This window comes from Sander vitreus, chromosome 18 (genome assembly GCF_031162955.1).
Source record: "Sander vitreus isolate 19-12246 chromosome 18, sanVit1, whole genome shotgun sequence".
Lineage (NCBI taxonomy): Eukaryota > Metazoa > Chordata > Actinopteri > Perciformes > Percidae > Sander > Sander vitreus.
The window spans coordinates 10,984,566-11,272,923 of record NC_135872.1 but is presented as its reverse complement, the minus strand read 5'-3'; the positions used below and the strand labels follow the sequence as shown (position 1 = coordinate 11,272,923).

The 288,358-nt window shown below is 40.1% G+C and overlaps 14 protein-coding genes, 1 long non-coding RNA gene and 1 pseudogene across 22 annotated transcripts; 10 read left to right on the top strand and 6 right to left on the bottom strand.

Annotated features, from left to right (window-relative positions):
• Positions 1-5,443, bottom strand: part of LOC144533841 (cell migration-inducing and hyaluronan-binding protein-like) — an 11,867-nt pseudogene extending 6,424 nt beyond the window's left edge.
• Positions 5,444-35,534: 30,091 nt separating this feature from the next.
• LOC144533530 (single-minded homolog 1-like) lies at positions 35,535-44,287 on the top strand. The gene is made up of 11 exons (XM_078274942.1): positions 35,535-35,709; positions 37,368-37,450; positions 37,574-37,663; positions 37,834-37,942; positions 38,362-38,447; positions 38,823-39,022; positions 39,270-39,376; positions 39,579-39,726; positions 42,432-42,588; positions 42,682-43,066; positions 43,545-44,287. The coding sequence occupies exons 1-11, from the start codon at positions 35,535-35,537 to the stop codon at positions 44,285-44,287; spliced, it is 2,283 nt and encodes a 760-aa protein (XP_078131068.1).
• Positions 44,288-69,627: 25,340 nt separating this feature from the next.
• On the bottom strand, positions 69,628-70,181 carry ripply2 (ripply transcriptional repressor 2). The gene is made up of 3 exons (XM_078275481.1): positions 70,059-70,181; positions 69,883-69,953; positions 69,628-69,790 (listed from the first exon to the last, which is right to left on the bottom strand). Exons 1-3 carry the CDS (start codon positions 70,179-70,181, stop codon positions 69,628-69,630), a joined length of 357 nt encoding a protein of 118 aa, XP_078131607.1.
• A 10,351-nt stretch (positions 70,182-80,532) lies between these two features.
• LOC144533501 (melanocortin-2 receptor accessory protein 2A-like) lies at positions 80,533-83,310 on the top strand. Its single transcript, XM_078274882.1, has 3 exons — positions 80,533-80,670; positions 80,983-81,082; positions 81,628-83,310. The coding sequence occupies exons 1-3, from the start codon at positions 80,553-80,555 to the stop codon at positions 82,103-82,105; spliced, it is 696 nt and encodes a 231-aa protein (XP_078131008.1). The 5' UTR covers positions 80,533-80,552; the 3' UTR covers positions 82,106-83,310.
• A 4,158-nt stretch (positions 83,311-87,468) lies between these two features.
• LOC144533132 (uncharacterized) lies at positions 87,469-117,955 on the top strand. Of its 2 annotated transcripts, XM_078274302.1 has the most exons (23): positions 90,211-90,409; positions 90,575-90,646; positions 90,933-92,365; positions 92,898-96,429; positions 96,731-96,910; positions 98,018-98,056; positions 98,437-98,555; positions 99,679-99,835; positions 100,089-100,228; positions 101,706-101,832; positions 102,500-102,535; positions 103,214-103,371; positions 103,548-103,671; positions 104,755-104,900; positions 106,077-106,203; positions 106,921-106,950; positions 107,080-107,192; positions 107,727-107,859; positions 110,234-110,373; positions 115,127-115,250; positions 115,837-115,995; positions 116,401-116,563; positions 117,370-117,955. In XM_078274302.1, exons 2-23 carry the CDS (start codon positions 90,599-90,601, stop codon positions 117,456-117,458), a joined length of 7,317 nt encoding a protein of 2,438 aa, XP_078130428.1. In that variant the 5' UTR covers positions 90,211-90,409; positions 90,575-90,598; the 3' UTR covers positions 117,459-117,955. The 2 variants fall into 2 exon arrangements, with proteins under 2 accessions (XP_078130429.1, XP_078130428.1); XM_078274303.1 differs by lacking the exons at positions 90,211-90,409; positions 90,575-90,646 and adding an exon at positions 87,469-87,741.
• Positions 116,597-126,122, bottom strand: LOC144533133 (NAD(P)H oxidoreductase RTN4IP1, mitochondrial-like). The gene is made up of 9 exons (XM_078274304.1): positions 125,516-126,122; positions 125,234-125,391; positions 123,705-123,773; positions 123,308-123,432; positions 122,905-122,953; positions 122,651-122,787; positions 121,875-122,058; positions 119,901-119,996; positions 116,597-118,826 (listed from the first exon to the last, which is right to left on the bottom strand). The coding sequence occupies exons 1-9, from the start codon at positions 125,784-125,786 to the stop codon at positions 118,623-118,625; spliced, it is 1,293 nt and encodes a 430-aa protein (XP_078130430.1). The 5' UTR covers positions 125,787-126,122; the 3' UTR covers positions 116,597-118,622.
• Positions 126,123-144,704: 18,582 nt separating this feature from the next.
• Positions 144,705-146,730, bottom strand: LOC144533239 (uncharacterized). The gene is made up of 2 exons (XR_013503411.1): positions 146,596-146,730; positions 144,705-145,753 (listed from the first exon to the last, which is right to left on the bottom strand). It is a non-coding gene; the product is annotated as an uncharacterized LOC144533239 (long non-coding RNA).
• Positions 146,731-150,560: 3,830 nt separating this feature from the next.
• On the top strand, positions 150,561-161,355 carry LOC144533192 (sine oculis-binding protein homolog). 4 transcript variants are annotated; one of them, XM_078274401.1, is made up of 7 exons: positions 150,561-150,865; positions 153,541-153,670; positions 153,978-154,169; positions 154,841-154,992; positions 156,299-156,394; positions 156,609-158,504; positions 160,786-161,355. In XM_078274401.1, exons 1-6 carry the CDS (start codon positions 150,773-150,775, stop codon positions 158,493-158,495), a joined length of 2,550 nt encoding a protein of 849 aa, XP_078130527.1. In that variant the 5' UTR covers positions 150,561-150,772; the 3' UTR covers positions 158,496-158,504; positions 160,786-161,355. The 4 variants fall into 4 exon arrangements, with proteins under 4 accessions (XP_078130527.1, XP_078130525.1, XP_078130526.1 ...); XM_078274399.1 differs by having other exon boundaries at positions 156,588-158,504; XM_078274400.1 differs by having other exon boundaries at positions 150,561-150,871.
• Positions 161,356-164,182: 2,827 nt separating this feature from the next.
• LOC144533021 (rho-associated protein kinase 2-like) lies at positions 164,183-195,668 on the top strand. Of its 4 annotated transcripts, XM_078274054.1 has the most exons (34): positions 164,183-164,630; positions 166,802-166,954; positions 169,183-169,264; positions 170,058-170,158; positions 170,844-170,981; positions 171,736-171,996; positions 172,686-172,830; positions 172,943-173,081; positions 175,354-175,445; positions 178,131-178,290; positions 179,607-179,703; positions 179,841-179,920; positions 180,989-181,037; positions 181,134-181,269; positions 181,636-181,727; positions 181,977-182,223; positions 183,525-183,631; positions 183,868-184,024; positions 184,366-184,526; positions 185,023-185,207; positions 185,400-185,469; positions 185,692-185,795; positions 186,479-186,665; positions 187,848-187,941; positions 188,217-188,311; positions 188,616-188,804; positions 189,455-189,623; positions 190,221-190,436; positions 191,073-191,140; positions 191,246-191,334; positions 191,629-191,707; positions 191,876-192,143; positions 192,722-193,001; positions 194,981-195,668. In XM_078274054.1, exons 1-34 carry the CDS (start codon positions 164,535-164,537, stop codon positions 194,982-194,984), a joined length of 4,590 nt encoding a protein of 1,529 aa, XP_078130180.1. In that variant the 5' UTR covers positions 164,183-164,534; the 3' UTR covers positions 194,985-195,668. The 4 variants fall into 4 exon arrangements, with proteins under 4 accessions (XP_078130180.1, XP_078130181.1, XP_078130182.1 ...); XM_078274055.1 differs by lacking the exon at positions 166,802-166,954 and having other exon boundaries at positions 164,184-164,630; XM_078274056.1 differs by lacking the exon at positions 190,221-190,436 and having other exon boundaries at positions 164,184-164,630.
• Positions 195,669-197,781: 2,113 nt separating this feature from the next.
• On the top strand, positions 197,782-200,159 carry LOC144533366 (uncharacterized). Its single transcript, XM_078274680.1, has 2 exons — positions 197,782-198,369; positions 198,539-200,159. Exons 1-2 carry the CDS (start codon positions 198,279-198,281, stop codon positions 199,537-199,539), a joined length of 1,092 nt encoding a protein of 363 aa, XP_078130806.1. The 5' UTR covers positions 197,782-198,278; the 3' UTR covers positions 199,540-200,159.
• LOC144533840 (uncharacterized) lies at positions 200,151-201,497 on the top strand. The gene is made up of 2 exons (XM_078275406.1): positions 200,151-200,164; positions 200,486-201,497. Exons 1-2 carry the CDS (start codon positions 200,151-200,153, stop codon positions 201,495-201,497), a joined length of 1,026 nt encoding a protein of 341 aa, XP_078131532.1.
• Positions 201,498-213,658: 12,161 nt separating this feature from the next.
• LOC144533872 (voltage-gated potassium channel regulatory subunit KCNF1-like) lies at positions 213,659-215,158 on the bottom strand. The gene has a single exon (XM_078275446.1). It carries the CDS (start codon positions 215,156-215,158, stop codon positions 213,659-213,661), a length of 1,500 nt encoding a protein of 499 aa, XP_078131572.1.
• Positions 215,159-218,348: 3,190 nt separating this feature from the next.
• pdia6 (protein disulfide isomerase family A, member 6) lies at positions 218,349-227,115 on the top strand. Its single transcript, XM_078274396.1, is given in 14 exon segments — positions 218,349-218,459; positions 218,794-218,935; positions 219,758-219,815; positions 221,236-221,362; positions 222,190-222,296; positions 222,393-222,529; positions 223,002-223,116; positions 224,255-224,395; positions 224,801-224,885; positions 225,064-225,113; positions 225,115-225,137; positions 225,224-225,382; positions 225,467-225,563; positions 226,408-227,115. Coding segments are annotated over 14 exon segments (1,332 nt in total). The 5' UTR covers positions 218,349-218,440; the 3' UTR covers positions 226,480-227,115.
• hpcal1 (hippocalcin-like 1) lies at positions 227,017-238,119 on the bottom strand. The gene is made up of 4 exons (XM_078274397.1): positions 237,761-238,119; positions 230,733-231,232; positions 229,736-229,841; positions 227,017-227,789 (listed from the first exon to the last, which is right to left on the bottom strand). The coding sequence occupies exons 2-4, from the start codon at positions 231,108-231,110 to the stop codon at positions 227,692-227,694; spliced, it is 582 nt and encodes a 193-aa protein (XP_078130523.1). The 5' UTR covers positions 231,111-231,232; positions 237,761-238,119; the 3' UTR covers positions 227,017-227,691.
• An 11,108-nt stretch (positions 238,120-249,227) lies between these two features.
• apobb.1 (apolipoprotein Bb, tandem duplicate 1) lies at positions 249,228-264,731 on the top strand. Its single transcript, XM_078275236.1, has 29 exons — positions 249,228-249,305; positions 249,623-249,655; positions 249,795-249,907; positions 250,011-250,156; positions 250,270-250,405; positions 250,532-250,705; positions 251,064-251,188; positions 251,292-251,377; positions 251,488-251,932; positions 252,056-252,170; positions 252,254-252,400; positions 252,489-252,700; positions 252,831-253,026; positions 253,121-253,300; positions 253,383-253,586; positions 253,700-253,867; positions 253,963-254,168; positions 254,462-254,644; positions 254,738-254,868; positions 254,973-255,183; positions 255,273-255,445; positions 255,676-255,836; positions 255,923-256,032; positions 256,124-256,497; positions 256,735-262,764; positions 262,856-262,967; positions 263,058-263,081; positions 263,221-263,407; positions 263,506-264,731. The coding sequence occupies exons 1-29, from the start codon at positions 249,251-249,253 to the stop codon at positions 264,499-264,501; spliced, it is 11,433 nt and encodes a 3,810-aa protein (XP_078131362.1). The 5' UTR covers positions 249,228-249,250; the 3' UTR covers positions 264,502-264,731.
• Positions 264,732-269,363: 4,632 nt separating this feature from the next.
• LOC144533839 (apolipoprotein B-100-like) lies at positions 269,364-283,995 on the top strand. Its single transcript, XM_078275405.1, is given in 28 exon segments — positions 269,364-269,495; positions 269,619-269,764; positions 269,881-270,028; positions 270,140-270,292; positions 270,548-270,672; positions 270,787-270,872; positions 270,978-271,422; positions 271,503-271,617; positions 271,699-271,845; positions 271,934-272,145; positions 272,274-272,469; positions 272,559-272,738; positions 272,858-273,061; positions 273,182-273,349; positions 273,453-273,658; positions 273,958-274,140; positions 274,238-274,368; positions 274,469-274,679; positions 274,769-274,941; positions 275,178-275,263; positions 275,266-275,292; positions 275,295-275,336; positions 275,446-275,555; positions 275,646-276,019; positions 276,313-282,312; positions 282,415-282,526; positions 282,737-282,923; positions 283,015-283,995. Coding segments are annotated over 28 exon segments (11,280 nt in total).
• The last annotated feature ends 4,363 nt before the right edge of the window (positions 283,996-288,358 follow it).

The window sequence follows — 288,358 nt, the reverse complement described above, 5'->3', positions numbered from 1 at the left end:
CTCCCAGTCACTAACTGATGGTATAAATGGTATATATGAGATAGGAGGAATATGTGTTGATTTGGACTGCTTTGTTTTCCCGATTTGCTTGTAATTGTTGGTGACAGTGTTCCTGGGTGTTAGCCAGAATCATCATGACCTAATAACAAAAAGAGGGAGAAAAAAAAGAGAACTGCATGTTGTATTCACATTATGTTGGCTTGAGAGTTTAAACGTTATAATCAACTAATTTGAAGCTAAAGGTCAAAGTGCCATGATTAATGTCCATATGTTCCTATACGGTAATTTGGTCAGATGTGCCAGTAATGAAGACAGCTATAAAACTGAAGTCTATTTTCTCTCTGAACACATATCCTTTAAAAAGTACTTTTGTCTTCAGTATCCAGCTGTTCAGATTCTATGAAGTAGAAAGTGGCCTAAGGATAATTATGTAAAGTAGAGGTAAGAAGATGGAAAATGTGGAAAGGCTTTAATTATCTCCGGAAATGAACTTCACATTGCAGAAAAGCAAGAGACAGACACAGCGCTTAAGAGGCACAGATTTTGATAATGTGCCTTCTAAATGTAGCTCCCTGCATCTGGCACATGTTCGGGTCGCATACAATTTTCATCTACCAATATCTTGTTGCTTATGTATTGGTATTGCTTATTAGTGTGTGCAAGCAATTAGTTGGCAAGAAGCAGGAGAATGATTCAGACTGTTAACAGAAATGATCAAATGAGCAATCCTTATTCGATTTGGAGAATGGTATTCTGTGAACCTTTGTACATTATTGTCGTATCTGCTGCACATGCAAATAGGGACTGCAGTAGATATCTAATGCATGTACATACAGTGGTAGGTTATTTTATTGATGCATACATTAATTCCAAGTGAATTCATTCCATAAAATATGCATATATGTATTTCAGGATAAGGAGTTAGATAGAGTGAGGACTCATTGATATTTTTCTCAGATCGGCAGAAATGCTTCTAGACCCCCCGGTGACCCGCTCTTTAATACATGATGTAGGCTACACACACACACACACACACACACACACACACACACACTATTGCTTTTAACTGTGCCTCAGTGTAAAGTGTGGCTGTCAGTAGGGCTTTTATAGGCTACGTCATCATTCGTCTTGCATCCTGACAACCATTCAATCAAACACTGGCCTGGATTGAGCCAGAACCCTTCTCCACAGGGACGGCTGTTACCGTGGTAACCAAGGAGGTGTGCGACCCACCAACAAACCGAAGAATGCGGTGTATTTTTTCTTTTTTTTTTCCCTGAGACATACATCAACTTTGTATTAGTTTATCTGTCTCTCCCTGTTTCTTTCTTTCTGGTTTCTCCCCTGCGTGGAGGAATATATACCACACTCACTTACGATTCTTTGGCTTGTGGGTAATCGTGATGTGCCACACAGGTGTGTCAGAGTACTAGGTTTCAGTTGTCAGCCCATCAGTTGTCAGCCTGGAAAATCTCCACACTAGTTTTCTAAAACAGACTGGTGCCCCATCACATCCACATGGATCTCTGCAACATGGTGGTGACATTTGATTACCAAAAATGCATAGCCTACTGTAGTATGCTATAATCATAATTGATTAAAAATGCTCAAGACAAAGTGCATGAGCTTTTCACAAATATGATGAAGAAGGTAGGCTAGATTAAGTTTGAAGCCATGGTTTATGTTAGTTTCTTATCTAACAAGACAAAATAGTCTAAACAGCCATGCTAGCGGCTCTGTGAGACTGGACTTAGGGACAGCGGTGCTTTAAGCTAAACGCTAACGTTGGTGTGCTAACATCCTCACACTGAGAATGTTAACATGTTGATGTTAGGTAGGCCTATAATGTTAACCATGTTTACTATCTTAATTTAGCGTGTTAGCATGCTACAAGCATTAGCACTAAACACAAAGTAGAGTTGAAGCTGATGGGAAAGTCATTAGTATTGGACAAATTAAGATTTTGCCCAGATGATGGCGCTAAATGAAAAGTCAGTACAATGTATCCGGAGGGGGACATGCATGTGTGTACCAAATGTCATACAGTAGCAATGGCAGTTGAGACGCTTCACACAAACTACAAACTCATGGTGGCGCTACAAGAAAAGTTAGGGAATCACCAAAAGTCATTAGGATTTATCATATGAGGGAACCATGAACAAGATTTCATCCATCCAATAGTTGAGAGATTTCAGTCTGGATAAAAGCAGTGGACCACCGAGTCATGCCGCTAGCATAGCTAAAAATCGAAATATATGAAAATAATAACAATAATGCTGTCATTTTGAATACATTGCTTGATCATTAAACCCATTTTCATGGTATTACCATAATTATGCATGTCTAAAGAGTCCTTCCTAGTCTGAATCTCTGGTGCCCTACAGCTGAAATCATCCAGCATGTCTTACATGGAGCCTACTTACTATTTTCACTTGACATCCTCTTTCTCTGTGAGTAATTATAGTGAGGGTTTGGGCATAAGCAGTGACAGGAGGTCCGCTGAGATAGCCAGTGGTCTAATTAGAACCACATATCTCCATTCTCATCTATAAAAACACTCGTCACCCATGCTTTTACACCAGCTGCAATTTAAGTATCCTGCTGTAGAACGGGTGTTAAATGACACCCTTTTTGTTGCAGGAATTTCAAGGCTGCTGAACAGCAAACAAAACAACACTCAGGAGAAATTAGGTGTTTTTTTTCACTTCAGTGTTTTGTCTGAATTTATGATTAATCACCTTGGAAGAAGAGACTTGTAGAAAACAAGCTGCCTCTCACAGACAGTGAGCAAGATGTGGAACAACATATGGTGACCGTTCAGATGGATGCAGCTGGTTCATCACGTTTGGTGTTTCGTGTGGATGCAGGGCGGGTATAACTGATAAAATATTAACCAGGGAGAATATTTATGCATGCGTTTTCATTCAAACCCGACAGGCTTCTGTTGTCAAGGAAGTGCTATGAACTGATTCATTATGCCAGAGGATCATGTTTACTCAGCTCGGCTTGTATTATTTCTCAATCACAGCCGCTACGGTGCCTAGGCCCGTTGACATTGAACAACGTTACAGCCAACTGCCAATCTGTACTCTGTTGTGCGGGGCTTGCCTGCTGACAAATGGCCCGGAGGAGAGGTCCAAGGAGAGTCCTGTCAGAGCCAGTCAGCGCTGTGCTGCTGCAGCAAGCTGAGGATATAATGGGAGGAAGGAGAATGAGAGAGAGAGAGAGAGAAAGAGAGAGAGAAGGAGATGTTCACACAATATACCCCTAAAAAAGTGAACCAAAAAGCTTAGGTTAATTCCCTGCAACAGACAATTTTTGGCCAAAAATCCTTTAACAAGACGCTGACGCTCCAGATGTGTCTGAAAAGGATACATTCCTTGGAATGGATGCAGCAGGCAACATATAGGACTACAATAAGAGCAAAAATGCAGAATGCTCAGTGATGAAAACAACTCGCTGGCCTCGGAGTAAGCCATCTGTATAGCAAATGGATCTGGGTTAACCAGTGCGAAATTGAAAAGCCATCAACACCAGCTTGAATTACGGTTTTATTGACTGATTAGGTCAAAACTGCTGAGTCTGGTTATGATCCAGGGAGAGAGAGAAAGCAAAAGTTAAAATGGAGACTTGATGTTTGGCACAATAGGAATAAAGGCTCTAATAAACCTTTAATGTGAATGTAAGCTGTATTCCTCAATGGTTGATTTTAATTGGGGGAGTATTACCAGAAGAGTAAAATGGTAAAAGGCTGGGCTTACATACAATAGATACAGCTAAGAAGCAGCACAGCTTTCACAGCAATTTCTTTACCCACCGTCAATGTTTAATGTATTGACTTGATGTTAGACCTAAGTACAAATTTAAATGCATGAATTTTACTTAATTGAGTAATTGAGTATTTTCACACAATCTTTACTTGAATAAAGGATCTGAATATTTCTGTCTATACTACCATGGCTGCAACTAAACATGTACATTTGTAAACATGTACAAGTGTAATGCATGTTTGGATTGTTTGTAACAGCAAAACAATCCATCTAGTTCAAGTTCCTGCTGCCTCGAACAAGACATAGAATCCCTGCGAGGCAGAGGCAAGAGTTGACAAGTCACGCAGAAGTGAATCTGTCCTCTGGGAATCAAGCAAGTCTCAGAAAAACTTACTAAATAATTTTGAGGAAATTTCTGCTTCATCACATAGAGCTCAGTAAAGAGACAGGACGTCCTAAAGCAAGGACTCACATTTAAATTCATGATGTGCTGAGTACAGTGCTTTCACCTTAATATTGCTGCTCCACCCTGATATTGCGCATTATGAATCACGTCATTGTAAACATCCCGCAGTGGTGCTCCAAATTTCAGATTTGGTACAACAGCCTGAAGTGGTATGTTTGTTGAACGCTCTGCCTTTGTGCAGCATATTAGCCTACTGAAACTATTCTGGTAGGGAAAAAGAACATACACTGGCAGCAATATCACAGTCAATGTTTTATAATAGGCACAAGGCAAGAGAACTAATACATCCATAAACCCTCCCTCTCTCCTTCAAACAAATGTGTAAGTACACAGGGACATATGCACATGAACATACGCACACACTTGAGTATCCCTCTCGGCTTGCGTTTCAGCTCTACGATAGAAAGATGTCTCACTCCAGGGGTTCAGTATTGCATTGTCAGAGGTGTGTGACAGATATTAATGTCATGGAAGAACATGATGGATGGAATTCCTTTATGATGTTGCTTTTTTATCTCCGGCTCTGTCTCCCAGAGCCTGGCATGCAGCAGACAGCCCTTTAATGAGCTCTGGAAGCATCCATATCCGCTGACAGCCCTTCCTTAGCGGCCTCTTTGCCTAAAAGCGGTCTGAAGGGCACTGACTGCGGGGGAGATGGGTGGAAGCCTAGAACAAAACTCAGATGGCTACACATGAATGTGGAGTAAATGACATTGTGACATTTTTCCATTAATTATGAATGAGAATGTGATTATGGAAGTTTAACACGTGCTATGTTGTATTTAAAAGAAAAGTAGTAACCAGAATTAGAAAGCACATCACCCATGTGTCATTTTTTATTATAATATCTTGGCCTTGCTGACATGAACATATGACAGAGCTCTGATGAAAAATGATGACACCGTCTGTTCATTTATTAGACACAGATAAGTATCATCATGTGTATCCGGTCTCTCTCCGTCTTACTCATATCACACCCCGTAATATTGATTCTGTGATATTCTTACACGAGCATTTTTATCCATAATTAATGTTAATTATGCTGTGAGAAGGTGAAACTGCTGGTTGATAGTTTATAATCAGTTGTTGATAAGTTTTGTCGGCACTGATTACCTGTCCATTAAATAAATATGGTCACTGATTAGAAGAAACAATTGTTCAGCGACGGATTCTTACCTGCATTGCTACTGAATATAGGCGACTGCATGTCGTAATTACAAACATGTTGATCGATGTAATTCGGTCGATCCTTCAGAAAAAAAAAACTTTAAAAAAGTAACGGTAAAAAAAATATTACTGTACAAGACTTTTGTCTGTATTGTTTTCAATCTGGCTCATTATTATATGGAGGAATCAAACATGTTTCTTTACAAAACTTAAAGTTAAAGAGGTAAAATAGTCATATGTTATTGTACATAATTACCAAACAATTCATGCAAGTGCATCATTACACTGGATGTAAAGCAGAGTATTCATTCTGTGTGAGCTCTAAAACAGTCATTTCATGACTGCTGCCTGTGCATCTGCAGTTATACAGTGAAACTGAGCTGACACCTAGTGGTGGAAATAGTTACCAGCTGCTGTATTTGCTCTTTTACCTCAAGGTACTTTGATGATCCCAGTAGGGAAGTGTCACCTTGTTTGCTGCCCTCCAGGGTGATCAGAGGTCAGGATTAATTACAGAACAGCTTCCCTGGTCTTGTCTAAGGACAAATCAGCAGGGCAAAGAACCCTGGTTTTGTGGACAAATCCCGTTGGAAAAAACGCCCCCATGGTGCCTCAGGAATCCAGCTCTGGTTACTGCATGTTAATTAACAGTTCTGTTACCAATGCTAGTACTTAAAGCATTTCTGCTTCATTATATTTGGAACATCTAATATATATTATATATATTATGGCATAAAGCACCCAGTTTTATAAAACACAAATTGTCTATGTTCATGATTAGAGATAAACTTTTCCACGATTTGATCATGAGACTAAACGGCTGTGCTATGAAAGTTTTTCTTTTTGATACAAAGACAGAGAAGAAATGTGGTGAGAGAGCATAACGGGATGATATGCAACAGAAGTGAACCAGAGTTGTCGTCACAAGATAAGCACCTCAAAACACTAGGCCATAGGGGCACACATAGGAGCTAATACATTTAAAATACAACATATCAGGCTATGTCACAGGTAGCTTGATAACACCTGGACTTATTTCCATCTTTGTCCCTGGTCCACCAACCTTTATCAAGACTGAGAGAGGGATATTCAGTGTCTGACATTAAGGTATACAGTATTATAGAATAATATAAAGACTTTTCAGATTGCAGACAAGGTAAAAAAGTATCAAAGACAACAGAAGAATATCATAAAAGATGATAGGGGTAAAGCAAGTTCAAGATGCAAAGATCAATGAAATATAGAAGATGGACAGAAAGACAGATATACTGTTTATCAGGGACACTAACATTATTCCACTATCAGCCCTTAGAAACACAAATCATAAAGAGAGTCATAAAAAAAAAGATGAAGCGCAAATAAAAACTCAAATTTCTCTCGAAAAGTATGGATTTCTTGAATCTGTATCTCTGTCTTCCGTATGCTCAGGCTGCCTAAAATACATTGTGAAGGTGCTGGAAGCAAAAATGAACCACACAAGATGGCGCCCTAGTTCTACAGCTGATCTTGCTATTTTCTGAGCCTCAAGTGCTTCATGTTGTTAACCATAAACAAAGGAGTGTTTTAATGGCTTTTCTGTTTTATTCTATGTACAGTCTTTAAATGTGTACAACATAAAGCATTATTTTCTAAAGTTCTCCTAAAAATGTGTTAACACTGCTCCAGCATTTTGTCTAGCCTTACTATGTTACTGGTCTGAGGAGAACCAGGCATTAAGAATTCTGTGTCCAAGCTGAGGACAGCCCACTGCTCAGTGGAGGTCAGTAAAGCGTACAACTATTTCCTTTCTGCAGGATATGAACACCTGCATATCTGTCCATCACAGGCTTCACACCTCAACAAGTGAAATCATCCACTTCCTGTGAGCGCCCTCTCACTCACCTCTACGCTTTATTGTTCATCTCTGATGTGTGACGGCGTGCATCCGAGAATGTCTCTGTGCTGACGCATGATTGGTAGAGCCCCCCTGCTGCGACCATCTACTCCAGGAAGTAGGCATTTCTGCCCAGTTCCTGTCTTTCTTGATGACCCCACAGTCAAACATGTGCATATTTACAGGCAGGGGAGCGACGGGAGAAACACTTTAAATTCAGATAGAGGCTGAGCTTAATGGCTGCATTGGAGGGACAGTGATATCTGTTGATTTTTGTTTGATCGTACCAAGAAGACATGGAAAGAGTAAAGATTATAAGTAGGAGAGTAAGAGCATGGCAGGACTGGCAAGGTAGTCAGAGGAATCACTGGGTGAAAGGGGTTAGAGACTGTAAAAACAAAGTAATACAGCCCTGTTGTTCTGTCTTTCAGATTCAAGGGATCATATGTGTAACACAGATTGGCTGTGTGATTGCACAATCATTCCGTGTTGAGTTCAGCATTAACTGAATCAACTGATAATCTAGAAAAGCAATCACAGCCCATAAATTGAAAGTCAAGCCTCTCTGTATCTGTGGACCGCATCTCTTCCTCTCTACAGAACCAAAAGTGGGTCCATTCTCTTGTTCCTCGTCCAAAGAAGAGAGGAAAGGTCCCAGGCGCTGGAGGCAGTAGGGTAAATATTTGTTTTGTGGTCCCTCCGCTGAGCTCCAGACCTCTGTGTGCCTCTTAAGAAAACTTTCTCCCGCACAGGAGCAACCAAAGCAAACAATCCGAAATCACGCCGTCTGGCTCGCCGCGGACCCTCGTGTGTTTGTTTGTTCAGACAGCCGCCATGACAGACGGAGGAACAAGAAATCTGAAGAATGAGAGAGAGGGAAGAATTGGAGAGTAGGAGGAGGTGGAGGAGGTCGGGCTGTTTCATGAGATAGAGAACTGATGGAGGACTACATCACAGATGGTGTGCTTATCCTATTCCCAAAAGCTTTGCTTTCTGCAGACATGGGTCGACCAGTATTTAAAAATAATTCTTAGCATGTGTTGTAACTTTCTTGGTGTCTAAAAAGACGGAATGCACCAAACAGGACAACAGGAGTGAGAGGACATTTAGACAACAGGAATGTGTTTAAAGGACAAATCCGGCGCAAAATGAACCCAGGGGTTAATAACACATGTGTACCGAGTTTGACCGATTTGTTTTCATGCTAATCGAATGTGACCAGTTTCATCGCAAACTGCTAATTACCTTATAATGCTAGTCGTCGGGGCATGAGTAAAGTAAAAAGAAATCGCTATTTCTATACCACTAACAAGGCTCAAAATAGCACCACACTTCCACGGTAGCATAATGAGGGTCCCTACATGTAAACCAAAGCATTGAGAACTTTGTAAGTGTACACACAGTTTATTAAAAAGATAGTTTAGAAAGACAGTACCTATCACGTATACAGGCGGGCGCCATCTTGGGAAAACCAAGTCGAACAATGAATGCCTTGTAGTCAGTCACCCATATATTTTAATAAACAGATATAATTCATGCATTTCCATGTAATTGCATTTCACAAACGTAATTCCTATCGACCCATTTGGAAACCACGGACCATGGGAGATTTCAAGTGACAGTTCAGCTCACGTTGCACGGCGCTCGTCGTTTGACTGGTCATGACTGTTTTCCCAAGATGAAGCCCGCCTATATAAAGAGTATTGTCTTTCTAAACTATCTTTTTAATAAACTGTGTGTACACTTACAAAGTTCTCAATGCTTCGGTTTACATGTAGGGACCCTCATTATGCTACTGTGGAAGTGTGGTGCTATTTTGAGCCTTGTTAGTGGTATAGAAATAGCAATTTCTTTTTACTTTACCCGTGCCCCGACGACTAGCGTTATAAGGTAATTAGCGGTGTGCAATAAAACTGGTCACATTCGATTAACATGAAAATAAATCCCAGAGAACGGTCAAATTCGGTACACAAATGATTAACCCCTAGGTTAATTTTGCGCTGGATTTGTCCTTTAAAATACAGTTAGGGATGCTTCACTGTCACTGACAACTATATAACGATATTTTAAGGGTCTTCACCCTCGTGATGTTTGAATGAAAATAGTCAACAGTAACATCTACTAATTGTATGCACCAAATGTAAGAGATTTACAGTCTTAATTTGGTTTAAATTTTCATTCTGAAGCTTTTCATGTGAATCATTGGATGAAAACTAGTATATTAACTATCCATCTGTTTGTGTGTGTGTGTGTGTGTGTGTGTGTGTGTGTGTGTGTGTGTGTGTGTGTGTGTGTGTGTGTGTGTTTGTGTGTCCCTCCTCCCCTCAGCTCAGGCCCATTTTGTTATGTGTGTGTGTGTGTGTGTGTGTGTGTGTGTGTGTGTGTGTGTGTGTGTGTGTGTGTGTGTGTGTGTGTGTGTGTGTGTGGGGAGCAGAGGGGTTTGAAGGAGCAGATCAGAGGATGCTGTAGAGGCTCACTGAGCACTGGGGTGAGATTAGCTCCCTCACAGAGGAATCAAACTGACCTGGGAGGCATGCCATCAGAAGGACAGATGGATAAGAACTATTGACCTGCTGACCTGCATCAGATTCTCACTAACTCATGCTAATTCACATGCAAATTAGTACAAATGCCCACTCTGACTTTTTCTCTCTTTCTCTCTGTCGGTGTTGCTCTATTTCCTCTTTTATTTTTTACTACTTGCGCACATATTCCACAACACGTACTGTGCATGCATGCAGAGACATACAATACATACACACAGAGACATATAAACACACACATACACACCAACATGCAAACACATCCCTTGTGGCGTGCCCTCATGGTGGTCGGTTGCACTTCTAAAGGCTTAATCTGTTGGTCCCACCTCCCTAGTTAAGAGAACAAAGGCCCCTCTCCCCTGACACAAAGGGAGCTCACACACCCCTACACACACGTCCGATTTCAGCCCCAGACGGACCACCCATCCTTGAAGACCATTGCCTCACACAGAGAGGGGAGACAGGCAACAGCGGCTGTGTGTCAATGAAAAGAGTGTCGAGCAACTCTACTTACATTGTTCCATACATTAAAGTCTCTTTCCCATTTTTCCCAGAGTGGGCAGTTCACACACTCTTTGGGGGCATTTTGTTTTTGTGATAGAAAAGGCGATCAAGGGACACCATGTTGAGGAGTCCCTGGTAGGCTTTGATCCAAAGGTTTGCTGGGATGTGTGGCCCCAGTGGTGAAGAGATTAGATTGTCTCACCAACAGAATTATCACCATTCTTGAAAAGTAAAAGAATCAGATAGACAATTATTATTTAAAGAGCGGCTATATACGACAACCACTTTAAAAGTCAGTAGATGCTGTATTGGAAGATGTCAGTCATGCTTAAAATGATGAAGATTGCATTATGTAGTCAATCACAGACTGTTGCTTTCGGTGTAGATTTAATTTTTTTTTTTTTATGGAATGGCATACTTTTTTGAACTGACTGAGGTCATAGGGAATTTACCATCCCCGCTCCAGTCTGTGCTAACCAATCAGTTATGATCTGTTCATAATAAACAATGCCAAACAACACTGGCTGTGTCCAAAGTTAACAAAACCCTCCCACCAGCACCTCTAAAGCTCACTAATTAACAGGTTATGTCTTTTTTGTTCAATCCATTCAAAAACGGATGTCCAATAACAATACATTGTGGCTTTAATAAGAGTTATGTGCTGGACTATTTCTTGGCCTGGAGTCTCTGCTGATTGCCAGGAAGTAACTGTGCCCGGCACAGAAGCACATAAACCCTTGTAAAACCACAACTTTTTTCTCTTTAGTATGTGTACAGATTAAACAAATTAGATATAACATGTGAATCAGGGAGCTTTAGAAGTGCACCATCCCCAGTTGGTGGAATCTGTTACCTTTGGACAGCTATCTGTTTCCAGTCTTTGTGCTAAGCTAGAACTACAGGTACAGGTATTAGCTGTAGCTTAATATTTTCTGTATAGACAAGGTGTCCTCACTCCCAGCTCATCAAAAATGGCAGCTTGGTGCACTTCTTTTGTTTTGTACGTGCAGGACTGTTCAATAGAAGACCGCCCTCCCCCAAAAACGTCCAGGTAGATCGTCTGTGCAAGCAGCGACCTCTAGTGGTAGTAGTAATTATGATGGGAGCAGGAGGAAGTCAGGTGAAGTAGTATAAAGAGCGACAAAGTCCACGTTGGGAGGAGGTCGGGTGGATGGATGTGTCAAACAAGCACACGACTTTCACCCAGGAGACCTTGTGTCCCATGTGACACCGAAAGTCAGCGTCAACTTATTTTAACTACATTTACGTAACATACTTAATTAGGTCATGTACGTAACTTACGTGTGTAACTTAAGTTACCTGACAAACGTCCTAATTTAAACCCAAACCATGATCTTTTCCTAATCCTAAAGTAGTTTTGTTGGTAATTCACAACATTAACCACGTGTTTAAAACTGCAAACATTTCACAGCTAGAGCACCATCATTTGAAGCGTAAGGCCACTGACCAAGCTGCCTTATTTGACGAATTGAAAGTGAAAACATGTTGGTATGTACATGAGAGTGGTATCGAGATTCTCTTTTAACTCTCGACAAGAAAGCAAATGAAGCAAAGTATTTCCAAAATGTTTAATTATTCCTTTTAATTCAATTCATTCTTGAATATCTAAATACACATTTGAATGCCAACTATCAGTTTATTTTCTTCACCTTGGACATTAAAGCTATAGTGCATAGTTTTTGTCGCCCCCATGAGGAATTCTAAGCAATGACAACAACACTGTCTGCGCATCCACATGACCCAAGCCTTCCGTGATCGAGCACGGGCCCCCACCCCTCCTCCACGCAGTTGCTAGTAGCCAAGGAAGACACGGAGGATTAAAAAAACATGATGGACTCTTCAGAAGAGGTAATTATCATTCATTTCTGCGCATTCGCCGGACAACACAATCTTCTGAACATAGCCATACTGAGAAAAACAGAGATAGTTTTGTGGAGCTGATAGTCTTAATTAGCTTTGTAGCAACTCATGTGGCAATGGCTGGAATGTAACGGACGTTTATTAATATCAAAAAGTTACACACTAAAGATTTAAGATATAAAATCTGATCAAATGTCAGATACTTAACTCCTGTGTGTGCTAAACTTCATTGCTAAGTACATACTATAGCACTTGAGGTAATGTATACATATTGTTTACTAGTTTCTCCTAAATAAAAGTACCTAGAAATCTTCACACATCCACTAGTTCTTTCCACACAACTCTAACAGCAATTTTTTCTTTGATTAGTCCTGTCAGTATCTAAGGAAAAATTGCCTGACATGGATTATGTTTTTCCACATGTTTTAAATTTGTTTTTAGGGTCCACTCAGAATCCAGTTATTTTTAGATGTTCATGTGTGTCTTAATGATTGAACCAGCAGAGAGCCTCCTGGGCCCACATGCTGGATATTCCCCCATGGATCACGGCAGTGTGTGCCATAAGCCTTATACTGCTCCATTGGCTGAGTAACTGCATTTGTTTGAGCTGAGCTTTCTTCTCGTTTACTCACAGCCTTTGCCGAGTTTCCAGCCAGATCTCCATAATCCGCAAACAATTATCATATTTGCCTCAGCGGACGACTCAGGTTTTTGTTTACTGATTCAAAATTAACAATTTACACAGCTGGGTTTGTAGCGAACACCTTTCTTGGCTGGCAGCGTTCCATCTGGAACCAGAACAGCAGGGTTGGTAAAAAATGAATGCAAATGAGTCTTTGACAAATTGAAAAAATGTTGTGATTTTTCATTTGAGTAAACTTAAAAATGTTGTGGATATGAAAATAAACTGACTTAAGGACAGAGAAGAAAAAAAACTAGATTCAATAATTTAATTTTCACTTTAATGGCCAGTGGGATAGCAAATTATGACAGCAACATTAAAATATACGAGCATTTAGAAAGTGGATGGTGTTAAGTCTCCATAAAAATGGAGTGTACATGTTTTTAAAAGAATAATCAAATTGCTCACGCTCGTTTCAAAACGTTAAAATGACTCATGAACAGAAAAGCCTCCCAGAAAACAGCAGAAGATATGTTTATAATGGTTGGAAAAGTTTAGCAAGCAGGTTGAATGTATTTATATTCATGAGCGGGCCTTTTCTGTGTCAGCTAGTGAGCAATAATCACTTCCTGTGTAAACGATGTTAAATGAGGCATAGTTGTAAAGGCCATAAAACGGCCAAAGCACACAGAGAAAGTACTTCTTAAGCTTTAGCTGAAAAGAACCTATTCTTTATTTGCAATGTAAACACAGTTACAGAAAGTCCAAAGAAAATGTAGATTTAAGTTTTCTATCGTATTTTATATTCAGATTCAATTTAAACGTTTACAGAGTTGTCTACTTTGGCATGCTGCTATTCTTGCCATCACCATACCAAAGCATGGCGGTGCGATATCAAAAACTTCACTCACTTTAAGTCAAAAATCTGAAAAAAGTCATTATTAATTTTTTTGTTTTGCAGTCTGCATACAGATAGTCTAGGCTAAGAAAACAAGGAAGCTTACTTGCAAATGTAGGATTTACCATAAAATCAAAGCCAATCAACTCCAAAGACCTATCCGTGTTTTATTTGTGCTGATAAACTATAGAATTTCACTCTGCAGAGTATACTCTACCCTGCTTTTGTTGGCTGTATAGTATCACACTGTGATGGTTTTGATACCCGTGTGGAGGTTTGATGTGGTCATTAAAGTCCTGGTAAAGCAAAAATAAATGTCATCACAGGAAAATGTATTATTGACCACCGAGCCAAATCTGAATGATTAAAAAAATCATTAAGTATATATAATTGCATTCAAAATCATGGAAAAATAAGCAGTATTCTCTGCTCTGAGATGCTGGGGGCATGTCCGCTGAAGGCCCTGAGCCGAAGAACGAGCCGCTGCCATGGGCCTCCGCGCATTGGCAGACTCTCGTTGCAGCTGTGTTAGTTCGCTATATACTAAACAAGTAGCACACACAGTCTATGGTAGCATAGCACACACACCCTGAGCCACAGAACAGTGCTGCTTCACGGTGACAGATGGCACAAAGCACACACCATGCTACGGTATGCACTCTAACTTTAGTAGTAACATTCTTTTCATACAGTTGGGGAGGGGTTATGTTAAGGTTTACTCCAGTGCATCGTGGAACAACATCAACAAGTATTTTCTAACATGTATGATGTGTTAAGAAAGAAAATGGTGATTTTGCCTTACCCGAAACACGAAAAAGCAAGTAGGCTTACATGCTTGCAGCAATGAATGTTTCTTTGCAACAAGAGTCACAGTCAGTCTCCTCTTTAAAGCATATGCAAGCTCCCTAGAACATTCACACACTGCCTAAGCCTATTGATTTAATGGGTTTTGAAGGCACAGACAAATTATGTTGTGCTTGAAATGATGCGACTGGGGCGTCATATCGGAAAGCGCTTCTACGTGTCATTCATTAAGGACATGGACAAATTCTTCTGCTTCTTCTTGCCCACTCCAGCATTTCTCTGCTCAAATTTAATACATTTGTAGTGCATTATCTGGTCTGCCTTGTAAACATAGGTCCAATAATAGCAATAATAACATTTAAAGAACTTCACAGTCTTATTCAGAGCGACTTGCAGAGTCCAGAGTGCAAAGTCAAGCATTCTTTGCCTGGTGATGTACACAATGTGACAATAGAACCTGTGACTGTCTGTATCTCAGAGGTCTCTTAGCCACCACACACTGATTATTAGATTTTACTGGAGTGGAATACCAAATGGATGTAAATTACCATACCAGAACAACACATCTCTCAGTCATACTTTTACTACTTCCATACAGTTTATTTAAATTCACTGGGGCTCACTGTACTGTCAACTATCTGTCACCTACAGGCCAAAACCAACTGTAAAAGGGAATGATAGGATTTGGTCACTGGATGTATTAGGTAACAGGTTTGCCAGCTCTGCTGCTGGTGCCAAGTCATAAATCTTGGTGAAACTGTTTGGCATGCAGCTCCCCGTATCAACCGGCTTTAGCTTTGAGATTCTGAAAAAATCTGCCCTCACTCTGGTCTGCTGAGCTGCCACATTTGCAGTTTTGTGGATGCCACTAGCTGAGGTTAGGAGGAAAAAGGCATGAAGAGAGAGGGGCAAAGATAGACAGAAAAAATGTGACAACAGAGACATAAAATTAAGCTCAAGACAACATGAAAAGTGAAGCGTGAAGACCACCAACCGATAAGCAATTATTAGTGACAACATCAACCTGTTACACATTCTCACCCATCTACCGCCGCTATGCAGACGGAAAACACTCACTCTTTACACATGAACACTCATGTTTTCTTCATGTCGCCCATTAATGCACCAGCAAAGCCAAGCTCTGGTGAGTCACACTAAGATCTGCTTGGTAATTGCACCAGAGAACTCATTCACCCTAAAGTGTTCATGACTGGTCATTTTAAATGACCACTCGCGTATACTTCTCATACGTTTCCTCCATCCTTTAATCCTACTGTTCTCCCCCAAGTCTTTGCTTGGTGATTACTTCGTTATTGTGTTGTTCTCCATGCTCAACGTCAGCCTCCTTCATAAGATGTGTATTTCAGAGTGAAATGTGGTCTATCCTGGAAAATATTGAAAACTGCATTCTAGTTAACTGGTGTCGGACAGCGGTGTGTGAACCCCTGTTATTCTTCATTGGCGGTGATATTTATAGAGGTGTTTACATTTGCCTTTCAGAGAAATTCAGAAGAACAATGAGGCAGGTTGCTTTTTTCCTCCCAGTTATATCTCTCTATTTGCTTTCGGATTATTTCAAGATGTCAGTAAATCTGTGGGCACATCTTCAGATTTCACACAGACAAATTACAAAGGTTTAATGAAATGACAGAACATGGCATTACCCTTGTTCAACAGGTTTGAAAGAAGAAGAAAACTATAGGGATGGACAAGAGGCTTTATACGTTGTATACAGTATATGTGTCTCTTTTTTCTGTGTGGAAGTGGTTTTGTTCATTAAAGGAATGCCTGGACCGATTTTAATCACTGTTAAATACTAAGATTAAAACCAAAATCAAGCAGCTGATGAACATTCATATCATCGTCACTACTTCATGTTTTATGACTACGATTTTTAATTATTTGGGATTCTGATATTGTTGTAATGTGAGAAGCTACCCCACTTGCTAAATTAGATAACACTCTCATATCTGTCCATTAAATATGAAGCCACACAGCCAGCAGCTGGTTAGCTTTAGCATAAAGTTTGTGTGCCCGGCAAAAAAATAGTCCCAAACATAATCCCACGTAAAACCACACATTTGTTTGTGTACAGATTTAACAAATAAGACAATAATTTGTTAATTCATGAGCTTTAGATGTGCTGTCTGGTGGATTGTGTAATCTTTGGACAAGAGTCAGTTTAGCTGTAGCTTCATATTTAAAGAACAGATAAAGTGATGTTGATCCTCTCATATAACTCCCTGAAAGATAATAAGCATATTTCATAAAATGTCAAAGATGACAAGTTTAATAATGTCACTACAAGCTTATATTTGATTGCAATATTGGATATGTTATCAGTGAACATTTTACTGATATGTTCAGTATCAACATATTTGCAGCTTTCAAGATATGTTAATTAACAACATTTCATTTTGATAGAAAATGCTGTTGCAAATTTGTATATAAACATAATTTCTATGAGGTAGGTTTGCTTCCAACAACTCCAAACCTGACTTTTATAAGTACATGTATCTTGTGTATTTGATGTATATAAATGGCAGTGGTTTTAGAATCAATTAGCTTTCACATTGGAGCTATTTCCTGACCAACAACAGCTGGTCCAACAACAGTGACGGCTAAAGTCTTCCTCAATTCCACAATTTTGCACACTTAACATTAAACTCTCTTTGATGTATTGAAACAAGATAAAACATGCAAATAATACTTTTTTGTATGTTTTTTGGCTTCCAGAAAGGCTTACACATCTCAAACCACCATGTGTTTTATCTATGTGGATACTTGGATGAAATGGAAATCTTGTCTCATGTCTGTGGGTAAGATGGCAAACATAAATCCCTAAATGCCAGCATGTGCATAACTTTAATCTTTAGTATGACACTGCAGGAAAAGATTTGCAGTTCTGTGGATAAATAAAGGTTTTAAATAGACTGCTGGCAAAGATTCATGCTGTTTACCATGACTTCCATCCCACACACTGATTCTTGGCTGAGTCTGCACCCTGAGAGATTGGAAGATTGATTATGGGGGCCTGTGTGGGTGTCTCATGTAAATACATGCCATTCCTCAATCCAAACCAATGAGCCACTCTAGCCAGGAGCACAGTCTATTATTTTCTGGCCCAATTGCAGGGTTTTCATGCTTTTCCCTGTTGCATTCCAGGATAAAACGAGGTGACACTGACATCTCTGTGCCCTCTAAGCCTGCCTATGAAATAGAGTATGTGAACGTTCCCTTCATCATTTTTGTACACAAAGCATTCATTAGGTGGGATTTTGAGATAAATTCATAGTTAATTATTATTAAAAAAAATATTATTATTATTATAGTTAACCATGATGCTGTCTGTAATACAGACTCTAAACCAGCAAAACCCTCAAAAAATGCATGTATAATATATGAAATGTTTTAATAGCTTTAATTAATCAACTCACTTTAATTTTTTTAAGAAATTTAACTGATGTTTAAGCTATTAATGTTTTGATTTAAACAGGTTTATTGGGTAAAAGCACACTTTTACAGTCTTTTTAACAATAGTCTTTAGAGAATGCTGTTAGTGTGCACACTTATCACACGTATGTGTTTAGCATAAGTATAGCAGTGGCAAGAACGGAGAAAGAAAGTTCCAAAACACTGCAAAGATGCAACCAGAGCTTAATAGAAAAACATGGTCATTGTGTCTGTGGCTTCAGTAACAGAACCCTTAAGAAATGCTTTGAAGCCTGGGTTTGGATTTATTGCCCACTGCCATGATGAGTGGCATAATGTTGGGTTTAAAAGCTTTAAACACATTTACAATAAAACGGCCCACAACATTCAGCTATGCTTTAAATTATCTCTAATTTTCTTATAAACATTTGGTAGTTACACCCATTGTAGTAGTGTTAGTGTCAGCTCTACATTGACCCTGAAGGACATTTTTAAACTCAACAGTTTATTCTTTACGAGCTGGAACAAAGCTGTTTCACAGGTCAATCATTTGGATGTAAAATGCTCTGCCAAAAGACATAAATATTAGGTGGCTATTTGTTTTACTATTACACAGAGATGGTTTAATAGTTTATGATACAACATTAAATGCTTGAAATGTTGAAAGGAATTTCATCCTGATATCTCAGGTAATCTATCTCTGCGATACTACAGTCACAGTACTTTTAGTGCTGTGGATATAAAAAATAATAATTTTCAAAACCAAACTCTTGTTTTAGAAATCTGAAATATAATGAAATAGCTTTGGGTAGACTAGAAGACTAATTAGACTTTTTAATTGCCACAGGTGTGGCAAAAAAAAAGTATTAATTGGAGTGCTGTCCAAAGTACCTTTTTTTTAAGTCTTATAAGAAGCCTTTACTTAAAATGCTCAAAATGACGCAGACATGAGTCGATAGTTCAATCCAGAGTTAAAGGCAGTGTACAAGCTTGTCTTTGCATGTTTTGTTCTGCTAAATCTTGAAAGTTATTTATAGAAAAATGCATTGAAATGGGTCAGGGTTGGGATTCAAGGGTCCCACACTGGACTTTTCCTTTACGACCCCAAATTATACCCCAAATCCACCCATGTTGAGCAACATGGCAGGGCCAAACATGAATAAGCAGTTTCAGTACAAATGTGTTGAATATTCCTTTGTTTCTATGCACCCATTGACAATCTACTCCTACTATCTGCTAATAGTTAGGCTTTATGTATTATATGATATTTGCTTCTGGGTAAAACTTTCCGTTTGCACACCTTCGTGCAAAATCAATTAAATAAATGGTGCTACTTAAGCTGTCAGTATAATGTCAGTTCTACAGCCGCACAAAGTAAGGCGTGACTAGAGGGCAGTCTTGGCTTTGTCAGGTGAATTGTGAGCTGGACTGTGTGTGTTCCAGTGATTTATTCAGCTCCCCTGCTGAATGCCATGTAGTGGCTGGACACCCTGCTGGCCGCAATGACAGGCTTCATAGCAGTCTGCCAGACACACAGCAGGACAAGACAAGCTCCCAGCTTCTGTTCTGTGTCTGGAACTACATATCCATCCTATTGCCTCTCTCTCTCTCTCTCTCTCTCTCTCTCTCTCTCTCTCTCTCTCTCTCTCTCTCTCTCTCTCTCTCTCTCTCTCTCTCTCTCTCTCTCTCTCTCTCTCTCTCTCTCTCTCTCTCTCAAGCATTTGCATATTTTTAAGCTTCTGGTTACACAGTTGCAATGTTGGACTTTTTGAACAGACATAGCACCTCAGCGGCATGTTGGACTTTGCACCATGCCAGTGAATAATAAGTCATGTTTCTGCTGGTTAATGGTCTAACCGTAGCATTTCCATCCGTCATCATTATCAATAAATCTAAGTATAATCAATGTAAACACACCACCTCTCTGTATTTGACCTTCTCACTGACAAACTGTTGTTTATGACACGTAATTAAATTAAATGATATACTTGTACATTAAAGGTTCATACACATGTACTACTGAAAGGCATGTTATGCTATGCTATTATTTCTTTTGCCCCTGAAAAGCACTATCCAAAGGGTAAAAACAAAAAAACAAAAACAAAAATGATGTAAAGCATTTCATGGAAGTAGAATACAAATTGGCATTAAGTACAGCATCCATAAAGGTCTCTCTTTCTCCAATACATATGACATAAACACACACACACACACACACACACACACACACACACACACACACACACACACACACACACTTATGACTGTATGCCATGGAAAAAATTATGCCGGCACTTTGCCACTGCTCTGCGCATATCCCTTCCTCATTCTCTCCACTCGGCCAGCCATCACTCCCGAACGACAGATCAATCACTGTGACCATATGTGGTGATGTCATGTTCCTTGAGAGTGAAAGGTCTAGGCTTGTCGTGTCCATCTGCTCCAGTTCGTGGAACATTCCAGTGCTTTAACATTTGCATGGCTGTCAGACAGACAATAAAACCTAATCTCCCTTCACTGGAGAGAAAATAAATGAAGCTGGTGTGAAATAACAGGTCTAGAAAAGGTATATCTCTATCCTCCTAAATGTAGGAAACAGAGGATATGTGGTGATCTTTTGCATATATGTGGTCATTAATAAACCTGAATATGTAGACGTAGTTCCTTATCTATGATCAATAACATTAAAGGTTCATTATGGAAAATTATGATAATTTCATTACAAACAGTCTTGAGTGCGTATAGTCTTTCACTGTTGAAAACATCTACTGATTTGCAAGGATTTCTTTTCACCATCACTAAATGAAAATGAAATGAAAATATTACTTATCACAGAGACAACTGTAAAATTGTGATAAAATTAACCAACATCATTAGTGAAGAAAAACACATGTTTAGATACAAAGGTTAAGTGAGACACATGTTATTACGTCTTATTACATAGCTTTGTTGAACAACCAATTCTGTTTGAAAGAATTAAGGCATCAGACCACTATGACCGCTGATCATGGACTCTGGAGGACCATTCTTAAATCAATAAAATCAGTTTTTAATCAGTATGCTGTGCCAAATTATTGTTTTTTTTTAGTAAGTAGCCTTATATTAATGTGGAGGGGACAGGGTCCCTGTCAGGGTTAAATTTGCAATAAAAACCCACTCGCTCTGCATTATCCCTTACATATCACAGTGCATGTTTTTTTTACTGGGTATATATGCAGCAGAGATGTCACATTTGAATGTATAACACATGGTGCACACACACAGGAACACATGCTGATATATCCCCTGGGATGCATCATCACAGAAGTGGGACAGCCCCAAGCAACACAACTCTTACACCTCCTCTACACGTGCCATGGAGCAATTACCACCATTAAACTACTAGCCACCTGTTAACTGCCATGTAAATATTCATCTGCAGCAGGGAGAGCGTTTCAGCCACTGGCCTGCATGGAAATGATTGGTCCAGTAAATCAGCCCAGTGACAAGTCAATGCTGAAGTACGGGGAAAAAAAGATTAGTGAGCTCATAAAATGTAAATGCTACATTACCACAGGAAAACAAAGCGTGAAGGCGGCGTTACTCCAAACATTTGCATGACATGTAGAAAAAAGAGTTGTTGTTGCTACTGCTGTTGTTGGTTGGCTAGTGCTTAAAAATAAATGCTGTATAAGCCTCTATAGAATTAATAATAATAATAGCCGACGATAAAGAACATAACTTTCCTCGAGGGGTAAGGTCTCACGTTGAAGCATTTATAGGTGAATTAAAATGTAAATGGGAACCATATTTTATGTAGCATCTTACATGTGTGAGTACAGGCTGCTTGTTTAGTCGGTCTGGTGAAAGGTAAAACTCAGTGAAAGGTCAGTTTGTTTTTCAAATGATTCAGGATACGAATTAAGCTCATAACGGTGTTTTGCAAATACAGTCAACTAAGTGACTACTACTTCTATATCTTCTACTACTACTACTACTACTATTACTAGTAGTAGCCTATTTAACTAATTACAAGGTTGTAGCCATGGTTTTAGCAATACTTAGGCCAAATTCTTCATAATTTGGATTTTGCTTATTTTGTTTTATCTGTTTTTATCTACTTTACCTCACTTTTTAGTTATATTTTCTGTACATTTTACTTTCATAATGAAGTTCTAAATGATGTTTCAAAGCTCTCTACATTTGGCTAAGAATAAAATTCTGGTAGTAAAATATGCTGACTCCTTTATTTATTTTCATAGGTCTTAAAGTAGTCAAATGTACATATACTGAGTTTAAAACTACTGGAATCATCTAATTAATTTCACATGTGTCTTTTTCTATGTCGAATGTAAACTCCCCAAGAATACAAAAATCCCAGAAAAAATAAGTCTGATATGTTGTATATTTACAAATGTATTGCACTGATGTGAGCAAACCAAACTGTTAGCATATTGTCACCTTCCTAAAATAATGGCCTACGTCATTTTTTTCAGGTTTTTCAGAAAACACAAAAAACTGAAAAAACTGTATATTTATTAATAATTTTACTCAAAAATGTAATGAAAAGAGATGACTATTGACATACTAATAACAATGTCTGTCAATTATGAAACATAAGAGGAATAAATGCCTTTGTGACTTAGGCAATTTTAAACCTTCAACAATCAGTGTGTTTACATGCACAGAAACCTCAGCACTTACCAATTGGGGACGAGCCCTGAATCATGGAAATAACTTCAGTGATAGAGTGGTAGATTTTTGTTCTTCTTGAAGCAGCTGCCATTTTGAAAAGCTTGTAAAATTGCCTAAATCACATTGTCTTTTGCATTACGTCTCTTGACATAGGCCATTATACTAAAAGGTGTAGAATCACATGACTTGTTCAACTGAGGATGTAGGCAATTTTACCAGAGGTGGCCAGCACCATGAGGAGATGATTTAGGCAAGAAAATATTTTTTGTCAAAAAATGACTTAGGCCATTATTTTAAAAAGGTGACGAAGTAGTGCTGAGCAACATGTTGCTTTTCTTTCTGGCATTAACTCTGTCAAAACATTAATCGAGTGAAACTAATTAATTGGTATAATCTTCCCCTGTTGATGTCCCTGTTGTCACAACACTGTGTTGTGAGGTCAAAACACAGACAGTAATTCTAATTGTTCTAATTGTACTAATCAATATGGGCATGTAAAAATGCTCGGATGACATCGGTGAATACACACATCAGGGGTGACAAGATCCTGACAGCTGATCCTACCCTTCCCACGGCCGGTCATCATATCTAAAAAACACCATGTTAAAACAAAAAATAAACAAGACTTTAAGTATAAGATTGCATGGTTATAACTGTACATTTAAGCAGTTCAAAACACTGCATGATTAATAGCACTTCTTCACAGGATCTTATCAATATACTGTTGCTTTACTTTACAGCTGTATAATGTTTTCTTCAGTTCAAGCTTTTACTCTCTGACTGCTACTGTCTAGACACTAGGACACCCAAAACCTGTGCATGTGGATCTAAAAACGTCCAGTGCCTCATGTGCACTGGCTCCAGCTCAGCACCCAGTGCAATTCGTTAGGGGTTGAAAGTAATGACCCATGACCGGGAGGTGTTTTAACATGCGGTTTGTAAATCAATATAACATTAAAAGGAACTACTTGTATGTCTCTCACAACTCTCCAGCTCATGTTTTATAGGCTTTGTGGTGTTTAGAGCTATAGCTAACCTCTTAGGTAAAGCTGTAAGCTGCACAGATAAAAAAGATTGTGTGAACTTTTTCCAGATTTGATTTCACTTTGTGCAACTGGATATTATCAGCCAGTGATGCCATTATACAGAGAAAAAAGGCTGTGTGTTGTGCCCCAACACGCTAGAAGTATCTTGAGAAATGTCCCACTCTGCCCTGATCCTGAGGTCTTGTCCCAGTGATTTTTTATCCTCAGCCTTTAAGGGATGAGACCACATCTGTCTCCGGTCACTATTTACACGCTTTTTCACCATAAAGTACTCAGAGTCACACATGCACGCCCGGACAAACACACACACATCCTCCTTCTATCTCATGTCTAATTCAAACCTGCCTTATGAGTCCCCTGACAGATTCACACAGAGTCAGCTCAACACATGCACACAGACATTCAATCACGGGAAAGCAGTGCAGGCAACATATAAATCCATCTAGTAAAGCATCTTCCAGACCGTTCCCAATGCGAATGAGATGTCCCAAAGCCGTATGCTATTATCAGGCCCCTGCAAAGGCAAGAATGTGATCTATGCCCCCCTAATTGTTGCAGGGGGAGGCTTTATAAGTACATTGTGGATAGGCTAAAAGCACAAATCAATCCTATGGCTTGTAATTTGCTTATAAATTCCCACTTTCTGTTTTGTTTTCCTGGATGGTAATCACAGTTGCTTTGTTAGCCAAGAATACCTAGATTGACATTGTATGTGGAATATGCAATCACCGCCAAATAGCATATTTTGCAAAAGACAATGCATACCTAAAGAATTAGTTGCAAGTTCTGTTTGATCTCTGCCTGAATGGCTGTCAATCATGTCTTAGATTTCCCTCTCTACCCCTCTTTCTTACTGTCAATATAAAGTCTGACCAGTCTTTGGCAGGTCTGATGTCCATGTCTGCTCTCTGCAATAGCTGTTTAGCCATGTCCGACATCTGTGGCTCCCCACAGTCAGGGTGAATGTCAGGCTGAATAAGGCACCAGGGTGAGGCACACGCTTCTCTACTCTGACTCTTCTGGTTTCTCAATCTGTGACGTACGGTGGCCGACAGGGGCAAACGCCCTGAAACTTAAGAAAACACACGCAAATAGACAAAACACAAGCAAATTAAGAAAACAACTTAATTAATTTGACAACACGTGCAGCATTCAGCAAACGCACTGCAAATTCACACAACACAACCAAATACATAAACGCACTGCAAATAAAAAACGATGCAAAAAGAAAAGCACGCAAACCCCGAAAAAAGAAGCGATGCAAAAAGAAAAACAACTTCATTAATTTGACAACACATGCGCAGCATTCATCAAACGCACTGCAAATACACACAACACAACCAAATACATAAACGCGCTGCAAATATGAAACGATGCACACAAACCCAGAAAACAAATGCAACAAAAAAATGTAGCATCCAGATTACACAACAGAAGTTCTCCAGACCTCTAGAGGGAGCAGCTAGTGGAACAGCTGGATTTTTGACCCCACAGGGAGAGAGGGAGAGAGAGAGCAACTGCATAGATATGTTTTCTCTTGTTTGGTGGGTGTGTCTCGGCTCAGGTCACAGGTGATACTCAATCAGCAGAGACGTCTGTAAACTCTTTTATGGTAATAAAACATTTAAAACTGCATCAGCGTTTAACGTTGACGTTTGTTTAAGTCATATTACATGAGAAGGTTTAATTCCGAGGCCCGAAAGGCGCATTACTGAAGTAGCCTATAGGCCTCCTCAAGTGTAATGTTGTGATTATACAACAACGGTTATCAACAAAATAAGTGATCAATCTGTATTCATATTATGGAGCAATTCGCTCTTGAAATACAAAAAACAGACAGGATTTATAGTCCCTCCCTGTTTAGTAAACCAGCCAATTTACCGTGGGATTTATCAAACTGAATAAATCCCGCTCGCACATATAAACACAAAACTGTTTTGCTAACTCCATCGTGTTGTAAGTAAGACATCTGCTGAAAAGGTTATTGTTTTCATTAGCATGATTGCCGTACTGTTTAGTTCACAAACATCCAACACACCAAAGTACAAACACATAGGGGACCAGACGCCAGCTTTTATTTTGAAAAGCCGAAGCTCGGGGTCGGCACCAGCCGGGAGGGCATGAGACGGGAGCATAGACTTTATATTATTAATATATTGTTATTATTAATAATAATAATAATAATAATATGAATTTAATATACAGTCTATGGAGTTCTCCAGGCTGCAGCCATACCCGACTCTAATAAAAAGGCAGAGCACTCTCTCCCTGTGGGGTCGAAAATCCAGCTGTTCCACTAGCTGCTCCCTCTAGAGGTCTGGAGAACTTCCGTTGTATAATCTGGATGCTGTGTTTTTTTGTTGCATTTGTTTTCTGGGTTTGTGTGCTTTTCTTTTTGCATCGTAGTGACGTGCTTGGACGTGCAACAAACATTTCATGACAACACCTCAAAATGTACACTGGGACGCACTATACACACTACTGGCTGTAATTATTTAAAGTGGCTACAATACATTTTTTGTGTAGAAAATGAGTCACAGGCCTTCTTGTATTTGAAAGAGTCACTTGTACCCAACCCCGCATTTCCCCTCAGCTCTATGGAGCGTTTTAGCATCTTTTTCACTCATTGTTTTGGTTTTGGGGGTTCTAATGGGTTCTGAAATTGCATTTTGGCCATTGCGACTTTTGCTCTTCACACAGACCTGTTTTCCTGCATGCAACCAAAGCCCACTTAAACATGATTCAATACTAGTCAGACAACAAATGGAAACAGACCACTTCCGATCCCCCATTGCCCACAGATTCTGCATTCATGCTGATATCTGTTTCTAGAGATTAGGTGTTCAGAAACGTGACTCCAAATGAATGATAAAGTTGCTGTTTTTTATCATGTTCACCTTATCAACTTGAAGGGTAATAATATTTGAGAGTTGTGTTTACAGTTTGTTTTCATGCCTCAATGTGGCAAAAAAAGTTGTTGTTGTAAAAGAAAATGTAGCTCAACTTTGGGGCAGAACGTTTAAAAGGAAAACATATATCTAAATTTGACAACAATCCATAACTTAATCAAATAAATAAGATCTGTAGATTTTCAGTCCCACAGCCTGATCAGAGTAAAGAAAACACCATTTTGAACTAAATGAGTCTGTTTGCTGCTATTAATCCTTCAGACAGAATTAACATAAGACCAGGGTGGGAGTTTCTTACACAAACTCTGATGCCATGTTGATGCCTCTGTCAGTGTGGAAGAATAATCTCCGTCCTTCCCTCCACCACAGGCTGCTAACCCCTAGCTGACCCCCGGGGCAGAGGCTGGGGTGTTAATGTTCACCCTCACCAGGGTCGCACCCAGCATGTTTATTTTATGACACGGGAGAAGGGACCTCAGAAGGGAGTGTGGCCTCAGCACATTGACCCCCAAACCCATTAGAAAGGAGGCTACTGAGCTGTAAAGTCCCTTTCTTATACCTTATTGAGTTATGTAGTTACACTGGCCTGTGCTGATGCTGTAAAGGGAATGCTCCCATGAATGTTCAGATAAACAAAAGTCACTCAGTTTTACAATGCTAAACAAAACTAGTTTACTGGACTATATTCAAATACAACAGATTGCTTCAAATACCCTATAAAAAAACTGTTGTAGTACATTTGCCCACAGATTTTGGCATGACAATGCTTCAGAATTAAACTCAGTGTTTACCTTTACATTGTAGACTCATTTCAGTTCACTTCATTTTAATACAATTCAAATCTGTATTGCTCGTTATGGGAAATTTGGTTTGCAAGCTGAGTTTAAAAAAACACAACAAACCACCACATTTCACACTATGCAAACGTGCACTAAAGGCAGTAGAGGCTGCTGAGGTATGCACCAGTGCTGTTTTGCATTTGTCGTCATGCTGTAAGAATAAATAAATTGGCATTTGCTCAAAGCCTCCAGTAGCAGTCCGTATACTTTTCTTTCACAAAAGCATCAACATCATCAGAGTTCCCGTTGTGGCGAAATGTACGCGTAAATGCACATTTGCATTTGTTTGAACATGAATGTTAAGAGTGTGTGTGTGTGTGTGTGTGTGTGTGTGTGTGTGTGTGTGTGTGTGTGTGTGTGTGTGTGTGGCAGTATTGTGCACGAATCACTCAGGAGAGAATCCGTCGGCCACATTTCCAATTCCGCTCAATTTCAGCAAGAATCTCAGTAATCCTGCTGAAGAGCCGCAGTTCTCCCACAGTGACATCCCATAATGGCACTAACACCAGAGTGGTGGGCACCCAGTTACGACTCCCAAGCTCCATTCGGTGCACGTTCCCAATCCCCCAACCTGTCTGTATGCAAACAGAGCCCCCTCAGAGGAGAACACTGATCTGGCAGCCTTTCACTGAGCCCTGTGTAGACATATTTAATGCCTCAATAACCACTGCTTAAGACAGAGTGATGAACGCCAGGGGCTTTCATTACCACGAGAAGTTTATCCGTGTGTGTGTGTGTGAGAGAGAGAGTGAGAGAGAGAGAGCGAGAGAGAGAGAGAGAGAGAGAGAGAGAGAGAGAGACTACAGTATGTACCTAAATAAGTGTCCCACTGTCATTTACCCTTCGGGAATGTCAAGCTGCTGTTGTTTTAAAGAAAATACATATGGCACTACCTCTGTTGCATCAGGAGCATGTTGTGGTTTGCTGATTTTTTTCTCATGAATTAACACAGCTAACCTATTGGAGAGGCCACTAATCTGTCTTTCAGCACTACAAATTTATTTTGTGCTTTACATTGTAAAGCTTGTAGACAGCAGAGATGTGAGAATGTGTAAAACGCAAGGTTATTTAGGACAAATGCCAGGTGATAATAAAATAAAAAATAGAAGCAGTTACTAAATACTATTATTTTGTATAGGACTTTTTAAACCTTGTTTCCATATGTCTGGGAGGTGCAGAAGCAACTGGAGAGCAGAGTAAATACAGTCAGGACTGTGTCACAGCATCCACGCTACAGCTTATTGGTTCCTCACATATGTACACACTCTAAGACAATGCAGGAGCATACCCACAGGTACAGTACATGCACACAAACAAATATGGATTGATATGCATGTGACGTTTTGAAAAGCAGGGGAAGATATAAAGGGAATCCATATTTCTTACAGGGCAAATTGGAATGTTGTGTTATGACTTATATTTATGTTATAAAGAAAACTGTTAGCATTTAGACACAAATTGTTCTAACTCATTAGCTTAATTTATAGGCAGTTTCTGTTTTTTTTTCACTTTGGCAATTATGACACCCAACAGGAAAGTCTCTCTCTCCCCAGACACTCATCACCCAGAGAGAGAGAGAGAGAGAGAGAGAGAGAGCGAGAGATCATGGAAGGATCAATTTGTCTGCACAGGAAACTGTGTAATGTTAATCACAACTTTAATTTGGGCTGAATTAGCATTTTGATGAACTTGCGAGGCTGACTCGTGTACTCCAAGCACCTTCAAATGCAGCACACACAGAGGAAATGGCAGTGTGGTTAATTAACGCTCGCACACAGCAGATGGGCTCAGTGAAGGGCCCTGACAGAAAGAGACACAGAGAGCGAGAATTGATGGGAAAGAGTCACTGTTAATAGGAGAAAAATAACACAATACAACATTTCCAACCATCACTCTCCAAAGAAAGTGGCTGATTCAAAACCAACAGCTAAAGAAGGCGGGGAGTACTAAATAATATTTCTGTCTTTTAAGGGAAAAAAACAACACCAAAAGTCTGTAATAACTTACAGAAAACACAACTGGCAAATCTTGGTCAAACATGCAGCCTGTTTACATATGCCCCACCGTTTCAATCTCAGAACACAGAGTGTAACCCAACATGGTGCCTCAGTCTCATTGCTTTTTCACTCGCTCTGTAAAATCTTTTACTAACACATTTAAATCGACTGTTTTTCATCTCTCTTTCCTTTTTTTAACATCTTGTAGCCATTTCCACAATATCAGCTGCATGATCCTTACAGTCTCTTCTCCTCCACATATAGACACTATATCTCTCCCACCATTCAAATTCCCAGTATGTATGATCTCACATCTAATCAGGTTATTTGAATCTGTATTGGCAATGTATTAGTCCACGGTGAAATTATTGTGAGCGTATAAGAGAGGAGATATGAGAGAAAGAGAAAGTGGAGGAGATGTTATAAATACAGAGGTGGCTCAACATTGCAGTGTGGGCCCACCAACAATTTAAACTACTGTACATAACCAATGTAGATGGAAGAACTTTTTGAAAAGATAATGTTTTGATTTGTTTTCTAGGAGTGTAATGTTTTCATAGAAAATTTTCAAAGACTCAAACCTTTGGTGAGAAGTTATGTTATTGTTGTATGGTACTGTAGTTTGGAGCAGGGACTGTCCTTGTTGACACATTCAGGAAAAGCCGGCAGTCAGTTATCGAGCAGTAACCAAACATTTAAAGCAAAAAATTACTGATTACTAATGTTTGTCTTCCAGGTTTAATTTAGTGCATGCATGCAATGCTTTTTGGTGGCCCATTTTCAAATGTCAGCTCTCAAATCAAATTATCAGAAAGCACTTCTGATGAAATATTTATCTAGCAAAGTCTGTGTATCACCCTGAGTAACTAGTAAGTGTGTTTAAAGGTCTTGAGGAGTGCTACTGTATATGTGAAAAAAGGTGTATGAAGTATTTTGTGCGAGCTGCAAAAGAATGTGTGATAAATTACCTAAAGTGATGTCACTTGGGTCAGTGACGGTTGGGTCTACAGATTACAAGTTTGAAAATGAAAAATAATCGGGGTTGTGGACTTAGAAAGAAGTGATCTTACCAGACTTCTGTAGACCGCTCCTCATCTCTGCTTGAAGCTAGCGGCTCGAGGCTATATTAACCACTACTAGCATAACACACCAGAATCTGTGACCCAACTTTCGGCGGTCGAGTTGCATTGTGCGTTATGTAGGCGCCAGGTTTTCACAAGGAACATAAATGCGTGGAATACAAAAGATGATATCTCTGCTGCATCGATTTTTATCCTCTTTTAAACTGTCAATTTGAGGGACGGGTATCTCAAAACCTTAATACAATAAAAAAAACTATCTAGTCTTAAACTAGTTTCATGTCCTCAGGTTTCTGCTTTTGTTTGATTTGAGCTCACCAAAGGAAATTCATATTAGTTACATTGAAAAGGCAATGAGCAAAAGAAGAGAATCAAGTACTGAATCTTGACTCTTCAATCTATCTGCTTGACTGGATGCCACTAGAGGTAATTGTGAGAACATGTGCTTTTTTTTTTTTTTTAAAAGCCTTTAAGTGCCTTGCTCAATCACTGACCCAGATCATTAAAACAGAAACTCATTATGAGAGCTCATTAGAGGAAATGATGCACCATGTTCCTCATTGAGCACTACTGACACATTCATCCTCTCACCTCCTTCCCACCTTTTCCTTGAATCCTTTCCCTAAATAACCTTCACTAACCTGCCCTTTTTTTCATGCTGGGGAGAATTTCAGGCCTGGCTTCCCACAGAGAAGCGTGATTTGTAAAAACACAATAAAAATGGAAAGACGGGTGAGACTTGGGTGGCGAGGGAAGGGAGGGGTTGGAAGGACAGCAAAGCAAGCTCCCCTGTTGTGGCAGCCTGTGGTGGGGCATTAAGAGGATGTCCGGGTATGGTAAATCTTCTACCAGCCGCTTAAAACTCATACTCTGAGGCCTAGTCAGGTTGTTGTTTTTTTAACGTAGCTTTTTCTATGCGTTTTGTCCTTCCGTCCACACACAAACGGTGTTTTAGGTCACTGTAAACAGAGCTTTTGGAAAACTCTGGCCAGGGCTTTTAGAAACGCTGTTTGTGTGTTGTCGTGTAGATAGGGATTTTGGCTTAATGTCAGAGTGTGAGCCGCTATCTACTTTGTGAGGCAACATTTCTTGCAATGGCAGACGTGGCCAAAATAGTACTGGTAACTTGGACTTATAACATGTTTACACATAAATGTTCAGTTGCTCTTCAACTGTTTTGTGAAACGGAGGCCTCAGAATGCACTACGAAGGTCACTGCACCACGACACAGACCCTGCCGCCAACATCGCTGGTCCTGGAGACCTTCGGACTTCTACTTGGTGGGTAGTCATCCGGTAAAAGCTTCTTTTTTTTCAGGCTTCTAAAAGGCCAACATGTTCTTCTTTGCACGACTGGGGATATATATCCCCGCCTGTTGGCTTGGCATGCTCTTCAAAGTGCTTCAATTGTGACCCCTTTCTTGGTTGCAGAGGGATTTTTTTTTTTTGCAATACTGCCAGTGGCCACTGGACAAAATCAGCGGAGCGCTGTATGTGGGTCCCGGGCTGGTTGGGTTTTCACGTTGATGTAGATTTTTCTACACAGTGCATGTGTGGACTGGATTTTTTTGTGAGAACAAACGAAGGAAAACCCCTGTTGTTAAAAATACACGTGTACATGTGGACTAAGTCTTAGAGAACTTCCCAATCCCTGACAGGCTGTCAGTCACTGCAGAGGGGGAACAAATGATAGCAAGCTGCCTTAAACTTGATCCGTAGGTGCTGAATCTCCATTAAAGATTACAGTTTTATTTGTAAGAATGTTTTGTTGTGCATGTGCATACACATAAAAAAGAGGTTTAGAGGACTGAATTTGACAGGAGAGTTGGTTGTTTTTAAAGAAGTATGGAATTCAAATAATGTGCACGGAAAAGGATCTACAAAGTGAACAAACCGTGGTGACCTTTGACCTATGGGTGTGTCGTGTAAAACATAGGAAGGAAATGAGATCCAGTGATGAGGGATTCGTCACAGAGAGAGATGTCAAGTAGATCCGAGCATGTGTTAGCTTCAAAGACTTCAGATTATAATCATCAGATGAAGTAACATTTTGTTTGCTTTAAAGGGAAAACCTGAGAACCAGTCAGCATCTGGGGCTGTCCCCTAATTGCCAATCTGTTGTTTTTATTTGTCAGAAATGAGAAAATAATAGAAGGGTATATCCTTGTAGGGCTAATTTTGAGTCTAGCAGTTATGTCTCTCTCTCTCTCTCTCTCTCTCTCTCTCTCTCTCTCTCTCTCACACTCACACACACACACACACAAAAGGAGACAGAGAGCGATATATATTCCCAGGCAGCAGGAGAATCTCCAATTATGGCAGGATGCAGCTTCAATTTAAGGGCTAATTATGTGCGTAATGAGCTCACCGCCATGCGTCCGCGCCCCCGTCACCGCGCCCGCTGCTCTAACCACCCCCTCCTCCTCCTCCATCTGAGCACCCGGTACCTAATTAAAAAACTACATGCGCAGCGGCGCTCTCATCTGATTCAAACCATGGAAATTAATCCTCAGATAAACGTGTTTTCACGGCACCAAACTATTGCATGAGCCATAGACACGGGCGCACTGCTCTCTCAGGCGGGAGAAAACTGTTTAGCATTTGTTTATTTTTTTAAGAAAACCCCAGGTCCGAAATAGCTCAGAACAAACCGGGGTGAGTTGATAAAGGGTAAATTTCATAAGAGAGAAATTTAGAAATGCATCAAGTCAGTGGTTTCCATACGCAAAATAAATCATGCAACCTCAAGATTTCAATTTCAAATTTAAAGTTTAAGCATAAATGCAACGCACTTAAGAGCATGTAGACCTACTTCTGCTTTAATAGCTTCTCAATGTTTAGGAATAACCAACAACAAATCCATTAAATGCTGAGATATTCTGAACCGAAAAGGTTCTAAATGCAGAGAAAGGCAATCCACAAAAAAACAAGTGAAATATTTAGTGTAGTCACTAAAACAGATCCATGCTTTGGTCGGATCTACCGTTCAGTAAAGAGACCCTATACAGTATATTAAAAGCATTGCTATGAGGGGGGATTTAAGGCCTATTTATTAGATGACTAACAGCAGCAGCAGCACGAGTAGAACATCAACAGATGATGATATTCCACACTACTTCCCGTAGGCTAACATCCGTTTAGTTATTTATTCCTCTGCTGTGTTTTTATTACTAGAAACGTCACCAAAATTGCACCCGTTTTCCGTATTTCAACACATATTTGAGGAAATGCATTGCAGCGAATAAATTAAAAATACTTTCCATTATGACACTTTCCATTTCGGTCACTCATATGAAATGTGAGGAAACTGATAAAAATTGTTTGATGATTGTCTGAATTAATTGTGGAAACAAATGGTTTATTTTTCTCTGGAATAAAAAAGATTTATATTTTAGTCTGGATATTTTCCTTAAAATAATCACCAGCAAAAGGTCTTTGTTGTTTTTATTGAGCCCAGAACATTCCCTTGCTGTGCTATTTTTGCTGATTTATCTATTTATTTCAGCTTGATCAGTGTTCCTAACGCTAATGACAAAAACACAACAAGATCACATCTGAGCTCACTTCGGGCACGGACAAGTGCCGAGCCTTGCCGTACCAAGTTGACGCCCACGGTAAAACTCCAATCACGAAATGACTTTCAGCTTTTCCATCCAATCAGAGCGAGGTGGGCACACGGTGGGCGGGTCCCGAGCAGCTCCAGAGAGGGATAGTGAGATAGTTGAGGAGAAGAGGCTTGTTGGGCACGAATGCCACTCGTTGCGCGTCCTTATAATTTGGAGAGGTGTATGCAGCGCACGGTCCGTTCAACTTTCCAGGTGGAAATCCAGGAGGAGCAGAGACCAAACTTAACTGGGACGACTGGTGAACCCGGATCAGGACAGGTGAAATTCCCAGCAGACTACCTGTAAGGCCACAGTATCGATTCAGATGTAGGGAAATATACAGTGTATATCAGCGCCGGTAGGAATACTGTAAATAAAGCTGTCTCAACAATTCGGTCATCTTATACTGGATGTTAAATGTTATTTTCTTAAAACGAGTGGGAAAAAAATTGGCCAGCGAGGTGAGATTATGTCCCAGTTGTTGTTGTTTTTTCCCAACGCAGCTGCACACGTTTCAGAAACTGTGCAGGAGCAAATTACATTTCCTCGATACTACTGCAGTGATCAACAACATGATGCTGTGTTTCATCATTCCTGAAGCAACAGAAAATACAGAATTATTTCACCTCATTGGCAGAAGTCTATTAAAGGCTGCTTGGTGGCTAAAGTGACTTGAGATGGACATGTTTGCAGTGTGCCCCTCACCACATTTTGAAATTGTTTTTTGACCAATGGGTGAGCTTGTTTCATGAAAGTAAAACCTTGTTTAATAGTTAGGCTACGTATATTTATATCTTGATAAAATTAAATTACTCAGGGAATTGTTAGTGGTCTTTTATTGCACTGGTTCTTTCTCTTTTTTTTTGCTGATGTAATTGTTATTATTAAATTGTTTTTCTTTTCATATTGTGGTAACTGTTGCTGCTTTTCGTCGTGATGCTGCTGTTAAAAGCCGAGAATGTCAAGGTTATAGTCTTCTTCAATAAATCAGACTTTTGTTTTGATATATGCTTGATGTGTAAACGTTGTTATGATATGCAGGCCTGCATCAGGCTAACATCAAAACAACACACGAGACAGTTACATCATGTCCGGTTTTAACGTGAACGTGATCCTCTGCAGATCAACATGCAATGATGCTTTAATATTTCTTTCTGTGTGTGTTTTGCAGGGCATGGATGAGATTCCGCGGCAGCACCTTTACGGTTTAACTACAACCAGTTGAAGTATCACTGCCCGCCATCAGGAGTACCAGGGATATTCACATTTCTTTTTGGATTCAACTGTTTACATTAAAACCCCACATTTTGTTTAGTTGATAAAAATCTGCAATGAAAAGGAGTCAAAGTGGAGAGGAATCAGCGAAACTGCTGATTTGAATGCCCACCCTCTCAGACAAGGAAGGATACAGTGAAAAGGAGCCGAAATGAAGGAGAAATCCAAAACGGCCGCAAGGACTAGACGGGAAAAGGAGAACAGTGAATTTTATGAACTGGCCAAAATGTTGCCTTTACCGTCGGCCATCACCTCTCAACTGGACAAAGCCTCCATAATAAGACTGACAACGAGTTACCTGAAGATGAGAATTGTTTTCCCTCAGGGTGAGCGAAATAGTCAACAAACAGAAAAACGATATGAGGGATAAAAGGCAGGATATAGGCTAATATATCATATTATATTAATATAAAATCAGTATTCCAGTAATCAATATAATTCTGTTATAATTTAGTAATCCCACGATAATTTGTTTTAGTTAGACGTGTAAATACTATTATTAATAATAATAATATCAGGAATCAGTTTAGTCCTATTGACAATAGAAGAAAAAAAAATGAAATTCAAGTAGGATACTGTTAATATACCCGCGCTCACAGGCCAAGGTTGAGCCATAAAGAAATATTATAGGAACATTACAGTCATTTCCCCCTAAACTGCAGGGATTCTTTCCAAATGGATTATGGTCGTTTTTAATTCAGTGTGTCTAAAGGAGACGATCTGCCACCATCTTTTATACGGGTCTCTGCAGGCTTCTTTGACTGCGTGACTGAGAACAAGACTTGCCAATTATTTTAAAAAAAAGGCCCTGCAAGGCTTCTAATTACCTAAAGTCATGTAAGCAGGAGGTACACAGAATCTTACACAGCCTCTATTGTATAAGAACAATGCTACTAATGATCTGCCATGAAATCTAACCAGAAGCCCACTTTTCTGCTGCTATATAGTAACAGACATATTGATATTTTGCTGTCATGACATGTAACATAAAAGTATGTAAGGCAGACTAAAATTACTTTTTAAATCTAGCCTATAGAAAAAACATTTTATTCGTCGTATTTTTTATATTATGTACCCATCCGGCCAAAAACATGTTTTCTTGATGTAGGTCCTTTTTCTACATCCTCTCATCTGGTGGGGTTGATATTAGACTACTAGGCTACTACTATGTCCGACAGAGGAGACCGTTTTTTATTTCCATTTACAGCAGCACCTAATTTATTGATGATACCCGAGCTCCAAGAGAGCTTCATGAAACTAAATGAATATCAATGAGCAGCACTGGCTAATTGCTTCACTTACACTGAAAATAGTGGCCTAAACTGAGGGATTTACTGGACCAAAAGAAAATCTAAAATATGGACAAATTGGTGGATTAATGTAAGGAGGCATTAAAATTCTGCATTTTTACAATAACCATTTCAAAAAAATCTGGAGTATCATGATGAATTAAAATATCATCCTGTTATATACGTGATGACATCCCTCTAAATTGAATGTCTACATTGCAGTTGTGACAAGAGGCACATCGCCTGCGCATCTTGTAAACACCAACAGATTAACGAGGTTCATGTCTGCAGCCTGTACAACATGTGGCAGGCACTGTAAATGCTTTAACACTAAATAGACCTTTTTAACAGGCACGCCTCTGGCTTGAGGGTGTGTGTGTGTGTGTGTGTGTGTGTGTGTGTGTGTGTGTGTGTGTGTGTGTGTGTGTGTGTGTGTGTGTGTGTGTGTGTCCGGCCTTTTTCAGTAGTCTAAATTTAGTAATAATAATAATAATAATAATAATAATAATAATAATAATAATAATAAAAATAATACTAATAATAATGATAATAATAATGTAGATTTATATAACCAATTACAAAATATGGCGTTGTATTTCTTCATTATCGATAAATATATATAAAAAACACTTCGTCTTCTCCATTTCATCATAATGTCACACAGCAGACAAACAGCATTTTTTCACACTCTCCAGGTTTGGGTGAGGCTTGGGGTCATACAAGTCGAACAAGATCTTTGGACAATATTGGACGAGAGCTGGGATCTCATTTGCTGCAGGTATATTAGTAGTAGTATATTACCAGCACAATTAACTGTTAATTATCTGCAAGAAAGGAATATGGTCGTGTCAAATCATTTTCAGAGGTATCAGGCTAACTGTGGCGTGTCGTTTATTTGCAGACGTTGGACGGATTCATCTTTGTTGTGGCTCCAGATGGGAAAATAATGTACATTTCAGAAACAGCGTCGGTCCATTTAGGACTGTCTCAGGTCCGTTTGTACAATAATATTTATTTATTTATTTATTTTTAATTTTTTATTTAAGGTATGTTTTATGCATTTCTATTACTTTCTCATATTTTCTGACAGTGTTTTGCACATTAAATCATCATAGTCCATCACAGTCTTTACCTGTTAATTACATGAGTTATTCTCAACAGGTAGAGTTGACTGGGAACAGTATTTATGAATACGTACATCCTGCCGACCACGACGAGATGACAGCTGTGCTGACGCCACATCAGCCATATCACTCACATTTCGTCCAAGGTAAAATAAATTTCCTCTCTGAAGCTTCCCAAATATATGTCGTCTATTTGCAATTAAATTGGAAATTACTGCACTGTCTAGAACGAGCAGATATCGATTGTAATGCAACGGATGTGTCAATAACACAGATGCAAATATAGTCTGCACCAATGCACTTCTTCGTATTCCTGCATTTTGCAACAGTAAAATCGCTTTATATGTTTCCATGCACCTATTTAATTTTTATGTTACAGAAATAATGCATTTATTTTGTTATTAATAGGCTATATTATTATTAAAATGCAAAAACGTCATAGTGATCTCGGAAACTGTTTTTAAATACGCACAGGTAGCGTCAGCTCTTTTCCCCATTCTGTGATAGTTTCTGAGTTGACTCTTATTTTATAATTGCCCAGTTAAAAAATGTTTTCTTCCTTCAGAATATGAAGCAGAGCGCTCTTTCTTTTTGCGGATGAAATGTGTGCTGGCAAAAAGAAACGCAGGCCTCACCAGTGGTGGATACAAGGTAAGCAATTAGGTCTCTGTCTATGGTCACTGGTCACTGGTATTTAATGAACTATTAATTGCAATAGAGTAATTCAATAATTTAGCCTAATGAAAGAAAAACTATATTTTCTTTATTTTAATCTAAGAAAATGTAATATAGTATTCCTGTAATGCCATAAGGACTTCAGCACAGAGGTATTTCAATATCCTTTTGCATTTCTATAAAATTGTATTTCAATAATAATTATTTATTTCTTCTCAGTAGTAGCTATATACATTATGCAGTATTAATCGTGCTATATACACTTCTGTTTATAGGGACATTTCAGGATTTTCTTATCTACATTTAATTTTCATTTTAGCTTCTCTCGCTGTCTATCTTGCTCCACCACAGGTGATCCACTGCAGTGGCTACCTGAAGATCCGTCAGTACAGTTTAGACATGTCTCCTTTTGAGGGCTGCTACCAGAACGTGGGTTTGGTGGCTGTGGGTCACTCCCTGCCTCCCAGTGCTGTGACCGAGATCAAACTGCACAGCAACATGTTTATGTTCAGAGCCAGTTTGGACATGAAGCTCATCTTCCTGGACTCCAGGTACACAGCCAGTTTGCTATATATGACATTAATTATTTCTCTTGAGGCGTTTTCTTTCTAATCCAGTGTTCTTGATTTTGTGCGGGCTTACTGTAAAGCACATACATCTTTCATTAGGAGGGTTCAAATAGTTCCCCAATTAACTACTACAATTCTTGCCTGTAAAACACAAGCAAAACAAGACAAATCTGAAGTATCCCTCGATCACTCTGCATATTTTAAATACAACTGGTTAATTCCTCTCCAGGGTGGCAGAGCTGACAGGTTATGAGCCCCAGGACCTGATAGAGAAAACCCTGTACCATCACGTCCACAGCTGTGACATCTTCCACCTCCGCTGTGCACACCACCTCTGTGAGTTACAAACCTGCACTATTATGCTTTTACAACAGGCTGGCTGACCTTCTTTTGTCACAGTAACTGCTCAGGCAACCTGCCGCAGCGGACGGACACACACACACACACACACACACACACACACACACACACACACACACACACACACTGTTAAGTATGTTAATCTCTGTCTTCTGCCTGATTCTTTTATCTCCTTCAGTGCTTGTAAAAGGCCAAGTTACCACTAAGTATTATCGTTTCCTGGCCAAGCACGGTGGCTGGGTTTGGGTCCAGAGTTACGCCACAATCGTCCACAACAGCCGGTCCTCAAGACCTCACTGTATAGTCAGCGTCAACTATGTCCTCACGTAAGTCTCACTTATATTTTCCATCCTAAAATCAGAGAGAAACTTTTCTTAAGAGAACTACTTTTAAGCAACAGATTGATTTAAGAATAAAAAACAAGATATTCTTAATACTTTCTTGAGGCCTTTATTCATGATAAAGGTATCACTCAAGCATTTCATTGGGTTGGATTATTTCATTTGTAATTAGGAATTATGCATTCAGTTGTTAAGTTGTTACAATTAACGAATTTTGGAGTGAAATCCCTAAAATCACAGCTCCATAAACATGGTAACACAAGGTTTAAAGGGCTATGCTGGGCTAAAAGCAGCTGCATTTTAATGGTGTTTGCAGAGGGAGGAGCATCGATTATTTAACTAGATCAAGTATTTTCATATCATACACTCTTATGATCCATGCTTGAAACTCACTCTATGATAGGATGGGTCTTTGTCTCTTGGACAAATCCGTCTCTTTATCCCTCTGTAGCCTCTGAGTACAAATCCACCAAATACTGCGGCTGCAGGGCTCAGGCAGTTGTGTGTTATGAGAGCACACAACACACTAAGGCCCTTTGAGACAGCAAGACAAACATCAGGGTTCAAACCCATCAAAAAAGCTCTACTGTCACCATCGATCTGCAGTCTAAGGAAAGCAAAATCGATCAAACCGTGAACTAGGAATCAATATCTCATAGCTGTAGCACATGTTGGATTTTCCTTGTTAAGTTTGGTTGATCCACATGTGGCTTTCTTTGTGTGTGTGTGTGTGTGTGTGTGTGTGTGTGTGTGTGTGTGTGTGTGTGTGTGTGTGTGTGTGTGTGTGTGTCTGTGTGTGTGTGTGTGTATAACAGGGTGTTTGTGTGAGTGTCTGTAGGTGCATTGCATACATATGGCTGCACTTCACGTATTGATTTCTCCAATGCAGCAAAGGAGAAAACAAAAAGTAACTACATTAAATGACAGCGAATGTCCAATCACATAATTAGCTCTAACACGAAAGTATCCACGAGCTCACATAAAGCAAGAGCACAAAAAAAGCAGCTACATAAAAAATTTAATTAAAAAAAAAAAAAAAAAGCAATTCAATCACCTTGCCCCAACAGCATTTTAACCCAACAAGAATCATGTTTGGAGGTTGGCTGGTGGTGAATTTCAGACATGAGGTGCTCTGACATTGACCCTGAGGTGGAATTCGGCTAACACAGCTGAGTTTGCACAAAGGCCCAACATTATTGGCTCAGACATAAGTCATCCAGGGCACAGATAGGATGCAGAACCAGCCACCACAACTATACCTGCAAGAGCAAATAACACTCAAACTGTGTACTGGCTATCCAAACACAGCCTTTCCCCGAAGGTGTTGTACATAAAGAATGGGTCATATTTAGAGTCATATTAAAGAGGCTGGCTGTGCAGGGTCAGGGATGGGCCACAGGGTTTAAAATGCCAGGCAGCTGCTATTACATACTGTTGATGTGATAAGTTAAGAATAGGCTCATGTTTGCTGAACACTTGACACAGGAGCCTTTTCACTCCCTCGACAGCGACACTTGAGTTCAGCCACAGGACAGTGGGTTAAAATGTCAAAGATGGTGCACAAGGTGCATGCACATATACAAGTAAAAAGAAGGTTGCATTATACAAAAAACAGATGGTTGCAGAGGACTGCCAGTGCAGAGATAATACGTGCACATACATGTGTCTGTGTGTGCACATTTACTCATGATTTATTTCTGGCAGGATTCTGGCAATGCTTTTACAGCGGAAAACAATGATTAACTTTCTTCATGGTGTCTATTTTCTTCTTAGAAATGGGAGTACTTAATCTTTTGAACTTACCTTAAATGTTGTTATCACTTTTCATAGACCTCACATTACTTATGGTGTAAAACGTGTGTTTGTAAAATAAGTCTATGTAGTTATCTACGTTCAATATTGGCCAAGACGTCTGCTGCAGGCTAATTACTGATAATGTCACTTGGTGCAACACTACCAACGAAACTGTATAAGAAATAAAGAAGATTGTTTGGGGGGAAACGCTGGACTAAAGATTTGAGAAGCTCTGAATTGATTGGGAAAACCTGGTGGGAAGGTGAACAAGTAACGTCCCCTCTCAACAAAACATTAAAAGTGTCCTTGAGCAAGGCACTAAACCATCAACACTAAAATGAAGCAATGCATACATGTTAAAGGGGCAGTATGTAACATTTAGAACATCAAAACATTTTCTATGTAAAGTTATAGTGGTATACGGTCCGGCCACGTGTGCATGTGGCTGTAAAATTTTTTTTGGCATTTCACAAATTGGGGAACGGTCTCTCAGAGCGGTGTGGAGGCAATCCCAGCCCCTCTGTTTTTTTTCAGTATTTGGAGTACAGCTGAGACTGATGGGAATGTCATTCATTTTGCAGGTATTTCGATTATAAACCAAAGTATTGGACAAATTAAGATTTTGACCTGCTGGGGGCGCTAGACCTAAATGAAAAGTCAGGGTATCACCAAAGTTAATAGAATTTATCCTGAGGGGGATATGACTGTTTGTACCATATTCCAGGCAATCCATCCAGTAGCTGTAGAGATATTTCAGTCTCGACCAAAGTGCTGGACTGACCAACATTGCCATGGAGTCCTGGAGTCGCTAGAATGGCAAAAAAAGTCACAACCTGGATAAATATGGGTTCAAACTTTTATTTTATCTCTAACATATATTTTGTTTGTGTCAAAAGGGATACTGAGTACAAGGGAATGCAGCTGTCTTTGGACCAAATGAGCCCCTCCAAGCCAGCCTTCCCCTACGCTGACAGTCACAGCGAAGACAGGAAGAGCACCAAGTCACGTCTGACCCAGGCGAAGGCCAAAGCCAGAGTGTCACCCTACCCACAGGTTATAAACATTAGCCTGATACAGCTAAATCCAGAAAGGAGACTCAAGGTTCACAAACTCTCAAAACTGTGATTTTCTTGTTTCTGTCAGCAGTTTTCAGCTTTCAATCCAGAGCGTTCAGAGTCAGACCAAGACAGCCAGTGGGGAGGCAGCCCGCTGACAGACTCTGCATCTCCTCAGCTGCTGGATCCCGGCGAGGCTGCGGAGACATCTTGCGCCTACCGACTGTATCCAGACTCAGGCTCCCTGTGCTACGGCCTGGGTCTATCAGAGGACGATCTCACCCATGCCCAAACACATCCTCACACCACCACCTGTGACCGCGTGCGATGCCAGAGCGGCCGCTACTTCCTCGGAACCCCCCAGTCAGGAAGAGAAGTGTGGTGGGACGCCACGCGCTCTGTGCTCTCGCTGCCAAAATCTTCCACCGACAACAGCGAGGGCTACGAAATCACATCCTACCATGGAGCCATTCACGGTGAGGTGTTAGGGTTGAGACCACAACCATCTGTCTCTGAAAATAGCACTGGCCTAACTTCTTATGGTAGCTGTTTTCCAAATGTTATTATGAGACATGCTAAGTTGTTTACGCCGTCTCTTGCCAGTGTACCGATTGCTACCATCTGTTCAAAAATTGCCTGCAATTGAAAGCCAAGTTATTTCACATTTCAGATCCTCACACAGGGAAACAACCCCCACTGTGCTTCTGCCAAGACATTCAGTCTAACAGACCATGGTTCTATAGTCATTTGAAGCAGAACGTCACACATTACACAGGCAATGTGTGGTTTTTGCAACTGACACAAAATATATGGAGAAGTATAGGATACAGATCATGTTGTGAGTAGTTTTCTCACACTTAGTAAAGGCAGACAAAAAGGATCAAATTACTTATTAACATACTGCAATCATTGATTTCAGTGGTTTGAAATGTGGTCATTGAACTCTCCTCACAGGACGGGGCCACTGGGATGAAGACAGTGTAGTGAGTTCACCTGATGGAGGCGGGTCCACCAGTGATTCAGGTGAGCGTTACCATGGTGACCACTTCCGGGCAACCCCTCGAGAGCCCAGCAAGATGGAGACCCTGATCCGAGCCACGCAGCAGATGATCAAAGAGGAAGAGAGCCGTCTGCAGCAACACAAGGCGCCGCTGGACGTCTCAGGCCTCGCCAAAGCCCACAGCCCATGCTTCACCTCCTCGCTATCGCACCACTCCCAGCTCACCATGCCCAGCGTGGTGTGCCGTGGCCCGGGAGCCCCCAGCATCGACCTCCCCTCTGAACGTCTCCATCATCGGGACAGCGCCAAAGTGCTCGGTCCACATGACAATGATGAAAACACAACCAGTCCAGCCTCTCTGTCTCGTCTCAGCAGCCCCAGCTCTGATGGGATCCCCAGGTCTGGCCTCTCCCTCACCAAAGACTACATGCAGACAGATCTGTCCCCCCACCCTCCACAGCCCCAGGGGAGCCCGCTGCTCTATCAGGCCCAGGAGAGGCAATCACTGGACAGGCAAGCAGCCTATGCTTTGACTGGATACTCCCTGGAGCACCTGTATGACCCGGAGAACCTGCGGAGTTACTCGGGCCTGGCCTGTGGAGGAGTCCAGTATGATGTGGCGTCCCATATGAGGATGCAGGCCGAGCAGATGCAAGGACACAAGGCCACCTCAGTTATCATAACCAACGGGAGCTGACCATATCTGGTGCAGATAGGTCCTGTTCTCTAGATAAGGATGTTACAGTAAGGTGGTGCTTTATGCACCTGCAAACACCAACCAGGTGCTTGATACAAACGGTCAGACAATAGAAAAAAAGAATTAAAAAAAGGTACCTGCACTGGGTTGATGCGCCCTTGGTGGCTCATGCACAATTTGTGTTTGTCAGCCTTTGTATCATACCATTATCTTTTCTATATCATCGGAGGATGATTTGAACTACTGTCCAAGAACTGACGTTTGGTCTGCCACTTCCCAGAGCGGAGGTTTGCTCCATTAGTTAGGAATACAGTGTTATTTTAATGGTGAAGTAAATTCCCTGCCCTGCAAAGGCGACCTAAGTTTTGAGTCTGGTTAAATATCAAGCCAGTGTGCCTTACGCACCATTGGCCATGTGAGTTAATCTGTCCCGGACACTATTTCCAAAGGCAGTACGAAAATGTGTTGTTCCATTGCCCCTTCACCTGAAAACTCCATTGCGCAGAGAATAATGTTTGACACAAGAAGTGCAACATGGGAAAGGCGAGAGTTTCACTATTGTAAGATGTCAATGTTTCCTGTTATTTATTTGTCAGTGGGCTGTTTTCTCTATGTGCCATTTTTTCTGTCCAAGTAGAGTCTTTATTGGTCGCATAACATTTGTTTTGGTGTTTGCATTACACCAACATTAGATTAAAAAATTAAATGAAGTGGAAAAACAGAAAGAAAAAATGCTTCTGATATGTAAAAGTGTAAAATATGCAGGTCAACTTTAAACTGTTTAAATGTGAAATGCCCTTACTTAGAGCGCAAAACACAAAAACACATTTGTAATCTCCCAATGCCCTCTAAATATAGGCATTGCATGCATTGACTTAAGTTGTGGCTGAAACTGAAATATTATTTACATATCAGAGTATCATTTTTCCTGTTTTTTACCTCACTTAACTGTTACCCAAGTTATTAGCATATGTAGAGTATGCTTTTAAATCCCTAAATCCTGCTCCACATGCAATTGTTCTCAAAGAAAACCATTTGTTTTAGTTTTTTTGTTATGACAAATATAACAAATATAATTGAAACAGACTTAATAAGAATGTGTTTAATGTCTTTAGGTTCTTATTTAATTTATGCTGTAAATATCATCTCACAATGAACTTTTGAACAAGAAGTGACAAGATTATTTATTAATTGGTTTTAAAGTCTTGAATCTGAATACAGTTGCAAACCAACAACTTTTGTCTCTGTTGATTTTTGTCGCAGAAATCTTATCTGTAAAAAGAAAAAACTGTTTTGAATGAATAAGCTCACAGTGCTGCCTCAGAAAAACTCCATTGTAGATACATTTAGCTGCTGATCATTCATCGTGAACAACTGGGACAGCTTTGTACAATGCATTTTGAGATGTATAGATATAGATATAAATACTAAGTTAATGAGTTCATTTTTATTTCTGTGTAATGATAAGTATTTGGCCCATGCCCAGACACTTAGCTATTTATCAAACATAAAAAAAATAACATGATATAGATATAGATAAAATAAATATTTTAAAACATACAGCAGATCTTTGAAGTTGATGGCCATGTGTTTTTTTGTGAGTTTTATTGTAAATTATTTTGTAAAAAGATAAGTCTGAAACCTTAAAGAATAGGTGTGGTGTCATACTCTATTTTTCTTATTGTCAACAAATCCTATGAAAAACAACCAACAATGCAAAGATGTAAATCTGGGTCACAAATATATTGTTTCAATTTTGAAAAAAGCTAAATAATTTCCTAAAACAGCTGGGCACTGTAGTTTTTATCACACTTTACTAGGCAAGGAGTAAGTAGTGTATTTCCTGGGGACTATTTTCAGTTGCGGATTTATACATGATTGGTGCTCTAGTGAGTATTTACACCAGGAGGGCGGTGGATGTTGGGATTGACTCAAATTACAAACTAACCATATTCATCGTAATGAAGGAACATGTCACCCAGTGCAATGATGTGGCTCATTGATGTGTTTTTAAAACGATACTACAACTATGGAGCTCTATGGCACAGAAAGCTATATCAGGCTTTTCAATATGCAGACAATACTTCGATCTTGGTTTTGGTCTTTTCATGGGATTTGTTGACAATAATTAAAATATAAATAAATATAGAATATCAAAAGACTCATTCTTTGATTTTTCTTTAGATGTAACCAACAACAATTAAAGGAGGGCATTATGACAAACATCTAGTCCAAAGCCCTCAAACAAGTCATTACAACAGCAAACTGCTTGTGTGACAACCAAGCTGTCATGTTTTAAATGCACTTGCGGCAGCACGTTCCTGCTGTTCGAAGCAGTTGAACTTGCACATTTAGCCGCTCTGACCTCTGCTCAAAGTCAATTTCTCTGCCATGTATTTTAATATATGTAAGTTATTCACATGTAGCTGGAGAGCTGGCCTGCCTGCCTGTCTGAGCTGAGTGGAACCTGGACACAGTCTGGGCCTGGATGCAGAGCTCCCATCAGTCAACACTGACATGACTATGTGATGGTCTGCCAGATATTACTGCTGCTGTCATTCCAGGAGGTAGAACAACTACAAAACTTCGTACCAAGGTTTAGGAAGGGTGTGTATGAGTGAATGAGTGTGTGATTATTGCTGAGATACTTCAATAACAAGACAGTTTTTTTTCTTCTTTTAAAACACTGGGGCTTTTGCCTGATGTGCCCTCAAGGCTTTCACATGTAGAGTCGGCTACACATGCAGCCAAACACTGGGCCTTTTGCCCAGACTTTGTACACTTGCATACACCCCTCCACCCAAAATCCTCTCTCTACCTCAGTCCTATAGAAAGAAACAGGCAATTACAGAGCCTCAGAAAGGAAAATGAACAATTTTCTCACAGATTTTGAGAAAACCTGATCTTACAGAATAGCAGAAAAGGATAAAGCACTCAGATCCAATACCAATATATAAATACTCCATTACAGTAAAAGTCCTGCTTTAAAAATGATACCTAAGTAAAATTAATATACTAAGTATAGCCATACTGCATAATGAGTACTTTTACTTTTGACACTTAAAGGATATTTTACTGATGATACTTACATAAACGGTAACACTTTATAATAACCATCATTAATAGATGGTAAATTGATAGTTAATTAATCTTTAGTTAATTGTCATTTAACTGTTAGGAAACAGCCATTTTACTGTTAACAAACAATTAAATTATAATTAATAATGTTTACTAATTATTAGTAGTGCTGTAAATTAACAGTTTATTGTTACACACATTATATCCCTCATATACTATATTAGGTATCTGGTAATGATCAAAAAATGTTTGTAAACCTTTAAGAATTCCCAATTTATTCCCAACACTTTGTTGAGGGTTACTAGTTGCTTTGTAAACCGTCTATAAACAGTTTCTGGATGGTTATAATAAAGTTGCAACAGATGACTATAATACCTTGTTAAATAGTTAAAAAAATACTTTGTAAACCATCTATAAATATTATCTGGATGGCTTTTGTAAAGCTGCGACTGATGTTTTTCATAGTCTTAAAGGTTTACAAACACTTTTTTGATCATTACCAGATACCTAATATAATATATGAGGGATATAATGTGTGTAACAATAAACTGTTAATTAACAGCACTACTAATAATTAGTATTAAACATTATTAATTATAATGTAATTGTTTGTTAACAGTAAAATTACTGTTTGCTGACAGTTAAATGACAATTAACTAAAGATTAATTAACTATCAATTTACCATCTATTAATGATGGTTATTATAAAGTGTTACCACATAAACTTATATTGTTATATGCATATATTATTGCATTATATTATTGATGAAATATTGTGAAAGCAGCATTTTAATGCTGTTGCTGGTCAAGGTGGAGCAAAATGTAAACTACTTCATACACCGTTATCTTTTTTAATCTATAATAGATTACCATATTTTATAAGTTGATTATGTGTTTTGTATGCTAAATCTGTACCACTCACCTTTATGTCACCCTTTATAAAGGCTGTGTAATTGATGGTTTTATCAATGGTAAATAAATAATTTATAAATGTTATACACATCATGAATTAGAATACCATCTGGGTTGCCAGGTTGTAAAAAATGTCGTAGCAACTAGTTGTCAGACAAATAAAGTGGAGTAATACAATACCTCCCTTTGAAATGTTGAAGTATCATAATATGGAAATGCTCAAGTAAAGTAGAAGTACTTCAAAATTGTATTCAAGTACAGTACTTGTTACTTTCGATCACTGCCAAATACTTAAAACAAGGAGTTTGCAGAGAACACATTAGAGACATCTCCTAAAATGTATGTATATTTAAATTATGTAGGAGTGATTTAAGTTGCTGGAGAATAGCAGATGTTGGGACTACAATCAAATCAAGCAGCAATAAAACAAAGGATCTTATGATGTCATTCCAAGAACGGCTGTGTTATGTAAATTACTTCCTTACTCTCACCCCTCATAATGAACCACAGTGCTACAGAATTAAAGCATTTGCAGTTAATTTAACTACCATGCTACTGCAAAATAAAAAGCACAAGTGAATCAGCTTTGTTTACACCATAAGGCATTAGTAGTTAGAGGAGATGAAAATGCTGGCTGTGTCATGCGATTGGCTCCATGTGGAAGTAAACTATAGAACCGCAGGAGCGAGATCCCAGGGTTCCACGACTGCAGTGAAGGAGAAATGGATCCTAACCGGACAAACAACCACAGAGTACGAGGGTGCAGGTGGTGAGGCTCAGAATAGCCTCTGAATGTGTACTTGATTGATTTCAGGCCCAGCATTGAGGAACAATTGCATATTCATACATCAATTAAAGTGTTCCCCCACTAGTGCCTCCATAATTCAACCTGGCGCTTAGTGAAGAGTCATCCTTATGAAGCAGCTTCAGACCAGCACAGAGGAAAATGTTTCAACATGTTTTCTGTTTGTGTGTTCTTTATGGCCTCTTTGAGTTTGAACGGGCATCTTATAATTGTTTAATTCCTCTTCTTCTCTTAAATCCTTTTTCTTTCAGCTTGGAAATTGCGGTTTCTATATATCTTGCCTCAAAACACAGCTGCAAACCATGCAAACACTCAAACAAAATTTTCCCATGCAGCAATAAAACCGTGCACCTCTGCCGGTGAGTCACCTGCAAATGAGTAGACCAAGGGCAAAACAGCACAGGACCTGGGAAAATCATTCAACCAGGGCCTTTAGTGACACCTCTACAGCAGACCTCATTGCACCAGAACACATTTAGATGTTCTGATCGGGTGGACCAGGATATTGAGGTCATCTGGTCGATCTGATTGGCTGAGCCAGGAGACTGAGGTCATTCTGCAAAGTAGAGAGGAAATAAGGTTTCTCTTTGTGTCACAGCACCTGAGTTGGGAACGCTGCTTTGAAAATATGCTACTAATTACAGACAGTGTCTTAACTCTTGGTATTTGATGATTTTTTTTGAATAAACAATCCATTCCAAATTTTCAAATTAAAAGATACAAGTTGTTCTCATGAAAAGACAACGTCTGTCTCTCATTACTTTCTGACTTCCCCTCCCTGTTCATGGCTTTAAGCTCCAAGCCCATTCTTCCTAGTGAAGGTAAATCTTTCAAAACAGGTAAAACAGCTGGGCACTGTAGTTACTCAAACAGGCATGAATAGTACATTTGTTGGGGACTATTTTCACTGGCAGATTTGGTGCACTGGTGAGCAGCAGGATGTTGTAAGTGTGATTGGCTTAAAATAAACTTCAGTGCCCAGGTTCTTTTTAATGATGGAACATGTCACCCAGTGCAGCAGTGTTGCTAATTGATGTGTTTTGTACAACAATAAGGCACAGAGGAATATGTTATATCAGGCTTTAGCTACACAGGCAATACTTATTAGAAGGACCAATTCATTGACGGTCTTGATCTTTTTTATGGATTTGTTCACAATTAGAAAAATCATCTAGAAATATAATATATTACTAGTTTTTAAATGTTTAAGTAACATTACAAACACTATTACAAGTGGTATGATATCAGCGTTTATAAGTCACCAATTATAGTATAAAGTTAGCAGGTTTGATTTTTTGATTACTGTAATTTACTTCTCGCAAACCCTTTTTTCTAAAAAAAAAATAACAAAAATAATAAAAACAACTGAAAACTGACGGTCAACATTTCTACTAGTGGATGTTTCCGCAAAAGAGAAATGGTAATTCATTTATCTTAAGTATGATGACTTTAAATGTTAGTAAAATATTACAATAATATCTGGAAGAATTAAAATCACAAAAACCCTTTGGCCATTTAGAACAAATCCTACAAATCAAAAATCAAAAATCACAGCAAAAGCATGATCATTTTCACACAACCGTAACAAAACCACCTTAATTTAAAACGCACTAATCCCCCAGCTATAAAGCTATTAAAAAAAGACTACAAGTACAATATCCTGAGCCCCTGTCTCACACACACACACACACACACACGCACACACACACACACAAAAAGGCTCAGACAGTGTAAATCTAATGCCCTCCAATCCTGTGAATCCCTTTGTTCCTGATTTCATGCTTGATTTGCCCACAGCTTGAGTCTGGCTGGTATCAGCCTCTTCTCACTGCTTTCACTCCTGCCAAATCCACAGGATCCATGTTCTCTCTCTCTCTCTCTCTCTCTCTCTCTCTCTCTCTCTCTCTCTGTGTCTCTTTAACATCTCTGTGAAATGCTTTCCAACTCATGCCAAGGAGTTGTGTTTGTTTGTTTGCATCTCAGTCCATCTCTCTGTAAACACCTCAGCAATCTGCCAAGATCAGATCAGAGTGAATTCTGATGCTGTCATTTTGCATTTTACATGATTTGTTATGTCGTTTAAAAACTATTTCATTAGCGAGGTATGTTAGCCACTGGAAATATATATCTTTATTAAATGATTTCCTGTAGAGTTGCAAGAATAATCCCCCCCGTGCATTGACAACACTACATGTGCGCTACAAATCTTAAGATTGATTCACCACCTCTCATGAGAGGCCTTTCAGCCGTTCTGTTTTGAAATCTTCTACTTCTAAAGTGGCACATCAGCTGGGCTCGTCTATTCCTACGATCCCTCTAGCACTTGTACCGAGCAGATATTGTGACAGCTGCGTTAGGGGGCCAAGAGGAAGAGTGCAGGAGACAGACAAGGAGAACGAAGGAGAAAGGAAAGAGCGAGGAGCGGGTCCCTAGAGAGAGGGTGCCGGTGCTCCACAGCTCCAAGTCACCGCCTGCATGCCAATGAGGAGATTCCCCAGCAGCAGCAGTAGCAGTAGTGGAGCAGAGCAGCAGGAGGGGCCTGTGCTAACACTGTACCACTATAGTCCTTGATAGTCACATTACACACTCCTCACAAAGAGCTGAACACCAGATGGATTTCTGACGCATGATTAAACGCCAAATCCAAGTTACTGTAAACATGATGGTGATAATTATCTCTTTGTAACAACAATAATTCAAATGATCTGATTACTTCAGTATGACTTTGCTTTTATATCTTTAATAGTTTTATGTTATTATTATGTTATGTGTATTGTTATTGTTATTGTATATCATCAATCTTCACATAGTCATTTATTCATTTTAAAAAATGTCCCTTGACAAACGCTTTAGTTTTGGCTTCCTATGTAGTAGGAAACAATGATGACAAGCGAGTAAGTACAGAAGGAGTTTGCATACCCAAATCTATAACAATGCACTTTTACTTCAATTTTTCCATCTCCTATGTTTAGCACGTGAATAAAAATGCCCCTGTGTTTTGTCTATGACTTCCACAATGTGCAATCAAACAAAAGCAAGAGAGAAAAGAAACCCTTACTAAAAAGTAGCAAACTATGGCTGTATTGCATTCAGGTCTACTCTACTGATTCTGCAGGTGAAGACTTTTTTTTAATCTCTTCCTCTATGATTCTTTTATCAGTGTAACTGTTGGAACTGGAAACATGCATTTTCTCTTCAACTGTGAGAAACTGACACCAAAACCTGCTGTTTACTGTGGATTGAGCCATTTTCTGCATTTAACTCAATTATAGCTGCATATAAGCATTTCAGTGTGATGTCACGTTGTTTAAGTTTGGCCATTTATGTGCAAGAATGAGAGCAATACTTCTGCAAACAATTAAACTCACACAGAAATAAGAGATTCCCCAGGAAGCTAGTTGACTGATTTAATAATATATATAATTTAGTAGTCGCTGGATGTTGGTTTTTCATGCTTTCACACAAGTTACATCTGTGGTCCTGGTGCTAACAGCAGCATTAGCTGTGCGTAATCACCTCCTCTCCCCTCCGAGAATAATTAATAACTAATTATGTCAGGTCACTCGTCCAGATGGTCCTATCAGATGGGCCCACTGTCTGAACCTCACCTCTGAACAAGCACCTCTGACCTTGGCGGCCACGTCACCCCTGGCAACATGCAGTCTGAGGCCCATGCCACTGGGAGGATGGAATCAGGGGGTACGGGAGGGTTTGGGGTGCACATAAAGAAGCGGTGAGGGGGGCGTGTCTGATCAGTGTTGGATGGCTGCCTTTAAAGCTCCATGAATACAAGGCTCCCTGCCGAGGCCCTGATCTCCACGGTCATGATTCTGTTATTACACGCCATGTTCCTGTGATGGGCAGATGGCTCAGAGCATCGGCACATGCATTCACACGCATTCAACACACGCCGGGCCCGTCGCATCAATGGACACAACCTGATACTCCCCTTTCTTGTCTCATTAGGAGGCTATAGAAACATAAGAACATAATAGGGGGGAATTAAGTGCCCGTGTGGATGTCAAAGGGGGACGTGGCAGAAGATTGGGATGAGGGCTAACAAGCGCATGGCGCGCTCCCTCAGCTTTGTGGGGTGATTAGTGCTTTCGACAGGGCTGACGGGTAAAAGACAACCCCTCTGGGACAGGAGCAGCTTTTAAACGGACACTTAAACAGCCAGGAAACTGACAGCAGTGTAGAAATAGGCATCGAAGATCCTGGCTGTGAATGTCATGTGAAAGAAGGGTTTAACATATAGATACAGATAACTTATACATGTCTGATGTCACACAGAACATGCAATTTCCAGTGTCAGTACAGTGCTCCAAAACTATCAGCCTCCTTACAGTGGTAACAAATATTTTAAATTTATCATGTAGGCCTATTGTATTTTGATATTACAATATTAACAACATATTATGACTATCTTATGATCAAATAAATGATTAGATGGTAAATCTATCATTGACAGATTGATAACAGATAATAAATTATAGAATCAAACTGAAAGCTTGTAAACTGCTGAAATAAATGTAATAAATTGTATTTCCATCAATGAATTTGGCGAAAACAAACATAACTAAATAAATAACTGAATAAAAAATAATGACTAAATAAACAAGCCAATGGTGTAATATTTCCGCTATAAGTCAAACTTATAGCACACACACATATATAGCTTAAATCCACATTTTTTCCATCCCCGTTTGAGAAATGTCTCTTCTTATGAAATCCTATTATAGCTCTTTTACAATCAGTCACATAAAATCCTCCTAAACTCTTGAGCAAACAGGAACTTTACCAAAGCTCCCCTGTGCAAGTCTCTAGGACCAGATGATGTCTCTGCCTTGTATTTGACCAGGAGACTCGGGACAAAGCAGCTAAGAAGAAACTAAACAAAGACACCTTAAAAAGGATTTAAGGTGTTAAACCACTCATTCATTTGACTTTCTCATGTCTTTAGAGGACAAAAACGGTATATAAAAAAACTGGGATGAAAGCATTACTCGTTCAGTGTGTGGCACATGTATATATCACCTTAGCGATATTATTGAGAATTGAGCTTTTAAACATTTGGCAAATCAAAGAATTAATGAGAGGCAGTGAATAGATTGGTGGCTATCACTCACTCAATTATAGTAAATGGCCTGACACGTGTTGATAAACACAGATAATTACTTGTGAAAAGGTTCATCATTATCATTATATCATTACTTTCTGGCATTCGGGTGCTAAGTGTCTAACAAGATTAGCCTGCCAGTCACGTTTCTCCTCTCATTTGAGCAGACAATGGACAACTTTACAAGCTGGCTGCATTTTGTTGTTATAAGGCTCAAGTGCTGCCCACGTATTTGGGGATTAAAAAACGATGAAATAGTCACTGTCTCCAAAATTTGTGATTTATTTAAGATTAAGTGTTACTTTATGGGTTCAGAAAATTGTCCTTTAGCTTATGAAAAGCTAATGTTTTGGAGATACATGGTTTTTACAGGACAATGACAAAATTGTATTTAAAAATACAATTTGAAATGAGTGAAACTGTGACTGATTCATGGCACATGAGAAACAAAAGTCACATTTAGCGTTGATGCTTTTACCCGTCTAAGAAAACTAGATGATCATGAACATCATGACTACATAATCTGAGTTGTTGTTGTGCAACATCTGGTGGCAATTTTCCTTGAGGTAGTGAGATTAAAAGGTTTCTACAAAATGTACACAAAACAATCCCTAAAAAGCAGCATTTATCACCCCATTGCTAATTTGATTTATTTTGACTATGTGACAAAAAACACAAAAACACAAGAAATAAGACATGCTGATGTGAGCAGCGTATTTTTCACAGCCGTCATTCCTACAGCGTCCACATATGTTGCTGCAGTGAACCCAGCATCAGAAAGGAGCCCTGTCACTATGTTACAGCAGGAATCTGATGATGGCCTCTTCTAAGCAAACGATCACGCACCATCTGGTACTGTTCTTCAGCTGTTTGAAGACTCAAGAAAATCAACCCATCATCAACCCACCCCCTCCCCCCCCCCCCCCCCCCCCACTACCCCCTGCACTCGTGCAGACACACATATAAACAGCCAGTGATATGTACACATGTGAAATGCACCTGCACACATACATACACATGAATAATTTCCTCCACGCCACACTTCATTGGAGACACGCGGTTTTCTCCTGACCGCCAGCAGGAGTGTGATGTCATTACAGCTCTCTAAGGCCTCCTATTAGCCAGTGCTCTGTAATCACTCTGGTGATATATTAGTACAATGCATTGATTACCCCATAATCCAATCACTCGCCTGTTATTGATCTTTTATAGAGCGCCCCCCAGACAATAAAGCTGTAGCCACAGACTGTGGGTCAATAGGCACACAGGGAGAGGAGTCTCCTTGCAGCTAATTGGCTTATGAAATAATACAAACATTTTGCTTTCTCGACACCAGCAGAAATCAATGCAGAGCTTAGCTGGTGCATTCAAATCAATTGTCTTGAACCACATGTCACACTTTCTTCTGTCAGGACTTATCCGTCACGTTTCAAGCTTTATCTAATTTTGTGCAGTTTTTTTCTTCTTCTTCCGCTCTATTTCTCTGTCTTGCTAACTCTCATCTGCTTCCTCTCATTCCTTCTTTTTCTTTCCTACCATCCGTCTTGCCACTCCATCGTTCCCCCACTTGGTCTTCTCTCCTCCTTTACCCCTACCCCCTCTCTGTCCAGCCTTCGACTGTTGTTGGGTTGCCAGATAAGTTTCTGCTTACAGGGAGACCACATCTGACACCCAGCTGTGTGGGTCATGGGCTGCAAGAGCAGCTGCTGGTCATAAATCACCCGAGCTGGAGGAGTTCTGGCACTCCTTCTGTCAGCCGTGAAACAAAGACGTAGAGGTAGCGGGGGGTCAGAGGTAGCCAACCTGGGTAACTACAGGAGACCCAGCACCACCTCTGTAATGCTGCACTGAACAACCCTCTGTTATAAAAACTGTACTGTAAAACTGGATGAAGTCAATGAGGGATGTAGGGTGCCAGAGGATGCAAATGCAAAGTCAAGAAGTATGGTGTAATATGGTATGCAAGCAATTATGGTTAAACAGGCAATGCAGCTTGTGAGCTGTGAGGTCAGAGGACAGACAACCCCTTGCTGAGTTACTGTAGCTGAAGAAGAAGAAATGCAAATAAATTCTCTCAACAGAAAGGAAAGGCCTTTTTTGCGTGTTTAAGACACATTTTGGTATGTCTTAAAAAACTGAAATGAGCTCTTTTATTCAGGTTGAAGTAGAGATTAGTAAATCATTGCAAAATAAAAGATTATGTTAGTTATTTAATGTGAAATTTCACCTGGAAATATTGTTTTCATAAATGAAATGAAAATCTGTCAAGATAATTTCACTCGTCGTGGTTCCAGGGTAAATTACATTGTTTTAAATGTAATTTCTTTATAATTGAGGACATTTTAATATAAAACATGTGATCCATTTTTTATGATAGACTTTAATCTAACATTTTTGAAACAAATAAAATAGCATTACAGACGCATGGTATATCGATATATTAGGTATTGTTATGAGCCTGGAAAATATTTGGAATTTTGGTTATTATGACAATGTTATAGCTTTAAATGTTATCTTTTCCATGCTTCCCATGCTTAAGGTTGTATTGGTGTAATAATTATTGTTTTTCTGAACTAATCTGACTGTTTTACCTGTAATGAAATGTTTGCCTCTGCTTGCCTGTTTAGTCACAATGTCGTAATGTCTTCATTATATATATATAAAATAAAGTCATATCTCTGTCCAGAAACAAGATTCTCAATATCAGGGTATTCAATCAAGAAAAACGATTGTATAATGTTGTTGATATTGCTAAACTGGATTCAAAATTAACTGAATTAGGATTAAGTAGTTTTACTTGTTGGAAGGAGTCTCCTTATCTTCTTTAAAAGTGAAAATCCAGCATCTTCAGGACATAGTTTAAGAACCCCATGAACATGTTGAAAACATTGCTAATTAAGGACTAGATTTCCCTTATTTTCACCTTTTACCCATGTGTTCAAATGGAATGCATTCAATGTTCCACTACAGTAGAAATTGTTGTAATTTAAGACCTGCCTTTCATTCCAAGCCACCTAACTGTGTTTATACTTCAGCCCACACAAGGCTGCATACTTCTACAGAGATTTGGATAATAAATTGGGTGTTGTTTTTACAAGATGCCAATCTCTTGCGAGATAAATAGGTAAGAAGCATGGCGGCTTGGGGGAAAGAAGGGGGTTGGACAGCAGTGGAGGGGGATGAGTGAGGGTTGGTGGTTGTAGTGAGGGTAATTGAGTATTCTTCTTGGATCACTATCCGTCTAAAACCATCTTCTCTACATTGCTGCACACAAGATGACCAAAGCTGGAAACAACACCACAAAAACAAAGCCTCTAACAAAATGTATATTTTTTAGGTATTTCAATGCGGATATGTCCTCGTAAAAATCCAGTGCTGACTGTGAGGTGGCTTTCACCTGTGCACTCTTAGTTTCTGGAAATGTCCATTTCTTTGGACAGAAACACAATTGCCAGAAAGGTAACAGCAGTATGTGGGATGTCGGTGGAGAAGAAAGGGCACGGAGAAAAGAGAGCAGATTATAAAAAGGGTATAAGAGGGGAAAAGAATGACAAAAGAGAGAAAGGGAGAAGAGGACTTCTTTGCCCTTTGGTGTGAAGCGAGGGCCAATCGATAGCGGTGTAATGAGCCTGGTATTAGCTGGGGTGCAGAGGGACCGGAGCAGGGCAGAGGGAGGGCAGAGGGGGAAGGGAAAAGCCAGGATCTGATTCCCAACAGCAAACAACACCATTGCTGCAGACATCAGAACCAACACCTGAGTACACCTATTAAAGCCAGATGACCCTCGGCTCGGCTAATGACGAATCCACCTTCATACAAACTTCTAACACACACGTGCGCTTACACACTTTTATTCAACCTGCTGGCTGCTTTAGTACCCATCACTGAGTTGTTCTATCTCTGCCAAGCTGCCACATAAGCCAAACACATTACCCAAAGAGGGCTAACAGAGAAAAACCAAGCCTAATCCTGACTAAGAAAAGGACTGCACTTAACATCACCTCTCCTTTTTGGTGCAGATTACCTAACAATGGCTTCTGCCACTCTCTTAAACCCACTACACAGTGGCAATTTGATTAGAAACATAGAGATGCAGGGATTCTCTTTGGTTGGTTGAAAGAGAGAGAGAGCGAAGGGGGACCAGCAGGGAGAAGAGGGGGATAACCATCAGGTACACTCAAAGCCAATCTGTTGCCTCGTCAATAGGCTCATTCTGCTGGAGTGCCGAGCTTGCTAGCCCCCAGTCTCAGCCGCCAGACCAGCCATCCAGACAGGCACAAGCCGGGGGGACGCTGAGAAAGGGCCACGCCTGGGTCCTCTCAATGGAGGGATCAAAGCAGGGATAGAAGGATGGGCCCCCTCTCTTTGTGCTCATGTCTCCCAAAACAAACGCATCCTTCTATCCGCTGGAAGCTGCGTGGAGGTGGTGTGGCCAGAGGAACAGATGGCGCAGGGGACTGCCACTGGGAGACACCTGCACTCTGCAAAACGAAGTGTCGCCTTCAACACATCCACATGCCTAGTTTCTGGATGACGAACATTTGGGCTTCCTTTCAATACAGTAATAACACGTAGTTATACAGTATATGCTATACTGTGAAGTGATGTGCTGAAAATGTTGCTTCCTGTTTAATCATGGGGCTTAATCTGGTTCACTATTCATCTCAGCTATATGTCCAGATAAAATCACTTGAAAGCATTTAAAGTGTGTAAAGATGTTTTTGTTATCATCAGCAAATCCCATGAAAAGACCAAAACCAACAATTAATTGATCAACAAGTATTGATTGTGTAGCAAAAGGCTGACCTATTTCTCCTCCAGGCTCCGTAGTGTTTGAGTCAAACCCACGTACACTGTCTTGCTGCCATAAATATTCACTACAGCACCAAATGGGTTTTATTCCACGGCTGAAAATAGTCCCCAACAAATGCACTATGAACAATGTTTGTTAAAACATATACAGTGTCCTGTGACAGACTAACACATTATCATTAAACTAAAGGGCCAGTTCACCCCAAATCACAAAAGAAAAAACATTTTCTAGTGTTTCTAAGTTGTTGTTTTCTATGTGATTAGATTCTGACATATTTATACATATATATACTCTACAGATTTTTGAACAGTTTTCATTAGACCTACTTTCTACCAAAGAAATATTCCCTACACAAACTATAGATTATCCACAGTAATAGGGACAATGTCTCTGAAAAGGGATGCTGCAGTTTAATTGTTTCCAGTGACCTCCTTCACGTGTTTTTTTTCTTCAGTTTTTGTAATTTCAGTGAACTAACTCTTTAATATATTTCTTTAGTACTCTTGCTCTTGTTTTTTCTATCCTAATCCTGTGACCCACCTACGACGAAAAGCTCTAATGCCCTCATGTTTTAGCTGCTAAACTCAATCTAAAACATAAAATGTTAAAAATGACTTGCTGCTAATTAGATATTTTTGTTTAGAGGAAAACAATCAAAATTGTTCATTTTGTATTATTAACATTATTTCCTCATGCCGTGAATAGTCACAGTCTCATTCCCTGCCAGTGAGTAGAGAGATGTTCAGGAGCCCATCAGAAGCAGGGCTTCCAGTAGATATAACCCTTGCTATGGTAATCACATGCTAATCACAGTTAACACCAGCGCAGGGTCCTATACTCTAGATTAATGCATCCGTCGCATATTCACGTTTCCATTAGCATAAATCAGGTTCACCCTGCCTTTGTAATTAGTGTTTTCATGTGAATGATAATAAGATATGGTGATTAGGTCAGGGTACTAGAATGGAAATGACTTGTCAGCTCCAAACTGTTCTACGCATGTTGGACTATCAATATGTGCTTTCTCAAGAAACAATTAATGCTGAAAGATAATTGAAGTTTGATAGCTAGATGTGGAAAGCAAAAGTAGAGTATTAATGAAATTTCTGCAAGACACGAGAAGTATTAGGATTCTTATGACAGAGTCAAAGACATGTATGTAAAAGCACACCATCAGTTTCATCCTTCATACAGTATGTTGTAGTAGACCATTTTACAAATCCTAACATATGTTTTACGTATTTAATTCATAAATTACTGCATGGTTTATAATGTTAAGGAGATATTTACAACACCAAAATTGTGAATTTGACCTTTGTGTTTACATGAAGACTGATTCAACGCTAGGGAAAAACTTGACACTACATTTGGAAAAGTTATCTGAACATTAAATTAACTTTTTTGTTTTGGATCACACTGTCCATCCCTGTGGACAAATGTTCCCAGGCTGAAGGACAACACTTTTCTTACCCCAAAAACATGGGAATGGTATGTGGAACCCCATTCTTCTCCATAAATAAGTGCATGAAAACTCAAAGGGACGTGCTCTGCCATAGCTTACACCAACGAGCCCATTCACCTCGGTTCTTCTGCAGTCAACATACAATAAAAACCTTTTTGCACTGTCGGCAGTCAATATTACACCTTTTTCTTATACGAGGCAGTGCAGAAAAAAAGAGAGCATGTATGAGCTTATGAGTGTGCTTGGTAACATGTAAGGGCTCCAACACGAGGTTACAACACAGAGCCTGCACGTGAATATAAGTGAGGGAGAAAATACGTTCAGGTGCGGTGCACACCTGTGTACTTGATGAAACACACCGCATAAGCAGGACACGCAGCAGTGATTGGCCAGAGGTGGGGTTCAGTCTTTGTGGGTTTTGTCTCCCTAGGGACACCCCTTCCACCCCTTCAGCCCCTGACATGGAGCATTCCTCTCAGACTGGTGACCCCACATGACGGACGGCATCCTCCATGCCTATAACCGACTGATGCGACCCGCGCAGCCCCAAGAGACAGAAAGGCAGAGGTTGTGATCAGGAATGTAAAAATAATTAACAAGAGAGAGGGGAGAGAGAAATCACAATCATTAAAAGGTTTTCAGTGAGTTATAACAGCAGCAGAATGGGAACAAATTAGATTTAATCAAACTCTAAAGGATCAAAATGGAAACCACAATCCATTATTTAATGCCATGATCTTGCATCAGGGTTGTTGTGCATGTGTGTGTATTGCAAGAGTTATGTCTCATTTACAACAGACACCCCTGTTTCCATGGTAATTTATGAGGCCTGACTTGCAAAAGTCTTCTTCATGGGTATCATAACCCTTCTTTGAACAGTTTGGTAGCACATCACAAGTCTAAAATGTGAAAACCGATAGTCATGACAAAACTTTTGGTTTCCCACTCTTTTTATTTTGGTTAGGGCTAAGGTTACGGTAAATAAAAGTTTTTTTTTTTTTTTTTTTTTTTGGTGGGAAAAGTCTGGCAAAATTGCAGAATGGCCAGACAGTTAAACAGCAGCCACCATTTCTAAATCAACCACTTTTTCCAGACATGGGTATCTATTGTAGTTTATAGGTATTTTTGTAGTTTACAGGGCAGTAAACACTTTCTTACCTCCAGTCACATTTGTGAGAGGACTCTGCATCACATTGCAGCTCTCGTCGGGGCAGAGGAATAGCTGAATGAGAGATTCTCAAACAGGGGCAGTAATTTGGAGAGTGTGTTTCTAAGTTATTCCAGCTCCCCGCAGCTCAGCAGTGGCTGACCCCTCTCCCCGTCTGTCTGCTAAGAGGCCGACAGGGAGGAATCAGCCCAAATTACCTTTATTGATCCAGTGAGACAGGTGAATACCAAGCAGGTCTCTCTCCCCTCCACTCTTCTTATCTCTCTATCCCCCTCCCTGCCTGCAAGAAGAGAGAATATAAAAAAAGAAGGGAGCTTTTATGTGAGAGAAACTATTCTAACCACCACCACACGTTACTGTATCAACCATTGCAATGATTTACTGTTGCATTCAGGTTGTTGTGATTAAACCTGCCTTCTCGTTGCTCATCTTTCACCAGAAGGAACAGGAATGGCGAGCGGCTGTTTTTCTGCCTCCTATCCACCGTTGTCCTTTCGCCCCAGCATACAAATCACTGTGGCGGTGGAAAAGGTACTCCATTAGGTCCAACTCTGAGTTAAATCAATGCGTGACTTATCAAATGGAATAGGGGATTATGAGGTAATCACCTGGCAAACGTTGCTGAAATTGTAATTATCTCCACTGCACACATCTCAGAGAGAGGAGACCAAACTAACTATTTACGTGGAGGATGGGATAACAAGGTGTAGAAAAGCACAACAGCTATATCTCTTAGATAGCGACGTGTGGCAGAATGTTTATGTGCTGAGAGGAACCAGAGCAACTCTGCGGTTTCTGTGGCTCAACAGAGAAATATGTACAAAGGCGTTCACTGCATTGACAGATTTATGCTTCTTGTCCTCTTTACTCATTACTGCATGACTGCTGCTGCTGGTCTTGTTGCTGCCTAATCACAGCGCTGTTTATGTGCATTACATTCTCAGCAGGCAGGTGCTACATTATGTACAGTGCTATGAAAGGATTTGTAAACAGCATATTTTACAACATTCATAAATTACACTGAAGTAAGAAATAAAATCTGCAATGTAAATAAATAATCTGAAAATCCCAAACTCAAGATATAAGTAGATAATATAATGACATTAAATAATATAAAGATAGAATAATTAAATAAATAGAAAATGTGTTTTGTTTAATGCGTTATAGATTTCAGATAAATAAAAATAAAAAATGTCTTTGAAAGAGAAATTTAAAAAATCCATGATAACCTTTTTACTATTTATTTTTCTTTCTTTTCTTTTAATTTCTTGTATTTGTATTATACATTTTGGACCCTGAAGCAATACATTTGTATAATTAAAGTCCATTGTGAATTGAAATCTGTTATCAGCCTTTGCGAGCTATAAAGTCACAGTTAAGACAATTTTGAAAGGTGATTGAAACCTGTGGCTACAACCACAAAATTTAATCTGAGCGCTGTCAAAATAACGCGTTAATTTCGATTAATTAATCTGAGAACAAACAACGCGCGATTAATCTGCGTTAAAAAAAATAACGCAGATTAATCCATTCCATATTAACGTTTGACCCGGAGCCGTTCTAGCCACCATTGGACTGTAAAATGAAGGAGGGAGACGAGAATGTTCTGCCTGGATCATTAATTGGAACATTTACTTGTAAAAATCTTCTTCCTGCCAACCCTGGCTACCGAAATCTGGTGCCACTGAAATGTCTGCGCTTCTCTCTGATGCTCTGAAGACGATACAGGCAACACAAACACTGCTGCACGTTACGCTAGTTAACACTATACTCGACAGCAGCTAACGTTAGCCTACCGCTAGCTAGTAGCTGGATTAAACACGGTTAAAATGCTGACAGCTAACGCTAAACGGTGTAAAGTTTGACTGTGTTTTACTATAGAGGATTCAACACCGGGATGTAACAATCTGCAGCTGCCGTCGGAGAAACAACACAGACGGTGCGTTCAATGAAACTGGTAAACTACAGCATCGTGGTGCATTTGAAGTTATTGTAATTGTCCGTTTCCCATCTGGTGGTTGTTTTTGTCGTTCAACAGCAATTTACTAGTGAAATAAGTTATTGTTATTGTTATACATTATTAAATCATTTCATTTTGACCATATGGCCTTAGCAATAAACAAGCCGTACTTTAATGTCACCAACTGTTGTTTAGTACCCTTTTTTTTTTTTTTTCTTTTTTTTCGGTTCAGGCACCGTTAATTATGTATGCGATTAATTTTGATTAATTAATCACAGAGTATGTAATTAATTAGATTAAATATTTTAATCGATTGACAGCCCTAATATTGTGCCTAAGGTCCATAAGACTTGTATATATATATATATATACATATATATATATATATATATATATATATATATATATATATATATATATATATATATATATAATATCCAATATTTCCCTATATATATATATATATATATATTAATAAATCCAATATTTCCCACTGACAGAATGAAACCATGATAAGGGATCTACTTATGTTTAAACAATGAAATGCATTTGAAATTGATTTCTCTATAAAACTCTTGAGTGCATTTTCTACTGCACTGCAATGGTAAATATTGTAAAGCATTTAGTAACACAGCAATTTACATACATTTTGAAACATAAAATTGGTTTGTAAGTTTTATTTGATTAGGACAATGCACATTAATCAACATTTCTGTAAATGCGCCAGTGTTAGCCAGTTGGCTAATTTTCAACTGTAGTCCTAGTAATATGATATTATATATATATATATATATATATATATATATATATATATATATATATATATATATATATATATATAAATAGTAAATATAGTATATATAGTAAAATAAATACATTTATGCAATCTACTATTGAACATTCTGTGTCTGTATTTGTTTTTCTTAAACATTCACATTCAGAACCTTCCAAAATCCTCTCCCTTTCATATATGTGGAGTTTGAATTATCTGCATCCTATAATTGAAAATGACTGATCACTGTATAAGTGCAACACAGCCCCCAGGTGGAAGTACTGCAACGTTACATCACTGGACCCAAAGCCAGTTGAAATCTGACTTTTGGCTATCTTGCCCCATCTGTTGGTCAGATGCACTCACTGTACTGTGTAGCTCTAAATAACTGCCAGCTAATTAAAGTGAAACAGAATGAGATATTGGACCATCGATTCTCCAGTTTTTTTATGTGGTGAAGAAGAAGAAGAAGAAAGGAACTTGTGCTGCCTGGTTCTACTGTGAACTGTGTGAAGTATTAACTGGTGCTTAGTTATTATGATTTTTTTTCTCATGGCTAAATATCATATTCATTGCAGTAAGAGGAAATGTTCTAGGCCTTCCTTTGTTTGGTTTTTGAGTGATTTTGAATTGTTTTTTTCCTCACTGAAAAAGGTCAAATCTAGTAAAAATTTCTAGAAAAACGTGTAGTGACATATCTAGGAAATAACTGTTTTGATTAATCTCCCCTTGTGTGCTGCTCCTAAATGTTGATTTTATTTTCTCTAGCCTTTTTGCTTTTGACTTGTGTTTTTTTTAAGTAATTCCCCCTTTTGTTTTTTTGTTGTTGTTTTTGCTTATGCTTTTGCAACTTTTGTACTTAATCCACTGACTATTTTCTTTCCCCTACAAGAGCTTTGTATGTTGTTTGAACTGAAAAAGTTTGAACTGGTGCTAATGCTGAATGTTGAGGTGGTAATGTTTAGGTGACACCGGTGCACACACTACAAACACCACAAAACAGGCTGTATGTTTTTGACAGCTACCCATCCCAGGCACACTTTAACATTGTGTTTGATGTTCTATGTCACTGACAGGCACTGTTATGTCAGTATTTAAAAAAATAAAAGAATAAATTCCTGTAACCCCCAAAAAAAATATTGCATGACATCCATAAGAAAGATCATTAAAGTTTAAGAAAAGCAGTACTTACTGTTCCATCTTTATCCATCAGTGTATAAAAAGTCACTTTTTAGCATAGAGCTGCAGAGCAGTAACATCACCAAAGAAACTTTCTACTCTACACAAAGCAGCACTTCCAGTCAACATGCACAAACTTGTACATAAGCAGAAACACAGTGCCCCCTTTTGGCTTCCAGCTGAACTACCTTTAAAAACACAACCAGCCATAAATAGACTACCTACTATCAAAACTATTCTGACTTGGTGCAACTATGACAACAAGCCCTCTGTCCCCCCAGGGACAAGCAGAGGTGTGACTGTGAGAAGCCGGCGCATTAGGTTCAGTCTGAGCTCGGCTGAGTCACACTTCGTCACTTCTTTTTGGTGTCTGTCATCACACCACAAGATCTGTCAAAGTTCACAGGGGCAGGCCAGCAGTCACACTTTCCAAATGCATTTTCATAACAAGATTAAAAGTCACACAAAGTAACATCTTCAGTGACAAAATCGTTGCATGCTCATGAATACTCAATTTTGAGCACCACCAAATTAGGCGTTCTTTTACAACAAAGAAAATTAGAAAATTGCTTAGAAAATTATAACTTTTAAAGTATAATTGTGATCTACGTAGATCTAAAGTTAACAGACGGGACCAGGGGAAGAATGATATCCATCACTTTATATTCTATATTAAAATCTGACTATTTTAACTCATTATTAGAGACTAGCGTATTTCGAGGCAAGGAGAGAGGGCAGTTGTGACACGTGATCGGCCGCAGAGGTCAAACCTGGGGCTTAATAGCGTTTCCCCCCTTAGGTGTGTATTCCTCGCACTCAACTTCACACCACTTCCTGGGAAAGGACAGCATGTGTCTGAAAAGTTAAAAGTGTGCAAAGTTCACCAAAATTCACAAAGTTATTATGGGATAGGAGGACATTATGTAAGAGCAAAATTCATCACATGTGCATTTCATTGAAAACACTTTGCTTCACACTCATACACAAACACATCTCTTTTTTTCTTCAGCTATACTTTCCTTCTCAGCAATCCCCCACTGCATGTGTAACTGCTACCACTAAACACAAGGTAATGTATGCACATGTAGATAAACCCACTAAGGAATGTCTGCTTCAGTTGACCTAAAGTGTGAGCAGTAAAGGTTATAAGTTCATCAGACATGGCATGAGTCCCTGGCTGGTTTTATATTTAACTCAGGAGGTGAGCAAATGTCACACCCAAGTAAGTGACACTCCTAAAACCACCAGCTCTGACACCCAGGCCTGGGAAAATCTCGACCATGCAGGCCAGGGTTGAAGAGGTTATCAGAGCTTCATCACCAGCTCCTAATGTCAGGTCTGCGTATAAATATTCAATTTGAGTTTGGTGCTCAGTAGCCTCCCTTACCCATTACGCTCTAGAAACATTCAGCACAACCTTGTTTTTTTTTGCTTTACACCCCTTCAGTCTTCATAATTGTGTTTTAGTATCAATGTGGGTGTGAAAAAAAAGTGTACAAAAACCAGTTTATTAATTCATTATAAAGGTCGTCGTTTTAATTATAACTCAGTCTGTCCAGTGGAGGTCAGAAGTTCAGTGGCAGTGCAGCCCCCCTGGTGCAGTCAGAGACCACCGTTTTTCACGTGAATAAGGTGTGTAAACTTTGCACCCTGCAAAACACCTAAAGATGATCCGAAGGGTTCCCACAGAAATACTTGAAAGGTTGGCACCGGGGGTCAGTTGAAGAGCTCAAGTGAGTCAGAAATACAAAATGTGATATATTTTTACTGAGCACAGACTGCATGTTAGATGACAAGTCTTGCAGTTTCATGGAAGTATTTAAGTTTTACAAACCGTGCACTAAACTATCTCATATTCAAACAATATGCTTTGTGCAGTTCAAAGAAACTTTTAAATAAGAGCACCCCGCTCATCAGCAATATGCAATGAGCCAAGACACCCATTTTAAACAGTTCATGGACATTATTTTGTGGTTTAAAATCCAACTGTACAACAGTATTATTACATCTACAGCAAACGTCACTCTAAACCTGCTGCTCCCTTATAACTGTAAAACAATAAAACGACTTCCTTTCTGCATGCCAATGACTACATATCTGAATAATACGTATTAATAAGTATTGTTAATACAAAGGCTGATTTACTAACCGGGCAGGCTGTAAATCAGCAGGCAGTTGCCCCAGGCGCCCAGCGATCCTGGCCCCAGGTTCACTGTATTTGGTTTGTTGTAATTTAATTTACAATTAATGTGTTCTCCAATTATTTAGGTGATATTGTGACATTATCAAATAGAATTGTGCTTTACTGTTATTACCTAAACCTGTTGGACACACAAGTAGCTTGTTGTTAGATGTCTAGATGAGATATAATGTGTAGTCTGTAGTAAAGACTGGAGGCAATGGTGTACATACACAATGCCAGTGAGCAGGAGGAACAAGGGGTCACTAAAGGCCCAACGCCTTATTTTTGCCCCAGGGCCCTGTAAGGTAATGTGTTAATCCGGCTCTGATTTATTTTGTTTATTTTTTTGTATGGTTAGTCAGAGTGACAAAACTTCTAAGTAGAGATAAATGATGCAATTGATAGCGCTCATATTAAATGATGCCACAAATGAATAATAAAAAACAACACAATCATGGAAAAGACTGAAAACCTTTACCCATCATGATATGTTCTGCCTGATGCCATTACGGTAATACCAGTAAATGTGTTTGTTTGTTTGTGTGAGAAGGTGGGGCACTGCACAGTAGTACTATAATGATGAAAGCTTTTTAATAGCTCCATTAAATGATCTGAATTTGAATATACATTCAGTCATTAATTCACGTGTTATCAAACCATTCATCAATCTATTCATTCCTTCGTTTTCTATCCTGTGAGTGGATGAAAGTAAACACTTTTTATGGCATACATCTTTTGGTAGCAAATCCACGCCTCTGTAGAGAGTAGTCTGTCCTGATGTATATAAAGAGAATATTTAAAGTCCAACCATCATTGAATTCATGAAATAATGATAACTCTGATGTGGTTTTTGTCTAAGCTGGTAGCTTCATTGGAGATCTGCAAACGTTTTCCCTTTGACTATCTCACCGCAGATCTTTGTGCTCTCCTGACCCGGTTGACACCTCCCGTGTCACGCTCACGCAGTTTCCGCACTTCAGGCGACAGTGCGCAGGAAATGGCGCTTTAACCACCTTGCACTTATCCATGGGAAAAGAGCTGTTCAGCCATAAGCACGCGGATGTGTCAGATAAACCTACTCTGCTACAACTTCTAAGTAATTAAGCCCAGACGTGTCCGTGAGCTCCAGGAAATAACCCCTAGCCACTCCACTTGCACTTGTCTCGCATTGCCAGACCTTCCTCCGCAGCGCTGCGGAGCACTAACCTTCATCCTGGACTTTACATCTGCATTGCATATACTATATATTCTTTGCAAGTTTTGCACTAAACCCATTAAGCCTTTTTTTCTTATGCAATATTACTTGGCATTGTATATATTTGCTTTTCTGTATTTATTGTTTATAATGTTTAATATGTTTGTTTGTTTGTTTATGTATGCACCTTTTACCAAGGCAAATTCCACATAATTTTCTTTTCCTTTTCTGATTCTGATTCTAATTATAAGGAAAATGAAATTAGGCTATATAATGTTATAGAGATGCTTTAATGAAGAAGCAAATGAAAAAAACAAACAGAGAGCCCAGATACACATAAACCAATACTGATGTCTAATGTCTTACAGAGTTTCAAATAGGTCTTTTTTTATACAGTCCCAGTGGAGAAGGTCTTTCCCTTCGCTCAAAAAACTTTGTTTTGTTCCTGTTCCTGTATAACTGATTCGACTACCGAATAAAACCTGATTCAAATCAATAATTAAGCCCCAGACAACGACATTCATTTTATGCATTTTATTGCAATTCTCAACAAAGTACAAAAGAGGTAGACATGTTAAATGAATAACTTAAACAGTGAAAAAGGTCAATTTACATATATTTACAGTAATAAGTTAAAATAAATATATTATCACATTATGAAGCAATTCGTCTTCAATGGCTTGAGAGAGCCACATTTAGTTCAGCTCCTTTTCTATCTCCTCCTCTTCATCATCGCTGTCTTCATCGCTGCTGGAGTCTTCGTAGGGGCAGATGGTCGCTTGAACCGGATAGTTGCGCAGGAGCATTTCTGCTTCATGGTACAGATAATCGAACCATCTCGATTTCGGCCAGTACAACCTTTAAAAAGACATAAAAAAAATTAATAAGAAATGCGTACAAAGAAATAACCCGCACAAGAATTAAAGATAATTTACCAAAACTCTACTTACTTCACTGGGTGAATGAACTGAGGAGCTTTGGGGAGTTGTGCAGCAGAAAGTTCTCCGTGAATAGAGTGAGCCTGAAAGTTAAAACAGAACGACTTTGTTAAACTTTTTATCCATTAAACAACGCACGTTTGAATAAAAAAAAACATTAAAAGTCAAATCAAGTCGTCTAAACTCACTTTGTGCGCCCCAGTTGTGTCCTCTGTTCCAGTCCATGGTCTCCACAAACGACCGGACTGCTGAGTCACATTGTCTCCATTAAAAACAGAAGTTAATCCAACTTTGGTAGTGAAAGTCCCCATAGTTCCTTGTAGTGGTCAGTCCTGCGTAAAGTCCTCAGAGGATGTGTGACTGAAGGCAGCTAAGAACCTCCTATTTATCAGGGCCCTGGGTAGCTAGTGCCAAATTGCGCTTTGACGAGTCCCCAAGTGTCTCCTTGCGCCACGCTGTTGAGGTGCGAAGTCACACTTCAGCAAACTCCAACCATATGGCCACTTTCTTTCTTATTAATATTGTATGTAGAATAAAAATATCACGAGTGATTAGCCGATTTAAAACATATTTCTAAGGTGAACTCTGTAATGGTAATTTGATTCGATGTTTAACAGTCATTAGGTGAACTTGTTCTCTTCACCAACTATGTAGCCCATTATAAGTGCGCATAATGTAGAGGTATCATTATCTGCAGGTCTATCTAGTGATGTGATGTTAATTAGGTTTGTGATTAAATTGAGATTGGTTAGATAAGCTCTTGTTGATAAAAAACGTGTTCTTCAAACTCTTTAACCCCTTCACCTTTCAGTATCTCTGTCTGTGTAGCCATTTGTGTGTGAGGTGTGAAGAAACACGTGCCCATACTGTCATTGCCTGCTGAGTTGGATGATGGAAGAAGGCTCGTGCGCAGTGTGGAGGGCTTGACACGCGGCAGCCTTTTGTATATACAACAGCAGGAGGGGTGCTAATTGCTGCACCTCAGCAGATGCAAAGCTTGAATGCATCACAATCCCATATGGAAAACCTAATACTCAACCTGTAGGTTTAAGTACAAACAGTTAATGAGAACAGAACACTGTATTGTTACGTTATGCAACTTCTATAGGAGCTCCGCTTTCTGCCCTTTATGAGGAAGAACTTCTGTAATCCATTAACTCAACTAGTGCCCATTCTTTCTTTACAGGGGTGTTCTTTTAGATAGGCTATGTGAAGTGTTTCCTAACAGTGCCCCAGTTGGGGGCAGTGTGGGCTAAATGCTGGGATAAAATGATAATGGGAACAGTGTCATATTTTTAAACATTTGTTGTTTGAATTATCCAGTGGTGGAAAAAATATACAGATGCTTTACTTAACTAACATACTATGAAAATACTCACTACTACAAGTCCTGCATTCAAATCCTTACTAAAGTAAAAGTATGTAAGTATTGTCAGAAAAAATGTATTTAAAGTATCAAAAGTAAAAGTACTCATTCTTCAGTAAAATGGTCCCTGTTAGTGTATATGTTGCATTTTACTGCTGTAAATGTTTAAGGTTGAATCTACAGCAATGCATTATATTCTCTAAGATCATCAGAGAGAGTAGTAAAGTGACTATAGTAACTAAAGCTGTCAGACAAATGTAGTGGAGTAGAAAGTACAATATTTGTGAGTGTGTGTGTGTGTGTGTGTGTGTGTGTGTGTGTGTGTGTGTGTGTGTGTGTGTGTGTGTGTGTGTGTGTGTGTGTGTCTGTGTCTGTGTGTCTGTGTGTGTTTTTTTTTCATCTGGCTTCATTCAGAGCTAATGGGTGCCACATTTGCAAATACTACTTTTTGAACGTACTGTAGCAGGCCTGCAGTATGGGGGTCTGTGTTTAGGGGTGAACTGTGCATGACCAGCATTGGATTTCTTTGCCCACAAGCTCCATCCATATCACAGCACTTCTCTCCGGGGAACAAGCAGTCAGAGCTGGGCCTCGCTTTTGTGGGGCTAATTGGACACACCATGCTCTGCTGCTGTCTTGTTTTGTGCTTTTGAGTCATTCACTCTTTTGCTATACTTTGTACTATAATGGAAAATATATAAATGGATGCATTACATGCTCTTGCTTTTTAAACACATATGCACAAATGGGCAAAGTAATGCAGTACTTGTTTTGATTTTTACCATATAGTAAAACTAGGTCAGCATACAAGCATAAGAGTATTTTCAGGTGCTTTCTTCAAATCTGGCCATCAAACAGATGCATCTCATATGTTTTTAATAATGTAGGGACAGCTCTTTAAAACACACATGATGTATTTTGAAAGGATAGTGCTAAGTATGTCATAGCAAGAAGGAAAAAATACAAAAGAGCAGGAAGAGTAAATGCGAGGTCTGAGCTCTGAATGAAGCGAACACACACACACACACACACACACACACACACACACACACACACACACACACACACACACATGCAAGAACAGACAAAATATTAAGGACACTTATTATGGAAAGTGCTACAGGAAAGAAAAGCCATTATTCCTCATAGGCTTCCCCTATTAAAATAAACCAATAACAAAGGATGAGCTGGAGATCAAAACAGGTGACATCAAACATCAAAATATGAAGATGTGTAGAAGATTTGGATTGTACAAAGAAGAAGCTGCAGCTCAACATCAGAGAAATAGATGTCTTTAACAGACATCCAGTGTTTTATTTCTGACTGAAAAGTTCACCATTTGCTCCTTGCCACATCTACTTCTCTATAACTTTTCCTCATAAAACCTCCTCCATTATCTCTATTGCTTCACTTTTGTCTCACTTTCACTTTTTTCTTTTTCTGCTTATTATTCATAGGTCATATTGCTTATTTTTTGCCCATGTCATTTAACACTTCTCTCTTACAAAGAATCTCATATTTCTCTCTAAAATGTTCCTCTCAATGGCAACATTCAACCACTAATAATGTAATTTTCTAGTATTTCATTCAGCTAAGCCTTTTTGAAAACACAGAATTGAATGTGTTCCCAAAATTAATATGAATTCATTCTTTAGCCATCAGCTAAAAATGAAGTTTACCATACAGCCTAGACATTAACATGTAATACTGATACCCTTCATAGTTGATGGTCCTGCTTCCAGTGTGTGTGTGAGTGGTTTCACCCATTATCCTTGTGCTGGACTCACTAAATGAATCTGCGCTGTTGTACTGAATGAAAAACATGTTCTTATGTCATGCACCAGTAGTAGCAGTATTGTTAGTTATCTTGATATTATCCTTGGACTTGGTAGGGTTCATGCTGGGCTACTGATAAAAAATACACAATGTTGCGAAAGATTCTATTGTATTCTTGGAAACGATAAGTTATCTATCTACAAGATGAATCTTGAAAACAAACCTTCCTTTAATTCATTCCATTCTTTAATGAGCAAAGAACATGTTGAGATTTTTAGGCTCCTCTCTGCATTCACACTCCAACAGTTTCCAAACATGCAGCAGTTGGGTAGTCCTATTTTGTCCTTATTTAATTTGGAGGAGCTTGGAAGACTTACTAAAGTTGCAATCCAAGACAAAAAAATACAAATCTGAAGAGTCAAAATAACTTCTCAAGAACCCAGACTATGGACATCAGTACAGTCAAGTTTAATGTAGTTTAGCTTTGGCCATCTGGATTAAAAATTACTTACAAGCTGGTGCAATACGATTTTGACTTTGCATAGACACATTTTTGTTGTCATGCTCTTTTAAGACCTATACGTTAGGTCTATGTTTAGATTCTCCATACATTTGTGATAATAAAGTAAGCCCTAACATATGCCCTATATGTAGTAATATGGTAAATCAGAATCAGAAACAGGTTTATTGCCAAGTAAGTTTTCACATGCAAGGAATGTAGTTTAAAAAAAGAAGAAGTAAAGAATCCTAAATATAAATTTACACATAACATATTTGTAAAATATATTTGTTTTTAGAAAAGCCTTACAGCGTTTAAAACGAAGAGGATGGAATGTGCAAATGTGTAGATATTCTAGTCATGCAAGACTATTTGTTAAATGTATTCCTGGGAATCAAACTTTGCTCTCCCTACTGTTGTAAGTAATGCCGGGGCTCAGGGTAACTCCTGGCTTAACAAGGAAAACATTTCTGCATGTGACAACAGGAAGGGAGAAGATGTGAGTCATGATTAATTAATTATTATTAATTATTATTATTAATTAATTTTCTAACAAGGTGATGCTAATGCTTCTAATACCACCTCCCTGCTTTCATCTTGCAATTATAGATCTTTTTTTGTTTGTGGGGTTTTAAGGGGAAAAAAGCTTTGTGGGGGCTAACAGCTCTTTTTAAAATGTGCATCACTATCTAATCAATGAAGAGCTGTTTGTGTTGAAATTAAGGACTTCCTGCCTCTATTCTTAAAATCCATTTTATGTGATTCATACTGTGAATACATTTGCCAAACAACATCATGATCTCCTCCCATGGACTCTTAACAAAGGTAATCATGCAGATTAGATTACACACAAGAGCTCATTCATTTCACACCTCAGCTTCCGTTGAGATGTAGATACCTACATTGTAAATACACAATATTGTGAGATACTGCATATCTTCCATTCAATATTTGTATTTAATATAACTGTATGAGTTATCCTTACAGAATAGCAGTGTTGTGACCAAGTCATGTTTGCTCAAGTCCCAACTCCAAAGTAAGTGTCCAAGTCTCAAAATATAGATAAATAAGTCAAGTCAAGTCAAGTTTTTTATAACATGCAAGATAAAGCACTTTTACTTGAGTATCCGGTCTTTATAAAGCAAAAAAAGAAAGGTATTAGTCCGATCAGAATGAGTCTCCAAAGGACAAACAAAGGCTGATAGAAATTTCTGATGATTAGGTCTTGCATTCAGCATTTTGCTTTTTCCCTTCTTGCGTGAAATTTTTAAATCCAAAAGTGATTACTCGTGGCACAGACAGCCAGTGAGGTGGTCTGGTCCAACTAATAAGGCTTCATTAGGGGTCTTTGATGTTACGTGATGCCATAGCAAGGAGTTTGACTGACAGCCAGTCACCCAATCATGAAAATCACATACCGGGGAGCTTTTTGAGTCGTCAATCATGATTCAGAGTGTGCTTTGCTGCCGCTGCATAGCATACTTGATAGTTAGACAGAAATATAACAACATTAAATTATATTATTTCATATTTAACAGCTAACATTCAAACTTATGAATACATGCAAGTCATCCGAGTCATCATGCCTGAATTTAAGTCAAGTCCTGAGTCATTAACTTACAAGTCCAAGTCGAGTCTCAAGTCAATCATTTTTTTCGTCAAGGCAAGTCGCAAGTCATTAAAACGGTGACTTGAGTCGACTCGAGTCCAAGTCATCAAGTCTCAAGTCCACATCTCTGCAGAATACCAAATGATCAATGATTACTAAGGCATAGGGCTTGAAGAAAGTTATTAACAATGGAGCTGCAGTAAAAATTGTGCATCATCCATCCTTAAGTGGCAGTTTAATCAAACGTATTTGGTATTATTATTATCATTTATCTCAGGTATCACAGTGCATGTTTATGTGTGTTTACATGAGTTTCTATTTGCTTTGAGTTGTGATCCAAAAATAGGATATGCAGAGGTCAGGCTCATCCAGACTCTGGCTTAATCAAAATCCAGAGGGTTCCCTTGGAAACCCTCTGACAGGGACAAGTAGAAGCAAACAGTATATAAGAAAAACTGAAAGAAATACTGTAAATTCAAATGCAAACACATGACAGAATAAATCAATAACTCTGAAAATAAGAGGCTGTGCCATGGCACATACAGCTATGCTTTTATGGCTTTCAGTTGAAGAAACATGGATCCACAATAATACAACTTACAAGATAATGGTATGGTTGTGCATGCCACAAAAGCATTGTTAACGTTGTTTTACTCTCTCTTTTTTGGTTCTTTCTTACTCCGTCATCTTCATTTCAGCCACTGACCCTCGACCACAGAGACCAAAGACATAAATCCCCCAGCGAGGGTCAAGATGACAGTGCGGATGTCTTTTCCTTTTGCTCTGCACTAATATTAATCTCCGCGACTGCTCAATGTGTAGCACAGTTTTGGGTTTATGCTGACAAAAACAGATTTGAAAGGCTCAACTATCAGAGCTGATGCACTGAAAGATGCCACACATGGGAGTCAATTTAAATGACAAAGAAGACAGAGAGAGTCTTAAAGGTTGATGTTGATGTTGCAACGCAAGAAAAGGGAAATAGTGCGAGTTTAAGTGTGTGCTTGAATGCTGTACCTGTACGTGAAACTGGATGTGCAACAGGAAAGCCTCAGTATCCCAGGCTTAATGAATCTAAACTTGTAGAGACTGTTCTGCAGAGGTTGACACTGAGAATGAACCCAGTACCAGATACATAAGGGAATTAGGATGCAATTAACAAATGAATTAGTGAATGTTCATTTTCACAAAGTTTCCACTGCCCCCAAGTGGCTAAAAATCAGTTATGCAGGTTTAAGCAAAACTGCTGTTTTTATGCACACATGCTGATAAGCTAATGCTAGCACACACGCTAATGTAACATGTTAATGCTGTGCTGAGCTAGTATGGTGGTTTAAAGGTTTTGTACTGATACAGTATGACCATTTTACTGTTGCTGGTAACTAACCATTATCTACTACTGTGGTACTCTATTCCAGATACCATACAACTGCTCATACAACCATTCAAACAACAACGTTTGGTGTGGGATCGAGATTCCTTGCTTCCATCTCTATGGCTATCTCTGGAGACCAACTGCAGATGAGGAGCTGGCATACAGATATTAAGGAATACTCATTTCAGTCCTGATAAACATAATATACAGAAGGCTAAGTGCACAGGAAAAGATCAGCATACGGAGGGGTCTTCTTTACATTTGGTATTCTAACTGCATTCGGCACATATCAGTTGTGTTTTCACTCCTCTTTAACAAGTACTTTGAACATTTCGGTGCTAGCTACCACTGGACACATTTCTTGCCTTCGCAACATTTACTATAAAAACAAAATCTCCCCAGGACTGAGATGGCTTGAGAAGAACAAAGCAACAGACCAAAGCACACCCAATGGGACAGCTTTTAGAAACTAGTTGCTTTCATTGAAATATACAATATAACATGCAGATACATATGAGACATAATACAGCAGACAGCAAGCTCTGATGTAGTTTTTCCACACATTCCAGCTTTTAATAAAATTAGTCTAGCAATAATATTTGGTGCTTTTTTTTGCGAAGCTCTGGGCCTCAAGGGGAAATATCTGCTGTAGTTCATTACAGTAGCCTTTGCTATTTCTGTAGTATTTTACAGCTTAATTTGAGCAAAACTCTCTTTCAGCTGAGCAGCAGAGACTAGAAAAAGGTCACAATGTCATCTGGAGACAAAAGGTAGGAGTCTATGAAAACACTGATTTTACAGAGGTATGGGCACACTGATTCATAGACATGAGTAATTCATTCAAACAAATAATTTGGATCTGATAACTCAACAAATATTATCAGAGAGCATCACCAGATGACATCATCATTTGAATTGCTCCGAGTAAAGCAGCCACTTTCTGATTTCTGATGGCATAACGTTTTACCATAGTTTATTTGCCATAACAATCTTTACCAAACATTAACTATACTCTAGTTTACACATGCAGATATTTTAGAAATCATTTTGGAACTGGTGACATAAGAAAAAGTTAAAAAAAACGATCTTCCAGGTTTTGCAGAATAGTCTGGCAATAGCTCTGCCACAGTGCCGTTCTTAATACTACCACCAGATGACGCCAAAATGAGGGATCTTTAAATCTTACACATCGTGGCTTTAATTTGAAGGATCTGCAACAGGACTGTGTTTAAAATTCCATGGATGGTGCTAATAAAATAGTTATAACCAACAACAGTACCACCTCTGCTAAAAAAAAAAGGCACCTTGCAGCTGAAGTTTTCAGACACCAACACAGAACTAGCTATATTACATACAATATTAACACTGAGATAATTTTGAACACAGTAGTATACACATGGCACTCATAGCATCCGGATTTTAATGCATTGTATGCATTTGTGATCATTCACGGTGAATTATTTTTGTGAAAGAGAAATGTAATTTTGGTGGCACATCAGTGAATGAATGGATGCCTGAAGTGGCTCTGCTTAAGAGGTACTTCAAAGATTCTAATTATTATAAGTAATGCAGGACTACTAATGAAGCCAGTTGCTTAAATGAAGATTTAGGGCAGGCCAATTAGAAAAGTGCTTCCTCGAGAGACTCGGTGGGTGGCAAATTATAGAACTGCACTTGGGGGCTTTCACAAAACCTACCACTGAACCCAACAGAGATGTTGCAATTGATTGCTCAAAAACAGACTTGGGTTGTCCCTCGACAGCTGTTCAATAGTTGATTGAATATTCTGTGAAAGATTCACCAACTGATTTTGTTACAGTGCCCAATAACTTCCCCAAATCTCTCAACAAAGCTGGGACAATGTTACAATAAAATGGCTTTATTTTTAAGTTAATGTCATTTGTGTGATAGCACTGGCATATTTTGGGAAATAGATCAAACAAGTGGAATATTTTAATTATTGATTCATGTATTCTGCTAGCTTTAAAATTAAAAATTGGCAGCATTGTGGTTATTTCCATTGGTGTACGTCTTGTATTATCTGTTTAAACAAAACAGAAAAGTACATTGTATTCTTGTGTAATAACTTAAAAAAAGCATTAAAAGCATTAAAAAATAATGCACTGTCCATACTGTCCATACCATACATTGTGGACACAGTAACACTTCACAATTTATACTGTTTAATACCAAGGAATGAGGACGGAACAAAGTCAGGCAACTGACTGAATGAATAGCTAACAAGGTGTTTCCAAATCAAGGATTATATAATTTATGGTAATTCATTTTACATCACGCTGCTTGATTTTAATTGTGTCTCATTGGTTCCTCAAACTCTGTAAGTCTGGCACTCACCACTAATGAATCATTCCAGATTAACTCTTTAGTATGTACATAGTTATATCAAGTGGTGTGTCATATTGTAAAATATAATTATGCATAATGTATGGTATCATTATTATCCATACAGATTTGAGAGTAGAGGTGGGAGTGGGAGCGTTGACAGAAGTAGGCATTCCCTCTGATTGGCTGTAATTGGCAGGTTGGGTTCAAGCACTTTCTCTGCATTTCAACATCATTCATTATTTTTAATGAAAAAGGAAATAATGATAGTAGGCCTACTTGAATCCCCTTTAGCCTATTATGATTAGATGTTGACCATATGGGATTACATTTCAGGGGAATTGTACCACGTACGATTTAATTGAGTAATTGATATGTTTGTCAAACACTCTTGAAACAAGTGAAACTACATTGAGAAAAGCTGTGACTATATTACCAAACCCAAATACATCCTCAGGCTACATCCACACTAATACGTTTTCGTTTAAAAACGCATATCTTTTGCTACGTTTATGCCTCCCGTCCACACTACTACGGCATTTCTATGCCCCTAAAACAAAGAAATTTTGATAAAAACTGATGACCCTATTTAAGTTTGGAAACTCGCTCTGTAGTCTGGGCGTGCAAAAACGGAGACCTTTGAAAATGACAATGCACGTCAGTCGGTCTTATTGGCTAGATAAGCTTACATTCCGTTCAGTAACAGTGTCGCTCCAAGCAAAATCCCTTGTCTTACTTTTCGCTGTTGTTATTCTTTCTCCAAAATATTTTTTGTATTATCTACTTATAGGCTCATAGGCGGACTGGCAATCTGGCAGTTAGGCTACATCGATGATTTTCAACTGCAGAGTAAAAGGTAGACAATCTGCTTCTGCATGCCCAGTGTATGCGAATGTGATACGTTGTCAGACGTGTTAATATGGAAAAAAATAGGGAAATCTCCAAAAAAATAATCTTAAAAAAATACAAAAATAAAACTGAAAGTTTAGATGTAGCCTCAGACTAAATGGCTTTTACATTTTTTTTATTTTTCAGACTTGTGCGTAAATATGTAAAATATTTACATGCACAAAATTATATTAATATTTCACACACCCAAGCACACTCTCATACAAATGCAGTCTTCTCTAGAGATCAACTGATGGTATGTACAAATTAAGTATTATACTTGGTTTCAATACAAATAAACCCTCCTCAAAAATTAGAATGAGCTGCATTGGAAACACCGCCTCATTCAGCCTATTGAAGGAAACCATGCAGCATCTTCGCCCCCAACACCGCACTCCGTGACTGGTTAAGATTGTTTTGTTTTTTTTGCAGTGTAATCTCAGTATCTCAGGGAGTGAGTGAGCCTATAGTACAGAGGATGCTGGGTGATGGTGATGTGTACCAAAAGGCTGCTGCTTCGCTAACAGGACTCACATGAGGATGAATGGAGTTTTGACATAATGGTAAAGCGATGGATTTCCCTGCTCTTCATCACCTTTTTGGCGCGTTGTGGATAACGTACAAAATATAGAGAGGTGTTTGCGGAATTCCCTGAATTCACAGGCTGCATACTTGTTTTCAACAACACGGAGAGGCTCACATCCCTGGAGATTGTGGTTTGTAAACTTTATGGCTTTACAGAAACATCGTGCATTTCTATAGTGTCTTTTTTGCTGGGTCGATTTAATTTGTTTTCTGCTGTTAAGGTACGTAAAATCGGTTTGAAATGTCCGACTTTAACAACCGGAGCCAAACCAGCACACGTCGCAGTGACTACGTGTGGCAGTATGAATATTATGACGACGAGGAGCCCGTGTCTTTTGAGGGACTCAAAGCGCACAGATGTAAGCTGAATACAACTGCACTGAGACAATCTTCCATTCCTGCCTTTCTGTGTGTGTGTGTGTGTGTGTGTGTGTGTTTTTCACAGGGTTGCTTACCTTTACTGCTGTTAATTAGTAATGACTCATTAGCCCCTGCACATTTCACTCCTTGATATCTTTATTGCTGCAGCTGGTGACATGCCCTACCTGCTACTCAATAAACAAAATGATGGAAGTATTTTTCATGCAGCACGTGTACTGGCATTTTGAGGTGAAGAGAGATGGTTTACTCTTCAACTGATAACTGATTTTCTTTCTTCTCTGACATTTCAGACTCCATCGTCATCGGCTTCTGGGTTGGACTTGCTGTCTTTGTCATTTTCATGTTCTTTGTGCTCACTCTGCTCTCAAAGACGGGAGCACCACATCAAGAGTGAGTATAATAGCAGGTCTACAGCAGGCCCATCTTCTATCTGGCCCCATGGGGATAGTTTCAGCACCAAGAAGAGCTCCAGTATTTCAGCTCTCATCTTATCTCAGAGCTGGGGCAGCTTTCATGCCTGAGGGTGAGCTCCTCTTGTGTAGGCAGAGAGACAGGACTGCAATGAGCTACAGGGACGCATTTGCTATTCTGACAGTAGATTAAGAACATTTTAATTTGGGTAGGTCAGTGGTTGTTCTCATATGTAGGACTTTATTGTGCTTTTGTGGAAAGCTGCTATTTGACTTTGATGTGAGCTTCATATAGCCATAGGCACATTGCCTTCCCATGTGAAGATCAGCAGTGGGAGTTGGAGAGAAAACCCTTTGCTGGGATGGTTTTATATTAATTACCAGACAGAAAAATTGTGAAAAGACAATCTACAGAAAAGCTACAGGTTCATACAGGACTAAAATGACAATAAAAGCCCCTGATATTTTCAAAACATTTTTCTGCTTCAATCTCACTTCACTGTTGCAATCTCTCTTTCACAACAGAAACCCAGACTCTGAAAAGCGGCATCCACCAAGCAGCTGTCTAGTAGACATCCGCGCTCCCCAGGATGAAAATGACAAAGCCTTCTCTCGTCCATTGCTAACGGAGTCTCGTTCTTATTTTCATTTCTACATTAACGAGGAGGATCAGCGTCAGGAGAAGCAAAATCCAGAGGACGAGAGAGTTGGAAAGCACAGTGGGGCGCGAGCCCAGCAGCGGACCAGAGGTATCAGCTCCTCTGGGATGGACGAGATGGAAGAGGATGTTGAGGAAGCTGAGGGACACCAACCTCTCACGGGACTAATAGAGGAAGACAGTAAGACAGACAGAGAATGTTCCTTCTTTTCCCACTTCAACATCCCTAACTTTGTGAACTTGGAGCACAGTTCAACACTTGGAGAGGATGATCTGCTATATGAGCCCTCTGTCATACTGGAGCGCCAGTCTCACTCTCAAGATGCTCACCGTGACATCCACTGAGTCTGTTTATACGAAGACATCACAGGCATGGACATAGTGTTATTGTAAAATTAGCTTACCTTTAACATGGCCATTTGTGATCTGATGGGGAAACACACACACACACACACACACACACACAGCTACCTTTTTCTAAAAAGTGTCTGCTTGGAGAGTTTTAGCCTTTTCAGGGAGCATACATGCAGATCAATAAGCAAGAGGGCACAATTCCATACTAAGTGTAACTCACAGTTATATGATGAGATTTATTCCTGAATATAAAATACCTCTCAAATGGTACGCTTTACTTTGAGTACTAGGCTACTCTGAAATGGATGCAGCTGTATTGTGCCTGGACTAGATGTCTTTCCGAACAAAATAAGAGGAGAGTGGCTCACCAGGGAGACATGCTTGTAACATTTCATCCTGCTATTATTGCTGTCTTGCTTTCTTGTGCAATTCCGTACAATGGACATTATCTCCCCAACAGGACACGGACGCCAGATTAAAAGCATGGAATTCAATAATGTTTCTTGTTAAATGAAGTGCCCTCTATTAGAAAAGGTGAAATGTACTTTAACCGTGGGATTAGTAATACAAAATCAAATGTATTATTATGGGGTAGGTAACCTAAGACCTTGGATGACAATGTGATATACGTAATACTTTTGTAGACAGATCTCTTGAATCAGAAAAGATTTTGATTGTCCAAATAAGGCCTAAATGGTTTTGGTCAGTCAACTCAACACTGGTGTGGTGTGGCATTTCATAACATTAACATTGTGCAATAAGATCACACTCAGATTTACAACTTCATCAAGATTTATCAGAGGTAATATCCATAAACAAGAACTTGAAGCCGCTCTAATTAATATTTTTATCAACTGTAAGAGCCACAAAGCCTTTTACCCTCTTTCCCCACTGGCTTTGCTAGCTGTTTTCAGAATCTCTGATAAACTCTCTGTAACTATCTGCCCACACCAAATGGAACACAAACAAAATTAATGACCAGCTGAACATAGTGGAGGATATAGCAACTAAAGAGCCACACATTTCCTTTAGGAGTTGGAGCTGAAAGGAAATGACTCAAAATAAATGTTTACATTACTCCTTACCTAGTGGATATGTAAAGAAAGTATTTGCTAACATATGTCAACTTCAAGTTGATAATATGTCAATGTGGTGTTTCAAGTGGCCAAAAAATGAATGAATGCAGGTTGGAGTCTTCAGACAGTGTAGCAGAATGTCTGTATTGATATGAGCACTTGTGTAAAAGGAATCAATTAAAGTGATGTTTGGAATTGTTCTTATTTGTTGGTAACATATTTAATGTTTAGGTAGATTTGACATAGGAAATAAGACATAACTGTTGTACTAAGCAGTACTGAGGTCTGGGTCTTAATTCATGTAGAAATCAAATTTGCAGTCAAAACAAATTAAATTACTTTGAGCCATCCGGTGGTGATTATTCGAAGGAACATTCTAGCTGTTATTGTCATTCATCAGCAAATGCCCGAGCTACATATATTTAGAGATTCAGAGAGTCTATCAACATTAACGCGACACTGACTCCACCAAATCAGCCGTTTGAAAAAACAGCCCATTAACAGGACGTGTCAGGGAAAATAAATGTTCAAGCACTGACACAGCTCATATACGTAAAAATGTAGGAAATGTGATTAGCTAGTTCCCGAGAACTATTTGCAGGGAAGGCTTTCACAATTTGGTCAGTGTTCTTTTTTCTGTACCAAGCACACCAGCAGGGAAATTATATTCTCAAATTTTTTGTGAAATAACAAATTTTTACAATTAGTTTTTTTCTTACCAATGAAATGTCATGGTAGCTAACATGTGGAATAGTGCTCAATATCAGTTATAAAACTCACATGGTATTAAACAAGCCATGCCAAATTTTCTTTCTTCCTCACCCTTTTTCCTCTTACTAAGTGCAAAATACATTACAGCCCAATATATTCCTGCATTTATGCCTTCGTCTCTGAGGAAAATGGATCCAAGTGCCATTAATCGCAAGCATCATTCAGTGTGCAGTTAGCGCTGAATGAGGAGCAGCAGAGTTCAGACAGTGAAAAAATAGAGTGGGCAGACGGCAGGTGAATGTCTGGTTATGTAATGTAAACATTAGCACATGTGAAGTAGACTTTCTTATTACAAGTAAAATGTGTAAGATTCCCCTTCTGGTGGGTGTGTTACCCTCAAACAAGCTGAAAGACCCAAGGAGACCAGAAAGGGTACATTCATTACTCCTTATTTCTTAATGGCAACTAAAACTGTTTACACATCATTAGAGATAGTAACTGTGGTGATGGAAGACTTAATGGCATGGCAATTAAAGAGGGAGCAGCAGTGAATCACATTCTTATCTTCTGAATGAGGGGGTGTTCAGTCAAACTGTTCCCTGTGTGTTCCCAAAGACAAATAAAGCTGAGAGGTTGGTTGTTTTTTTAAAAAAAAATAGGCAACTGTGTGTACATCTACCTCAGTGTGAATGTCAATCTAGCTCTCCTTTAATGTGGCCTCATAACTTTATTCACACCCAGTCTATACATGTAGGAATGACAAGTTTTTTCCAATTCCTACAAGGATGTAGTGAGCATCAACAACCAAGAGAGGGGGCAATGGAGTTATATCAATTCAATGCAGAAAGTCTGCCATTTGCTCTTTTTTCCTAAAAGCCCCAAGGCGGTCTCTGTAGGCATTGTGGCTCATGGTGGTGAACTGCAATGACGCTTCAACAAATATCTGAGAGGAAGAGGCGGAGGAGGGAGAAGGGAAAACAGTTTTTTGAAGCAGAAAATTCTCTGGGATGGTGGGTGTTCAAAGGAAAATGTCAGTCTAACGCAATTACATATTTTAGTTGCAAGAAAACAAGACAACACATTTTTGTGGCATTCAGGTTGTTATGATCTGAGCAAGGGCAATGTTGTAAAATATCTACAAGTCAACATTAACCCCTGCTTTTTTAGGCATATGGGTTTAAGAGGGTTAAACAACCAAGGTGACAGCTGGATATGTTGCCTGAGAATAAGTGCAGCTTCTTCTCATCAGTCAGCAGACTTGGCTAATGTGGGCTAAAAGACACAACTAATGGAACCGCTGATGACTCACTGCACCAGCTCAACGTCTCTTCAGCTCTCTTTCTGCAGCCAGGTGTACTACTAAAAGCTTTTAAAGTCTTGAACACACTCGACTTGTTCTTACATATTTTTTGGCTTCCTTATCGTTTCGTGTGGAAAAACCTACAGTAAAAGGATCCTGCTGGCCACACCTACTGCCAAACTGATTGTTCCCTTCCTGCACACCTTAGTTTTCTATATTGTACACTTAATAATTTTCTCCTCATTTTATTTTGACCTTTTAAAATAATGCACAGCAGCAAACATACATGATGACACATAGCTTTTGTTTCATAGAAAATGTTTTTTAGTTGCTATTTGTAGTGCACACATTTAGTTAACCTCCGTACAGTCACACTCTAGTTTGTCTTTAGACTTACTTGCCTTCAGTCATTCTAGTTTCTATTTCTTTGAGTTACCAGTGCTGATTGTCGTTGCTGTTGGAGCAACATTTTGGCAAGCCAGCCAGAGCAAAAGATGCATCACCTAAATGAGCTGTTAAATACAGGGAGTGGCCAATCAGAATGTACCAAGTGCCTGCCACATCACGGGGGATTAGGGGGAGATTCTACTTTAGAGATTTTGTTTCTTTCTTAGTATATTAGTTTGTGTATATGTTTGTTTTGGCTAATTACTAAATATTGGATATTGGAAATACTGATGGACTAATTGCACTGTTTCCTTTTATTTGTAGTTTATTGTGTAGTGTGTTTCTTTGTGTTACTAATTTGTTTGAGAAATGGTCTCATCAGCCATTACATATGTTCCCGTGTGGTCAGCTTCTGTAATCAGTTTAGTCTGTTTAGTCATCTTCCGTTTATGTTATTATAGCCTGAGTTTAGTTCTGTTTAGGTAACCTCTTTAATGGGCGCAGATCTTTGTTACATATTTTGCTTCATTTATGGACAAATAAAACCCTCTTTTTTGACTCCTCAAGCCTGCCAGCTCGGTTCCTCACAGATCCCTTAACCTCAAATGTCTTAATGTTTCTACCTTAAGATAATCCATGTGTCTTTAAAATGTCATAGTATCCAACCAATCAAAAATGTATTTTTAAACTTGGTGTGTCACTTTTTTTCTTTACATATGCAGTATCTATGATGTGCCTAATTTCATCCCTTATAGTGATTCAAATCTCTCAAGCAGGAAAACTCTGGGTGGATCCAGAAATGAGTAACTTTCTCTCCCTCAACAAAGCACAGACTGCTCTGTGTAACAAAAGGAGACAGGTAGGCATGTCTGTATCTGTATGAATACAGGGCCAGTGCTGAAAACGATTCTTGGCACAATGCTGCAAAGCCCATGGATGAACCAATGCCTAAAAAAAACTAACCTCTTATTACACTGCATATTATAATTTGAGTCAATGAAAGTTGTTCTGTGTGACTTTCCCCACACATTTGCAGTCTCAGTGTATAACAAGCTCTAGAGCTAATTCAGGTCAATTATTGGAGTTAGCGCAGGGGAAGACACAGAATTTTTCCCAGTTTTTTTTTCTAACATGTCTGTATTGTTTTCATCATCTGCTTGTTTAATTTACTCCAAACCAGAAAAAATAGACTTCCACTCCTCTGTGTGATAGTTGTGATAAGGGACATCATTTGTATATGTTGCCTACAAACCCCCCCACCCGCAGTTTGCTATGAGAAAAGAAAAGGGCAATGTCTAAATTTTTCATAGGGTGGATAATGAGACAGGTTTCAGCTGCTGGCACATTAATAAGTCATGCAAAAGACACAGAGAAAGGGAGGCACGCAGAGAGAATGCATTTGCAATGTATTTGCATGTGTTTGTGAATGTGAAGCGTGTGTGTGTGTGTGTGTGTGTGTGTGTGTGTGTGTGTGTGTGTGTGTGTGTGTGTGTGTGTGTGTGTGTGTGTGTGTGAATAAAAGGTTTGTGGATGTGTAAGAATATCCTTTAAAAGTGGGATCTTGGGCCAGATAAAAGTTATTCTGAGAGGTGCCCTGCCAAATGAGGAAAACATTTTTTTACAGAATGGCCCATGATATGTGAACAGCATAATTAGATAGCCTACAAAACAACCAGTGGCAATATGCTGAGTATTTGATTAGGTGTCTATATGGGAATATCCTACCACCCTGTGCGCCTACAACCACAGACTACCTGTTGTCTATTTGCTTGCAGCCTTGACAAAGTTGCACAATAAACCGGCCTAGCTGCCTGCTGTGTCACGGTGCTCAATGCCTCGGGGTGTGTTACCTCAGTCCTTATTAGAAAATCAGCAAAAACACACTTCTAAAGCTGCATTCACAATGACATCTATCTGGCATACTCCAGGACAAGAGTGTTATTTTCTCATTTAAACCGCACTAAATATTAATTAGGCAGGCAGTGTAGATTCCCCTGTTCATATGTGACGAGAGACAGGGTACCTCACAGCGGCGGACGCACTGAAAGGCTTCACTCTTTAAGAAGGCTTTTGCAGCGGGCTGCATTTGAAGGGTTCACTCCCGAGACAACCGAGAAGGCAGGAGAAGGGAGGAACCCTGTAGCCTAACAATGGTAAGATCTCACTTTCTGTCTCTGGTGACGTGCTTGTGAAGAAATGAACTGGGGCTCGTTCGGTCGATGGACTATTTGAGGGCCACTGTTTTGGTTGATCTTCATCAGGATTGCGCTGTCAAAACGCTTTTCAAAGAGATTAGTGAGCTAAATTATATCTCTGTAACAGTTTTTTCCCCCCATACTTCAACACTTTAGGGTATACCTGCAAACATCAGGAAACATAGGTGTTATGAAACGTTAATAACTCGTCACAATAGGCCAAACAGGACCTTTAAAAGGTCTAAAATAATAATAGTTATGGGATTTTTTTAAACCGACAATTAACCTACCAGCGCCACTCCCACACTTATGGCAGCCTGGATAGGTATGTGACAAACTAGAAACTTGGGGGTGGGGGGGAGATGTAGTCCGTAATTCAAACTTTTGTCATGTCAAGTTTTCTTTATTTACTTAAAAAGAAAAGTCGAAATAATGTTGTAATGTAATTTACACAGACAAAAAGTGGTTACAGGGTTAAATTCCTCGGCCAAGCAGCACGGAAAGACTGACTTGAGCTGCCCGCCAAATGAAACAAGGGCACACAGGTTTGGAAAGCCAAACACCGAATTCAACAGGCTCTGAAACCCACACAGTCAGTGCGTCATTTCCCCTGGAAAAGTTTGTTTGGACACGGCCTCTTGCTGCCTTAAATTGCTGAAAATAATGTAGGAATTTTGAGAACACATCATCGACCTGGACGAAGTGCTTCAGCAAATACAGGACTGCAGTGTGACTTTACTAAACCAGAGTCATTGCATCTAATTTCAAACTGTAATGTTTAAACTTGTTTATGCACCTAATGTTAGACACAGTGGGTCTATTTTGGACCACTTTGGAGACTTCTCATGCTGCTTTTCTTCATTAAAACATGGCTTCTGTACTTTATTAGTCTTGGTCTTTGCTACAAGATCAAATTTGGACTCCCTTAGGTCTCACAAGTGTCTCATATTTGACAGCCAAGTGATAGTTTGATACTTGAGGTGCAGAGCTGCGAGGTACCAACCATCAGATATCCCTATACATACTTGTTTAGCATTCTGTAGAAATAATTAGAATTGTTGATCCCATTTCTACTATTTTATTATATTAAATAAGTACTGTAATGATGTAATGAATGTACGTAGGCTATCACAAACCTGTTCTTTATTCTCCTGCTGTGATGGACGAAAGCTATCTGTGCGGCTTAGTTTCTAAAGAAGAACAACAAATACAATACGCCAAATGAATATGTATAGGCCTACAGAGATGTGTACCAAACATCTTCATTGCAATCCACTCTAAGCATTTATTATTCCAAAAATGTGAATTACTAACTATGACATGATACTGAATGGACAAACAATTCAAACTATATCCTTCTGCTGTAATGACAGAAATAACAGCAGTCAACGGAAAACATAACCCTGCTCCTTGCCATTTTAAAATGTTTAACACGGGAGAACGGGTATTATATCAAAATTACATTTGACCCCACAAAAAAAACGAATAACAGTTATACTGAAAGCTTCATAAATACTGGAAGTAATAATAAAATATATACATTTCTAGGTCAAGCTATGGTTTCTTAAGTTACCCAGTTTCAAGATCCTTTTACTTTTAATTTATAACAAAAAGGGTTAGTAAGTGGTGGAAGAAGTATTCTGATCCTTTACTTAGGAGTACTAGTACCACACTGTGGAAAATACTCAAGTAAAAATCCTGCATTCAAATCCTTACTTACTTACTAAAAATATGACTTAGTAAAGTATTAGCAGCAAATGTACTTAAAGTATCACAATAAAAAGTATTGAAAATTGGTCCCCGTTTTACGATGTTTTTGGAGTAGTATTATGCATTAATGTGTGTGTTGCATTTTGCTGTGTTGTTTAAGGTTGTTCTAATTGACATACTGCTCAGAAAAATACTTAATCTTGCAGTTTGTTAGAAACATTCAAATTCAAAATCACCAAATTTGGAGATACATGGTTTTCACTGGACAGGAAGTAAAAGTAGGCTACATTGCCTCTGAGAAAGTTGCATAACATGGAAGTAAAGTAAACTTGAGTAAAGTATTGACCACGAATTTGTACCTAAGTGCAATACTTGAGTAAATGTAGCCTACTTAGTTACATTCCACCACTGCTAAAAGTATATATTGTAGTGATTTTAATGTGACTGACTGGGAGTTGTTAGTATTAAAAGGTGTAGTTTACAGTTTTTAAATGTTTTTTCAACTTGTCTAATTAAATATTCACAATCATTGCTGATGGCAGCTAGTCAAGCCTGGTTTTATTCAGAGACTAACACTTATCAGCTAAATGAAACTGCGGTCAGATGGGCGACCTCTTGTTGAATAACCGGCTTCATTTAGTGACACTCGTCTCTGAAATTTACGAGGAGCATTTGAAGGCATCGTTTAACCACCTGGCTGCGTGCGCTCCATCGGGGGCAGAACTTTCACAGCGCCCGTATCTGCGATGCCGCAGTCTGGCCAGTTGTGGATGCTTTACTGGATACAAGGAGGATAAAACACATTTCCATCAATTAGACATGCATATTAGTGCTTCTTTTATCCTTTTATGCATAAACTGACAGCGGTTTATATGTTGGAGTGGGCCGAAAAGTTTTCTTCTTTGTCTAATTAAGGGTGAGTTGAACTTGAAACTAAAAGGAATTGCTCAAAGTTAGAGTTAGGGATGGATCTGTCACTTTGCTAAGGCAAAATATCTTTTTTTGTGATCATTTTCTGCTTTTTCACACTGCTATTTTTTATCCTGGTGGAATGATTTTGTTTTTGTTTTATGCTCTTTAGGAGTTTTTGATCTAAAGCAAAATCATGTTCACAACCTACATAAAGAATCTGAATGATATGGTATTTTCTACGGTAAGCTTACAGGTTATAAGCACTCCTGCATGTATTTGCTATGCTGAGAGATGCATGGCCAAATACTAAAAATGTCAATGAACAAACCTCTAATAATATTTACTTTAGATCCCAAGCCTGCACTCCCTTCCTTTGTTCATTGGCAAGTTATGCTATTTGCACTAACACGTGTAACTACTCAGCTCAGCTAGAGTTTGCGCATATTCATTGGAAATATGCATGTTTATTAACTGCCACTGCATGTGTATACAGACATTTATGTGAGTTATTCTCTGCTTTGATTTAGTCTGAGAGCCCTGAGGAGCAGCAGAGCACTGGGGTCTTGGGTCGTATCGGGAGCTGGCTTTCTCCATGGAGGGTAAAAGGTCCAAAGAGTCCCACTGAAAATGCCCCCCCAACCAGCGATCAGGCTGTTAAGTCAGAAGGAGAGGAGGAGAGTGAGGATTCTGTGAGTCTCTGGGCAGGGGAACAGTGGGAGGAGGAGAAGGAACAGAGCTCTAATCCCAACCCACTCTGTCTCCCCAGAGACATTTTCCCCTGTGAAGAGGAGGACGCCACGCAGTCTGCCCACAGAGACGGCGCTGTTGTGAGCAGAACTGAGACAGCAGAAGGAGGTCCAAAGAAGGAGGAGTTTGTGGAGTGCAGGAAGAAGAGAGTTGGGCAGGGCAAGGAGAGGGAGGAGAGCAGTAACGGTACTTCAGCGAGCGGGAATCTTGAGAAGAATGCCAGTCATCTGACACATTTCTCTTCCTCTTCTGAGCAGGGAGTGGTATGGCACTCTGAGTGGGCCCACACCCAACCTCAGGCCCAGAGACAAGCACAGGCCCAGACAGGCAGGAGGCTCCATGTGTACCTGGAGGAGACCAGTGTGATTCACTGCGGCCAAAACAGCTGTTCTGGACAGGAAGTTGTCCAAACCAAAGTCACAAAAAAGAACCTAAAGGTCCTCGGCAAAGCTAAGTCATCACCGGGTTTTGATTTTAACTTAAGTTCAACAAGTGCAGAGAACAAAAGGACAGATGTCAAAAGGACATATGTGAGGCCTGCTGTTGAGGCACAGAGTTATAACAGTGCCCTAGGGGGAGTGTCACTGAAATCACGCAAGGACTCACAGTCAGAGCCTGAACCTGAAGAACAAACAGAGGTTGACAGCATGGGGCGTAAAAACACAGCCAGAAGGAAATACAGGAAGAACTCTCAGGAAGATGGAGTGGACAGCTCCCAGGAGAAAGTGCCTCCCAGTGCCCAACCTGTCCCAGAGGGAATCCCAACATCAGATAACTCAGTGACAAGTCCTCAGGGCAAAAGTCCAAAGACTGATGTGGGAGAGTCATCTGTAAACTCCTCCTCCAAGCACAACCCCACCCCTCAGACTTCACCTGAAGGAGCAGAGAGTAAGATTTCCTCTTCCGATACAGTCCAGCAGTTGGACAACTTCCAGGAATCAAACTCAGTCATTGCAGCCACTTTGGCATGTGTTGATGGGGGCGCAGACATGGACGACGACGACAGTCTTTACAAAGTAGAAAGGAGGACAGAGACACCAGAGTCCAAACGCAGGAGTATGAAGGTTTCTCAAAGTGAGGTGAAGTTTTTTACAAAATATGTGCCTTTGAATCCAAAGCAAAATCCAACAGGAGACACACAGGAACTTAAGGCAGCGTTTAAGAATAACGAAGATGAAGCAAAGGATAAGCCCAAGACAGAGATTGATGCCAGGTAAGTTCTCACCTAAATGTGATTAGTAAAGTATAAAGAGAGCAGTTTCTGATTTGTAAATGACTGAAACAATGACCGATCACATTTTCATATACTGCAGTGTATATAGAAAAGTCTTCCAATAATGTATTCCACTTAAAATAAACTATATGTTAGGAATACATGTTTAGTTTGCAGACATTTTAACCCACCTGTCAAGCTTTTGTGGCATTTCTGTCAAATATTGTGTGCTGCTATGGGTGGAATATCACAGGTGTATCCACAGTCAAACAATTATTGTGAGTCAGAACACAAAGTACAGCCTTGTGCTATAAGATTGTCACTGTGCAGTACAGACCAGATGAAAAATAGGTCAGATTAAACTCAGTCTAACACTAAACTAAACTAACATTTATCTGACAGAGAAAAGGGTGCATATTGAGGCAGTTGTGCAAGTTTAATACACAAGTCAAAGTCAACTTTAAATGTTTAAAATTTAGCAAAATATAAAATGTATATTTGGATTCAAACCTTAACCTCTTTTCATACACAGACTACACAAGCTGAAGAAAATGAATGAGGAGCCTAAGCCAGTCGTTGGCCGCCTTGCAGATAAAATCAGCCTCTTTGAGCGCCCGGCAGCGAGGGTCAGCAAGCAGACCTTCCAAACCCAGAGGAGTGCTGATGTCTCTCCAGTCAGGAAAGCCACAGAGAGGCCGAAAGCAGATTTTGTGTCGTCAGACCAGAGATCAAGTTCAGCTGAACGTTACGGCATGGCCAGGTCCAGCTCTGCGTCGCCCATCAGGGAGAAGCCGATGACGATCAAGGAGCGAGCAAGGAACTTCACAGAGGCATCTAAAACAGAGGACATGGCAGGGTTGCCTCAAACACCAGTTATGAAAGGAATGAAAGCTATGTCTGTTGCAGTTGCTGCATCAAAGTCACCAGAACTGGACCATCAGGGTAGACTGGATACTAAAGAGCAAATACAGGAAGCAAAGTCAGAGATAACATTGAAACCAGATGGACAAGATACCACTGCTGTAGGGGTAAAGATTTCCATATCTAAAGAACAATTAACGAGCTCCAAAACAAACGACACAGTGGCCTTGAAAACTGCAGATCAGGGTACAAAACCTAACAGTGTTGAAACTAATGTTTCATCTAAAGGGCCGGGTGATTCTGCAGAATTGACCAATAGCATTAGCCCACAGTCCAAAGGCCCGAGCAGAACAGGCTCCCGCTCTAAAAGAAGAAAAGGTCGGGAACCAACCAGTCCCAACAGCCCAAATAGTGAAACAAAACGAGATTGCTTTACAAATAAGCCAGAGCTCACTGTTATAAAACAACAACAGGTAGATGGTACAGAGGAGGGTGCTTCTGCCCCCAAACAGGTCTCATTACCATCTAAAAAAGCCCAAGGAAATACATCAGATAAACCTGAAACTAAAACCAAACAAAAAGCATTTAAGAAGGAATTGGAGATGTTGGACATACAGAAGAAACAGTTAGATACTTCATTTAAAAAGGAGAATATCGACAAACCGGTCAGCAGACAGGAGGGACTGCCTGAACCATCTGTCAACAAAGATGAACCTGATACTGCTGCTCATAGCAGCGAAACAAAGACGCCTATTGACAAAGATCCTGGTATTTTACCCCAAAAGGAGGAAAAGGCAGGGGGACACAGTCCCTTATTCACACATAGGAGAGACAAGGCCTCCAAGGACAGCAGAGAAACGGCAGCCTCCTCCCCCTCCCCTGCGGTTGAACGACCTACTGAGACGTCTTCAATGGAGCAAGAGCCCCCTGTTGAACGTCCTAAAGAAGAATTGTCGATGCAATCTGAATCAAAAAGTAAAGAGAAAGTGAGTGAAGCGAATAATAAAGACACTGGGCAAACACCGCAACCCCAAACCAAGGACATAGAACTAACAAATCAGGCCAAGAGTAAAGATGTGGATAATTTAGAAAAGGTAGAGGGCGAAAAAACAAATCAGGCAGAGAGGAAAGATGTGGATAAATTAGAAAAGGTAGAGGGCGAAAAAACTAATCAGGCAGAGAGGAAAAGCAAAGAAAAACCACAGCAGTTCCTGCATTCAGAAAAAAATACCACAAAGGCCGAGGTTTCAGACAGCAGACAAGGTATCTTGGGGACAGAGGGTAAAGCTGATGAAAGAAAAAATGCTGAAAGAAAAGAGACACAGCTGGTCAAAGCCATAACAAAACCAGGAACAAACCAAGCCGAACAAGTCTCTCAGTCCTCAGAAAAAACCGTAACATCAGACCTTTCTGCTCAAAAACAACATGTTGGAAATACGAAGACTACACATCCCGAAAAGGCTGCTGTTTGTGCCGTCACCCAGACTAATGAGGCTGTGTGTGTGTCTAAGAGTGAGAAAGGGTCATCAAAGGAAGAAAAAGAAGCTCATGGGCCTCCTGAGTTGCAAACAAAGGCTGCAGAAAGCCCTGAAACCAAGACAGGGCCAGTAGTGATTGCAGAAGAACCACAGCCTCATTCTGTGGAAAAAACAGATAATTCACCAGATGACTCATGTGCACATGGAGCAAATGATGCTCAGTTCTCCAGCTCAAAGTCTATTACCAAAGCAACTACAGCAGCTGAGAAAGTGACTGTAAAAGCCGCTGGTGGCACTCCAACGTTGATAACTGCACAGACAGATAAAATGTCAGAGAAAGAATTATCTGTTAAAGAGTCTACTCATATTTCTGTCTCTAAATCTGCAAGCAGCAAAGGAGCAGGGCAAGATGATGGGAAAGAAACTGTCAAATCAGTGCCTTCGGAAGTCAAAGTCTCCGGAGATGTAATGAAACTAGCTTTGCAGTGTGAGGAATTAAGAAAAACAAAGAGCACAAGTGACATAACTCCACTCAAGGGCTCGGAAATAATAGCACAGAGCCCCTCCGATAGTGCCGCTTCTAGCTCCACAGTTAATGTGGTCAAGAAGACAGCTGAGAAAACATTCCATTCACCAATAGATGAACTTTCACCTGTTGCTAATGGTGATGTCTTCCCACATCAACAACTACACACAGTCAAAAAGGAACTGGTTAATAACAAGCCAAGTCAAACTCCAAAAGCACCCACTTCCCCACAGGCTAATAAGCCGATCCCAGACTCAACCCAGGGTTCAACCATGAAGAAACTCCATTTGCCACGGGGACTAAGCAAAGACGATTCTACAACACGACAAGACGCCCCCTCAAGCTGGCTGGATGTGGACTTTCCTAAACGGAGGCTTAAAGTCCCGGTGCCCAAACTGAGCTCTTCTGGAAGTGAGAGCAATCTTCTGGACACCTCTGGTGAACTAGATGATGATGACTTTGTTGAGAAAATCAAGAAGCTTTGCTCCCCGTTCTCCCTCCCGCCACGTAAACACAACCAACTCCGGCAACCTCAGCCACCATTCGCCATGCCTGCTATCAGGGAGGACCGCTTTGAGAAGACGTTTGACCCAGAGGAGTTTAAGTTTGGCCTGAGAAAGAAAAATCAATTCACTGTAGACACAACCCCAGGCCTTTTGGCCAAGCTCCAGAACAAGGAGACAAAATCTGGCCTGAAGCCTGCCAGGGCTAGTTTGGCAGACAGGAGCATGCTGCTCAGTAGCCTGGACACTCACTCTCGCCTCAGGGACAAGACCCCTGTCAAAGATGAGGAAGATGTTAAGGAAGAGAAAGATGACCAGGTCAAGGTGAAGTCTCGCTTGGAGGGGAGCTGTGTCCTCAGCAGCCTCACCTCCTCCATCTTAAGAGGGAAGAAGAATGGAGTTCAAACGCAGGTAGAGGGCACCAATTCTGGGGATGTGTCACCTAGTGAAGCCCCCCAGCTAAGCCCTCCACCTTTAACCCATCCACCCCCACCAAGCACAACTGCCGCAGCTCCACTCAAAGACACACTGGCCCTGAGCAACAGAGAGGAAGCCCAGGCTGTGGTCAGTGACTCAGGCCCTCCACTTCCCTCCTTTAACGACATCAAACTGCCGGACTATTTAGAGAAGTACCTCCCCCGAGAACCAGTGAAACCAGTGCAGAGCATACAAGGACAGCAGCAATTCAAAACTAAGGTTAGTTAATGTTATTTTCACCTTAAAATGATGTGAATTTAAAGAAGTTGTCCGCATAACACAGAGATTTCACAGTCAACATACATCTTGCAGGCACAAGTTGAAGTAAGCAAAGCTATAAAAACATCTACACTCAAAGTGTATTAATTCTCTAATGAAAGGAAATACTCATAGAACCAAGTGCTCGATTTTAACATGTCTCTAAATAACAACAAACATCATTCTGTTATTTTTATAAGTTCCCTAGGGATGTAAGGAATAACTTCCATAGATACTTGATGGTTTTTGGTTTATGCATCAGGTTATTGAAAAAATGGCAACTGCAGCCTCCGGAGGTGAAGCAGATCTGGCTGTGAAACCAGGTCCAGTTCTTCCTGATGCTGTACCTCCATGTTTTCCTGAGATTCCTTCAATCACACACTCTACACTCCCTGAGCTTAAGCAGCCATCGGCTCAGCCACAGGGAAGACTTAGTGAAAATGTAAGTGTGAGGCATGCATTCTATTAGAGGATACCTAATAGTTAGTATTACAAATTAAAGCTGCATATCTCTTTGAAGTGTATGGGCTTACACTGCTTTCTGTACTAGGAGGTGAGCTAGAAAATATTTATATCCTTTATTTCCTTTAGAGATGCATTACCAACTCTTTATGGAAAAATCCACCTGTTTCTTTTCAAACCTATTTGCGTTTTAGGATCATTTTTAGGGACAGTGGATCTTTTGTCTCGCTAGTCCCAAACTGATTTAGGGCTGCAACTTGTGATTATTTTTGTAATGCTTTATTTTACATGTGCTTAATTTCCTAATCATTTCCAAATTCCTGGAAAGAACTGTGTTTCCTTAAAAAGGATAGTGCAAATTAAACCCAAGTAAATATTTGATCAATAGCAATTCATGATTGTACATTTTTGTTCTCCATATATGTTGATTTGTATGCTTGCCTGTTCAGTTGCGAGCTATTGGTTAGAATAATTTAACTGGAAGTTTACTGATTGAACATGCCTCGTATTTCCAATTATTAATACCAAATAACATAGCTCTTTCCAAAAAACTCTGAAATTACTGATCAGCATTTGATTATTGATGAATCTGCCAATTAATCAATTAACTGTTTAGTCAGTGAAAAGTCTCATCATGATTTCCCCTAAACTGCTTGTTTTGTCTGGCTAAAAGTCCAAAACCCAAAGTTATTCGGTTGACTATCACAGAAGATGAAGAAAACAAGCAAATATTCATATGTGTAAAGGGAATGTTTGGCATTTTAACATTGAATAATTGTTACCGACTTGATGTTACAAGCTTTATAGTGTCTGTAGTTTTTTCTGTTGCCTTTTTGCAAGCATGCTGGATTTAGCATCACTTTTTTTCCCTTTTGGCTTACCAGTGTGATGCTTGAATACAAATTCAAAGCAGTGCAGTCTCCATGGACCCACTGTGTCCATGGAAGTAAACTGAAAGGTCGGGGCATTCAACAGGCACAGAGCTGCTGGACAAACAAATGCAGATTAGCTTTTCTAGCACTTTATATATGTTTGCAGTGGTCTGCAGTCTTTGTCACAATGCAAATTCAGTGTTTTTGCATTCCAGATAAGAACTGCCAAGGGATTTCACAAGCGCCCTGGAAAGGTATGCACAATTTTGCCCACATACTGTAAAAACAAAATGTAGAGAGGTATCTGGACAGGCAACTCTCTGTTCTGTGAAAACATCTGCTTTTCATATGGTGTTCTTGGGGGTAAACACAGTATTTAAAAAAAACAGTCTAGTGCAAATGCTCAGCTGGATGTGATTACAATAATGGAATTCAGTGCTGCCAATGCAGTGCAAAACTTGTGGTTTTGCATTATTGTAGAACTTCATTAGTAGCTATACCCCTGGCCCACACATTGCTTTAATTCAGTCTACCTTCAGCTTTAGCTGTGCTGGGGATCCTCTTTCATGACTGGTATTAACAAAACAAAAAATTGTTGATTTGTTTTGACACTACCCTTCATGTCTCTTAACAGATGGTGTTGTTTGAGAAAGCTCAGTTCAGTGGCCAGGCGCATGAGATTTACAGGGATGTAGCAGATGCTACTTCTCTGCAGCTATCACCTCTCATATCTGTGAAGGTTGTTAGAGGATGGTAAGTAGTGAAATTCAACTGGAACTTTCAGAGGATGAAAAGAAAATCTGCACTGAAGTGTACTTCTAATTAGTGTCAAGTGGTTTTGAGATGCCAGTGTGACCTGTTAAGGCTCCTGGGTGTTCCATTGATTTAATGAAATATCGGGATTAAGAGTTCCGTATTTAACGTTAACTGTAATTATATATCCACTTTCACACTTTCTCTTTGAAATGTGTTACTGGTAAACAAACAACATGTTTGTTCATAGTTGCTCACCAGAAAGTTTGTGAATCCTTGAGGCCTGGCAAATGTGTTGAATGTATGTCCTTCCCTCTCCTTTTGTTTCTGAAACCTGCATCGTTAACACCCATGTTGACTTGCTTGCAGTTTTTTTCTTCCCTGCCTTTGCTGGAGCATTGCTGCGTTTCTTGACGTGTTATCGCCACCTTTAGATCAGTGGAATAGTTTAAAACCATTGGCAGGAATGTGTACAACATGCTCATGTGCATGCATGTGCATTCTCGTGTGTGTGCACAAGAACAAACTAGGGAAGTACAGGGACCCAAAATTTGCTCCATAGCGCTACTACCAGTGGTCAAAAACTCCACATCCAAGCTTCATCTCCATGTTGCTCTCCCAAAAATAGCAAAAGGGATAGTTACAAAGTTTCTTGCATATTTATATATTTGAATAACCTCTGCAGCTAAGAATTGCACTATGCCTTTATAATTATGTGGTCATTAGTTAATGACCGGCTCTGTCCAAAGGTAACAACATCCACCTACTAGCACCTCCAAAGATCACTAATAAACTAGTTATAGATCTCATTTGTTGAATCAATGAAAAAGAAACAACGTGTAAAGTTGACATGTTTGGGTTTAGGGGGATTATGTGCTGGGGTTGCTAGACTAGTGGTGGTGGCTGTAGCTTCATATTTATGGGACAGATAGAGTGGTGTTGGTCTTCTCATCTAACTTTTGAAAAGAAAGCAAATATGCATATTTTTCCAAAAAAACGTTGAAGTAATGCTTTAAGACGCTTTTTGTACCACATACATTTATCCTGGCCCTTCCTTCTTTTTTCCAACATATAATTATCTGTTTCTGGCCATATGATTACATGTTTTTTGTTCTCACTACAGCTGGGTGCTCTACGAGAAGCCTGACTTCCAGGGACGCTCCATCGCCTTGGAGGAGGGAGGCATTGAATTGACAAATGTGTGGGCAGAGCCTGGGCTGGAGACAGAACCACAGAACAACCCATCAATGCTGATTGGCTCGATTCGACTTGCTGTCTGGGTGAGTCCACCAGTTAAATATATCCACTTCGTCTGGCCTTTCGCACATAGCACTATCAACATCATCGTCACCTCACATGGCCCTCTGAAACATAGCTAATGTGTGATATTGCTTCATGTATATTCAGTCCAGACTCCGTAAGAACAGAATAGGTACGCTTAGTTAAGATTTTACTTGGTCACATTACAAAAGAATGACTTGAGGACTAGAATGGGCCACCTCTGATAATTGCTGTGTTTGTTTCCCCCTATAGGATTACAGCCTCCCCCATATTGATCTGTTTACTGAACCGGAAGGCCACGGCAGAGTAACGCCTTACCATGATGACACAATAGAGACGGGCTCGTTTGGCATCCCACTGAGCACTGCTTCCATCCAAGTGCACTCTGGGGTGTAAGTGTGGCTGTTTTAGCAAAACAATCATTCAGATCTTTTGCAATTGACTGGTAAAGCGTGGGTGTGACAATATTGAACAGGCCGACAAAATCAAATCATTAGCAAGACACATGGTCTACTTATTGTGATTGATCAGAGTGGTAGATGGGTAGTTATCTGGAGATTAGATTTTATTTGAAATGCAAAACATTTAGGCGCTAAAGAACGAAGAACTAGTGTCATTGCTTTGAGCAGCCAATGAAAAACCCCCATGCTCTGCAATGAGTTTTCCATTGCTAATGACTGGAAGACCCAGCAGAAGAGTAGACTTTGGACATCTTGCCTGCTGTGCTTAACGTAAAGCCTAAAGTATTTTTAATGGGATGTTCCCGGTGTTTGGCTTTGACAAATAGCTGAGAGATAATAATCATTGCTACGTTCCTTTCGGTCTTTGGTTTGACTCTCACTCGTTTGCCTCACAGGAATGTCTTCCTGCTGTTGCATGTTAGAAAATAGAGAAAGTGTGGGCACAGCAGAGTGGAGAGGTGGAGATTTATGGAGAGAAACAGACAAAGGTGTGGAGAGAATTTGGCAAAGGGGTGAATGTTTTTTTCATGTGAGAGGTGTCGGCATTCAGGACATTTTGTGCCCTGCCCCTGAGGAAGTTAATGATGGTAGAAGTTATAGCTATTTTTGTAGTTTTACCTTGGCACCTTTGGTAGAAACCTGACATTTTGGAGATTGTTTCAGCATTTCTCGACAACTCGAGCTGTCAAATGCCAGCTCATCTTTGCTCAGCTACAAATAATGATGCTTCAGCAGCTCCCCCTATGGCGTTTGCTCTGTGACAAGTGGGGCAACTGTTCAGCAGATGTAGTTTTGTGTTTAACAAATTCACTCTAACATGCACCTAGCTCAGTTGTGTTCACTGATTTTAACTGACTATTTGGCTCCAGTTATTATATATCTTTCTGCACCATACGTTGGGCATCAGTTCTGGGTATCACTTCCTCAGCACTGACTGAATAAGCTGGGTTAATTTTTTCTGCCAGAGGCTCACATGTGGTGATTGATATGACATAGAATCCGACAAAGGCTGTCCACGCTAAAAGTGAATTGTAAAAGAAAATGCTTTGAACTGAAGCATGCCATTCAAAGATATTGTATTCTAAAATAACCAGCTTTTGTTGTCTGCTGTAGTTGGATGACTCATGTCTGACATAAATACAAAATACCTCATTAGAACACTGACCTGACCTATTAATACTTAATGTTCTGAGCAAAATTACCAAACATACCTGCTGATTTCTATATGGAAAAAAAAGTATCTGTGCGTTTGTTCTTTTTTATGACAATTATTCCTTTTATAAAAGCAACAAGCCATGCAAGGTCATGACTCACATTGCTTTGAAAACCACCAAGAGGCATAATATGGAGGGACGTTTTGGCTTAATACTTAATTAACATGCAATGTGGGTGTCCCTCTTTCCTTCAGGTGGCTGGTGTTTAGTGACCCGGGGTTCCAGGGCATGATAGCTGTGCTGGAGACAGGAGAGTACCCTTTTCCTGAGACCTGGGGCTTCCCATCACCCTTTGTTGGATCTCTTAGACCACTTAAAATGGTTTGTATTTCTGTGCAACACTGAATGTACACTGCAGAGGATAGTTGAAGAATGAGATATGTTAATTTGCTACTTCTAGCCACACTAGTTGCGTGGTTCTGTAAATTTTGTAAAAACATTCATGGTTCCCAGAGGATGAATCCTTTTTACATTGGTACTCAGATTTTCCATATAGTGCCACCAGCAGGTCAAAAGATTCACTTATTTTGGGAAATATAATATTAATTCATATTATTATAAATATCTTAACATTTACCAGATTGAGAGAAAATTGTGGCTGCATGTCATTCCCCCTCTCTCTCCCCCTTCATCTCTTCAGCTGTCCTATGAAAATGAAGGCCTAAAATGCCCAAAAAATAATCTTTAAAAAAAAAAAGAAGAAAAAAAGTTGTGTAGTAATTTGGTTTATGACCAAATTCATGCAAAACTAATGAAATTCCAGCCTCAGCTGTACTTTGTGTTTTGTGCTCAATAACACATTTAAAACATTTTTTGTGTAGCAGGTATAAAGTTAGCTGTTATAGTTAGCCGCTGCCATGGCTTTAGACTCTTATTCTTGTTTCCATTCAACTCTTCCTTTTCCATATTCTGACTGACTCGCTTTTTTTTACAATGTACATTTAATTAGAGAAGCTAATGCTTAGTAATAATGATGTCTCTGTTCCAGGGTGGTTTCAAAGTGGAGAATCCCAATGAAGTCAAGGTAGGATTGACAAACCATTCTACATTTTACTTAACTTGCACATGCTTAATGTTAATATAATGTTATTTTAAATCTGCTAATTATAAAGTAACCAAATGATTAACTCTGACTATTTTATAAAAGGCATTGTGCATTGCATCCTTGGCTAATTTTTATTTCAAGACAAAAATAGATGCAACGTCAAAGAATTCCCAGTGTAACCATAGCGTTTCAACAGACATTTTCAGACCTCAGAATAAAAGATGTAAAGCCTTTTTTTAGGCTTAACGTTTTGAACTCTCAATCAACAATTAGTGAAAATCACCCTAGTGCAAACATTCCTAATATTGTGCTCACAAAGGTTCAACAGACGAAGTATGCAAGGATGCATTTTTCACCTCATTTGCGGTCACGCTAAACCCCAGTAAGAAATTCAGTAACATTACTCAAACTTACTGTGTATATTTAGAAAGAAGTGTTTTTTTATCGATAAACCTGGTTTAGTCTTTAGTTAACCTGCTATCTTGGATCAAGTGTCATTCTATGAATAAAAAGTGCATTGGAACAAAAACACAGAGAGAACAAAGACTCAAAAAAGGTAGATAGTAACAAGGACAGAGCTGAATTGAATAGCAGTTTGTCTACTCAACCAAATGATGAGTGATGTTTGATGTAAGCCTTGTCCTTTCTCTATTTCAGGCTGTGGTGTATGAGAAGCCTGGCCTTGAGGGCTTTTGTTTGGAAATCGACAGTGACATTTTCAGCTTTTGTGAAAGTGAAGCCATTGCTGCAGATGGAGCAAACTTTGACTCAACAAAACTGAACTCTGTGGGTTCTTTAAAGATCATCGGAGGACTGTGAGTCTTACAGTTAATTATCTGTGCTTACACAGGATCAAGTTAAGTTGTAATATTGACTTGGAGAAAAGGTTATTCAGGATTAGCTTTGCTGCCAGATTTGAGGTTAAGTAATGCAGTCCTGATTCATAAATACAGCTCTAACCAACAACACGGCTACATTTCTTTCCTTCCAGCTGGGTGGGCTACAGCGAGCCTGGGTTTGAGGGCCAGCAGCACATCCTGGAAGAAGGAGAGTACCTGGACTGCAGCGACTGGGGAGGCTCAGAGCAGCTCCTGTCACTGCGACCAATACTGGCTGTGAGTACCATGCTGGGCTAACTCCCTATACACCTTTTGTGTGACCAAAGTAAGCTCAAAATACACCAGTATGTGACGAGAAATAGCTGTGGTGTAATGTTTAAATTATGGTTCGACCACCATGGATTTATGAAGGTTAAAATTAGTCATCAAAAAATGGAAAGTATTCTGTGTTGCTCCTATAAAAGTTTATTCTTGTCAGAATGGAAAATCCATGTAAAAGCAGCAAAATGCAGGCCAAAACTTTTCACATAAACTCACACTATTGACTGTGTACAGGGTTAGCAAGCCAAGAGACCTTATTTACTGTAAATACCAAAGAAAACTCAGAGGTTTTCTAATTGATTCATAAAAACAATGTTGAACAAAAGTAAAAAAAATGTGCAAAGGCATTAAAGTTGTTTTTTGAAGCTGTGGTAAGGGAATAAACCTCACATTATTAGCAGTGGGCACTGCTGACTTTTGGATAGCCCAGTCATTCATAAACCAGTCAATATCAGCTTAATTTTTGGAGTAAACTGATTTACTAGCCCAACCTGTGGTTCTCAAACTGTGGCGCGGGACCCCCTGACAGTGCACTGAGCCATTACAGAGGATGGCACACACGTCTAAGTTGAAAAGTGTGTTGAAAAGTGTAAAATTAAGTTTAAATAATAAATTGAGTTCAATTAATCAGATTAATGTGGGCCAAACAAAGAAACAAGTTCTTTCACACTTGCAAGAGTATGAAGATCCAGGTTATTAAGATTTATTCAGACAGCAAAAAGGGTTCACTTTTAGAGTGGCGGATTTGACTTTTTGTGTCGGAAAACTCTGGTAGTTTGTGCAACATTTACCTTGAAATGTGGGTGAAAGGAAACGTGCAGCTCATTGTTTTGATAATATTATATAGAATGTTCAACTTGACTTGTTTTGTTACTAATTTAGGTAATGGTTGATCAAAATGGAATTGATTTATAGTGGAATACTGGGCATGACGCTTCCAAAGGGGGCATGACTAAAAGAAGGTTGAGAGCCACTACCATAAAGTATGTTGAGTTTGACTATGCTCATTTGTGATGTATGCTTTAAATCTCTCTGCAGGATTTCATGTCTTCGCACCTCAAAATGTTCAGCGACATACAATTCGGTGAGCTGGGCGTCAACATTGACCTGACAGTGCCTGTGATTAACATGGATGACACAGGCTATGGCATGAAGACGCAGTCAGTTGATGTCATGGGTGGCGTGTAAGTGACAAACATTATACTTACATATACCCTGTAACCTTCACTGCTGTGTAAGCAGTAATGGAGATAATGAATAGTTGACAGTATCATTGTTTCTCCTGCTAAAGTGAATTGTTCTCTGATTGTTCGAATTCCTGAGCTGTCTTTCCATTGTTAGATGTAAAGTTGTAATGTTTCTACAGAGGACAACTAACAGTACAGTGCATGCATTCTTACAGTATGCTTCAACCTGATTATTACTTCAGGCTACATTCTCACTGAGGTCTTGTGCGGTTTATTGTCGTTCAGCAGCTCAGAAAGGTAAGGGTGCCGCGCCCATGCTAACAGGTTGAGACAGAGTAAATAGTTCACTATAATGTTCAGTCTGCCACACCTCATTCATGTCAGTAAATTGGTTTTGGAGCATGCTGTCTCACACCCTTTCGCAGTGGGAATGAATGTGAAATTAGTGCTGGGTGTGGAGGAGTTTCTAGAAGCCTGAATACTGTTAACAAGGAATGGCATTTATATTTGGATGGTGTTTTGTCTCATCGTCTGTAATATTACATATGAAAGTAGAAGATCCAAGTAGTGGCTGTGTTCCCAATTTCCATTTCTTTATGCTCTGATCAGCTGAAAAAAATGCAGAAGTAAACAAAACCAGAAGCAAATCAAAAAGAATAATTACTCAGATTAGACTAATGAAAGCAAAGCATGCTGATCATTGCTACCCATGGGAGAGGCTAACAAAATGGTAAATGATGTGGAGTAGAACATTTCGTCCTTCTTTAGGAGGCAGGACTCTCGCATGAAGGGTTATTCATGCTGTGCTGCTAGCCTGTTATTAGATTGCACAGCCTCGCCCATGTCGTGCTGCCGTCCTTCTGAGCCTCTGATTGGCTCAGAGTGTTTTTGCATTGCTGAGAGAGACTTGTTTGTAGTGTGACACACACAAGCCCACAAATGCAGACACACAGTGCCTGTCTGTCTTAGAAATACCCAAGGCATCCACAACAACACACACTAGCACAGCCACTCAAGACATGCCCAATTTGCCAAGAGAGTACATAACTGCTGAGATACTATCACATGGGAGGCCATTATCAACTTGGACTCTGACCAAGAATTCAGAAAACACAATTCTGAAATGTCTGTCTGAAATGGTAATTATGCTCCTCCTTCTGTTTTCTCTCTCAGCTGGGTTGTGTTTGAGGAGCCAGGCTTTTGTGGTGAGTGCTACATCCTGGAGAAAGGCCTGTATGGAAGCCCAGAGGACTGGGGGGCGCTACAGCCCAGAGTTGCCTCAGCAATGCCTGTCGTGCTGGTAAGAACAATGACTCAGACAAAAGTTATAAAAACCTGCTGTTTTGCCCCAGCTATCAGACAGATTGTCTTGTATCTGTGATATTGTATGTTCAATCAGTGCAGCAGCCAGCATGTGAGCTGCACAATTAGCTTCAGATAATCACAATAATTGTCATTTTAGCATTCTATGATTCATAATTTTGCAATATCAAAGTGCTTGCTGTATTCTCACTTCCCCTGATAGTCCCAGTTTGGTTAACCAAGTACTTCCATTGCATGTGACCAGTCACAATGCTCATGCTTGTGACCAAATCAAAATTTAACATGGACAGCAGGAATCTCTGGGGGGACAGACCAACCTTTATACATTCGATTATCTTTGCGAGAATGAGTCACAGGCAAAGGAAGAGTAAATGTATCCGTGTGGAGAATCATAAGACTTAAAGTAAAAACATCTTAAATCACAAAGGTGAGTCATCATGAGGCCACTTGGATTTCAAATCAGATGATGACAAACAGACATAGATTTCATGCAAGGTCTACTGCAGTGTTGCAGCTACATTCGAGTTAAGTGGCTAAATGCAGTAAAATAAAATCCTGTCTTAAAAGACCAATAATACAGTTCATAATTTATCTTAAATTATAAAGCAAAGAAATAATGGTCATTTTGTCATTGTTTTATAGTAATATGTAATAATGCCATTTTCTGATTAATTTATTTTGTGTGTGGTTTCAGGATGATTTTGAGAACACAGCCAAGTTTAAGGTAGGCGATTGACAAGGATGAAAGAACACATCTATTCTTGCTGAGATAGTGTCCGTTGTATCTGATGAAGTGTGTGAGAGACTCAGAGTTTGATGTTTCAGGCCTATTGTCTTGCTGTGTGTGCCCCAGGTGCAGCTTTTCTCTGAACCAGGTTTTCAAGGCTCTGTCCTCCCTCTGGAGGACAGTGAGGCATCCCTGCAGGACGGCGTCTCTGTGGCCTCGTGCAAGGTTCTGGCTGGAAGGTGAGTAATATTGCACACTATGGACAAAATATCACTGCGGCTGCGGTTGATGTGAGTGATGATAGAAGATGAATTATTGATGCTTGAAAGACCGCACCATTCTGCAAGAGCAGAGTTTAGGAATAGGCCCGGTTGGATTTCCCAAAGGTGATTTGATAAAATTGTAGCTGCATGTTGCTCTTATTATAAAAGAATATCTGGGACTCAGGATCTGCTACAGGCTGTCACTGCTCCACTTACTTAGAAAATATCCCAAATGGCAGCAGTCATTCACTGTACATCTTATATTTTTTATGATGTGGTATCCATATTCATTTGATGTATTGCTAAGTTCTGTGCATATGTGTGAACACAGTATGCTGTTCAACCTCAAGCATGAAGGACCTAACATAGTATGAATATTGAAACTCGCTGTGCCAGCATGTAATTAAAAAATGTGGCACCTACATTTTGCAAATAGTTTTAAATGTTGATCATATTTCTTCATTAATCTAGAACACAAGTCTCGTCTTTGCTCCGTTGTTTTTTTTTCAGCTGGCTGGCATTTGAGGGCCAGGACTTCACTGGAAGGATGTATGTGTTAGAAGTGGGGAGCTACCCAGACCTGAGCGCAATGGGATGTGTTAATGCGAGCTGCTCCATCCTGTCACTACAGACTGTTGGCTTTGTAAGTTTATTTTCTGTTTTAACTATTTGAGCACTTTTAAAGCCCAGTCCCTCTTATACAGTGGGGCAAAAAAGTATTTAGTCAGCCACCAATTGTGCAAGTTCTCTCATTTAAAAAGATGAGAGGCCTGTAATTTTCATCATAGGTACACTTCAACTATGAGAGACAAAATGGAAAAAATAAATAAATAAATAAATCCAGAAAATCACATTGTAGGATTTTTAATGAATTTATTTGCAAATTATGGTGGAAAATAAGCATTTGGTCAATAACAAAAGTTCATCTCAATACTTTGTTATATACCCTTTGTTGGCAATGACCGAGGTCAAACGTTTTCTGTAAGTCTTTACAAGGTTTTCACACACTGTTGCTGGTATTTTGGCCCATTCCTCCATGCAGATCTCCTCTAGAGCAGTGATGTTTTGGGGCTGTCGCTGGGCAACACGGACTTTCAACTCCCTCCAAAGATTTTCTGTGGGGTTGAGATCTGGAGACTGGCTAGGCCACTCCAGGACCTTGAAATGCTTCTTACGAAGCAACTCCTTCGTTGCCCGGGTGGTGTGTTTGGGATTATTGTCAGGCTGAAAGACCCAGCCACGTTTCATCTTCAATGACCTTGCTGATGGAAGGAGGTTTTCACTCAAAATCTCACAATACATGGCCCCATTCATTCTTTCCTTTACACAGATCAGTCGTCCTGGTCCCTTTGCAGAAAAACAGCCCCAAAGCATGAGGTTTCCACACCCATGCTTCACAGTAGGTATGGTGTTCTTTGGATGCAACTCAGCATTCTTTCCCCTCCAAACACAACGAGTTGAGTTTTGACCAAAAAGTTCTATTTTGGTTTCATTTGACCATATGACATTCTCCCAATCCTCTTCTGGATCATCCAAATGCTCTCTAGCAAACTCCAGATGGGCCTGGACATGTACTGGCTTAAGCAGGGGGACACGTCTGGCACTGCAGGATTTGAGTCCCTGGCAGCGTAGTGTGTTACTGATGGTAGCCTTTGTTACTTTGGTCCCAGCTCTCTGCAGGTCATTCACTAGGTCCCCCCGTGTGGTTCTGGGATTTTTGCTCACCGTTCTTGTGATCATTTTGACCCCACGGGGTGAGATCTTGCATGGAGCCCCGGATCAAGGGAGATTATTAGTGGTCTTGTATGTCTTCCATTTTCTTATAATTGCTCCCACAGTTGATTTCTTCACACCAAGCTGCTTACCTATTGCAGATTCAGTCTTCCCAGCCTGGTGCAGGTCTACAATTTTGTTTCTGGTGTCCTTTGACAGTTCTTTGGTCTTGGCCATAGTGGAGTTTGGAGTGTGACTGTTTGAGGTTGTGGACAGGTGTCTTTTATACTGATAACAAGTTCAAACAGGTGCCATTAATACAGGTAACGAGTGGAGGACAGAGGAGCCTCTTAAAGAAGAAGTTACAGGTCTGTGAGAGCCCGAAATCTTGCTTGTTTGTAGGTGACCAAATATTTATTTTCCCGAGGAATTTGCAAATGAATTCATTAAAAATCCTACAATGTGATTTTCTGGATTTTTTTTCTCATTTTGTCTCTCATAGTTGAAGTGTACCTATGATGAAAATTACAGGCCTCTCTCATCTTTTTAAGTGGGAGAGCTTGCACAATTGGTGGCTGACTAAATACTTTTTTGCCCCACTGTAGGTTGGTCCAGCACAATTTTTGGGCATTAGACCCTTGAATTTGGACATTAAGTTTTTTTAAAGCTGTATTACAATGTTGGACTGCCAGACTGATTTAAAGGTAGGGAAACATGATATACAGTATTTAAAGCTGCTACAATCAATATCATTGTATTAAAAGAGCATTCCACATATTGAGCATTTCACTCCTATAACATTTTTGGATTTATAGATGGATCAAAATTTATTCAGTAGAACCTTCTTCCTTGTTAAAACCTGGCGCCTACATTGCAACACAGCTGACAGTACTTTCATGGAATGGCGTTATTTTTGAAAATGAACACACTGAATAAAGAGAAAATTTTTTGGTCGATAAAAGTCTAATTTATTGATACATGTTCATATTAATAAAACTTTACTTAGTGCTGCAACACACAACTTTTTCCAGGCAGGTAGCCTCTCTAATTTTAGACGATGCAAGGTAAATGATAAAAAGTAAATGTTAAATAAGTCACTGATGCTGATCTACAACATGAGTGTTGATTTAGAAAACAACCCAGCTGTTACAGATGGAAAAAAATGGCATGGAGCACAAAAGTGTGAGTGCAGTCCAGTTTCCATGGTAACCTCAAAATAACTTCAACCTGCATGACCTGCAACTCTCCACCCACCCCATTCTTTAATACACTATCTCTCTCTCTCTTTCCCTCGCGCTCGGCAGGAGTTTTCACTGCCATCCATCACTCTGTTTGAGCGGTGTGGTCTGTGGGGGAAGAGGGTGGTTCTGACAGATGGATCAGTCAACCTCCAGCTGGCTGGAGGCTGCACCAGAGTCCAGTCTGTGCTAGTGGAAGGAGGCATGTGAGTACATTAAATCTGCTCTGTGGTAACTTGCTCTGTAGGAATGTAAAGCAGCTACTCAGCTGTCAACAAGTTCTCCTCTTGGTGTGAGTTTGACAGGTTCATGCATAACAGTGTTTGTGTGTGTGTGTGTGTTTCTACTGGAACATGTGAAACACAATAATATCCTTAATTTTACACGCCTTTAGTGGCCCCTATTGATCTCCCTGATAAATCCCTGTTGTCTTTTAATCTCTTTTTTTAATTTCTTTCAAATTCTAAAGTTATCAACTGCCAAGTCGATGTGCCAAAAAAAACATAAGCTTATTTCTTTGCCTGTGGCAAACCACACCCATGTAGTGTGCCACTAATGACTCACTAGTTAGGCGTTAAAGGAGATTAATCTCAACCGACAAAGCAAGGTACTTAAACTTAAAGATAAAGGATTCAGAGATAATAAAAGAAGCAACGCTGAGGTTGTCTGTCTAAGTAAGTGTCTTGATGTTATTTTGAATTGGCAGAACTTACCTTTACATTTGCAAGAACAGTTTTTAATGTAATCCAGGTCTGTTAACCAGGTAGTGAAGCTGGCTTCCTGGACTTATTTTTTGTTTAAGACTGTATAGGCTGCAGTTTTGGCCTGTATGCTCAGACATGGTGTTTTATAGATTCAAATTAAATGGATGCAGAGCGCAGCGTCAGTAAATCTTTTGTATGACAGTACTGACAGATGGAGTAATGATGGAAACCTGCTGCTGATGTGAGAGATTCAAACTGTAGGTGTGAACTGATGCTGAGGAAATAAAGGGCTCACAGTGAGCCAGAGCTGTCTCTGCAGTGGCACATTCCCACTGCAGGAGAGACGGGCACTCAGCCAAACAACAGGGCCATTGAGAGTTAAAAGGGGGGTTTGACTCCGACCTGCGGCCCTTTGCTGTACGTCATTCCCCCTCTCTCTCCCCTTTCAAGTCTTCATCTGTCCTATGAAAATAGAGGCCTAAAATGCCCCCAAAAGAAAAAAAAAAAAAAAGAAGAAATTTACTAGCCAAAATTCAGCATTATGTGACAGGAACCAAGAAGAGAAATCAAAGAAAGAAACATGTGAAAGGCATTGTTCTCGTCCATGCAGATTGTTAAAATGAAAAATAATACATGAATTTAAAAACCCAAACATTTTTTTTTTTCTTGAACAGCCCAAATTCTATATATAATTCAATTTCAATTCAATTTTATTTATAGTGTCAAATCATAACAGAATTATCTCAGGACACTTTACAGATAGAGTAGGTCTAGACCACACTCTATAATTTACAAGGACCCAACAATTCCAGTGATTCCCCCAAGAGCATGCATGAATGCGTAAGTGCGACAGTGGCAAGGAAAAACTCCCTTTTAGGAAGAAACCTCGGACAGACCCAGACTCTTGGTAGGCGGTGTCTGACGGTGCCGGTTGGGGATATGATGAACAATGGCAATAATAGTCACAATAAAGATATTGTAATAGTTATAATAGTTCATGGTGTCGTAGAGCACAGCAGGGCGTAACAGGGCATTGGCCGGACATAGCAAGTCGAAGCCGGGCATTGCAGTGCGTAGCAGGGTGTAATAGGGCACAGCAGGGCGTAGCAGGGTGTAATAGGGCACAGCAGGGCGTAGGGCATGACCACGGGGACAGCTGCCACCATGATGTAGGTGCTATCATGATCCAAGATGATGATGCTGGGCGGAAAAAGAACATAAGGACTCCGGGGAATAAGCTCCCCGGAGCTATGTTAGTAACAAGCATTTCTGTGACATGAATACACACAGATGGAAAGAGAGAGGAGAGAGAAGGAGTGTGTCAAAGGAGGTACCCCAGTAGTCTAGAACTATAACCGCATAACTAAGAGCTACAGAGAAGGGGAGATAGGGAGGCTGTGTTCCGTGATTGTGGCTACACACCTTCCCTCGCCGGTCTAGACTAATGCTGCGACTCATTACTCCCTAAGTATATGTAAGCTTTCTATGGGGAGAAGCAGAGATAGGGTGGGGGTGCGCCATGACTGTGGCTACACACCCACCCCCTGCCGGTCTAGGCGAACGCTGCAACTCCTCATACCCTAAATATAGTAAGCTTTCTATGAAGAGAAGCCGAGATAGGGAGGCGGTGCGTCATGACTGTGGCTACACACCTTCCCCCGCCGGTCTAGGCGAACGCTGCAACTCCTCACTCCCTAACTATAAGCTTTATCGAAGAGGAGAGTTTTAAGTTTACACTTGGGGTAACGGTGTCTGCCTCCCGAAACCAAACTGGGAGCTGGTTCCACAGGAGAGGAGCCTGATAGCTAAATGCTCTGGCTCCCATTCTACTTTTAGAGACTCTAGGAACCACAAGTAACTCTGCATTCTGGGAGCGCAGTGCTCTAGTGGGACAATAAGGCACTATGAGCTCTTCAAGATATGATGGTGCTTGACCATTTAGAGCTTTGTAGGTCAGGAGAAGGATTTTAAATTCAATCCTGGATTTTACAGGAAGCCAATGCAGAGAAGCCAACACAGGAGAAATATGATCTCCCCTCTTAGTTCTCGTCAGAACACACGCTGCAGCATTCTGGATCAGCTGGAGAGTCCTAAGAGTTTTATTTGAGCATCCTGATAATAGGGAATTACAATAGTCCAGCCTGGAAGTAACAAATGCATGGACTAGTTTTTCAGCATTGTTTTGAGTTCCTAATTTTGGCAATGTTACGAAGATGAAAAAATGCTGTTCTAGATGTTTGTTTTAAGTGGGCGTTAAAGGATATATATAAAAATAAAAATAACTCCTAGATTTCTGACAGTAGTGCTGGAGGCCATGGCAATGTCATCTAGAGTAATTATATCTTGGGATAATGATGTTCGGAGGTGTTTAGGGCCCAGCACAATAACTTCAGTTTTGTTCGAGTTTAACATCAGGAAATTGTAGGTCATCCATGATTTGATAGCTCTAATGCATACTTGAAGTTTGGCTAACTGACTGGTTTCGTCTGGCTTGATTGATAAGTATAATTGGGTGTCACCCGCAGTACAGTGAAAGTTAATTGAGTGTTTCCTAATAATATTGCCTAGATGAAGCATATACAAGGAGAAAAGAATTGGTCCAAGCACTGAGCCTTGAGGAACGCCATGGCTAACTTTAGCGTACTTGGAGGATTTATCGTTGATATTGACAAATTGAGATCGATCAGAGAAATAGGACTTAAACCAGCTTAGTGCGATTCCTTTAATGCCAACTAAATGTTCGTCTCTGTAAAAGGATGGTATGGTCAATAGTGTCGAATGCAGCACTAAGATCTAATAAGACAAGTATGGAGACAAGTCCTTTGTCAGCAGCAATTAGAAGGTCGTTAGTAATTTTCACCAGTGCCGTCTCTGTGCTATGATGCTTTCTAAATCCTGACTGAAAGTCCTCAAATAGACTATTCCTATGTAAAAAGTCACATAACTGATTAGCCACTACTTTCTCAAGGATCTTGGAGAGAAAGGGAAGGTTAGATATAGGTCTATAGTTGGCTAAGACCTCAGGATCGAGGGTGTTTTTTTTCAGAAGAGGGTTTATCACAGCTACTTTAAATGACTGCGGTACATAACCTGTTAATAAAGACATATTGATCATATCTAGTAATGAAGTGTTAACCACAGATAACGCTTCTTTAAGTAGCCTCGTTGGGATGGGGTCTAATAGACAGGTAGATGGCTTTGCTGAAGAGACCTTTAGCATTAATTGTTGAAGGTCTATAGGAAAAATGCAGTCTAAGTATATGTCAGGTCCTGTCGTTCTTTCTAGCACTCCTGCATTCAAAGGTGAACCGTTAGAAGTTAAGGGCAAAAGGTGATGAATTCCATCCCTAATTGTTATAATTTTATCATTAAAGAAACTCATGAAGTCGTCACTACTAAGAGCTAGGGGAATAGATGGCTCAGTAGAGCTGTGGCTGTCAGTCAGCCTGGCTACAGTGCTGAAAAGAAACCTTGGGTTGTTCTTATTTTCTTCTATCAATGATGAGTAATAGTCTGATCTGGCATTTCTGAGGGCCTTCCTATATGTTTTCATACTGTCTTGCCAAACTAAACGAGATTCTTCCAATTTTGAGGAACGCCATTTACTTTCAAGTTTTTGTGAGATTTGTTTTAATTTGCGAGTTTGGGAGTTATACCAAGGTGCTAGTTTCCTTTGCTTAATCATCTGCTTTTTGAGGGGAGCAACAGAGTCTATATAGGAAACAGGACACTTTTAAACAGTATTTATTTTTGACTGAACTGAGAAAAGGTGAGCAGGAAGTGGTCCTGGTTTCATTATAGCTAGTCTCGCTTTGCCAGACCATCCACACACGCTGCGGAGCTGAGGAGGGTTTGGCTACTTCACACAGCATTCTAGGATGGGAGAAAAACGTGCTCTGGTTTAATGGCATTTCTTTAAACCAATCCCAGTCGTCATGGGCGCCGCTAAGCTTTGCACGGAGCTGCTGTAAAATAGTCGTGCGAGAGAAAACTCAGATTGGACAGATAGTCTAGCTAGCTATCTCAATTTATCATGCAGAGATCTGAGGAGCAGTTAACCAGAGTCCTCATAAATCCACCAGAGTTTAAACATCCAACAAAGACACAAAGAAAGCGGAAGGAAACGAAAAATGCGTGCATCCGGCGGAATTTACTGCGGCATCAGAGAAATCCCCGAAGTGGAACGTCAAGTATATAGACTACATTTTAGCTGATGTAAAACTTGACTGTGTTTTTGTCTTTTCTGTATCACCAGGTGGGTATTATATGAGGGAATCAACTATCGGGGTCGTCAGATTTTGCTGAAACCTGGTGAGGTGCCTGATTGGCGCAAGTTCAGCAGCTGGCAGAAAATTGGATCCCTCCGCCCTCTTTTACAGGTACATCCGGGCGCTACACAATGAGCACAGAGCTTTCACTTGTATGCATTCGAAAGTCTGTACACCACAATGGTGGAAGTATTTTTACACTTCTAAATGTTTTGTACATGTACATCAGACCTACTTTGATCTACTTTCAGTTCGAACAGCTGTATCAGTTGGATCGGTTGTCTTGACTGAAAGGAACAACCAAAAAAACAAAAACATTTTAATTAATTTCCTGTTCAAATAGTATTCACTAAAAAAGGCAGCTGTCATTTCATGGATATGACTGAAAGCTACACAGTGCAAGCCTTAACACCCTACTTATTGTAGCTAAATGTAACATTGTTATAGTTAGGACCTTTGCAGCAGCTGGTAGTCATTATTGAGGCATAATCAAAATGTAGTTGTATGGTGGAGAACATAATTACTTTGAATTTAGCTGCCTTTAAAGCTTGGTTTTCATTCTGTAAACCTCAAACTTAGTTTAGAAAATGGCACAAATATATTTTGTACATTAACATACATCTCTTTAAGAATGATTAACCCTGTTATTCACTGAGCTGAAGCACTGAGCGTTTGGTCATGTGTATTTTCTGAGTAGAAGCGAGTGCACTTCCGTTTAAGGAACAGACAAACGGGGCTCATGATGTCAGTGACCGGCGATTTGGATGATGTCAAACTGCTGCGGATCCAAGAAACGGAAGAGACTGATGAATTTGAGCAGATCTGGTTCTACCAGAATGGACATCTCCACTGCAAGGTACTGCTGCTGCCATCATTATACTACTACAAAGCCTGTGAACAGTGCTATGAATGAGTCATGACCAAGCTTTGTTTAAAGCAGAGGTGATCAACAGATACAAAAAGTGCTGCAGTCTCTAGAACATTTTAATTATGTAAACACAAATTCATAAATCTAATCAGAATTGGTCAAAAAACGACTAATACTACAGACTCAAACAGCAACAAAATAAATAAACAAACTTCTATTGCTGAGGTTCAAACAAAAACTCAACACTATTTTTAGGCACAAACCTCCCATATCGTACTAAACACTGGTCTATTGATCGGTATAAAGTCTATAGCCCACGATTAAATAATAGACAGTTTAAATGTTAAACTCCGATCCATACTAAGTACTGAACTCCTCTCCCTGTGTTTCCAGCTGCTGGAGGAGTGCTGCCTGAGTCCCAGTGGTAGTGTGACGATTGCAGGAAGCCGCGTGGGTCTCACTCCAGAGCCTGACAACCAAATCCACCTTTGGAGCATCAGCCCTGAGGGCTTTATCTCCTACACCCCCACCTCTGATCTGGTCCTGGACATCAAAGGTTATTCATCCATATGTGATGACTCATGCGATGTACCTTTTCAAGAAATCAATTTCTCTTTAATATTACAAAACACAGTAGTTTAAATGATTTACATAGAAGACTTTGGATAGTTAGTACTATTAGCACCAGCTGGGATGAGTTTGCCACCGAGGATCCAAATGTCCGAACGTTTTAATGATGACAGTGAAGTATTTCAAAAGGTATAGGATACTTCAGTGTTAGTCAAACTTAAATACACGCATGTTCTGGTTAAAGAAAATTCTAGCATTATTTTCAAATATTCTTTGTCGCGAGATTGTTTTAAGTGCAAGATGCATTAATTTTCCTCATTACACTACAGATGTTACTTAGGATCTATCTTCTGTACATTAGTTAAAACATTTTTTTTGTCTTGATTACACTGAAAGAATAGTCACCCTGAAACGTTCTGTTATTGGAGTTTTACTTAAACTGAAAACTGGGTATTTTAATGTCAGGGTTTTTGTTTGCATCACTGTCGATTAGTGACACCTTGTGGACTAAATCATGTTAGTGTACAAAGTACCGTCCACTGCACCAAGATGCATAGTATTCTATATATTTATACATATCTACACATATAAATAGACCTTAGACAAATGCCTTACTATCCAAATGATTATATACGAGTGTCATTTATCTTTAGTAATATACAGTTTAATATTATGTTATGGAACACAAACTTATCCCAGCTGCAGTAAATAAAACACCCACTTCAAAAACAATAACACTTGAATACCAATAATTATAATAAGTTAATTAATGAGAAAACCTTTCTGTTTCAGGGGGCCATCACTATGACAAAAACCAAGTGATTCTACAAACACTTGATCCAAGTAAACTACAACAAAGGTGGGATGTGGAGATTATATGAAAACATATGAGCTGCTGGACTGGATCCTGAATATTATTACCAGAGGCTCTGTTATGCAGCTGCAGGACAAGTGCTCAAGGGCGAGGTACGTCATTAGAGATGCTCAACCTCTGCTGCTGCAGCACTAAAAACATTTCCAATGAGGAGGTCAACATGAAGAGCTGTGGATAAATCCGTAAGAATGTATTACTACTCAGAGCGGAGTCTGAACTTTAAATACTTCATACTTTACACTTATTTTTTGTCTTTTCATTGAATGAATCTGTTTGCTTGATGTTAATTAACTTAAACAGTGTTAACACTTTTTATGCGACGTCATGTTATATACATATATATACATATATATACACACATTATATATAGCCTTATTTTCCAGCTGCATGCTACATGAGGAAACAAAAATACAGTTTCTCTTGAAATGTCTTTTTTTCTTTGCTGTATAATTTTGATTAAACAAACTTGTTTTCAGAATGGTAATAAAAGTATTTTTGTCAATACATTTCTTTAATACATTGTACAGCACAGAGTTGCACTTGGTTTACAACAATGTACTAAAAGGCTAAATGCTACAGATTTCTTTGTTTTAGCCCAAATTTTGAATGGTTAACTTTTGTTCAGCTTACTTACTGTAAGCTACACTCATACTGTAACTGAGATGCAACGTGACGTGGGTAGTTGTCAGATAACCCTGACATGGACAAATGCAAAAATTGCAAATGTCTTATTGTGCTGCTTCTGCCTCAACTGGAGGATAAACACATCTATTTCCAGCTGACTATGTTCGTAACAGACATTTTTTATTATGCGACTCATTAAATACATTGCAGTAATCTATACCAAAATATACCAAAAAGCCTGGTTGTACCAGCTGGATGCTGACCTGAAATGGTTTTTATTAGTTCAAGGCTGATCATTATAGTAACTTCAACAATACACGAAGGCAGCATAACTTAAACACCTTGTGAATACTTCAAGACAGTACAGGAAGGTGCAAGTTTTAGCAAGAGCAACAGCCTTTGGCCCGCTCCCATTACAATCTCAGGTCACGCTTGTAGTCTGTAGTAACAGCACCTCTACAATAATACAGTCTGCTGCTGTCAGGAGTAGCCTTGTAAAGGTGAGAAGAATCACAAAGCTAAATTCTCTTGGCATTTTTCTTACTGTCTAGTTTTGTTTGGCCGTTTCTTGAACTTCTTGCTCGGACTCTGCGGTCTCTGTGCGACTGTCCTGCACCAACTCTTCGGTCTGTCTCTCGTCCTCTTCAGCCACCCTGACTACAGTCTTCCCTCTGGCATGGCCCTGCTCCAACTTCTGAAAAGCCTGGGGCACCTGGGTAAATGGAAACTGGGCCTCCACAACTGGCAAGATCTGCAGTGAACCAGCAGAAAAATATCATGAATATGAGCTTAAAATCAATCAGGAAGTAAGTCAGGAAACAATTAAACAACCAGATTTAAACATTTAGCATATCAGACATGGGATAAATAGTATTTTGCTTTCGTTTTAATGGCTTGGGGAAATGGATGGGTGGACTGCCTTATTAGACAGCAGAATAAGTGTTGACAGTTTGACAATTAAGTCAATTACATATATTTTCATATGCTTTCTAATGTGCTGATTGGATAAACTCCACGCATTAAGTGCTTTAAACCAGACAAAATGAATACCTTCTCTATCTCTAATACTACTGGATCCAGATCTAAGCTGAACAGATGGGTTTTCCCAAATGCACACCACTGGGAAAATATAGTAATTATATTTACTCAATTTAGACACGCAAATATCCACAAGCTAATGCTACATCACCTCTGCTTTCATAGCTGTGAGTGAGGGAGGGGTTCAGAATGTGATGAGGCTGGACAATCCTGTGCTAGTCCCACAACACGAGCAGCCAGCGGGCTTGTTATTCTGGTCAGCATCTCTTGTAGTTAACAATGAATGGGGAGAGCAGTGGCGTCACACTGGAAACCATCCACACTTCTGACTGAGAATAGGACATGCAGAGAGAGAGAGTGTGTGCATGTGTGTTTTGTGCGGGGGGGCTGTGCATGTCCGTAGCTTCCCGCCACTGGTCTGAGTGTGCCGCTCACTGTAAGCCCCGGAACAAAAGGACAGAGGTCCCACACGCTTTTGCGAATGGCTGCTCAGCACTGTTTAAAAATCCATTCACCGTCTCCTGGCGCCTGACTCAATCGCCCAGAAGCCAACTGTGCACAGCGGGAATGCAATGCTCACTCCTTAACAAAGCCCAGGGGAGCCTTGAATACAGGAATCCCTGGTATGTTCATATTTTGTATGATCTCCATCCCTGCATGAATTTCACTGTCAGGTGATTGGTGTGCAAATGAGAGGATTTCCATCTCTGCATTCTGTCAGTATACGTGGTTCTGAATGACAAGTATGCCAGCATGTATAATATTAGTAATGAAGGCGGCACAGTACCTTCCCTGCATCCACCAGCTTGCTGACCTCGTCCAGGGCAGGCCCATCTGGCGCATAAAATCCCCAACGATAGAAGACTCCACTTGATATTATGTTCTAAGATGCAAACGGAGAAGAGGCAACAATTGCAAGTCAGGCAGGTATGCACATCACTGGTTATAAAACACCACAGAGTGGTTTATCTGAGTATGACAATATTAGGAACTCTACATACAAAGGCCCCCAGGAGTCCTACTTTGATCTACAATTTGTTTTTTTATAAAAGATACAGAGTTTAAAACATATTGATAAAAATACCATGAGCTTACTACTGAAAGTGGAAAATTTTAATATTTTGAGTTACAAAAACCAACCAAGACATAACAAAATCCAGAGCACACATACAGTTTGCTGGAGACACTCCGTCACCACAGTGACTTGTGTAACACCGGCATACTAAGAGTGAGAAGTAACAGCATGGATTACATGTAAGAAATACTGATCATTACAAAATTGCTGACACTATCCCAATAAAAGGTGCACTAAGCATCTAAAACACGAGGAGAGAAAGAAAGAAACTCCCAGGTACTAATCTTGAAATTAGACCCTTAATATTTGATCCTAATATAATATTATGTGACATGACTTTGCCACACCCCTTTAGCCTATCTATCCCTGCTTGCTTGAACAAAACAACAGATTCTTCCTGATCAGTCAGTGCTGACAAGAAGTTGAACACTAGAGTGCTCAGTTGTGCTGTGATCTCCTAGATGAAAAGGACGTGCAGTCAGTGAGGGTGTGACTGCGGCGGCTGAGCCCCGCCAAACTGACCAGCTGGCTGTGACCGTGGACAAAGGGGCCCGGAGGCTTGGCAAGAAACACACAAACACTGGTATTTGCTGGGGGGAGATAGCCGGCTACAATCTGCACAAATACCAAATACTGCTGGTTCAGCAGCAAACACATGCGCACACACACACACACACACACACACACACACATTGCATCTAGACTAACGCCCACACACACAGTCCCATCCACACACCCGACTCCAACGCTGCCGGCTGTGCTGTCTCCAACGACCAGGACAACTTGATTCAGTCCCTTGAGCAGCTCCACCCTGTCCTCTCCTATTCATCCACTACCATCATTACACTCTACTAATAAAGCAGCTGAAGGGACATGACCTACATGCAATAACACAAGGGTTACACCCATGCAGGGACTCAAACTCTTAATGCTCAAACTCTCTCTCTTCACCTGCACACAGTCAGATTCATAATACACTGCAGGGTATATTTCTACAGATCAAGCATACACATTTGCAAAGAGAGAACATGCTATTAAGCCAAGTCAAATTATAACATGATTTTTCCATCCCCATTTGAACTGAACATCATCTGATCAACTGCAAGGAGGCACCGATTTTGAAATTCTGGGTTGATGCCGATGTTTATAATAACAATTTGGTTGATACCGATGTTTTATTGTTGCAGTCAGTGGCTTCTTCTCTGAAGTCAGCAGCTGCAGTAGCAGCATATGTTAGCGGACTGTTGTCCAAGTCTGACCGCAAAAAAACAACACAAACGTTGGCCACTGCCATCAGTGAATGCCATCTTATTTGCGGATAGGCCGATGGCAATCAACAAGGCGAATATCAGCCAATGCCGATGTCCTGCCGATAAATCGGTGCATCCCTAACTGAATGGAAATAAAATAAAAACGTCTTCTAGCTGGAACAGGTCTACACCCATTGCACAAAGATGTCTTTCCATGCCACTGATGATTAAGTATTTCAACTCAGTTTGGGAGCACCTGTGGTTCTCACCCATGCTAGGCTCTGAGGAATTCCAACCAAAAATAAACAGGACAGTAATAAAAGCTGTTTGTGAGGCGAGTGGATGTGCATGTCAGACCATAAACAGCAGTATAATCTTTCACATCAGCACTGTTTTATTCAGTGTTGAAATCCAAATTTTACTTTGCTCATCTTACCTGTGTGGCCTTGCTGTGCAGGGTGAATCCAGTTTGAAACATCCCGCCCAGCAGGCCCATGGAATCGGTGTTGAAGAGTAAAGGTGTTACCAGTGTGACGTACTTTGCCCCAGACCAGGGTTTCAGCAGGCCCATGGCCCACTGCTCCGTTTCCCCACCCACGCTGTCCAAAATCACGTCAAACCTGAGGGTGCAAACCCAGACAGTCAAACTAAGAGGGATTCTGTTAGAAAAAGGCTTAAAATACTAAAAACATACACACTTTATAGCAAGTTAGTGGTTATGTTTTATTATCTCAGGTCAGTATCTCACATATTGATAGAGCCCTGATTTAAAGCGTATGCTCAGAAAAGATAACTGTTTTGTCTTCGAGCTAAAGCCAGGATTTACCAATTTTGTTTCAGGGGGCGGGTAGAGCATCCACTCTGGCCTTGAGCCCTAGTTTCCATGGAAACTAGAAAGCAAGTCAGTGAGCAGTTATGCCATACTGACACTAAGATGTTTACCACACTGGGAGGGGAGTACTTTAAAGGGGAGAAGCACACACAATTTTTCGCAGTCCCGGATGATTCCTTTTCATTAGCACCTTTATTGGACAGGCACTGAATCTAATGATACTTCATTAGAGTCCGGGCCTGGGGCTAGTGATGAACATTATGCTCTGATCTGTTTTTTTAAATAAAAACAATACAATGCCATGACCTTACACATAATGTACTATATGATTTGATAGTCTGGTTACTTCTAAAAACACTTTTCACAGCAACAACACATACTTTTCCATCATTCCTAGCTGTTCATGCGCATCTCCTGCTGTGTAGTCCACCACCTCGTCGGCCCCCAGCCCTCTAATAAGGCCTTCGGCGTTCTGAGAGCAGGTAACAGTTACGTGGGCACCCCAGGCCTTTAATAACTGCCGGCACACAAGAGAAGAAAACAGAAATATACACACAGATGCAGCAAATGGCCTTACACTCATACATTTAAAAGAGTCAAACATAGATTCGGTATAGCTAGTGGAATGCCCTACCTGAATAGAGAATGTTCCAACGCCTCCCGATCCTCCAGTGATCAAAACTCTAAGAGGAAAAAAAAAAAAACAGGTCATTCAATTACTGTGTGACTCATTTAGGCAAAGCAACTACAAGAAGTGGAAACCTCGGGGGGTAAAAGGGGATTTGCAGGATTAGAAACTATTACATCCAAGAGGGAATTAAAGTTCCATTAGATTACACATCAGGTTCAGAATGAACACATTTAGAAACTCCAAGACCTTATAGAATTAATTCAAGGTTTGATGGCCTTTTGTAATATTATTCAGAGACTTATTTTTTCCCTGATACTGTGATTTACACTTCTAATGTTCCGTATATAAATGGTGAGGGGGTAGAGGGGTTCAAAACAAGGTTATCCAGGATCAGGCTGGTGCTTGCCTTTTATTTGAAGAGCTGTCTCTGCAAAGACCACCTGCATTAACAAGCGCAGACAGAGCAGTGTTGGCTACATAGGGGATGGATGCTGCCTCTGTGTGAGTCAATAATTTTGGTTTATGGGAAACCTGCAAAAAACAGCCAATGTCAAGAGTGAGAAATATTACAACATGTCAACAATATTTTCAATTATCAATTCAAAAGCTCAGTCTACTCATCAGAGATGCTGTGAGGGCAGCTAGCTAGTACAATACAGCAAGAAAACAAAAGTCCAATTACATCTCTGCCACAGTTAATTGATCTTGTGTTATTACTGTTGTAACTGCTGCACAACCAATTGCCCCTCTGGGGAAAAATAAAGTTCTACTTGACTTGAGTGACTACTGGCTCTGTAGCTTACCTCATACTCTGTTAGAGTCACAAATTCTGCCAGACTGCCTTGTTTCCATGGGGGAACAGCAGCCCACACCTGGGAACACAAATATGATATTTAACATGCTGAACACGACTCAATTTAACTGCCTGCTCCCGGTCTCTGAATCTGGTTAATCGGCTATTAAGCCCTTAGTCAGCAGTTCCAGCTCTTATCATTTGTTTTCTAAAAATAGTTTTTAGACTGTTGGATGTGTGGAAAATGTTACTAGTGTGTTGCTCTACTATTTAATCCCATTCACTTTAAGTTGGACTGCATAATTACATTTATATCTGCAGCAAGGAAGTAATGTGGATATGTGGGAGGCAGCACAGTAGATGTCTCTGATTAGTATTCATGTGATGACCAAGCAGAAAAAGTTGAATCTTTCGTCCAAGAATATTACTGTGGATGACTTGACTATGGAGTTGCTTGCATAGAGACAATATGAATGTGTTTTGCCTTAACATTATGGACAGAATAGAAAATAAAATACCTTCTCTACTTTTTTGCGCGCAAAAAAGCAGAAAATTGTCTTTGGTTTGGTACTTGATGGTGAGGTCTGAATCATTATACTGTTATACTATTGTGGCTATTTTTATAACATACTTGTATTTGGGCAGTTAAGCATACACATTTAACACAGAGGTAGGTTTATATGTCATGAAAATATAGGTATTGGGTCCCTGAGGGACATGGCAGCTATTTTTCAAAATGGTTGACTAATAGCCACCACTCCAGGATTGGTCCTCTCTGTCTCGATGCAGCCATAAGCAGCTGATAGTAGGATGTCATATCATGGCCATCAGACGATATTGATTAGTACTGTTGATTCAGATGTTGTACTGCTTGCCATTTCTGTGGTGCAAAGTCTTAAAGAAGGGACAGAACTTTGGCTTGCATTCGGAACATGCAAACATTTCAGATACCTTGCAGCACATGATATTTCAAAAGGGCCTTGGATATGAAAAGGCATGTGCACTCCCGATGTACCATGCTTACACTGGGTATGACAGTGTCCAGCTTTGTTAGTTCTGACATCTGATCTAATCAGCTTGGCAATCATCAAGTCATAAAATCATTTTTCTGCAACATTCAGGCATATTTAGCGCCATATTTGCCAAATGTGTTGCTTTTATCGTAAAAATGCACAATTGTTTTGAATATTTCAACCTATTTCTTTACACCTGTTTTATAGTCAATGTTTTTAGAATCAAGAGGAGCAATGATTAGAGAAACATCTAGGGTAAGACCATTGTGAGCAGTGTTACAAATCAATGAGCAGGACTGTTTTATGGCAACAATGGATTTGTATATGACTTTTTCATCTATATGATGCAGGACCTTGATTTCATGGGTATTCAATTTGCTTGATTAACCATAAAAAATTAATTTCTGTCTAGTTATCTTATCAATAAATAGTTTCCCAATTGATTTTCTAGATGACACATTGCAAATTATGTGTACAGTTATAGTGTTACATCTTCTAAAAGATAGGTGTGCAGTGTAGCTCCTACCTCATCTCCTGGAACAAAATGGGTAACCTCCGATCCACAGTCAAACACTACACCAGACACATCACGACCCAGAATCAGAGGAAACTCACTATCATTGTTGTTGTCCATCACAGACATTGGATCCCTTCTTAATTTAAGCATTTTAGCTCCATAACCACCTGGAAATGGAGAGAGCGAGCAGGTTAGAAAAAAACTTACATATCATTGTAATGTATCATCATATCATCACATCAACAAACATGTTGTTCACAAACCTTTGATGAACATTAGTCCAACACTTACCCCTCATAGAGATATCAAGAGGGTTGAGACTAGCCGCATGGACTTTAATCATCACCTCACTGGGAGAATTGACAGTGGGGACGGTGATTTCTTCCGCGAACTTCAAAACCCCATTAGTACCATACTGATCAATGACCCAGGCTGACATACAGCTCTGCAGTCTTGAAGGTGAAGTGCTGACATTTCTCCTGAAGCACACACTCCAGCCTGCAGCTTTCGCTTTGAACAAAGACACGAACCTAGTTGATGCCATAGCTCTGACAGAAGACATGTTCGTCTTTCACCTGGCTGTGCATACAAGGTCAGCTTTTGAAACAATAAGTCATTTGGAAGAGCACTTGTCACTAACTTAGCTAACGTTAGCTAGCTAGGTAACATTAACTATTAGCTACTCAGCTAATACTAACATGTACACGTCGTCAGCGCTCAAAGCAAACGCAAAAATGTACGTTATGGGTCAAATAAATAAGCGACGAGGCCGTTGTGCACGCTATCGAGTGTTAGATTAAGCTGAAGTAAGAACAACTGATAATTCAGGAGATAACACCATTGCCATATATAAAACAACACACCCCTCTCTAGCTACACAACAAGCTAGCTAACCCTTGAACTCACAACGATAGCCAATCAGAATTCTGTAGCTAAAACACTGGCCAATAGAGTAAGAGAATGACTCTGACGTATAATAATAATAATAATAATAATAATAATAATAATAATAATAATAATAATAATATGTATAACAATATGTACTTTTTTTACTTTTTGAAATAATGAAGACAACATTTGTTTTTCATACTTTTTTGTGATATAATATGTCACCATATATAAATACTAATAAATTGATATTCGAGTTATTGGCTTTTTTATCATATTACTTGCGAACGTCATTAAAACTGTATTGAAGCTTAATTTCTTTATTTATTTATGAGCTCTAATGAAGGTAAAATGACATAACGTTAATATATATATATACACACGATTTTCTTGTACGTAAACCCTATAGGCCTACATTCTGTTTGCAAAGCCTAAGTAATTATTTGTATTTCATTTTATTATAAATAGAAGAGACCTCTGGTGCAATGGTGTATTGAATGTAATATTATATTCTATTGCCAGTAATGTTTTGTTATAGTTTTTTTTACAAAAAATAGCAATGATAATTTAATATAATACATTTGATATATATAGTAATATGATATAATATGAAATATAATAAACACTTTTTATAATGAAATGCTGTACAGTAACAAACCAAAAGCATCAACAAACCTAAACCCTAATACAGGTTTTAAGACTTGAATTGCACTGGCTCCAGTAAGGCTCAAACACAAAAATCCATTATGTTGCAATAATTTCCTATTATCATAAAAATGCAAGTGTACATGAAAAAATTATAACCCAATATGCTTGAGAGGTTCACTCAACAGTAAAGTGACTGCTGAGTGCTCCATCAGCTGGAGACAAAGGGCTGAAATACATGTGGAGCACAATTTCAGCGAAGAAAACCAAAGGCAAATGGGCAGAAAACATGATCTGTTTATGTCTGAGCAATACACAGGGGATTGCATTGGGGTTTGTTTGAATGTTTACATGATGCTTTACAATTATGACATGGCTTTAGCGTATCATGTCTTAAATATCCATTTGGGGAATGTGGTCACAAAGCAAAACAGCTGCCCTGCTGTTGACCATTATAGATCACTGTTAGCTACACAATGACTGAGGAATGACAAGTAAGCTGAAGAAGCAGCTCAGTCACCTCATGTTATTCTAATTATATTATTATAGACTGGTGAATTAATTAAATAAAACAAATCACTCTTGCCTCATGCAAATGACAAATGACAGCAAGCTGAATCAATGTCTTTTCAAGAGACAAAAAGGGAGAGAAGTGAGAAAAGGAAGAGAACAGGGGCCTGTGGCTGTATAATGATTCAGCATGAAACCTGGCAACAAACAGCACTGTCATTATGATCACAACTCCCAGGGGAACGAGAGCACACTGGAAACTGGTGCTTTGTCCATGCTGGCTCATTACAGTGGGTCTGTCTAATGAATTATACCTCTGGCTGCGGCTCCAAAAAACTTCAATTATATGTTTCTGAGAATAGAGTGTGTCGTCTTTTAGGCAGCACCATGATAAAAATAACCATTATTTAAAAAGTTGTGTTGACCAGCTACACAAAACAAGAATGGGTCAGACTGTGAGAGCAGTATCTGTCTTAAATTGGTGTTTTGTTTTTTTAGGAGGGTCATTCTTTTCCAGAAACAGCATGTGGAGCTTTTTTAGGCATCCTTTCCATCTTGGGACCTGTGGCCCAAATCACATGGCTGCTCTAATAAAAAATACAGCTTTGATCTAATTTAATTTAGTGGTCAAAAAGGGCCATCAACATCTGACTAAGGAGACTTCAACCCTGCCCATCAGGTCACCTATCTGTCATGCGCTAAGAAAATATAAAATACAGTCAGGTCCATAAATATTGGGACATCGACACAATTCTAATCTTTTTGGCTCTATACACCACCACAATGGAGTTGAAATGAAACGAACAAGATGTGCTTTAACTGCAGACTTTCAGCTTTAATTTGAGGGTATTTACATCCAAATCAGGTGAACGGTGTAGGAATTACAACAGTTTGTATATGTGCCTCCCACTTTTTAAGGGACCAAAAGTAATGGGACAATTGGTTGCTCAGCTGTTCCATGGCCAGGTGTGTGTTATTCCCTCATTATCCCATTTACAAGGAGCAGATAAAAGGTCCAGAGTTCATTTCAAGTGTGCTATTTACATTTGGAATCTGTTGCTGTCAACTCTCAATATGAGATCCAAAGAGCTGTCACTATCAGTAAAGCAAGCCATCATTAGGCTGAAAAATCTAAACAAACCCATCAGAGAGATAGCAAAAAAACATTAGGTGTGGCCAAATCAACTGTTTGGAACATTCTTAAAAAGAAAGAACGCACCCGGTGAGCTCAGCAACACCAAAAGACCCGGAAGACCACGGAAAACAACTGTGGTGGATGACCGAAGAATACTTTCCTGGTGAAGGAAACACCCTTCACAACAGTTGGCCAGATCAAGAACACTCTCCAGGAGGTAGGTGTATGTGTGTCAAAGTCAACAATCAGAGAAGACTTCACCAGAGTGAATACAGAGGGTTCACTACAAGATGTAAACCATTGGTGAGCCTCAAAAAAGCAGAGTTTGCCAAACAACATCTAAAAAAGCCTTCACATTTCTGGAACAACATCCTATGGACAGATGAGACAAAGATCAACTTGTACCAGAGTGATGGGAAGAGAAGAGTATGGAGAAGGAAAGGAACTGCTCATGATCCAAAGCATACCACCTCATCAGTGAAGTATGGTGGTGGTAGTGTCATGGCGTGGGCATGTATGGCTGCCAATGGAACTGGTTCTCTTGTATTTATTGATGATGTGACTGCTGACAAAAGCAGCAGGATGAATTCTGAAGTGTTTCGGGCAATATTATCTGCTCATATTCAGCCAAATGCTTCAGAACTCATTGGACGGCGCTTCACAGTGCAGATGGACAATGACCCGAAGCATACTGCGAAAGCAACCAAAGAGTTTTTAAGGGAAAGAAGTGGAATGTTATGCAATGGCCAAGTCAATCACCTGACCTGAATCCGATTGAGCATGCATTTCACTTGCTGAAGACAAAACTGAAGGAAAAATGCCCCAAGAACAAGCAGGAACTGAAGACAGTTGCAGTAGATGCCTGGAAGAGCATCACCAGGGATGAAACCCAGCGTCTGGTGATGTCTATGCGTTCCAGACTTCAGGCTGTAATTGAATGCAAAGGATTTGCAACCAAGTATTAAAAAGTGAAAGTTTGATTTATGATTGTTAATCTGTCCCATTACTTTTGGTCCCTTAAAAAGTGGGAGGCACATATACAAACTGTTGTAATTCCTACACCGTTCACCTGATTTGGATGTAAATACCCTCAAATTAAAGCTGAAAGTCTGCAGTTAAAGCACATCTTGTTCGTTTCATTTCAACTCCATTGTGGTGGTGTATAGAGCCAAAAAGATTAGAATTGTGTCGATGTCCCAATATTTATGGACCTGACTGTATGCCATGGCATAGTGATAGTTCTTTTGTATTTGTATCTTTCCCACCTGTTCATTTTCATATTTCTTTTACCAATTATCCCTCTTCTTTAAAGTTCTTCCCAGTGCCAAACAAACCAATTAGCAGACAAATCCCCAGTTGCTTGGCACAGCTTGACACCTGTGGTGAGGTTGGCCATAAATGGCCACTCACTGCTCAGATGATCACACAAGCCTTGTTTATTATATACAGGTTCTTGTGACCCACCACAGAGAGAAAGAGAGGCGGACTGTGCAGTGTGCACCTAGCTGGGTTCTGAGATTATATTTTTAGAATCAACGATTGGTTTCTCTCCTTGGTAACTGCCCCATTTTTTCTTGAATAGGCCAGACATAAGTACAGTGGATACTGACTGTGGTGTAGAGAAATGCTTCTTTATGCTATTTTACATATGGTTTTACATGATTCTAAAATGTTGTCAAATGAGTGGCCTGTGAGATAAACACATCCTTGTTGTGTGTTAGCAGAAGAATGTGTGTTTAATCAGCTAGATCTGCAGGTCTGCACCTATTACTAAAAATACATAATAAAAGATTTTAACATGTGCTCTGCTGTTTATCTCACAGATAACATCTTATCCACAGGCTTTATGCTGCAATGACAGCAGTGAACATATAATGCACTGTTCAGTCTCTGTTTGGGGATTAGGCAAACAATATGCTGACGTCAGAGTTATTGCTGTCAAAAGAAAAAAAGAAAATCGTTAAAAATGAAAAGAAACACCTGTCATTTATGAAATGTAAATATATGAAATCTTCTAGCAGAGTCCTTCTTGTTGGCATCCATGTCATCTGCAAACCCCAATCCCCAGTTTGAGGACATACCAAGATAAACACAAGTAGTCTGTATTTATTCACAAGTGGCCAGAAAGCATTTATTTACAGGAGGTTGATACTTTATAACCTTAGCAATGAAATGCTTCCTCCGGATTGTTGTCTTAATTGCAGCCCACTTCTCTGTTGTAATTACCAAAACAACATGCAGAGTATTAGCTGCAACACCTAAAGTAATAGTAATAGTCAGACTATATGCGTATTTGCTTTCTGGTGGAGAGTTAGATGAGAAGATTGAAACCATGCAATGGAAATTGAATAAGATGCTACAGCCAGCATTCGCCTAGCTTAGCTTAACTTAGGATAAAGACCAGAAACAGGGGTAAATGATAAATCCTGTAAAACAGATAATTGTTGTTTTTACACTTTGTTTTTGTAAAAAATTTACAAACAACATGTAACATGTAGGTAGGCAGATTTTGTTACCTGAGCTAAGCTAAGCTAAGCTAATCGGCTGCTGGAGGTAGCTTCATATCCAATGGACAGTGTGGGACTGATCTTCTCATCTAACTGTCCGCCAGAAATCAAATAAGCGTATTTCCCAAAATGTTGAACTAGTCCTTTAAAAATATTTTTTGAATAATTCCAGGGTGGATGGGATGGAAAACAATACCACTGTGGTAATTAGGATGACGTGTTTTTGCTATTTGCTTTTTTAAGGCTGAACATCTGTATTAAATAGTAAACATTCCTGTTGCTTTTTTACATCTCCTTGAGTCAGGTATGAGAAGAAGCATCTGTTTTTATGCTTTATGAATGCACATGGATTGTAAATATTGATACATGAGTCTAAACCTGCTCCTGTTTGCACCACGCTGTGAGCACCTTACAATCTGAAATGTTGAGGAAAAGCCCTGTAGGTTTATTCAGTCTGGTTCACAAATGAATTATTTCAACATACTTTACACCTGCAGGGACTAAATGTAATCCAAACAGGTCTTTTGTGAGAGAACATTGCACTTACACAAATATAATTAAAGTTTCTCCACAGTCCATGGTGCCTTACACCTAATTGGGAAGCCGTCCTCATTCATTATACAAATGTCAGTGCCTGCTGTTGGAGTGTAGGAAGAAGAGAGCACTGGGAGGAGGTGTGGAGGGGCTGTGAGTCGAGTTGACAGGCTGCTAATGAGATACCAGGCAACTAAGAGGCCCAATTTCTAACATAGTAATTGGGTGTATGATATAATGAGGCACACTGCAGAGTTTTTTTTTTTAACTGTAAACCATTTCCATCATCATCATTACATGTCTTCAGCAGGTTTTCATGTTGAACAGGGTCAACCTCTATCCTTTACAAAAACATTTCAACAATTGTTAAATATTTTTGTCTCTATGTCCGACATTCATTTTGCTATTCAAATTCACTCATCACATTTATCACATTTGTAATGCAACAGTCGGTGTGATGTGTTTTTGGGAACAGAAAGTAAGGCCTTATCTGATATCCATTTTAAGCTGAAAAATGTTTGTTATTGTTAGAAAAGAATAGATCACTGGGACAAAATGTTTTCAACAGCATTTACCTTGGCTAAAAAGCATGGCAGAGAATATATTTATGTAAACATGACGTGTAACTCAATAGTGACATGTAAGCTGAGTAGAAAAAACATTTGCTAAAAGCACCACACATTAGCCGCTTGTCACACTGTGCTTTTGTGGCCTAAGAATATATACATTATATCAAACATAAAAAAAAAAATAGCAGGACCTTGCAGGGCACACACCTGAATAGGTCTAAAGGGTTTAAAGGGGTGATAGAATGCAAAACCGATTTTACCTTGTCATAGTTAAATAACGACAGTTCGGTGGGTAAATAGGACATACATAGAAGCTATTTCATTAATTATTAATTAATAAATTCACTTCGGAGACTTTTCTATGCGAGAAATCAACTATGTAGAGGTCAAAAAAGGGAATTTTTTACAAAAATTGATGGCTAATTGCAAATTGTGTCCGACCGTGTGTCGCAGTTCAGCAGGAGCTCAGCAGGCTACGTGACAGCGGCCGGTGCTGCCTCGCCGCCCGGCGTGTCCTACTTCATAGACTCCGGCTCGCTGTGAGCTAGCTGGATCTCCGTCACGAAGGGAAGCCCGCGGCGCTCCATACCCGCGCAAAGTCACCGTTTCTGGGTTACTGGACTACAAAATGCCGAGGCCCTGATGGAGCTCCAGGGCCTGCAGCTAGCCGCGATCTTTACCCATAGGATTGAAGGGACAGTAGCAGCTAATGAAATCCCTAATGTTCACAAAAATGCATTAAATTGAAATCGGACACCATTGTTAGCTTTATAAGACCTTGGGGTAGATGTTATGTAAGTGGCGTGACGAAATTCAAACTGTAAATATACTTTAATTATGCCGAAAGTGAAGCTAACTAGCCATGATCTGTACACATAGGATTGAAGGGACAGTAGCAGCTAACGAAATCCTGTAAATATACTCTAGTTATGCTAGCCCGAGCCCCAGTAGTCCAGTAACCGAGAAACAGTGAATTTCACTGGGTATGGAGGTTGCCATTTTCTCGTCAGACTGTGTGGAGCTCCTAAAGTCTGACACGTCTTACCAAATTTGCAATTAGCCATCAATTTTCATAAAACAGCCCATATTTGAGCTTTATATAGTTGATTTCTCGCATAAAAAAGTCTCAGAAGTGAATTTAATAACAAAATAGCCCGACAAACAATGTATAACTTTGCAGTGTCTGCAATATGAGACCTGCTGTCTTGTCTCCAATGTGTTTCTATGAGGTTCGCTCAAACCAATCAGCGCGCAGCTCATCTAAATATTCATGAGCATACCATATTTGGAAGAAAAGCTCTTGTTCCAAATAGAGCCATATTCACAGGGTAGTTAAGGACCTAATAAAATAGCATTCGGGCAATTTTCAGCCCAACCAATGTTACATTGAGACCTTAAGGAACAGTGTGAAATACCCTATATAATCATTCTATCACCCCTTTAAGATATAAAAGAAAAGTCTTGATCAGCTCTAAGCTCAATTAGTTGTGTATCCAGTGAAGTATACATTCAATGTACACATCAGAGATGGGATGCATCCTGGTTTGAGACATTGTAAAATTAACTTGAATCAATTAACTGACTGATTAACAGTTTCACATTTTCTGTGCAAATCTGACCGTAACAAAATGCTCACCGTAAAAAAAAAAAAAATGTACGAAAGAGTTCATAGATCAAATAAACAAGTGAAAATCATCACTTCATCCAACAGCAGCAGAGTCAGGAGCTCTTTTGCCAAAGTTTCCTGTTGGCCTCTGCTTTGGACATTTGGACGTAGTTGTTATGGAAAAGACTCCCTTTGTTTCCTGTTCAGGGGATGTCACTTTACTTCAGATATCACATGGTGGTGCAGCACTGAGTGAAGGTGACCAGAACTAATGAAGTTGAAGAAAACAGGATGAATAATGCTCAGTGGATGGCAGTTTAACATATAATATATGTCAGAGGATCTTGTAAACCACTTTGCCACAAATAAATCCTCCACTGGTATGACTTTCATAATGGCCAAAAGTTGCTGCATATTTGTTTTTACTTAGATTCTGCCAACACGACTGAAATGAACAGCTCTAAACTCTGAGCCTTGGTCAAAATGGTCAAATTTAAAAGCTGTTGGCATTGGTCTTTAAACATATGTGGTGGTAAAAGAAATTCTCAGCTACACACAGCTGAAATTCAAAAAGCCTAAATGTCTAAATTTGACAAACATTAAACAATAAAACATAAGACCCCCTCAGAGATTCCTGGCTGTTTTAAGTGTGTGCATCTTTCAATTTGTCAGATGTTTCTGACAGGCGAGTGTAACTTAAAGAAAAAGCATTGATTCTCTGTTGCCTCATAGACCAGATGGTACTGAGATATGCAGTACGCTCACGCATCAGTGAATTCAACAGTCATTGTGTGCAGGATTAGTGCATGTACATTGTAGGTTTCTGGCTGGGGCTTCTCGTATAGCCTCCTTTCGACACAGAGTGGGTGTAAGCTATTCCCAGAAAACAGGTGGCATCATGTGGCATCAGGTGTCCTTCCAAAAGGTTAGACAGGGAGGGGAGGATGGTTTGCCCTAGATATACTGTAGGCCTACAGTTAGTTAGATCAGAGCTGCTCTCAGAGGACATTCTGAGTTTGGTGGGCAGCAACAGCAGGGACAGTGGTGCTGTAAATGTGGGATACAACCTGATTTGCTTGAATATGAAATTAGGTAAGCTCTGTGGGTGCTGCAATCATGTCATGCGAAACCGGTCACACGCAAGGCTCACAAAAAGATAAAACTTTGCATGACAGCCAAATGAATGTTAATTTATGCTGTCAGATTGCATGTGAAGTGTACTCAATTAAAGCCCCACCTGTCTGATCACACAGAGACCATTGAGTGTGTCGAGCGTTGTTAAAGCAAAGAGAAATGACAAATACTCTTCATCTGGGTCTGACTTAGCAAGTGCACATTTACCCAGCAAGACAGTTTTCCTGGATTGGTGTCAAACACCTTCTGATGTTTGGTTTCCATGACGACCGCACCCTCTGGATATGAACCACTGAAACTGCAGACAGCAACAGAGGATCCATTTATGCACCTAATTGACAAGCTACATGTGATTAAGGAAAATGGGAGAAACCAAACAGCTTTATAGAGGTCTCTCTCCCTCTTTGCTAATTAATCCACTTTATCTGTCTGTTGGTACAGCAAATGGGGAGCCTCATTGTGTCTAAAAAGCAACAAGCTTCCTAACTGGGGTAGGGCAGAAAGAAGTGTACAGCTGAACATCTGGCAGGAAGGACCTTTCAGCTGGTTTACAGCCTTTTCCTTTCCTCTATTCAAGTCATTAAGGGTATACTGTTACTAAAATGTTCCTGTAGTCCTTTTTAAGATTAATTTACAATTGATTGTCATTCTAAACATCAGAGAAGATTTTTTGAAAGCAATGTTTTCTGCTGTTTAATTTTTTGACATTTCAATGTTGTGTACACAGCATGGTTTCCAGCGATGCTTTAATCAGCATTAATCAAATAAATAACCGCAGGCACCAATCAGTCAACAATGTGGCAACAATGTAGCAGCATTATCAGACAGCAAGCTGTATACAAACATTTTCAAATGAAGGCAATACAATTGTGATTATGTGTAAACTATTATTAGTCATCACAGATGTTATTTCGTTGAAAAATAAATTCTGAAGATGAAAGTGACAACCTTGTTTTATTACTGATTTACACTGAGCCAGTTTTGTCCCTCTGCACTTGGGTCCTGTTTGGCAGCTCAATCAATAAAAAGAAAAGAAAATGAAGAGCTTGGGGAAAGAAGCTTACTCTTAGGATTGAGGAACAACAGAAAGCTTCCACAGAGGCGGTGAAGTAGGAAGCAGCGCAGCGGTTTATGTCATTGTCATCAATGGTCAGGGATGAGTCTGGTGCTACAATAAAAATGCAATTAAAATCTAACTCATCCATTAGCACAAGATGTGTGTTTTGCAGTGATGAGATCACTTCTATTACGCTATCTTTAGCTGTTTAATGCTTGTCTCTTCTATCAACTAATGTTGTTCCATATGAATGGTGTGACAATTCGTTGTGTTGTAGTTTTGTAGAGTAATGTCTCTATTATTGTGTTTTATTGTGTAACTTACTAAGGGGTTTGTTGGCTTTGTGTTTTTTGCAAGTCATTGATTAATCACCACACTCCTTCTGTCTGTCTATCTTTGTTTTAAGCCTTTCTGTAAATCGAGAAAAATTATACTGTTGCAAACATACAGACTTTACAACAAGGAAATATTACAAAATATAGTTTATTTAATTAATGGTCGGTTGAAGCCTAGTCAGCCTAACCTAGCAATTTTAACATTAATAACCAAGGAAACTAATTTGTATTTGTTTAAACAGTTTATTGGTAAGGACAAGAAATCAACAGAAATGTAATTTCTATGGACTCACTGGCTGTAAATAGCTTTCTCTGGCTGAAGCTGTCTGAGAGCCTTGAAAGATAAGAAAATGTCCTCACAGACATGAACAGCAACAGCTTGTTCTAATCGTGAAAGTCAAATGCTGACGGGAAGAGATGATTTGCATAAACAGGGTAGAAGAGTGATAAACTGAGAAATGATCAGGATAATTTAATCACCACATAATCATATCACTGTTAGAGCCCTGAAAACCACAGAGCATTTCAATGGAAATCGGTTTAGAGCAAATGTAATAATTGATTGATGGACAGTAATGCCGCGTTCTATTTAACTCGGAACTCGGAAGCCGGAGCTGGGAATGACGTCATACCCGAGTTGAATGCGTTCTATTTAAAAGTCGGATTTTCATTGTTTTCATTAGCTCTAGCCCGGTTAGCTATTGTTAGCAATACCAGTTGATAACAACGCATTACGCCGTTTTTTGTGCATGCAAACAGCGTAACAACATGTCCACAGATAGAAGTTGAACATGCCTGTGTGAACGACTGATTTAGTGACACAAATAAGACAGAAGTGCTTATAACTTTATGTTACTGCAGCTTTTCACAACTGTTGATACAGGGGGCAGCCATGTTGGATTTTGAACTCGGGCTACTGCGAGGTTGTCCGAGTTCCGAGCTCGTAAATCCGAGGTCAGGGGGCGTGTTTACGACTTTGACCTCGTTAAAACCGAGTTGCGAGGTAAATAGAACGCGGCATACGTGTATAGTGATGTGGGTAGGCATGTGTTTACCCCAGAGATGTTCACAAGTCATTTTTTGGAAGTCCAAGTCAAGACTCAAGTCTTTGAGCTCGAGTCCAAGTCAAGTCTCAAGTCTCTGGCCATCTGATCTGTCCCTAACACTGTATTGTTAAATCTTATGAATTCATAAGATGTAACCAGACAGTACAGTATTAAAATCAGTTGTAGGATAATTTTATGGGGTCTACTTAACACATCCCTCTAGCCCTCTGACCTGGTGAAATATTAACCTAAAGCTGTCACATCATATGGATACAACTATAAAGATACAATGTGCCTGTTCCCAGCATTAGCACAACACTTTGCGATGGTTAGCTTGTTACCTGTGGTGTTATTTGCTAAATGTAACGTCTCTTTCACTCCAAAAAATCTAATGTCGAAGTGGAAATCAAGAGAATAGTGGCAGCGCCACACCAGTTACAGAACAACAGGCATCTCAGTGTCAGTCCAAATTACGCACAATAAGCAGTTTGAACTCACTGATCTAATGCAATTTATTTATTTTCTAAGTGTTAGTATGCTCAGTGAAACTGAGTCCAGCGCGAGGGAGACCCGACTCAGAGGAGGAGAGGTTAGTGAGGCCAGCGTCTCCACGGCAGGTGACAGTGCGCACGTATCAGCTGCGCCACGCATGGATGAAATAATGAAATAGTAAATAGGACTACAGTAACAGAAATATGTGCAGAATTAAGACAGTCAAGACGGCCCAGTGTTTGGTGGACCGGGTACACCCTGTTCACTTAATAGCCTACAAATCATCCACAGGATCATTTCCGCATCACATGAGTTTGCCCACCCGGCACAGCGTTTGTTCCTGGGGAGATGGATCCGTGCGTCCCGCCTCCTGTGCGCCATGGATGTCTGAGACTCAGCAACTACTAACTATAAAGATACAATGTGCCTGTTCCCATCATTAGCACAACACTTTGGGATGGTTAGCTTGTTACGATATATGCTAAATGTAACGTTTTACTTTCTTAGCGTGTGCGTTATGGGGTGCCGAATGTAAAAGTTCGGTTACAATTTTTTAGCTGATACATTTTCAACATTTAGCTCACTTTCCTCACATTTAGCGCATTTTCCTCACATTTGAGACAGAAATTATATATATATATTATATCTAAATGTTATATCTAAATCTGAATGTTAAATTTATATCTAAATGTTAAATGTTAAATCTAAATATTATATCTAAATCTAAATCTTAAATATATATCTAAATATTATATCTAAATCTAAATCTTAAATATATCTAAATGTTAAATGTTAAATCTAAATGTTATATCTAAATGTGTCGCCAAGTGTAAAGCTAAATATTTAGAAAATATTCAAATCCCCAAGGAAACCACGCCCACTGCAGTGTCTTTTAAGTTCTTTTAAATATAAGTAATGAAAATCAAATATTTTTTCATGTTTTTAACTATAATTACAAATAACTATTTATAATACATCTCACCACATGCTAGTTGTTAAATTAAAAATATATTTTAATATTGAAAATCTTGAAATATGGGCTGTCCCTTGAGTTCACTGTTCCCCAGTGATGAAAATCCTTCTGGACACGCCCCCTGATTGGTCCTTTAGTCACCTGACACTCAGGAAGTAGGATACAGTTTATATACAGTCTATGATATTTTTGGAGGTAAAGCAACTACAAGGAGCAGAGTTTGTATCTCTCTTTAATCAACACTTTTTTTTATGTTTTAGAGTGGCTTACTAATGTGGTCAAGCAATATGTCCCCTACGTTACTCTGATTTATATTGGAAACTGATATTTTTTGTGATTTTTTGAAGCTATAGCTAATTAATATGCACAAAATCTTCTTGTGTAGTCACCATGTGCTAGCCTGTTGTTCATTACATGAGTAAAAATGGTCGACTTTAGCATAATTTGTCCCCCAGCGTTACTGTCCCCTCCTGTTACTCCTGGCTGTACATAAAATAGGGTGCTTTATTAGAGGGTTAGGTTGTTGATCAGTGTCTGGCATGTTTTTTATCATTACTTATATTATATTATTAAGTAAAAAAAAAAAATTAAAATGTCCAGTAACGCGGGGGGGACATGTGTGTATACATATCTGATCAAAATTCTGATGTCATAACATCCTGAGCTGGCCCAATATATTTTTCTCATAGTTGAACATGTCCTTCATCAGATGAAATGATAAAATCAATGAAAATGTGAAAAATTTAGGGCAAGGTTTACCACCCTCAAATGGCACCATTTGCTAAGAATGACCCATAGTTCCTAATCAGAAAAACACAATTAGAATTACAATCTACTTTTCAATGAATAGTTTATTTGACAGTTGTTACTTAAACTTTAAGTTATTAAAGTCCATGTTCATGAAATGGAAACCTTGCAAATCTGAGAGAGGTTTGCAAGAATGTAAATTTGTGTAAATTGTCTAGGTCCACGGGTAAACATAAGAAGGTCCTTTCTTGGGCGTGTGATATGCTGTTGGTGGCTAACATATTTGGTTCTTCAGCAGCAGGACTTAGACTGGGATTTGAATGGCTTTTGGTTTCATGAAAACACACCTGTTGGGGCTTTGAGAACACTTCACCTCCTTGAGTTCTCCATGTTGTATGTAGGTTTTGAGCTTCTTCTTTTTTTAATTCTTCAACAGAATTCAATTTACAGTATTCCCATAAACTGCTAGAAACACATGAGCATTTTTTTAAGCAAATCAGAACCAAATTGATCCAGAGGATATTTTCACAACCTGGCAACCCAAATGTTGTTGTTATTAGTGACTTATAAATGTTATTCTATAAGGAATTAGTAAAACATAATTTAACTATTAAAACCATTAGTTACAACTTATAAATGCTCTGTAAAGAATGACAAATGAGAAAGTGGTGCTATTATACAATGATGTACTCTGAGGCACTAAAGCTCCTGTGTGTACAGTACACAGCAGGACTCAGTATTTTCAATTAACATGTCCCCGATAATTGTTGACTCTGCAAATTTCAGCTGCTAGCTGTTGTCTTTTTTTCTCTGTACCAAACAAGTTAAAGGCCAGTTGTTGTTCTCTGAAAAGGAGCTGTACTGATCACACTGTGAGAACAGCATGTGAACAGCTGCTCTTAGTTTTATTAGCTGATTTGACTATTTGAGATGAGGTAAACAATTCTTACCTCAGTCGTATGCCATGTATGAAGAGAGGATTTTTTGGGCACTAGGCAACAAGCACAGGGTTGGACAGGTGTGACACCGAGCCTCACACATTTGTCAAAGGTGTGAACTGGATTATTCATGAGCCCAAAGACAATCTCCTGGATAGAATATAAGCTATAAACTCAAACTCAGCGGACATCCAGGGTAACAAAAGCTAAATTTGCAAGTGGAGTTTAGAGCACATATTGGTGAAACATATAGATTTGTTATCTAAAAAGCTACTTTATTGTTCCTAAGCAACCCTCTAGTGAGTTGTCTTACTATAGGCCTGAAACTTGACACAAGTCAGGGGGGCCCTTAATGACAGAAATGTGACTACTGTATCTTGTATCAGTTACGTTACTGCCACACAAACAGGTAAAAACATTCACAGAGTGATGGTGAATACACACACACACACTTCTCTCCCATTTCACAGCACAATTTATGAATAATGACCATTTAATCGCACCACTTGCATTTACACAAAGAAATGTATGAAAGGCCCTGACAAGAGCAGTGTCCATGTGGGTTCGGAGTAGAGCATTATATGTGCGTGTGATGTTGTCCGGGCCTTAACTACCCTGTAAATATGGCTCTATTTGGAACAAGAGCTTTTCTTCCAAATATGGTATGCTCATGAATATTTAGATGAGCTACACGCTGATTGGTTGAGTGAACCACATACACATACATTGGAGACGAGACAGCAGATCTCATATTTCAGACACCACAACGTTTTACATTGTTTGTCTGCTATTTTGTTGTTAAATTCACTTCTGAGACTTTTTTATGCGAGAAATCAACTATGTAAAGCTCAAATATGGGCCGTTTTACGAAAATTGATGGCTAATTGCAAATTTGGTAAGACGTGTCAGACTTCAGGAGCTCCACACAGTCTGCCGAGAAAGCGGCAGCCTGCTAGGCTCCATACCCAGGATAAAGACACTCTTTCTGGGTTACTGGACTACCGGGGCTCGCGGAGCTCCGCGGAGCTGACCAGCTGCCGGCATAACTATCGTATATTTACAGTTCGAATTTCGTCATGGCATGTATATCACAGCTACCCTCAGGTCTTACAAAGCTAACACTTTTGTCCGATTTCAATTTAAGGCATTTTTATGAATTTGAGGGGTCTCGTTAGGAGGAGCTGCTAGCTAGGCTATGTGTGCCATTCATTCCTATGGGAAAAGATCGCCGCTACACTTTCGGCATAACTATAGTATATTTACACTTTGAATGTTGTCACAGCATGTATATCACAGTTACCCTAAGGTCTTATAAAGCTTAGCTAACTTTTTAACATGATTTCAATTTAATGCATTTTGTGAATTTCAGAGGTCTCGTTAGGAGGAGGTAAGCTAGCTCTCATTGATAGAGCTCCCCAGCTCACTCGCCGGCAAGAGGCGTTTATTTTCCCAATTGTTTGTTTGAATAACTCAACACACATATCCATTATAAGATTAACTGGAACCTGTGGTAAGAGATTGCGGACGTAACAAGCTCGCTGACCACGCTCTCACTCACACACACCGGCCATTTAGCAGGAAGAGGGGAGCTGCAGGCCCTGGAGCTCTGTCAGGGCAGCGGCGTTTGGTAGTCCAGTAACCCAGAAACGGTGACTTTGTGCGGGTATGGAGCACCGCGGGCTGCCAGCCGTGACAGAGCTCCATCTAGCTCACAGCAGGCCGGGATCTGTGAAAGAGGACAGGCCGTGTGGCGAGGCAGCAACCCAGGCAGCACCGGCCGCTGAATTCCGACACACAGTAAATTTGCAATTAGCCATCAATTTTCGTAAAATGGCCCATATTTGACTTCTACATAGTTGATTTCTCACATAAAAAAGTCTCAGTGTTCAAGTCTTCAAGTGAATTTAGTGATAAAATAGCAGATGAACAATGTATACAATTTCTGAGAACTGCGCGACCTATTCAGAAGACTACCTGATCTCAGATCAGAGGTGTAGCCTATGTAAATGTTGGGGCGTGACAAAGATAGAGACTAGAACCAAATAAGGAGGAGCTGCCAAGTTGACGTCAACTATTAGCTTCGTTGAGATTTGCATTTATAAGAGATGTTTTACTTCTCATTTTGGCTCTCAGAGACCCATCTCCATAGAACAGACTCAGCTATGTACTGTACTGTATTTACAGGGAGCAATGGACCATGGACAGCTACAATGGAATACAACAACACCACTACTTGTAATGGCTTCAAAAACTGCAGTAGACTTCAATCAAGAATTATCTGATAGAGTCAGGCATGCAATATGTAGGTCCAACGTGCATGTAATATAGTGTGTAGGTGTGCATGATATATTGCCCATCTCCCATAAATTGAAAGGACTCAAATATTACCTCTCTAAATGTCAGCTCGTAGCAAGAGAAACTCTGAGCAAACATGCTGTATCTCCTATTTGCAGATTCATTTAAATGTTATTAAAGCAATTCCAGTAGGCCTACGTGCTGTACACGGAGTGCTGAACAGAGAAGCCTTTCCTTCTGTTTGAGACTGTACCGATGTTCATATGCAGCCACCTACACACTTAAGCCCCTAAATGTCATGTTGACTGTTTTTGGAGAATTACTGTATTACCAGAAATGCCTGTTGCATTTGTCCAATCCATTAAATACCACAGAGTGAGTTGGCTGACCATTTTTATTCATGAAGTATAGAGAAAGGGGTTTTAGTGAAGTATCCATACAGAAAATTTGGATTTGAGTTTCTTTTTGAATGGAATTGAAGTTTTACCAGACCTCTCCCAGGACTGGCTGGTGCTCCAGATTTGTCAGGTTGGCAGTGATGCAGGAAAGGCTGCTTTTAGATTTTGTGCTCTATATACCTTGAGTAAATGGCATCATGACCTGAAGCACTGCTTTTGCATAAGGTTGTAATTCATTATGTTGAATTGGTGATTGTAGAGTGTTTTCAGTTATGCAAATATATTTGTGTTTTTCCTCAATGTCTGTAAACTCCGCAACTCTTTAAAAAAGAAGGGCAGGATCCTCAGTGTGTATTAAAGGTAGTAATTAAATCTACTACACAATATTGTTTTCTCATAAAAGTGAGATACTTGCAACAAACCTTTTTTTCAACAGGGTTTAGGAAAAGAAAACCCTTAGTCATTTGAACCCATATATACAGTCCCTGCAGACCAGACTGATGGAGAATAGTAAATGGATAGATCCGGAAAAGGGACGTTAAAAGGGAGGGGAGATGGCGGGGAGATGGCGTTGTGTAGAGAGAGGTTAACAGTGCAGAGAGGATTGAGAGACAATAGGCTGGGCTAATGAGTCATGAGTCTGGCTTTACTGGTGCTGAGGCATTTCCGAGCTGCACGCTATGCTCACTCTGCTAACACAGTGATCACCTAAAACACACGTACAGTAGTGTTATTGGTAGTTTTGCTTCTGTTGATTAGTTTAGATACTTTAACTTGACTGCTTGCCGTATCAGTGGTAAAAAAAAAAATACAAAGTAATGTTTAAAATGTGTGCACTGTGAAGGTATAAATGGGAAGAAATTTGTTCCAAAATACTACAAACTCTGTTGAATGAACAGTACTGCGCAAAACTCATTCCGCTGTATTACTCTACATGTAAAAATCTTAAAACAGCTGGCTTTTTTATAATACATATCATACTTTCATACTGGCAAATTACTACATAAGACTTTTTCCCAATAGTGCAAATTCCATTTTAAGATGAACTCTTCTCCCAGTATGTATATTTCAAAGTTTTTTCATTTAAAATTCATACTAAACCTAATGATATTGGTGTTTGTTTCTACAGATATTTTTCATGCTCTGCAGCTGTTGGAAGACAGACAGGACTAGACAGTCTTGAGTAACAGCGAAAAGCCAAACTTGTTTAAACACCTAATTGAATATGACATTGTATTCCCTGAGGGCCTCTTTAAATTAATATATATTCTTCCACTCAGGGGATAAAGGCTAAATAATGCTATTCAAACTCTTGACTGAAATAACAGGTTTCTGAATGCTAACACCTTTCACCTCTCGACTCACAATGAAGAATCATAATCTGTGTTGTACGCATGCTTGTTTAGACTTTGTACATCACTAGAATACCATAGAGGCTGATACTGTTTTATATCCAGTCAGTGCTGCTCTGGCACTAATCCAGAGGAGATCAGTGGGGGCATCAGGGAATGCTGAGTCTATCTCTAGCTTGTAGCTCAGCAGTTGCCTGTCTAGACTGCCTGGCAGCTCAGTAATGATGAATGATGAATGATGAATTAAAATGTAAGTGCTGCTTCAACAGAAAAGAAACATTTTGGCACAAGTTTAACAAAATGGGAATCAAAGAAACAATTACATTTGTCATAATTTTTTCATAATTTATTGTACATTGTCATTTCTTCCATCATACCCAATAAACAGTACAACATTTCCATTTATACAAAATATAAACTATAAGGGGGAAATATAAATCTAACATCAAGCCTTCCCATATGGTTACACATAGAGTCATTTCCTGGGTCTAACCCATGTATGAAGGGGGGGGGGGGGAAAGTGTCAATCAAACCCTCATTGTAAAAGACCATAACTCTTTAAAAATTACAAGGCAAAACTGACACAAGTGTTGTGGCAACTTATTTGCTACATACATCTCTTTTGACATTTCTAATAAAAAGACTGAAGAGCCAAATTATGAAAGAACCCAACTAAATGTCATCTGGCTTACACTTTTTGCTTTTTAAATCCCCTACTGTATGTGCCAAACTTAACAGACAAAAATCATTCTGATATTGATTGCCAGGTGCCACAAAAAGAACCTCTGTACACTCAAGTGGTCCACATTTCAATTAAGACATGAGACATGAGAACCACAGCCCTGAGCATCTCCAAAATGTGATGATGTGACTATGGAAACGCAAGCCAAAAGGGAACCGCCATTCCTTTCGATTCCATGCAAGGGGCTGAGGGGGTCTTGGTGATGCTCTCCACCTGAAGGTTAAACCCCCTTTATTGAAAGAAATGTCTTGAATTAAACACATTTTATCATTACTTAAGGAGGACAAAGAAGGCTGTGGAGTACATCCATGTTATCCATGTTAGGTGGTGAAGAGCAGAAGAGTAAGGTTGGACTGGGTGGGATGATGAGGGGTGAGGAGGAGTGTTGAGGCAGAGAAGAGGGGGCTGTGGGGTCCAGGGCTTCAACAGTAGCGCTGCAGGAGAGAGACTGCCATGACAACGGGGATCAGGAAGGAGACTGTGCCTGCGTGCAGTGAGACGCCTGCTCCAGCAGGGCTGGTAGTGTTGGCCGAACTGCTGTGGGTGTTTGTAGCCATGGTGGTGGCGTTGGAGGTGGAGGTGGAGTTCCTCCATGCTGTGGGTTTTGTGCTGTTCTGGGAGACCACCTGTTGGAAGAAGAAGAAGAAGAAGAAGAAGAAGAAGAAGAAGAAGAAGAAGAAGAAGAAGAAGAAGAGGAGGAGGATGACGGAGGATGGAGGGATGGGGAGAGTTTCAAACTTGTCAAACAAAGCCTCCCAGTGCTGAACTTAGACGCCACATGAGGAAATACACTGATGATAAATACCAGATACTTTAGACTGCAAATGACTTGAACGTTGAACTTTTACAGGAAGGAAATATGAATGAAGCATACGAGATCATGAACAAAAAAAAATATTCCAAAACACTAGTCATTCAAAGTTTTTGAATTATTACTACAGTTATTTCTGAGGCTACTCACGTAGCTAATCATATATAGGCTACATTCTAAAAACTTCTAACAAAAGATCTCAGTTTCTGCGCGTGCCTATCAGGTTTCGTTTAGCGCACCGAAAAGAAACTTTAGATTCTCTCCCCACCCTTGCACAGGTAGACATAACACTGCACCTGAATCATTAATTCACTTGAGTGTACGCTAATCAAGGGGTAAATATAAATGTTGATAAAAAATGGTATGACTAAATAAAGGAATACAGTTTAATTAAACACAAACACCAATTTAGAAATCGACTGACTGGAATTAGAGAGCTTCACGTCTAGCCTGCTGTAATCCAGACCATCACACCAACCGATTATTAGCGTGTAAAACCCGTCTACGAACATCATTAAAGTCAAAGAACCCCATCAGCACACAGTTAATTTACATCTGTAATAAATAAAGATAACCCCCTAATGAATAAAATCAATTTTACAGCAAAAAAACATTGACTAAACAGATATATATATATATATGTGTGTGTCAGCATACCTGTGTTGATAAACATATTGCGAACACAATCACTCCAAGTTGAACGATCGTCATTTTCGACATTTTCTTTTGTCTTTTTTTGTTGTTTGCAGTAATTTGGCCAAGTGGAGGAGGCTGCCCGCAGTCGCTGCTTCTCTCTATGTGGATGCTGCATCAGACGGAGCTTTTTATACCAGCTACATGTCTGTGACGTAGCGCAGGATCCTGACAGAGTCCCGGACATGGTGTAGAGTCATACAGAAATGTAATATAATAAAGGAAAGTAGTTCGGAGACAGGAACTTTAATTGCGGAAACGATGACACACTTTAGGCCAATTGTATAGGCTATTAAAACATTTGGGAAGTCAACTGGGCGCGCATATATGCTCAAAATCCCACATTTTTCACTTTCCTACCAAATGTTTAAATGCCTTGCTCGACGGCATTAGGCCTACTCCTTGTTGAGAATAATCCACTTTCACCTAATCACAAAGGAAGTCGAACTGAGTTAGGCTACCACCTATTTAGGATACCGTTATGTTGCCATGGCAATATGATTCGTGCTTGATTCAGGCTACCATTGGTTTTATGATTATTGAGATGTCGATATATTTTGACAGATACTACTCTGAATCTGTTGCTTCACTTCGACTTGTACTAGCAAGAAAGTGACATAAATCAAATGAAAGATGAAGAAATAGCAAACAGAAAAGTTAATACAACCTGTTGAACAAGCTCTTTCAGGCTATAAGTGTTGCGGCAACAGCGACACCTAACGTTAGTGTTCAGCACTGTATTGCACCAGGTATTCATAAATCCATTATAAATTTGAACGTAGTCCTTCCTACGTTTTTATTAACTACTAGCTAGTTTTAAACTAGTGATTTTCTAAATTGGGTTGCACTACTAAAATAGAGAAAAGTCTTAGCTAAAGACTTTAGTAATGTGTAAATCGGTCGCTTAGACATCTGTCCACTCAAGAGCAATTGACTATGTAAACAGGAAGTGACTGTGGTGTTCCCTTAATACCTTATTTTCTGTATCTGTCTATGCTTAATACATCCATGGGCATCACAAGCTAGCAGATAGCAGCATAGCAAAGGTTTAGTTGTCTGCATAGGCCTACATGAAGAAAAATGTCTGTTTCAGGGAAGGTAACTTAGTATTCATACAGTTTTAGAATGAGTTTGGAATGGAAACATCCCATTTATGCTTACCTAACCTACCCATAATGTCAAATGTTACTGACATCCATGTTAAGTTTCTTGATTTGAAGTAACTAGCCACGTTGTATTATTTGTGTGAAATATGGCTGATTTGATTACGGTTGGATTCATTAAGTTTTAGGTCAGATATGTTGACAGTAGGCTGTTGTACTTAGAGTATTTAGGTTAACTCTTCACCCAAAAGGCCAAAACAATTCATATTAAGCTAATAAAACAACTTGTAACGTTATCTACGTAAGAAGTAGTTTGTGTGTTGTTGTTGTTGTGGTTGTTGTTGTGGTGGTGGTGTGCAACGTTACCCTTTTTTATTTAGCTACGGGTTTGTATCTATACAGGATTATCTATGATATAGAAAAAGATAGGCATACATAGGCTGATACACAGGGAGGGGGTGCAACTACAGTTTAGTAGGCATATATACGATCAAACATAGTTCGATTATGATTCGATTATTTAGTTTCTGTATTGTAGCCTATAGGCTATATGTTAGAGTAGCCTACTGTTGATGAAAATGTTAAAGTTCTTAATCAAACGTTGCAGTTAAATTGTTTATGCTACTGGTCAACTTATTTGGTCACTGAGCCAGAAACACAGATGCCCTCATCATGACTGTATTTGTATGTAATTTGATGCTGGGAAAACACCAGGCAATATTCATTGGTAAAACCAATTGGTAGACATCGCCCCCTAATGGTCAAACACATTACTGTAAACCACAGTGAATCGCACTGTGTGCCTCTGTGAAGACTACATGTTCAATCATCTTCTAAATTGACAGGGTGCACATGGATACATGATTACAGTTAAAAATAACTGTAATCATGTATCCATGGGCAATAATGCAAACAATGAAAGTCTTTAAAGTGGCCAATTTTCATGATTCGGTCCAGATGTTGGGGATTGAAACTTTAGACCTATAAAATGTTGTCTTTAGTCCTCTATCATTTGTGTAAGTGGATTTCTAAGGGGAATGGTGAGACGGTCTTATCCCCGCCTTCACCCCCCCAAAGGAAGCTAAGGGGACAGCGCTCCCTGCAGAGGCACCAGATGTGCGCTGTTATGGAGAGCCGGAGAGAGGGGCCTTTTGTGAGGCATCAGATAAGCCCTGTTCCCAAAGCCGGGCCGGATCGGGTATCATCAGCGGGTGTACGAGGGGGCGAAACACTAGCCCTGTGCACTGGATCGGGTTTCTGTTTACATGAGCCGTGGTCCCTGGATTCCTCCAACCAACCAGAGCAGACCAAGGGCGGCTGGAAACAGAGAGGAGAGAGGCTCTTGAACAGCCCTCATGTCCCGCCTGTCTGTCTACCTGTCTGTCTCTCTGCATGGGGTTTACTGCGACCAAGTGAAAGTTCTGCAATGCATTTAGGATGCAATAGGCTAGAGCCCAGTTTGCCTACATATTTGGTAATGACATGACCTAAACTCATCACTATAAGTAGGAGTAGGCCTTTTAACCTGATGTTGGTTAAAATGGGGACGTTCGGAATAAAAAGAAATTGCCTATAGGCTAGCAGTAGATAGTAAAATAGTGGTAAAATAAAATAAAGCTCTCCAACAAACATTGATGTTTGTTTATGTTGCTGAATGCAACTCTATCCTCTCCATCTTTTCATATAGCTTTATAACATCATATTCTAATATAATCTGGCCTTTACCATCACGAATAAGTAACCATGGGGCAAATGTTATGCGCACAGACACAGGACACACACCTCCCTCAAAGGCTATGTAAATCCTGCCCTCAGATGTGGTAGGTCTACTTTTCTTAAGGCAAAGGTAGTTTAGGGGCCTAATGTGGACATTTCAAGCGTTTGTATGCAGTGCGCACAATGTCACACACAGACACTGATCAAACAGATGCCATTTGAGAAAGCTATACATTCTGTCATGCTATCATTTAACTCACAGCGTTCTTTTCATGTCTTTATTTTAAGACAAGAGTATACAGACCGTGTTTGTACTGTGTCCCCTCAGATAAAACACAGTCTTTGCATTCCTTATGAAATGTATCTGTTGAGATTTGGGAGGGGTGGGCGCCAGGTATTGGGTTACATCAAATCACAGGGCCCTCCCTTCCCAATCCGGAGAGGGCAGCGTCAAGTTACACAGAAAGTGCACGAATCTAACCGGAAGCAACGCGACTGTTTTCATAATAAAAGCAGCAAAATGGATTGCGTCAATAGACGTCACAGAGCATCAAACTTTTGTCTACACAAATAATGGAGCGAAGCATAACCCCCTTTTAGTTCGAAGATGTGCACTTGTGAAGATGTGATGCTTACAATATGAACTTATATAGCCTACAGTATAATAGCCTACTAAAAGAAATGGTGTGGCATTTATTTGTAGTGCGTGTTTGAACATTACAAATGCTGCAACATTCAAATAACATAAAAATCAGTGAATTCAGTTTAGTTTTCATCAGATACCTTTGGCTAGTTTTACTCTGGTTTGTTTAATATTCAATTGGACTTTAATTGGGATTGTTATTTGACAATGAAAAAAATGGCTCACATCAGCAACGTTTTCGTTAGGCTACTGAAATTTTGATGCATGTTGGCCATAAATACTTGAAGCATTTTAATTTAGTTTCAATTCATACCAATTCTGAAGTTCCATAATTAACATGTTGATTATGAATCTTGGTTGAAGGTTTGCATTTTAAAAACGTCCCTTTTATTAAGCATTTACTACGAAAGTCCAAACCGGAAGCCTTATTTTTTTTTACCTGCAGATACTTGACAGTGTTTGAGAAGAGAGAGTTTTGTTCGGCGGCGGAGCCTCCAGCACGGAGCGCACGCATGTTCAGTGGACTCGAATGGTGTGAAGCCCCAGATGAGGGACTCAGGCGTCCGGGAATGACAGTCGCTGTCACCGGGAGTGACAGCATTCACTCTAAGCTACTCCGCTAAAAAGCCTCCAGCTGACACCAACACTGATCCGGATCGGATCCAGCCGGGCCAGGACTATGCCAGAGATGGAGAAAGGGAGACCACCAGAAAATAAACGCAGCAGGAAACCTGCGCACCCTGTGAAGAGGGAGATCAACCAGGAGATGAAGGTGAGAGTAAGTTTGTGTGCCAATACTAGATTAGTTTTTATGAAATAAGACGTGTTATTGACCGAGTGATAACTTGTTTACGAGCACAACGTCTTCCTAATCAGGGCAGAGAGATAGTCAACTGCGCACAGATCAGTGGTGGAAATAATCATACGTACTGTGTTTGTTTTCAGTGAATGCGCTCATTGTCTTTTATTTAGGCAATCATACTTCATGAAGACACTTTAGTTACATATTTAGAAAGAAATAACTGGGATCTTCAAAGTCTGCACTCCTGTGAGTACAATACATTAATCATAATAAACATGTCTTCTAAACATAAACTCAAAATGTCACACACAGAGAGATTCAGGACGTTTTAATTATAGATGTTTCGCAGTGAATAAGAGTACGTTGGCCTGTGCCTATAGAGACGCCATGTCAGGCCAGCTGTGGCAGGACGCGCACACCATAATGTCCAGCGGAGATCCAGATGTGCGTCACTTCTTCCCCGCTTTTGCGGTGCGCACACTTGCTGTACCACAGAGACTTGCCCTCATGCCTTCCAAAGGAGAGAGGGCATTTATATCCTTTAAATAGCCTACCTCAGCCTTACACTGGGGAAAACACTTAAGCATTATCACACAAGTTTAAAGGATGTAAATATCACACCAACATAAAGTTCCTATTCAGAGATAATGCTCATTAGGGCCTGCCCTTAATAATCCCCCCTCTGCTGCTTGCTTTAAAGGACAGTTACAGTTAAATCACAGTAACAGACATGATTCCATCCCACCATTATAAGCCTATTACAGCATGGAGTCTAATAATCCATGGATTGTCTGCTTTGTTTGGGTTTGGACACTGGCTATTTGAGAGTGTTGACTGTGGTGGTAAGGGATATCTGAAGCTCCTTCAAGCAGGAGCTCCGAAATCTAAAAAGACAAGCAAGTTTTTTTAGGGGGGAGGAGATTCTGGCCTTTCGTGAGAGAGGAAATGTGCTCTTTTTGTGTAAGTGGTTTGGATTGTAGCGTTTGATATCCAGGGGAGGTGTAGTGTTACAACTTAACTAATTTTAATCAAAACATGTGAAATGCTATCCCCGCTTGATGTGAGCCTGCCTGGGCTGAATCTCAGGGTCGGCCCCGGTTTGTTGCCTTTGGCTGCAACTCTTTCTGTGGTTTGGGATATGGCTTGTCACTCTCACAAAGCAGATGTTTGTCTGAACTGCCAAAAAGAAACAAAAACAACATTGTGGGAAGTGGAGGGCTGGGTGAAAAAAAAAATTGCCCGTCTTTCGTTAACAAGAAAACAGAGAGAGTAAATGGCACTGAGCTGTATGCATACAGGAGAGAAACATCACATAGACGTAAATTGTGAAGTCATAGAGATGTGCACCTTTTAAAATAAGTTGATGACAAAATGGCAGGAAAAGATGAGGAAAAAAAGACAGACAGGAAGGCAGGCAAACTGATTTCTAGCTCAGCTGAGGTCCAGTCTAGTGTTGTCTCTGTAATACATCTGTTTCAACACCACATTCAAACCTACTCCCTCCACGTCAGACATGAGCGCAGCACCAGACACCGGATACTTAACTTTAATCATCGTTAGGCATATTTAGCTGGATATGATACCACTGCTTGCACTCACCCACACACTCTCCCAGACACACACACACACACACACACACACACACACACACACACACACACACACACACACACACACAGCAGAAAGTGAGCAAGCAAGGGAGAGATCCATTTCTCTGAGGCCCTAGAGCAGAGCAGAGGTCGGAGTGAGGAAAGCAGGGGAAAGAATGTGCAGTCAGTACTACAGCACTACAACACCACCACAGCAGACTGGCTGTGCTGGAAAAGGGTGAAACCTGAGAGGCAGCGCTGTGTCGGGTGTCAGGGCTGGAAGGTGCTGGGGTGGAGGGGTGGAGGAGAGGATGGTGAAGATGGGAGGTGAGGGGGGAGGCAGAGGAGAGAAAGAGAGGCAAGGGGAGGGACAGGGAAAGAAAGAGAGAGAGAGAGAGAGAGAGAGAGAGAGAGAGAGAGAGAGAGAGAGAGAGAGGTGGACACTGGAGAGAGAAGAAGGGAGAGGAGTGGGGCATTTCCGAGAAGCGTGGGACCTCGCTGTGGTGTAGGGTGTCCCACTCTGATTTCTGCCCGTTCCAGATCAGGTTTCTCCTCCAATCCGGTTCTCCCAAAGCCACAGAGAGAGGTGGGTGGATAAAGAGAGAGACCTTTGTGTTTTTTTTTTTTTTCATCTGGTCGTAATAAAAAAAAGGGACCACACATCCCATCTGTGGGGAACAGTTTTCTTTTCTCCCTCTTTTTTCCAATTAAAAGAGATAAACAAAGGATGATTCATAGATTTCACACTGGTGTTAGGTTTTAAACCTTTCCGTCTCAGATTTAGCAAGAGTAAACAACTTGAATACATCATGGAAAAAGCGTCATACTGTACTCCACTGTGTCCATATTCATTTCCCCAACTGGGCTGGGGCTGAGAAAGAATCCCTTGCATTGATTCAGAGTAGGCAGGTCTGATTATGTTTAACATAGGATAAAAAGTTCCACTAACAACCCTAAGATGTATGGTCACAATTTCCCATTTGCAGGCAGGCTATGGCTCAGTTACACTATCCCTTTACATTGAACGTTAATCAGTGATTTCTTTTTCTCATGCAGACGTTTGCAGAAAGCACAATGAACGAGCTTCTGGGATGGTACGGCTACGACAAGGTAGACCTCAGAGACTCAGAGGCCAACGAGATCAGAAACTACAGAGAGAGGCGTCAGCATGTGTCTGTGCTAAAAGGTGAGGGCAGATGTTGACAGTGCACTGTTAGAACAGAGTCTTCTTGAATTTACACTAACAGGTTGTGCAGGTTTCAGTGTAGACATTGAGTCACTGTTCAAATTTGCTAGACATACTCTCCTGTAGTTGCAACTTCTCAGGTTTCCTTCGTTCAAATACATCTATTGTTTCTCAACACGACTGAACTAAAAATCAGTGTAGTGCATTGTTATGGGCGTAAAAAGTTATTACAGTATCAGGTAAGCCATACCACATACATGTATTACATGAAAAATCCCTAGTATTATAATGTGTTTATGTCTTTCAGAGAACTCATTGCCAAAATCCAAGAGCCTGGACACCAAAGTCAGTCACTCAGTCCTCGCCATGAAGAGTGGAGAGAGAGTGTCTAGTGTTCCCTCCTCTTCATCCTCCTCTTCCTCAACAAGTTCAACCCTGACCACCCCCAAGGAGCACACGAGTGCCCCTGTCATTGTCCCCCTGATAAAGCCATCAGCAGGTAGTCGGCTACCGGACAACACATTAAGTGATTTTATCTTGTAGCAATGCTCCCTCCAGATTCACACATGCACAAATAATCACTGTACACTGTACACTTAATGTTCATTAAACCACCTTCAGACATAAAATGAAAGTCAACTCTTAAACTTCAGTCATTGTTTCATTACAATGTGCCAAAGTACAGAGTCAAAATCAATTCAAACCTATGGACCGCACAAAGCTGTGGTGCAGATAATAAGAAATAGCCAGGGTGCAGAAGAATCTCTGCACCCCCCCCCCCCCTAAAAGAATATTGCCCTTAGATTTCTTAAATTAATTCATAAATTAATAATTTCCACCTGAAGTGTTGGAGGCCCTGTGTGCCAAGATACTATGATTATCTAACCTACTGACATTATTCAAACATATACTTGATCAGATATTTAGGTAAAGGATCAGTTCCTGGTCAAAAAGAGCACAACTGACTCATGTCTCTGGAGTTCTGGTGAGATTAAATAGTTACACAGCACTTAGCTTTAGCTGTTCACAGATATTGAGAGGTAAAGACTTGAACTATGGCTGTTGAAATCCTCTATAAGCTCACCCTTCTAAACAGCCACACACACCTCTTTGAAAATGGGTTGCACTCATTAATTTGACCTCAAACTTTTTTTTGCTTCTCCCCCGCAGTGGAAGATGTACAGAATGTGCAGATAGTGTGTGTTTGGTGCCAGAAGGAAGGGGTAAAACGCTACTCCCTATGTATGGGTTCAGAACTCAAGAGCTTCTGTAGTGAGAAGTGCTTTGCCGCCTGCAGGCGGGCCTACTTCAAACGCAATAAGGTTAGTGATAAACTAAAACATTTATACAATACATATAAGCATCACTGTCGGCAGTTATAAACATTTAGGTGTGGCTTGTACCTTTTTTGTGAAATCACCAATCAGGATATTTATATGGGGATGATCTGTGGATTTGTCTTTATATTTTTGAATGTTGAGTTCAGTAGATTCTCACACACAAATGCACATGCACTCACACATACAAGTACTTGGACAGAGTTTGTGCCAGCTGGGTCACTCTTCATACACAGGAGACCCAAGCATCAAGTGGAAGGTAAACAGACCTTCAGACACAGATACTCCTGATCTTGTGAGGTCATAACTGATTCATTTACAGGAGTTTTAAAAGGGAGGATCTCTGAGAACACACTTTCTAGTTATTATGGAGGACCCAGTATAGGAATGGTGGCAGGGAGGTCAAAGTTTGTAGAGGACACTTAGTATCAGTTTCGCGTTAATGGAGAAGGGGCCAGCCATTAAGTGGCTTTGCTCTGGAGGACAGGAAAGCTACAACTACGAATAACCGCTCTGATGCACATTGCCATGATTTTTCACCTTCCATTATGACATAGATATACCCTTTTTAGAGGTGCGGTGTGACAAGCAGCTATATCGCCTTTCACCCTCACTGTTGTTTATACTGTGGCAGGTTTATTCACTCGACAACAGAGACAAAAAGGAGGGCTGAACAGACTGTGCGCAACAAGCCCTCTAGTTTTTCGGAGGCGGGGAGGAAAGCATTGCCGTTGGCTTGTCACTGCTTGTCTGAGAGGAAGGCCAGGAGGCCTAGGGTGAGGTGTCCACTTTCTGTGCATACCTTACCCTCAGCTGCCTCATGTTTCGTAACTCAACACGACTCAATGGGTTACAGAGATGGGGGAGCACTCAGATCAGCAGCAGATCAGCTTACATGAATCAAGAGGAATTTGCTATATTAAAACTGGCAAGGCCATTAATAATATGACAATACATCACCTGCCTTATCTCCCTACTCAGTTGTCGAATCGTATCTGTTTCACAACACAGTGATTTCCTGCAAATGCCATGCATGAAGTTCAAACTTCTTCTAACCTTGATGACATTGCGATTTATTCAAAGCTATTTTCTGCACTTGTTATGTAGAAGCTCAAATTTGGTTTAATGACCACAGAATTATTCCAGTGTAGCATTGTGATTTTAAACAGCTGCAGTTACATCGTCATGGATTTGAGAAATGATCCATCAAAAGTAGGTTGAACTCAGGTCTGACAAACTGTGTTACAGTGGTTCATATCATTTGTGTCACACTGTGGTTTTACCCTGTCAGGCCAGAGATGAAGACCTCCACTGTGAGAGATCCCCTCAGCACCCCCATACAGAGGACTCGCCTAGACTGTTGTTAAAGATAAACAGCAATGTCAGAGTAAGAGGACACTATCAATGTATCTTTTGTTTTCCAGTGTAAAGTATTATTATGAATATGTTATAAAATTAGAAGAATTTACAACTTATAAACAGTTTTATACACATGTAGCTTGCATTCTTCTTTCTCCCATTACTCTATATTTTTTACAAAGCTTTTAGCTAGGATCTGTCACTTCAATGACCCTCCACAGTCTCTCTCCCCTGTGCCACAGGTATGTGATTGGTGCAAGCATGTCCGTCACACGAAAGAATACCTGGACTTTGGATCTGGCGAGGAACGACTCCAGTTCTGCAGCACTAAGTGTCTGAATCAGTACAAGATGGATGTTTTCTACCGAGAAGCCCGTGCAGCTCTCACCAGCTCCAGCCCAAGCAGAACCAGCCAGGAGGGGAGGACGGAGACCGTTGTGGCCGGGCAAAAGCTACTCACTCCTGAGTCTTGGAGCAGCAGCAGCAGTGCAGGAGAAGCTCGTCACAGAAACGTTTCCCCTAGAGGGCCTACGCCAATCCATGGATCAGCAGAATCCACCTCCATGTCCCCCTCAGAGGCATCCTCTTCTAATTCCAAGATCCCTGTATCTGGGATGAGGAACCTGGAGAGACCCATCCAGCCTCCTCCCCCAGCTATGTCACCCCACCCTGCTCCCCTTCATCCTCCACCTCATCCTCGTCCCCCTCTGGAACATCAGCCGGTACCTCACATCCCAATGACCTTCATCAGGCCTCCTCTTCATGCTCAGGGCCTGAAAAGCCCCCTTACCAACCCCCCCAGACACCCAGGCCCCCCTTCAAGCCCTATCCACAGACCCCCTCACTCTCCTCACCTGCAGCACCCGAACTCTTCCATGAATCCTCCTGGGCTGATGCATCCCTTTCCAGGAGCCTACTTCCCTGGTTTGCACTCCCCTCCTCTGAACATGATGCCAAGAGGTCCTGTCCCAATGCCTCCCATGATGAACTATGGTATTCCTTCCTTTAGCCCTCTTCTGCCCCATCCTACTATCTTGGTGCCTTATCCCATTATTGTTCCCCTACCTGTCCCCATACCCATTCCTATCCTCATTCCAGTCCCTTCTAAGGCAACCGTAGAAACTCCAAGTCACAGTGGTGTTATCCAGTCTGTGCCAGAGGGGGTAGACAGGGGTAGATCCAGGGCTACTGGGCCGCCATCTCAAGGGATCCCTGAAGGGGACAGCAGATTGGTTGCCAACAAATTGGGTGGAACCTTGACTCAAGGTCTCCCCTCACCGAATGTCCCCAACACAGATTGGGTTAAATCAGAGAAGCCATTCCCATCCCCAACATCCACACCCCACAGTGGAGCATCCTCCCCCAGAGCACAGTACAGTGAGTCCCCCTGCTCAGCCTCAGGGTCAGAGGGGCTGACAGACTATAAGCAGCAACAGTCAGAGCGACAAGTCATCCAAAGGGTTTTCCAAAGGACCCAAGTGAAACCCAGTGCCAATGGAGTGATGGACCTATCAGGGCTGGGAGAGTCAGGAACTGGGCAGGGTACCAGATCAGGGCTCCACGACATCATCAGACCCACCCCTCCTCTACTACAGTCCCCTTCACATGACACTGTCTACCACCGCCAGGACTCCCACACTCCACCTTCACACACCCCACCCAGCCCCACAGGGAGCAGCCATCCATATGATGCCACATCCCCTACCCTGAAATCTCAGGACCACAGTCCAAATGGGATGTCCTCCTCATCCATACCTGCCAGTCCTGACTCCTCCCTACCCCAGAGAGTACCAGCACCACCCCCTGACCCTGTGCTCAGTGAGCTCGAGGCCATCAAAGAAAACAAGTGCTCTGTTGTTGGCGCAGTGCGGGTTGAGGGCCCAGTCAATCAGTCAGAAGAGCCCTTAGCAGTAGTCGGGGAGGTAGGAGAGGACCCCCATGTTCCTGATGAGGACCATGCCTATGCCCTGCCCACAGCGCCAAAGACAGGGGGGACCATCACCCCGCTGCTCTTGCCCAAACTCAGGGACAAGGGTAGCCTGCGGAGCCCTGCTAATATGCCCAGTGCTGGAGACATGGAGCCAGCTCTAAAGAGGCGATGCCTACGAATCCGTGATCAGAATAAGTAGAGGATGGAGGTGAGAGATTATATTACAAGGCAAAGTATAGACAGCATTGCTTTCACTAGCTGTTTTATCTGATATACCCCAAGCAGCCCATGGGTGGGATTTACTGCATTTTAGGTACATTTAAGAGTATACCAAGTTAACTGTATTTGCATAAGCTAACTAAATCCTATTGCATTGTTCTGTGTGGCAAACCCCGCCCTCACATGGTATTCTGTTTTGGTTAAATTAAAAACCAGTAATTATGTTTAAATGCCATTTCACTATGGATTGGAAAATGTCCACACACACACACACACACACACACACACACACACACACACACACACACACAGACACACAGACACACACATGGGGCAAGCTTAATCACAGGTCTCTCAGTATGCGCGTGGTCACTAAACAGCATGGCGCCAAAGAGAGAGAATCCCAGTAACCTGGCACTCCTCTGGGCTCTAAGGTTACAACAGGGGAAGGAGGTGGAGGGCACAGGCAGTGAGAGTCACTTTGAAAGGTAATCACTTCACCACAATCTGAAAGTCACAATGCTTTGTTTGCATGGCAGCCTGTTTTGTAGGGTCAGTTTTGCCAAGATATGTATAGAGTATGTGTCTGTTTAAGAGGGAGGGAGGGATTTCTACATTTTTACCAATTAGCTGATGCTTTTATCCAGAGCAGATGACAGATCCAGAGACAATGTATGAGAAGGTAGAAGTGAAGCACAGATGGCTCATGCTAAATCAGTCCTTGACATTGAGGTTATGAGATGGTCTGTCCAACCTGACACCCAGATAGAGAGACAGATCAAGTGAGGTTGATTAAGTGTGACCCCAAAGTCATGTTCTTCTTGCAGTATGAATGGTGAGGCAGTGTAGACATGTTTCTGAGGTCACTGTAGAGACAGAGGTGATTGTCAGGCAGACTATAAGGCGCTGTGAATATGAGAGCCAGCCCTCAGCTGTGATAGAGCTCTGGGGCTTCACTAGAAAACACAGGGGCAGAGCCAGAGCGTTTTGATTACACATGTCATAATGACACCCTGTTCTGGCTTCGGCTCGTCTCTCTCCCATGTATGAGTTTAGCACTCTCCTCTACTCTCCCCTTTCAATCCTTTTCCTTCTCTTCACTCGCCACCGCTGTCCCCTTCCAACCAGATGTTGTTAGAGTGCTGCAGAAAATCCTCCTTACTTTGGACCAATCAAAGTGCCTCTTGATTTCACTTGCCTGATTGGTAATCCAAATGGCTGTAACACCACCCGTCGTTCTCACCCGCTGGTATCTCGCCATAACAAGATCATGTTACCATTTTACTGTATGTCCTGAGATGAATCTGCTGCTATTACAGAGATGGTTTAAATTTCAACTGGCCCTGCTTTTCTCTCCATTTTCCTCTCCAAAGGCCATGGGTCAGCGTCATAGTTCTGTTTAAAAATGATGACTGTTGATAGAGAATGCACAACATAAACCTTTATCTTATACCCCAGGTGTTTTGTGTCTAAGTTACAAGATTGCCTTTCACTAAATAAGTTCCCGCATTTACTCTTTTTGTGATTTGTTGTGGTTTCACGGTCCCCTTAGTAACCAATACATATGAAATCACAGCATGCTGCTTGTGTCGTGCAGATGGATTTATGGCTCAGCGTTGTGTGTAAATGGAGCTGGCTGCTGTATGCGAATGACTTTAGCCCGCCACCTCCGTGCTGTCCTCTTCCATTGTCTCTACTGCTAAAAGTCTTTAAAAAATCTCTCACTCTGACAGAATCAGCAGCCAAGTGAAGGACTTTACCTCAGGAAACAGCCCGTTTTTTCGTCTCAGTTTTCCTTGCCTTTATTTGGGATATTTTATAGCCCCGTGTAATCCGATCCCACCACATGGGTATTTGCTGAGCGTTTGAAACTGAAACGCAATGGGACAGAGGGAGTACAGAACACTGGTTTGGCCCTTACATGAGAGTGTGTGTGTGTGTGTGTGTGTGTGTGTGTTTACGTTTAATATGTGTGTGTTTGAATGAAAGTCTGTTTTAGTGTGTGAGAGAGAAAGAGGCCAGATGTTCTTGGTTTGATTGTGCCCTGTGCGACAGTTATCTGAGTGTTGACACGACTAAAAGCCTCATTCTCAGCGTTCATGTGGAATAGGTGGATTAAGGAATGAGCGCCCAGAGCAAGAGGGGTTGATATAAGATATCCTAGAAATGGAAATTAGAATTAGCCTAGAATCTATAACATCTATAACCACAATTTCTCACTCTCCTTTCTGTTTTTTTTTGCTCTCCCTCTCTCTCCACCTAATGAACAGACTCCCTGTTTAACACTGAATGGCAGTGCCAGATTCAGTGCCACGCCCTCTTGTGGACAACGCCAGTGCTAACACCCTCCAGCCTGTCAGCCCACCAGAGTGTTGCTCTGCCTGTAGACCAGCAGGGTGCCAACCCAGGAAGGAGTCCAGATGGCCATACTATCACCAGTCAATGTGTGGGAAGAACACAACACAGTCACACATTTTGTCTTGGACCAAAGAGTATTGCTGGCTAGTGTGTTATGTTGTGTTCAGTGAGCGCTTGATATGGAGCATCTCAGATCTTCTCCCTGTCTGACATTGCCCTAAAGTGTGTCTGTGTGTATGTGTTGGTGTGGCTGCCCAGATGCACTCCTCCTCCTCTCCTTGCTCCACACAGCAGACAGGGCTCTGATCAGCCTTGTGTGGTCTTCTCAGATGGAGCCTGAACATGATCTCTTTCCAGGGGAAACGGTTTGTTTTCCCTGCCCGGCTTGCACAAAGAGCCACATTGTTCCTCTCCCCATATCCCACGCTGACTCCCCACTCCAGGTTTTGGGTTACCTGGTCGACGGGGGCTCAGACTTCAGGAGCTTTGACTGGCAGCCAGGAATATAGTATACCCTTCTCCCCTCCAGATCACCGCCCAATCTAAATATGGCACACAGTAACACAGTAGTTCTGAGGCTTGATTCCTCAGATTAAGACTTCATCATTGGGCAGTTTATACACTGTGTGGAAAGAGCCTGGCTGTGCTGTCAAGACAGACAACTGAGCAGAATAACACCATGATGAAAAAGGATGCTCCCTCTGCTTCCTCTAAAACAAAGTAACACTAGAAAATGTGAGTGGGCACCTACTGATATACAGTAGCTGAGATGGTTTGTGAATACTTACAGTAAGTCCTCCTGATGACGCTGGTCACTCACCTTTCACCTGATCTGCCAAAGCTTTGATTTGAATCACTCGTAGCACCAAGTGCCCTGCATGTTTGCTTTAAAATTCATGGCACATGACAGTTTAACTGATCCTGATTCAGATTTTTTTTAATAAGTAACTGATCAGACGATTCTAAAAAAATCAGGCTGGTAATATTACCAAATGTGGTGTTATACTCAACCGTCCAATGCTGTACTATGCAGCGATCAGTATTACATTTTCCGCAATTGGTGATACCTGATGAAATTTGATTCAGATAGATCACTTCGAGGCTTTGTCAACACTTGTCCCATTGTAAAATTTCAGTTTTTCTTGTTGAACTCTACACAGATACTATTTGATGTTATATTAATTTATGGATTATGCATCTGTAGATTTTCACAAAAAACTGCTTTATTTCTTCATTTTATTTTTCTTTGATGATTGTATTTTGTGTGCCGAAGCTCTTAAGTGTTTATATACTGTATCTCCACTAGAGAGCAGTGTTTGCTTTTGTAACTTTGCACCTGCCCTTAGTTGACAAGAAAGCCCTGGGAGGTCCATAGGCAGCCTGCTGAAACCCATATGAGTACACAGAACATAACACGGCACTCAGTGCCAGCTGACTGATATACAATGCCAAGTAGATAGCTTTCCTCCACATCTTGCTGCCATTATTTTCTCTTTCCATCCTAATGTTGCCTATCATTACAGCAGTGTCAAGAAGACCCAGAGTGCTCTTCAATGCCTCTTAATGAAGAGTTCAACAGTCCCCTGGGATGAGCAGTCATCATGGCCTACTCCTAAAATAACTCTAAATGTGACCCACCCCTGCCATCATTCCAAAATTGCATGCCTACCAGTGTGTGTGTGTGTGTGTGTGTGTGTGTGTGTGTGTGTGTGCGCGCGCGCGCGCGTGCGTGCGCACCCTAAAGCAGCGACACATTTCTCCCCACTCATTCCATCCTACATCTTCACCACAGGTCATGCCATTATGTTAGTGTCATCCTCGGCTTGTCAGGGGACTTTGTCAGTGATGACATCACTCTAAATAGCTGTGGTGTCAACACGTGGTCCTCTACTCTGATGCCAGAGGCCAAAAAATACATTGTTAAAGACTGCCATTGTTGGTTTTATTGCACATTTGAATCATTGCCATTTCTGACCTGATACAGTATTTGTGATAATCAAATCTTTGGACAAAAAAAATTATGTTGTGTCACAAATGATGTTGCTGTTGTTGCCTGAAATTCATTGGTACTTTCTGACCTCCCCAGTCAAACATTTAGCCCAATGTCTGAATAGATTATTCACAGGTTGTCTGTATTTGAATATAGATTCAGTAACTGAGAGCTTTGGTGGAGACCTCTTTGTAAAGTAAAATAAATAAAAGTTATTCTAAGAGCATAAAATTGTGGTCTGGTCTGGTCTAACAGTTCTTCAATTATTATGTCTTTTGTACATGTATCCTTATAGTGTTTTTTTTTTTTTTTTTTTTTAAATATCATTCTTACCCAAGAACTGGTATTGTGTTGTGCTGTAGAATCTGAATGTATATCTGTATTAGTTGACTTCATGTATACGCATAAAACAATAATCCAGAATTTGGGAAGTAAATATGGCGTGCTAACACACTGCGATCCCTGTAAATTTCTATTTTTAGTGCCAGCGTGTCTGCAAGGCAGCGCATCAGCATTCCTAAAATACTGAAAGTCTGTCCCGGCCCTGAGCTGTGACGGTAAAACAGATGAATGAGATAAGAGAACAGGAATTTCGGCTTGGTGAGGGCTCGGTGGGAGCAGTGATTGGGGGTAGTTAGGGGGCCATATGGTATCCCGGCGTGGGGCAACTTTCCAGGGGTAAGATAGAGCCCAAAACTGCTGAACAGAAGTCCTCAAACACTTATCAGTACACAGGAAAAGAGGGAACCGATAGGGGATTCATGTTTGTCAAGTAACCTACACTTTAGCACAAAAGCGGATGCAAGATACTGCCTTCAAAATAAAAGCATCAACCAATCTTAGCAATGAGATTGTGTAATTGGTAGTATTGTGTTTTATATTTATTATTTATTATTTCTGTTTGATCTTTAACATTTTTTTTAGCTTGACCATTTTTCTCAACTTAAGGTCCCAAAAAGCTAGTAACCTTTTTTTTTTATGATCTTATTATTTTTTTATTTACATAAGAATACGTGTATGTATATGAAGCCTAACTGTAGCATATTGGCCTATATGTAAATGTGTTTACAATATTTAAAACTATATAAAAAAAATAGTATGAATGAACATATTTTAAATGAGTATTTCTTCATTATAAATACATAATTATATATCATACTATATCACATTCAATATTTATATTATTTAACATTCTAACTATCCTTACTATCTTACGTATTGGCTAACATTATAAGCCATAGCATTTATTTTGAGGGGTAACGATGAGAGTTTTGGTTTGATAGTTCGAACCGGAAGTCATGCTTTCCGACAGTGGTCTGTCCTACAGGTTGGCACCGATACGTTGTGGTCGGATCAGATTTTGTTGTAGCTACCTGGGAGAACACGGGGCTCACCTGAAAGTGGATCGCCTTCACTCGGCTCTCAAAAGTCCGCTTGGTTTCCACTTTGTTGTGCGATATTAATGAAAAAAGAGTGAGGCAGCGTACTTTGGCAGCGGATAAATAATTAACCTGGCAACTCAAGCGGCAGTTTACAGAAGAGCTGACATGAGGAGCTGAGCCAAGCAGTAGCGGAGTGCGCCTCTCGCCCGCGACAGAAAGACAGGCCCACAGGTGTTTTTGTATTTTTTCTGTTTCATGTCATTTGACCTGAATACACTGCACTGTTATCATGCTCGGAGCGGAGAGCAGACTGGAAACCCGGTTGAAGAAGCTGGAGTCCCTGATAAGGAACCCAGAGTCGGCACTAAACTTGGAAACCCTACTGGTGAGTTCGCATTTACCCTCTGGGTCTTATACAGGTAGGACTCACTAGTTAGACTGAGAGCTAGGCAAATGAGTTACACACACATAGCTGTGCTCTGAGTTTTCATACTGTCATGATCACATGGACAACTGGAGTAAACCAATTTAAAAAACAGTTGCACAATCTAAAGAAATAACATACTAGCCTAATCGCTGTTTTATGAGTGAGTGACTGGACAGTACTCTTTATTAGATTACTGCTTGTGAAAACCTCAGTTGCCATTTGTTTATCATTACTTTGGCTTTTAATCGGGGATGCAGCAAAGGGAAACCCCACCTAAGCTTTGTGTTGCCACCTTTTCCTGTGTTGAATACAGTTTAATCCTCATTTTTACAGTTATGATGGAAAAAATATGATAGGACATTTTGTTTATAATAATCAAATATGATCATTTTTTAGAAGGGGTATTAAACTGAAACTTGCCATTCAAGGATATAGACAAAAGAACCAAATAGTGCCCTCCCTAAAATCTGAGTAGTTAATTCATTCATCTTTTCTTGCCACTCCATCACTGTCTGTTTGTGATTAGTATCTTGGTGTGGCCTCTAATTGACAAGCCCTCTCTATGACCTTCTCTTAAGAATGTACTCCGCCTACTTTGATAAAGTTGATAAAACTATTGCCACTGCTAAGCTTCTCTGCCCTAACCTCTGACAACAAAAGCACATTTTTTGAGCTGATATGGAGTAGCTTTTGTTTTGGATCCTCTGTCTTGACAGGATCTCCCGACAGGCCACAGCCCAAAACTCGCCTTACTTTGTAGGTTTGCACAATGCACAGCTATTTTTTTCAGCCAGCACTGTACACTGTATATTTTAAAGCATGGTAAGGGATTTCAGGCAGTCCAGACACACCTGAGGAAATGTAAAGACTGGATTAACATGCTTTTCTACATGGTCACATTTTCACTCAGCAAATTAAATAATTTGATGGTAAAATGTTCAGAAAAATCCCTTTACTGTTTAAGTTATTAAGCTGCTAAATGCAGGTTTGTTATTAACAGAACGCCACCAGCCGTGGTTTTCAGTCTGGTTATCCTGGTGCTGTTTGAAACAGGGAAGAACCCAGATGTTTAGGGATCATTGGCAAGGTCAATATGTCAACCTGTTGAGTAGATGGCAGTTAAAGGAGATTTGATGTTGTCTATGCAGTTTGTCTCCACAAAAAAAACAACCCTTCCAACTGCAATATTTCCTTCTGGAGGAAGCCATGTCTATTCTCAGTGCTGATGAATCATAAGTCCAGTGTAAAGCCAGGGCAGACCCAATTAATGTCATGCAATGACATAATCAGACAACAAAGTGAAATGAGTCAATTTAAACCCACGTCGACTGTCCATCCAAACCTCACCAGTCGTTATTCTCAGTTTTATCTCTACAGTCATCTGCGTCTGGTTCCAAGCAGCTCTTTAGTGGACATAACTATGGCCACCGGGCTACTTAATACAGGGAGCTACCACGCAGGAAGCTAAAGTCACTTCCTGGAATTGAGCTGGAGTTAACCTGCTGTGACCTCACGTCACTATTTCCTGTTTGTCCACAATGATTTTTGTTGTGTTTGCACAGCAGATGTTTTTTGAAGCGTTTCTTTTTTAATCTGCGGAAGAAGGGATTTGGGTGAAGCTTTTTATTAATAAGCTGTTTTTGATATACAGTCGTGAAAAAATTAGGACACCCATGCTAAAGTTGACTAAAAAGAGGAATAAAAAAAAAAATCATCTTTTGGAAATTGATCTTAATGCCTTAATTAAAAAAATGAGGAAAAATCCAACCTTTAAGGACGCCAATTTTCTTTGTGAATGAATAATGTATCGTAAATAAATAAATGTTCTTCCTTAAAATACAGGGGGCATAAGTAAGTACACCCCTATGTTAAATTCCCATAGAGGCAGGCAGATTTTTATTTTTAAAGGCCAGTTATTTCATGGATCCAGGATACTATGCATCAGGTAAAGTTCCCTTGGCCTTTGGAATTAAAATAGCCCCACATCATCACATACCCTTCACCATGACTGTATAATTCTGTATTGTGTATTTCTTTCCTTTGGATTGGTGGGGACATGGTCTGTAAAGGCAGGACACAGTTTACATTTTGATTCTGATAACCTCTCCATTGCTGCTGACTGTGCTCAGGCAGAATCAGCTCACATTGGAGTAGGTGGGAGCTGTTGTCTGAGGACACAACCAAGCCTTAACAGGATCCTGTTCAGATTTGTCCAGATTCCAGAAGTGATAAGAAAACCAGAATTGTCTTCGGCTGTGGCTGGTCTGAGGCTCAATAAGGGGGTGAGAGATTTTAAAATTCTGAAACCTTCCCACTACAACATAACGTGTTATGACTGTAAATGGAGGAGGGAATCACAGGAGAACTCACAAACTATCATGACGATATCATGAGGCCTCTTTTTTTAGTGTAATCCAATTTTACGCAATTCTACTTGCTAGCAGTCTTCTTCCTCACTGCGTATCTTTTGGCATCACTGCCAACAACTGTTGCAGCAGCAGTGTTTGGTGTTGCCCGCATCCTCACGTGTGTGCATGTAGTAAGTCCTTCTGACCCACTTATAAAACATTGCTCTATAGTGGTAAAAAAAAAAAAAGGATTTGTCACGGTACCTTTTAACTAGTTTTAGATATGACTTTACTGTGTTTTGGTACTTGAAGGACAGATTTAATACTGGATTTAGATACTGAACCCAGATCTTTGCTCATTTCCAGACTATTCTGCTATTTTCTATTCCAGGCCAACCTTTATGTTTAAAAACTAGTTTAAGATACAAGGATGTAAGACAGCCAAAAAAAGATTTTAGTTCCACATTCCCAGAGACTACACACACATTTGAATCTGCTAAAATTAGATTGTATTTGCATATGTACTTAGTAGAGATGGCCCGATACCATTTTTTGCTTCCCGATACTGATTCTGATACCTGAACTTGCGTATCGGCCGATACCGATCCGATACAAGTGCGTCATATATTTTATTATGTTTTAATAACTGTATACTACTATCCCTGTATGGATGTGATATTATTTCTATCTTTGTTGTCAGTCTGGCTCAGGTTAAACTCTTTGTGAAAGATGAACAATGAATGCCCCAGAACTTTCTTTTATTCTGCAGTTTGACAGTCAGTTAAAACGGAAAAAGAACATAAATAAACTACTTTAACATAGATTTTCTTTAGGGCTTTATTACGTGGTATCAGATCGGTGCATAAACTCCAGTACTTACCGATACCAGAGTTTTAGGCAGTATCGGTATCAGAACATCTCTAGTACATAGAGTTTAACAATTCTCGCAGACTGTTGAGTTCCCTCTCTACTGCAGTAACCATGGTTGTTACAACACACACACACACACACACACACACACACACACACACACACACACACACATATATATAAACACTCACACACTGTAAAATGATCACAGATCCTTGAGCGCTCAGCCATGAATCCAGTCCTATAAGCTGTTTGTCCCACAATAGCTTCTGAGCCTTTCGGTCTATTTCCACCCGTCTGCGGTGGGGGAGATCTCTCCGCACCGCTTCTATTTAAAGGTGCAGAATTGTTCCACCTGCCCCTGCCCACCCACTCACATATCCCCGAACAAACAGACCGATAGACACCGCTGTGGCTCAACCACCCTACCACACACACACACACACACACACACACACACACACACACACACACACACACACAGAGTGCATGACTCCACTTGACCCTTGTTTCTGGGGAACACAGGGTCCTACAAAACCCCCAACCACCTGCCCAACTGCCCTGCCAGCCTCATGCGTTTGGATCACAGAGACAGTTTGAAAACTGAAACTCAACACCGCTGATTTAAGATCTGATGATGCTACTGAGGTCCTGGCTTTCAGTCTGTTGTTGCCACTGCCCCTCTGTGTTAAGCCATTGGGAGGGTTTGTGTTTGTTTGGATGAAGCGGGTGTTGTTTGGGCAGGGGGCTGTAACAGCATCTTCGTGACTCGTTATTGTTGTTTAACTTGTTATGTCTTTATGATCCAAACTCCCTTGTCCTCTGGTCATTGTTTTGTTAAGCTGCACATTAGCAGTGTCATTTTATCTTCCTGTAATGTTGCATTTACGAGCACACAGCTCACAAAAACCTAATTATTTCCTTCCTTCCTTACTCATTCTTTTATCAGCCAGCAGAAGGTCAGGGTTGTCAAGAATTACAAGACTTGTCCTGACAGATTAACGAGAGAATCGTAAAAAAAATATTTCTTCCTTCCTTCCCAACATAACTTTAAATAATCTGTTAAACATTACTATATTTTCATGTGTTTCTATTTGTTAGTGAAACATTCAACAAAAGCCAAGCAATAATGCTCCCAATTAGTTTTTCTAATGTAGTGGTTAGTTTAGGAGGCAGAATTGTTATTAGATACAGTTCTTAAACCTACAAGTTAAATATTTTTTGATTGTGTTCCTGTCCATTCATTTGCTTTCAAAGGTTGATTGAATATTTTGTCTTTTCTGTCTTTTTAGGATTCCATGAACGCGCTGGCTCATGATTTGAACTATCCTGCTCTGCGGAAAAACAAAAACATTGAGGCCTTTCTGAGCCGATGTAAGGGCTACAGTGTGTTTGGTGAAGGCCAAAATTCTCGCTTAGCTTAAAAAATACCTATACATTTGGTAAATACAAGCCAGAGTACTCTGTCATGAGTATGATGCTTGTTTGTTATTGCACACAAGCTATATGTACAGTGGAACTTTCGGTACCTTGTAAGAAAATTGTTATCCTTCTTCTACAGGCCACAATTTGGAGACACTGTATACAGTCATTGTTTCAGCAAAAGGTCACAAAAGATATATATATATATATATATATATATATATATATATATATATATATATATATATATATATATATATATATGAATAAGCACCTCCATAGTCTGATTTGTGTATTCAAATCAAATGCGATTTTGCCCTGATAACTTTTACAACCAGAATATCACTGAAAATTAGATATGTATCACTTTTGTATACTTTCTTTGTGAAATCTTTAGCTCTTTATATTTGTTTTATACTTGAGGCCATATATAAAGATTAAAATTAATATATTGGACCAACCTGTGGCTAAAAAACCCACCATACTAATAAACTGTCTTCTTCTAAAACCTACAAAATGTTCCCATTCACATAACTTTTAGTTAACTTTCACTGTGGCCAGTTGATGTACATTCCTGGCCCTGTACAACATTTGTACTCTCACTGACCTCTCTGATCCAGCAGTTAATTACTCACCTGTTTCTTTGACCCTAAATGGTTGGAGCTTGACCTGTGTGTGTGTGTGTGTGTGTGTGTGTGTGTGTGTGTGTGGTGTTGCTATGGTAACGTATCTGTTCGTCCCACAGATGAAAAGGCAGCGAGTCAGCTACGAGAACTGCAGGTGAAGCCTGACGACTTTGAAAAAGTGAAGTTGATCGGGAGAGGAGCCTATGGAGAAGTGAAGCTGGTGAGATGTTTCTGGCAGAGTTAATGAATAAAGTGTGTTATTTTTATTTATTTTTTTAATTAATGCTGCAGCAGTGCAGTTTGACATAAAGGGAGATGGAATAGGAGAGTTTCTCCAGAAGCTGCTGAATACAGCAGTTTTGGCACAAAAATATCAGAAGCTTGAACCACTAGAGGGGGCAACAATCTGTGAATCTATCAAAATGTAAAATATGTAACATCTGCAACTTGTTTTTGTGGTTTCATATATAATTGGCACCTTTCTTCTCATCATGGCCAACTTTAAGTTTAAAAAAAGTAATTAAGGCAAGCAGTAATTCCTTCAAAACACCTGGTTTTTCCAGATGTCTGTTTCTTGTGCGGATGGAAGCTTGAATCTGGTCTCTGCTGAGCATCTTGTGGTAGAAACAAGTCTGGACAGGCTCAGTGTGTGGGAGGGGAGTGTGAATTCTGGTGTGGGGGTGTGGATGGGATGCTTGGTGTGTTTGTGCTTGAAATCTTGTGTAAGCATGTCTTTCTATGGGCGTGGGCCTACAATTATGGGTTCCCCTCTCTGTCTCTCTCTTTTTGTCGTGTTATCTTGGTCATTTTGACATTCTTACTATCTTTTACTTATTGACCTTGCACACATATCACTGTTTGCATGCCAACGTCTCCATCTTTTGCCTTGCCCTCCTCTGCTGCAGGTCCGTCACAAGGCCTCTCGGAAGGTTTATGCCATGAAGCAGCTCAGCAAGTTTGAGATGATCAAGCGGTCAGACTCTGCCTTCTTCTGGGAGGAGAGGCACATCATGGCCTTTTCCAACAGTCCTTGGGTCGTCCAGGTGTGCACATACTGTATACTGTTTAATTATATTGAAGAACACACACTATGCAACATAGTGGAAGGATTGAACATTTAAACATAATTCCAGAAAGGGTCTAGTTTAGCTCCAGAAAACATGGGTAGGAATGTTTCAGCTTTTACAACTGTGATATACACAAGATAAACAAAAACCAATACACAAAATGCACAACACAAATGATTGCAGCTATGATATATAAATAGTGTAACCACATATGATATGTACACTATGGACAGAACCATAAATAGGAATTCCAGTAGAATGAGTCTGGCTTTGTTATGTCTAATATAAACAGCAAGCAGGTATGTCATATTTTAAAGTAAAGTGTGATAAAGTCATTTAGGGAACACTTTCGAAATAATTTGCTCAAATGAACTTAGAAAATGGACATAATTTAACTGAAATGCGTCGTTAAACATTAAACATATATAATGATAAGCAAAGCATATAAGATAACCTAAAGGATAAATTAATTATCACAATATATTATTACAATATATTATATGGATTTTTTCCCGCCGCTCTACTTATTGTGCACTGGAGTAATAACATGGCGTCATGATTTTGGCATCATGTTGGAGATGATAATCTATGTCTGTCTGTTTTTTGTTTTTTTTTATGACGCAGATCATCCAGCGTTAACACAACCACACCTTGTAGTCAGATCTGTTCCAAAGTAATGGCTTAACATCCTGTGTTGGGCCTTCAATCACATGAGTTTGTCATTTCCTAGCTGTGCTGTGCTTTCCAAGACGACCGCCACCTCTACTTGGTGATGGAGTTCATGCCTGGAGGCGACCTGGTCACGCTCACCATGAACTACGACATACCTGAGAAGTGGGCTCGCTTCTACACAGCTGAAGTAGTGCTGGCGTTGAACGCCATCCACTCCATGGGCTTCATCCATCGGGACGTCAAACCTGACAACATGCTGCTGGACCAACACGGACACCTCAAACTGGCAGATTTCGGCACGTGCATGAAGATGGACTCGGTAGGTTAATTTTGTTGTGTCGTTGTTTTCAAATGCGTTGGGCCTGGATAGGGGATCAAGTTAAGGAACTATGGATCTTTTAACTGTTGAAGATTTTAGTCCTGTAATTTTTAAGAAAATAGTCAGTTGAATAGAGAGTGGATTGACTTTTCTTTCTCGAGACTAGTGGCTCTTTTTTCTGTGCCCTAGTGCACCACCAAGTGTTCAGATTACAGTGTATCTCTTGCATCAGGTTGTTTTGAAAAGGCCCCAGGAGTTATTGTGCTAAACAAACCAATCTAGAGTACAGCAGAGGTCCCGCCTCTGGTGGGAGTCAGGAAGTGTTTTTCTACCTTTTTTGTTTTTACCACAGCAATTTCTAAATAGCTGGTTCAACTAGTGGCTCCACACATTTGAGCTCTCTGAAACTCCCAGAGACGGAAAGTATCATATGAACAATCCAGCAGAGATCACACCATTTGTCTCAGAATATCTGGAGTATTGATCAAATTTCAGAAGTATTTTATTCAAGAAAAGTTTTTCATGAAAAATAGTAATTTTCCATTGGCACCTGCATTACATATTTCTGTGTGAGTATGTCTTATGTATTGTGCCATATGCCCTACTGTAACTCTACCAACCTTTTATAATCACTGCTATTCCATTCTCGCTTTCTCTCTACAGTAAATATTGTGTATTTCTGTTTGCAGACAGGCATGGTGCACTGTGAAACCGCTGTAGGCACACCAGACTACATTTCCCCTGAGGTGCTTCAGTCTCAGGATGGTGCCGGTTACTACGGCCGGGAGTGCGACTGGTGGTCTGTAGGAGTCTTTATCTATGAGTTGCTGGTCGGTAAGTGACCTACCATATAGAGTACATCATGTTCATTTTTGTGCTGTTTGGCAACCTAAACATTTCCATCCTAAAAATCAATCATTGTACAAAACTACTAATTTTTTCACAGGTGAAACTCCCTTCTATGCTGAATCCCTGGTTGGGACTTATGGGAAGATCATGAACCACAAGAACACACTCATCTTCCCAGAGGACGTAGAGATGTCTCAGGATGCCAAAGACCTCATCTGTGCCTTTCTTACTGACAGGTTCGCACATGGGACTCTAAATCATAAACACTTAACACTCGTGCTTACACTTGTGCCTGTTGTGTTGCATACACACTTAGATTTTCTTTGTCTACTCTACTATTTATGTAAGTGATTGTTGGACTGTTGAGCAATTTAATTACATTGTTTGGAAAGGGGACTTTGTTTTAATTCAAGAAACAAGTTATGAAAAAACTCTTATGGCTTTGTAGCCTGACAAGCCAGACCCACATCAAGATGTTGGGTCTGGGAACTCCCCATTGGCAGGGCTCAATCCGAGGGGCGGGATAAACAGTTGTCTTTCAAATTCCCTCTGCACGCAATAGGATAGCACTACAACCAGGCAGAGCAACGAAGAAGGTAGCGGAGCTAGTTGATAGATTAAACTTTTGCCATATCCGGTCGGCAAAACTCCGAACACATCTTCCTTTTTTGAAGAATGACTTCAGTGCAGTTCTTTTCTCAAAGAAAAGCTTAACTCCAAGTCTTCCAGAGTCGCGGCCAAAGACGATTCGAAAGACCGCTGTTCGCCGGCAGCAGCAGCCATAAGCCCGCCCACCGACTCTATACACGATGTGATTGGCCCGGCCAGAGTTTGGTTTTTCCAGCTCGCAAGCCAACGGAGAGTTGCTAGACGACCCTGGCTGCAAATTACATTTGCTGCCGCTAGGGTGCGTCTAGATTTCTAGGCTAATAGCTTTGTTCTTCTTGTCAAACAAATGTGTTAGTTGGCCTCCCAAAACTTTACAACTTCCCCAGCGTGTCTGTGGCTCTCTTATTGGTTCATACTGACAATGTTAATCTTTTAAAAAATCTAATCAATATCCTAAAACGGCTGGGCACTGTAGTTTTTAGCAAACTTTTCTAAAACAGGAGCAAAAAGTGCATTTGGTGTGTTAGTGAGTATTTACAGCATGTGCAATTGATAGTGATCAATTAATTGTTGGTTTTGGTCTTTTTAATGGGATTTGTTGATAAAAACAAAAATATAGTATATCACCAATCTATCACCACCTATCACACCCTATACATATAATTTAATAAAACTAATATTTTGTATTAGTTTGCTAAAAACAATATCCGTGGATCCAAACGTGAGTGTGTGGTTGTGCTGATCCCAGCTACCATCTAATTACAAATAGTGCCATTTAATAACATATTATTAGTTTTAAAGTTGAAAAAGTTACATGACTGTGTGGGTCATGTACTTGGTTAGTGGCCCAACCCCTCTGGAAGCAACCACTTCCTGTTTACATTAGTAACCCCGCCCCCAAGAGGGCTCAAACACAGGCCCTTTCTGCTTCAATACAGAGCAGCCATTCATTTTTCCTCATTCAGTTTATTTACCTTCTCACTCACTATTCTCTCACCACAGACAGAATCTCACATGTGTACGGCTGCCCAGCCACACCCACCCACACTGACTGATACACACACACACACACACACACACACACACACACACACACACACATATATCTTAAACACTGACAAATACATTCATTCACCACTTAACCAACATGCTCTGTCACTGTCAGCCAGTCTTGCTGAATCATTTCTGTAAGCACTACCACCTCTCCTCCCTTCTTTTCCATGTGTTTTTCATCACTCCCCCGTTTCTTCTTCTACCTTTTTTTTAAGTGCCACTTTCCATTTCTCTATCCTCATCCTTTTCTGGCGTAACTTTCTACTTTGCACTCCTGCATATTTCTGGTCATTGAGACAAGACCCATTGTAAGCCTGGCTTGGTTGCATGTCAGATTTGCAGGGGTTTAAAAACTCTCTCTCTCTTCCTCCCCTCCCCTGCCCTCTCTTCCTTTTGGCTGGGTCTGGAATGTCCCACACGTGGCAAGCCCAAACTGCCGCACCCCTCCAGCCCTGTACCCAGTGGTGGAGGAGGGAGGAAAGGGGGACGAGAAAGAGAGTTTTAGAGAGAGAGAGAGAGAGAGAGAGAGAGAGAGAGGAGGGAAGGCAGCTCTAGCAGTCGTGTTTGAGTCGGTCAGAGTTGTTGATGTTGGCTCCTGCACTCTGATGCTGCTGTCTTCACTCCCTTTCTCCTCCTGGATCTACATTATCTTGGGTTAGAGGAGGTTCCAGTGTCCACCAGTGGTCATGTGGCTCTCCATGCTGGTCAGTGTGGTCAGGACCTAGTGGTCACTCGTCTATAGGCTGTGTGTTTGGGATGACATGGTGATGGTGGATGTAGGGGACAAGCGGGGTGTGTTTTGTGTTCAGGCTCTGCTCACAGTCTTGATCCTGTTGCTGTATGCAGGAAGGTTCGTCTGGGACGCACTGGAGTGGATGAGATCAAGTGTCACCCTTTCTTTAAGAACGATCAGTGGACCTTTGACAACATCCGAGAGAGTAAGTGTGTGCATGTGCATGTTCCCTAATGCAGGTGCAGATTTCCTCTTTTCCATCTCTGGTAATGTGTGTCTTTTTCTACCTTACATTGCCATTCCTCTGTTTTTGCTTATATTTCTTATCATCCCCGGCCCATTCCTCTGCAGAGCTGCTTCTTTCAGACTTTCAGTTCAAAGTGTATTTCCATCCCCCTGAGCCATTAAGCCTGCACATATGGTACACATGCTCTCCATATGCTCATATCTTACATTATATGACTGGATGCTGTGCAGAGCACATGATGCACAAAACCTGCAGGATAACCAGCTGCATATGGGTGCCGCTCGAAAAGAATAGATTAGAGAGAATTGAGAAAAAAACCTACATATTTCTATAAGAGATAGTAACTCTACTAGCAATACACACACTGAGGAAACTGAAAGGTTGTTTTAATGAAAGTCTCCCCCAATAGAGGCGTGTTGTGTCACTGACTATGACATTTTTGTTTAGCTGAGTCCAAGATGTGACAACAACTGCTATAATATATTTAGATTATTACATTAACTGGCCTTTGGAATGGACAATATAATAATAATAATAATAATAATAATAATAATAGTATTGGCTAAATATGTAACTTAAAGAATAAGTCATATGTGATATATGGAGTTACATTATTACATTATCACTTGGTAAATCAGCAAAGAAATAAGAATTGCTATTTGATGTAAGAATTAAATGATGGTACATTATCCAAGAACAAAAACAAAGATTTCTTTAATGAATATAAATATTTTATTTTATTTTCTTAATGGTTTCATTTACATTTACAACTTGACACTGCAGACAAAGAGAAAAAAAACATAAAATCCCTAATGCAAAATCAAAAATCATATAAAACAATATTAAACATCTTGGGTTAAAAAGAGAGAGTGTGTGTGTGTGTGTGTATATATATATATATATATATATATACATTTTGAATGAGTTTCTTATAGATGTATTAAAACGAAAAAAGAAAGATAGGAGCAAAAAGAACATTAAAACCCATAATACTATTTAATACTATACTATTTAAGGTGATCTTAAATAGTGAAAAATATTCTAAGCTTTGTAAAATAGTTATGACACCCATTGGTTGTTGTGTTATTAAGCTCATACTTTATTCTTTTAAATTTAAATTTATCATTGCACATGGACTACCTAGTCCTGGTTTAATCTCCCCTTATACAGTTTTATCAGATTTAGCATCGCTTAGGAAGGAAGGAAATAAGGAAACAGATATATTAGTATGAGCATGAGTATGAACAGGACCTCTGTGTCTGTATATAATCACATGCAGGCTCTTTCTCTTTGCCTCTTCGTCTCTCTGCTTCACCTGGCTCTGATTAAGACAACAGACAGAACTTCGGACTGAACTTCAGACTGCCTGGCAGTCTGGAAACATAAAACCACTACTGTGCCACGGCTGTGCTGCTCAGCTCTCTTCATCTTTGCACTTGCATGTCCAGTCTCTCTCTCTCTCTCTCTCTCTCTCTCTCTCTCTCTCTCTCTCACACACACACACACACACACACACACACACACACACAAAACATGACTCTGCTCCAATTCTGGCATCCCGCAGAGCTGCATGTACCTCCCAGCCCTCTGTGTCTGTTTAAGGACTGCTAAGTGTGGCCATGACTCAGGAGGGTTATTGTCTATGTCTGGACTCTGCTGAAGATTCTCCCAGTTGCCTTCATGATTATCAAGCTTATTAAGAATTGGGATGTTGATGAAAAGAAGCCAGCCCCATGGATGTATGGATGGATGGATGGGATGGGAGGCAGCACCCCCTGTAGCGGGCGGGTGGGGCAGGCTGTGCGGCCTATGTGGACTGCTCTAATGAGAGGGGCGCTCTAGTTTGGAGGGTTGCTCCCGCTCTCTCACTCTCACTGTGGCCACGGCTGCCTGTCATTACCAGCCCGCTATCAGAGTGCATTCTGGGAAGCCGTGCCACAAGGGCCTCCATGGAGCGGCCTGTGTCTCTTTCTGTCTGGCCACATTTTGCCTTTTTTCTGCCCCTTCTTTTTTATTTCCCCTCATTTGTTTCATTCTTCTGCTTGATCTCTCCATGTATTTTCTCCACCATCTTTGGGTCACACTTGTCACGCTGAGGGTTGTGACTTGACCTAACCGTAATGAGCTCTTTGCTTGGAGCCAGAGTTGCACTGGTCTGAGGAACTCGATCCTTAACGGCTGCTTTTTTTTTTCTTAATTAGGAACTATTTATAGGTTTAAGGACTAGCTTAGTTTTATCTGATTGGCCCTCTGACACATTCTTGTCTGCCTGTTGTGTTGTGCAGACTTTTAAAGCACGCCTGGAGCAGGCATTTGGGCTTGTGAAAGGCACCGTGTGTGGGGCACAAAGCGAGCACTGTATGGGAAAAGGAGTGGTGTCAGCCTCACGCCAACCTGCAGAGTGCTTACTCCTACTAGAAACAGTGCCAAAGTTGGCATAGAATTTACTCCGGAGCACACCTAAAAAAAGAATTTTAAAGAGTTTGTTGAAGATATACGTTTAAATACCTGCAGCACCAGGTTTTAATATTTGATAGTCTTTATGTTAAGCATCATCATTCTCTTTTCTCGACCCCTCTCAACCCCTCTTGTTTTGTACCTCCTCCTCTCCCCCTTTTGCTCCATGACTGTCTCTGTTTCCAGCTGTTGCTCCAGTTGTGCCTGAGCTGAACGGTGACATAGACACCAGTAACTTTGATGACATAGAGGATGATAAAGGAGCTGCTGAGACCTTTTCTCCACCCAAGGCCTTTGTGGGCAACCAACTACCTTTCGTCGGCTTCACTTACTTCAAGGAGGACCAGTAAGTGTTTTATTCGGATGTCTTCTTTGAATATTACGCTTCGTCTCTGCTGTTGTGCAAAGAAGTGTTGACTGGATTAGTGTTTGCTGGCCTTACATTTGTGTTAATGTAGTTTTGGTAACGATACTGAGAATAAAATGTAGCACTCATGTGTGGGAACTTTCACAAGAGCCTCTAGACTGTTTCTATGACAGCACTGTGCTTAAAATGCAAGAGGTAGAAAAAGACAGCTTGACACCCATACCTTTTAATACAGCCTCACACCAGTCAGACACTGTATGCCTGTTTGAGCTCCACACTGCTGCCTTGTTCTGACAGCCCCTTTCAAATCCCCTCTTTGCTTGTGATGGAGTCTAGTTTTTAAACCCCTGGTCTTGATCAGTAGGAGAAGTAGTAAAAAACATGTTGGATTTATGATCTTATGGTGCTTTGACCAACATTGTTTTAACCTCAAGGTATGTTGTTGCTTATACTTGTGAAGCTGAAGGTTCAGCTGATTGTGTCTAATCAATTTATCTTTTACATTGATCTGACTAAAATAGAGTCAAGGACGAAACAATGCCGAAACAATGCCAATAGCCAGTAAATGACTATCAATCTAGTTTACAAGTGTATACAGGTGGTAACCGAAATCCCTGATAATACATGAATACTGAGCAGGTAATGAATGGCCTTAGACCAGCCTTTGATTTCAGACTGCATCCTTAACTGTGCATGTTAGGGTACAACTTTTCTAAAATCATCTTAAATGTCTTAGCAGTATGTACTGTATGTTCGCATTTCCAATTTTTTAAAATGACGAACACAATGCGAGAACAGCAATTTAAGGGCAAGAATTGTCTTAAAATGATCATAAACTTCCTTCCAATTTCTTGGTTATTATGCAGCCATGTAATGACTCCCAGAGATAGTTGCCCACCGTTACGAGTCGAGTCCACCACCATGTTGGTTAACAGTTGGCGACAGACAGTGTGGCTTTGGGTTTCTCCAAATGTAAACCCATCCAGATGTAAGAAGAAGCCTGGAAGATCCTCAGGCCTTTTTCCCCCAGCACCACAGTTTTGTGCTCCATGCATGAGGTTATGGGTCTTAAGTATAAGTGATTTCTGAGCAGTTCTGATAATGCAGTAAATGTGACTTGTGTCTTGGTGAACATTCAGCATCCCCTTGACCACCCAGTTGGCATTATGGATCTGGTTAGGGTAGAATACGTCACTTGGTTGCAGAAAGTTGGACACATGGATAGTGTTGGATGTTGTCCAGGTAAACTCACTGACAGACTCATTGCTCTTGTCTGTCCCTTATTTTTCTGTCAGGCTGCTGAAGGGAAATAACAACTGCTCTGTGGAGGATTCAGAGGACAGTAAAGAACACTCTCAGGATAAGGATTATTGCTCGGACAGTAAGAAAGAGGTAGGCGTTTTTTTGCATGTGGTCTTACTATTATAGTAACAGAGGAGAGATATAGAGAGAATAGAAAAAGATGGCAATGACAATTGGGTAATAGCATTTTATTTATTTTCTGGTCATCTGTCTGTCTATCTGAGCAGCTGCAGAAAAAGCTTCATCAGCTGGAGGAGCAGGTCGACCATGAGATGCAGGCCAAAGATGAGCTGGAGCACAAGTGCAAGTACGTCTGGACAAATAACACAAACAGAGCTGAGCACCATTTATGTCACTTTTTTTTCTTAAATATGTAACTATTTACTTAAAGGTCCTATGTCATGCTGCTTTTTGGATGCTTTTATATAGGCCTCAGTCGTCCCCTAATACTGTATCTGAAGTCTCTTTCCCGAAATTCAGCCTTGGTGCAGAATTACAGCCACTAGAGCCAGTCCCACAATGAGCTTTTCTTAGGATGTGCCATTTCTGTGTCTGTAGCTTTAAATGCTATTGAGGAGGAGAGAGGTGGGACAAGGTGGAGGGTGGGGGTGTGGCCTTGACCAACTGCCATGCTTCACTCATTTGCAAGCCATGATGTCTCTCTCTTTCTCATGGGCAGGCCAAATTCTCTGGGCGGGCAAAGTAGAGAAAGGGGAGGTAACCTTTCCCTGTATGACGTCATATAGGGAAGATTCCAGATTGGCCCATCTGAGCTTTCATCTTCTCAAAGGCAGAGCAGGATACCCAGGGCTCGGTTTACACCTATCACCATTTCTAGCCACTGGGGGACCATAGGCAGGCTGGGGGAACTCATAGTAATGTTAAAAAACTTCATAAAGTGAGGTTTTCATGCCATGGGACCTTTTTTAAAACCTTTTTGTTAACTTTTCTTTCATGATAAAGTATTCCATTGAAGGAATAAATTGCCAACACTTTGGGTTAAAGAGTTCAGATTTTTACCATAAGAATGTCTTGAAATGAAAACATAACCATCCAACATTTTAAAGGTTGTGCATGTAGCATTTTTTTCATATTGATCATCACCACATTCATTTTGAGACATTGGTATTACTGGATCAGAATTCATGCTGTGTATAAGGAAGGAAATTGTTTTACACAACAGTAAGTGACATCCCTGAGTCCATGCCATCCATACGTTTCTGATAATGGTAGATGTTAAAAAGAAGGGAAAAGAAAATCACTTCCAACATGTTTCATCAGTAAAGTAGCCTAAAGGAACAATCAGTGGATGATCTGGTGTCCAAGTTCCTCTTAATTCAATGATTTGTGCAATAAAACTGTTCTTTTCCCCTAGAATTGCCACCAACCGTTTAGACAAGCTGGTCAAAGAATTAGACAAGGAGGTAAGGATGAATGGATGCTATTTCAACCATGTAGCTGATGTGATAAAGTAGGTAGTTCATTCCACTCACATTCTTTGTTATTTCCTCTCTGATTAGATGAGTAGCAGGCAGAAAGTTGAGGCCTCATTGAGGCAGCTGGAGAGAGAGAGAGCTCTGCTGCAGCACCAGAGCACCGAGAACCTCCGCAAGGTGGAGATTGAAACTGACAGAAAACGCAGCCTGGAGAACGAATGTGAGCACCTATATAAACATTGGGACGTGAAACTCCCGAATAAGATCCAAAATGCATTTCTAAGACTTTAAATGTCATGCCGATAGTATAGTTCTTCAGTTGTACTCATTTTCATATATTTTACTTGCAAAAAATTTCTAACATATCAGGTTGTCTGATATGTTAGAGTTTAACATGTCGGGCTGTTAAACTCATTAAAACATTGAAATGAACCATAAGGATATCTGGGAGCTCTGCTTCCCACTGTTAATATCATCACAGTATATCTTCTATATGGTTGTATATATGGTGGATCGTGGTATTTCAAGGGGCCACTGAATATGTGTCACATAAAGCATTAACTCTTTCATTTGTCTGTGTCTTAAGTGAACAACCTGAGGGACCAGCTAGAGGATCTTAGAAAGAAGAACCAGAATTCCCAGATCTGCAATGAGAACAACATCCAGCTGCAGAGACAAGTGAGGGGGACATTTTTAACTTTGCCTAACTTGATTTTTTTATATATATATAATGCTTCACTGTAGTATTCATACTTATGTAAATCAAACATGCTAATTTAATAATCTATATTCAAGCAAGCAACTGTGACTGTCGTTTTCATTATTCCTCTGCCTTTCCCACATTAAACCCCCTTTTAATCTTGCTGCTGCGCTGACCCAGTTTAGCCTGCAGGGAAAAGCTTCATCCTGTCTGTTTCTCACGTGTAGCTCGAGGAGGCCAACGCCGTGCTGCAGGCTGAGCAGGAGGCGGCAGCGCGGCTGAAGAAGAGTCAGGCAGAGGCGCAGAAACAGGCTGAGAGCCTGGAGGTCAGCCTCAGGGAGATGCAGGAAAAGTGCAGCCAGCTTGAAAACAGCAAGATGGAGCTGGAGAAGCAGCTGATGGGGCTGCAGGCCGAGCTGGAGGAGGAGAGAAGACACCGCAACCTCGGGACAGAAACTATTACTGACCTGCAGGGTGAGGCCTGGCTGTCTATTACACTCTGAATATGCATTGAAAGAAGTAGTTCCACGTAGTTTAAAAGCAAGACTATGTTACCTTTGAGGGAATAAATGTGTTATTTTTTGTTTTCCAAATTAAAATTTCATAAATGGAATGGAATTTATAAGCAAGAAAAATCACTGTTAATTACAGTCAGAGGTTTTGTTGCTTACAGCTTTATTTGGTCTGGTATGACCAGTAGTGTATGGTGGCTAATGTTTGCAAACTTTAGAGAAACTTTGCTGTATCAGACAGACAGACAAAAAAGGAGTCAGTTGGCTGACTTCATGACTGCTCTCATTGCACTGCTGTTACATTAGCTTAGCATTTAGCTAAATGCTAAACTTTATTCCTTAAACTCCCACAGTAGCTGCTGGTGGCAAATGTTACCAAAAAAATACATAAGATGTCAAAATCAAGATATAAGTCTCACTTTAATAGTCTGTAGTCTACACATAGCCTACACAGTGGTTGGAAGTGAAAAATAAGCAGAAGAAAAACACTGTTGAGATTTGGTTGTTACATTTTTCTTCAATAATCAACACCTTAACAACCAGCCAGCCATTTTTCACAAGCCTTTTATATTCCAAACTTGAATGTGTCTATTAAAATGTTATAAGGTTAGCAACGTTGGAATGTACCAACCAAAAAAGGTTCACTGCCATAACTGCAGGTCATCAAACTGCGATCCCATTCAGTAAACATCTCCTCAGTAGCAGGTAAAAGGCGTAACTCAACTTGAAACTGGAGGCTGGACATGGTTATTAGATGTGAATTGTTTTTCTGGACCAGGCTTTGGGAAATATCAGATCATAGGTGGAAACATCTGTTCAAAAGGCAGAGAGTGAAGCAAGAGGCTGTGAAAGCCAAAGCCGGACCAGAGCCAGCACTTCTTGTGAGATGCTGTTTGGAAACTGAAATGTGCTCAGTCTTTGCAGAGAGGCCAGTCGCTGAGGTCAGAGGGGACGTATTGAAACAAAAGTGTTGCCTGTTTGCTGCGATGCCTCATGCTTTTTTCCCCTGGTAAAACTCTCCATGTAGGTGGAGTTGGTTAAAGGGGAAATAAACATTTAGTGTGTTGTTTTCCGTATATCGAACGTGTGCAGGAGCATTATGTGATGTCTCACCCAGGGTCATGTCTGTTTGAAACTGAACAGTTCAGGTGCATTTTCTTGTAGTGTTTGCAACCACTGCACTAAATGTCCTCCTATATTCCTTCTATAATTTCTTTGTTATTATTTCCTTTTCCCTGTTACCATCACTCACACACACCTCAGGACGTATCTCTTGCCTGGAAGAAGAGGTGAAAGACGTGAAGTCATCTCTCTCCAAGGTCCAGTCTGAAAAGAAGCTGCTACATGAGAAGCTCAATGACCTCGAGAAGGTTGGCTGCTATTTCTAATGGCTAATTTCTATTGTTAATTGAGAGTTAAGGCTAACCCAGGCGATGTTCCCCCTGAGAACTTCAGTTTGACATTTCTAGGTTACGTTGACATTGTTCTCCAGCATTTTGAAAATATACCTTTGAATGTTTCCATGCAATAAGTTTATCAAGTCAAGGTGAAACTATGTAATGAATGAATGCCATTAGAAAACCTAATATCCCCTTTGATTCTATAGGAGAAGAGCAACCAAGAGATTGACTTGACGTTCAAGCTGAAGTCGCTCCAACAGAGTCTGGAGCAGGAGGAGGCAGAACACAAAGCCACCAAAGCCAAGCTGGAAGATAAAAACAATATCCACCATTCCATCGAGGAGAAGTCTGAGGCCTTAAAAAGTATGTGAAAGATGATTGCAGGATAGATGAAATGCATCAACATATGTTCAGTAGTTTAAATTGTAGCTCACTTAACACAAATATTGAAATAAAAACACAAACGAGCACAAGTATTATCAGTTATGACAGTCAAAACTTTACTTATTCATGAAGGCGGGAAAAGAAAATGAAACATTACTTGAAAAAGATGAAGGGCTGCTTGATGGAGTAGACCTTAATAGAAAATGATAATTTGCTCTTGTTATTTATCTGGTGCTCAACCAAAGGCAGAAGTTGTTTTGTCAATACTGTGGTATTAAGTGCAGGGTAAATGACCCTCCTGGACTTTTTGTTTGGTCCAGAGATGGAATGCACCCTGCAGGAGGAGCGCAGCTTAAAGCTGCAGTTGGAGGGAAAGCTGCTGCAACAACAGAAGGACCACTCCATGCTGGACTGCGACTACAAGCAGGCGCAGCACAAACTGGAAGAGCTGCAGGCACAAAAGGAGAAAATGTCTGAAGAGGTGCGTCTTACATCTTTATCAGTAATTTGGCTTGATAGAAAATTATGACAATTTTTAATACTCAGTTGAATTGTTTGAAGTAATTCTTATCAAATAAAAATGTAATTGTCTACTGTTATGCAGCTTTTCCTTATCACACTTTACTCTTATCATGACTGATGTTCGGACAAAATAAGCAATGGTAAAATGACACCTTGGGCTCTGGAGGCTTGTGATGGGCATTTTTAGACTTTTTATAGGCCAACAATTTGATAGTAATTATATAAAGTAATCAAAATAATGAAATTAATCATTACTTGCAGCCCTAATTTTTTGTTCTGCAGTTTGAATTGTTACCCATAACTATCAATTAGTGCCACCACTGAAAGAGTGTGTGTGTGTGTGTGTGTGTGTGTGTGTGTGTGTGTGTGTGTGTGTGTGTGTGTGTGTGTGTGTGTGTGTGTGTGTGTGTGTGTGTGTGTGTGTGTGTGTGTGTGTGTGTGTGTGTGTCTCGCAGGTAAAGAGCCTGAGCGTGCATCTGGAGCAGGAGATCCACAAGCGGAGCATGAGCCAGAGCGATCTGAAGATGCAGAACCAGCAGGTGTCGGTGCTCCTCTCCTCAGAGAAACAGCTCAAACAGGAGCTCAACCACCTGCTTGACATGAAGCAGGTCCTGGAGAAACAGAACCAGGAGCTACGCAGGTCAAACACACATAATGACATAATGAGCATTCAGTAATGCACATTGAACCTATGGAGTTTGTTGTAATACTGTTGGCAAATCGCAGTGGAGAATCTCATTCATCCTACAGTATCTGGTTTGAGGAAAGTGCATTGGCTCTGGTGATTAGTTGGCCAACAGCAGGGATTGACAGATTTTTGGTCCTGTTCCAGGGAGAAGCAGGAGGTGGGTGGCCAGCTGAAGGAACTGAAAGACCAACTGGAGGCTGAGCAGTATTTCACAGTAATTCTAACCATCCATGTTCCTTCTTTTGCACACCTTGTCTACAAGCAGTAGTGGCAGCCATTATTATATTCCACTCAGCATAGATGACTTAATATTGTCAGACTAGCAAACAAAAAGCTAAATCAATCTACAATATGGGGCTTGAATGGGAAGATATGAGCCTCCATCCCAAGTCTGTGATATGAAATTAACTGAATTTCTAACTGTTTTCCTCCCAAGACTCTTTACAAGACGCAGATCCGTGAGCTGAAGGACGAGCGTGATGAGAGGAACAAGCTGTACAAAGAGGTGCAGCAGCGACTGGCAGAATATCAGGAGGAGAGGTAACCAGTCTAAACATTATAAAAAGAGGCACCACAGCACTAAAGTAACCTGATATTTCTGTTGTGTTTTAAATATGATACACACTTATTAACAAAACAAGAAGAAAAAAAGATGTAACCAAAACAAAAAATACAGATGTAATCCAACATAAGACATGCAAAGTTAAAACATATTAAATGATACAAAATAAAAGTATAAAGCATGTAACTCAATGTGTTGTGCATAAAATGGAAGCATGAAATAAAATACTAAAAACTCATATGTTGAGATTTTTATAGTTAAATGTCAGTCGCAGTGAAGCATCCACAGGATAACACTACGACTAGAACATTTATCTTCTTTTTTAAAGAATGTAACAGACTTTCCAGTTTAGTGTTATTTGCCCTCTGTGAATTCATCTCACAGCCAAAATGAAGGACTTGACCTTTGACTGAATGAGTGAACCAGATTAGCAGTGTCCCCAGATGCACTGCAGCCAAAGATTATTATTATTTCGAATCAGTGTAACTCTCGCTTGGACAATCGTGCATTGACAAAGAAGGTAATTCAAAACTTAATGTTTGTCCACGCTATAGGCAGTCTACTTCTGACTGGCATAATAACAGCAGAGATTTTGCAGTTTAAAGATGTATCCAGTTTAATAAAATAGTAACAACAGTTCCTTCCCCTCCTGCCTCCACAGGAGTTCCATGACAGCGCAGCTGGAAGCCAGTTTGACCAAGGCGGACTCTGAGCAGCTTGCTCGCTCCATCGCTGAGGAGCAGTACTCGGATCTGGAGAAGGAGAAGATCATGAAGGAGCTGGAGATCAAAGACATGATGGCGAGACACAAACAGGAGCTTGGCGACAAGGAGGCCACCATCAGCTCGGTGAGATCAGAGTTGGGATCGAGACCATTTATAGTTGATCGTGAAATAAAATTCCAATATAAGACCTCTTTAGTGATTTTAATGATGGGCTTCTTTGTTTGCTTTGAATTTCAACTTAAAATTTGAGTTCTTTCCTGTACCAAAAGTATTTAGAAAGTATTTTGAAAACCTGTATTGTTTACACCCATGTTTGCTAGCTTGCAGGCTTCTTTCCTGCCTTTTGTTGGCACTTTGCTACCTTCCTTGGCACGTTAGCGCCACCAACTGTTGATCAGTGAAACAGCCTGAAACTGGGGGTCGGAAAGGGAAAAAGTGGGTCTCGTTTACAAAAACATTGCTCCATAGCTCTTCTAGTGCTCCACAGCAGAGATATTCAACAGGGGGTCCGTGACCCCATAGGGGGTCCTCAGAGTTAGTGCAGGGGGGGCCGCCAAATTATGTTAAAAAATATTTTTTATATTTATCAACATGCAACTTAATTTTATACAATATAGGTACGTCATGGCAGCATGATGGCCCAATGGTTAGCACTGTGGCCTCACAGCAAGAAGGTTCTGGGTTTGAATCCAGGTCGTTCCGGGACTTTCTGTGTGAAGTTTGCATGTTCTCCCTCCGGGTGGTCCGTTTTCCCCCACCATCAGAAAACATGTACTAGGTTCTACAGTCAGTCCCCCACTGGCTCAGATCTGGAGTTGGTCCCGGGCACTGTAAATGGCTGCCCACTGCTCCCTTGAGGGATGGGTTAAATGCAGAGAAGGAATTCCGCTACATGTATTTGTATGTGACAATAAAGTACCTTTACCTTTTTATAGATGTAATCAGTAGGGGGTCCCTACTCCGTCTCTAAGGGGTCCTTGGCCTAAAAAAACGTTGAAGACCCCTACCCTACAGGGTACCTTTTAATTAGATGTTTAACAATTAGTTAACTGCTTCAGCTGGTGGCCCAGGTGTAAAATTGATTAGACAGTTGGATTAAAACTGAAGCTGGACATTGACAACACTGCAGGAAATCACAGTAATTAGTAGTAACAATGGTTAAAAGCACTTTTTCCAGTTCTTATTCACGTAAAGATCTTTGTAACTGCTGTTTTCAAATGTGCCATATGCATTAAGTTATCTTGCTTGTTTGTTACTGTATGCATGGATGAGACTCTAACTCCTCTACACTGCCACTCCTTACAGCTGGAAGAGTCCAACCGCACTCTGACGGTGGACGTGGCCAACCTGGCCAGCGAGAAAGAGGAGCTCAACAACCAGCTGAAAGACATGCAGCAACGTGAGTGTCATTTTGGAACTAATAAGCGCCACGTTAAGAGAAAAGATTTCTACAGGAATGACATTTCCCTCCATGCTGGAAAATGTGTTAAAAAGCTGTCTTACATATCCAGATGATTTATGAGGAGTGGGCTATAAAAATGTCATGAAAAGTCACCATTAATCTCTTCATCAGGGAACCAAGAACTTGCCCTATAATTTATGGATTACTTCACTAAAACTTATGTTAAGTAAGTAAAGTATTTGAATTAACATTCTTCTCTGCTATTTATATAGAGCTCCAGAAAGTGAAGGAGGAGGAGAAGCAGATGAACTCGCTCAAACTGTCCTTTGAAAAGCTGCTGCAGAATGAAAGAACGCTTAAAATTCAGGTGTGTGTCTGGGCGCCTACGCAGGTCTGGAAAGCCCTGGAATATTTTCTATACTTTCCTATTTTGACTGTCTGACTTTTTTACAACTGTTATGCCACATCATTTGTTGTTAAGAATAATGTTCAACTGCAGGCATTGTGTTGAACTCTGAGCAAAATCACTAAGATCTAAAACAAGTTTTTTTTACATCTATCCTGCAGCAAAAATTGATATTCCTGCAGGTTTCACTGTGTGCTTACTGATTTCATATCAATCACAAATAAGATCTCTGTAAAAAGCTACGTTGTTGTGTATTTGCTCCCAGGCTGTCAACAAGCTGGCCGAGGTGATGAACAGGAGGGAGACAGGGCAAAGAGGCCACCGAAGCATCGACACCGAGGTGCACAGGAAGGAGAAGGAGAACAGGAAGCTGCAGCTGGAGCTGAGAGCGGAGAAGGAGAAGCTCAACAGCACCATCATCAAGTACCAGAGAGAGCTGACGGATATGCAGGCGGTCAGTATGCCGATGCTGCACACCAGCATACGGACAAATGGCATGAATATATACACATTAAAGTGTTCATATTATGCTTTTTGGCTTATCTTTTTTGTGCACGTTATAGGTTTACAAAGTGAAAAAGCCCAAAGTCCACCCCAAAGGCACTTACCATCTCCAACAGAAAACACTGTTCACAAACTGCTCCAAACAGCTCTATTGTAGTCCAGCCTTTACTTCCGTGATGAACGTGCGTCACTTTGTAACACGTTATAATGCTCGCCTAGCTGCTAGCGTGGCACGCCCTCATACTCTGCTTCTGACTGGGTAGTAGTCCTTACCGAGGTACTGCACATGTGCGACTCCCAACAAAGATGGAACAGAAGTGAGATGCCTCACTCTGTAGCTAAAACAGAGAGCTCAACACACAGGGTGAAAAGAGGAGCTGCAGCAATGTGCAGTACAACAAAAATATGGTGTTTTTTGAAAATTAAACCATGTAAACATATTCTGATATAACCTTTAAATACAATTATGAACCTGAAAATGAGCATAATATGAGCACTTTAAGTTGTGTACAGACATTTTTTCTTTGGCTTATTATAACTGCAAACAATAGAAAATACATTGCAACTGCAATTAAAAACCTGTTTGTGTCTCTTATTCAGCTGATAGCAGAAGAGAACCAGGTGCGTCTGGAGCTTCAGATGGCGTTGGACAGCAAAGACAGTGACATCGAGCAGCTTCGTTGCCAGATCACCTCCCTCAGCGTTCACTCTCTGGACTCCACCAGCATCAGCAGTGGCAACGACATGGACATGGGTGACGGATACCCAGGTAGACAAAGTAGACTTCATCTCACGCTCTTTATTCGGGTTGGGCATCATTTTGATTTTAACAATTCTGATTCTTCCTTTCGATCGCGGTTCTTATCGATTCTCGATTTCGATTCTTTGAGGGGTGAAGTTGAAACGGGTCACATGCTTATTTCACGGATAAGAGGAAGATTTTATTTTGATTCAATGGTGATTTACAGTTTTACCAGGCTTTTTGGACCTAAAATAAAGCCACACGTTAGCGCGGCGTTTACTGTGCACCATGGCTGCAACACAACAAGCGCCTGAAAGTACAGTTCAATTTGGAACCAATGATCGGATTCAAAATGATTCCAATAAAGAAACAATTCCATTGAATCGTAATTTTTGAAACGATTCCAAGTTGGAACCGGTTCTTGATGCCAAATCCTACTCATTATCCTATAAGCACGTACACTTCTGCATGCACTTCCTGCATTCCTCTTCCTGAGTTCTCACTGTTTCCTTTGTTTTCACTTTGAGTCTCTTCCAGGCCAATAGGTTTTGACCTTTTTCCTCTTCCTTCTTCCTTTCCCCCCCCTCTTTTCACCTCAAATTCTCTCCACCTTGTCCGGCACAGTGCGCATTACTCACTCTCACACCTCAGAATCAATGTCCTTCACCTACCAGCGCACACACAAATCTGTCTGCATCGACACCCGGCCCAACCTTCACGCTGCTCACACTCTCTTCGACTCTGACTCTGAGGATGAAGAAGAATATGACGGGCGGGTGGAGCAGGGCCACCGTCCCCTGGCCCTCACCTACGAACAGCCCCCTGAGGCTGAACCTGCAGGTGACCCTGCATGGCAGTTTAAATCTGGGATGGGGTTGCAAATGAAAACTGCAATTGACCTAACAATTATTTGTAACATTCATTTATCAAAATATTTCCTTTTGTTTTAAAATTGTATTTTTTTCCTGAATGGAGAAAGAAATACCCCCGACCCTGGTTCAACCCTGCAAAGTTTCCGCTAATCCCTCTACTCTGTGGACTCTGCTGTGCTTTTACCCTGTTTAATGGTCACTTGACATGTTAATGCTCACAGCTTGATGCTTGCCTGCTTTGGTCAAATTTATTTCACTGCAAAAGATGTGGGCAAACAAGTGTGAAGTTGGCGTGCAAGCTTTTCCTAAGATAGAAGTAAAAAGCTTTGTTTTTCATTGCCAGACACCTGCTATATTTTGTGCTGGATATTCTTTATACTCCTTATAGCTCCCACTGAGTAGCCTGTTGTTGAAACCAAGTAGCAATGCCACTTGCCCTTTGGTTTTAGCAATTCATTATTTCCTCTCTAAGTCTGTTTGAAGAAAATGCCACTAAATGCCACCATTTAAAAAATGTCAAGGTGTTCTTTTAAGTGGTTCACATGATTAAAGGCATTTCTCCTCTTTGTGTTAACATCTTCCTGTCTTTTTCTCTGCAAACTAGACTCCAGGCTGGAGGGCTGGATTTCACTTCCTACCAAGAACACAAAGCGGTTTGGCTGGGACAAAAAAGTAATGCAGCCACAACTATATCTCATATCTATGGATTTGTTTTCTTAGTAATCACCAGTACCATTAGGTCTAACCTTTTGGCCCTTGTTTCCCTTTCCTTTAAAGTTTATAGTTGTGAGCAGTAAGAAGATCCTGTTCTACAACAGCGAGCTGGACCGAGAACAGGCCAACCCTTTCATGACCCTGGACATCGAGTGAGTCATTTAAAGCAGGGTTTAAACATGTAATACCAAAAATTCATAAAAATGGTAAAATGTATGTATAGAGCACTTTTTTAAACAGTATTTATTTAAGTTGTTACTACTAAGAGTGGACAGCCATGCTAATGAACTAAAATCAGGGTAACCTATATGACAAAAGTATGATTTGAAAGAGAAAACTGACTCAATACCCGCATACCCTGCTGGTGCTACACATATTTTTCTATTCTTATTGATTAGACATTCCTGGGTCTATTCTTAACTCTTCCATCTCTCTCCCTCCTACAGTAAGCTATTTCATGTCCGACCTGTCACTCAAACTGACGTGTACCGTGCAGATGCCAAAGAAATTCCAAGGATTTTCCAGGTAGGACACTTCCTTCGAGGACTTTGAGCGTGGACACTTCTGTTGCCTTGTCTTTCTTTCCCCTCTCCCTTTGTTCAGACTGTCAGTATTTATCTGGTTTTCTCAATTCAGCTGTCTGCCTCAATACATCTTCAGTTCAATCCCTTTCCTTTTCTTGTCTTTCCCCAGATCTTGTATGCCAATGAAGGCGAGATTAAACGTGAACAGGAGCTTGTAGTGGAGCCCGCTCCGTATGGTGACCGTCCCTCCTACATCAGCCACAAGGGCCACGAGTTCATCCTCACTCTGTACCACTTCCCCTCCAGCTGTGAGGCCTGTGCTCGGCCCCTGTGGCACGTTTTCAAGCCCCCGCCAGCCCTCGAGTGCCGCCGCTGCCACACCAAGTGCCACAAAGATCACCTGGACAGAAAGGAAGAAGTTATTGTGCCCTGCAAGGGTCAGTACGCTCAGTCAAGAGATAATTAAGAACTTCACTTGTACCATGGAGCTATGCTTTAAGATGAAGTACACAACCACCATTGTGCATTGTTCAAGCAGCTGCCATTTCTGACTATAGAAACATTTTATTAGATATTAAGAGGCGCAACTAGCAATTTATCATAAATGAATCTAAATCATTTAGTAAATGTATCACCCAGACACTAAGATGTCAGGAAATAGTAAAAAAATAAAAGTTTGGTAGTTTCAGCTCTATATACAGTATACAGTATAATTATGATATTATATTTTACGCTCAATGTCATAGCAGCCTTTGTACATCGAACAGATGACCAATAACAGCCCATTATAAATTCTATTTTTGTGACTGAAAATGAAACTGAAAATGTTTTTAATGTCCTTGTTAGTCAACTTAAGATATGGTGGGCACAATATATGTTAGTATACTGCAGTCCAACACAACACTACCACAGTGGACAGCCTGGAATTGCACCATAGAATTAAGCCCACATACAAAGAAATAAATGTCTGGAGAAACTCTGTTTCTGATCCATTTTAAATCTCTGTCTTCAACAGTGAACTACGACATATCCACTGCCAAAGAGCTGCTTCTGCTGACCAACTCTCAGGAGGAGCAGCAGCGCTGGGTCAGCCACCTCCTCAAACGCATCCCGAGGAAACACCCAACAATGAGTCCTCCCTCTGGGGCACAAAACAACCTTCATGAAGCGACATCGAGCTCCTCTCCGCGAGTCTCCCCGCGACCTTCACCCAGGGCTTCGCCTCGTATGTCGGCCCATCGCGGAGCCATCAAGATCCAGCCCAGCAGACAGCAGCAGCCATCAGGCAAGCCCAGGTAAGGACGGGAAAGATTCTACTGCATACAGAACATATTTTTTAATTTTCCAGCCAGATTGAAGCTCAATTTGTTTCTGTTGTATTTTTTACATGACTGCAATAACGATATGACCATCTTGTTCTTAAACAAAAACTAACTATGGCTGATGTAGCACTTGTTATTTTAATGTTATTTAAAAATACAACTCAACTAAATTTTGGTTTAAAAAACTGATTCATGATCAAAACGACTAGCCTTACTACCTACTTTGTTGTCTCTGTTGATGATTGTCAATCATGTGCCGGGTTCAGTTACTGCTCTGTCGGACGCGGACCGGGCTCGGACAGAAAAATGCGGCCCGATCCGCACTCTATTGCAAACGAGCCCGACAGGAATTAAGATATTTATGTCCGAGCCCGACACAGTTAAAATCTCGCTTCAGCACACACGGGGCAACAATGCCTTATCGTGCTGATGTGACCGAGCCCGACCAGAACCCGAACATAATTTCTAAATATCTGTCCGTACCCGGCCCGGCAGGTGAAAGGGGCCTAAAGCTGTGGCTGATGCAGGATGTCTTGCTTTAAACAGGATTTCTGAATCATTCTTTTAACGCTGTATGCAGCATTCATGCTCCAACACGGCTTCTCACACAGCGTCAGTAGCCACCTGATAGGAAGTAGGAGTAGGAAACCATTATGGGAGTCACTTAATGAATCTGGGATTGATTACGACCCTCATTTGTCAAAGTTTGCTCTCTCTCAGCTACAACCTAACTGGCTCTCATCCCTCAGCACTGGCCCCATGCTCCGTATCATCCTCCACTGACCTTTGACCTCTGACCTCTCCATTCTAACGTCTCTCATGCTGGGAGACTGTAAGTAGCAGAGCTTGGTGGGCTTGTCCTCCCTCCATAACGCTGTGCCGCCATGTCCATTAACACTCCCCTCATCATAACAAGCAGCACTTTGTCACTCAATTAACAACTCACAGCTCTACGCTGCCCTCTGCTGAACCTGGCATGTATTGCCCCAGCAGTTTATGAAACACGAAAGGCTGTTGACCCCCTCGATGATCCTCTACTGTTTCAGATTGCTTGAGTTTGGCCTTAAAGACTGGAATTGGCCGTTGGATGATGACGATAATGATGATGATGATTTGTTCTTCTGAAGGAAGTGAAAGAGGGGGTACAGAGGGTAACTGGACCTCTGCATGTGTGTTTGCAGTTAGAAGGAGGCCTTAATGCGGCAGAGGCATGTTTTTGTGTGATTTCTAAATTTACAGTTTACAGTGGGAAAACATGAACTCTGTGTTTGAACTTCATTGTTGCTACAAGAATAGTTTGACGGTTTGGGAAATATGCTTGCTGCGCCTGTTTATTGCACAAAAAGCAGATTTTGGTCTGAATGTTTGCAAGAAGTAAAATATTAAAGCAATAGTTTGTCATTTTGGGAAATACACTTACACATTTTTCTTCAGAGAGTTAAGTGACAATACTACACGCACATCTGTACATTAAATATGAAGCTAAGCTTAGCATAAATACTAGCAACAATATTGTCCGAAGGTAATAAAATCTGCCTACCAGCACCCCTGTAGCTCACTCAAGCAAAGCGTTAATATCTTAAATACCTTTGGATAGAGCCAGGATAGCTGTTTCTTTCTGTTTCCAGTCTTTCTGTTAAGCTTAGCTTCGATAGTACTGTACAGTACAGATATGAGTGCTATCAACCTTCTTATCAAATTCTCGGCAAAAAGGTAAATAAGCGCATGTCCCAAAATGGGTTTCAATATTTCACTTCTTGCATAATGCAGACTAAGATAATTCCCATTCCTGTCTGCTTTTTATGCATTTTACTCATGCATTGTGTGGCTACTGGATAGCTTCCTGGTTTAATATGTGTTGATTTTGTGTGCGCGTGCCTTTGAAGTCCAGTCATTCTGTTGGTAACATCCCAGGTTTTCACATAATGTTCCTTCTCTCTCTCTTTTCACAGTTAACCCTGGTTGATCAAAGATGTGTATTTTCATCTTTGTGCATATATGACTGCAGTCTGGATGCAGTGCCTACAGTACATGTTATTTCTTCAGGGCAGTAGACTGAAAAAAATGGACAGAAACTGGCTGTCGTCATGAGAACTGGGGCTGCCTTTGTCATTTTAACAAGAAGAAAATGAGTATGAGAGCGAGACTTCATCTATAGGAAGACATTTTTAAAAAACTTGACTGAAACTGCCTTATTTTATAACCATCATGACAAAAACATGGACATTTTATTCTGTCAGATGCAGTGACTCACATGGATTTGTGTTTGTGAGGTGTTAGTCATATGTGTGAACATTTGTATATAGGATTAAGATGTCTGTCTGTGTATTGTAACACAAAATGTAGCTCATAGTAAATGACTGTTTTAATTTCATGGATATAAGTCAGCAGCACATTATACATTATATGCTTGTTTTGTAAATTAATACAGTTTTCATTGCACAAAGTAGATCCATTACAACATAAGACAGAATAATGTGAATTGAACGGAAACAATGTTTTCTTCTTTCCATTCATGACAAATTCAAATAAATTATGTAACCATGAAAATAAGTATTTTATATTTCATTTGTTTCAACATTCGTGTTTCGAAATTCAACATGTAGGATTGGTCTCATTATATAAAAAAGTCAAGTTCAATGAGTTTTGTTATTTTTGACAGGAAGAATTGAGAAAGACTGGGGTTTGGATTTGGTTTCTCTAACTACATGTTTCCATGTTGCACTGTACCTGAATTATTAGTGTGGTATCAATGAACTCAGTGTTGGAGTTTAATCATTGTTTAAAAAAAATAGTCCCACATGTTGGGAAATACATTTATTTGTTTTTTTGGCAAGAGTTACTAGGTGAGAAGATTGATACCACTTTTATATAATCATTTTATGTGATGAAGCAGCAGCCGCTTAGCTTAGCATAGCATAAAGACTGGAAACTGAGGGAAACTGCTAGCCTGACTGTCTGCCTTCTAGCACCTTTAAAGCGCACTAATAAACATGTTAAATCATGTTTATTTATTTTTGTTGACCTGTACCTCAATTATTAATGAGGTATCAGTGAGATAATAATAATATGAAAGGTCCCATACTGTATTGTAGAAAGTGAGATTTTTTTTTAATTATAAAGCCAGTCCAGTCATACTATATAAATACTGTGAAAGTATCGTAATTCTCAATCCACAGAGAAATGCAGACAGTCTGAATTTAGAAATTGTGCCTTTAAACGAGTCATCAGGATTTCCGTACAGTTTAGATGTCACAACTTTAATATATTTAGGTAGAAAGTGCTGCTAAAGTGTCATCCCACTAATTTACTGGCTGCAAAAGGACGGTGCAAAGACTCCCAGAGCATAGATGCAGGAGACCCAGAAACACTGACCAATCAGAGCAGACTGGGCTTTTTGGGGGGTAGGCCTTAAAGAGAGCTAAAACAGTGTTTTTCAGAGGGTGAGTACAGGTATATTCAGACAGTATGAAAAAAATGTTTTTATTGAAAATGAAAGCATGTAAACATGTTCTAGTAGAAACCTCAAATACAAGTATGAACCTTAAAAGTATAATTATACAGTATAGGGCCTTTAAGATATACTTATTAAAAATAATAGAAAATGGGGCGCCCCGATAGCTCAGTTGGTAGAGCAGGCGCCCATATATAGAGGTTTACTCCTGAACGCAGCAGGCCCGTCGTTCGACTCCGACCTGCGGCCCTTTGCTGCATGTCATTCCACCCTCTCTCTCCCCTTTCATGTCTTCAGCTGTCCTATCAAAATGGAGGCCAAAAAATGTTAGAAAATGGTATATAGTGTACACTGTATATTGATATGTGAGTGCTGTCACAAAAAAATGAGATCAATGTAGAGCCCTTGACATTATAAACACAGAAATGCCATAGGAATATTGTAACGATCCTTGTTGAGATGTTATATCTGACCACAGTGTATTTGAGGAGACTATTTGAACTATACCAGAATAGGTCTGTCTCTATCTTGCAAGTGCATGTGGAGTGAGTGGGCTTGACTGAAATAAATCTTTCAGAACAGCCTAAAGCCAACTGGCACTCATCATACATAATGTAGTGGTTCATCTAGTTGCCCATCTGCTAAATTTGTACTTCATACTGCAGGTCTGATCCATTCTGTTAATCAGCTATGTGACTGTATGTTCTGGTTGAATAACCATGAAATCTGCCGTATCGACAGCTGCAACATCAGGTGGCACGCAGCCTTCTCCTCCTCATCGAGAATCAACATTAATTACTTTATCTCTAGTCTTTTAATTAGAGAAAATTAGAGATTTTAATTTCTAAAAGGATGTCTTTCTTGCAGTAGTGTTAAGTGCTACTGTATATTTAAATATACATTTGAGGAACTTGTAGTTTACTTGAGTATTTCTGTTTTATGCTACTATATACTTCTACTCCAATATATATATATATATATATATATATATATATATATATATATATATATTGGAGTAGAAGTATACAGTAGCAATATATGTAGTGTGTGTGTGTGTGTGTATATATATATATATATATATATATATATATATATATATATATATATATATATATATATATATATAATTATTGGATGGCAACTTTTACATAGGTAGAGGATATATTATTGCTTTGGTTACATTCAAGCAACAAATGGAGACCCATTTTTTATTATAATTAATAAGTAAATTAAGTAGCGTAAATTCAAGCTATAAGATAAATCCTTCATTGAACTCTTGTTCACTGCTGTTATGTAACTTAAAACTATGCAACTTTAAACATTTTGCATTTGTGTGAATCATTTCTATGTAAACATGATGTGGCATGAACTAGTTAGCTTTTCTGAAGATGGGTTTAATTTCCAGCAAAAAAGACATATAATCTACCTTATTTCAAATGTGCATTTTTACCTCTTTCTTGCATGCTCTCTCTCCCCCCACTCTTTCCTCCTCCTCCCACATATCTAAAAAATCCAAAGTACAAAAATTGTAAACATTGATCTTAGTTTTTCCACTCAGTGGCAAACCATCAAAATCCTAAACTGCGTATGGTCACATTAACACAGACTTCAACGTCATATTTCACATTCGAGGGTTTTTAGCAGAACTATAAAATGTTTTCCAATAAACCCACATTAACTAAGTTTCCAGGTTTTGTACTTTCCGTGCAGGTTAGTAGAGTCACACAGTCTGTTGCAACTGTCCGTCCTTGACGAATGACTGTGTAGTGACTGTGTCCTTGTTTACTCAAAGAGAAATGATTAGATTGGGGGTTTCTGCTCGCCAAATGTGTGTGACCACTGCTGAAGGAGTGATCTGGCTGCTACTCATCCATCTAGAAAACAACAGTAAGTTTCATTTTGTTAGTCATGGTATTGAACATCATGTCTATGAACATAAGCTTTATTTTTTTACTGAACATGTTGTGCATTAACTGAAAATGATTTGTGATGTTTTGCAGTGGGGTCTTGTATATTTTCCTCCTCATCTTAAACTATCTGTGTCCTCTTCTTCTAGTAATGAAGTCCTGGTGTGTCCTTCCTTTCTTCTGGTTGGCATATTTCTGCCATGGCACTCTGTCTTGCCCACCACTTTGCCAATGCTACCACAGAAAAGCTGAGGTGGTCTGCAATGAGGTTCCCCTGACAGAGTACCCCTCCGAGGGTCTCCCGATTAACACCTCCCTACTGACCATCCAGTTCACGAACATTACCTCCATCTCCGAAGAGCACCTGAACGCCACGCCTCTGCTGAAAGGACTCCACGTGTACAGCAACCAACTGCAGAGCCTTTCCTCTCATCTTCTCAGAGGCGTTCCTCACCTCAACACTTTGGATTTCACAGGAAACAAACTGTCTGACCTGCCTGCAGATGTCTTCATCAACGCCCCACTGCGCAACTTGGTGCTGAAGAATAATCTGATTGAAAACGCCGATGCTGAGTGGCTCCCTGATAACAGCAACATCACCTGGTTGGACTTATCTGGGAACAGTTTAACCAAGATCCCGGCTTCTCTGCTTCAGAAGCTGCCCCACCTGGAGAATCTGGACCTTGCCAACAACCGTCTGCAGAAGATCTCTGCAAATTCCCTGCACCCGCTGACCAAACTTGAGAGGCTAAACCTGCAAAACAACAAGCTCGACACCCTGGATGAATCTATACTTAAGAGCAATCGAAACCTCACCCATCTGTTCCTCTCTCGGAATAAGCTCAACAAACTCCCCGAAAACCTTTTTCAGGAGCTCACTCAGCTCAAACACCTGAGTCTGGATGACAACCAGCTGAGCCACATCCCTGCAGGTCTGCTGGACCCTCTGAGCTCCCTGGACGAGGAGGGGCTGGACCTGGCCGCCAACCCCTGGCTGTGTGATGGGAAGGTGGAGTACCTTTGGAAGTGGCTTCAAATGAACAAGAAGAAAGTCTTCCTGCCAGAGACCATCATATGTGCCAGACCGCAGTCTCTGGTGGGGCGCTCAGTAATGTCACTGACAGAAAGTGAACTAAACCGTCAGTCTTAACATTTTCCATCCTCATACTGGTTATTATCTGATCAGCCTGTCTTACTCTTCAATCACTGAAACATTCTCTTTTGTCAGTTTAATTTGAATGTACAATAAAATGTGATACGAGTAAAGAGAACATTCAAGAATGTCTGTCTTTTCTGTCTTAATTGTAGATAAAATGCACAAAGACACGGCTAGCCCGGTTGTGTCCAAAGGTAATAAATCCACCTACCAGCACAACATAAGACCTTGTAAAACCAAAGCTGGTATTTTTGTTTGAATTAAACAAACACTATAGAATGTGTTAATTGATGAGCTTTAGCTGCTTTCCAGTCTTTTTGCTATGCTAATGAGCTGTTGGCTGTAGCTTCATATTGAATCAACAGACAAGAGAGTGGTGTCAATCTTCTCATCTAACTCTGAGCAAGAAAGCGAAAAAGCTTATTTCCATAAATGTTAAACTATTCCTTCAATAATCCAAACACCAAGAATATGCCAATATGAAAATGGATTAAATGATGAAATTCAATGAAATACCTAATTCATTCAGTTTTATAAAATAATGTTTTGCACACATCCAGTATTTACAAATCACTTAAAATAACTTATTAAACCATTGCATAAAAATGTTCTGTGTTTGGTAACATCTGTACTTATGGAAAGAACAGGAATAAAGCACTCACCGGTTGATGAGCTGTATTGTTTGCTTAGTTTTGTTTGCCTCTTGCAACATTTTGTCCTGACTCATTGCTGGGGATAAATACACTCAAACCAAGTCCGGGATCAAAAACCGTAAAGAATTCTGCGGTGCCTTTCAGGTAAGATTATGTATTTTATGATCAGATTTTCACAATGCAGTTATATTACTTGTAAATACCTGATAATTTGTACTTGGATTATTACATTTCTTGATATCCTGTATAAATCTGTCTCATGTAATGTGTATGTTTCCTTTGTGCAGTGCTTTAAAGATGAACTTGTGGATGCTCCTGACTTTCACTGCACTGGCTGAATGCGCCCACTCTTGCCCAGATCTGTGCTCCTGTTCCTTTCCATCTTCAGGTGCAGAGGTGGTGTGCAGCCAAAGCTCCCTCACACATTTGCCTGTAGATGGTTTACCCTCCAACACCACTCGACTATCTGTCCAATCCACCAAACTTAGCAGTATCACAGCCAGTCATTTGAGTGCTGTGCCTCTTTTAAACAACCTCCAGCTGTATCACAACAACCTGACAAGCCTTCCTTCAGATCTACTGAAGGAAGTTCCTCACATGAACATGTTGGATGTGACAGGAAATCAGCTGGTTCATCTTCCTCCAAATGTCTTCAGCCATGCCTCACTTCGTAGTCTTGTGCTGAAAAATAATCTGATTGAAAAGGCTGATGCTGAGTGGTTTCCTGGCAACAGTAGCGTGATCTGGCTGGATTTGTCTGGAAACCGTTTAACTGGTGTATCCGCCGCTCTGCTTCAGAAGCTGCCCAATCTGGAGAATCTAGACTTGAGTGACAACAATCTGCAAGATCTACAACCTGACGCACTGAAGAACCTGCACCGCCTGGAGACACTGAATGTCGCTGGAAACAAATTACGCTCCCTGAAACCTACAGTGTTCGCCCACAACCCAAAACTGTCCCAACTGTTTTTGCATGAGAATCAGCTCCAAGTGCTGCCGGCGACCCTCCTCCAGGGTCTCCAGCATCTTGATCTTCTGATGCTCAATCAGAATCAGCTGCAGCATTTCCCCTCGGAGCTGCTGAATGAGAGAAAATCCTCTTTCCAGATGATCTTAACAGGTAACCCCTGGGTATGCGACGAGAGGATGGAGTATCTGTGGAAGTGGCTCACTGTCCATCCTCAAAATGTCATATTTTTGGAGGATGTGACATGTGCAGGGCCTGAAGCTCTTAAACACCGACAATTGGTCTCTTTAACTGACCGTGAGCTTGGACTTCACAAGGTTCAAAATGAGTGATTAGGAGGTGGTAAAATTAGTTTTTTATTGTTTACATTTCACTAAAATTGTATGTAAAATGATACATTATTCACTGTGTCAAAGGCTGAAATAAAACTTTATAATTCAGTCTTTTATCTGCACTACTTTCTTATGATGTCTCCTTGATCTCTCCATTGTTTGTATATCGTCCAGCCCACAGGGTGGCGTAAGACACACAACACGTTCTCAAAGCTGAACAGATGCTGGTCATTAAAGAACCAATTTACTTAATAGATCCCAGTCTGTCAAAGCAAACCATGATGTTAATATATTCTGGTTATATTGATTTTGATCTGTGAGGCACATGATCTCAAGGTAAATGAGTATAAGAAACTTAATGATGAGTTTAGTCCAAAAAAGCCTGTGATTAAAACAAGAAATGTTGGAGAATCGCAAGAATTCAAAGCGCTCTTCTTTGATGTGTTTTGAGATTCTTGCGGTGAATTCTTACTCGGGCGGATCTGTCTCACTTGGTGTAGGTTGCAGCACAGATTGCAGCATTGTTTCAGTCGTGTCCTTTTGTTTCTAATGATGTTGAGCATGTGGGAGTGTGTGGGCAGTGCAATGGCTAAGTCTTCCAGCTGACCTCTGGGTGTGTTTAAATATCTCTCGCTGTCTTTCTTTAGGCCTCTCTCTCTCTCTCTCTCTCTCTCTCTCTCTCTCTCTCTCTCTCTCACATAGTGTGTGTTTATATCTTCTGTATGCTTGCACACCAATGTCTTTAAGCCTTGATCACAGTGAGTGCACCCCAAATGTAATTTACTACTGTTATAAAATATAACACATTGCCTCCTCTAGAGGCTGTTACTTATAAAAATTAAACCATGTTTGTAAACGCTCCCCATTAAGAGCGGAAGGAAAACTTCAGAGGTTTGATGTATGTCTTTAATTCTCCCTCTGAATTATATCCTGGAGGTTAAAGGTTGAGGAAGTGCTGGTATGATAATTCCTTCTGGATGGAAACATCTGTTAGGGGGAATAGTGAACACAGGCACGTTCCTCTTCCTTAATAACTACTGCTGCTCTTTGGGGCGAGACATTTAATCTCTGTCTGCTCCTGTGAATCCCCTCGGCTCTGAAGTTTGTAAGAGTGTAATGGTGGGCAGGTCATTCCTTGGATAAATGAGTGTGAGGCGTCCCTCCCCTGATCAGTATGGAGGAATGGAGCCTGCTCTCTGGCTCGCTGCCGTACTGTCAGTTATAATGATGACTGACACTGAAATCTAAAAGGTCACAGGCACACACTTAAAAATGGCCTTTCTCACTTGGTGTTGTAATAATGGAGACATGATTGTCTTTGAATGCTGCTCATTAGCACATAATAGTACAATAATTACTGACATTTTTCAATAATCAGCAAAAATGGGATTTTGCTAAAAAAAAAAATATATATATATATATAGTATATATTTTCTTCGCTTTTGATTTTTCAGTTTTTATATTATTGAATTCTGTTCATGTTGTTCCCTTTCTTTCTTACTTTAGCTCTACTGTACACCAAACAATTTTCCATGCACTCATCAATAAACTGTAAAACAGCATATTCATAGTGATAAAAAGTGTACTATTGTAATTTTTACTCTGCTACTTTTATAAAACAGCAGTAGTCACTTTGCAGACAAAAAAATGACATATTGAAAACCTCTGAGGAGCTCCTAAAACATAATGAATTGTTTTAGAATGATAACCAACAGTAAATAAAAAGTTGCCTCCACTTCATTCGGCTACAACATTAACATTTAGTTTGCTTGTTAAAGTGCCCATATTACGAAAAAAACACTTTTTCTGGGATTTGGGGTGTTCTTTTGTGTCTCTGGTGCTTCCACACGCATACAAACTTTGAAAAAAATCCATCCATGCTGTTTTGAGTGAGATACGGTTTCTGAATGTGTAATCGCCTTCAGTCTCCGGGTGAGCTGTTCAAAATCGCCACGGTTTGTGATGTCACAAGCCGAAACGAGCTGGCTAACCGCAACCGTTAGCTCGTAGCGTTAGCATGCTAACGCTTGTGCTAACGCTAGCATGCTACCTCGTTCTCAATAGCAAAGCGCTGCTACAACACACACAAGTTCACCATAATCTACAAAAGAACTACTTACATGTGCGCCCTCATTTAGAAGTCTCCCAGCTAATCCTGCCTAGTAACTGACCGAAGTTGTAGAAACAGCCTTTCTTTTACTGTCTATGGAGCTAGCTAGCTGACATGATCTACATCTGAGCTACTGCGCATGTGCGAATGCAATCAAAGATAGTACAGGAGAAGAAGAAGAAAAGAGGTCTCACTCTGTAGCTAAAACAGAGACCAGCTGAAAAGAGGATCTGCAGCAGTGAGAGAGAGCTGTGCAGTACAACAAAAATATGGTGTTTTTTGAAAATTAAATCATGTAAACCTATTTAGGTACAACCTTAAAATACAATTATGAACCTGAAAATGAGCATAATATGGGCCCTTTAATGCACCTGTATAATATAACACTCACAAAAGGGCCATTGTGCAATTTTGCTGATAATACTTTGAAGTAAAATTTAAAGCAATATGCTTATTTTCTTTATAACAAAGAGTTAGATCATAAGATCAATTGTAACATTACAACAATTAATCAGAAAGAAAGAAAATCCCAAGACAAAGTGTCCCCTCTAACAAGACACACATGCATTAATACACACATCTGTTCCCTGCAGCGGTGCACCGTTGTTCTTCAACCTTGATATTTCACAGGTCACCATCTTACGTTATGTGTGTTTGAGCTCAGGCTGAAATAAGAAAAGAGGTTGTCAGACTCATTAAAGCTTACCTGAAGGTGGGTGAGAGGAGTCGCACTGTGGCTGCCATCAGAAGCTTGAGGCCATTACCATGCAAGCACTTAACAGCTCCCACTGAGCACTTTATCAACTCTACCACGCTTTTTACCAGTGATTGACATTTAATGCCTCAAACCTGTGCTTGTTCAAGACCAGCATGCATTGCAGCTTACAGCCCTCATCTAGCATGTTCAATCAATTTTACCATAAGCAGTTGAAGGTGGGTGAGTGTGAAAAAATAGCACAATCTCATGCATTAGCCAGCATCTTCATTTATTATAATCCTACATACATGTTATCCATCCTCTTCTGCTCATGAATCATTGCTCAACAACATAAACATGGGGAAATGATTGTGCTGTTGCCTTTGTGCATTATCTTATTATTGGCGAAGAGAGCTGAGGCCATTCCCCGACTGTATTATTGGTGGTTGTAAATGGCCTCCCGTGCTCTCCCGGGAAATGGGCTATTATGAGGCTCTTCCTAGATGGACGATGTGTTTAACACCCTTCTACAAATCGAGCCTACTTTATAGTGGGAATAAAGGTTTCGATAGAGGCTCCCTCAATATCTCCACACATACAGACCACAACCATATATGTCAACCTTTGAAGAACTATAACAGTTGCTTGTCCATCAAAATCAGATGAAAATGAAGGCAGGGGTGGGAAAAGGTGTTAAGTATCAACCAAAATTGTCAAAACAACATTAATGGAGGACACATGAGAGATAAAGCATCAGTTAATGGATGTTTTCCCAGCCAGATACAGCTTGTTTTTTTGGCTTAAGACTGGGAAATAATCCTAAAAAGACGTAAGTAACCACTGGCAAGCAAGTAAGTAGCAAGTAGCAAGTAGCTAAGCGTAGCTTAGCATAATGCAGGGGGAAACTGCTAGTCTGGCTGTTTCTAGTGTTCAAACATATGCCTACCAGCACCTCTAGCGCTCACCAAGTAACATGTTGTACCTAATTTTAATCAGGAAATACAAGTGAATGAAGTAAAGATTAATGTTTATTATAACAGACGATATGTGATAACTGATAACTGAGGGGCATCTGCCCCGAGCAGCAGCAAGATAAATCCCCCCCAAGTAGGCCAGCCTCTAGTGGTGGTGGTGGCTGGTTCTGATGATTCTGATGATTCAGATGAATCTGATGATTTTGATGAATCTGCAAAGACTGGCGGTCACGGGGACCTTGAGGGCTGCATTGCCATATGTGACATTTTGCATTGAAATGACAGAGAGGAGAACAGATGTAAATAGCGTAACAGCCGTGAATGTACCACATGCATTACAGCAGTATGAATGTACTAAAGGCAGAGAGATCATATTTGAATCTAGGCATGTTTAATCCATACACAAACAGAAATGTAAAAATGAATATGTATGGTTCTAAGGCGAGTTATGTGCTGTAGGTATTTCTTGGCAAACTCTTTATGCTATGCTAGGCTAACTGCCTCTAGCTCCATACTTACAGGAATAGTTCAACCTTTTGGAGAATAAACCTTTATTTTCTAATGGAGAGTTAGATGAGAAGATTGATACCACTGAAGCTCCAGCCAGCAGACGGTTAGCTTAGTTTAGCATAAAGACTGGAAACAAGGGAAAAAGCTAACCTGTCCTTATAGCTTAATTTCAAAATGCTCTATGATGTTTCTAGCACGTAATTTACAGCGGACATAATCACATCTCTAGTATGTTGCTGTTTTGAAAGCAAAAGTCTTGATATAGAGCCCATGACTCAAATATAAGATTTACTTTCATAGCAGCAATCAATCTACTGCGTGTGGCGGTTACGTTTTCCGTATGATGGATGTTGCATTTTTGAATGAAACTTCACTGGGCGTGTCACGTTAGCCAGAGGCATAGACCCAAGGCTGCAACTACAATAATGCAAAGCTGTCACAATTTGACATATGGAAAAGACATTCAGTCATTCTGTGACAGGGACGAATCTTACATCCAGGAGGAGGTATAAGTATGATGGCACCCTCACTAAATATTGTTTTTACGACCCGCAGCCCTACATTAATTGTAATCATTGTAGCAAGCCACTGCTGGACATGGATATTCCACTCCATAAAACACCATTGTCTCTGGATGAGATAATCAGCAGTGGCAAGTGTATCGGCAAGCAGGTCAGATCAATCACTATGGCTTTGGTCTCTCAAGGCCAATTTCCTTAATGAGATGTCCATACATTTATCAGCAGACGTGACAAAGGGCCAGTACAACATGGCTGATGCTGTGAAATTTGCCCTTTGTAAGCCATTTTTGAAGTGGGGACCATCAGCAAAGGGCATGAACTAAGTGACTGAGAGGAAAGAAATAACAACTTGCAGCAGACAGTAAGCAGGCCCAGTTGTGGCTCTTTATTATGCAGGCAGTGGCGTCAGGAGAGCCGTTCCGTTTTTCTTTTATGTGTTCTTATCAAATTAATTTGCTAAAAAAAAGCCATGCAACAGATGGATGGATTTTTAAATAAACTGAGGCAGCTTAAACAAGCTTTGGCTTTGGACAAGTTATTTGAAGCCATCAGTGGACACAGCTTTCATAGCCCAAGTTCATCTGGAGACTGGCAGAAATGCAAAGGGTGTTATTTCAAACTGCCGAGGCCTGATCAAAGCAGTCAGCACAGCAGTAATGTGTGAAACCGTGCAACACAAAACACACCGCAACACAACATGAATAAATAAATCTGGATTCTTACTTTTAATTTACATATTTATGTTTGCCAAAAAAGGATTCACTTTACACTGGGGGACTCGGCCTAAGTGGAATGTAAAGAAGGGATTTCATAGACATTATTTTCCTGCCCTCAGTGAAGTTGTATCAAACAAAGCCAGAGGAAAATAATGATGCCTCACACTTGTGACCTTCACAACTAGCTGAATCAATATTTCTTCTTATTGACATTTTGAATTTAACTTTCACTTTCAAAGGAAAATTTCAAAAGGTTGAGTTAATTCGGAAGATCAATGAAACTCTTAGATCTTTATATTAATAGTGCATTCACATGCTTCTCGGATGCTCCTATTTCCCGAGTTGGGAAAGTCGATGTGTGCATGGACTTTAAGTCGTAATGTGGAAACAACATGGATGCTACATAGAAGATGTGTTGTATTGTATTGCTCAAAGCATTTAAACAATACACGTACAGCCGTTTCCAGTATTTACCTGACTTGTCATCAGGGTAAATGCTGATAATTTTTCTCACTAATCTAGGTCACTCAACATGGACAGCAACTAATTGTTACAACCAAATACCATATTGAAAATTACATGTGAGAAAAAACTGATATGCAATACATAAATTAATTAAAGTTATGGCTGTGATTTCTTATCCCATAACTGTATTCTACTCTAAAGATTGAATTACCAACTACAGAGTTAATCTCCTTTGATCCATGCTGTAAGACAGGGGTTTTGCATAGAATACTAAGCTATTAAACTAGCCTAATAATTGTTGGCATGATTTTATAAATCATGTTTTATTGTTAAGCATACGTACATGTGGCACAGTGAATCCTTAGGATTGACTGTGTATGTGGATGGCCTTAGTGACTACCTTACCTATAAGCCAGTAAGCAATGGGGATTAATATTTGCTAATAATATGTTGGATTCATGTTAAGACTTTTTAAGTTTTGAAAAAAACTAAAAAAAACAAAAATTAACAATAATTTGGTGGCCCCTCTGCATTGACTCTGAGGACCCCCTATGGATCCCGGACCCCATGTTGAAGATCTCTGCTGTAGGATAACAAAACAGGAAAACAATGTAGCCTAATACTTTTTATAAGCGTTGTAGTATATAACTAAGTTCCAAAGCGGTATGTTTAAATGGAACAGAACAAACATATTCTCAAGCAATAAGCTATAATATAGGGAACATTTGAATGGCTGCTTGCACTAAGGTCCACTGTGCAGGCTAATCAATACCTAATTGTTCCATATTAGGCTCCTGAAACAATAACCAACAAAACCAACAAAACATAATGAGAGAATATAATTGTTTAAAGTAATATAATGAGTTCATAAACATTTTGTTGCTCTCCTTGGTTTACTGTATAACATAAATATAATCGGACAGGTATTTTCTAGAAGAGAGAATCTGATGTGGGCTAACTTTCCCCCAAGCCTTTAGCACAGATACTTGGCTTGTTCTTAGAGCAGCAGAGGACTGGTAGAGGGGAGCCAGGTCAGTAAGCGTATTACGTAGGATCCACCACACGTTTTTAGTAGGCCACATCACCTCCTTGAGACTTCACATTAAACTGCGATGGCCCAGAGCCACCTGGTCTCTATTTTATATAAAAGGCACCGTTAACCCTCCTCAGATAACAACTTGAAAAAAATGAGGCTATAACTTAGCAGCTAAATCTCAAGAAACTGAGCTCACACTCAGACTAAAGGCAGTGTTGAACTTTCTTTTTCTTGTATATTCTTTTCAGGTGAATGATTTTCTGCAAAGGATTATTATGTCTGCTGAGGCCATACTTTGGTATGACAACTTTGCACATATTTCTTTATTTTCATCCAAAGAAAAAGGTAATAAACGGTGAGAACTGTTTTATAGCTAAATCACTTTTCTCATATTGCATTTGCAGATATATTTTCCTTTCCATTTATGAAGTCCAGGGTAATGTTACAGCAAACAGCAGAAGGCTGCACTTCATCCTCCCTGGTCAGTGTTTAGGTTGCAGAGGCACAACTGTATTGATTTCATTGTTTACTGAAACACTTCACATTGACATCTTGAAAGGTTATGTCATAGTCAGCAGCAAGGCATTGTATTTGAAACAATACACTGTCTGGGCACAAGCTTTTTGATTTTTCAAATGAAATTGTTTTATATTCTGTAGGTTTTTATGAATTTAACAAATAAACCCACAAGTGCAGATGTTATGCTTTTGCAAGAGAACACTTTGCAAGACAAAAATAAGTGATTATTGCAGGCGGGTTGCGTGGGTTCTATAATTTTTTTTGCTATTTTGTTGAAGGTCATGTAATTATTGTCATGCAATTTTATGTTGCTTCCTGCTTCAATCAAAGGGCTCCAGCGTGCACCTTAGCAGCGTTTTAAACATTCCTGTTGAAAGAAAAAAAGAAACTAATTTGCTCCTGAAACATAATTTTCTCTTCATCTGAATCTGACATCAGGGAAATTACCCTCTCCTGCAGCTGAAAATATCTTTCAAACAGACACATAACATTATGCACACACATTCTTATTCAAATTAATGTGTTTGACCATCTTCTGCAGAATACAAATCCATTAAAATATCCCATTTGTACCGTTTGAGGGGAGACATTATCTGCTTTTAGTTTGCAGATAATATCATCTGTATAATATTGTATCCATGATGTGTTTTAATGCTTCACGTTTTTGGTTTAAATGTCAGTCTACCACTTTGCTTTATAGGAATACCAAATTTTGTGACTGAAACTCCCCGATGCTGCAGACATTTTAATTTTCCTATTACAGCCACTTTTTAACAGTTGTAACGTCTGTTTAGGGTCATGCATGCACAACAGCTTGAGTTTGTATTGAACTTCCATTTGTCTGTACCATTTGTTACCTACTTAGGATTTCTCTATATTTAGACATGAGTAGAAGAAGATCCCTGTCCTAAAGGTCAATGGAGAGGGGAGCAGGGAGAGGCAAGCAGGGTCTCTATGTGTTCAAGCTCTCATCTAAATGGTTGCGTGCATGTAACTTAATACCAATATGACAGTACATCACCAGAAAACAATCTGGCGCTGGGAGTCAGCTGGATGGGACACGTGAGTTTCAGGAATCACTTTGACTACCTAAAACACTTCTGATGGCACCCATATTTCTAAGTAGATCTTCAGTGATACTGCTGGTTAATTTACTGTACGGTGTTGTACAAAGTGTCTGAGGGTTCAGGCAGAATGTTATACCGTGTTTATTTATAGCATCCTTTAAGCACAATCCATGATTCAACACTTAATGAAATATTGAAGTGTGAGATTGAAACAAACATAGCGTGCTATACATTGCCTTTTTAATTATTATTCTCCACCCTCACTGCATCTTGGCTTAGTTGTGGAATAAAAGATAATGTAAACACCATTAGAAAGTAATTTAATCGTCAGCTGGACAATTTAAAGAACTTTTCTCAAACACACACCTACGCAGATTGTGACACTTTTAGTCTGTTTAGATGATATAGAGAAATCTGTCTTGCACATACACATGCATCAGACATCTTTTTATTTAAAGGGTTGATGAGTCAAGTAAACATTTTGCCCACCATGTTTTCAGAATTGTTAAAAAAAAATAGACCCATCTTCATTGAAAACCCTGTCTCAGGATATAACGACTATAAGCATGAAAAATGTTTTACTATTTTTGCCAAGGCATAATGAGCACAATTTTGAGTAAATGCTCACGCCTCTTCTTAAATACCCACTGAATGTCACAAATGATCAACATGTTGGTGTAAAACTTGGTGATTAGACGGCAGATCACAGCAGGTCACTCCAGAGTAAATCACACATGGCTGAGGGTATATGGGTAAAGAAGTGTGTGTGTGTGTGTGTGTGTGTGTGTGTGTGTGTGTGTGTGTGTGTGCAATTATTAGTGTGCACTTCTAGGTGGTGGAGAGGAGGGGGGATGTTTGTATTTACGTCAGCGTGTGCTTGAAAATCTAAATTTGAACCTGAAGTCACATGTGTATTTGCATGTGCATGTCTGCTGGAGGAACATTGTTCCGTTACACAATGCACGTCTTTGACATTCCAGCTCCACCTGTCAGCGTGTACAAAGGCCTTTCTCCCAGGCTTTGACATGTTTGAATCTGCTGCTGGCCAGGAGAGATAGCAGAGTCCTGTATAGGGCATGTGTATGTGGACAGCCTGCAGAGTCCTGTCTGACCTCCTTCATGATCTTTCTCTCAGGCTGTATAACTTAGACTGGAGCTCAGTGGAAAACATCACTGAAGAGGTAGCACATACTGATACTAATCAAACAAACTGACATCTTGTCCCAATGACTGATGCAGGCACTTTGTCAGAAAGGCAGCAGTAAGATGTATCACTCTCCTTCATTCCATTAAAATGTGACTGGTGATGTAATCACAGTGCTTCAAGTTTTACCTTTTTGACTTTTACTTTCAGGTCCCCAATCAGGCCCCATTTTTTAACATACCTAAACCAACATAACATCTGCATTTTCATGTCCAACATAAAATATTGTGAACCAGGTTGAACTTTGAGCGCTTTGCTCGATGCAGCGGAACGCTGTCGTGGCGAGGCGCAGACCATTGGAAAAATGGGTTTCAGAGCGCAGTGGTGCCGTCGGGCCTTGGGTCTGAAAGGCCCTTAACTGTCTTTCCAACAAAAAAACTTTCAATACTAAAAGTATTACTTTTAACTATTTCAGCCATGTATCCATTATTACTTTTGGCTAACTATTGCAACCATTTCTAAATGCTCAAAGTAATGAAAAAACAATAGCTAGAAGTAGCCTAATGGATAAATAGATAACATAATTTGCTTAAAGTAACAGAAAAACAAATAATTAGCTAAAAGTAATGAATAGACAGTTGAAATGTCCAGCTGCTGCCACTCCAAGTGGTAGTGCAGTAGCACGAATGCAAACTTGACCAAACCGATGAAAACAGAAACTTCTTCTTCTTCTTCTTCTTCTTCTTCTTCTTCTTCTTCTTCTTCTTCTTCTTCTTATGCCCTGTTTTTGGTGGGGAAACCACATGCACAAGGCGGCATGTATTTACATTCAAGATATTCTGCTCATTTCATAAAGTGTAACAAATTAAGACTGGGCCAAGGAACACAATCTTGACATAAATCATCCCTGCAGGTGGCAGCAGAATTAAACCACCGACATCTAAGACATGACGTTTGAATTAAATATGTCAAACTTATGTAGTTTCTAAGGATTGTTCTATTAGTGCAGCAAGTTTTATGTCACTTCGACTAATGGTGTAGGAGTTGAGACCTTTCAAACTGTGAAACTTTAACCTTTAAATATAGTGCCCATTAGGCCAATTTAAGTGCATTTTGACAAACAGTATGACAATGCATCATCCTTTCAAGTTTCATCACAAAAAAGAGCAACAATGCATTTAGACACATTTTACAGGCAGACACTCCCTACTGATACTCTTACACCTTCTACTTATGTTGATAACCTGCTGGCCTGAATGCCATTTTGATGAATTAATGAAAAAGAGTCCTCCACATATTCATATGTTTTATTTATATTCTCATCAGAAATCCTTCTTTTCCACTCAGATTTTCAGGTTAGCCTGCACTCTAAAAAAAAAACAATTTCAAAGTTTAATAATTCAGCCATTGGGATTATTTTTGTTTAACCTCCAGCCTGTCGCTCCTTCCCCTCGCCCATAACTTGGTGATCAAGTTATTCCAGTGGACCTCCAGGAAGGAGCAGAGTGGTGACATCTGCTGCAAAATTCAAAACCATTATACAGTAGGAGCAAGTCCTGCAGCCAAGGAAACTTCTGAGGTCCTGGTGTTGATTACATGATCCTATCTGGAGCTGCAGCCTACTGACACAGTCACTGCTTTTACCATTCCTGCACAGTAGTTTTACTGTATATCTGATATATTACCTCACAATCATACAGTGTCAGTTACAGAAATTACTGAAGCTCACCAGCAGAAATAGCTGCTTTTATATTCATATACCCATCACCTCTCTAGTGTATTATGTGTCTTTATAGTGACCTCGTTGAAATGTATGGCATTATAAGTTTCCATCACTATTAAATACCAACAGGTTTCCCTCAGTTTTATTGTCATGCCTGTACATCCTTCATAAACCTACCATGGGATGATTTCTCTTTTGTTTTGCTGGAGGAGCTGCCAATCTGTATTATTAAAAAACAATCATTGTGATATACTGTATAGGCCTTTATCTGTACAGAGGAATAAGCTACAGTGCAGTCTACAGTATGAGTGTGAGTATTGGGGATAGCGGGGTTATATAAGAAGCTTACATGGGGGAATCGGTGTACTGGCTGTTCAAACAGAAGCCCTCAGCCCTACAGGCAGTCACTGCGCAAAGGCACAGCTCATCAAGTCAATATCTCACACATATGTCCATTTAATAGGCGTGATTCCTCAAATGCATTAACGGTCCTTGGAGAGCATTACTGCGGTCCTATTATTTCTACGAGGCTTTTTACAATCATGTCTCCAGTCATCGTGGTATTGTTAACCCTAAATTGTTCGGGTTATGTTTAAATGAGTCAAAAGTTAGTAATTAATTTGATGTGTTGTTTATCTTTTTGGTACAGTCTTCTCAGATAAAGCAATCTTCTAGGGGTTTATGAGATGAAATATTCAGTGGTCTCAGCTGTGCTTTCAAAGCTCGTGTCCATGCTGGGCGTCTGGATGCCTGCCCCTCCCCTGGGATCCTTGAGTAAGGGTATGTATGTGTCGCTATGACAAGAGCGCATGGCGGTGTCCCAGACCCCTGCACCGCAAACATGTTTATGGGCGCCGGGTGGAGCCTCCTGCTCGCCATCGCCGGAGCGCAGCGCCATCAGTTCAATCTCATGCTTGGCAGCGGTCTCCAGCACCTGTTGCTTGTTGTAGAACAAGACAAAATTGTTGATGATGGGGTGTATAGGCAGCGCTATGGCGATCACCCCGCACAGAAAGCTGATGGCAGCGTTACACCGACCTAACGTGGTCTTGGGGTAGACGTCTCCATAGCCCACTGTGGTCATGGTGATCACAGCCCACCAGAACGACTGTGGGATGCTGGTGAACAAGGTTTCCGGGTGGTTCTGCTCCATGGTGTAGCCCAATGCAGAGAAAAGGAAGACCCCCACGCCCATATACATTAGGAGCAGCCCGAGCTCTTTGAAGCTACTCTTCAGCGCAGATGTGAGGGTCTGGAGTCCAGAGGAATGTCGTGCCAGCTTGAAAATGCGTGCAATGCGCATTATGCGTAAAGCCTGCACCGCCTGCTGCACGTTAGCCAGCTCCATCACTCCGGTGCCGAAGGAGGTCAGAGTCAGCACCACGAAGAAGGGCATGATCGCCATGAAGTCGATGATGTTCATGAAAGCCAGGACAAATTTTGTTTTATTTGGGGAGGAGATTAGACGCAGGATGTATTCAATAGTGAACCAGCCGATGCACACCGTCTCGATGATCTCCAGAGTTGGGTTCTCTGTGAGGTTACCCTCCGAGTCCTCCACCTGCAGATCGGGGATGGTCCCGACACACATCACCACGGAGGAGACCAGGATGAAGATGAAAGAAACTATAGCGATTATACGCGCAGGCAACGAGGACTCCGGCTTCTCCATCAGCCTCCAGAGGCACATCTGGAAGCGTTGCCATCCTGCTGCAGACGGATCTCCATCTCGGTCCACCAGGATAGTTTTCACTTTCTCTGCGATCTCTGCAAGTTCATCTTCTACCTCCTGCAGGTGGCATTTACAACACTCGTCCAGAAAATCAGAGTCGATCTTCCAGAACTCCATCTCCTTCATAAAACAAATTGGACAGATGCCTCGTTTCATGTGAATCTCTCCATAACAATACAGCTCAATTATACACTTAAATGCTTCGGAGTCTCTGTCAAAATAAAATTCTCCTGTGTCAGCGTCGTAGTCGTCACATAGTAAAGATATTTCTTCAGAAGACTTAAGTGAACAGTCCACCAGTTCTGCTAGTCGGGTGTCCGGGTAGCGATTCAACACGTCCCCATACAACACCTGTTTCACCCCGCCGATGTTAACAACAATCTCGGTCTCTTCACTGGCTTCAGTGCCGTTGCAGTCTGCATACCGCGTCCTTTGGATCCCCCACATTATGTTGACAACAAGTCCGCCACAAAACAGCCCAAGTGATCGAGATTTTCACACAACTCTACTGTCAGACTAAACACAAGTCACCAGAAGCCCTGGCGCTGTGCGTAAAACCTCCAAAATCGTCTAATCTCTGTATTTAAGTTTGGGGAAAAAATATGTTTGCTCAGAGGTGACTGCAGCGTGATGTCTTCTCAGCTCAACACAGCCGTGTTTGACAGTAACCAGTACGACTATGTGCTCTGAGAAAGTTAGCATTGAAGTGCGCGTATTGTCAAGTGAGCCACTATCAATCCACAAGACTTCCGGTAACATTTTTCAAACAAAATCCTTACTGACCAAGTTTTTTTTGCTGCACCACCAAACAGGCTTTAATGCATTTAAGCCCTTTAATAAAAAAGGAACGTGTAGCTCCAGATGATCTAGCAGTTAATAATCAGTCAATGTGTAATACTTAACAAATGTGCTCTTACAACGCTGCTCAATGCCAACCTTTCTTATAACTTGTATTCTAGTAGTTGTCATTATCTCTTGTTTGTTTGTTTATACACTTCGCACCTGTGTCACCAACCTGGTGATTAATTACCTTACATTAAAAACCTTAAGAACAACCTTAAGAACATAATATCATAAGTTGTTGTATGTGTGTAATTATTTAAAAAATAAAAATAAAAGAACAATATGTAGCCTTTACAAACCAAAAAAGGATTTAAATATTATAATAAATAAATAGAATAAATTATATCAAAAGGGGAAATCTATATGGGTTAGGGCTAGTTATATTGGCAACATTATCAATATATTGTCCAAAGATCAAGATATAGCACTTTAAATAACTAAAGGAGGAAAACAATAAGTTTAAACAAATGGAGGAAATCTAATTAAATACATTGTAGGCCCTGTAAATCAGATGTTTTAACAATATAATGTAGCACAGTCTATGCTTTTATTTTTAAGGCTATCTCCGTGTCTTCCGCTCGCGCTCTCTCTCTCTCTGTGTGGTTGTGTTGACGCAGCGCAGTGCAGCCAGGCGCAGCACATCATAAATCTCCGCTGCATGTAATAAATTGTGAAGTAGCAAACAGGGAAATCAAGGACACGCACTTCGTTGGGTGTCCATGGCAGTTCGAAGAACAACAATTAGTTAAAGGTAATCGAATAACAGCCATTAGGCCTACACTAGAATCCTAAATCATCCTCTCTCTTTTTCTTTTTACAACAATAGCCTTTACAATCTTTGTTTCATACAGAAAGACGCATTATCCATCATCCATTTTGAATGTATTATAGGATGTCACCAAATTACCCAGACGAAATAGATTTAGGCTAAGTAATAATCACTTAATCTGGGAGAGAAAATAGGCTTTATAAATATACGTTATATTGCTCTTCAGTGTTGTCAAGTGATCGTGATGGTTGAGGATTAAAAGTAGGCTACTGCCATCAGTGAGAGCATGACATTTTTTTTTTGGGGGGGGGGAGGGGGGGAGAGAGAGGGTTCTGAGGCTATTTTCAAACATTAATCTGCAGAATACAATTTCTAACAATTTGTAATCTGAGGTCAATTGATCAGTTCTGCAGTAGTGTAAACTGAATTATTGATTGACAGACCATACAGCATCTCAACAGCACTTTTCCTTGTTGTTTGTCTCCACCTAGTGACACAACCTTCACAATACAGGAGCCTAAATGCTTTTATTTTTTCTGCTTGCAAACAATGGTGCAAACCATTGAGGATTGGAATCCATTAATACGTGATTGAAAAAGACAAGGTAGCCTACAGTACAATAAAGTCCAGTGTTTGTGTTATAGACTACTGTAAATGCTTAAAGCCAAAGACAACTAAAGTAAAACCTGCAATGCAGTGGAGTCAAGTCAAACTTTGTTTTTGTTTTAATTGTTTTACAATAGAAGAACATCAAGTTACTGTAGGTCATCATTATTGGATTTATAAATACGTATTTCCACATTACAAGGACTTTGTTGACTTGAGATAATCTTTTTTTTTTTATCAAACTTAGACATTTAGATTTTGTTCACATTAAGTATTCTTCCAAGGACATACTGTATATTGTACATTTTGCTCTACTGTACATGTACAACTTATTAGTGGTGGCTTGTGATTAAGTCATTTTCAAGTACAAGTAGCCTATAAATTTAAGGTACCTGTACTTAACATGAGTGTTCCATTGTATACTACTTTACACTTCTACTCCACTACATTTGAGAGGGACACATTACATATTTTACTCCACTGCAATTATTTAACTGTTGAAGTTACTTTGCAGACTAAGATGAGTTTATAAAATATGATTCATTGTTAAAGATTTAACTACCCCAAAGTATAAAAGCGTTAATTAGCTCATCTGGCTACAACAATAATACAATGGTTATTGCATCAGCAAACCAGTCCACACTGACAAGGGCCATTCTCCTGCATGACTACTTTTACTTTTGATACTTTACATACATTTTACTGATAATACTTCCTGCCTGCTCTTCATTTGTGTTTCCTACTTTTAGCTTTTAGTCTCTATAATTTTAGGTTTCATTTTGTCCTATTTAGTTATTCAGATTCAAGATTCAAGATTCAAAATCCTTTATTAATCCCACAATGGGGAAATTCGCACTGTTGCAGCAGCAAGGGATAAGAGGAAAGTAGAGGACACACGTTAACACACAACAATAATAACATAATTAAATAGAGTAAATATTAAAATAGTAACATGTATTTACAGTAATTGCACAGTAAATAGTAAAAAATAAAGAACATTCTTCTACTTTTTTGTATTTTGGTTCTTACCTATCTCACTTGTTCTTATGATGTATGTTACGTTCCTTTTATATTGTGGAATTGCTGCTTTTAAAGAGTCTTAATACTTTTGCCACAACTGCGAATGAACATTTTGATAACACAAAAGTAGCTTCTAGTAGCCTACTTTATGTTTTATTTAATTAGAAAGACATGTATTACTCTGTTTGGTACTATGTGTAATACATTCGAACGTTACTGTCTATTGTATAATAAGAGACACATCCTTGTTACATTTGTTGCATATCCTCTTGATGCCGTTACATGGTCCTTTCTCCTCCACTTGTCTTCAGTGTACCAGTTCTCGAAACTACACGGCGCACGCTGATTGGCTGAGGTGCAGCGTCGCCACCAGCTGACCAATCAGCTTGGGCCACGGTGCGATTTTTTTCGATCTACTCTCTCTGAGAGACGCAGCGGCAGCAGTCAGTGTGTTGCTAACAGAGGAGCCCGTTCAGAGTGCAGCTAAAACCATGAGACCGTTTTTACTTGGTGAGTGACAACAGCAACAGTTTTTCTAATTTCATAAAACTGTCACTTTTGTTTGTGTGTTAACGGTAGGTGTATTTGATAGCGTTTCCGCTACTGTGGTTAGCTTGAATAACGTTAGCTAAGTAAGGTGCACAGAACAGTGCCAGGCCTCTGTTGTCGTTAATAAACGTAAATTCCACTTGCTGTTACATAATTATGCATATACACTGTATTAAAATAAGCTTACGGTGTCCTTTCAGTGCTTACTTTAGCTGCTCTGACTATTTTATTGAACGCATTTGAGCAGACACTGTTGAGAGTAACGTTAAACCTTTTGTATCTTCATCTCCTTCAGGAGTGCTGGGCTGCTCTTTGGTCCTGTCTGTCCAAGCCTTTTACTCAGCTAGTGATGATGTTGTTGTGCTCACCCCCTCCAACTTCAACAAGGAGGTGATCCAGAGTGACAGTCTGTGGCTGGTTGAGTTTTACGCTCCCTGGTGAGTCCATATAACTTTGGCGGCCATTATTCATTGCCAACAAGTGCCCTCAGATCCACCAAGTAGTGGCCATAGTTTTAATACAAGCATGTTATATCGACTGAGTGATGTTTGAGTCATCCGTTTGTAATGGCTCCTCCTCACAGAAACATTAACCGTATGATCTGACAGGAATGTGGAGACTTGTATCGTATGCAAAATAGTTCCTCCCAGATTTGCAAATGCTTAAAGAAGTAATTCAAAGTGAAGGATAGGGATAACAACACTATTAAATATGTTTTAGCATAGTTACAGGTAGACAACATGCATACACACACTCGACACAACAAATTAACAGACACATTAAACAAAAATACTTCAGTTTCTTCTTAAAAGTTGCTAGATTTTGATTGAATTTGGAGAAAACGGCTGTCATGTGAGTGACTTGAGGAATCTGCCCGGTCAATTAACTTGAAGCATGTTAGAAATATTTTCAGAGGCCATTAAGTGCTTTATATAGCAGGAGTAAAGTTCTTTCTATAGTAAACAAGTAGCCAGGAAATGGACATGGGAAGTCTAAAACCAAAGGCTATGTACAGTAACTAAAAAGTGTTAAATATTCACAGAATGTTAATATTGAGTAATTTGGTACTGTGATTAATTTAAGTGAAAAATACTTTTTTGAATGTTTGAACTATAGGAATATCTCTTGATGATGAAATTAAAATGTTTCTGAACTTGAATACTGTTTGCAATGCACATATTTCAAAATTTTGTCACTAAACCTCAACATGAATTTGATCAAGTATTCCCCTCCCTGTCCCTGCCCTCTCTTCATCGCAGGTGTGGCCACTGTCAACATCTAACTCCTGATTGGAAGAAGGCAGCCACTGCCCTCAAGGTAAACAAAACGTCTCTCCTCATCTTGCCAGTATTGGTCCTATCAGGGCAACGATGACAAAATCAAATATCAGAATATTTTAGTGAGTACTGCTATTGGAAATATGACATTTGGATTATGATGATTTGCTTGCACTAGATATTTGCAGACATAAGAAACAATTACTTATTAATCAGGCAGATATAATAGGCTCGTTCGAGATGAGCCAGGTCTGCGCAGAATTGATGGCCGCCCGTTCCGTGCCGGTTAGATTTGTGTCCGACCTGATCCCGACTCGCTCTGACGTCATGCACACGTGGGCAACGATTACCTCACGAGATCAAGACGGCCGCAGGTTTGAGACGCAGGCAGCGCAGTTGCTTTTCACCGACTGCAAGACCCAGGCAGACCCAGAGCATGCTGGGAAACGCCTGCCTCTCAGCTGATTTAACAGCTGACTGGTTCAGAATCGACTCAAAATGATGACGTTTTGTATTAACGTTTTATTGTTTTTGAATCGGAGAGATTTTAATTGCCATTTGTCTGATTTTTAAAGGCCTATTCTGTACAGAACACATGTTGTGTGCCTGATAGTGACGTTAAGAAATCAGACACTAAATCCGTTCAGATCACGGATCATCTACAGTCTGTTGTTCAACATCAGCAACAGATCACATGTAGAGAATTTTGACAGCTACTCTGTCTTGATAAAAACTGGAGACTGTGTACAAGCTGATATGTGTCTGATAACATTTTATTAAATCGGAATCAGACCTAACAGGATGTGAGTGTTTCTTTGACTTCCTGTTCAGCATGAAGGCTGCTGAAATGTCCAACTTTACCGCGTCGTTTGGTCACCGCCCCCTGCTGCTGTGCCTGCTCTCGTCCACTTTACAGGCGAGGCGCAGGTCATCTCGAACGAGCCATTGACTTAGGAGGTACACTAGAGGCATTCATTGTTCATTTCACTCAGCTAAAACGAGCCAATAAGACAAATTACCATAAAGACAACACTGAAGCTATATCATGATTACGAAGCTCAGCTTTGTCCCACCTACAAGTGTTTAGAAGTTTGTAACTCAACAGTGAGAATAACGCAAACGGAGGCATGAGACGTGGGTCTGGCAAGATATGGGACTGTAGTCAAATATTAGTGAGTCTTGTTTTTATCTGGAACCAATTTAATATTGTTTATTTCATGGACTGTGCTTTTCTACACATAGTTATCTCCTCTAATATTATTTATCTAAACAACATTGTGTTTGTGGACAAATCCTGCATACATCAGTAACTGTTGCACTTGTTCACTGACATGCTGGCGCCCAGATTTGTAAAACGCCACACAAATGTTCCGTGAAGAAAATGATATATTTTTGCTGTAATCAAAAGTTGAGACTGCACATGCCAACCTTCTTTTTATTTCCCCTCTGAAATCCTGCAGGGTATTGTCAAGGTTGGTGCCGTAGATGCAGACCAGCACAAGTCACTGGGTGGCCAGTATGGCGTCAGAGGTTTCCCCACCATCAAGATCTTTGGAGCTAATAAGAACAAGCCAGAGGATTACCAAGGTACAGACAAAACCACTGCAGAAAAACACACAAATAGTTTCTGTTGCTGAAAACGCACGTCTTGCTCTACAGTGACTTGATTATGATTATCAAGCCCAGCAGAGAAAGCTGTCTATCAGTTCAGAGAAAAGGGGATGTAGGTGTCAGAGAGGCCACACACTTACTCCGATTCTCCACTGGGCGCGTCTGTGCTGGGTTCCGGTTTTGTTCCGTCCTCGCTACGTGCCATTCCACACCTGGAGCGTCTCAGAAACGGAGCGTCTTGCTGCCCGACTCACAGATTTGATTGTCTCTACAAGTACTTTACAGAACAATTGCGTGTTTATTGACCTTCTACTCTAGGCAGTTAAACTCCATGCCTTCTCTTTTCTGGTGTTTAAAAAAAAAAAAAGATCTATGATGTCGTACTATGTTTTTTAACCTCCAAGATGAATCTCATTGTCCGTGGTGTTATAAAGGAGACCTATACGATACAGGAGGGGTGTCTTTTGGTAAATTGACTGGATAGACTCGTTGTTTCACTTCTTGCCCGGCTTCGCGAATGGCCCGCAACTCGCGTGAAAATAGACCAGCCGTGTATCTTTAGCGGATCGCAGAGCCGCTTCACCCAGGTTTGACTTGAATGGTTGCGCCTCCGGAACGCAGCGTGGAAAATAGGAGTTACACTCCATCCTTTCTCACTGAATCACTAATGTGCTCCCAAAGTCTTTTTGGGAACTTTTTTTATTACTGTTGAGTTAGTTAAAGTTGTTGTGAGGAAGACTTTGAGGTTCTATAATGAGTTATTGGCTGCGATGACTGACCTCTGCATCCCCTTCACCCTTCAGGTGGACGCAGTAGCCAAGCCATCGTGGATGGAGCCATGAACTCTTTGCGCACTCTGGTGAAAGAGAGGCTGAGCGGCAAGTCTGGCGGCTCTGGCTACAGCAAACAGGTAGACCCCGTGCATTGGCTTTTTGTTGCAGTTGGTCAAAATGGTGAAAAATCAAACACTTCAGTGAACTTCAAGTAACACTCAACTGCCCTCTAGCAGAGCAGTGGCGGCGGCGCTGGCAATAAGGAGGATGTAGTCGAGCTCACTGATAACAACTTCGACAAGATGGTGCTGGAGGGTGATGAAGTGTGGATGGTGGAGTTCTTCGCCCCCTGGTGTGGACACTGCAAAAAGTGAGTTTGGTACCTGACACAGTCCATCCGCAGCTGTGGAAAACCATGAAGACCCCCTCACTAGTGCAAGAAAAACAAGATATCGGTCTCTGTGATTTCTGCCACCCCAAAACAACAGAGGGTTGTTGGAATTTGTTTGTGCTGCTCAAAGCACTGTAAGGTGTTGTTATGACTAAACAGTGTTTCTTTCTGGATACAATGTCCCAGTAAATGTGGATAAGCCACAGACGGGCCTGAAAACCCTTTTTATTGAGACTATTATTCAGTTGACCGTACTCCCTACTCAAACTGTTTTGTGTTTAGTTTATTTTCCTGAACCATGTGCAACATTTTCTACATTTGAAGTCAGTATTTCAGAAGCAGACATTTGTTTGGTAAACAATACACTCACATCTAATTTTGACTTGTGAATTCTCTACTGTGGAATTTTAATTCATCATTTTTTTTTAACCATCACTCTCTTTGTCGACAGCCTGGAGCCTGAGTGGGCAGCTGCAGCCTCAGCTGTCAAGGAGCAGACCAAGGGCAAAGTTCGCCTCGGAGCTGTTGATGCTACTGTACACCAGGCTGTGTCCAGCCGCTACGGGGTGAGTAAGAAGCCATACTAGTCACCGTGAAACAAGGGGTTTAACTTGTCTACAGAGACCACGTTTTTAACACAGTGTGTTCAGGGGACAGGCAGCTCGCTGATAGTGAGGAGATGTTTGCTGTATGTGACAAAAAAAGTTCTAGCCTAAAAAATGCGTGGCATCGCTTAGAGCACCTTAAAGTGCTCATTATGCTTTTTGGCTTTTTCCCTTTCCTTGATCGTGTTATATATCTTTTTTGTGCATAGGTTTACAAAATGAAAAAGCCCAAAGGGACTTGCCATCTTCCAGAGAACAAACTGCTCCAAACAGCTCTATTGTAGTCCAGCCTTTGTGACGAACATGCGTCACTTTGTAACACGTTATAATGCTCGCCTAGCTGCTAGCATGGCACTCCCTCATACTCTGCTTCTGACTGGGTAGTAGTCCTTACCGAGGTACTGAGCATGTGCGACTCCCAACAAAGATGGTACAGAAGTGAGATGCCTCACTCGTTAGCTAAAACAGAGAGCTCAACACACAGGGTGAAGAGGAGCTGCAGCAATGTGTAGTACAATGGTGTTTTTTTTTGAAAATTAAACCATGTAAACCTATTCTGATATAACCTTTAAATACAATTATGAACCTGAAAATGAGCATAATATGAGTAGCTAAGTTCCCACTACAAGACTTTCCAATTCACCTGTTCACTGTACTATTCACACTACACAACTTGCGGTCTTGTTTTCACACTACCTGACTAACGCGAGAAGTGACACACGACATGATGTAATACCAAATGCCGCACAGGATTTTTGGATGGATCTAGAAACAAGCGCTCAAAGTTGTTTGCTGATTCATAGCAAGACAAAAAAAGAAAAGAAATGGAGCACTCTTAAGGGATGTTGTCTTTGGCACACATGTTCACAAAATAGCCTGTTTCCACACATCTGTTCTATTTATAGCCTGTTTTCTTTAGTGCAACAACAACTTTGGTCCGTGTTGCAAATGCAACACATACAGTAAAGTACAAGCTCGCAAGCACCGAGCCAATGCCGATTTGCCTCAGGTATGGGACTTTGGTCGGAGAGCTCCAAAAACTTTCCCAGAGCAGAAAATTAGGGCTAACATTCAGGAACAATATATGTTGTTTGTGTAGATCCGTGGATTTCCAACCATCAAGGTATTCCGCAAAGGTGAGGAGCCCGAAGACTACCAAGGAGGCCGCTCCCGTGGAGACATCATCGAGAGGGCTTTGGATCTGTTCTCTGACCACGCTGCTACTCCTGAACTGCTGGAGGTCAGTACACTTGTGTATTTGCGTCATACATTCATGTATGAAAGTTAATAGTGCCGGTATTAGACTGAATTCACAAAATTGGGCCAGAAGGGCTTCCAGTAAGCACCTGTTGATGATGCTTTTTGTAATCTTAAAGTCATAAACCACAATATATTTATGAAGTGTGTATTTTGCAACTGTGTTGCTGAACACAATACTGATCATTTCATTATCATTCATTATCAGTTTACTAACACTTAAATATTGGCTGTTTGATCATGAGCAGTGACCGCAAAGAAAAAGAAATTCAGACTAAATCAACACAAAATTCAAAGAGCTCTCTGATCAACAACACTTGTTACCAAAATTAGACCCAAAAGGGAAAAAAAATATGGATCACAGTTAAGTGTGTGTGTGTTCTCTCAGATCCTCAGTGAAGACCTCTTCAAAAAGACCTGTGAGGACAGTCAGCTGTGTGTGATAGGCGTCCTGCCACACATCCTGGACACAGGTGAGACCAGACACACCTCTGACTCTGAACATGTTCAATAATTAAATCTGGTATCTTTTAACAGTAGTAGGAATTTGAAAACTATTGTAGTGTTGGGCCATTTCACACACCAAATATGGATGCATTTGCTTTTGAATTCTTGAATCACTCACCACCCACTGTCCTTGTATCTCCGCAGGCGCAGCAGGTAGAAACGGCTACCTGGAGGTGATGAAGAAGATGTCTGAGAAAGTACAAGAAGAAGATGTGGGGGTAAAGATGAGAGACCAGTCATGATTGTTATACAAATGACTAATTACGACTGGGACTAATCGCCTGCTCTCCCTTTGCTTCCACAGCTGGCTGTGGACTGAGGCTGGAGCTCAGATGGAGCTGGAGGCCTCTCTGGGTATTGGTGGCTTTGGCTACCCTGCCATGGCCGCCATCAACACACGCAAGATGAAATTTGCTCTGCTCAGGGGTTCCTTCAGTGAGACTGGCATTCACGAGTTCCTCAGGTAGGGTTTCTTTCTCACCATTACAAGAATCAAAGTAAAAATATGCTGAATGATGGCGCTCACATGGTTCATCTTCTCATTTAGGGAGCTTTCTGTGGGCCGTGGCTCAACTGCTACATTGGGAGGTGGCAACATGCCCAAGATTCACACTGTTGAACCCTGGGATGGCAATGATGGACAGGTGAGTGGGAGCCTCATAGTGGTCTCATGATCAGAGATTTTACTCCTATATGTACAGATGACAGGGTTGAGGCCTTCAACGAAACTGTGTTAAACTGGACAGACGTACGTTTTTATACATTACGTTAAATCACACTGCACGTTTTACTCATGTTGTACGGATCAGTCGATTAGGTCTTGAGAACACCAATGTTTAATTCAAACAAGACAACCTCATCCTCAACACAGCAGCAATTGTTAAAAGTGTACAAAAATTGTATATAGATCTGCCGATTGTCGGGAAGATGCAGACATTATAGTCTGCCTGTTCTGCAGCAAAGTTCAGTTTCATTTCTATCACCAAAATTTCTAACATGCCAGAAATATATTCGATCATGCGACGGACAGATTGTTGAGCATTCGGGCAATTAATCAGGCGTCCTGACCAGCCTCAAACATGCAACCGCAATAGATCTGGCAGAAATTTGGCCTGGTTGAAAAATGAGTCTGGGGCGACCAATTTGGAGTTAAAATGGGGTTTAATGTGTACTGTGTCTGCCCCACTTACTACAATAAACCTCTACCTGCTCCTTGCTGTCTCTGTACTGCAGTCATGCACACAGATGGGTATATCATAAACACTTCTATTATGTAATATGGCAGTTGGAGTGCTTCCACGTTTCTTTTCTCAGAGTGAAAATGTCATCTGTAGATATTTGTCTCAATTTAAGAAAAGTGCAGAGTTTTTTTTATGTCTTACAGGCAAACAGTCCAGCAAAAATATCTTTAAATGAGTTGGATTGATCATGATTAACTCGCTCTTGGCTAACAGTTTGTCTTCATTTTATACTCCTTGTCAACCGCAGCTTCCTGTGGAGGAGGACTACGACCTCAGTGATGTAGACCTGGATGATGACTTTGATAAAGATGAGTTATGATCCCAAACGGGGCGGGATCTGATCCAGGCTGGCTTGGTTGGATCTGGTCTGGTCCTGCGCGACTCTCCTCCCCTCTCCTGTGGACGAATGGGAGGCCGGGTTGCCCAGTTACTGAAATATTCCAGAAAAGACACATAAGAGACACCTGCAGTTTCTCACATCATCTACGTCAGTCACACAGGACGGGAGGGAGGGAGGGAGGGAGGCGTGTCGTGTCGTGTGTCGTGTCCCTGGAGTGAACTCTGCCTCACGTACCTGCTTAACGTTAGAAGCTGCGTATTTATACAGCCGCCGTCAGCTGAGCGGAGGGGGGAGGTTCTGAATGTGGCATCTTTAGTTGTTCATCCACATCATTTTAAACATTGTTCCCCTCTCCCTTCTTCAACATCTCAAGCACCTAATTTTAAAATGTGGATTTGTCAAAGTAACACTTGTCCAACTTAATGTGACTCAATACTTCTTCTTTTTTTTTCTTCCTTTTTTTTTTTTTAAAACCAGTAAGTGAGAATCTTGGTGAGTCTGTCCAGGACAAAGGGGTACTGTGGGACTTGTGTAGATTTTTCTTACACGACTTTATTTCAATTGTGTGAAAACAAATTTTTTTTTTGTTACAAAAATAAAAAGGAATAAAAACAACCACAGCCTTCTTATTTACGTAAACTGTTACAATATCGGAAAACATTTATCACCAAGTGCATGCAATACCAAAGGCATATAGAAGTTGTCCAGAAGAGCAACTTGTAGCAACAGTTGATATCCAGAACAACAATAAGCCACTTCTCAACACAGTTAAATTGAATCAAATTAGAAGAAGTGATGTAATTAGTTTCCTCTTAGTGTAACATAATGGGATTTATAATACTTGTGAACATATAATCCAGTCAGTATAAATATATGATATGGCACTTTACTTATGGAGAACAGGTAAAACCCATTTCAAAGCAAGAGAGCTTTGGAAAAGCATGTACATGTACACAAAATACCTCAAAGCACACAAAATACCTCAAAGCACGTCATAGTCCACAGAAAAGGAGCCACATTGACGAAAGAAGTATCCATTAATGTAAACAAGACAAGGAGTGCTTTTTTTTTTGTTTGTTTTGTTTTTAAATGAAAGGACTGTCTGGTCAGTGGGTTGTGATGATGACTGTCCGGTGGATGTGGGTTTGTGATTGTGTTTTGGAGAGTGTGTGTCTGTTATTGTCTCTGTCCTCAGAACTGACGAGAGGCTCCCTGATCTGATTGCAGCAGTCTGACAATGGACGGGTCGCTCTTGGCACCTTTAATGAACTCCTCCAGAGACAATCTACCTGTGAAGCAGAGACCAAAAAAATGATTTACAGACACCAGTCGAGCATGTGATGGAGAGGTGAATCATGCAGCAGCTACCCACTAAAATCAACAGAAAAGCTTCTGATGTTCCTTTTGAGCTTATGTGCTTACAATATAACCACTGCTGCCCCAGATAACCGTGGAGGCAAAGTACACATATTTTAAATAAATTACAATGAACTTGAATTAACGTTCTATGACTGAATAATTGGGTTATTCATAGCTGTCAAATTAACCAGCAGGTGATGCTGTTGTACTATTTTTATGTAATTCAGAAGGCATTGATTACCAGCATTGATTTGACATAAAGGGCCAACACTACAATTTTTGTTTTGTATTAAGTATTTCAATATTACTGATGGCAATTATTATTATAAACATTATAGTTTGTAAGATTATGAAAATGATGGTACTTCCTTTTAGTAAGTACTTTCTCAGTAATTCATTTAGAACTTCCTTTTAAATCATTTTTATTAATTGGTACTGCAACATAATGCCTCTATAAATAATGTTGAAATTACATAAAAAATAATCCAACAAAATTAAACTATATTAAAATGAAATATTCAACTATCAAAATATTTTAGATTAATATTAATTTTTATAAATATTTTATGATGTGGGTTTTGGGGATTCTTATCTAAACGGAGGAAACTACATATCCTCGGGCAGCAACATATCTAAATGTTGAATGAATGAAAGTGCATTATATTTCTGCAAAACCCTGCGAAAGTATTCAAAAACATGAAATGTAATCATATTAAAAAATGGCTAATAAAAGCAAAGTAAACTGCTCTTGAGTAATAGCATTTTAATTACAATGATATTATTTAGCCATCACAACAGAATGCATGCTTGCACTATTTAAAAAAAATGTTACATCTCACTTGAGATTTTTACCCAATAGTAAGCATTTTAAAATAAAATGTGACAATGCAGGCAGCAAATGGTAGATGGTGGTAAACATTCATTTAAATGATGACTAATCTACCACAAAGATAAAGTGCAACGGTACACCATGACTTGTTTCAAATAACTACCACTTCCTGTCACACAGGGTCTGTATAAATTGCATTAGAAAGGAGCTGCAGCCGCAGCCGTAGGCCTGATCTGTGGTACCACGTGATGTTATCAAATTTGAGACCCACAGTTTGACCTCCAGACTTTCTGAACATTCTGCTTCAAAACAAACTGAGATGCCCACTCCCATATGAAAATCTCTAAACATCTTACTGAAATGTGACGTGTCAGAACAGTATGCTTAAGTACATATCACATGGCATCACCTTTTCGTGCTAAAAGTCAAGCCACTGACATCGAGGTCGCTGAGCAGGATGAGATTCAAAAGGCTAAGAGGCTGTAAATGATCTTGTGTTCAGGTCACGTTGTTCTATGACTATTTCTCTGACGTCAATCTTCTATATGTCCTTTACTTACCAAACTGCTCTGTGAAAGGGTAAGTGTATAATATCATAATTGCATAACTAATATTTCAAGTTTAGATTTGGGAACACTTTACTTTAAATCCCCCCCCCTATTTAACATTTATAAGCAGTATACAAACATTTAATTTAATGGTGTACAGAATTTGTCAGCACTTATAACTTCTCCTATGAAGACATATTTTATATTACTACAACTGTTTTACTATATTGTCTTTCACTATCTGTTTATACACCAGCCTCCACTTGGAATGGGTGCCAACAGGAGGAGTTATAGTTGTTTCTGCTTACAACTACAATTATTAAAACCATTCATTACATTAATTATATAGTACTTTTATTCCTGTTAATGTCCTGTGAGAAGAAGTAAGAAGCCAGTTTTATTTAGGACTCCCACTTGCTTTCACTACTGATAGTGACAGTTGGTTATGACATCTCCTTACAAAAGGCATAAGCACATACAAATAAATCACCAGTCTTACCATCATTGTCAATGTCCATCTGTCTGAAGATCTTATCTGTCCTTTTCTCTGGTGTTGATTCATCCTCAGGCATCTTCATCACTGATGATACCATCTTGTAAATTGCCTACAAAGGAGGGTGAGAACAATTGTTGTTGTGTGCATATTAATAGTGTTGGCTGTCCGTAGGAAGCATGAATGATAATGAATAACTGTTCCCACCTGACATATTTCTTACATATTTTGTCTGAATGCTTTGACCTGTTTTCTGTTGCTACCTGGTAATGATGGTGCTCTGGCAACTGAAGCTCACCCTGCTGTTACACTCACAGTAAGTCACTCAGAACATGTGTCAGATGTGTCTGTATCTTCTACAACTATACAGATTTCAGATCATGTAAAGGTCTGTGATGAGAGAACGAGTTTTGCTGAAAAAACAGAAAGCATTCACCAATAACAAAAGCACTGATGCACATTTTTTTTTTTTTCACATTCATTTGTATCCACAAACACATCGGACTAAGCCAATATTGATATGGCCCTGCAGGCTGCTCAGCTCACCATATTGGAAGAGTAAATATAGCCACAGTGATAAGAAAAACAAAAAAGGGCAGCCTCCTTCCGTGATGTGAGGTGAAAAAATATCTTATGAATTTAGAACCGCAAATGACTACTGGGCCTAAAAACCGTCACTAGTTCTTAGACCTTAAATGCATACAACACACAGAATTAGGGCTAAAACTAAGTTAGTTAAGTGAGTGGATTAATCAATATTTGGTAAGTCCTCGTTGCAGTTGCTAAAATGTGAGGATTAGCATTTGCATTTGAATAATCATTGTATAATAACAACTACATTTTAAGGTCTGCATAAAAAATACAGATGCAGTGCTAGAACCTCATTAGGTCACATTTATATCTCAGAAGATGTAGAATAAGGCTGATCCTGACCCAAACTAGGCAAAAGACTGATGTATACATCAATAAAGAAACCCTATTTTGTCATACAGTATGTCCTCACCTGAACTATCTCCAGCATCTCTGCCCGGCTGATGTAGCCATTCCCGTCCAAGTCGTACATGCTGAAGGCCCAGCGCAGCTTCTGCTCCAACCCTCCGCGAGATGTCACGCTCAGGGCGATGATGAACTCCCTAAAGTCGATGGTGGCATCACCGTTGGTGTCAAACGTGCGGAACACATGCTCGGCAAACTTTGAAGCGTCTCCGTATGGGAAAAAGTTGGCATAGATCTTCTTGAACTCCTCCACAGTCAGGTGGCCGGTGGGACAGTCCTTGAGGAAGCCGCGGTACCACTCCTGGAGCTCGTTGTCGCTGAACTCTGTATTTTCTCTCAGGTCGTTCAGGACCTCGGGTCGCAGCTTGCTGTTCTGTTTCCCCATGACACCGCACTCTCAGGCAGGCAGATAGCTGGGCTGGTTTTTCTACCTTCTCCTTCTTTCACTTCTCCACTCGCCCTGTGCTTTTACTCTCCACGTCACCGGCTGCTCGGCTTATTCTGCTCCTGCGGAAGACCGACAACACTCATTAATATCCTTGTGTGAATATCATAAATTATTCATTGGTTCAATAATTCCTCCCAGCGCGCAGCAGTGTTTTATCATAAAACATGTGCTGATGGTGCTTCTTAGGCAGCCAAGCTGAGGGATACATCTGGACAGTTGAGGTCCAATCACAGGACAATAATAGAGATAGGATTACAACTCAGATGTCATGAGGTTACAATATGTGTGTCTACTGTATGTGTGTGTGTGTGTGTGGTGGGGCGTGGCTGTATCTCTGTGAATACACTATTAATCTTCTGGCGTGGTGATAATTGATCGACCCTTAACTGCAGGGGGGAGGGACAAGTGTCCTTAGGCATTGTAATTCTAAACAAATCCACTTTCTAAAAGGTCAGGCTGATACTGACTGTTGTTCCTGAGAAGGCCAGAGTGACATTCATCTCAACAATAATCCTCACCTTTATGTGAAAATGAATATTCTAATTGATTTTAAGCAGTTGGAGTTCATACACTGATTAAATGATGGATAAAAAAAAATACCAACGCAAACAAGGACGCTGAAGCATTTGACCACCTAGGCCTAATCACCTCTGGTTTCTGTGGTTTTCTAAATTGGGTTTCCATGGTTATATTCTGCTAAATCTGTGTATTCATGTATGCAGGGATATTCATGATTGAGGATCGGAGGAGGCATAAAAATAACATATCCAGGATAAAGCCAAAACATTAGATGGGACACTGTGTTCATGCAACCCAGTGATGAAGCAGAGGGAAACATGGGTGTGTTAGCAGGCAACACAGTTACAACGTCTGCACACTGATTTAAAAAAAAATATATTGGTTTCATACGTTTTGTCAGCATGTGAAATGTTTATAAAGACACATTGTCATGATCTTGGGTTTTGTTTAGTACCCTGTTTTATTTTGTAGGGTTATTTCCCATGTCTTGTTTTCTTTTTGTTTCTTTGTTTTTCAAATGTACATTCACTTGTCAAATACGTTCAATTTGTCAAAATGTTGGCACAAGAAATAACAGTATTCACAAACATAGGAAAGAAAGAAAAAAGTACAGGACATTAGTGCAATAATACGGTGTCATGTCTTGTTTGATGTCTTGTTTGACTTCCTGCCTTGTGTGTTTTCCCGCCTTTGTGATTGTTTGCCCTGCCCTGATTTGTTTCACCTGTTCATCAGCCCTCATGGCACCTGTCTCTCGCTACAACCCTCGACGCCTCGTGTATTTAGTCTGTGTGCTCCCTTTGTCTGGAGTCAGTTGGCTGTCATACTTGGTGTCAAGAAGTTCTGATTGTTTTCTAGTGCTCTATTTCCTACTGATCTTGTTTTTTCCCCCCCGGTTTCCTGGATTTAATGCCTGCTAACTTGGACTAGAAGTGTATTTTTTTGTCATTAAATTGTTGAAACTCGCCTTGGTACCTCCTCGTCTCTTCTTCTGCGTTTGGGTCCTAACCTGCAATTCTTGAAGCCGTGACACACAAATGTATGCCAATTTACATGAGGCTGTAAAATCCTCATTTTCAGTATCAACCATCTAAATTCTGTATTTCATAAGAGGTTTGAGAGCAGCCTCTGTATTAAAGAAAGAAAAAGACAAATTTCAATGTGGTCAGAATGAAAAAAAAACTTTATATATATATATATATATATATATATATATATATATATATATATAAAGTAAAAACATATGACAGCTTCTTCTTTTTCGGACATCAAAAGAAGAAATGTGCCAAAACCTGAGCAAATCTTTTACAACACGAATCTGGTAACGTGCGTGGGAGGGACAGAAAAAGAGATGTGCGAGGGCAGGGAGGAAGAAAGAATGGAAAAAGTATGACACATAGAAAGAAAAACTATATCCAGCTAATACCAGCGGTTCAATTACATAATAATCCTTCTGAATAACACCTCCACTCTTCTGTGTTACGTATAATTATTTTATGGGAGAGAAAGATGTATTATCCCCATGTTCTCTCTCTTTCAATCATTGAAATCCCATTGCTCCTGTGTTATTGGCACCAGAACAATTTGATCTGGCGTAGAACAAATGAGCGCAGTGTGAATTTGGATGAGGACTTTTCTAGACGCAGACGCCCTCATTTCTCATAATTGTCACATGGATGTAATTTCCTGCAATTTTATGAATTGAAGTCACAGAGTAACATGAGAGGCAGGCAGGTTTGAGGAAAAGCCAGTGACATAAACTCTTAAAAATGTCACTTGGGCTTATGGATGGAAAAGAAATCAATGAAACCAGATGCACTACACATTGTCTCTTACCCCAGTGTTCTCATTTAAGCACATTCAATCATAAAATCAGCAATTCAGCAAAGGGCACAGCAATAAAAGGCATAAAGGTTGGATGTGCCTACGATTAAAGAGTCTACAGGATGTGTGAGGCTGTACTTAGACAGATATTGGGGATTTGAGCTCAATTCTAACATGTTTGCAAACTAAAGTCTGTACACTTGATAAGTGAAAAAGCTTTGACCTGCTGGAGGTGCTATGGGAAAAGTAAGGGAATCCCCAAAGTCATTAGCATGGCTATGCAAATCACATTATCTTAAAACTGAGCAAAAGCCTTCTGTTGCATTGTGTGGTGTCTTAACCTACTGTGTAGCAAGCTTGTGAACGTTACGGTGCAGGAGCGACCGACTAGAATAAAAGTGATGCTCACTTTGAAAATATAATGTCATTGTCTGCTGACAATGTTTTAACAGGGCTATGGTAAAAATGACACACTGCCCTGCAGGCCCGACCTTAGTCTTTCCGTTCTAACATACAACAGGATGAGGAAGCAGCAGCATCTCCTTAGCTCTGGGTCACATGGACTTTTCCAGGACAGCTCAGTGAGCAGGCTGAGCTGGAGCAGACATAAATATGGGCGTTGCTATTTATTGGCTCAAACACACAAAACCACATGAAACTCAGAGTATTCCAGGCTGGAAGACTTAAAAGTGCTGCCATGATGCTTCAAGAACCTCGGCTGCTAAATTAAGAGCTTGCTTTTAAAAGGAGATAGTTGTAATTTAGGGCTAAAACAGCAAAACAGTGTGTACTCTGGTCAAGAGAATGCTAGTTAAAAAGAAAATACAAACACTCGTAAACATTTTTTACAGACTCTCCTGGCCTCTGAAATATGCTCATCAAAGCCTAAAACTAGATTCCCACAAATAAAATATGGGTTGCAATCAAGGCGTATTCCATATTTTTTTAACTTCTTGCACAAATGCCATTACACTGATCAAGCAAATTTCTGTGCTTAAGCAAAAACAGTTTTAGAATAATTTATAAATACTGCAACAAGAAAACTATATAAGTTATGGTTAGCGTTGTTACCTGCTGCAGGGACTGTTGCTTGCCTCTACGATGGGCAGTTAGCTGTATTGTTTTTTTATTTGTGCCTATAAAATGTAAGTGATTCCTAAATGCATACAGGTCTGCTATTTTAGACGTCACAGGATGTTTTAGATGTTTTCACAGCTGGGAACTGATCAAGTCATTTTCTAAAGTTGCTTCTTGGTGCAGTGGAAAATGTTTTGAACTGTGGTCAGAAATAACTGCTAGATATTGCTCTGACATCTACGTGACCTTCTTTGCAAAGAGTCACAATCTTTCTGCCTTGATTGCTAGAGATGCAAAATAAGTTTGCAACACCAAACACTGTCTGCGAGTGTTGTTTGATACACAGCAGCCCCTCGAGATGGCCATTCCAGATTCAATGTTTGCAATTCCCCTCGATTACACAGCAACAGTCTCTCTTCTTGTCCCCAACCCCCATAGCTGTTTCTGCTGTGTATGGTCCACTTTTTCCAGTGGGTTCCCTGCCATATGAGACTGGTTCACACAGGCTACAGTGCAGCAAGTATCCCCCACCCCGAAGCTGGAAGTGGAGATCTTGTAAACCTCTGACCAGGCCAGTTTCACTGCTGTTTGCCAATCTTAGGCCCACTTCATTTCCTGGGCCTGTCACTAACAACAGAGAAAGCCTCCATTCTTTTCCCAGATGCTCATTACTTCTTGTCTTAGCATACCATAAATCCCAAAGACAGTTAGAAACGGAGAGATGAAGGGTGTGTGTTTAGATAAATAGTAGTAGTAGTCCATCCATCCATCCATTAAGCATGACACATATCCGATAGAGCTCATTACGCTTCTGATAGTACATCAGTTAGTGAGTGTACGAAAAAAAACGAAACAGTCTGGTGACTGACAATATTTAAAACCAAATGTTAAAACAAAATAATGGTTGGCAAAGAAATTAAAATATATAGTCAATGGACAGACTTAATTTGTAGTTGGAGATATCCCTGGTTCCAGCTTCTAAATTGTGAATATTCACTGGTTGTCTCTGTTGTCATCCATGATAAAAAAAATTATATTTGGAGTTTTGACTGTTGGTTGGTCAAAATAAGACATTTGAAGACGTCACCGTGTACTCTGGGAAATTGTGAATTTTTTTTTTCTCTCACTATTCTCTGACATTTAATATATAGCCTAAACAACCTATCGATTAATAAAAAAAACCCTTTTAAATCAGCAGGTTAGATAATGAAAATAAGTTGCAGCCCTAAAACCGGGTTTGTTAATCGGCTGGATCATTTCCAATTTCTCCCCCCTGCCCAAAATAGGACTGACTCTACATTTCACAGAGTATTTCCCATCCTCAACTCTGCATAAACACGACGGAGAAAATATTTTTCATGCTGTCTGTGTTGTGCGTCTTTTGAATGGAATGTAAATCAAACAAACTGATATGGCTCGGTGCACAGAAAGAAAGAAGAGTTACCATTTTAGTGGTGCGTGTAGCCTGCTGTGCAGTGCATGAGCAGAGCAGCACTGCAGCCTGAAGTTCTGTGTACTACTGGTAACTATAAGATTGCATCAGGTGGTTGAAGAGTTAGTCCAGTGTAAGAGGAAGAAAAAGAGAAAATTAGCTCTCAAGTTATTCTTGCTTTCAGCGCTGCTTCGTGGCAGTCTCTCTGAACTAGTGTCAGAGAAAATCATGCAGCGGATCAGGATGAAGTCCGCTGACACACCAGTAGTCAAGGCAACAGGATATTAGTGCTAAGGCTTATGAGAGGGAGGCGGTGTAATTATCAATCTGGGGCAAGATACAGTATATAGAGACTCAAGAGATACAAGACTTTTTTTCTGTTGCATTTCAAATTTTTCAATATTTGCTGTTGGTTTCCAAAACAGTTTACTCAATACAGCATTTCTTTCTTATTCAGTTAGGGCCCTCCACAATGATTTTTGCATAATATTAATTGCTCAAAAGTTCACTACTGCAAAACCATTATGTTAATTTTTTTATATTAGCAGCAAGGTTGTAAGATTGTTAGATTTTTCGACTGGTGAGTGGGCTCATTTATTTTTCAAAAAACTCACATTTTGACTTTGGTCTTGTTATTAAAAAGTGTGAGATAAAATAGAAGCAGCAACAATAGTGAGGAATAGTTGTTGAAATTAGAGGACTGGCAAGCATAATTATGGCAAGACAAAGTTTTTTAGGGATTGGATAGTGCCTGAGTGGGCAAAGAAGCTTGACACATCTTTTTCATCAATATTATTACCTTTTTACCTAGTCTTCACACCATATAGTTTTGTTAGTGCTAGGCAGTAACTCAATATTATCATTTATAGACTTTCAAAATAATCCTGTAGTGATTATATGAACTTATTATATCATCGTTCTATACATATCTGTTGTCCAAACAAAACGTTCAAGCAAGATGTGATCAAAAATGAAAATAATTTGGTTAGATGAAAATCTCATTGAGCTCAAGATATCTTTTGCAGGAGAACAAATATACATTGTACATATACACATCATATCACAACAAGACAAATTAATTAACAAGAAACAATTATAGCACACACACACACACACACACACACACACACACACACACACACACACACACAGCTACACTAGTAGTTATTATTATATTAACAAGTTATTAAAGTTGTTGTTTTACACACAAGATTTGCTCCAACAGTGGAACACAGATCATTGCTATGAACAGTTGTACAGTATGTGTTTATGCTATGTGGTTGTGTATACATTTGCCATATTATGATATATAGTCTTATTGATACAGGAACATGTCCTTATAAATATTGTGATAATGATTTCAAACATATTGCTCAGCCCTACTTTGTCTTCAACTAAATATAGCCTATACTGTACATGGATAGGCTATTTGTTTACAGTGAAGCTACTTGCAAAACTTGCATTTATTAAAAATGTTACTTTTGAGTCTGGATAATACTTTAAAACAGCATTAATATATCCTGAAATGTAGGTGAGATGTAGGCTAGTCTTGTATGGGTGTAGCCCATAGACCGTGTAGCCCTTTACTTTTCTTTTCTTTTTTTAGCCCTTTACACCCTCGCCTCTTCTGTATTGGTTGAATTGTAAAGCAGACCAGGATAGACACTGGAGCAGACTGGACACTACAGTAGCTTTAACCAAGATTTGTTTTTTTAATAAAGACATGTAAACTTACCTATTTTAGGAATAATAATGGTTTATGAGTCTTCCGGTTGAAGAGCCCACTCCGGTTAAGCCCACTTTCCCACTTCACGTCACCAACAGACCAACTTAACCGTTATGTTGCAGTAGCCGAACCTAACACCTCCTCCTACTGATAAAACTCTGTCAAATCCAACACGAGAACAATTTTTAAGATGCTCGCGTGAATTTTACGACCCTCTGACACTTTCAGAGAGAAAAAAAGACATTAAGTTTGACAAGAATAGTCTTAATGTTGTTGTTTTTTTAAAGATAGTTTCTTATTTAGTCGGTCCTTCTTCTAGTTCCTGGTGTAGCGTCTTTATCATTTAGTGGAAGATGTGGCACAGAGCTCGGTTTTCATCAGAATTGCCCAATTTACAACTAAAGGGTTTTCTTTTCTCTTTGAAGGCGATTCAATTAACTTGGTCTTAATGGTAGACAAGTGCGCTCAGTTTCTAATTATAATGGTTGAAAATAAAGGTAAAAAGTAAATGTACTCGTTATTCAAAAGATATTTTATAACGATTTGCCGTCTTGTTGTACTTAAAACCCCCTGTGCACACTGAATGGATCCGTCCACACTCACTGCTTCCATCGTACAAACAGTCGCAGCGTACTGTGGAAAATTATCACTGGAGACTATTATTAGCACAATATCTAAAATAAAAGATTTCCATTTGAGGGAAAATCTTGATATAAGGAGAAGAACTCTGTACTGTAATTCTATAATACAATTTAGTTAAAGCATTCAACAAGCTACAGTAGGCTATATGACGTCCTATAGGCTAATCAAGGATTTTACTACTATTATTAAGTAGCCTAACCCTCCAAAGAAATATACAGAAAGTGTAGCATAAGTGTTCATCTCATCCCTACTTGGTGGAAAATCTTTTTCAATTACAACCTACAAACCCCAGCATAATCATGTGCTCTGACAAATACAATTTGTCAGAGCACATGAATGTGATTTTGTCACATGAAATCGTATGAGGTACGAGTAAAAAGGAACTCCTATCAGCTCCTTCAACTTGTACAAGATTCATCATAAAATAAATCATAAATTGTTCACGGGACTGACAGGAAGGCAGCTGGACAGATCCACACCTCCTTCAGGTCCCTCTAATGTTGTGATACAAGCTGCACTAGAAAGTAGTGGTATTACATAATATCTATATTACATAATATTAAAGTTATAACCAAATTGTATCTTTCCCCAATATGACTTCTCTCTCAGCTTCTCAGAAGATGTACATTCATTCATCAGTACCTATGACTGCAACCTCTCTTGCGAAGGCTAAAGTGACATTGCAGTCAAGGCGGTGTGTATGTCAGCATTTCAGTAAGTGGATAAATAATTAACTGTGTCTGTGTCTGTGTGTGTGTGTGTGTGTGTGTGTGTGTGTGTGTGTGTGTGTGTGTGTGTGTGTGTGTGTGTGTGGGGGGGTGGCTTCCTGAAGCCTGACACCTGTTTCTATAAGCACATGGAGTGTTTATCTCTACCTAAGAGTGAGTACAATACAGACTAGGTGGGGGGTTTGAGGCAGTGATAAAGTAGTCTGAGGTTGCTTTTGTTGTTCGTGCCAATTTGTAACTTAATACTGTCACAAGCCTGTCATTGTTGGAGTAATGCTTCCTTAAAAAAGAAGGGCGTCTTTAATTCATGTTTGAGGGACAATTTACCATATAAAAAAGAGCCTATCATGCTGTCATCATAAAAAAAAATTATGTTATAAAATATCATGTTAATGCCAATATAAGGTAAAGTATAACATTTGGGTATCACAAGCAAACTTGTGATACCTGTTTAAAAAAAAATTAAACAGACACAACAGAACCTTCAACCTTCATTACAACATTACCTAGATTCAGATTGGACTACATATTTTAAAGGTCATAAAATTTTTTACTTTTGCAATAAAATAAAATACCAAAAACTTTGAACAATACAACATGGCTCTTACAAATGGATAGTCGCCTAATTACATTAAATGAACGGTAATATGTTAAATTAAATAATGCTTAATTTTACAAACTAGCTGAATATGCTGTAACATTTTGCATCTTATACATTTGCAGTTTAGGCATCAAGTTGACACCCTGATCCAGGAAAGAAGTTTAGATTGAGTGAGCAAGGATTCAATTTAGTCTTGCTCAAGGACACCACAACAGAACATAATGAGTGCTGCTGGGATTGAACATGAGACATTGTAGCTATGAAAAAATGAAGAGGGACAATTTCTGTGTTGTTCTGCAGAAACATAACTGATCCACTAGAGGCCACTGACAGCCTTCCACTCAGTTGATACTGTAGTGTTGTTGGTTGTTAAGGTTCTCAGTCATCCAGGTCATATAGGAGATGGTTGCAATCAAGGGCAACTGAACATAATATATATATATAATATATAGGTGCTCCTTTAACCAAGTCCAGTTGCCCTTGATTTTAACCCTTTCTTGGTTGTTAAGTACTGTAGGCAGGTCTGTCCTAAACCTTGAGCTCAGCTGATGGGCGGGCTTTATTGGACCAGACAGGTCTGTTACTTTGCCGTAGGGGTGTTTACAGGCACAGTCCCCTTCTAGCCAATTACTAAAGACTATTCTGTATTTGGATGTAGTGGTGCCATGTTATGTCATGTCTCTTTACTGTTTGTTTTGTCTTGGACAATACAATATGTTGCCACACAAACGTGCATCGCTTTTTTATCCACACAGACATGTTAATGCATGCACAAACACATACACGTTTAGAACCACATGCACACAAATACAGGTCTCATAATGGATCTAAAATGATTTTTTTTCCCTCTCAAACTAAAAAATGATGCATGTTAGGAATGGGTTTTGTTTCATTAGCCTATAAACATGACATAAATCAGTTTTATACTGTTTATTTAATGGCCAACAAGATTGGTTACTGTGAAATAAACATCAAACAAACTCGAAGAAAAACGTCCACCCATTAATTGATTTTGTGACGTCTTAATATATAATATTTGTCTATATGAAACAAAGAAGGGAAGTCTCTAATACTGTATTGATCTGAAGATATTAAATATGACATAACATGTGTGTTGATGTTGTATACGACATAATAATAAAAAAAACTGTAAAATGAACCCTTTAATGAGTACAGGAATTTAATATCAACCCAAGATTTTATTAATGTGTAACCCTTGAGAAAAACATTTAGATCATGGGACACTGCACGTTTAGGTGAATTAGTCTGTCTGCAAAGTTTGTGCCCGCAAGAAAAATTACAATAATTTCACAGATAGTTACTTCTTGTACTATTTCATTGTTCCTTGACAACACACTTCCTACTGTGCTGTAATGGTTGACCCAGTATGGTTTCATACTTTCCTGATGTGAAAAGATTAGCTTAACTAATGTTTAAGTCTACACATGTTGTGTGTAATGTCTTCATAAAAACTTGTTGACCCTCTGTCCTTCTTCCATGGCACACATGTACACTTAATCTTTTGCATGATTAGTGACAAAAAGCCATTTCAGCTGTAAAAGCAGCACACACTCCTCAAATATTGATCTGGCTGTCCTTACATTAAACAGAGTGTGGGGCAATGCTCCTGTCTATGGTACTCTGTCAATATTTATAGAACGTGTGGTACTGAAATTAGTTGTGATCAACAGTCTGGCATAAATGGATCAAATTTAGCTTTGATTCACGTTCTGATTATTGTCATTCACAGGTTTTGTATAATCAAAGCAATTTCCATCTATGCTTTTAGTTTCCTCTCAAAATTTCCATGTCAGCTGTGCCATTTGTCCTTTTTGTGACCTGGGGCTATCCACCTTTTCCCCACAGATTCAATCCCTCTGTGCATTGTATACATTTCAGTTAGAAACTAGTATATTATATCAGTCACTGTGGTAATAACCTTTGTTTATGACACTTACAGCAACATCTCAAAATCATTGATTTGAAACTTCTATACACATGCAGTTTTTTTGAACGTACTGCAATTGAAAGGACATGATAAAGCTGCAGACAGTAGAAGTCACATGGACATGCTGATATACTGATAAGCTACACTGTAAAACATGCAGCTTGCCTATAATCTTTGCTCTACTTCACTTTTTATTAAGCTGTGTTGATAGTCTCAATGCTGAGTATACCTTCCTAGAAGTTTCTAGATGTAGATTGCAAGTGAATGAGTGCATGCATTGAACACACTGACATTGTAATGGGATATTTTGGGGTATTGAAATTACTATATAACATATAAAACCACTTTAAAAAGCATTATAAATTCAAATAGAGACAATGCCTTTTTTGCTTACTGTATGTATCTGTGTACTAGCGGCAGACTTACGGCTTAATGTCATATCTTGAGAGGCCACTGGTCAGCCTGATTGCTGCCCTGGTTCCCTACTTGTTATCTCAAGCTCTGTTGTGCTTGCACCCTTGGCCCTTATGAAAGTCTGAACACGCTGCTGCTTTTTTTAATCAGCATTAAATGTATTCTTTTGAGAATGCTGTGTTTGTCTAAGCTTATTCAATTGATCATTTTTATTTAAATGCTCCAGTGACCTCAAGACAAATATATCACAAGTATTTTAAATGTGACATAATACGAGAGAAATAAGAGAAATATCTCAACAACTATTGGATGGATTGCCATAAAACAGACATTCAAAGTCCCCATAGGATGTATCCTACTGACTTTGGTGATCTTCTAACTCTAGTCTTCCTGACGGATTGGCACTAAATTGTGTGAAAAGAGTCATGGTCCTCAGATTATGTATCCTACTGACTTTGATGATCCCCTGAATGTTCCTCTAGAGCAGAGCTTTCCAAACATTGGAGACTTGAGGCCCCATACAAATGCAGGTAAACCTCCAAGGTCCAACCCCCATCTCATTTCGTCATGGACATATACATAAATAAACAGTGACAAGTAGATCGCACAAAATAATATTATTTATTGAACGTGCAGTGCCCGTTTGGAGTGTGTGCCCTGTTCACAATGGACCAATTGCTTGGTTCCCAGTATTGTTTTGCACAACTTCATCTAACTATAAGCGGGGTTCAATCAGGCTCGGCTTTTTTCTTCTAGCAGTCACATCTCCAGGCAGCGATGTGGCCTGAGCGGAGAAAGCAGGAAGCCGAGCCCGGCTCAGCCTGCTGGGGAAGTAGCTACAGCGCACAGAACAGCCGGAGAAATGTGCTCAACCACCAGCAACAGAACAACATGCTGCAGAGCCCAAGAGCCTGGGCGTTCATCTAATATGTGTTTGTGTACAATTCACTTCATAATTTGCACATAGGGTAGACAGCAATCAGTTTTGGACAAATGATCACTTTTGGCCCACTGCAAAGACATGCTTGGGCAACCTGTTCTCATTCCCAAGTTGTCAAATACTGACGCTTGGTCAGTGGTTCTCAGCGTCAGATACCGATGCAAAAGGCACCCTTTAGTGACTGTATTGCACCGGGCATAACAGCATCTCTACTGCAGCACTGTAAGATTAGGTAGTATTTAAGGCAGAGGCAGGTTTATATATACTGTATATCACATCCCAAAATACACTACACAGAATAATTGTTCACCTCCGTGGCTTAGCACTACTTTTTTTTACAACTATTAGATGATATGCTGTTCAAAATTTTCCCCAGAGCACGAATTAGAATAACTTTAAAGCCTTCATCTAGCGTCATCATCAGGTCGAAATTTCAGATTGTTTAATACTTTGGCTTATGACCAACTACATGCTAAACTTTCTCATTTGTGTTTAATGCTAATTAGCAAGTGTAGCAAGTAGCGTATTAACAAGTAGCAACAAACTGAGATGTTGAACATGATGAACATTATACCTGCTAAATTATACCTGCATGTTAGCATTGTTATTGTGAGCATGTTAGCATGCTGATGTTAGCATTTAGCAGTGAGAGGAAGTATGGAACTCTGTGTCTGTTTGTAACCATTATTATCATTTAAACTTCATACCAAAACAACTGCACCCATAAATTTGCCTGATGTATTCCGCTCATTCACTCATGTATCAGCAATGCTTTTATACTTTCATACCTTCATAGTTACTGTGGTAGCATACTGTCTGGTCTTTACATGTTGAGCAAAGGTTAAATCCAACACATTTTGCCAGTCAAAGTTCAATGGCAATGTGTGTGTGTGTGTGTGTGTGTGTGTGTGTGTGTGTGCGTGTGTGTGTGTGTGTGTGTGTGTGTGTGTGTGTGTGTGTGTGTGTGTGTAAATATGGCTATTGGAAGGAAGCCAAATGTGTAGTGTATATGATGTACTGAACAGGCACAGTACATTGCATGTTCTGTACTGTATGTGTCCTGCAGTCGATAGGAAAGGGACTTTCAACTAGGAGTGTGTGTGTGTGTGTGTGTGTGTGTGTGTGTGTGTGTGTGTGTGTGTGTGTGTGTGTGTGTGTGTGTGTGAGACTCTTAACATTTGAGCATAGGGATATTAATGCAAATTATGCAAAGATTTAGGATTCCTGCACATATGAATCTTTTATGTATATATGTGTGCATGCATGCAATTGTGATGCTCTGCAGAATGTGATACACTTTGATCTGTCTTCCTAGAATAGTTCTATCACTAAAGTTATCTGTGCTATCTGTCAGTTCCAGATAAAGCTGAAGAACAATATAACTAATAGCAAACATGGTTCATGACATGGCGATACACGGTGCATGACTTCATTGTGTCTGGACTTTCAGCCACTGTTTGCTCAATCAGATGACTAATATACTGTAGGTCAGTGAACTGTAGGGGAATATATTGCAAACTGTATTGTGCAGTGTTGCAGGTGAATTGTACTAAAAAAATTCAGATTGAATTTTCTGAGTATAAAATACAGGACTGCATGTTAAAGTCCAGGTAAAGCAAAATTAGTGATTTCTTTCTAAACACATTATACATGTTAGAAAATACTTTAAAACATGTGGAAAGACTGTAAACGGTGTAGTACTTAATTGTGGAGTTGTGTCCAGGCCTGAAAAATTAAGCCAATGTGGAAGTGCCTTAAACCTGCATCCAGCTATATATCAAGGTATTTCTGAATGTGTGTCTCCTGCATGCGCAGTACAGCAGCGGGGGCGTGGAGTTGCTAAATCTCTAGACCAGAGATCTTCAACAGCGGGTCCGGGGCCCGTGGTACTCAGAGTTACTGCATTGGTGGATGCATTGAAATGTCTTAACATGAATGCAACATATTATTTTCAAATATAAATCAGCCTATTTGTGAAAAAAAACATTGATGATAGGTTTACTGGCCTATAGGTAAGAACATTTCTAAGGCAGTAATCCACAGATACAGTTAATCCTAAGGATTCACTGTGCTACATGTATTTTAAACATTAAAACATGGTTTATAAAATCACGCCAACGATTATTATTTTAATAGCTTAGTATATTATGTACTAAAAAGGTATGTATAAAGCCTTTAGGCAGTCTACACATGATTGTAGGCCCACTTTAATATGCAACTTAACAGGTAGTAGAGGGTCCCTGCTCCATCTCTCTCTCAGTAAAGGGGTCATTGGCTTAAAAAATGTTGAAGACCACTGCTCTAGGCGGCTCGTTGATTGCAGTTCACCGGCTCTGCTACCAACAGAGAGCCTACGTGCCCCTGTACAGCAGACAGGGTTAAAAGCGACTAGCGACAAATCTAGCGCCTTTCTGTAAAAGAGAGAAGCCAGTATTATTCTGACTGAGGTGCAGCAGTGAGCCTACGGGCATGTTATATAGTGGACCAGCGCCTTGCATGACAGCTCTGCAACTATCAGATTGAAATTTACTATCAGATAAATTGTTCACCACAACGCTGCAAGCAGCAATACTGGGAACCAAGCATTTTATAGTCTATATCCTTTGCGTTCCACTTCTGGGATTGCTCTGGTGCTGCAGGAAATTCTTCTTCCGTTTCCTTCTGCTTTCTTTGTGTTGGAATTTTAAATTCGGTGGATTAATGAGGACTATGGTTAACTGCTCCTCAGATCTCTGCATGGTAAATTGAGACAGCTAGCTACACTATCTGTCCAGTCTGAGTTTTTTCTCGCACGACTATTTTTTAGCGGCTCTGTGCAGAGCTTAGCACCGCCCATGACAATTCTGATTGGTTTAAAGAAATGCCACTAAACCAGAGCACGTTTTCCTCCAATCCCTGAATGCGGAGTAGCTAGACCCTCCTCCAGCGCGCCAGGACGGTCTTGCAAAGCGAGACTAAGCATTTTATAACTGTATTTTGTGTCACATGTTGTTTGTGACAAATTACACAATAAAGCTGTGGAAAAAAATACTGGGAACCAAGCAATCAGCCCGTTCCAAAAAAAAACACGTGGTCCAAACACGTGGACTGCACTAATTCTACCTTATTTCCAGCAGGGGGCGACTCCATTGGTTGCAGAAAATTGTCCGTTTCTATAAAAGTCAATGGGAAAATGACCTTACTGCTCAATTTATTTATTAGCTCAATAAATAAAAGTTTATGGCCATTTATTTTTAAAAAAGACAATAAAGCAGGGGTAGTGTTGCCAACTTGGCACTTAGTACTAGCTACTTTCACTGGAAAAAAGTTGACAACACTGAGCAGGGGATGCTTTAGGGTGTGGCTACATGCTGACTTGTCAATCATGACAAAGGCATAGCAATGTGTATTCATGACAAAATAGCCTTGAACTTTTATTTTCACTTCATCAAGTTAATTGGAACATTTAACAAAATGTGTCTTGTTCAGCATTCTTCCAACAAAACTAGCTAGCTACCACTAGCTGGTTACTTAAGGGAAAGTTTGCTGATTTACCCGCCAGTAAATCTCCACTGGATGACTTGCTTCAGAAGGGTTTTCTATGTATAATTCTAAAGTTATAGCTAATATAAATTGACTTACGGAATTGCCTCCCGTCTTTTGAGGTTACTGTGTGGTCTTGAGTAAATAAAGTATAATACATTTCTAATTGTAAAAATTAAAAATAATTCATTTAATAATAATAATAATAATAATAATAATAATAATAATAATAAATAAATATAATAATAAAATTTCAATTCTAATTGTGATTTGAAGGGCTACGGAATTATTAGGTTTGCAAAAATAAGCAGTCAATGTGTGATCTTTGCCCAATTGAATCATTTTGACAATCTTGTTTAAAGCTTGTGTGATGAAAAAGATGGTGTTTGCAGATTTGGCTTTTGTCAGCACAACAATCCTGAGGGGTTGGGAAATGTCATTTTTAATACTACAGATAACCACTGATTACACAGAGAAAAGCATACAGCCGATAATATCTGCACTGCTGGATCTCTCTTTGAATTGTCGTGTAAACATTATCATGCAGCTTGATCATGCACCGTCAGGACGCTATATGTACTTTTCAGACTGCATTTTAACAATGAGAAATAAATAATAAAGTTGAGGAGTACTTTGAAAATAAAATGAGTATTCTCAGTGAATTACACAGTTGACCTTTATGCCCAACAATTGATTAGACAAGAGTGCCTATACAGATGCCCTGCTGGGAGACTGCATGTCTGTCTCCTGTGATGTGGGTCACAGGGTTTATAATCAGTCTCATGGGCCTCACCAGGTGGACAACAGTATTATGCGCCATTTTCTTTATTTCTTTTGACTGAAAAAAACAAGACCATAATTGATGTGATCAGCTCATTGTGGCTAGGTGTGTTTCTTCACCATCTTATCTGACTTCTCCATCTTCCCCTTCATCTTCTTATTATTATCTTTCTAATCTGCAGCCATTGCAAGACTTTGGAAACTGATAAATTTAACCTAACATCACGCAGTTAGTGAAATAAGATTGTAGGTGATAAAGTGATGATGAAGTGACTGTGAGATGAACGAGTGTGCACTTTGAATTGCCCTGTTGCTGAAATGTGCTATACAAATAAAGCTGCCTTGCCTTGCCTTACAGTATTTTTAGACATGTTCCCTCAAAGTATCTTCTCCCATTAGACCCTCTGAGATCATTGAGAGCACGGAGATGCACTGCTAAACTGCAATATGGCTTGGTCGGCTAAACCTCAGATTAAACCTCAGTAAATGTTTAAAGTGGCTCAATCCCCCTTTGGACTCTATCTGTGTACATGTCTGTCAGTGCAAACAAAGTAAGTATCTGACAAACTTTTTAAAAGGTCCTGATGGGGATATATTGCAACAGACCATTATGCAATGTGTATCGATGTACAAAAGAGAACACTTTTTTAACATGCTGTCTCAAACTTTGCATAGTATTGAAAAATACTAATATTTTTTTTTAATTTAGTTAAATCTAACAACAAAAGAAAAGACTTAAGCCAATCCAAAATTGCTGTTTATTTATTTACCACATGTTCTGTTTCTGCTTATTTGTAGATCAAAGTTCATTATCTAACCCATATCGAAGTTTGGCAAAATGTTTTTACTCTTCATTTTGGCCTGTGGCAGTGGAAGCAGAACAACAAGCATCATCACCCTTAGGTACTATACTGTAAGTACTATAACTACAATTATTTCAACTGTAATGATAAGCCACATTCCCATTTAAAACATTGGGTATGTCCTAATGCGTGTACTGTGTTAAATAAATGTACTTAATATGATATTAAATGAACATAAAGCTGATCACCACAGATAAAAATAGTCTTTTGCCTAACTTTGCAGACGTGTTGGTATTAATGTGCACTGTCTCTGTTAAATTAACCAGCGGTTTGTTTTTTTGATCAATATAATCAACGGATAAGGCAGCTGATAAGTTTATCGTGTTTTTGTTACATCTAGAGGGACTTTGTGTTTGGAGCACACCTTGATCACTCAGTGTTTAGTAATGAGCATTTATCAGTGACCTAATTCACATGGAGCTGTTAGCTAGTTAACTTCATTGACTAACTTTGCATTTTTACAAGAGTAACCACCAGTAAGAGTAAATCACAGAAAATAGAATAATTCTTAATTTAATGTACTGCAAGTGTTACTTCTTTTATTGACAAATGGACAACACAAAGAAATGGGCCTAGATGTGACTAAAAACTAGATAAGGTAAAGTAAATACATTGTGACCACACAGCTGCTCTTCATGGATATTTCAATTATATTAGACGTAGTGAAGTATTATTTCAATAAAACCACCAGTATCTGAAAAGGCTAAGCTTTAATGTGCTTTATTCAATTAAAATATATCATCCAAAGTCCTACGTGCATTTAAAAAAACACATAAAATGCACCTTTAATGTGGTTTAAAAAGGGACATTTAAAGATTTAACTGATTCATCAGTGTTGTAAGCTTCTGTGCTTTGAGCCATGGGTATCTTTTTAAACCTTTTGCCTTTGTCCCTCCACACAGGAGGGTGGGGTGGACTTTGAGCGTTCAAAGCACTGTCTGTGCTGTCCAGTCCCCAGACAGAGCCCAGCTAAGGGTATAAAAGTCCCGAGCTGAAGCTGAGAAATTAGTCTCAACTGAGTACTCGCCAGTACCAAAGGAGAGAGCTTCAACGAACCCATCATGGGGGACTCAAAGCTCTGCCTTTTGCTGCTCCTCAGCACATCTACCTTGGCTTGTGAGTAGTTGGCTTAGTATAACAATGTAAAAAAAATAATTGGAGTTAACATCTTTTCAATATGGCGTTATGATTTCCCACTGTTGTTTTTTTTGCAAATTATTTAATCACATTTTTTCCTAAATTGTATTATATTCTTTTTTACAAACCTTTAAATGTATGTTATAACAAACTTTAAAAAATAACATGGAGACATGCTACAATAATAATGTTTACTGAGGACCTATGAATTAGTGTAGTTATAGTAGTAAAGTCGTTGTAGTCAGTCGCATTAGAATTACTAAAGAGTAATTTATATGACTTTTTTTCTTGCCCAGTTGCCCAAGATGAAGATCAGCCAGCCTGCCTGCGTAAGTTACACCAAAGTACTTGCTGTGATCATGCTTGTGTTAATAAATGAGAAATTGTGTTGACATCCAGTCTACACATTGACAATAATTTTAGGGTAGTAAATAGATTGCTTTTACATAGATTTTTTTCTTCTTCTAGTGGCCCAAAGGTACAAGACCTTACACAAGTATGAGTACCAGTATGAAGCTGAATCTTTGAATGCCATCAACGGAGCCTCACAGCTCAAGAACGGACCCAAGGCCTCTTGCACGGTATGAGAAAGATCTTTTACAATCATCTTTAGTCATCTGATTTTTTCATAAGAAGTTTCTCAGAGAGTGAGTTAAAAAAACAAACATTTACCGTATTTCACAGGTTGAAATTGAAGTGCCTCAGACATGTAGTTTCATCATCCGCACCACTGGCTGTAGCCTGAGTGAGGTGGTCGGCATGGACACAGCGGGCAACCCTGAGTTCAGTCCTGCACCCAGCTCTGATGCCTTTGCTGCTGAAATGGAGAGGTATGTGACTCAAAAAGTCAAAGATTCTTTTTTTTGAAACTGTATTATCAATCTGATATTTTTTGGAGGTTTTGCTCTGATAGATAAACTCAAACATCATACATTTTCTGTAGATATCCTCTGAAGGTTGTGGTTGAGGGTGTGTACGATGTGAAACTTTACCCCGAGGACGGTGAGACAACAACCATCCTGAACATCAAGAGGGGTATTATCTCTGCCCTGGCTGTGCCTCTACTGGAAGAAGATATGGTACATTCATTAACCAGGAACATGCTTACAAATCTGCATATTTTAGTAGAACCATTAAAGTAAACCAAGCTAATTTTACAGTTTTAAAATAATTTGCTGTAGTACATTTTCTCTTGTCAATATTAGAGAACAAAATCAATATTTCAGCCCACTATCCATGGCAAGTGCAAGACCGATTACAAAGTCAACGCGAGAGAGGATATTGCAACTGACATCAGCCTCACCAGGGACCTGTCCAGATGTGACAAATTTGTCCCAATGAGAGATCACACCAGCCCCTTGGCACTTATCTCTGGCATGGTAAGATCACCAACTGTCCATGGTAGCAACATTAACTTTTTAGACAAATCTTCAAGAGTTGATTTAATAAATACCTACTTCATGTCAGCTTTTCCACTAGAAACATATACTGTCCTATACATCCAGTCTTGGATCAAAATCTCCCCGTTGCATAGAAAAGACAAATTATGTTGTGACAGCACCAAGAGTATTTTTTTGTAAGTTAGAAGAAAAGAAAATGCATTAGTTAAGTTGAGTTGACAAAACAACAATGTTGAAAAGACAAAAAAGGCACTACTGACAGGAACTAAAGTAAACTATTCAACTATTTCACTTTGATTAATTCACTGCATTAATATGAGTTTTTGTCTATTTTCAGCACTACCCTCTTGCCCAGCTGGTCAGAAGCTCCCAGTCCTGCAACTACAAGTTTGACAATGAGAAAAAACACATGACCTCTGGGTCTTGCACAGAGAACCACATCCTCATTCCCTTCTCTCACAAGTAAGTCCAACCTTGTATTAGACTCTATGAAATGCTCTGTCTTTTACGTGTGCATACTGATATATCTTCTTCAACAGTATTTTAAGCATGTGTATTCCTACAGGGGAGAGTATGGAGTTACCAACGTTGGAAAGCAAGAACTGACTCTGGTTGAGGTTTCTCCTCACAATGACAGAGTCTTTGACCACAGTAAGCCCTTTGTTTCTTTGTATTTTTTTTTTCATTTATAGTTGATTGTGTTAAAATGGTCACTAAATATAACATTAAGTCATTATAACCATGTTGCTTGTGTATCACAGGTGACATTGTCAAGGGTCTTCACATGGAGGCTGTTGAGGACAAGAGTGCTGTCCAGGATAAAGATGCAGGTCTGAACCTCCTGAGAGAACTGGCCACTCTGCCCGAGACCGAGGGTGAGAGGAGGGCCCACCTCTTCCACAACATTGTCACCATGGTCCGTGGAATGAAGACTGACACCCTTAGTCCCGCCATTCCTGAGGCTCTTGCAGTGTCCCCTGTCCTGACCTACCAGGTCTTGGCCCAGTGTGGAACCCCTGAGTGCAGCAGCGCCATCATGCAGATCCTCAGGACTTTTGATACCTCCTCAGTCGAGGTTGATGCCGGTGTTTTTGCTATGGGACTCGTATCCAATCCTTCTGCCCTCTTGATCAATGACATGCTCGAGATGGCCAAATACAAGCCCAGCAAGCCCATCATGTATGCCCTGAGCAATGTTGTCAAGAGGTAACCACACTTTATTCCAGGTTAAATATCGCTACATTTATTAACAATAGTAACATTTTACCACTTTGTGTACACAAAACAGACTACACAGACTTTTAATTCAATTTTGTTTTTGTTCAACAGGTTTTACAAAGCTGAGGGAAAACTGATCCCTGAGATTCACTCTGTTGCTGAGTTCATGGCTGCCCAGTTGGGTGACTGTTCTGGTGACAATGACAAAACTTTCATGACGCTGAGAGTGGGTAACCTTCCCCATAGATCAACATTTCATTGACTGCCAACACAAATAGGCAAAATATTAACATGTCCAAATAATTCCAGGTTATTGGAAACATGGCTCCAGCTCTGGTATCTGCTGGCCCCGCACTCAGATCTACTGTCATCCAGTGTGTGAACCAACCTGCTGCTTCCCTGAATGTGCAGCAGGCTGCCATCCAAGTGTTCAGGCTGACTCCCGTCCCTGAGGAGGCATGTCAAATTATTTCAAAGGTTCGACACATCATTGGAATACTTTTTTCTAATGTATACTCATTTTATTGATGTCTATTGGTCACAGGGCAGAGAGATTATCATGCAGGTGCTTTTGGACAGTGCCAGCCCCATGCAAAAGCGTATTGCTGCTTATCTGGTACTTATGAAAGACCCCCAGCCCACTGAACTGGCCCAGCTGGCTGATGCCTTGCCCAATGAGCAGGACAAACAAGTCAAGAGCTTTGTGATCTCCCACATTACCAATATTTTGTCCTCAACTGAGCCAGAGACCCAAGAGTAAGTGAAAAGCAGTTTCAGCTTTATTTATATTTCTTAAATGTGTTGTTTCACTACATGCTGAGTAATCTCAGTCTGGATTTGAGCACTATTGGATGTTTAACAGTAATACGTCTTTTCATTCCTGCAGATTGAGACAGAAGATTCGTGATGCCCTGCAAGGTAATGAGGTCGGGCCCACCATGGACCCCATTAAGTTCTCTCGCAACTACAAGCTCGGATCTGTGGAGGGTAACATGATCTTTGAGGGTACCAGCTACCTGCCCAAAGAGGTCATGCTTGAAATGACTCTGAAGGCATTTGGCTATGACATTGACATGATGGAGGTAAACATTTTGGGCAGTTTAAATCTAAATTGTGCTTTGAGACTATTTTTTAGATCGCTAATTTGTAACAGTGAAAAATGTGTTACCTTTACAGATTGGTATGGAGGGCAAAGGATTTGAGCCAACTGTTGATGCCCTGTTTGGAGAGAATGGCTTCTTCCCTGACACTGCCCTGAAGACAATGTACTTTGTTTCTGACAACATGCCACTCAAAGTCAGTGAGATCCTGCAGAACATGCTGCCTGCTCTGAAAAAGGATAGGATGAAGAGACAGGTACTAAAACCACTGTAATTATGGTGATATTTTTTTCAATAATGAAAATATCTTCTAATAGAGAGTGCACATCAATGTTTAGGCCTCCCAGAACCTGATGCGGGAGATTGGACGCAACCTCAACAAACTTGTGAGGGAAATGAAGACGGCACAGTCTCCAGAGGCAATGGTTTATCTGAGACTTTTAGGAAATGAGCTGGGATATCTGACGACCAACGAAATGGAAGAGATGGCCTACTCTGCTGCCATGATGATTGACAGCATGTTCAAGATGTTCCCTACTGATGTAAGGACACTTTTTTTTAAAGAGCATAGTGGACAATAAAACAATGCATTTATTTAGAAATTCCTTTCTTTTTTATTATTTAAATATGTTATGTGTATTTTTATTTGCAACAGATCATTAAGGCACTGATGACCAAGGCTGACAACACATTCTTTGCCCACTACATCTTTATGGACAATGAATTCTTCCTGCCTACTGTCACTGGGGTGCCTCTGAGGATTGCACTGTCTGGTACTTTCACCCCTGGCATTAAGGGTGGACTTCAGATTGCTCGTGACATGGTAATTATTCAAAAATGCATTTTAATGCCACCAATATTTGTTCAATAATAAACAGCATCAACTAAACATTTCTCATTTCTCCTGTGTCCACACAGAGTGAAGTGACCTTCATGCCCTCTGCTGGCATTGAGTTTGTATCGCAAATTGGGTCCCACATCCCTGAATATGTCAACTCTGGATTAGAGATACACACCGACATTTTCCATGAAAGTGGCCTTAGTGCCCAGATCTCCATGGAACGTGACAATGTAAAGCTGACCATTCCTGCTCCAACCAGTCCTACTAAGCTCTTCCAAATGACGTAAGTCCAAGTAGAACTTATGAGGAAAACAACTTTGGTTGTAATGTTACTATTAAGATAGCTAATTTAATGTATAAAGGCAATAATTGTATTTAACAATGTTAAAGATAGCCATGTTTGAAGCTTTTGACCTCACCATCCAGCTTTCTGTCATCATAGACCAATAAAAATAATTAAGGAGATCTTATATCTTTGAATGCAACAATTTAACTTTTCTTTAACTACTCCACCCTCTTCTATTTAGATTAAAACAGCCAAAGTTGCATTCTAACTTTTCTACATTTAAAACTTAGAAACACCCTGGTGGCAGTGACTGGATCACAGGTGAAGACCATTCCCTCTATGGTGATGGATAAGGTTGATGTTAGCGAGTGCACTCCCTTCTTTGCTGGAATGAAATACTGCACTGCTCTGCAGTACACTGATGCTTTCTCTCAGGAGACAGCCCCCTACTTCCCCATCACCGGAGACAGCAAGTGAGCAAGACTTTCCAAACTACCAGCACATAATTGTCTTTTTTAAATAAGTTACCTACCAATATTGGCAAATTAACTGAATAATTTTACTAGATTTGCTGTGGAGCTCCATCCTACTGGTGAAGTCACTGAGTACACAGCCACTGTTGCCTATGAGCTCCTCAAGGAGGGAGAAGAGGGCCGGCAGAAGGTTGACTCTGTGAAGTTTGTTCTGAGGGCAGAAGGTAATGGAAGATATTACAAAATCTTTCTTGCTTATTACTAGCTCAGTTTGCTCTGACGTTTAGTGGAGTCAAGTAATATTAACCTATTGGTTGGTCAACAACAGGTTCAGCTCCCACTGAAGCCAGAGCAATCATGAAATATAACAGAAGAAAGAATGTCATCACAGCGGACATACAGATCCCTGACTATGATGTGGAGGCTGGGCTCAGACTGGGTGTTGTCGATGGAAACACCAAGGGCAAAGGAACTCACTCCATTTCTCTTGACTTCATAAACAAGAACATCCCTCAGCTCTCCCTGGTTGGACGTGCCAAGTAAGAAAATCAACCATAAATCCTTATGATATAACATTAATGTGAACCTCATCATTGAGATTACGCTAACTCACTGACACATTTTTCAGTCTGAAGGCCATGAAGGAAGGTATGCTGCAAGTCCAACTTCTTGTCCCTTCATTCAATGCTGATGCCACCATCACAGCTAACATGAAACGTGATGAAGAATTGGAATTGGAGGTTAAGAGTGAAATCAAGGTCATGGACGCCACCTCTGAGCAGAAAATCACAATGAAATATGGTAATGTTATTTTCCAGTTAGCCTTTTTTTCAGAATATTACATAAAAATGAATTTAATAGTCGCTTACGTCTTAGATGGTACCAATAATATAGGGCCCTTTTTTCCTGAGAGAATATTACAAATTTGATTTGTTAAGAGTAAATTTACTCCTGGCTTAATTCTAACCTGGGGATTAGAGGAATACTTTCTCTTGTCACGGAATTTAATTCATTGTTTTCTATTGTTGCAGATGCCAGCAAGTTTGAGGTTGAACTCAAGTCAGATGTGACCACTGAGACCACCAGCTTGCCAAATGCTGATATTGTTGAGAAGTATAGTAACCAAATTCTTGACATGGAAATCGGGCAGACTGACATGAAAGTCCGTCACATCTTCAAGAAGTTTGTGGAGGTAGGAATCTAAGATTTAACAATTATTCACATTTTCTTCGGTAAAAATGTGTAGCATGCATATAACACTGGTTCCCGTTGTCTTAGGCAGCAAACAACTACATTGAAAAGTATGGGGCTGATATCCCTTACATTCAGAACTTCAGAGTGCCTGATATGCCTGAGATTTCCCTGCCAGAGACACTGTTCCTCAATAAGTAAGTCTGAAAGCACTCAGTGAACAATATCTTAACCTTTAGAAAATATTATTGAAGGTTTATTGATTTGTACCTTTCTTGTTCATAACAGTGAGGCAAAGGCTGTCTACTACTTCAACAATGAGCGCTTCACCATTGCTATCCCTCTCCCTCTTGGAGGAATGTCAACAGAAGAGCTTAACTTCCCACAAGCTTTAACCACACCTAGCGTGTCTCTACCCGAGTTTGGACTGGAGATCGTCTCCATACAAATCCCCATCCCAGAGCTTGTTGTCCCTGAGAGCCTTACTCTGTCCATTCCTCTTTTTGGCAAAGCTGAGGTTTCAACTCTGATGAAAAGCAACCTATATGACATGGAGGCCTCAATGGCTGCTGGCAAAGATGTTGTGGAGACACCAAGCTACTCAGCTAAGTTTGATGTGAAAGGAACCTCCCCACTTGACATTCTCTCAATAAAGATTGAAGGTATTGTAAAGTAAATACTATTCATGAATTTAGGGATTTTTAGACTGTTATTAACTTAAAGTTGAAAGTATGTCATGTTCACTCCAGGTACAAGTTTTTAGTTTTAAACTTTAAGTGATGTGAAACAATGTGACTTAATTCAGTTACAATGTTGCAGTGTTTTCAATTTCAGTTAAATGATTCAATTATCTGTTATCAAGCTACTAATCTAATTTTCTTCTTTTGTGTTTTATTTAGGATCTGGACTGTTGGCCATCGCTGATTCCATCAAAGCCCATTTGAAAAGCTCTTTGGCCCATAAATTCCTTGAAGCCAGTATTAGTATCGTTGAGGATGCAACCATCACAGACAAAATCAATTTGAAATCAAGCAGCAAGATTGAAGCCACAAGTCCCTTTGGTCTCATTATTGCATTGGAGCAAACTAGTATGACTGGATTCAACACTGAAGAAATATCTGCTGAAAGCAACTTTGAGGGAAAGTTCACGGCTGGACCCATGTATGGCAAGACCATTTCAACCCAGTCATTTTCCATCTTCCCACTTAGGCCAGAAGCAAAGATTGATTCTACTTTTGAGTTTGACTCCACCATCGTTAAGGCCCAGAACACAATTGCAGCAACCTATGCCAATGGTGAATTCTCAGTTGCGTCTAACACCAATGCCTTTGAAGACATCTTGACCCATGTTGCTGAGCTTTCCTTCAAAGACAGCAAGCTGACACTGAAATGTGATGCAAATGCCCTTGCTCTTGGCATGAAGATCCGCAACCAGGCTGAAGCCTCTGCTGGAGCTGGTGAAGTTGTCATGAGAATGGAGACAAATGCAGACCACTCTGAAAACCGTGTTTACTCTTTGCTGACTGCCTCTTTTGATGTCAATGGTCTGGCTGTAAACAGCGATGCCACCATGAAGCTTTTTGAGAATGAGGCTACTCACAAGGCAAATCTGAAAATGAACAAGGACGGTTTGACCACAAGTGGAACAACCACCCTCCAAAGCCCCCTGTCCCTGGAAAACACCTTCAATGCTGGGCTTGATGCTTCAAGAGCTACTCTATCTTTTACCAACAAGGCTGCAATGCATGACATCAAGGCTGATAATGCCAACACTCTGACCATTACTCTATCTAGCCTTGACTTCAACTCAAAGGCTGAAGCTTCCGCCAGTGAGTATGCCTCTTACACCCATGATATTACCATTGACCTAAAACCCTACACTGCTTCTGCAAATGTTAATAACAACTTGAAACTTCTGGCGGCCAACTTCATTAATGAGGCTCAGCTGCAGGCAGAGCTTTACAAGATGGACCTGACTGGAAGCTTGAAAGCAATCTATGGTGCAGAAGAGATCAAGCACACCTATCAGGTAAACTATGCTGATATGACAGCTAATGCAAAATGCAGCACCACTGGAAAACTCCTTGGAACTCACATGAGCCACAACACCGAGCTTGAAGTTGTCGGTCTTGCTGCCAGGATCACCAATGATGCCCGTTTCAACTCACAACCAATGCGCTTTGACCACACTATCCGTTGCAGCATTGTTCCTTTTGATTTCAACCTTGATGCCATTTTTAATGCTGATGGAGACATTACCATGTATGGAAAGCACAGTGCCCAGCTCTATGGCAAGTTCCTCCTTAAAGCGCAGCCCCTGGCTTTTGCTAGCTCACATGAATGCAGGGCATCAGTAAACCAACAGCTAGATAGCGGTTTTGCTCTTGAGACCACAATTGACAACAAGATGGATACTGTTCTGTCACTCCAAGAGCAGAAAAACAGTTTTAGAATGAAGTCTAAAATGAATGAGCACGCCTTTAATCAGGACATGAGTGTTTACAACACTGCTGAGAGAACTGGAATTGAGGTTTCTGGCACCATCCTCACAAACATGCTCAATAAAGACTCCACGGAGACCCAGGAATTCACCATCTCTTCATTCCTCAAGTATGACAAGAACACACATAGCCAAATAATTCAGTTCCCTCTAATTGAAAATCTGCCTGCCTTCTTGGAAAGCATCAAGGGCGTTGTTGTCCGTGTTGCAGAGGCACTGCAAGACTACATAAAAGATGAGGAGATTAGGGCTAAACTTGAGGCTCTTCCCCAGTATGTAAGTGACCTTGTTTCTCAACTCAACATAGAAGGCAAAGTCGTTCAACTGAAACAGTATTTTGATGATTTTACCCAAGCATATGTCATCTCCATGGAGGATGTTGAAGCCTCTTTGAGAAACCTTAAGGTTACTGTTGAGAAACTGCTGGCTGATCTTACAGTTTACATCCAACACTTTGCTGGTATGGTAAAAGAGGTCATTGTTAGTGGAACTTTCCCTGAAACCCTCATTCAGAAGATTCAGGAACAGTTGAATGCCATTAATGAGGAGTATGACATCAAGGCAATGGTTGTGTATGTGATTGATACCATGAAGGAGATGATCCAGCAGATTGACTTGGAAAAACTTAAGGGCAGCAGCATAGCATTCCTGCGTGATATTGATTCTAAATATGAAGTCAAGGCTAAACTACAAACAATCATGAGTGATGTGAAACAAATAATTGAGACCTTTGACATGCAAAAATATGTTGTTGTGCTGAAGGAGTTCATTTCATCCATCAACTTTAAAGATCACATTGAGGAACTAGTGAGTCAGATTCCTACTGAGATTTTCAATGATATGTCAGATTACATTAAGGAAATGATTCAGGATCTTGACATCCTAGGTAAGATCAATACATTCTATGCCAAGATGAGAGAGTTGATTGTAAAGTTTGAGGCTGACAAAAAGGTTCAGGCTGTCTTGGAAAAGGCTGTTGAGCTCATCAAGCAATTTAAAATTGAGGAAACTTGTAGGGCTGTAGCCAACATGGTGAAGGATGCAGACATCCCTACCAACTTCATGCAAGTCTTCCAGGGTGCTATCAACTACTTGAAAACAACTGAGATTAAGGATATAATTCAACAGCTGAATATGTACATTAAAACCTTTGTGGACATGCTGAAGTCACTGGATTACAATGACTTTGTGAATTATGCCAATCAAATAATTGCTCAGTACACAGTTTTCGTGAATGAACTGATCAGGACTCTTGAAATTCCCCAGAAACTTGAGGCAACAAGAGACTTTGTCAACCTTGTCATATCCTCTGTTAGAGGCTTTATGGAAAGATTGAGAGAAATCAAAGTTGCAGAAATGATTAAATCTGTAAAGGATATCATTGACCAGGTTGTGCTTGACAGTGTTAAGAGATTTGCTGAATTTATAAAACAGAAAATTACAGATCTGGATATCAAAGCTGAGATAACCTCTTATCTGGATTGTGTGAGCAAATACTACAAGAGGATCATCACCATCATCACTGATATGTCCAACAATATGGTTGAGATGATTAAGAACATGGCACCTGAGCAAAAAATCATCAGCGAAATTCAGCAGATCATTGAAGGGCTCATTACTGAACTCAAGAAGGCTGAGTTGAACATGCCATCCTTCATCATTCCCCTCACTGATCTTGTTGTGCCTTCTGTGAAGTTCAGCATGGACACGCTTGAACAGTTTGAAATCCCAACACAGCTAGACATCCCTGAGTTCACCATCCTGGGCTTCCATACTGTGAAAGCCACCACAATTTCCTTTGATGACATCAAGCAGAGAATCATTGAAATTATTGATTACATTGTAAACTTTGAGATCAAAATGCTTGATGTGGATGCTTTCTTTGGAGACCTGTCCCTGAACTACCTTCCTTCCATTCCTGAGATGACCTTCCCAGTAATCGCCGTTCCTGAGATTGCATTCCCTACCATTCCACAAGTTCCTGTAGAAAAGCTTGTTAAGTCTCTTCAGGTTCCTGATATCACATTGCCAACCATTCCAAATCAGATCATGGTCCCATGCTTTGGTAAACTCTATGGTGAGATCAAATTCCTAACTCCCATCTACACCGTCAAGACTTCTGCTGAGTTACAGAACTCCACTGAGAGTGAAATGACACCTCAATTCACTGGATTCCTTACTTCCCAGGCCACATCTCCAAGTTTTGACATTCTAAATTACAAAATTGACTCCACTGCTCGTATTGCATTCCCAAAAATGAGTCGTGTTGTCCTTGCAGAGACTCTTACGTTCAACCATCTTGCTCTTGAAGTTGAACATCAGGCATCTGTAACTCTCTATGGCCAATCAGCCCAGGCCCAAGGCAAAACTACAATTAAGGTTATGACTACACCTTATACTGCTGACTTTATGAACACAGCCTTTTTTGCTATGGCGGAGGGAATGACTTCCTCTCTCGATACAACTTACAATCATGTAGTGGACCTCCCAATTGTTAATGTCAGGAGTGAGGCCTCTGTAACCCAGAAAGCAATTGCTCGCCAAGATGGCTTCACCCTCACGTTAGCAGTTGACAATTCAGGCACTGGCAAACTCAATGCTGATGATGGCACCCACAAGAGCAACTTGCAATTGTCACTCACTCCTAGCCTTGTCACGTTAACTTTCTCTGGAGACACAGACTCAACCATCTTAAAGATGAAACAGCAAATTACTGCTGAATCTGGCCCCCTTAGCTACTTCAAGTTTAAAATCCACAATGAGGCAGAGGCACCAATAATTAAGAACAGTCTTGTTGTGGCATCTGGACAGGTCAACCTTAATGATATGAAGGCTGAGCTGAATGCAAACCATGACACAGAACTGTATGGTGCAGTCAATGGAGTCCTGTCAAATGGAATCAACATTGTAGTCCGTCCTGTTGAGTTTGTCTTTGAATTCCAAAACAAAGGAAATGCCAAGGTCAACATTTTTGAAAGTCTGATTGCTAAGATAGATCTGCAGAATGATTACTCAGCCACCTTCAAACCTAACAGCCAACAGATGAACACAGTAACTCTGGCTCGTCTTAATCAGTACAAAATATTCTACAACTTCACTGTTGACAATAGTGAAAATGAGGCTGGCATCTTTGTTGCAATGGAAAGTGAGGCCAATCTTGACTTCCTGACATACCCTATCAGCGTTCCTGAGATTGACCTGCCTTTTGTTGACTTCCGTACTCCAGCTATTAGTGATCTGAACTTGTATGAGCAGACTGGATTAAAGAACATTTTAACTACCACTGAGCAATCTGTGGACGTGGATGCCAAGATTGTGTACAAGAAAAGCCAGGCTGCCCCCCTTGTTGATATGATGGGTTTAATCCAGATTCCATCTATGGGTAACCTGATCACAGAGCTGTCTGTCAAGTCTGCCATCCTTAATCTGAATGCCAATGCTGGATTGTATGCTGAGGATGATTTTGTGTTCCGTCTGGGAGCTACTACAGCCTCTGTGTTTGAGGGTCTTCAAGCCAAACTTGATGGCACCACCAGTCTGACCACCAAGAGAGGAATCAAGTTGGCCAATTCCCTGTCCCTTGAAAATCAACACATCGAAGGCACTCATGACAGCTCCATCAGTATGAGTACTGAGACTTTTGAAACTGCCATCTCTGTGGCTACTGTTGCAAAGATTGCCCTGCCTATACTCAATTTGGATGCAAACCAAAATTTGGTTGCAGACACCAAAACCAAAGCAAATGCTGTCTCCACCTTCAGGATTAAGGGTGATTTAAATCTCCCTGTAATCAAGGCTGTTGGAAAGGCTGAAGCAGACCACAGTCTGAAGCTGGAGGGAAGCTTTGAGTATGTCTCCATAGAGTCATCTACTAAGGCCAACATGGATGGCACAGTGCTTGAAGACTATCTACTTTTGGGAGTCCTGGATAATGACGCTAATCTGTATCTGAATAAGGATGGCCTACGCTCCACCTCCAAGGTTATTGCTGATGCCAAGCTTAACCAAGGCGCCACCAAAGTCATGGGCATGGATGTAAATGAGAATATTGCTGTTGAAGCCTCCCTGAGCCGTGTGTATGCAGTGCTGAAGTACACTGGCAACAACGAAGCAAACCTGTTTGATTTCAACACCAACGGGAAGCATGTTGTCCAGGCTACCATTGATCTTGCCCCAACCTCTTCCTTGACTGCTGATATGGAGATTGATATATCTCAGCCAAGCAGCCTGGGTGACCTCACCATCTTTGAGAAAATTGTTGCTGATGTGACAGCGGCAAAGCAGACGATCTCCACCAATGGCAAGTTTGTCAGCCCGCTGTACACCACAGATCTGACAGCTGAAGTAGAGGGCGATGCCCCTGTCTTCAAAGTTATCTTAAAGTCCTCTGCCACCTCGGTCATTGTGCTCTTGGAATATGACATGGATGGTGAGTTGATCTAATTCCCTGAATACATGTATCTGTTTTATGTTGCAAGCATTGTTGAGCACTAAATCTTACAAAATATTTCTTTTATTAGCTTCTACTATTGTGAACTTTGAGAATGAAGCTCTGAACATGGTCAACAAAGTTGTCCTGACACATGCTGAAATGACCATGGATGTCAATCATGTTATTACCCAAGCCTTGAGGTAACATCCTGTGTGTTTTACAATTCATGCTGAAAAATTACTTATAAAATTCAAGTTTAAAGTAATTAACTCATTTATTTCACATTTTAGGAAAAAGCGCCAGGCTGATAACAGGTAAATATTCAATCTACAGTATTTTCTACATTTTCATCTTGACCATTTATCTAATGTGCATAAATCAAAATCCTTCATATCAAATATCAGGTAAAGAATTAATTATGTTTTCTAATTTGAAATGCTTTATTTCTCTTAGTTACTCTCGCCACACCCTGAATCTGGACATCACCAGTCCTACTTTCACTGATGTGAACCTTCGTTATGCTGCTCGCAGAGATAGTATCAGTGCTTCAGTATCTACCCCATCCACTGGCTTCCTGGGCCTTCAATTCAATTGCAGAGTCCCATCTCAGATGATGGCAAGAGTCTATGGTCGTTATCCTGTGAGTATCACTAGCATTACCTTATTAATACAATGGAAAACTAAATACCAAAATAAAAATGTAGCTAAAATAATATTTTCTTTTCTTCTGTTAAACAGTCTGCCCCAGAGGTTGATGTTGACATCTTGGTCATCAAATCATCTTCTAAGGATGCTGACAAGACAAACCTGCAGATTGCCTACAACATGGAGGCACCCAAAGTAATGCTCAATGAATTCAAGATGAGACTCCCTTCCATCATCTCTACATTCACAATGTTTGCTGACAAGTACCAGATCACAAGCAACATGGAAGAGTTGAAAAACTCTGTTGTCAACCGCATTAGCGAGGCCTATAGTGCTGCAATCAACTATGACACTCAATTAAGCCAGGTGTCAATTTTCTTCAGGAACATAATTGTCCAGTACCAGAAGACTCTTCAGGTATTTTTGGATGCTGTCGTCAAGGCCTTGAGGGAAACCCAGTTCAAACTGCCTGGGTCTGATGAGATGACCACGCTCCCTGAGGTCCTGAGGAAGCTGACCAGCAGCATTGCTGCAATGCTAGATAAGACCCTGCAGACTATCAAAGACAACATGGAGGTCTACTACAACTCCTTTGTTGAGCAGATCAGCAGTGTAAAATTGCGCATGCCAGTTGGTGACGCAGTCACTGGAGGCCAGATCTTGGATCAGGTCAAAACAGGTTTTAAGAACATCTTTGATGAACTGGTGGACTTTGTAAAAAATATGGAAAGTCTTGACACAATACTAGTGAAGATGGGTGAGACCCTGAAGGCTGTTGTTGAGAAATCTCAGGAGTTTGTTGACTCTGTCAAGTCTGACTATTTAGATGCAGTGTTCATCAACATCAATGTCCTCTATCGTAACCTTGTCACAGTCTTAAAGAATGTTGTTGACCAGATCTCTGCCCTAAATATGGAGCAGCTAAACAATTCATTTGAGTACATCATTGACATGTTCGTTTATGTAGTGGATCAGTTCAATAACACTGTTTATGGTTTCCTGCAGCAAGCTTCAGAGGAGGCTCAAGCCTACATGAAAGTTAGTGAAGGAAGGCTTGAGATTGACCTTCCATTTTCCTTCCAGCAGTGAGGAACCCTCAGACTGAGGCCTAAGTCCAAATGAAACACTACCATCTGTTCAAAACACATGCTTGGAAGAAGTATGGACAATTTGCTCTTTAACCATATTTATAACAATGAGTTCAACAAAAACACATGTTGTATCATTTTCATTGAGATGGTTTATTGTGTACAAACATTGAAGATGTAAAATGTTATTGAAACTCACCTTCCTGCAATGAGAAAACATCAATAAAATATATTAATGCAATTTGTAAATGTCTGATTTTGTGCTTTGTGATGTTTTTATGGAATGCACATCCAAACTTTAAAGAGCAGCTATTATACTACTTTTCTGGTCAAACTTTGCATCTTCTCTTGTTGCGTCACAAAGACTAACCCAACAGACAACCAACATGCACATACAGTATGTTTTGAACCTGTATATGCTCAATGTGCTAAATTGTGACCAAATATATTATTTAAAAAAAGAATAAAATTAATTAAATATGACCCTGCTTAAATCACAGATAAGAAGTATTTAGACCATTTGTGGGCTGTTTATCAGAATTCAAAAGCATCCAGACTGATTCTCATGTAGTAATTGTTGTATCTCTTACCAGGTATTCTCTCTGCTACCTCCTGGGTTTTCTGTTTGGATTAATATCACCTTCGTTGAAGACTAATTTACATCAGACTTATTAGGAAAGATTATAACCTCTCTCATACCAGGAGTGTGAGATTTTCTAAAATAGAGGAGAAATACAAAAACCTCACATTACAAATTGTCCAAGTATAGTTCACTGGTTACAATATATTTTTGATAGTAATTGTCTCTTAAAGGTTCCTTTTGGAATTTTTGACCTTTAGTAGTATTACTGAGCTTGTTTTCTATGAGGGGTCCCTGTTTTGTTTATCTTGTGCACACAAATGAGAATGCACATGCTCACACAACACACACACAAGGTCACACAATACAACCAATGTTGTCACAACATTCCACAACATGTCAAGATTTGCAGCAATGCTGCAAACTAACAATTATATAAATAATGCTGGATTTAACATTTTAAACATTTGCTTTACAAATGTCTTATTTTTCAGGAAATGCACTTGACATGTTTGTTAGACCTCAATGATACACACAATGTGAATGTAAACAGCACTTGTATTTGTTTACCAGGAAACTCGACAGGGCCCCTTGCCTCTTGCCCTTCCAGGATAGCGAAAGCACATACAGATCACTGATCAATGTGTTCACTGCCATCTAGTGGTGAAATCTGTGATTTGTCAAACCAAGTGTCCTCATTTATGGGCTAACATAAAAAAACTAAGGCAGTTTGACATGATACGCCTTCTTAAATTAGATATTGACAGTTTTAACAACTACCAGGTGAGTAAGACACAATGATTTCTTCTTCTTTGAGCAGTCAAATCAGATATTTAAGGCCCATCTGTTGGTGAGAGGTGTAGGTGTATTACACTAGCGCAGTGCCCGTTTAAAACACTTGGCCTGTGTTATTGGTGCTTGTAGCTTTCTCCAGAACCATTATACCCTAAAAAATAACTTAGAGACTGACCCCAAAGCTATTTAACTATATGCTACTGACTTACTGTGCACTTCCACTTTAGAAGAAAACATTGTACTACTACTACATTTACCTGACAGAGATATGTGAATGGTTACATTGGAGATTCAGATTTTAAAATACAATACTCACAAAATACAACAATTAAAATATGATGCATTATTATTCATTAAACTATCCTGCATTATATAAAAGTTGGAAGCTCCACCTTGAACAGACATTAAGTCAATGAAGGTACATTGTGCTGATAATGCCTCTCTTTTACTCCTTACTTGAAGTAAACTTTTGAATGCAGGACTTGTACTGGTACTGCGTGTGTGTGTGTGTGTGTGTGTGTGTGTGTGTGTGTGTGTGTGTGTGTGTGTGTGTGTGTGTGTGTGTGTGTGTTTTTTTAGTACAGTTGTTTGCACGCATTAGCTAAGAGGGCTAAATAATTTAGGTCATGGTTTGCATATTATTCATAACTGTGGAACATATATGCCTCAAGATCATTTTACTATGCCTTTTGGTATAGCCTCAAGTAGTTTATGATAAGTGTATTTTTTCCAGAAGAGATAACCAGTTCAGAGAATGTAAAACCTAATTTACTGTGTACACCATCATGTCTACACAATGTACTGACACTGTAGTCCACTGCTCCTTTCACAAGATGCTTGAGAACAACCTGTTCAAGTTCAGTGTTACTAACTCCTTATCAGTGACTAGGGGGCATAACTCCACAGTTTCTGAGTTATGGTTTTGAATAAGCATTTTAATGATATTATTATGCAATGTATATATGGTTCTCAGCTTTATACACCAAATAAAATTAAGAAACTAAAAAATTCAGTGTTTAAAATATTTAATATTGGCTGTTGATTATCAAGATTAGAGTTGTACGTATGTTTAACATTGAAATTACTGATGGAAGCCATGATATGAAAGACTGCAGAGTATCTCATGCAAAATATTAACTTAGTAGTTGATTGAAATGTGCAGGTGCAGATGCAGTTTTGACATAAACCTTTACAAAGGTGTCCTTTTAGCAATTATTGTAATGAGATTAATATGTATTAAATTGGGTTATTCATGTAGTAGAAATGGGAAATTTTTTTAGAAGTTGGTGCCTTCTAGACCGAGAAAAGCTAGAAAATGTATTTTTGGCTCATGTGGATGAAAGACAACAACTCCCAGAATGCTTTGTTTCTCTACGAGGCCACTCCCAAGCCACGCCTACCGGTTACAGACTTAGACAGTGAAATTGGTTACAGAGAGGGAGTCAAGTCAAGTGTGTTTTATTGTCATTTCAACCATATACACGAAACAATGTTTCACCATGGCTCAAGTGGTGTTACACATTTAAAATATATAAAAATGACATTATATGAAAGCGACATACGAAACAGGCTACATTTAGTGCACACACATTATAGGCTTCGTAAAGTTCAGCTAACGCATTGGTAGCATTAGCGCTTGGTTGGATGTAAACACAAGAGTATAAACACAGCCATGAATTTGCGTAGAATGGTCGCATTAAACAGTCACAAACTCAACCAGCGGTGAGCAGTAGTTGGTTACAAACACCCCATTTCTGCACCAGTCCGTGTTAACACAGCACACCTCCACGAGTCTTACCCGGCGACAGAGCAGCATCTCTAGCTGCTCTGAAGGCTGGCAGGCCTGCTAGATAGGGGAGTCTGGTACACTGTTGTTCAGCCATGTTTCCACAAAAACAAAAACACAGCAGTCTCTGAATTCGCGTTGGGAGTTTCGTTGAAGTTGGATGTAGTCCAGTTTGTTGACGGGACAGGTGGCCGGCTAGCGTTAGCTTTCCACCTAGCTCGAACTCCTGCACACCGCTTTTAAAGTCCCTTTCCCCGGCTAATGGCATCAAGCAACACCGCAGGCTGAGGTGCTGGTCTCCGTAGCAGGCAAAGCTCACGTAGTGTGTCGAGTATTCCGTCTGTAATAAAGTTTCCTGCATATTCTCCGATCTGTACTAATGTATCCCGATGGTACACATGTGCGGTAGTTTGAATGCACATAATTGTTGTAAAGGTTTGCTGCTGAAAAGAGAGAGCCTGTTTAGCGTAGCTCCAAGATGGCTGACACTCGACTCGCATCGGTAGTGACAGTCCCACCCCCTATGGGCGGGTTGAAAACATGCGGAGCTAGCTGGCTGTAGTCCATAGCCTCTGGGCAAAAATGCCTCAGATGATGCTAAATGACGATTTTTGCGTCATCAGAGGCTTTTTTACAGACCCACAATACAGAGAACTCTCGTCTCAGGGGAACATGAGGGAGAGAAACACGGTCATTCAAAAATACTACCGGGTTTCTACTGATACAAAGCTCAATGCTAATGGATGAAGTATCCCTTTAAGACCTGTCATTGAAAAAACTATGCCCTGTCTAATGGCTTTTACTCTTAAATTATATCCATCAGCAGTAATGCAGAGTATGTGAATTGTTGAGTTATATTTAGGATAAAGCTCTTCTGTTCATTTGTAACTTTAAATGATATTATGCAGAATATTACTTAAAAGTGTTCACACATTTCAACACAAAAAGAGAGAAACTTGGCAATCATATTCAAGGAAAGCCTTATGAAACTAGTTGCCTTTGTCCCTCCATGTACGTATAGAGTGGACTTTGGAGCTAGCACAGTACTGTATGTCCTACCTAACACCTTTGGCAATAAAAGGCAGATGAGGAGGTTAAGGCCTCAGTCTCGTCTGAGTACTCACCAAAGGAGAACAAAGGAGAGTTGAAGAGAGCCCATGATGGGGGACTTAAAGTTCTGTCTTTCCCTACTCCTAACCATACTTACCTTGGCTTGTAAGTCATTTTTTGCATATTGTTGCTTTTGATTGTAGATGCCATGAATATATGATCATGTATTAGTAGTTTTAAAGTAGTATTAAAACAAACACAACAAAGTGAAAACTCTGACCTTTTTTGAAGTAAAATTGTTTTCTTGTGAGAGGAAACTAAGTTTTGAATCTAATCTTCTTATGATTGTCTTTACAGATGCCCAAGAGGAGCAGAAAACCTGCTTGAGTAAGTTTCACTATTATGTTTATGTTAATTACACAACTTGAGCATGTTAATTACACTGCAGCTGTTCAAGAAATCTACAACTGACACTATATTAAGATCAGAGGTAACCTGAACTAATCAGCACACACATGTTTTCTCTCATTTCTGTTTAAAAACACTAAATGATGTATTATCCATGTAGCACTTTTTAAATAATTGCTGAATTGCTAAGGCAAACTGTTGTGTTGTGCTTTCTCACAGTACTTGCAGCAAACTGAAATCTAATATGAAATATTCTCTACCAGTAAACCAAAGATACAAAGCCCACCACAAGTATGAATACTTGTACAAAGCTGAGTCCTTAAACGCTATCAATGGTGCGTCACATCTGAGGAATGGACCTAAGACCATTTGCAAGGTACATGCCATGTGCTTTAACAGCTACATTTTTTATTCCCAATTCTCCATCATATTAAATCCATTTAATGTACATAATTTCTTTCACATTATATCTAGCAGCTAAAATAATCTTTTAAAACAGGTTGAAATTGAAGTACCTCAGACTTGCAGTTTCATCATCCACACCACTGGCTGTAGCCTGAGTGAGGTGGTCGACATGGACGCAAAGGGCAACCCTGTGTTCAGTCCTGCACCCAGCTCTGATGTCTTTGCTGCTGAAATGGAGAGGTACATTACATATAAACTTTTCCTCATCCAGTGCATCCAGTTGCATAAACAAACATTGTGAAATTATAACACTTTTGCTATAGGACTTCATGGTAAAAGTCTGACATTTTCTGTAGATATCCTCTAAAGGTTGTGGTTGATGGTGTGTACGATGTGAAACTGTATCCTGAGGATGGTGAGACAACAACAATTATGAACATCAAAAGGGGTATCATCTCCGCCCTGGCTGTGCCTTTACTGGAAGAAGACAAAAATAAGAATATGGTAAGTGTCCTACTACAGTATGCCAAATAATCGCATCACACTCCCTTAAGTTTCTAAAACATGACAAAAAACATGAAATGATATCCATACCTCTGTTCACACCCATTTCAGCCCACTATCCACGGCAAGTGCAAGACCACTTATTCCATCAATGCTAGAGAAGACGTTGCAACTGATATCAGCCTCACCAGGGACCTGTCCAGATGTGACAAATTTAGCCCCATGAGAGATCACACCAGCCCCTTGGCACTTATCTCTGGCATGGTAAGACATACAACCAAGACATGGGTTAGTCTGGTGTTAAATGAAATAAACACCAGTCCTGAACTGCTTTTTTCTAGCCTAACTGACTCAAGATCCAACAAAAATCACACAACTGTACTTATTTTGTTTGTCGCACATATAATCTCTCTGCAGTGTAGTGTAAAAGCAAACCACAACAGTACCCATAGCATCAACAATATTGTTAAAATCATTAGACAGAAATCTTGCAAATAAACTACATTCTTTGTCTTCCAGCACTACCCTCTTGCCCAGCTGGTCAGAAGCACCCAGACCTGCAACTACAAGTTTGACAATGAGAAAAAACACATGACCTCTGGGTCTTGCACTGAGAACCACATCCTCATTCCCTTCTCTCACAAGTAAGTCCAACCTTACAATGTACAGTTTACTATGCTCCATTATGTAAATGTAGGTACTGATATGTGTTGTCCAAGGAATCTAATGTACTTTTCAACCTTGTATTGTCTCCACAGGGGAGAAAATGGAGTTACCAATGTTGGAAAGCAGGAACTGACTCTCGTTGAGGTTTCTCCTCACAATGACAGAGTCTTTGACTGCAGTTAGCTCCTCTTCATATCTCTGTTCTTTTTATTACAGGCTATTTATTAAAAACGGAATTAAAGATATGAACAACTCATTCCAAACTTTTACTTTTGTATCACAGGTGACATTGTCAAGGGTCTTCACATGGAGGCTGTTGAGGACAAGAGTGCTGTCCAGGATAAAGATGCAGGTCTGAACCTCCTGAGAGAACTGGCCACTCTGCCCGAGACCGAGGGTGAGAGGAGGGCCCACCTCTTCCACAAGCTTGTCACCATGGTCCGTGGAATGAAGACTGACACCCTTAGTCCCGCCATTCCTGAGGCTCTTGCAGTGTCCCCTGTCCTGACCTACCAGGTCTTGGCCCAGTGTGGAACCCCTGAGTGCAGCAGTGCCATCATGCAGATCATCAGGACTTTTGATACCTCCTCAGTCGAGGTTGATGCCGGTGTTTTTGCTATGGGACTCGTATCCAATCCTTCTGCCCTCTTGATCAATGACATGCTCGAGATGGCCAAATACAAGCCCAGCAAGCCCATCATGTATGCCCTGAGCAATGTTGTCAAGAGGTAACCAAACTTTATTCCAAATATTGTTTCTAAAAATATACACAGACTTTGAATTTAAAAAAAAAAATGTTTTTCAACAGGTTTTACAAAGCTGAGGGAAAACTGATCCCTGAGATTCACTCTGTTGCTGAGTTCATGGCTGCCCAGTTGGGTGACTGTTCTGGTGACAGCGACAAAACTTTCATGACACTGAGAGTGGGTAACCTTCCCCATAGATCAACATTTAAATGACTGCCAATGCCAGTAAGTAGAATACAACATGTCCATTGATTCCAGGTTATTGGAAACATGGCTCCAGCTCTGGTATCTGCTGGCCCTGAACTCAGATCTGCTGTCATCCAGTGTGTGAACCAACCTGCTGCTTCCCTGACTGTGCAGCAGGCTGCCATCCAAGTGTTCAGGCTGACTCCTGTCCCTGAGGAGGCATGTCAAATTATTTCAAAGGTTTGACACATCATTGGAATATTTTTTTCTACTGTATACTCATTTTATTGATGTCTATTGGTCACAGGGCAGAAAGATTCTCATGCAGGTGCTTTTGGACAGTGCCAGCCCCATGCAAAAGCGCATTGCCGCATATCTGGTACTTATGAAAGACCCCCAGCCCAGTGAACTGGCCCAGCTTGCCGATGCCTTGCCCAATGAGCAGGACAAACAAATCAAGAGCTTTGTGATCTCCCACATTACCAATATTTTGTCCTCAACTGAGCCAGAGACCCAAAAGTAAGTGAAAAGCATTTGTAGCTTTATTTATAATTCATAAATGTGTTGTTTCACTACATGCTAAGTAAGTGTCCCAATTTGATCACTACCAGATGTTCAACAGTAATATTCTTTTTCCTTTCCTGCAGACTAAGACAGAATATTCGTGATGCCCTGCAGGGTAATGAGGTCGGGCCCACCATGGATCCAACCAAGTTCTCTCGCAACTACAAGATTGGATCTGTGGAGGGTAACATGATCTTTGAGGGTACCAGCTACCTGCCCAAGGAGGTCATGCTTGAAATGACTCTGAAGGCATTTGGCTTTGACATTGACATGATGGAGGTAAACATTTTGAGCTATTTTAAACAAAGTTTAAGAGGACAATGTACAGAGTTCTGTTGTAATCTGTAATATATGTGTTACATTTACAGGTTGGTATGGAGGGCAAAGGATTTGAGCCAACTGTTGATGCCCTGTTTGGAGAGAATGGCTTCTTTCCTGACACTGCCATGAAGACAATATACTTTGTCTCTGACAAAATGCCATTGAGAGTCAATGAGATCCTTCAGAACATGCTGCCTGCTCTGAAAAAGGACAGAATGAAGAGACAGGTAATCAGAGAAATCTGTTTTTTTAATCAAATGTATTAAATATCTTATTAGTAATTATGAGGTTGGAGTTGTACCAACTGCAATGAAATTAGTAATATAGTATGGACATTTATGTATAGGCCTCCCAAAACCTAATGAAGGAGATTGGACGCAACCTCAATAAACTTGTCAGGGAAATGAAGACGGTACAGTCTCCTGAGGCAATGGTTTATCTGAGACTTTTGGGAAATGAGCTGGGATATCTAAGGACCACTGAAATCACAGAGATGGCCTACTCTGCTGCCATGATGACTGACAGCATGCTCAAGATGTTCCCTACTGATGTAAACAAAACCAGTTATTTTCACTTAAAACATTTGACAGATTTAATTATGTATTGTCATTCATTTATCATTGTTTATCATTTGACTTACATTTGTGTTTTTATGGGCCCTTTGCCAAAGATCATGAAGGCACTGATGACCAAGGCTGACAACACATTCTTTGCCCACTACATCTTTATGGACAATGAATTCTTCCTGCCTACTGTCACTGGGGTGCCTCTGAGGATTGCACTGTCTGGTACTTTCACCCCTGGTATCAAGGGTGGATTTAGGATTGCTCGTGACATGGTAATTATGTTTAAAAGAAATTCCAATTTTACAACCAACTAACTATGGATTTATATTAATTTCCATTCAACACAAGTCACCTATGTCTACATTGTTTCCACAGAGCAAAGTTACCTTCATGCCCTCTGGGGGCATTGAATTTGTAACTCAGGTTGGCTCCCACATCCCTGAATATATCAACTCTGGATTTGAGATGCACACCAACATTTTCCACAAGAGTGGGCTCAGTGCCAAGATCTCCATGGAAAGTGACAATGTCAAGCTGACCATCCCTGCTCCAATAAGTCCTACAAAGCTCATCAAAATGACGTAAGCCTAAAGTAGAACTTATGAGGAAAACAACTTTGGTTGTAATGTTACTATTAAGATAGCTAATTTAATGTATACAAGGCAATAATTGTAGTTAACAATGTTAAAGATAGTCATGTTTCAGAAGCTTTTGACCTCACCATCAGCTTTCTGTCATCATAGACCAATAAAAAGTAATTATAGGAGATCTTATATCTTTGAATGCAACAATTTAACTTTTCTTTAACTACTCCAACCCTCTTCTATTTAGATTAAAACAGCCAAAGTTGCATTCTAACTTTTCTACATTTAAAACTTAGAAATACCCTGATGGTAGTCACTGGATCAGAGGTAAAGACCATTCCCCCTATGGTGATGGACAAGATTGATGTTAGCGAGTGCACTCCCTTCTTTGCTGGAATGAAATACTGCACTGTTCTACAGTACACTGATGCTTTCTCTCAGGAGACATCCCCCTACTTCCCCATCACCGGAGACAGCAAGTGAGCAAGACTCTCTGAACCACCAGCAAATATGTGTCTCTCAAATTAAATTAGCTTACTGAGAAATACTGGCTTATTTTATTTATTATCTTACTAGATTTGCTGTGGAGCTCCATCCTACTGGTGAAGTCACTGAGTACACAGCCACTGTTGCCTATGAGCTCCTCAAGGAGGGAGAGGAGGGCCAGCAGAAGGTTGACTCTGTCAAGATTATTCTGAGGGCCGAAGGTAATGTACAATATTACAAAATCTTTCTTGCTTATTACTGGCTCAGTTTGCTCTGACGTTTATGGAGTCAAGTAATATTACTCTATTGGTTGGTCAACAGGTGCAGAGCCCACTGAAGCCAGAGCAATCATGAAATATAACAGAAGAAAGAATGTCATCACAGTGGACATCCAGATCCCTGACTATGATATGGAGGCTGGACTCAGGCTGGGTGTTGTCAATGGAAACACCAAGGGCAAAGGAACTCACTCCATCTCTCTTGACTTCATAAACAAGAACATCCCTCAGCTCTCCCTGGTTGGACGTGCCAAGTAAGAAAATCAACCATAAATCCTTATGATATAACATTAATGTGAACCTCATCATTGAGATTACGCTAACTCACTGACACATTTTTCAGTCTGAAGGCCATGAAGGAAGGTATGCTGCAAGTCCAACTTCTTGTCCCTTCATTCAATGCTGATGCCACCATCACAGCTAACATGAAACGTGATGAAGAATTGGAATTGGAGGTTAAGAGTGAAATCAAAGTTATGGATACCACCTCTGAGCAGAAAATTACAATGAAATACGGTACTATAATTTTCCAGTTAGCACATTTTTTTCCAGAATCTTACGTACAGCATGATTTTAATAGTACACTTTACGCCTTAGATGGTACCATAATATAGGGCCCCTTTTGTCCTGAGAGAATATTACAAATTTGATTTGTTACGACTCAAATTTACTCCTGGCTTAATTCTAACCTGGGGATTAGAGGAATACTTTCTCTTGTCACGAATTTAATTCATTGTTTTCTATTGTTGCAGATGCCAGCAAGTTTGAGGTTGAACTCAAGTCAGATGTGACCACTGAGATCTCGACCAGCTTGCCAAATGCTGATATTGTTGAGAAAGTATAGTAAATCAAATTCTTGACATGCGTAAATCGGGCAGACTGACATGAAAGTCCGTCACATCTTCAAGACAGTTTGTGGAGGTATGGAATCTAAGATTTTAGAACAATTATGATCACAGATCTTTGATCTTTCGGTAAAAATGTGGAGCATGCATATAACACTGGTTCCCGTTGTCTTAGGCAGCAAACAACTACATTGAAAAGTATGGGGCTGATATCCCTTACATTGAGAGCTTCAGAGTGCCTGATATCCCTGAGATTTCCCTGCCAGAGACACTGTTCCTCAATACGTAAGTCCGAAAGAAATCAGTGATCAATATCTTAACTTTCAGAAAATGTATTGAAAGTTTATTGATTTTTATCTTTCTTGTTCATAACAGTGAGGCAAAGGCTGTCTACCACTTCAACAATGAGCGCTTCACCATTGCTATCCCTCTCCCTCTTGGAGGACGATCAACAGAAGAGCTTAACTTTCCACCAGCTCTGACGACACCTAGTGTGTCTCTACCCGAGTTTGGACTGGAGATCGTCTCCATTAAAATTCCCATCCCAGACCTTGTTGTCCCTGAGAGCCTTACTCTGTCCATTCCTCTTTTTGGCAAAGCTGAGGTTTCAACTCTGATGAAGAGCAACCTATATGACATGGAGGCCTCAATGGCTACTGGCAAAGATGTTGTGGAGACACCAAGCTACTCAGCTAAATTTTATGTGAAAGGAACCTCCCCACTTGACATTCTCTCAATAGACATTGAAGGTATTGTCCAGTAGATGCTAATCATGAATTTAGGGATTTTTAGACTGTTATTAACTTATAGTTGACAAGTATGTCATGTTCACTCTTGGTAGAGAATTTTCAGTTAGTTTTCTACTTCCACTGGAATAAAAATAATGTAACATATGTTACAATTGTTGTTCTCTGATATGACACCAAATAATGGATTGTGTATGTTTCTGTTAGTTATATTGTTTACCAGCAAATTAATCTAACATTAATCCAAGTATCTATGCAGGTATACATTCTCTTTTGTTCTGTTGTGTTTTATTTAGGATCTGGAATGTTGGCCATCACTGATTCCATCAAAGCCCAATTGAAAAGCTCTTTGGCCCATAAATTCCTTGAAGCCAGTATTAGTATCGTTGAGGATGCAACCATTACAGACAAAATCAATTTGAAATCAAGCAGCAAGATTGAAGCCACAAGCCCATTTGGTCTCAATATTGCATTGGAGCAAACTAGTATGACTGAAATCAACACTGAAGAAATATCTGCTGAGAGCAACTTTGAGGGAATGTTAACGGCTGGACCCATGTATGGCAAGACCATTTCAACCCAGTCATTTTCCATCTTCCCACTTAGGACAGAAGCAAAGATTGATTCTACTTTTGAGTTTGACTCCACCATCGTTAAGGCCCAGAACACAATTGCAGCAACCTATGCCAATGGTGAATTCTCAGTTGCGTCTAACACCAATGCCTTTGAAGACATCTTGACCCATGTTGCTGAGCTTTCCTTCAAAGACAGCAAGCTGACACTGAAATGTGATGCAAATGCCCTTGTTCTCGGCATGAAGATCCGTAACCAGGCTGAAGCCTCTGCTGGTGCTGGTGAAGTCGTCATTAGAATAGAGACAAATGCAGACCACTCTGAAAACCGTATTTACTCTTTGCTGACTGCCTCTTTTGATATCAATGGTCTGGCTGTAAACAGTGATGCCACTATGACACTCCTTGAGAATGAGGCTACACACAAGGCAAATCTGAAAATAAACAAGGATGGTTTGACCACAAGTGGAACAACCACCCTCCAAAGCCCCCTGTCCCTGGAAAACACCTTCAATGCTGGGCTTGATGCTTCAAGAGCTACTCTATTCATTACCAACAAGGCTGCAATGTGTGACATCAAGGTTGATAATGCCAACACTCTGACCATTACTCTATCTAGCCTTGACTTCAACTCAAAGGCTGAAGCTTCCGCCAGTAAGTATGCCTCTTACACCCATGATATCAATATTGACCTGAAACCCTACACTGCTTCTGCAAATGTTAAAAACAACTTAAAACTTCTGGCGGCCAACTTCATTAATGAGGGTCAGCTGCAGGCAGAACTTTACAAGATGGACCTGACTGGAAGCCTGAAAGCCATATATGGTGAGGAAGAGATCAAGCACACCTATCAGGTAAACTATGCTGATATGACAGCTAATGCAAAATGCAGCACCACTGGAAAACTCCTTGGAACTCACATGAGCCACAACACCGAGCTTGAAGTTGTCGGTCTTGCTGCCAGGATCACCAACGATGCCCGTTTCAACTCACAGCCAATGCGCTTTGACCACACCATCCGTTGCAGCATTGTTCCTTTTGATTTCAACCTTGATGCTGTCTTCAATGCTGATGGGGACATTACCATGTATGGGAAGCACAGTGCCCAGCTCTATGGCAAGCTTCTCCTTAAAGCGCAGCCCCTGGCTTTTGCTAGCTCACATGAATGCAGGGCATCAGTAAACCAGCAGCTAGATGCCGGTTTTGCCCTTGAGACAATTATTGACAACAAGATGGATACTGTTCTGTCCCTCCAAGCGCAAAAGACTAGTTTCAGAATGAAGTCTAAATTGAATGACCACATTTTCAATCAGGATCTGAGTGTTTACAATACTGCTGAGATAACTGGAATTGAGGTTTCTGGCACCATCCTCACAAACATCCTCAGTACAGACTCCACAGAGAAACAGGAATTCACCATCTCTGGCTTCCTTAAGTATGACAAGAGCACAAATACTCACATTATTCAGTTTCCTATAATTGACAGTATTTCTGCTTTTCTGGAAAGTATCAAGGTGCTTGTTTTACATCTTGTAGAGACACTGCAAAACTATGTTAACAATGAGGACATCTGGACTAAACTTGACGCTCTTTCACAACATGTAAGTCACATTTTTGCTCAATTAAATATAGAAAGCAACTTCATTCAGCTGAAACAGAACCTAAATGATTTCTCCCACAACTATGTCATCTCCATGGAGGATTTGGAAGCCTCTTTGAGAAATCTGAAGGATGCTCTTGAGAAACTGCTGGCTGATCTCACAGTTTACATCCTACACTTTGCTGCTATGATTAAAAAAACTATTATTAGTTGCACCCTCCCTGAAACCCTCATTCAGAAGATTCAGGAACATCTGAATGCTATGAATGAGGAGTATGACATCAGGGCAATAGTTGTGTATGTGATTAATACCATGAAGGAGATGATCCAGCAGATCGACCTGGAAAAACTGAAAGGGAGCAGCATCCAATTCCTGCATGACATTGATTCCAAATATGAAGTCAACAAACAACTACAGACCATCATGAGTGATATGAAACACATAATTGAGACTTATGACATGCAGACATTTGTTGTTGGGCTAAAGGAGTGTATTTCATCCATCAACTTTAAAGCTCGCATTGAGGAACTAGTGAGTCTGATTCCCACAGAGATTTTCAGCGATATAACAGATTACATAAGGAAAACGATTACGGATCTTGACATCCTAGGTAAGATCAACACATTCTTTGCCACAATGAGAGAGTTGATCGTAAAGTTTGAAGCTAACAAAAAGGTTCAGGCTGTCTTGAAAAAGGCTGTTGAGCTCATCAAGCAATTCAGAATTGAGGAAACCTTCAGGGTTGTAGCCAAGATTGTGAAGGATGCAGACATTCCTAACAAAATCATGCAAGACTTCCAGAGTGCTATCAACTACTTGAAAAGAACTGAGATTAAGGATATCATTTCACAGTTGAATTTATATATTGGCATTATTGAGCAGAAATTTAATTCATTTGATTATAATGACTTTGTGAATTATGCCAATCAAATGACAGCTAAATACACTGCTCATGTGAATGACCTGATCAGGACTCTTGAAATCCCCCAGAAACTGGAGGCAACAAGACATTTTGCCAACTTTGTCTTAACCTCTGTTAGGGGTTTTGTTGAACAAGTGAGAGAAATTGTAAAAAATGTGAAGGATGTCTATGACCAGGCTCTGTTAAGTAATCTGAAGGGATTTGCTGAAATTATAAAGCAAGAAATTGCAAAACTGGATGTCAACACTGAAATTACTTCTTATCTGCAGTTTGCAAAGAAGTGCTATGCTGAGTTCATTACCATTGCCACTGATATGTTCACCAGTGTGGTTGAGATCATTAAGAAGGTGACACCTCAGCAAAACATTGTCAGTGAGATATTGCAGATCATTGAGGGGCTGATTACTGGACTGAAGAAAGCCGAGCTTAAAATGCCATCATTCACCATTCCTCTCACTGATCTTACTGTGCCTTCCATGAAGTTCAGCATAGTTCTGCTTCACCAGTTTGAAATCCCACCACAGCTGTACATCCCTGAGTTCACTATCTTGGACTTCCACACTGTGCAAGCCACCACCATCTCAACTAATGACATTAAACAGAGAATCATTGACTTCATTGATTTCGTTCTCAACATCGAGGTAAAGCTGTTTGATTTGGGTGCTTTGTTTGAAAATCTGACTATAAATTATCTTCCTGCCCTGCCTGAGTTTTCACTTCCTGAGATTATTTTACCTGAGCTGTCCTTTCCCAGTCTTCCTCATATCCCAGCAGAGAAACTCGTAAAGACGCTTCAACTACCAACATTTAAGATGCCAGTCATTCCTAGTGAGATCATGATTACAGGATTTGGCAAACTGAGTTCTGAGATAAAAGTCAACTCCCCAATGTACACTATTAGGAATGCTGCTGAAGTCCAGAGCTCTTTTGATGTAGATGAGACTTCTCAGCTGACGGCTTTTATGACTTCCCAAGGGACATCTCTCAGCTATGAAATCCTTAACTTCAACCTATATTCCACTGCTCATATTGTTGTTCCCAAGGGGCATCATGTGATTGCTGCTGAGACCCTTAAGTTCACTCACAATTTTCTTGCCTTGGACCACCATGCATCTGTGACATTTTATGACTTCTCAGCCAAGACCATAGTGAAAGCCACCACATCATATTACAATGCTGAGCTTTTAAATGAAGCTTTCTTAGCTACCAAGGATGTTTTTTCTGCCACCATTGACACTTCCTATAAACATCTGTTCAACCTACCCATCGTGGGCCTCACTGGTGAAACATCTGTAACTCAAAAAGCTGTGGCCCGACAGGAAGGTACCTCTATTACAATAACTGTTGGTAATCAGGGTGTTACCACCTTCAACTCTCATGACAGTACCCACAAGAGTGACCTGCAAGTCACTGTCAATCCAAGTACAGTCAAGTTGACCTTCATTAGTGACACAGATACATTCATTTTAAAGATGAGACAGACCCTAAGTGCTGACTTCTTTATCTTCAGCTATTTCAAGTTTGATATTCGCTCTGAAGCAGAGGGCCCAACAATCAAAAACAACCTTTTAGTGGGATCGGTAAATGCCAATCTGCATGACATGAAGTTTGAGCTGAAGGCAACCCATAACACAGATTTAATTGGTATTGTCAATGGAGCTCTATACAATAATATTGACCTTGCTCTCTGTCCCAGAGAGGTTGTGTTCAGCTTTCAGAATAAGGGAAACACCAAGATCAATTTCAATGATGCTCCTACTGCCAACATTGATCTGCAGAATGATTACTCCGCAACATTCAGGCCTGACACACAGCATATGAACACTGTAGCTCTGGCCTGTCTTAATCAGTATTCACTGTTCTGGAACTTCACTGTAGACAACAATGATAGAGAAGCTGCCATCCTTGCTGCTGTAGAAGGGAAGGCAAACCTTGATTTCCTGACTAGGCCCATCAGCATTCCTGAGATTTATATTCCATTTGCTGACTTACATACCCCAGCTATTAGTGATCTTGACTTGTACGACCAAACCGGGCTGAAACACATTTTGACTTCTACTGAGCAGACTGTTAATGTGGACGCCAAGATGGTTTACCAGAAAAGCCAGGCTGCCGCCCTTGATATGATGGGTCTGACCAAGATTCCCTCTATGGGTAACCTTATCACAGAGCTGTCCTTCAAGTCTGCCATCATTAATTTAAATGTCAATGCTGGACTGTATGCTGAGGATGATCTTGTGTTCCGTCTGGGAGCTACCACAGCCTCTGTGTTTGAGGTTTTAAAAGCCAAACTTGATGGTATCACCAGTCTGACCACCAAGAGAGTAATCAAGTTGTCCAATTCCTTGTCCCTTGAAAATCAACACATCGAAGGCACTCATGACAGCTCCATCAGTATGAGTACTGAGACTTTTGAAACTGCCGTCTCTGTGGCTACTGTTGCAAAGATTGCCCTGCCTATACTCAATCTGGACGCAAACCAAAATTTGGTTGCAGACACCAAAACCAAAGCAAATGCTGTCTCAACCTTCAGGATTAAGGGTGATTTCGATCTCCCTGTGATCAAGGCTATTGGAAAGGCTGAAGCAGACCACAGTCTGAAGCTGGAGGGAAACTTTGAGTATGTTTCCATAGAGACATCTACTAAGGTCAACATGGATGGCACAGTGCTCGAACACTATCTACTTTTGGGAGTCCTGGATAATGACGCTAATCTGTATCTGAATAAGGATGGCCTACGCTCCACCTCCAAGGTTATTGCTGATGCCAAGCTTAACCAAGGCGCCACCAAAGTCATGGGCATGGATGTAAATGAGAATATTGCTATTGAAGCCTCCCTGAGCCGTGTGTATGCAGTGCTGAAGTACACTGGCAACAACGAAGCAAACCTGTTTGATTTCAACACCAACGGTAAGCATGTTGTCCAGGCTACCATTGATCTTGCCCCAACCTCTTCCTTGACTGCTGATATGGAGATTGATATATCTCAGCCAAGCTGCCTGGGTGACCTCACCATCTTTGAGAAGACCGTTGCTGAAGTGACAGCTGCCAAGCAGAAGATATCTACCAATGGCAAGTTTGTCAGCCCGCTGTACACCACAAACCTAGCAGCTGAAGTAGAGGGCAGTGCTCCTGTCTTCAAAATCAGCTTTAGGTCCTCTGCCACCTCTGCCATTGTCTTCTTGGAATATGACATGGACTGTAAGTTTTTTCTTCTGTAGCATATACTATAACTTATTCTTCTGACATAAAAAGCATCCATTTTTATTTACTTTTTTAACTGAAGTCCATGTGTTTCTACAGCTTCCATTACTATAAACTTTGAACATGCTGGTGTAAGCCTGGCTGGGAAGGCAGTTTTCACCCATACTGATCTGACCTTGGACATTCAACACATTCTTTCCCATACACTGAGGTAACAGTTTAAATCCATATTGTGTGTGATATGTTTTGGAATTTATTTGTCTTATTACTCAGGATCACACACATTTTTACTCATATCCCAAGAAAACAAATCATATGAGGAAAGATATTCGTAATTATTTCCTGTTAAATAGTTATGTTTCTTGGGTAAAGTTGGCTTCTATACCTTAGAAAAGTAACACATACTTGCCTGTCTTTACAGTGACTCCCGTCTCACCCTAAATGTGGACATAACCAGTCCTGCCTTCACTGACATGAACTTGCGTTATGCTGTCCGCAAAGATGGAATCAGTGCCACAATTTCTATTCCATCTACTGGTTTTCTAGGTCTTCAGCTCCATGGCAGGGCCCCATCTCAGATAAATGCCAGGCTTTATGGACGTTATGCTGTAAGGAGCTCATATTGTTATCATATTTGCACAATTACAACGATCAATAGTTTTACATCTTATTTTGTGTTTGTTGTTTTCTGTTAAACAGTCTGATCCTGGGAAGGATGTTGATATCGTCACCATCAGAGCTTCTGCCAAAGATGCTGATAAAATAAATCTGAAGATGGTCATCAACATGGATGCCCCTGACATCATGCTCAGGGGACTACAAGAAAGACTTTCTGCCATCACCTCTTGTTTGTCTAGCTTTTTTGAGAAATACCAACTGTTCAAACATGCTGCTCAGCTGAAGAATATTATTATTTGCTATACTGAGGAGGCCCACAACATTGCAAACAACCATGCCCCACATCTGAGCCAGGTGTCCATCCTCTTTAGGAATACTGTCGCTCAGTATCAGAAGACTGTTCAGGTCTTTCTGGATAATGCCATCAAGGTCCTGAGGGAGACCCAGGTGAAACTACCTGGCTCTGAGGAGATGACCCCTCTCATTGAGGTGCTCAATAAGCTGACCACCAGCATTACTACTATGCTAGAGAAGACAATCCACCTTGTGGCTGTTAATGTACAATATGTTTCCAGTGCCATGTTTGGCATGACCAGAAAAATTCAGGTCACAATGTCTATTGGTGATGTCATTGCTGGAGCCAAAATAATTGACGACATTAGGGACTGGGTAAAGGCTATACCTAATCCTATTGTAGATCTTCTGAAGAATCTAGATCGTCTAGACATGTTCCTAGAAAAACTGGGTGACACCTTAAAATTCTTTATTGACAAAGCTCAGGACTTTATTGACAACACACTAAAATCTGATGTCCTTGATGCCATTGCTGTCTACATTAATGCTTTCTATGACAAGCATGTAAGCTTAATGAAAACAATCACCAAGTATGCAAACACTGTGGACATTGAGTCGATAAATGGCACCATTAATTACATTCTGGATATTTTCAGATCTGTTGTGAATCAATTTTATTATACTGTTACTGACTATCTGCAGCAGGCTCCTACTCAATACAGGTCTTATGTAAAAGTTAAGGGTAGAAAGCTTGAGATTAATCTTTGATTCCACCTTCACCAATAAGCTAAAAGATTAAAATGACAACTTTCTCATCTCTTAAATTGGCACATTTGTTCTCTGTTCATTGGAAATTCATGAACAAGCCAATAGATGCACAAATGCAATGTCTATTAGCAACCAGAAGGGGTCACATGAACATATTCTTTATAACAGTCCACCTGTTTGTGAATTAATCAGTTTCAAAAATAGACTGGAGCTTTTGTGTTTGTTGGGGCTGGGGTTGATAACTATATGCCAGTTTTATAAAAACATTGCCAAATGTTGATTGATCATTTGGTAAAATCCTGAATGGCAGACATGCTGCATTGATTATCAGAAGATTGGATTATGCATATAACAGCTTTTAGCTATCCAACCATTTGTGGGAAATAAATGCATTTCACATCAATCTGAGGCAAATTATTTTTTCCAATCTAAGAAAAAAAAATGATGTCTCTTATCTAGCGTATATACCACTATGTTCAATGTGGCTGCCTGTCTTATGGTCCTGCAGTTTTATAAAGACACACTGTTTACCTAGCTAGCGTTTTGGTTTCAGCTGGCATAAAATATGGTATGCAGCAGCATTTTTTTAGTTTTTTCAATATAGTCTAAATATATAAAATATTTTTTTTATATAAAATAAGTTTAAATAAGTCTAGGCAAGGTCAGCTGAATCCCTGATAGAACTTTTGACAAACATCGTCAGAGACTGAAACCTTTGATCCATGATTGACTCTCCTTAACAGTACTGGAACATGTTATCAACTAGTTCATGGAGATACACTGTACAAGAAGATACCAGTCAGTCATATGTGTGACAGTGTTTTTCAGGGTGCTGCCCTCTGCAAGTGTAATTAAACGTGCACTTAGAATAAAGTTTCACATAATGCAAGCAATTCCTAGACTTTTTAAGCACATAAATACTTAGGGGACACACATTGTGATATTGCTTTAGTTACATGCCTAAAGCATGCCAGTTGTTATGTCATGTTATGCATGACATTAAACCCTAAACCATCCCCAACATGTATGATGAATTCTGGAAGCTAAACACTGAAAGTTTGCCAACAGACAGACAGACAGACAGACAGACAGAGACACACACACACACACACACACACACACACACACACACACACACACACACACACACACACACACACACACACACTGTTTCTTTAATAGTTGAGTAATGCTTTCAAGCACTTTGAAGAACTTACTCACACCCCCATAACTCCCTGTCCAAACACTGTCACAACAGTATGCTCAACACCTTGCAATTAATCTTGCAATACCCAGTTATGCAAATGTAAAGTACAGGTGAGAGGCGCACAGGAGTTCAGCACTGACCTGATTGGGACAAAGCTCTATGGTTATGGTTCTAATGTGATGGACACTGCCATATGTCAGACATGCCAAAGAAGGAAAAACACAGATGTTATAACAGTAATAACATCAATAATAATTTAATTCCATTTACCAGGGAACTGGTATTGAACATGCTAGCTCACTGGCAGGTTGTTCACTCAAATGAAGGAATGGAATGGAGGCATTGTTAATGTTATTAATTACAGCTGTGAATTTCCTGTTATGTGAAGTAAAAAAGTCCACTGTCTATTTTAAATGTTACTGTTGATTACAGCTAAAGACTGGTGATTCACCAGAATGCAATACTGGATATGCACAAGCAAAATTCTAAGGAGAGGCACATCTGAGAGCTATTCATATTGCAATACGTTTAAGGCTTCATGTTTCAAGCTAATAATGGAATTATAATAACAATGTTCCAATGGTAAAAAGTGGTAACTGCAAGGTAGTCTCTTTGACATCATGCAATTCATTTCTCACACGCCCTGAAGTAATTAAAGCTTCAAGCTGTCTCTGAATATTTTAGATATGGTATTATAAAGGGCTTGTTGGCAATTGGACATGCATATTTTTACTTGTGTAAGTTATCTAGCTCTCTTAATTATTTAAATCACTCTCGTGCATTATTTTTGAACAACAGACAAGAGATAGCGGTATCCAACAAAAGGGATCACCTGAACACAACTCAGCAAGAAAAAAACAACAAGCATCCCTTCTGAGAAAATGAAATGCCCTACCTAGGTGCAATGACTGAACAAAAGGCTTTGTTGCCTCCCTTCTTTTGTACATTCTTATGACTGAAGTCATGTGGTGTGTCTAGGTGAAATTCTAAATGATACATTCAAGTTAGATTTAGATGCATATTGAGGAGATGATAACAACTTGAAACCAATTACAGCTAATGATAATGCTGGGTCAAAGCAGTTCAGCTTCTTCTTCTTCTGATTTTTATTGCCGGTTGGCAACCAATTTAAGGTGCATTACCGCCACCTACCGGACTGGATTGCGGAACAGTAGATTAGCAGGGGGAAGAAAAAAACCCCACAACAAACAAAAAAAAACTCAATAAAATTAGGATATACTAGACTAAATTCTCTCTAACAGCCCTGTTTCCTTCAAATATTCAATAATATGGGCACGCATTCCCCATGCTGCATCTCCAAGTACATTTTCTACTGTAAAGCTTATTTTAGCTTCTCTTAATGCTAATCTCAGTTTCTTCCTTTCCTTTTCATAGCCCCTACAATCCAGCAGCACATGCTGCACAGACTCATGCTGATCACATTGTATACATCTACCATCTCCAGTATGTTCTATCCTGAGTGTAAAAATTGTCTCTTCTCTTCTATTTCTGCCCAGTCTTCTTCCTGACCCAATATGTCTTTGAATGTTATATAGATGTCTTCCTGTGTCATTTATGTCCCAGTATTCTTGCCATACTATTTCCATTTGATGCTTAATAATTGCTTTGCCCTCAGTTTTACTAAGTGGGATTTCCATGTCCACAATCTGGGATATAGTTGATTGCTTGGCCAATATGTCAGCATCCTCATTTCCATCTGCACCTACATGGGCAGGAACCCACATGAAGCAAACCTTTACTTCCTTATTGTACATTCTATATAATTAATTATGTATTTCAAAAATTAGATATTGTCTGCATGATTTCACTGTTGTTATGCTTGTAAGAGCTGCCAAACTACCAAAGTAATTAACTTTTGTTACTTTCTTCCAACCATTCCAATGCTAGTATACTAGCTAGAAGCTCACCATTACAAACTGATAAATGATCTGTGGCTCTTTTCTTAATACATATCTTATACTGTGGAATGTAAACTGCGGCTCCAGTACGTCCAGTCGCAGGATCTTTCGAACCATCTGTGAATATCAACAACTTTTCTATAAATATAATATAATGCTGTACTATATTCCCAGTATATCTCTGCTCAGACTTCTTTCTCAATTGCTGGATATTTAAATCTACTAATGGCATCACAAACAACCATGGAGGAATAGTTGAAGACAGACCTGTTGGATTACATTTTATATTTCCTAAACCTATCCACCCAAAATCCACCCAAAACTATGAAAACTGGACTTGTTATGCTCCCAACAATCCTGCAAAATGGTTTTCATAGGATGAAATATTCCATGACCTTGTAAATTGACCCAATACGCCATCATAAGCTTTACACTCCATATTCACAGTGGCATTTCCCCCATTTCAATCTGTATTGCAGCTACTGGTGATGTTTTAAATGCACCACTACAACTATGTAGAGCCTGAGCCTGCTGTACATCAAGCATTTTAAGATTAGTCTCTGCTGCAGATATATATGCTATGCAACCATAATCTAGTACTGCTCTCGAAAGGGCCGTATATACATTTAATAATGATGTTCTATTCGCTCCCCAATCTTGCCCTGATAGACATCTTAGTATATTATTGATCTTTTTGCACTTATTTTTCACCTTAATAATATGTTGACACCAAGTCAGCTTTTCATCCAACAAAACCCCAAGAAACCTTACCACTCTGACCTGCTCAATTATTTGTCCATATCATTTCATAGGTACTGATATATGACTTTTAGCAAAGCATATGACTTGTGTTTTTTCAATTGACAGTTTAAATCCCCATCTATTAGGCCATTATTCCACTTTGTATACTGCAGCTTGCATTTTGTTTTTTAAATAGTCCAGGTTTCAACCCCTAACCCACAGAGCCCCGTCATCAGCAAAAAGTGATTTTCCTACATTATGTCCAACTTGTTCAAAGATGTTATTGATCATTATATTACACAATAATGGACTACATACACTACCTTGTGGAGATCCATTTTCTACTGAGTACTTATTGGAATATTCTGTACCACTTTTACTTCTATTGTCCTCCCAAACATGAAATCTAACACCCATTTGTACAATTTACCATTTATACCCAAATTACTTAGTATAATGAGGAGTCCCTCTTTCCACAACATGTCATATGCTTTTT

Bases quoted from the DNA above. Each gene is read 5' to 3' on its own strand.
- LOC144533530 (XM_078274942.1), top strand. From the start codon at position 35,535: ATGAAGGAGAAATCCAAAACGGCCGCAAGGACTAGACGGGAAAAGGAG. The intron at 39,023-39,269 runs GTACACAGCCAG...ATTCCTCTCCAG, and splicing joins CTCATCTTCCTGGACTCCAG to GGTGGCAGAGCTGACAGGTT. The intron at 39,377-39,578 runs GTGAGTTACAAA...TATCTCCTTCAG, and splicing joins CCGCTGTGCACACCACCTCT to TGCTTGTAAAAGGCCAAGTT.
- ripply2 (XM_078275481.1), bottom strand. From the start codon at position 70,181: ATGGGGACTTTCACTACCAAAGTTGGATTAACTTCTGTTTTTAATGGA. The intron at 69,954-70,058 runs GTGAGTTTAGAC...TTTAACTTTCAG, and splicing joins ACACAACTGGGGCGCACAAA to GCTCACTCTATTCACGGAGA. The intron at 69,791-69,882 runs GTAAGTAGAGTT...GTCTTTTTAAAG, and splicing joins CAGTTCATTCACCCAGTGAA to GTTGTACTGGCCGAAATCGA.
- LOC144533501 (XM_078274882.1), top strand. From the start codon at position 80,553: ATGTCCGACTTTAACAACCGGAGCCAAACCAGCACACGTCGCAGTGAC. The intron at 80,671-80,982 runs GTAAGCTGAATA...CTGACATTTCAG, and splicing joins GGGACTCAAAGCGCACAGAT to ACTCCATCGTCATCGGCTTC. The intron at 81,083-81,627 runs GTGAGTATAATA...CTTTCACAACAG, and splicing joins ACGGGAGCACCACATCAAGA to AAACCCAGACTCTGAAAAGC.
- LOC144533132 (XM_078274302.1), top strand. From the start codon at position 90,599: ATGTTCACAACCTACATAAAGAATCTGAATGATATGGTATTTTCTACG. The intron at 99,836-100,088 runs GTGAGTCCACCA...TTCCCCCTATAG, and splicing joins CGATTCGACTTGCTGTCTGG to GATTACAGCCTCCCCCATAT. The intron at 103,672-104,754 runs GTGAGTACCATG...ATCTCTCTGCAG, and splicing joins CACTGCGACCAATACTGGCT to GATTTCATGTCTTCGCACCT.
- LOC144533133 (XM_078274304.1), bottom strand. From the start codon at position 125,786: ATGTCTTCTGTCAGAGCTATGGCATCAACTAGGTTCGTGTCTTTGTTC. The intron at 123,774-125,233 runs GTAGGAGCTACA...TTGTGTTCCCAG, and splicing joins ATTTTGTTCCAGGAGATGAG to GTGTGGGCTGCTGTTCCCCC. The intron at 123,433-123,704 runs GTAAGCTACAGA...TGTTTTTTGCAG, and splicing joins TGACTCTAACAGAGTATGAG to GTTTCCCATAAACCAAAATT.
- LOC144533192 (XM_078274398.1), top strand. From the start codon at position 150,773: ATGCCAGAGATGGAGAAAGGGAGACCACCAGAAAATAAACGCAGCAGG. The intron at 150,872-153,540 runs GTAAGTTTGTGT...TTTCTCATGCAG, and splicing joins ACCAGGAGATGAAGGTGAGA to ACGTTTGCAGAAAGCACAAT. The intron at 153,671-153,977 runs GTGAGGGCAGAT...TATGTCTTTCAG, and splicing joins GCATGTGTCTGTGCTAAAAG to AGAACTCATTGCCAAAATCC.
- LOC144533021 (XM_078274054.1), top strand. From the start codon at position 164,535: ATGCTCGGAGCGGAGAGCAGACTGGAAACCCGGTTGAAGAAGCTGGAG. The intron at 171,997-172,685 runs GTAGGTTAATTT...TTCTGTTTGCAG, and splicing joins CGTGCATGAAGATGGACTCG to ACAGGCATGGTGCACTGTGA. The intron at 184,527-185,022 runs GTGCGTCTTACA...TGTGTCTCGCAG, and splicing joins AGGAGAAAATGTCTGAAGAG to GTAAAGAGCCTGAGCGTGCA.
- LOC144533366 (XM_078274680.1), top strand. From the start codon at position 198,279: ATGATTAGATTGGGGGTTTCTGCTCGCCAAATGTGTGTGACCACTGCT. The intron at 198,370-198,538 runs GTAAGTTTCATT...CTCTTCTTCTAG, and splicing joins CATCCATCTAGAAAACAACA to TAATGAAGTCCTGGTGTGTC.
- LOC144533872 (XM_078275446.1), bottom strand. From the start codon at position 215,158: ATGTGGGGGATCCAAAGGACGCGGTATGCAGACTGCAACGGCACTGAA.
- hpcal1 (XM_078274397.1), bottom strand. From the start codon at position 231,110: ATGGGGAAACAGAACAGCAAGCTGCGACCCGAGGTCCTGAACGACCTG. The intron at 229,842-230,732 runs GTGAGGACATAC...CCTCCTTTGTAG, and splicing joins AGATGCTGGAGATAGTTCAG to GCAATTTACAAGATGGTATC. The intron at 227,790-229,735 runs GTAAGACTGGTG...TCTGCTTCACAG, and splicing joins GATGGACATTGACAATGATG to GTAGATTGTCTCTGGAGGAG.
- apobb.1 (XM_078275236.1), top strand. From the start codon at position 249,251: ATGGGGGACTCAAAGCTCTGCCTTTTGCTGCTCCTCAGCACATCTACC. The intron at 249,306-249,622 runs GTGAGTAGTTGG...TTTCTTGCCCAG, and splicing joins CAGCACATCTACCTTGGCTT to TTGCCCAAGATGAAGATCAG. The intron at 252,401-252,488 runs GCATGTCAAATT...TATTGGTCACAG, and splicing joins TGACTCCCGTCCCTGAGGAG to GGCAGAGAGATTATCATGCA.